General features: G+C 35.5%; 6 protein-coding genes and 1 non-coding gene across 9 annotated transcripts; 1 reads left to right on the top strand and 6 right to left on the bottom strand.

The window, feature by feature from the left end:
* The first annotated feature begins 2,454 nt into the window (after positions 1-2,454).
* Positions 2,455-6,050, top strand: LOC106663767 (neuferricin homolog). The gene is made up of 4 exons (XM_014388856.2): positions 2,455-2,845; positions 4,569-4,709; positions 4,775-4,961; positions 5,016-6,050. Exons 1-4 carry the CDS (start codon positions 2,581-2,583, stop codon positions 5,194-5,196), a joined length of 774 nt encoding a protein of 257 aa, XP_014244342.1. The 5' UTR covers positions 2,455-2,580; the 3' UTR covers positions 5,197-6,050.
* Positions 6,051-9,987: 3,937 nt separating this feature from the next.
* LOC106663716 lies at positions 9,988-153,248 on the bottom strand. The gene is made up of 14 exons (XM_014388774.2): positions 152,785-153,248; positions 112,170-112,242; positions 81,095-81,265; positions 58,597-58,733; positions 22,958-23,249; positions 21,553-21,896; positions 15,788-16,009; positions 12,473-12,666; positions 12,096-12,401; positions 11,850-12,038; positions 11,361-11,790; positions 11,095-11,304; positions 10,797-10,957; positions 9,988-10,725 (listed from the first exon to the last, which is right to left on the bottom strand). The coding sequence occupies exons 2-14, from the start codon at positions 112,204-112,206 to the stop codon at positions 10,410-10,412; spliced, it is 3,009 nt and encodes a 1,002-aa protein (XP_014244260.1). The 5' UTR covers positions 112,207-112,242; positions 152,785-153,248; the 3' UTR covers positions 9,988-10,409.
* Positions 68,008-69,081, bottom strand: LOC106663717. Its single transcript, XM_014388775.2, has 2 exons — positions 68,389-69,081; positions 68,008-68,125 (listed from the first exon to the last, which is right to left on the bottom strand). Exon 1 carries the CDS (start codon positions 68,972-68,974, stop codon positions 68,426-68,428), a length of 549 nt encoding a protein of 182 aa, XP_014244261.1. The 5' UTR covers positions 68,975-69,081; the 3' UTR covers positions 68,008-68,125; positions 68,389-68,425.
* Positions 153,249-155,261: 2,013 nt separating the features above from the next.
* Trnan-auu lies at positions 155,262-155,335 on the bottom strand. The gene has a single exon. It is a non-coding gene; the product is annotated as a tRNA-Asn (tRNA).
* A 3,428-nt stretch (positions 155,336-158,763) lies between these two features.
* On the bottom strand, positions 158,764-177,241 carry LOC106663701 (esterase E4-like). Of its 2 annotated transcripts, XM_014388747.2 has the most exons (10): positions 177,027-177,240; positions 174,520-174,669; positions 172,738-172,888; positions 172,494-172,679; positions 172,176-172,366; positions 169,932-170,097; positions 166,087-166,268; positions 165,878-166,028; positions 159,118-159,241; positions 158,764-159,065 (listed from the first exon to the last, which is right to left on the bottom strand). In XM_014388747.2, exons 1-10 carry the CDS (start codon positions 177,216-177,218, stop codon positions 158,882-158,884), a joined length of 1,677 nt encoding a protein of 558 aa, XP_014244233.1. In that variant the 5' UTR covers positions 177,219-177,240; the 3' UTR covers positions 158,764-158,881. The 2 variants fall into 2 exon arrangements, with proteins under 2 accessions (XP_014244233.1, XP_024082889.1); XM_024227121.1 differs by lacking the exons at positions 165,878-166,028; positions 166,087-166,268 and having other exon boundaries at positions 177,027-177,241.
* Positions 177,242-184,894: 7,653 nt separating this feature from the next.
* Positions 184,895-186,222, bottom strand: LOC106663778 (protein KTI12 homolog). Its single transcript, XM_014388870.2, has 6 exons — positions 185,923-186,222; positions 185,766-185,870; positions 185,523-185,706; positions 185,354-185,465; positions 185,225-185,287; positions 184,895-185,161 (listed from the first exon to the last, which is right to left on the bottom strand). Exons 1-6 carry the CDS (start codon positions 186,083-186,085, stop codon positions 184,925-184,927), a joined length of 864 nt encoding a protein of 287 aa, XP_014244356.1. The 5' UTR covers positions 186,086-186,222; the 3' UTR covers positions 184,895-184,924.
* A 1,271-nt stretch (positions 186,223-187,493) lies between these two features.
* Positions 187,494-245,507, bottom strand: LOC106663710. Of its 2 annotated transcripts, none has more exons than XM_014388763.2 (3): positions 201,708-201,806; positions 189,871-189,969; positions 187,494-189,691 (listed from the first exon to the last, which is right to left on the bottom strand). In XM_014388763.2, exons 2-3 carry the CDS (start codon positions 189,954-189,956, stop codon positions 187,630-187,632), a joined length of 2,148 nt encoding a protein of 715 aa, XP_014244249.1. In that variant the 5' UTR covers positions 189,957-189,969; positions 201,708-201,806; the 3' UTR covers positions 187,494-187,629. The 2 variants fall into 2 exon arrangements, with proteins under 2 accessions (XP_014244249.1, XP_014244248.1); XM_014388762.2 differs by lacking the exon at positions 201,708-201,806 and adding an exon at positions 245,377-245,507 and having other exon boundaries at positions 187,495-189,691.
* Positions 245,508-251,463: the final 5,956 nt, after the last annotated feature.

Raw genomic sequence — 251,463 nt, 5'->3', positions numbered from 1 at the left:
AGGCCATATGTACCACCTACATGGAAGATCGGCTGAGTTTATCTTGATCGCTAAACCAGGTAAACCGCATCATGAGTTCATATCATAAAGGCCAATATATCTACTGCCGGTGTTTTCAAATTATTAGAAAAACTCATAATTAAAAGGCTAATGCCATTATAGTGTTTTGTAAAAGGTAGTATTGATTTTGGTTCAAAGTAGGTGTTCGAATAACCCAAATCTTTTGTTAGGTTCTTGTCTTGTCCATGAACGCCTGCTATCAAAGTAAAGCCCAAGGTGGGGGACTTGGTTGGATGGAGGTATTATCTTGTGGTTTATGTGCATTGGTGGGCAGGTTTGACGTTTGAGCATAAACGTAACTTGTTGGCTTTTTTGCTAGTTCAGCCTGATCCACTAACTAGTGCAGTCGGTAATGAGGTTCAGATGTAGAACTGCTTCTGTGACTAGCGAAATAAGGAGAGTAGAGTATGGAATAAGGATCGCGGTGTAACAACGACAAGGAATGATTATCCAGCTTGATTGATGCCCAGCACACAATTCTTTGCAGGTGAGACGTTATTTGAATCGTCACCTCCGGGATTGGTGGATAGGACCTCATGGCCTGATCTGTTGGCCTCCTCGGTCACCCGATTTAACTCCACTTGTCTATTTTCTGTGGGGACATTTAAAAAAACAGAGTCTACGCCATTCATAACCTAGCAACCTCAGTCGAAGAGCTGCGGCAAAGGATAGAAAATGCTTGTCTCTGAGCACCGGTGAAGACTGGCTAAAATGAGCAAATCTTTACATCTTTATGCAAGGCAGGCAGTTCGAACATGAAATGTGATTCATAAATAGCAAACCAAATGTTTTTTTGTTTTTTTAATTTAACTTTTCGCATAATTTTGTCATTTTTTGACCAATTTAAAATCCGATCGCACCATTCAGCGTAAAAAATCCTTTAAAATGTGTCAGGTGCATAGGGTCGTATTTGAAATTTTGAAGTTGAACTGGGCCTGACGTATCCTGTACAATTTTTCTCCAAAAAAAATAAAAATTTGAAACTAGACTAAAAAATATTAAACACGTAACAACTAGCACTCTGAACACGACACGCAAGAATGGCACAATTACACAGACAACAAACACTTTGAGCCCTGAAGATGATCTCAATAAAGATCGAAACGTTGGCACGATAAAGAAAACGTCGCACCAGACCGCATCTCACGATTTCTGAATAATCATTAAACACGTATTTTTTATAGTGTCATTGTTTCAAGAATAATTCAACCGGGCCATCTAAAAAGTAAACCCTGTATAAAGGTGTCATCAGGTGGTTGGGAAATATTGAAAATAAATTAATTAATTAAAAAACGTAACAATTAATTATTTTTCAACACAGAATTTCATGAAACGTATTGCATAGTTCAATTCAAAGCTGTTTTTAGTTCATAAATAAAAAATAACAAATTGAAAAAACTACCAAAAAATCATGTATGACTACATTTTTGACCCAGTGTAGATCTTAATTTAAAGTACACATTGTAATACGCAAACATTTAATTAATTTAAACATTTAATTAATGATTTAAAAAAAATTCTTTTCGCATCAAATTTTGGCAAATCGGTTAGGGGGTGAGATCTGTGCATTTGTATAACAGCCTACTTGCACTTTAAGACAAATTATTTTGGAAGCTTATGTTGGTTGGATTTTTGATTTACTTATACTAAAATCACCGTAAAGAATTGAAGTTTAATCAACAAAATTTTAAAATATCGATTTTATTATTTAGGTATGATTTTGTTGTTATGTGGTGGGTGGAGTAGTTAGATAAAGTAAGGACACCCTGTATGTGAAAGATGTCATCAGGTGGTTGGGAAACATGGAAAATAAATGAATGAATAAATACTCAATTAATTATACACAATTTTTCATTTCGAAAAAAATTGTGTATAATTAATTATTTATTTATTTAATAGAAGCTGATAAAATTTAGTATAAATGAATGAATTTAAAAAAAGTAACAATTAATGATGTTTCAACACATAATTACATGAAACATATTGTATAGTTCAATTCAAAGGTGTTTTTAGTTACAAAATAAAAAAGTTAAAAACTGCAAAAAAACATGAATAAATAAATTTTTGACTCAATGTAGATCTTAATTTAAAATACACATTCTAACACCCAAATATTTAACTAATTTAAACATTTAATTAATTATTTAAAAAAAATCTTTTTCACAGCAAATTTTGGCAAATCGGTTAGGGGGGGGGTGAGATCTGTGCATTTGTACAATAGCCATACTTGCACTTTAAGACAAATTATTTTGGAAACTTAGGTTGTTTGCATTTTTAATTTATTTATACTAAAATCACCGTAAAGGATTGAAGTTTAATCAACAAAACTTTAAAAAATCGATTTTATTATTTATGTTGGGGGGTTGGAGGAATAAGTCGGAAGAGTAAGATAACCTTCCTCTCCTCCCCTGATAACAGTCTGTTGGCGTTTCTAACTTCTGTTCTGACTTCGAATGGCGTCTGGCGATGCTCGTCTTCCGCCGGTCGGGACGTTGATGCGTATCTCGTACCGTTATCGCAATGATCGCGACCTATTTTTGGGCCACCGTCGCGATTTCCGTCGTCTCCTATTCCGTGCTAAATTTTGACCAAGTCAGGGAGTTTTTCGCCGGTCGCTTCCAACGGCGAGCGGAGGCCGGGGACGCCGGAGGCCGCCTCTTCACGGTGGAGGAGCTCGCCGCTTTCAACGGGGACCAACTCTACCTGGCCATCCTGGGAAGTGTCTTCGACGTGACCAAAGGAGCGAGGCATTACGAACCCGGAGGAGGTTACCACGGGTTTGTTGGTATGATTCAATCTTTCATTTCCATTTATTGTTTAAAAAACAATCAACTTTACGTTTTCTTCATTCCACTGATGGACAAATTTAACTCATCACTCAATTTCTTCACTTTAAAATTAAATCCATTATCTTTGAACATCGGTTGCAGGTAATTAAAAGCTTTTTTAGTCAAAATAAACAGTAAATAATGATTTGTTTACTTCCTTTGTTTATTTGTGTACTGATTAATCTCATTTGCACAAAAGGTAGCATTGGGTTCAATTCTGCTACGCCTAAAGACCACTTTCAGTTAATCTTTTTCCTTCGTTGATTTCTTTTTTTATTCTTATTCTTAAACCTTTTACGATGAGTCGAGTCAGGCATTTGAGTGAGCATGACAGTGCCTCATAACATTATTAGAGGAAGGATACAACCAGTCCGAAGTCACTAGGAGACTAAATGTAAACCACTCTACAATAGGAAGGGTTCTTGTGAGCTTCAGCGAAATAGGGTTTCACATTAGAAGGCCAGGGGGCAGGGTCTACCTAAGTCTACAGACCAGTTGCAGTTGGAATTTAGGGCTTGTAGCCAGCTCGAAGTCCAGATTTGAACCCAACAGAACACATTTGGGACAAACTTGAGCCAATGAGTATGATGGCGAAACCCAGGTCCTAACACTCTAGAATAGTAAGAAATGGCTGTTCTTGATGAATGGAATTCTATGCCAGCATATTAGTTGGGATGCTGTGGAAGATCAGCCGTATAAATTGTGCAGAGTAAGGGAGCCATGTATGCCACCCTAAAATGGAACAAGTAGAAAAGGAATTTGCCTTGGACGATTCTGAAATATTGGTTTGAAGATTGGATTTGAGAATAATGTATGTGAATTGTACATACTCCCTGAGCCAATCAAAGTCCTGCGGGCGAACTCTGAACAGTACAGTTGGTGACAGTGTCAACAGAAAGGTTGGTGAATGCTTTATTGCTGAGGGTCCACTGAAGGGGAAGAATAATTTGAAAAGTCCATTTTCCATTTTGACATTAAAGGATGGGAGATTTTTCTATACAATTTATCAAAGAAATAATACTAACCTTTTTAATTATTTTTATCGACTTATTCTTAATTATATAATTAATTAATCATACACAATGTTTTCAAAATGAAAAATTTTATGTCAAGGGCGGGATTTGAACCCACGACTTTTGGCTCAATACATCACTGGTCGATTACTTGAGCTACCATGACTTTGATCTTATCATACCATGACAAATTTTTCATTAAAAAAAAATTGTGTATAATTAATTGAGTAATTAATGATATTAAGAATAAGCGATAAAAATAATTTAAAAAGTTAGTATTAACCTAGAATCACACCTGAATCATACACAGTCCCGCTAATGTAGTACGATCGTTAATAAAATGTGTTTCTATATGAAGCTGTGATTTTCTTACAATTGGAATAAAACAGGTAGTCAAAATGGAAAGTTTGTGGCATGGGCGATCAAAGTAATGGTAGCTCAAGTGCTAGAGCAGTGGTATATTTAGCCGAAAGTCCTGGGTTCGAATCCTGCCTGTGACACCAAATTTTCATTTAAAAAACAATTGTGTATAATTAATTGAACAAAGAAATAATGTCTCAAATCTTTATGACAACTGGGTTTTACAACATGTTTTGACTTTCAAATGACATGCTAATTATGTAAAGTTTGATATGTTGATGTCACATGGCATATTTCTCGCTCATAGGAAGAGATGCGAGCAAGGCTTTCATCACTGGCGATTTCACCGAAGAGGGTCTCACGGATGACATCTCTACTCTTACTCTCTCTGACTTAGGTGCTCTTAATGATTGGCTTAAGTTTTATCATAAGGATTATGAGTACAAAGGTATTGATTTATTGAACTTATGATAATGATTTGTATTTATATAAAAAAAAAAAAAAACCCTTAAGGAAAGCTGATTGGAAAATTTTATGATGAGAAAGGCCAAAACACAGCTTATTTAAATGAAATACTCGAGAAAATTAAGGTTGGTGAGCTAGAGAAGAAATCTGTTAAAGAGTTGGAACACAAGTACCCGCCTTGTAACATTGAATGGAACCAGGAGAAAGGGTCACGGGTGTGGTGTTCAAAACAAAGGTAAAAATACAATAAATACTTCTTCAGAGTGCATTAATTAATTTTATTTTGTAGTGGTGGTGTCAAGAGAAGTTGGGTGGGATACCCGAGGAAGTTTTTTCAACCTGGAAAAAAGACATTTCGCTGTGCTTGTGTTAAGACCTTTGACGTTTCCGGTGATAATAGGCAAGGAAGCTTTGAACGTTATGAAGGCTGTAAAGTCGATTCTGAAAGTTGCTACATAAAAGAAAAGTGATAACTTCTCTACCTGTTTATGTAAATTATGTTAATTCCACTGTAATTTAGATTGGCAGCTGTGCTTATTATTTATAAGTCCGTCCAACCTGTATTTCTTCATCACCCTTTCAATACAAATCGTATTATACACAATTTTTTATTTGATAAAAGTATGTGTTTTTTGTTTAATATATAAGTTGTATATTTTTATAGTAGCAAATTAAAATATATTATAAATTAAAAAAAAAAAAAATGTCTACGTTCCTTCTATTATCTTAAGCAGGACTTATTTTGTACAGTACTCACAAGCAGAGAAGAATCTTACAGTTATTTTCTGTGTCCTTTGATGAATTTTTGACATGCCTCTGTCCTGTGCCCCCTTCAACAGAGGACTTAATCCTCCTATGATGATGATGATGATGAATACTAGGAAGTGGGGTTTGTGCTTCCCAGTGCAATCTTTTTTTTATATTTTTAATTTTTTTAAAATGTTTTAATCAAAGGTTATGTTTCTATTGTCTGCTCCAATCTGTTTTTGGCAATGTGGTATGCCACAAAAGGATTCAGGGCCAATAAGTCTCTTCGTCAAACTTTTTTTTGGCTAATTCATCGACCTCATCATTGCCACTCTGCACTGTGAGCCCTGGCCCTGGTACCCAGACAAGGGTAATTTTGTCCTTTACCTCAATGTCTGACAGGGCAACAACTGGCCTTTTCTACTGGTGCGGTAATTGCCCTCAGCGTCGCCTAGCTTTCTTCTATTAACACCTTTTCTTCTCATAGTTGTGTAACATATTATTTCCAGAAAAAATACGATATTTGATTGTAGACTGTGCTTTGTAGATAATAAAATACATAAATATGCAAATTTTACTGGACATTATTTTTTCTTTATATTAATTTTCACATTAAACTATTATTAATTAGCAGCTAGATAAGTTAAGAAATAAAGAAAAAAAGGAAGAGAATTTTCATGTGTACGCAATATTTACTCACCATCAAGTTAAATTAAACTGCTCAAAAATGAATAGGGATATTTGTAATTTATTCTTATTTTATTAATTTTAATTAAATTAACTGATATGTTCTTATTAGTTAGATAAATCAAAATAGAAAATACAAAACACCTTTTCCCGTCTTTTCTCCATTTTAATCCAGTTGTATTTTTTTTAACCATGGAAAGATCATCTTGAACCAGAAGTTCGCAATATTATTGTGACAATGAGTCATCGACAAGTCGATATCGCAGAAGCAGTGGACGTTTCTCAGAATGTGGTCTCCCAGGTGTTAGCCCGATTCCGAGAGATGGAAGTGCCAATAGGAGGTAGTGGACCTCAGTGCATTACGGCACTAAGGGAGGACAGAAATATTGCCATTGCTGCAAGACGGAAACCTTTCTGTATTGTCCACCAGATCCTAAATGAATTAAAAGAAGTTTTGGCAAAGCCTTTATCTGTAACAATTACAAATCATTTGTGGGAAGTTGGCTTCACTTTGAATGCCTCTTTGAGAGCTCGCCACCAGCAACTCAAGAGAGTATGGTGCAGCAAGGGTCTAGAATAGAACACCAATTGGAGTGCTGTTATGTTTACTGATGAGTCGTGTTTCTGTCTGTATAGTGATAGCAGGCGCTGAAGTCTATTGAGAACAGGGGAATCGTACAATGCCCTAGTTTGTGCTCTCTTCAGTGCAATTTTGAGGAGGCAGTGTAATGGTGTGCGATAGGATTTACACTGTAGAACGAACTGGACTCCGTATTTTTGAAGGCAACCTTACGTCCAAGAAGTTACAGAGAAATACATCCCTCAAACCAGGGATCTCATTGGCAGGGATTTTTGATTTCTGGATGACAATAACAGACCTCACAGAGGCAGACTGTTCATCAGTATTTAGAAAACCTGGGAATTTTCCATCTGCCCCTTCCTCCATTGTTTCCACACCACACCCCATTGAGCACATGTGGAATGTGTTGGAGAGAAGGCTTTTCAATCACCATCCGCAGGCAGATGACCTGCAACAACTGATTACAGTGTTGCAACATCTATGGAGTGAAATTAGTGACAACTTTATTAACAGTTTGCCTAACAGGTGCAAAGAGGTTGTAGCTAAGCTAGTATTAATTAAAAAAAATATTGTCCAATAAACAAAATTATGGAATTAAAACCTCTTATTTATTCCCTAATTTCGTGGTCCGCTTGACCAATTAATATATTACAATTAATTAAGGTTTTTAGTTGAGATAAAAAAATCAATGGCACAAGCAGGATTCGAACCCACGATCTTTGGCTAGATACGCCGCTGCTTACTTGAGCTATTGTGACCTCGATCCACTCGGTCACTAACTTCCCACCTCAACCCCACCTTTTTGCCATTTTTTTTATTGTTAATGTATTTAATTGTAATATAATGATTGGTCAAGCGGACCACAAAATTAGTGAATTTAATGATTTAAAATGAAGTATACTTCACTAAAGCTCTCCATGGCCATTTCATTTGTCGTCGAGAATCCAATCCGATTACACGACATTTGAAAATATTATGGTGTGATATTAAAGACATTTGATTAAAAAGAAAGATTATATTCAAAATTTTATTTTATACCATTATATACGTTTGTATCTATAGTTTATACAAAATCCAAATACAAGGGATAATTTTGATCGTTGCTGAATTGAACCAATGTAACAAGTTTTATGGGCATAAAGTAACATGTACAAAACGCTTAAACCCTTTGAACAATGTGAGATACCAACTCATTGCGGAATCTTTCTTATTTTTCACAAAAGTTAGTTTTAGTGAACGTCATCTTATTTTATTTATGAGCCTGTACAGCAACATGACTTACAGTTAATACGATACAATTTTGGAAGCAGTTATTGTCTATAAACTATTCAAAAAGGTTAAAAATCCAGCAAAACATTGTACAAAGTTTACAATTTACAATAATAGAAAAACATTTTTTTAAACAAACTGGTAAAATTAAGATTTTTAAGTAGAATTTAGGCACTGGAGATGCAATAAATATTCATCAAAGTTTTATTTTTAGTTTTTGTCAATTGCATGTAGCGTCTAAAATTTATGAAAGACTAAACATGAATACTCAGGTTTCAAATTATAAAATAATAAATTATATGTGTATATCACAATAAAAAGGTTTAAACATTTTCAATTGATATTTTTGTTCAATTTAACGTATACATCTGTAATTTGAAATACTGTAAATTGTACATTGGTTGGTCAAACATGATTATAATCAATCGTGGCTGTTTTAGGACTGGATGTATAATTGAAAAAATACGCTTGTGCACAAACAAAAAATAAAACAGAGCGTCAGGAAGAACCATTTTACAAGATAACGAGATCAAACATTATTATCAATATACGCTTACAGGAAGTTTCATTAAACAACGATTCTCTCAACTCTATTACGAATAAGAACATTTATTCCTTTTAATTTTAACCGTTATTAAAAAATCTACATTTTTATGTTTCCAAGCACACATGAGAACATTACAATATAGTGTAATATAATAATTCAATTTTAGTTTACATATATATTTCAATTTTTAACAATTTTAAAATATTTTGATATATTAAACTTTATCTATTTATTTTTATTGATATAAATATCGAACAACAATTTTTTTTATGTGCTAGAATATGCTCACAGAATTCTTTTAAATTGAATTTAATCTAAAATGGTCCATAAGAAGGTTTTTGAAACCTTGTATAAGTTCAACATCTATTTTATCATACATACGAAACTATTTTCATGTTTATTATTACCTTTTTTAAATTTCTTTTTTATTACACGATGAAGAATTGTCTATTCATTTTGTAACATATCTTCTTCTTAGTAGCCAATCTAGATTCTACTTAGGTATATTAATTTTTTTGTCTACAAAAAACAGTTAATTGTAGTTACTGTTTCTAGGATTATTGTAAAAAAAATCTAAAATTATCGCTCTTAAAAGTTGATTGTTTTCTTTTCTTATTAAATACTCAATTTGATTTATGGCAGTGTTTCTAAAATGCGGCTAAACTACACTGTTAGAAGCGGTTTACAAATTGAATTTGTTTCCGTTCGATTAAAAAACTATAAAATGCGATTTCTATTAACCAAGAAATACTATACTTGACTATCTTTTAATGCCCCTCATGTTGCACAACTAGAAAATAGTTTTGATAGAAAATAGCTAGTCTGATAGTTACAGCCTCTTTAAGATCACACAATTAAATTAATTTTTGATTAATAATAATTTGTATTAATGCCGCTTTCAGAGGATAGTTATTAAAAGCCTCCCTTTTTGCATTGATAGGAGGTTGTGTTATAATGAATTTTTTGTTATGAGTGATAAGCATGTGCTTTGAATTTCTTTTCATATTGTAATAATAGTACAACAATAACAACAAAGGAGGGAAAATTTGAACGGTTGTCGGTTGAGATGGGAAGTTAGTGTCCGAGAGGATCGAAGACGCGATAGCTCAAGTGGTTTGAGCCGCATTGAGCCGAAGGCCGTGGGTTCGAATCCCGCTCGTGACACTGACTTTTTTATCTTAACCAAAACCTTACATAAAAAGAATAATTAATTGAAAGATGTAGCAATAGTATTGATTTGTATATAATTTGAAAATCTGTTTATGAGATTAGATTAGAAATATTTTAAAGATAATTTCTCTTCCAACAGAGGACAAAATTTGTGCAAAAAGAAAGGCTTTAAATTTAATTTCAGACAGAATAAAAAATATATATCTATTTTAAGAGTATTTATTTATTGAAAAAAAAAATTGACTGATAATTAACAAAATACTCTTGAAATATTGTACTTCAGTTTTAATTATTTTAATAATAAACTAGACCTTTCTTCTGAGAAAGATTGCTTGGAATCACAAAAACTTTTGTTTTCAGTTAAACATGTATGCCTATATGTGAAAAACCATACATTTCAAAGTACACCTATATAATTGTATTGCACCTTTTATTTTACTTGAAAAAATACTAAGATTGTAGCTAAACAAATTGTTAAAAAAATAGTTTTTCTTATGGGCATGATTATCATGCATTTATTACAAACATATTTTACATAGTAAACCATGTTTTTGCAACCAACAGTTCCGGCTTTGTTGAAAGGCACGTATCTTTTTCGACAGAACGTTTCCTCCGTGCGAAAATTGTCACACGGTTGTTATTCGGTCGAATTCAACAAAGCGTTCGGAACTGTCGGTGCTGTGTCAGCAAATCACCTCTTTGCCAACGCTGGATGACATAATTGTATCGGTGTCTGAAGGTAGAGATTTCAACTGTCTTCTAGGTCTTCTCAATCTGCAGATAAATGTCAAGACTAGGGATATAGTTATGATGGCGATTATTGTGAGCAGAGCCAGTTGGACTGGAGGAAGCGGTAGGCAATGCGTGGCCGACTCGTCATAGCCAGATGGACAGTTGTCAGTTCCATCACACCAAAGTGAAGCATTGATACAAGCATCTAGTTCTGGGCATCTGTGAAAACAGTCTTCCAGAAGTCCTTCCGCAGCCGCTTCGCTCCTCCTTTAACAGAAAACAACATTATTATGTTGCACTTTATGTAATCATGTTGGTTATGAATCTGTTTTCCTCACCTTCTAGTCAATTCTAACCAAGTAACAGAGTAAGTACCACTTTCTCTTGGGGTGAATTCAACGAGAATGTTTCTTATCTCCTTTCGATCATGTTTCGACCAGACAGGTGGCAACCTTTCTGCGTTGTTTGCTATTACCCACCCCTCCGAGAATACCTCCACCTAAAATAATTCAATGGAGGCACAGAAGATTACATGTCTTGTAAAACAAAATGTAAAAGGTTAGGCATATTTGAATTATTATGAAAAAATGCAATATCTGAATTGGGAGTATAGAATTACTATGGTGGTATAAATACCATGCTATCCTGGTATGCAGGTAGAGGTTCGGGGCACACAATGACATGGGTAGAGCCAGCGTGGATTTCTATTCGGTTGGATGTTGCGCACTGCCCTCTCCGGATGATACCAGTCTTTCCAACTCCCCCAACAACTATACCTGGTACTTTTACATAAAGGTATTTTGACTCACTAGGTTCGACCACCCAAGGCTGCCCTTCACAGTTCACCTGAAAGCATAATTAGTTATTATGAGGTAGTTTTACGGTATGACAGTATTTGGCACCTCCTCCGGAGTCTGACTCGGAGAAACAAATTCAATTTCCCCACTGGGTCCCCTCAGCTTCTTTCCCCTACTACAGACCGGCCTTCTTACAAATTCCCAAGTTGCTTCGAAACCCAAGTTTCTATAGTCATCCATGGTAGTCATGTTCTTCACGATGAAATGCAGTTGCAATATGTTACTGTTTGAGGTATATACAAATGGCAGTTGTGGTTCTGGGTTTGAGCATAGGCAGTCCTTCGGTAAATTCATGACTGTCTTGGGAAAAGGGATTTCTCTTAATTGTACAAAAGCTGTCGGATTTCCGATGCACTGGAGCCTGCCCCAGCCACCCTCGTTGTGCGTTTCACAATCTGTACGATTTGCTGTTCTCAAGTTTGTAATCGCTATTCGAACTCTTTCACCCTTTTGTGCTTCGAACCTATAAACGCAACTGAAAGCAGAAAAAGAATTATATAGATCAATGCTATCATTGGTTGATAAAAATACTACCTTATATTAGGACTTCCTCCACGACCGTATAAAAATATTTCTCTTGGCGAGGCGAATGTTTGAGGAGTGTAGTAGGAAGCAGGAGGGAGCTGTCTTTGCGTGAAAATTCTCGAACATTTCCCTGAGCCGTATTGTTCTCCATCTTGGTGAAGGTCTACAAACTCGTAAAGGGCACGAAACGACACAGGCCTTTAAAAAAATGAAAAATCACGTTGTGTAGATTTGACGAATTAAGTTATGGTTTACCTAAGCGCAGTAGCTTCTGTGACTTTCAGCTCTAACGTGGCTGAATCGCCGGTGGACAAAAAGCTCTCAGAAGCCTTGCACGCTCTGGACATATTTCTCAATAGCTGGTGGTCGCAAGAACGTGGAATCTGTTCTTTACAAAATGTCGCTATGAGTGGGACTTTCTGTTTAATGTGCATGTCAACATCAACGGATTTTTTCGTTCCGTCCCATATCTTAAGACCTGTCGCACATTCAGCTTCTTGCGACAAGGCAAATTTTGGGCTGCTTACATGATACTTTAAGACCGAAAGCCAAATACGGTATCTAAAGAAGAGACAATTTTATATTTGTTTGTATATTTACAAATATTATTATAATGCGAGGAAATTGAGTACCGTGGTGGTCTTGCGTACTGCTTAGGAGGTGGAGAAGATCCGGGCTCGGCGCCCCAAAGATGGTATAGACATGTGGTATTCGGTGGTAGCGAATTCCTCGGGCTTTCTAACACACCGTGTCCAGTGCCACTCAACCAAAACTCACATTTTTTGTTCCTTGTGTACTGGGGCGATTCCTTTTCCACGAAATCCACCTGCGGATATATTCATCGTTTAAAACTAATGTTAGAAATATACAATTATACACAAAACATGTTCACGACAACACAAAAACCTATGATATACTTTCCTAGGTGAGAACTGTTACAGAGGAAATAGTGTAATAAGAGTGGTGCTGGGTGTTTTGTGCGCTGATTTTTTCTTTTGTTTCGGAATGGTTTCCTTTATGGTGGAATATTCGAAAACTCAAATAATCATGCACTAGGCAATTTTTTTTCCCTCGAATGTAAAAGAAATGAACGGTGTAGAAAACGGGTATTAATGATGTGCAATTGTGCGCAGTAACAATATTTATATTAGTTTTTTTATCCTTTACTTTTATGGAGGTCACTACCAAAAACAAAAATAACAAATTTGGCAAAATCCGTTTACAATAGAAAACTTCATAATAAAAATTATTACTAATTAACCAAAGGATTATTATTAAATAATTGAATTTTAACAATTTTCAATTTTGCCCAGTAATATTTTTTAGTTGGTCCTATTAATCACAGTAATTGTTTTAATGGAAAGTTTGGCGTTGAAAAATTAGTGTTACGAGCGGGACTCCAACCTACGACCTCCCGATCTGGGGTACTGGTCTGAAAGTCAGGTTCGAGTCTCCCTCGTTACATTAATTTTCCAGCTCAATTACAATAATATTTAAGTTAAATTAACACAATTTTGTATCTGTCTCGTTGAACTGGGCCTCTGCCTAAAAAATAAAATGTAAAAAACCGAATTTTCATTAAGTTTTATTTACTTACTTTTCAATCCTGTCGGGACATTTTAGCGTAAACAAAAGAAAAATCTGATCACCGGAAGGATACTAAAAATTTTCTTTAAATAACGTTTATAGGAATATTCTGACTTCACCACATATAACTCATTTTTATAAAAAAATTTCCGTGTAAAACTGAATAATAACCAAATATTATTTAATTATTAATTAAGTATAATAATTTTGTTGAAATAATTTATTTGTAGCCTGTACCTATGAACATACATTTTACAAATGAAGTTCCTAAGTTTAATGTCCTATGTTTCTAATTTGAGTGCAAGTCGGTAGCTCCTTGTTTATCTTCAATGGAAGCTTGTTTGTAATCTAAATTAAAACTGGGTACATTTTTCCTCATTCATTCTTGTCACTTTTCGTACCAGTTAAACTCAATGGTTGTTGCAGTTTGCTTCAATATTATTTGGGGAAGGAGACAAAACTGGTAGTAGTGATGATGTTGGGATGTGTATGAATGTCAGCAGTATAAATGGTATTCTGAATGAGAGACGGTATTCACCCTTTTTTTATTGGTGCTTTTATCTCGGATAAAAAACAATGTTGATAAACGTTTATTGAGCGCGGCATAGAAATAAATAATAAAAGTGATTCAGCAACACGGCATAATAACAATTAATAGAACTTTTATAAAAACTCAAAACTAAAATGAAATTCGATCCCAAACTTACAAAACAAATGGGCTTTTTCTTCAAAAATATCGGCACCACGAGGGTTGATATGACCTCTGCTGTTGCGAACCATCGAAAAAATAAAAAAATGAAATTCGGGTGAAGCACCCTCATCTTGACGTCAAAAATGACAGAAAGACAGTGTAAAATTTCACTTAGACAGGATTTATCATATTTGAGTAAAAGTTTAAATGTAGAAAAATATATCTTAGAAAATCAAATCAGAATTAGTTACCTAAATGAGGATCATAAATGAGGAAAGGTAGATTCTTTTTTTGTGCAGAAAGCTGAACTTTTTTTAGCTTCTAAATAGTATAGAGTGTTGTTTTTTAAGATTATTATCAAATATAGGATACATTTTGAACATATTATTTATCATATTATAATTGAGCATATAAAATGTAAGGGGGACGTAATTAAAAAAAATGGAAATATGAAAAATATATTTTAAAAATTTAAATTTAAATAATCACTCACAAAGATTACACAACAAAAAAGATTAAAAATGTTTAACTGTATAGTATTTTTGGTTGTTTTGTTTATGTAAGTTTAAATGATAATGGTACAATTTTAGTTTGCGTATGTTTAAACTGAACAAATTTTTAACTAAATGAAGACTCCTCTAACGGTGTAAAACCATGGCGATGTCTTACAGTTATTAGATAATATCATGTTATTTTATTAATAACTTTAAAACAAATATTCAAAATGTCATTAAAATTGGCCATATTATTCCATAAAATGAGGCCAATTTTCCAATTATGTAAGGATCCAGGTAGCGACCTCCTCAATAAAGGCAATGGCAGTAATCACGAACTCCTAGTTGGTATAAAACACGAGGTGTACTTTTTGATAAATAAGAAGATTATTTGAAGATCGTGAGATGCAGTCTGGAGTGACGTAGGTTTTAGAAAAATATTTTCTTTATCGTGCCAACGTTTCGTTTATTGAGATAATCTTCGTGTTGACACGACAGACAGGAGAATGACACAACTAAGCAGAAAACGAACACTTTGAGCCCTGAAGATGATCTCAATAAAGGTCGAAACGTTGGCACGATAAAGAAAATGTTTTTCTGAAACCTACGTCACACCAGACCGCATCTCACGATCTCCAAATAATCATTAACTAACGGTCACTAAACACCACACAAAATAAGAAGAACGGTCAATTGCAAAACATGTTTATTTGTCATTGTGCATGTTTTCATTGAAATTCTCTCATATCATCGAAGTCGAAATTATTTCCAATTATTTTCACTTTGACGTGCCAAAAGGCTTTAAATTGAGAAACCTAACAAACTTGTACATTTCCGGACAATATTAGGAAACAAAGTGCTGGGGTCAAGCGGATGGTTTTTTGAAATAATTCATACCACTTGGTCACGTATCGATGGCGTTCAAAAGCAGTTTGTTTAGTGGTAAAACGCAAAACACTTTCTTGTCCATTTTCTTATTCGAGCCTTTCTTTTGTTTGTGCACGAGGAAAACAGATTTCCTCCAATATTGAGATTTCATTCCTACTACCTTCATTTTCCGCTCTTCCATTCGTTCTAATGCGCTACAAATTTTGCCGCGTGTTCGTCATTGTTGATTATTTGTTTCTAATAAGGAAATTAATTTTAAGCAAATACGTCAGAGTGTTGTAGAATACCTTGACACGGAGCTGGAATCCGTGGAGCGCCTGGGGCGGTGCCGGGTAAAGGAAAGTTCCGTAAGGCGAGGTCGAAAATTCGACGAGGATTTCCGGACCGGAAGAAATAGCCTTAGGCACCGCAGAACCGCCCCCGCAGAATTTCAGAAGCACCGGGTCTCTCGTCGTATAGCCGTCGTAAATCGTCACGTAGTCTTGCACCTCCTCGCAGTCTTTCCATATCTACAAATTGAAACACAGTCATGAATAAAATCCTTCTTTTCTACACGAAACCCTACGATTGAATTTATTTTGGTTTGGAAATTTCAACGGAGAAATTAAAATTACGAGTATTAACTGTCCAACTGAACGTCACTGGTCATCAATACAGGCTTATATCCTTAATAACCGGGGAAGGTGTAAAGTCATATTACATACATACTAGTAGTCAATTTCTACATTACCAAGTACTCAAGAAAGTTTTGCCGTTTTTTAGGGAAAACATAAAAAATGAATGTAGAAAAATAGATCTCAACAACTACACGAACATAGTAATATCTTACACTTCATAATCCATAGTAGACTTCATCAATATTTAACAGACCTAAACTCTTTACATAAAACATGATAATAACTGTAGAAACCGAACACAACATAGTATAAACATCCTTGACTCAAATATCAAAAAAATTAAACCTCCGCCTACACAAAAACCAATGATACTGAAACCATCGTTCGAGCTGATTAAATCCACTCACGCTGACTCAAAAATCATTTTGTGCCTCACAAACAATTGTGTTTTTACCGACGGTACCACTAAACAAGGATAAGTACAAAATGAAATAAAAACAACACGAATAACCAAGGAGAAGTACGAAATGAAGTAAAAGCAGTATCACTAAACAAGGATAAGCGTAAGACGAGTAAAATCAGTTCCAGTATACAAGGAGAAGTATACGGAACAAATTAAAATAAGCATAATTAATGAACTATTAAAAATAAGATAGACACAAAAACAAAACAACACCGCTATTCACACAGTCATCGCTCACCTTTAATTGGGCTAAATACAACACTCAATTTCAAATTATATGTACAAAAATCTGAACAAGTCATACAGAATAGGCGTTTAAGGATACATGAGTGAAAACATTTAAAGATAATCAGTGGAAAATTATATCGATCTGACAGGACGAAAAATAAAACAAGATATAAACTAATTTGTTGTTGATCATGGGTGCGGTCACAAAGAAGTTTTTTTTTAAATTAAATTTATTTATTAAAACTGGTCTTATTAGACCAACCATTAATTTTACAATAATACTATAGAATACATAAATGTTTACATTCTTATAAACCCATTGGTACAAGATTTACATTTCACTATTCACTATTCACTTTCAACTACACAAGTTCATATGGCTTTGTTCGTTTTAATCTTCTGACCGTGTTTCGGTTATGTAAGAGTTTGGTCGCTTCCACATTCTCGTGCTGGCTGAGGCGAGCCTGGTGTTTGGCGGCAAATCTTTGTATTTCCGCGTTACTTCAGGGATCTTAAGATCCCTATGTAAGTCCTTATTCCTTATGTACCAAGGTGCATTGACCATGTTACGTAAGGTTTTGTTTTGGAGTGTTTGTATGATTTTGATATTGCTGTGTTTGGTACAACCCCATAGTTGAATACCATATGTCCACATAGGCTTTATGACTTGTTTATATAATAATATTTTATTTTGTTTAGCAAGATTGGAGCCACGTCCTATCAACCAGTATAGTTGTCTATACCTTAAACCTATTTCTGTCCTGTTTTTCTTCACGTGTTCTTTCCATCTCAGCTTGGCATCTAAGGTCATTCCCAATATTTAGCTTTATTGCTGTATGGTATAGTAGTGAGCGACCTTCCATGGTCCACCTTTTTGTTTGTAAAGATTAGATGAACAGATTTATGCTGATTTAGCTCGATTTTCCATTTTTTTGTCCATTCGTTTATCTTATTACATGCATTTTGGAGGATTTTGGTTGAATGGGTGATAGTCGGTCCTAGTGATATCACCGCTGTGTCATCTGCAAACGTTGCAATTTTTACTCCATCTATTTTCGGAAAATCACTGGTGTATAACAAGTAAAGCAGTGGACCTAATATGCTACCTTGTGGCACTCCTGCATTTATTGTTTTTAATTTTGAATATTGATCTTCTTGTTTGACTCTAAACAGTCTGTCAGTTAGGTAGGAACTGATAATATCGACATACTGGTTTGGTAGCATACCTTTTAGTTTATTGATGAGTCCTTCGAGCCAGACCTTGTCAAAAGCTTGTGAGACATCAAGGAAGATAACAGAACAAATTTGTTTTTCTTCGAGAGATTTTTCTATTACGTCCGTTACTCGGTGAATTTGGTCTATTGTTGAGTGTCTTGTTCGGAATCCAAATTGGTGGTCAGGAATGATTTTCTTTTTTTCAACGATGTGTTTTATTCGTTTTAATAATAACTTTTCGAAGAGTTTAGACACTGTTGGTAGTAGCGATATTGGTCTATATGATTTGACCTCGTTCGCCGGTTTTCCTGTTTTTTTTAAATCATAATGACTTCTGCGAATTTCCTGATGCTGGGAACATATTTCAGTCTGATTGCAGCATTAAATAGGTATGTTAGTTTAACTATACCCTTTTTTGGCAATTGTTTTAGTATATCTCCAGTGATAAGGTCTTATCCTGGAGTCTTTTTAGCAGGTAAATTTTTAATTTCTCGTGCTACTGTCACAAAGAAGTGAGTATTGTAACTTTTGGCCAAGCTTTCGGCCTTTATTACTGTCTTCTTCAGGGATCTACAGGTAATTTCAAAAAATAATATTTGGGCATACAATACATAAATTAATTAAGAAACGTCAAATTCCACGTTTCATTGTCATAAATAAATTTGATTACAGTGATAGGGATAAAAGAGGCGGCCACAAGGCCTGCTGCACCTCGACCTGAATAGATCTATTATGCTCCCCTGTTATTTATAATTCACTGGCCAGCTACAGGTTATTAATCAGTTTCCTCAGCTTTGCCAGTGGCTCTTTAGCTTAGGATCTTGTTTGTGTTTTTTTTGTCCTAGTTGCAAGAACCTGCACCTACATAGACAGAAACATAGAATATGTTCTGCGGTCTCCTTATCTTCCTGGCAGTATCTGCACGGTTTTTCTTCTGTTTGTACTTCTATTCGGTGCATGTGCCTTCTTATGTAGCAGTGCTCTGTCAGGAGTCCGACCAGTATCCTGGTTCGGTTGCGGTTGCCTTTCAGTAATTCTTTTGTAAGTTTGGATGGTCCTTCAATGAATCTCTTCGCCTGCCTCATACCTGTGGTATTATTCCACCAGGTTTTGAACTTATTAAGGACCCATTTTAAGATGTATCCTCTTCCCATGTTGCTCCTCTTTTTGGCCAATGTCAACCTTTTCGTTTCCTCTATGCCAGGAATGTCCAGGGACTCAAGCCAGGGTCAGGTCATTAATGTCACTGACTCCGTCAGGGCCTCCATGCAGTTCAAAACACTCTTTACCTTCGTAGCCTCACATGAGGCTAGAGCCCTAAGTGCTGCCTGGCTATCATAGAAAATGGCTAGCTTGCAGGAATGTATTCCTAGACTTTTTATTTCTCTGGCACATTGTTAATCCATATGATTTCATACTGGAAAACTGCGGCATATTTACCTAGGTTTACCGTCAGTTCGGTCTTTGGGTTCATCCAGAAGAATCCAGCTCCGGTACCCTTGTCGGTTTTGATTACAATAAACTCTCTTACCTTCGAAAGATATCAAAATAAGATCATCTCACAACATGAACCCTCAACAATTCAGGCACGCTTGAACTAATGCATGATTTAGAAAAAGGAGGATAAAAGGACATAGTTGAAAACTTACAAATATACAAACACAACACAGACAACAAGAAAAATCCATGAATACTCATATGAACTTATCCATGTAATTAACTGTTTAAGAAACTAGAAAAAAATAAACCAAGATGACAAGGGCACACGCCTTTCATGAACATATGCAGAATGAAAATGTAGAAACATATCACTAAAAATGGCAAGAAACCAAACAGCGTCTGACAAACCAACACGATGAGTGTAGGTAGGCCAAAACTGGAATGACCTTTTCAAAAAAAATATTCTCCATTGCTTCAAAAACCCTCCTTCAAAGATGAGAACAACGGTCGAAAATCGTTTTGGTTCAATTTATTTACCTTTCTCGGCTTTCTAAACCTCAGCTTGGAAGATACTGGCGTATTTTCCCAAGTGTTATGTGTATTTGGTTCCAGGAAAGAATACTCCTGCCGTACCTTTTTGCGTTTTAGATCCATCTGGTGCCATTCTTAAAGCATGTGTTTCTCTCTTTCCCATTCTATTATTTGGAAATTTTCATTAAACTCAACCATCCTGTTCATGTCAACCCTTGGGGACAAGAGTTTTGGTTGGTTTTTCATTAGACTGTTGCAATCTTTCCACTTTAGTTTTATTCCTATTGGAAGTTTCTTTTTGATAATACTAATAATAGTTTTCTGTACTGTCCTCATTACAATGTGGTGGAGGGGGATTAATCCCAGTATCTCCGCCATACCAGCTGTGGGACATGTTCTCATCGCTCCCGTATACAGATGCATGCAAGTATTTTTGTGAGTTCTCTTTTGTTATTCGTTCTACTTTATCAGCCCAAGATATGGCGCCATATGTTCCGGTCTGCATCCCCAATTTTTTCCTGCTCGAGCCGATATGTTCCTTAAATACCAGTGTTTTGTCAAGTGACGCCTTGATATTTGGCCTCTTTCTTCATTTCTACGACTTTTATCTGTCACATGTTTAGTAATATTTTCATAGGGATTGAATAAGAGGCGATTTGAACATGCATCATTTGGTTTAGATGTCTCATTTATTGTTAGAACCAATTTGATTATCCTATTCCAAAATCGATCTCTTTTTATTCGGAAAGCAAAGGAACAAGATATTAAATAACAGGATTATTGGGTTCTGTTAAATTGTGCGGCACCAATCAAGCTTTTTGTTTTACCTTTCCATTTGATACAAGAATTCCAGGCTGACTTTCTGAAAATTTCAGTTCCGTGAGCAGGTGTGGCGGTGATCCGATGCTATTAAATCTCCCAGAGCTGTTCATCTAATCTTATAACAAAAGATACAAGATTCTCTATAATCTTTGTTCTTTTTTTGTGAGCAGCTCACTCGCATTAAAACCGAGTTTGTACTTTAACCGTTTAAACGCTAAATTAAGACTGGATTACAGTTTAATCATTATAAAAAATAAACAACGGTGGGACCCTAGAAAAGGCCGGATTAAAATTAAACCAATAACAAAAGCGATGAATTCCAAAAAAAAAAAAAACAAGAATGTATTTACAAAACGGCAGAACTTTTTGGAGGACCTAGGCAAAATGAATGATTAATAAATTTACATTCTGCGTTATAAAACCATAAATTATTTTGTTGTTTGGAAATCGTGAATGAAGGTCCCCGAGGTTCCGGAGGATGTGCTAACTCTGGTTCGGAAGCAAAAACCGCAATTGGTAGAAAGTGGTTCAGCCGACAATACAAACTCGTACAAAACACCGACTCTAATAACAACAAACAGCTCTATGATAATAAAAAATTTTCATCATACATTTCCTAAGGAGAAAATTAATCTTGAAAATAATTATGAATAGTATAAAGTGTATTTTAGTTTTAAACTATACTATTTTTAATGAGTATTTGTAAAAAAATAAAAATTTTAGGGTAATGTAAAACCTTGAGTGTGCTGAGGTGAGGGTTTGTGGGTTGGGTCGGCCTTGCATACAGTGCGCTCTGGCTTCTTATGTTGACCATGTGCCCTTCCGTCTGATAAACGGAAATGAGGGCGTGCTTTCCCTCTGGGATACTCTGTTGTCTCACCGCGTAGTAGCAGGTCATATTTCTCGGGTAGACCCCTGGGAAGTTGGGGCTTTGGAGGCGGCAGTCTTTCTTGTCGCAATCGCTGAACATCCTTGAGCAATAGGTCATCCCGATACGGTTCCCGAGGTAGTAGTTTTCAGACGTCGTGTTCGCCAACTCTACACTCGTCTCTTCGTTCGTTTTGCTATCATTATCTATAACTATAATCTGACTGGTTTATTAAAAGCTCAAAAGATTTTTTAAATTAAATAAATATGTATTAATTTATTATTATTAATTATCAATTATATTTAGTGGTCTATTGACCAAATTACTTCTTTCAATTAATTAATTCTTTTATGTAAGGTTTTGGTTGAAATGAAAAAGTCTGTGCCACAAGCGGGATTCGAACCCACGACCTTCGGCTAAATACGCCGCTGTTCTACCACTTGGGCTATCTTGACTTCGGGCCATTCGGACTTTTTCATTTCAACCGAAACCTTACATAAAAGGATTAATTATTAATTATATATTAATTGCGAAACTCTTTCATCCTTAAAACTCATTATTTTCATGCTGTAGTTTTTTAATGAGATTTTTTAGTCATCATTTTATTTCAAATGTAAGCTGTGTGGGTAATAATTAGCATTTAACCCATAAAAAAATTGTTTTGTACTATCTATCTGGTTTAGATAATTTAACATTATTCAAACAAATCGCAGAAAGATTAAACTAACTAAAATTAATTGGTAAAACTCCATGGCTACAGATTTCATGAACCTGCATACACCTTAAAGAAATTTATCTAATTTATCTGATCTTGTTTATAGAACAATAAAAATGTTAGAGATAGGTTGGTCTGCGAGTCAGTCAACTCATGCTGAACCGGCATAGGATCACTAATTGGTTCCGTCTTCACCCGCGGGTTTGTTGGATTATTCTAACGCTTTCGGCATTGCGTCTTCAGTGAGGAACTGTCCATCACTTTGTCCGAGTAGGGTTTATATGTCATTAGGTCTGTCGGTTGTCGTTAGGGGCGTTTGCGGTAAGGGGCGATATCACTATGTAACAAGGAGCTCCGTGACCTCGTCCCCTGTCGCAAACGCTCCTAGCGACAACCGACGAATCCAACGACATACAAACCCTACTCGAACAAAGTGACAGAAATTCTTCACTGAAGATGACGCAATGCGCAATAAAACCCACGCATGAAGACGGTCCCGATAAGTGACCTATATGAGATATCTATATTGCCCGAAACGTGCTTTGCACTGGATTTTACCTTGTTGGGAACTACTTCCATATCTGACAGTTGCATCTCCTTTTGGAAGCATTTTGTAGGAAATGCGAAAGTCGAAATTGTATCCGTTCTGGTCCGACGATAGCGTGAGGAGAGTGATGGAGAGCTTGAGGGAGGAAGACTCGGAGTAATAGAGCACCGGACCCCAGGAGGTGCCGCACCAGATGCCTCCGACGGACGGACGTCCTTTCTCCTCCATCGAGAGCCAACCGTCGGGGCAGCCGTTGATGTTGAAAGACGTGAATTTGCCCAGTGTGAACCGCTCGAGTGTCACCTAGAAAAACGTTTAACGTTTAAACCTTCCTGAAAATATTTATAAGACGGGATGATATTTCGTTGCTTAAGTGGAAAGTTGTATAGGTGAACTTTTCTTCGGAATCTCGCTTCTTACAGGGGCTCGTGAAAGCCCGTCGGACAAGGAGATTAATGGAAAGATTCGAGCTTTCCCGCCTTCGCTTAATGCAGCTTTTATCTTCGTTTTAAATCCGGGAAGGTTGAGACCTTTTTTCGTTATAATCACTTCAATGGCTACACATGAATGTATTAATTGTTCACGTTCCATCCTTCTCAAGCCTTGCTTATTTTTGATAAATTAATTTTTTCAATGATCTTCTAATCGAAATAAAGTTTTATGCCTTCATTCTTTGAACCTGGACCATAAGTCTTGGGCAGTTTTATAACCTATAATAAGCAATAGCATGACAAAACGAATCCCGCAACTAAAATCAAGTTATTTCACACTCATGCTTATAATTACACACATATATATAATTCAAACCAAAATACTTTGATTGAATATATATTAAAAAAAAAATATATACATATATATATATATATATATATATATANTAAAGATCGAAACGTTGGCACGATAAAGAAAATGTTTTTCTGAAACCTACATCACACCAGACCGCATCTCACGATTTCTAAATAAATATAGATTAACGGTCACTAATCACCACACATTCAAACCAAAAAGTTTTATTTAGAAGAGAAAACATTTTACATGCATTGTGCATAAAAGCGACTCTTACATAGTTAAAATATATAATATATTATGTGTAGTAATTCTTATAATAACAATAAATATATATATTTATAAAATAATGATTTATATAATTGATAGATGGTGTCACATAGTAGACCTCTAGGTCAAGAAGCAATCTATAGCATTTTCTTTTTAAATTGTTTTTAACTTTAAATAGTTCCCACATTTCGTTGTCAATTTTTGCCATTAAGTACAGGCTACAGGGCTCATAAAGGTACGTAGCGCTTGGGTAGAGCAAATTTGACCTTATGCATGTTTCTGTAGTCATGAAATGGGATAACAAATTTAAACTTGTCTTGAAGGACATCCAGGAACACAATTATATTGAGTTGTTTAACCTTAGGGGAAAAGCTGTCTCTATATCCCAGCCCAAGTATCACTAACGAAGTCCTCTTTTGAAGCAAGAAAACCATTTGAAACAGGTCCACATCTCTGACCCGGAAACCAATGCCACGTCTAACAAGTGTCATAGAAAGAGGATAATAAGTTAGTTGTTGATTCTGGTGTATAACCGGTTTCAAACACTTGAGTCAAAAACACGCAGCAGTCACTTTATGCACCAGTTAAGTGATGTGACATTCAAAACGAAGGCTATAGTTATGTTCAATCCCCCCAAAATCCTTTGCAATCCACAATGTCCAATTTCCCTCAAATATTAAGGGAACAGAGGATTTCAAAGATGCTGGTTCTAATCCTGCTGAACATTACATTTCATGATGTAGAATGATACATTCAAGCTTTTAATAGTAAACCAACCTTGCTCAATCGAATAATGCAGCTTAAAGAGAATGAGCTCGACGACGAAATTGGAATCATTGGAGCAATAAGTTAGATGGGAAGGTCGGTAACATAAAATAGGAAAAGTATTGTTGGGCTTAGCAGCCTGCCAAAAAAGAGGATACATCTTAAAATGGATTCTTAATGAGTCCAAAACCTGCTGGAATAATACCACAGGTATGAGGCACGCAGAGATTCATAGAAGGATTATCCAAACTTACAAACTAATTACTGGAAGGCAACCGCAACCGAACCAGGATACTGGTCGGACTCCTGACAGGACATTACGTTCCCGCATGCTACTCGGACGTCCTAAAAGGACAATGAGGATCTTTAACGTCCACACCTAGCATTTCCGGCCTTATCGGACATTTTGATTCTCAAGATGAGAGCTGACTCACCTCCGCATACGACAGATGGGTGTTACAGCCGCAGCATTGGTGTAGAGGTTGTTCCGGCCCCGAGGGGCCAAGACAGGCCTCGTTCTCCGCTTTCGGCTCGGACCGTATGCAGCGCACAAAGGGCTACCTAGGCCGAAATACATCAGCCTGGTTTCCCGCGCACTTCTAGAGAGAGAAACCCACTCTATCTCCCAGGGTATTTGAGCTTTCCTAGCGATGAAACCACCGGAACCGCTCCGGCCGCGGCTTTGTTTAAGTGGAATTGCTAATCACCCCCTAGAGGAGTACCGCCTACGGTAAAATCCGCCAACCGAGCTCAGCCTACACAAACGTGCAAAGCAAACTCGAGTAAGAGCAACCGATTCACTACCCGTTCCCATCCGCCACTACTCACGCATTCGAGGGACTATCCAGCATAATCATCGCGTCTTCAACGCCTATACAGCCGTCCGATCCTCCGTACCCGTGAGGCCGGGTGTATAACGGTGATCGTACGCAAGTTTCGTGCGAAGGGCATAGATAGATGACAGCTCTTCTCTAAGTTCCCTCCAGGGGCGTCACCACGTACCACTACGAGTCTATTCCCAATGTAGCAGGGGCTGAACGTTGGAACATTTCTGCTACCCCGTAGTACAGATGGTCATGCACCCTCCCCCATCCATGCAGACAACAAACAGAACAGACAGAACAAATTCTATGTTTCTGTGAAGGTCTATGTAGGTGCAGGTTCTTGCAACTAGGACAAAAAAAAACTCAAACAAGATCCTAAGCTAAAGAGCCACTGGCAAAGCGGTGGATGCTGATTAAAAACCTGAAGCTGGCCAGTGAGTTATAAATAACAGGGGAGCACAATATTCAGGTCGAGGTGCAGAAGGCCTTGTGGCCGCCTCTTTTATCCCTATCCCTATCCTTAATGTGCTTCCTTGAGGCACTCCCATATTATCGGAGCCGACACCCACCTTCATATTTATTATAGATTATCTTCCTTGGAGATATGTGCTAAGCCATTTGAGTACATAACTTCTTACACCATTCACCCCCAAATTACTGATTACACGGTCAGGAGGTTTGGATAAATCCAGGAATATTTCAACTGCATAATCTCCCTCATCCAAATTTGAGTGCGCATAGTTTGTCAAATAAAATAGTTACTTGAAAAATGATCCACCTATACTTATAAAGACGGTCAAACGATCGTACAGAATGCGTTCGAACACTTTAGAGAAGAAGGTAAGAATCGATCTATAGTTGTTCAACAGTTTTTGATCACCTTTCTTATGGATAATCAATGTTTACTTAAAAGTGTCAGAAAAGTACACTCGATGGAAAGATTAAAAAGATCAGCTAGTGGCTCAGCGATATACGCCACACATTTCTTATTTATAGAAGGGGTAGTTCATCTAGACCCAGAGTTCAGTTTATCTTGCAGAGCATTCAAGCCTGAGTCAGGTTTAAATCTTCTAGATTGAACAGTCCGATGTGAACGGGGCTTAGGACAAATACTCAATTGGAGACTTAAGCAGTCGATAATTGAGACGAAGGAATCAAATTTGGAGTTGATATCCTTTCCTATTATTTGTAATTGCCTGTGTTACGAATCGAAACTTAGATATACTTTTTCAATCCGGTTTTTGTACTAGTTTTTCAACAAATTCGACTGTTTTAACAATATCTACCGATGTTCAAATAGTTATTGATTAAGGTAAAATTATTATTCTTGTCCTTCTTGATTTTTCTAAAGCTATCATCAACCATTCTCTTTTTCTTTCTAAACTCAGTTCTCTTTCTTTTTCCTACAGTGTTATTTTTCTTGGTTCGTTCTCACTTCAGACAAGCCTCCTTCCTTACCCTGCACATAATTTCTGGAGTTCCTCAAGACTCTAATATATCTGCCTCCTTTTTTTGCTATTATAACATTGATTTTCTTAATATTCTTAAATATAACACTTATCAGCTCTACGGATGACTTCCAAATGCAAATCTTCTTTTCACCTCATGACATTCAAATCTCAATCCCACGAATCCAAGAGGACTTAAATCAGCTCTTGGGTATTGCAAATGGACTCTCAATATCAATAGGGGTCCAGGCTATAGTGTTTGGATCCCATCCCTTCTCCAATCCTTACCTTATGCCTTCGCTCAGCATTGAAAACCAACTAACTTATTTACCAACTTACCCATCTATCAACAACCTAAGGATCTTCCTTGATCACACCTGTTTGAGCTCGTGCATTTTTCTTAATATTTAAAGGTACTAAACTTTCCTTTATAATTTTTCCTTTCATTCCTCTTTTCCCATTTCAATTTATTTTAAACCCTTTTTAAAATATGTAAAATAAGTGTTTGTTAATGAATTTAAATTTATCGTTAGGCGTAGAGAAAAATAGACAACGCTTAAATTTACCAGTTGTTGACCGAAACAATCCGCCTTCGAACAACAATAACACTCCGCTCGGCGGTAAGACCATTCGGTTCTCAAGCTTTGACCATTTCGACTCCATTTTTGTGTTCTCGGCTTCACCCTTTTTCATAATTTTTTCGTTCGTTTGTCTTCGGAAAAAGGAGAGAACTTTGTCGATACTCGGGGAAATCATCGTCCCGAGTAATTGGTATCGCTTGTTCTCGAATCAGCCAAAATAGTGAGAATCACTGGCAGAAAATCTCGCTGCTCGACCAACAGAAGCAGGAACTTCGTTCGATCTTCTCTTACAGGACATCTGGAATTTCACCGCTTCGAATCTCCTTCGTCCATCGATCCATCAACGGGAATCATTCATCGACATCGTACTTCAAAATCTGTATTTATTTTTTCTTTATAATTTTGCATGCAAGCTTGCTTCATCATTTTTTTCTTTCACCTCAAATGTGCGCAGGGGATAATTTAAGGAACAATTATTAATTTCATATTAATCACCCCCTTATTTTCGATTATGTTGTTTAGGTTTGTTACAAAATTTTAATAGTTAACACTTATTTTTGTTAATTTCTGTTCATATTCGATAAAATTGACTAAATTCAAATTTGATCTAAGATTATCCGTTATTTTTTCGTGGTCAACTTTTGTTAATCAATCGATTACAATATTTTGATTTACAAGTTAGATTTTAATTTATTATAATTTACTTATTATTTTGTTTGATTATACCCAATTTATTATTTTAATTTGAGTGTTTTATTCGGCAGAAGATATTGCATGTTAGTTTTATTTCATTTACTTTGTACTCTCACGTCAAACGATAATATTACATTGCTTCAGATAATTTCCAAAATGATTAATAAATTGTTTGTCATTTTCAATATTAATTCCATTAACACCTATTTATTAATTTTCATTTTAATTAACTTATTTTATTGTATATAATATGTCTTATGGGTTGTGTGTCTGTATGTTTTGTCTGAGTGCATGTATTTATTAGCGCGAATGGCGAGGGGTGAGGGTGAAATATAACGTCATCATCCCCCTCGAACTTTGAGAGCGTATGAGTGTGCGTTCAGGGTCGATGGCGGAATATTTATAAAAGTATTACATCGACCCCAATCTAGATTACTTTGAATATGGGTCGGTGGAGGACCGACCAAACGGAATGAGTGTACTGTATGGATGTATTTATATATATGAATGTAGTGTTTGAAAGGGTAAATAGAATATAGACTTAGTTGGGGGCTGAAATGACCTAGATGGTTTTAACAGAGTAATTATAAATAAGTAAATATTTTGTGTCTTTCATATTGCTTGTGTTATTTGTACGTTCTGTTAATTTTCCAACACTTAATGCATATTGTGCTCTTTGAAATCTCATCTGTAAGCCCAACTGCAAATTGCCGAATGAAACAAATAATAAACATTAATAATGATTTTCTTGTTGGTTCCTGGTCAATTTCTTTGTCTGTAAGTACCTCATTCGGAAACTGTCGTAGTTATTAAGGAAGGGCTTGTCCATTTTCTTTCAGGCGAAATTCACAACTGAGAGCGCAAAACGAAAAATTGCTCTCTAGACGTCAAAATAATCCAAAGGTCCGATTCGAATTTGCATGATGTAAAGGCATTAAAAAGGATAATTGTGTAAAAGATTAATTGTTTGAAAGTCAATTAAAATATATAAATTAACCGAATCAAGAATTTAATAGTTAAATAATGGCTAAATCTCCCTTGATATGTCCTATAATATGGGATAGTTGTGGTAGACCCCTCCACGAGTTTGGGAATTAATTAATTTATGTTATGGGCGGAACATCTCGACGCCGGGGAGTGGCATCTAACCTAGAATCGGGCAGAAATATATTTAAGCACGATATATTCGACCTAAGGGTTGTTTGCAAAGTAAACACAACGCTGGAAACTAGCTTCCATGCCGATTTCTCACCAAATAAAAACCTTCGGCCAATTGTTAAAGAAACAAGCTCTGCTAATTGGTTGTTTGCTTTTTTCGAAACTCGTGCCTGGTGGAACAACACACCAGGACGGAGGTAGGCAAAAGTCTTTGTCAAAAAAAAGGCTCGCCTAAACTCACAACAGAGCTGCTGCAGCACGGGAGGAAGTTTAGATTATTTTCGGCAAATAACGTGCGTTGCTGACGGCCAATTGGCGTTTGGAAAAAATGTAAAGCAGTACAGTAATGCAGGAGGGCTTAACGTCTCATTTGATTGGTATAGTGGGCATGGCCTCAAAACTTCACTTTTTTCAAGACGTTTTTCAAATTACTACAAAATCTAAAATCGATTATTCGAAACCAGAACCAGTTATGTAAATATGGTAGTGGCTAACCTAAGATAGATTTAATTAAAATTATAGGAGATAGAAGTCAAGCATCTACTCTCCCAACCATCTACAATCACTGATATCAATTAAATTACTGGCCCCAGCCGAGTAAGATCTCAGGTATGGCACTCCAAGACTGCTCTGGAAGAACAAATTTTCTCTTTTCTGAGTCACAGGGTAGAAAAGTAATAAAAAAGCTGATAAAATACTCTGAGATGGTAGTCCTAGGTTATGCTAATCGGACGCAAAGTCAATTATCCATCTGATAATCTGAACCTCGGTATTCAACAAATTATTCAATTGTTACCTGCCAAGCTTTTGACCTGTTTAAAGATCATCGTCATGGCAAAACTATCTTTTTTTTTGCATCAGCTGGTTGCCAGAGTCATTTGCAACATCTTATAATAATGTACAATGTGTTCAAAATAACAAATAAAAACAACAATAACAAATAAATAAATTAATTAATACAATTAATACAACTATTATTACGACCCTTATTCTAATATAATCATTAGCGTTTGTTTATATTATTCAAGAAGTCCTCTATTGCAGAGATCACCTCGCTAGAACAGGAGCTTATTATATTTGAGTATCATACAATATTCCGCGTCACGTTTTTAATAGCGCTCTTCGTAGAAATGTGTGGTGAGTAGTGACCGTTAGTTGATAATTATTCAGAAATCATGAGAGGCGGTCTGGTGTGATGTAGGTTTCAGAAAAACATTTTCTTTATCGTGCCAATGTTTCGACCTTTATTAAGATCATCTTCAGAGCTCAAAGGCCTGGAATTTATTTGTTAAATTTAAACAATGTTTGTAAATCCTAGGCCCTGAAGATGATCTGAATAAAGATCGAAACGTTGGCACGATAAATAAAATGTTTTTCTGAAACCTACATTACACCAGACCGCATCTCACGATTTCTGAATAATTACTCTTCGTAGAGTGGACACATCATGATTATATGTTCCAATGTTTTTATGCTACACACGTGCACTTTTCGTCTTGTACCTGATTTATCTTTTTTAAGTAATATTTACACACATCGTGATTGACCTAAGCCTCACCGTTATCCTGCATCTCGCTTTTCTAAGAGTGATCGTTGAAAACCAGGGTGTTGTCGAAATGGCAGGAAATATTTTTTTTATATAACAGCCCCTCACCACACTCACTGAACTGAATCTGCCAACTATTCGTGCCTCGTGCTTTGGCCATTGGATAATAATCATGGTATGGTAATCTGATTTTTAATAATGTTGGTTTTCTGTAGGGATGAGCATCGAAAAAAAAAACATCGATGGTCACCATCGATTAAACATCGGAACCTCATCATCGATGGTGGTACAACCATCGACTCTTTAGTCGATACATCGATAGTTTTTTGAGTACTCATTACTCAAACCACAAATTATTTTCATATGCATACATTATTTTATTCTTAATAATATTCATATTCATTTAATATTCATTTCATCAATATTCATTTATTCTTAATATTAATTCACTAGTTTTCGTGGTCCGCTTGACCAATAATATCGTTCAATTAATTAAAGTTTTCAGTTGAGATAAAAAAGCCAGTGTCACAAGCGGGATTCGAACCCACGACCTTCGGCTAAATACGCCGCTGCTTTACCACTTGAGCTATCATGACTTCGACCCACTCGAACACTAACTTCCCATCTCAATCCTATCTTTTTGCATTTTCCCTCGTTTTTGCCATTTTTCAAATGTCGTGTAATCTATGTAATCTATTTGATTCTCGGCGACAATTGAAATGGCCACGAAGAGCTTTAGTGAAGATATACTTTATTTCAACTTATTAAATTCACTAGTTTTCGTGGTCCGCTTGACCAATTAATATCTTTCAATTAATTTTAGTTGAGATAAAAAAGCCGTTAGGGTCCGAATGGATTGAAGTCACGATAGTTCAAGTGGTAAAGCAGCGGCGTATCTAGACGAAGTTCGTGGGTTCGAATCCCGCTTGTGACACTGACTTTTTTGTCTCAACTAAAAACCTTAATTAATTGAAAGAACTTAATATTAATATTTAATATTTTATTCTTAATAGAGAGCCGTCCGAATATAGTACAAGAGATTAATGAAAATAAAATATTTAATTCTTCTTGAAACGGTTTATTTATTGAGATCGTGTCCATATTTTTGTTTATTGTACTATATGTTATGTTAATATTTGTAAATATATTGTCCAGTGAAAGTTGAACTATTGGAAATTTATCTGAGTGTTATATCTTGTCTTGTGCAATACTCAAGTGCTCAAAGCTATCGGCCAAGAAAGGGGTGGGCTGATGACACCAGAAGACCCCACCCAGGTAGGGTAAGATTTTGGGAAGTTAGGAAATTAATACGTTTTAGAAGACATGAATGATGAGATATGATTCGAAGTGTAAGTCTATTACTTAAAATAAGTCTTCGATGGTGTAAAGGCATAAGTCCGGATTCTCGTTGCTTAACATTAATAGGCGCTGATTGTAAAAACCCCGAACTTAGTCTTATACCCTATTTTGGATAACGTCTAGTTTATTCAGCAACATGGGCTTTCGAACAGTGATCGAACCGTTGATTTGTAAAAAAGCAATGCGATATTCGGATCCGATCCCCAGTGAGACCGCAGACCAATCTCACACCAATATTCACACATTTTTCTGCTGCCAAAACAATATTTGAAGGTGGCCATTCACGATCGCTCCAGCAGTCCAAATGGAGCGACGCCGTTCCAAAAACCACGTCAATGGCAAAACTGAACTGGCGTGCCGGGCTGCGCCGAATATTCGACAGGTCCAAACTCCATCGCGCCACTCCAAACGTCTACGGCGCGACGACGGCATGGCGCGTTCGTGAATGGGGAAACCTGGCGTGAACGGTGGAATATTGGAGCGCTGGCTTCGTCGTAAATGGGAAAACTCGCGTTTTTTTGGCGCAGTCTCCGTCTTTTTGTCACTGAACAAACATATCCGTCGTACATTCTCAAAAAGTCAAAAACGTTTATTCTTTATTGGCAATGACATCCAATCGAGATTTTATTGTTGAGGTGATTGAATTGTATGAAAATTTACCATGTTTATGGAAAGTGGTGGACAATGATTACCACGATAGAAATAAAAGAAATTCGGTCCTCAACCAGTTGGTCGACCTTTTCAAAACAAAGGATACAAATGCAACTAGAGATGCGGTATTGATAACCCCTAAGCACTGAGCAGAAATGGTAGTAGAGAACTTAAGTTGTTCGTAGTTCATCCCTGTAGCGAGAAGTCGTAATGTGGCTGCCAACCTTTCATGTAGAGTGATGATTTCTCTCATGACTGTCTTTTGTTTTCTAATCAAGGGGGAACAAGCTGGAGTAAATATAAATAAGACGTTATCTTTTTTTTGTAAGTTTTGGTTGAAATGAATAAAATAGTGCCACGAGGGGATTCGAAACCACGACCTTCGGCTAAATACCACTTGAGCTTATGACTTCGATAGTTCGATCCACTCGGACACCAACTCCCCATCTCAACCTCCAATGTTTCGAATTTTCCATAGTTTTACCATTTTTTGGTGTCCGAGAGTATCGATGTCACGATAGCTCAAGTGGTAGAGCAGCGGCGTATTTAGCCGAAGGTCATGGATTCGAATCCTGCTCGTGCCACTAGCTTTTTCATTTCAACCAAATCCTTACAAAAAAAGATTAATTAATTGAAAGAAGTAATTTGGTCAATAGAACACTAAATATAATGAATAAATAAGTCTTCCATCCATCCTTAAATAGTTCCTCCAATCAGCGGGTTCAAGGGAAAGATCTTTCATCAAATTGATGTGGGTATTACACAGCTTCTGTTCAGGAGCCACTTCTTACACCATTTCCTATTCGTTTTTTTTGCTTTTGATATATAAACAAACAGGAGCATAGCACAAGAGATCGTCATCCATTTTAAGGAAGTCATTCGCTAGATGAAGATCGGAGCAACTGGCTGTGGAGCGGTCTTGAATGCTCCCTCAAATTTCAGGCACTCCAAATAGAACTGTACGGCTCGGCGCGGTTCAATTTGGAGCGATCGTGAATGGCCACCTCTAGATATCTACAAATTGACATAATTAAGTTTTTAATAAATAGATTCAAATTTCTTTGAAGATAGGCTCAGTCCCAACATTGGCAAGGACTGGTCCATCTAGCGAGTAGAAGTGCGCCCGATATGAAAATTGTACTTGAGCACGGCAGGGAGTACTTGGGTTCCTAGGGAGGAAACAAGCCTGTCTTATTTATATTGTACTTGGTAGATATATTGTTTTGTGTATAGTGAAAATGAATGTATTTATTAGAGTGAATTTGTACTGTGATAAGATAGATGGGGGAATATTTGGGTAGTCAATTAGTTTAGCTATAAAGTATGTGTCAATAGTTATGGAGGAATATCGAGTACTCCACCACCCTACTGACTGAATAGTATGTAAATGAGGTCGAACGGATAATATCATAGATAATTCATCTGGTTCTGAATTCGTTGTATATCGAGCATCGGCCAATAAATTTATTCACGGACCTTGAGATGATCATAATATGAGATAAAGATTTTTAAACAATAAAAACAGGAAAATATTGAAGACAAAGCGATACTTAGAAAGGTCAAAAATGCAATTAACCCGTTAAATCTGCTTTGAATATGGGGGAGAGAACTACGGGGTAAATTAGAACTTAGGTCCGTCAAAAGTGATTTATCCCATTCCCCCCCCCCCCGAATATTTAGTCTAGTCAGAATTCATATTTAATAGCACGCTTTAGCCATAAATCATGATGTTTACTAAACAGAAAAAGGAAGATAACTCCTGATCGTTTGAATTTTATTTATTCATGACTTTTTTTTCGTTACAATTTATATCCTCTGTCTTATGCTTGTCAATTGAATATTCGGTATCGTGTTTTTTTTAAATTTTCATTCGCAATAATCTGTTATTTAAGTTCATTATGTTTAGTGGTCTATTGTACAAATTACCAGTCATTTTCTTTTACAATAAATAAGTACTCTTAAAATAGATATATATTTTTTATTCTGTCTGAAATGAAACTTAAGGCCTTTCTTTTTGCACAAATTTTGTCCTCTGTCGGAAGAGAAATTATCTTTAAAATATTTCTAATATAATCTCATAAACAGATTTTCAAATTATGTACAAATTTAATAGTATTGCGACATCTTTCAATTAAGTATTCTTTTTATGTAAGGTCTTGGTTGAGATGAAAAGTTAGCGTCACGAGCAGGTTCCCAGCAGGTTAACCCACGAGGAGACTCTGACCATTTGACTTCGATTCAATAAACTCTCCATCTCAACTTTCAACCTTTCGAATTTTCTCCCTTTTTGCCATTTTTCAAATATCGTGTAATCAGAATTCGATATTTCTTTTACTTATTAAATCCATTATGTTTAGTGGTCTATTGACTAAATTACTTCTTTCAATTAATTTTTCTTTTTATGGAAGGTTTTGTTTGAGATGAAAAACTTACCGTCACGAGCGGGATTCGAACCCACGACCTTCGGCTCAATTCGCCGCTGCTCTAACCGCTTGAGCTATCGTGACTTCGATCCATTCAGACACCAACTCCCCATCTGTTATTTAATCTCGTACATTTTGAGAATGAACGTGAAAGACAGCCGGGAAAAACAGACGGTCCATTATTAGATGGGCATCGCACATCCCTCCGCGCCATCATTTCGTTCGACCCTTGACAAAAGCGTGGACGTATCAAAAGACTCCAGTGGGAAATGGCCTTTTGAGCCTAGAAAATGCTATTTTAAATATTCAAAGCTCGATGTTTCAACTTTCAGGAGACAGGCCTCGAACGGCCGCAAATTCATTCCGGCATTCTGTACAAATCTTATTTGACATTCTTTCTGGTATTGTGTATATTTTAGCTTTTAGCCCTGCAACACAATAAAAAAAAATTGTCCCCTTTGATAAGGCATTTATCTAGTGACAGTCCCTAACATTAACATATACATATTTTTGATATTTATTTATAATATACGAATAAAATCCTTTACAAAATATACAAGTGTATTACAAGTAATTATATTGTATATATATCGAGGTAGATATAACAATAAATTAGTTTATTTGCTTTGTAATTGTTACAACATTGCCGATTAGCAATAGAATTGGATCTTGATTCAACCTTAAGCCGATTAAATTCACTAGTTTTCGTAGTCCGCTAGACCAATTAATATCATTCAATTAATTAAGGTTTTTAGTTGAGATAAAAAAGTCAGTGTCACGAGCGGGATTCGAACCCACGACCTTCGACTATATACACCGCTACTCTACCACTTGAGCTATCGTGACCTCGATCCCCTCGGACACCAACTTCCCATCTCAACCCCCCTTTTGAATGTTCCCTCCTTTTTTGCATTTTTCAAATGTCGTGTAATCTATTTGATTCTCGGGGACCAAAATGGCAAAAAGGAGGGAATATTCAAAAGGTGGGGTTGAGATGGGAAGTTAGTGTCCGAGTGGGTCGAGGTCACGACAGCTCAAGTGGTAGAGCAGAGGCCGAAGATCGTGGGTTCGAATCCCGCTCGTGGCACTGACTTTTTTATCTCAACTAAAAACCTTAATAATTGAAAGATCTTAATCCGATTTTTGGTGGGAGAGAATGCATTACTGTTTTTCGTAGCATTTTTGGATGGTCATCCGTTGTGTTCGTAAAGGTGTTAATATCACGTAGACCACTCATTTACCGTTGTTTCTGAACTACATATTGAACTCCTGTTGTAACTGGAAACATTCGATTTTCATATTTTTCTACTGATATTCGCTTCCTCAGTGATTTCATGCAACATCTATACATGCAAAATGGTCAGACGACCGATATATCCTTCCCTTCAGATTTAAAAATAAAAGGTCAATGAAAATAAATTGCACAGAGGCGTTCTAACTATTTGTATGGTAGGTTTTGGAAATCCCATAATATTTTTTTATCCAACAGAACTTTATAGTATAGTACTGTTCAGGATGTACTGTGGAATTTACCTTTTATTACCCAGATTGGATTTTGTAGAGTTCTTGACCCTACACCTGTTGCACCAAATTCCGATCTTATCGTGAAGTGATTGTTATTTTGTGAGAGCTAATCGTTGATTGCCTTTAAACAGAACTACATCGCCAATAAAATTGACCAACTGTAGATTATTGGGTTTAAGATAGTCCGTGAAATATAAAATGTAAAAAATTAGTGATATTTTGTTTCATTTGAGATAAGCGGTTGCGGATACTCACAGAGAAGGTTCTCACTCTCATATATTATTGTTATCGGTGTCTGGCAATTGCTGCTTCATATTTGAAAGAAGTTCAAAATGTCAAATCTTATCAAAAATCTTTTCCTTGGCCATAGGAAGCAGAATTGTTTTCAACTCAATCGAAAGGTATGCACAAATCCAATGTATTTCTTGGAGACAACAAAGTCTATACCGAGTGAATATTTATAAACTACCCTTTTTTTAAATTTTTTGGTTGGAAATAATTTTAAAAATAGGACTGGCCTTTACATAAACTTTGACGTAGAATCTGAATCTGAAGTCAAAATTTTTTCAACGTACAGTACGTCCCTAGGGCTCAGCAACTTTTTTTTTCAAATGGGAAGCTATAATTTTGAATTATATTCTAATTGGAATTAAATTCTACGACTTTTTTAAAAGAAAATTTTGCTTCGGGTACTTTCTTGTACAGTTTGTAATTTAAGAGTTATTAAGGTTTGCAAAAAATTGAAAAATTCGAATTTTATTGTTGTCAATCGTCATTCATTTACCTCCTAATCAATTTAATGCAATGACTAATTTCACTAATTTCGTGGTCCGCATGGCCAATTAATATACTACAATTAATTGAGGTTTTTAGTTGAGATAAAAAAGTCAATGGCACGAGCGGGATTCGATTAAAATGGCAAAAAGGAGGGAAAATTCAAAAGGTGCGGTTGAGATGGGAAGTTGGTGTCCGAGTGGATCGAGGTCACGATAGCTCAGGTGGTAGAGCAGGGGCGTATCAAGCCGAAGATCGTGGGGTCGAATCCCGCTCGTGCCATTGACTTTTTAAATTAATTGCAATGATTGATTTTTAATTCAATTACCTCTTAGTAACTTTATCAAGTTAATCCTAGTAAATTAAATTTTCAAAGACATCACCGATCTCCATATTTAGCAAGATCCTATTATGGAATTCATCGCGCACTTCACAGAAAGTATCTGATGTTATGCAAATTAGAATTATCCCAATAATGGCAATTGTGACGATTCAATTCTGTTTGTGAGTAAACATTGAATAATTTCTCCGAGTTGATTTTAAGGAATTAAGTGATAGTTTGTTTTGGTTCAGTTCATCGCGAGCTATTGCAAAAGAGAACTACTAATTTGATTTTTTAAAGTGTTAATTGTATTTCCGTTGAAAAAAAATATGCGGAGGTGGTCTAGATCTTTGGAAGATAGGGTAGAATTAATTTATTTTTATGGAGCCACCCATAATTTTCACGAAGCTGAACGCGTGTTTAACACCAATCATCCGGATCCAGGCAAGTAATCTAACCAAATTTGAACAATCTGGAAATCATTGATAAAAAGAGAACTGGGGTAAAAATTACAAAAGCAACGTTTGATTTAATTTTTAAAAGCGGTAGTTATTAATTAAATTCATTAGATTTCGTGGTCCGATTGAAATAGCATCATACACTTAATTAATCTTTATGTCAGGTATTGGTTGAGATAAAAAAGTCAGCGTACCAAGCGGGATTCGAACCACGACCTTCGGCTAAATGCGCCGATGCTCTACAACTTGAGCTATCGGGACGATTCGATACATTCGGACACCAACTTCCCATCTCAACCCAACCTTTCGAATTTTCCCTCCTTTTTGCCATTTTTTAAAGTAGTTATTAATTATTGCCGTCTTTTCTTTTAAAGGGAAGAGTAGACTTTCAGAAGAGGTAGTACAGGACGTTCTTTTCGACTTTGTGGAAATTCCTACCCAATCATGGCATTATATTTCAAAAAGTTCGGTCCGAAATATTCTTAAAAAAATTTCATTCGTACGAAATTCAACTTCATCAAGAACTTAGTGAAGATGACCCGGATAGACGCCTTAAAATTTGTGCAATTTTGGACAACAGAATTGTTGAATCGGGTCTGATACGGAGAATTTCTTATTAGTGACGAGGCAACTTTTTTTTAAATGGTGAAGTGAATCGTCATAATTGGCGATATTGGGATAATTCTACTCCTCACGCAATGAGGGAATCAATCACACACCCGATATCCTTAAAAACTAAATATCTGGGCAGGGATCTTAGGGAACCAAATCATAAGACGTTTATTCAGCAATAGAAATTTAAGGGGAGCAAAATTACCTTGAAGAAATTATTTGCCCGTTGTTTGACGCTACGGTGAAAGAAAATTTGAAAAAAGAATTTGAGGAAGGAAAAATTATTTTCCAACAAGATGGAGCTCCATCTCACTAAACAACAAGCCTGAGAGACTTTTTAGTTGTCCGTTTCCCTTCAAGATGATAGGAAGATGAGGTCTCATCGAGTGGCCAGCGAGATCACCCATAGATTTTTTTTTGTTTAAAACAGTGAAAACCTGATCACCTTCAAGCAATCTGAAAGATTTAAGGGAAAGGATCATAGAATGTTGTAGAAGCATAATACCAGATATTTTCTGTGAAGTGCGAGATGAATTCGATAATAGGATTTTGCTTTGTATGGAGATCGGTGATGCCGATTTTGAAAATTTAATTTACTAGGATTATCTTAATAAACTTACTAGGAGGCAATTGAATTAGTAATTAACTTAAAGTTACTAGGAGGTAAATGAATGACGATTGAGATAAATAAAATTTGAACTTTTTTTAAATCTTAATAACTTATTAAATTCACTAATTTCGTGGTCCGCTTGACCAAGCTTCGAGGTCACGGTAGCTCAAGTGGTAGAGCAGCGGCGTATNATTTATATATTTTTAAAAGTAAATTGATTTTGGTGAGCTCAAACTAAAAAAATTATTTGTACCAATGTCTCGGAAAATGTATAAGCATTTTTGAAGATCGCTCTTAAATACTACTAGCTACAATCCTTATAATTTTCTCAATTTGGTTATTGTGAATTGTATTTTCTTCTTTTTTGAATGAAAATTTTATGCATATATGTATAAAATTGTGTGATAAATCAAATACATGTTATTTATAATCAACAGATTTCGCTATGTATATAATCATACATTACATTGTTTCTAGCCACAGACCAAAGACATCATCACTTCGTTTAATTATTATTCACAGAAACTGTTCTATTCTTCCGTTGAAAATCCCTTCCAATAAGGGGGTTGGAACAAACAATCTTCACTCCAGCGGAAAAACAAAGCAGTCGATTTGCCGGCGAGAAATCATGTTATGCCTTGTTGCGTTTTCCCCTTCGGTAGAATTACTTTATTTTACATATCCATTTGTTTAGGCTCTGTCGCGTTTCGCTGGTATCGTCGACTGATAATGGTGATAATTGCGTAAACCAACTAAACCAATTTGGACGTCAAGTGAGTTGGGTCGAAATACAGACAAACTCGCAGTAATGATTTAGTTTTAGCTTAGTTAACGCTTAGCTAGAAAGTTTGAAATAATAATTGACTATAACAATTGAGGACAGGTTATGACCAAGTGATGATGCTGGATGTTTGAAAAAAAATAGAGCCTCCGAAAGATCTTCAGCCCAGTAAACGAACACGGAAAGTCGATCCTCAAGAATAGAAAGCTGGAACACCTTTTGTGCAAGATTAATATTATAGGGAACGTTTGAAATTAAAAAAGGACTAAAACAAGGACATTTACTGTCACCAATACAGTTTTCTATGTTTATTAACTAAGTAGAAAATGAATTTGGGGAGGGGTAATGATAGTCATTATAAAAAATCTCTGTCTTATTATATGCAATATATTGATATGACTATATATTGATCTTTGCAGATAACACGGCTGTACTTTCGGAATCTCAATATTGTGAAAGGTAAAACTGGTAGTGAACTTGGTCAAGTCTAAAATCGTGTTTTAAAAGCTGAATAAAAGCTAGAATTGCTGTTTTAAAGGAAATGCAATTGAAACAGGTAATTTATATAAATATTGGGCTTATTATGACACCAACGATGTCTTTTATTAGGTACTCGTACAAAAAGCTTGCACCTGCTAAGTTTAATAAATTTTAATAATAACTAACAAATATGAAAATAAGAAGTAACTAGCCAGGAATTAAAAGTTCAGATAGCGCTAAAATCTAACAATTAAATTATAATTAAAAATTTATAAACTAGAGAGGTACTTTATCCCCTATCGCTCGGCTAACAGAGTTGAGGACTTTAAAAGATTGAGGAGAAAACAAAATAAAATGCTGAATATATGAAAACAGTAAGGACTCATACAGCAGTTGATATGAATAGTTATAACTTTAATAGGTACTAGTATTGTAACTAGGATCTTTGGTAGCATAAGAAACAGGCATAAATCCGAAGCTCAAGGCTAGAATAGCGGAATCTGATGTCAATTTTCACTGAATAAGATTATCAAATTCCAAGCATTGTCTCGAACTGCAAAAACACCAGTTCAAGACTATTACTAGATGAGTGCTTACTGGAGCGGGTGTGCAGTGTCTGAGGCGAGTGACTCTGAAGGTTTAGGAAAGATTTTTGGCCCGCGGAGATTGGAAGATCCGTCAAATTGGCAAGCTAAGACGGTACTTTGGCGAGTTGAAATGGTGGCCACGCCATCATCACGGTGCGGTGGTTTGGCGACGTGCAGAGAGTGCCGGATGAAAGCCAACGAGAAGAGTGGAAATGAATTAATGAAGAATCGAGGCTGAGGTGGTAGATGACGCGAATGGGGACTTTAGGCGTCATGGGAAAATGGAAGAAAATGGTGAATGAGGATGAGGAGCCCAGTTTCAAAGTGTGAAGTCATAACTGTAATGGCCAGAGCATGCGCACACCCCAGTCCATAACTGTGTGACAGCAAGGTCGAAAAGGCTCGGAGGTAAAAGAAAATAAGATTATATGTAGGAAAAAATTAGTGGCTTTGGAAATTGACCTCGAAATGATAAACTTTATGTAACACTAGAAAAATACACAAAGAACACAACTCGTACAAAATAAGGTATTATTTCTACGCAGTAACGTACGTATTATCGTCTATCTTTAACAACCGCCTGCCGCTTGGAGTACCTCAGTTCAATTCCTACATATATGATGATGGCAAAGTATCTAGTAGAGTAGAAAAAGTACATATAAGTAAGAACTTCTAGTACCTACAATCTCTGAAGATCGAAAAATGAATGGAGGATGGTAACAGATATCTTTTTAAGTTCCAAGTATTGTTTCGAGCAGCCATTTATTATGTACAACTAAGTTCATTAGATCGGCAATAACATAAACGAAGGAGAGCGGGGTGATGACCAAGGAAAGATATCCTGAATATTTGGAATTGAAAAGTCTTTGTAAATATCATTGACTTATTCAACGAGCATGAAATTTTGATGATCTGCAATAACAGCGAGCTAGATGTTCTTTGGGGAGGATAATAAAGTGGGTCCCATAAGGCCGCGATTGCTGAATGCAAAAGATATTGAATGTAAGGCAATCGAACAAGAAGAATACATTGCTGGTGGAAATGGTTCAAAGGGAAATCCGAGGCTTAGGCTCATCTTGAGGAAGAGCTTACGCGTTGGGAATGACGTGATGAAGAAGAAAAATAGAACAAGGACGAAATTATTACTATAAGATTTTTAAATATGAAATGATTTTTTTATTGGAACTTAATAATTTTAATTGCATTAAACTACACCATTTTAAATCGGGTGTATTTGGGTGTAACAACTGTAAGAAAGAGATACTTGATTTGTAATTTTAAGCAGTTTTACTTAGTCTTAACCCGACTAAGATGTTCAGTGTAAGGGTTTCCAAAATAGTAATTGCGTATTGTTTATTTGGAGATCCTGAGATGCGGTCTGGTGTGACGTGCGTTTTAGAAAAGCATTTTCTTTATCGTGCCAATGTTTCGATCTTTATTGAGATCTTCTTCTCGAAACATTGGAAACTAATAAACATCACACATTGCGTATTATATTCAAATTATCTTCGGTTGTAATTATTCAGCTGGACTTAACCAAATTTGATGGAGACATGACGAAGTGTATTGTTAATAAGATTTCTTTCCGGTATATTATAGTGTTTTATTTCTGTTTACGAAGCCAAGATATAAGATATCTCGAAACAGGAACTGGGGTTAAGAACTTGCGGCAATCGAACACAACTTTTGATTGCTTTATTATCCCCTGGGATATTGCTGGTAAAGATCTTCTCTTTGTCGATTTCCGACTTCTCGATCCTGGCGGGGTTTATTGTACCTTCCATGATCCTTTTATATGTATCGAGATTGTTAACCGCTTTTATTTATGATTTCGGTTCGGACATTTATTTTTATGCTGTCTAACATGGATTTCGCAGTTGTATTCACAATTATATTCATGGTGCATTTGTGGGATGATAGTGTTTACTAGTGCATATTCGGCATAATAATTTTGAGGTACTGGATCTATAAGATTACAATTCTTTATTTTGGAGCCAACAACTTTTTTCTATTTGCAACCGTTACTTTCTAATAAATTAAACACCTTCGATGGAAATATCAGCCGGTTTCAAATCATTCTTACTGCGGACTAGATGTGAAGAAATTAATTCGATCACTGTAACTAATTCATGTAGTTGGAATGCTGAGGGTGAGATGGTATATGACTAGTAAGCTAAATCTTTTCTCTTAGTACAGCTGACGGCATTCTACCTCTCCAATTCCTTCAAATGAATTAGAAAGGAAATTGGAGGAAGAATGGTAGCGAGAAATAAATGCCTGTGGGTGCTCCAATCTTGTCTGACAAGAGGAAACGGATCGGGCAGCCAAATTAAGATTTATAAAGCAGTGTTAATAAGACTAATCACACATGCCTCAGAACTGGCTGTGTTTTAACCAAAGTGGACTTGCAGAAATTGCAAGTATGGTAAGCCCTTTTTGTATTTTCGGACCTATAAGGATGTAAAGGGGCATTAGGATCAGGATGAACCAGCAAAGTTGCTGAACTGTTTAATGATTTGGATACTGTAGCTTTTAATAAGACAGGCAATCTGCGGTGACTGGGCCATGTGACCCGGATCCATGACGCACAGGTCACGAACTTTGATTTTATGGACACCCTGGAAGTAAAACATGAGTTTTTAGGACTACAAAGATGGAGAATAGCGGCCAAAGACAGAGAAAGGTAAAAAAATAGTGATAGCTGAGTTTCAGGTCCTTTATGTGCTATGAAAATAGTATTCTACTTAAATTGAAAATGAAACCAACTTGTGTAAATCAAATTATGTACTATAACACAAACTTGCGAATGCCTCTTTAGTCATATACCAAAATAGATTTTTTTTTTCAAGTTGGCTATAGTGCTTTTTTGCACTGTCGGTTGGACTTTTGTGATCCTTCATATATGGATTGCAGCTGCAGCTATCATCAGACTTTTTATTAGCCTTCACAGCTTTGATAGCGACACATCAATGTTTTAAGGAGTAATCTTTTTGTTTGTCTGCTAGTATATTAAACGTTTTACATTTTTACTGAGTATGTTGTTCTGTTTCCTGCTCTTCTAGGCCGAACCTACGTAACCTATGTTCTGTCACTCCAAATATTTCGATATACCTGTTGTGTCGGCAATGTCTATTTAACAAACCTGTAATAATTTTTTGGGGGGTTTTGTGACTGGGAGTATTTTGGTGGCCCTGACAATGGCCGGTGTTGTTTGGAAGCATAGAGTTGTGACGATGTTCGAAGGCCGGTACCGAGTGTGTGTACCTGTTGGTGGATAGGGCAGTTGGATGAGGTCCGGGGACGTGAGTCGGCCGAGTGCAGTGGTTTGCCTATAGCCAAGTCGTAGCCAAGTTTATACACCCAGGGGGTTGTAGCCCACTTAATGTGGAACTACAACGACGACGGGTGGTACAATGTGGTTAAGGTTCGGGGCCCAAGAAAGGTATACCTCGTGTCCTGATCCACGTCCCTCTCTCAATCCAGGTTCCTTCATTCTTCCCTGTGACCACTCCCAACATTTGGTTACAACGGGGGTGTCCGGGCGCAAAACAATGGTGCAGCCCTGAGGGCGTGGCTACTTCTCTAAAGCACAAGCTGTACTCGTGTAGGCCTCGGGTCGGGTTGGGCGACGGGTGCCTTATCAGAGCGTCCTTGTGGGAACGGGTAGTGAATCGGTTGCTCCTACACGAGTATGCTTTGCACGTTGGTGTAGGCTGAGCTCGATTGGAAGCTTTTACCGTAGGCAGTCTCCTCTAGGGTGAGGTTGTTAGGTGGTTAGCAATTCCACTTTAAACAAAACGGAGCGGATCCGGTGGTTTCTACGCTAGAGAAGCTCCAATACTCTGGGAGATAGAGTGGCCTTCTCTATCTAGGGAGTGCGTGAGATACCATGCTGATTTATTTCGGCTTAGGTAGCCCTATGCCCGCGGCATACGGTCTGATGCTTAGTGCAGCCCGGACCACCCGGAATGGACAAACGGGGCCTTGACTTGGGCCTTCGCGCTGAGCTGCCTCTACACCAATGCTGCGGCAGTAACACCATTCTGTCGTATGTGGAGGTGCGTCAGCTCTCATCTTGAGAATCAAAACGTCCGATAAGGCCGAATAGGCTAGGTGCGGACGTTAAAGATTCTCATTGTCCTTTTATGGACGACCGAGTATACGTGAAAGCATGTATCCAAGTCGGCTATGTTGAGAAGGCGAGTTCGAGGCAAACGGTGAGTTCATGCAGTGTGAGTATGAGTGCAGTTTGAATGCAGTCATGCAGGCTCAAACCTGATAGTTTATCTCAGAAAGTCTTTGAGGTATCTTGGCTATCAGATGTGATTTTCCTAACTTCTTAGGACAAGTCTCATGTGTTATGGTTTCTGTTTGAAAACCCGGTGTTTGTGACTCTTTTTCGGGGTGAGGCCTACTATGAGTGAAAGGTGAGTCCTTCCACCGAACTTTACATGCATTGCTGTATTAAGTTAGGGAAAAAATGTTTACAAGGACATTACAGGCATTTCTGTTTTAGATTACATTTTGTAAATTGGCCCATAAGACCCCACCATTAGCTAGGAAACTATAGCTCTGCAAGAAAGTCATTTATTTAAACTTTAATCGCTCGGAAAATAATTTCTCCTTTGCCATGCTTCCTTCGTCATATGCTACCACACCTTGGCGTTGAGGGTGCGCTCTGTTTCTATGTGAGTGTGTACGGTTGAGTCATGTAGAAACTCGGGGGGATCATAAAGACCCGGTAGCTGCCACGAGGGTACCTGAGATCTACCTCTGATGAGACGGGTTATCTATATGACTATCTTCCTACCTTTTTATGTACTTCGGGCTTCTTGATTGAATAAAAGTTGAGCTCCTTCGCTGACTTTATAGGTCTTACGTCGGAGAGAGATGGGAATATCACATGTGACATCCTTTTGAAGTTCCAATCTAAGTTCTAATTGCTTGACGCCATGAAGGTGCCAAGATAACTAATTTATCTGCCAATTAGCTAGGAATACAAAGCGGGTTCTGTATAACGCAATAATCTTGCACAAAGTTAGGCTGCGATCGTGGAGAAAGGAAAGTCATTACTCATTACTTTACATATAACATGAAAGGTAATTGAAAAGACCAACAATAGAACAATTTCAGACAATAAGCCCTGTGTTTTATTTAAAGAGAGCATTAAAGCAATGTGAATTGTCTGTTTAACTACCGTCTTCTGTCGAACTTGTGTCTACTGGTAAAGTGTCAATTCCACTGAGTATGCGCTGATTTACAACGATAGCCTTCATGCATATTACGTACTTTATCACCAACGTTTATATTTTCATATTTCAAGCTCCAACGTGAAATACCACAGTTTGCGATTGCAAATTTAAATTCGCACTTTTCAATAATCATTTTTATCATTAATAAAGTATTGGACATTACTTATGACGGTATAAGTATATTTGTAATTTATGTCTATCTTTTCTTGGTGAGGGTTTTTTTTAATTTTTCTGTCTAGAGAAACGTAGTTGTCCATAAAAATCCTTTATTGCCATCATCAAGAGACATTTGCCAATTTCTGACGTCGAAAAGCTTGGAGGCATTTAACCCCAAGTATCGAAGAAAGGTTATAATTTGATTAGCTCAGATTCTGGCCTGACAATTGGGTCGCCGTGCAACTTATCTAGACTTCATTAAATATGAAATACACCGGGCGAGACTTAGGAAATAAACCCTCGGCAAGAATGCGTGTGCACGACCTGTCCGTAGATTACTCAATCGCATCCTGCGGCACCGGCAAACTCGGTTGGATTAAATTTTAAAACCGGCACTCCAACTGATTTGACCTAACGGTATAGCTAATATATCTTAAACGGTGTGAATGTCCAGCTCAATTTTGTGAACATATTCGTTTTCTGTCGTTGCTAATCCGTACAAAAATGTATTATTTCTGAAGGCTTGCTGTTAACACAGAATGAAATTCGAGTAAGTAAACTAAAGCCGAACCTTAATACGAAATAAAAAAAAATTAAACCACTATACACAAGAGCCAGTACATCCATAAAAGTGATAAAAAGTAGTATAGCCTTAGAGAGTTTACGAAATAGCGCACTAGCACACGGGTTAGCAGATCCCAGATCAAGCTGGTGACGAGTGCGCTATTAGTTCCGAAATATAACTCTTGCGTCACAAAATCTCTTTACTTTAACACACCTAACTCGATTAGCACAGTTCGCGTGACTGCCCCTAGAGTGTTTCAACTCTACACCCCCTTGGCAAGTACGGTAATACTTGGGGCTTGATTTGAATTTACATCTTGGTGTAAAAGCACCTAACATCCAGCAATAGGCGGACCTGAGCGATTCTTTCCAATCGCACTTTACTGATTTGTGCATTTGCTAGATGATAAAATTAATAATAATAACAAAAATAAATCTATTGTTAAACAAATATGGCATAGTAACAACAATGATTATTTGGAGATCGTGAGGTGCGGTCTGGTGTGACGTAGGTTTTAGAAACACATTTTCTTTATAGTGCTAACGTTTCGATCTTTATTGAGATCATCTTCAGGGCCTGGGATTTATAAGCATTGTTTAAATTTTTCAAATACATGTAGGATATGGAAAAAATGAATTTATACAATGTTAGAAAATTTTAGATTCAATCAAAGTATTTGTACTCACTCAAAGTGTTTGTTTTCCGTATAGATATGTCATTCTTGTGTGTTGTATGTATATATACGTTGGATGGTTGGGAAGGAAGTCGGTATAGAAAGACATTTTTATATGAGGAATCTGCTTCTTTGAGGTAAAAGGAGCCGACAATGGGAAAAAATGGGTCATTGTTCGGCCTGATTATCTTTTCCGGGTTTACGGGGATAATTAGGGAAAGGTAAGCCAAATTGTTGAAGAATTAGACTATGTAGAAATGTTTCATGTGTGTTATGTGATGATTGTTTTATATGTTATATTATATGTTTTGGGTGATACATGTATGTTATAGATATTAGTAACAACAATGTTTTACTACAATCTCTCCTTATTTCAAATAATGTGAGAAGTTGCACAATTGTCAAATATTGTATTAATACTTTTAATCGGGTCATAATAATAAAAATAAACTTAGTTTGGGAGACACTGACTTTAATTGTTAGGTATACGAAAGTCAGACTTAAAAGAGTTCACAGGTCACGTGCTAGTTCCGAAATAGCGCACTTGCATCACGTCTCGACTTTATCTGATTCAACTCGATTAGCCTGTTTGCATGAAATACCTCTTGAATTACTAATTACTAATTTGATGGAGGAATATCGATCGAACCAGCCTAATTGAATGGTATGTGAATAGGAAAGAATGAATGAGAGTGTGAATGGGTTTGACCCAGGTGATGACTACACTAGGAGCCCAACCTCGTTGTCTGGATGGATGGCAATTGATTGTAAATTACAAAAGCCGGAATTACCGGTGGATTGCGAGAAATGACAGGTTAAAAGCTGTACATATGTGTATATATGTATACATGCGTAGATTTGAGCTTATATTAATCCAAACCGAACCATCTTTTAAATTAAGTTGCTAATTGGGGCTTTGCTATGTTAGAATGCCTTTGACTCCCTACATCTCCTCCCTGTTCCATCTTCGATATATCTATGTACCATATTAAGGCCCCTTCCTGAAACTTGGTGCTGCCTTTCTTCCAAAGATCTCTCTCATCTATTACCACTTGGAAGAGTCTGCCAAAATTAAGTTTTTCATTAATTTTTTCAAATACTGTTATAGCCATCACATTTATTTTAATTCTACTCTTAATTTTGTTGTGGCTTCTCCTTAGATCTGGCTTTTTAACCATCAACTTCTGAACCCGTGTAATGGATATGTTAAGTCGTTTCGCATGATATTGCATATTTTATTATGTTAGAAATCCATTAATATTAAGCGGTTTCTTTTTGTTTACTACCAACATGTTTTTCGATTATTACAAACAGTACCTCTATTTTTTCACCGAATCCATTACACACCCTTTAACATAGTTAGAAATATGAACTGGTAGGGTAGAGTGAACAAAGTCTGGGATGTAAATGATATTTATTAGCGCAAATGGAGGGGTTCCCAGTTACCCCAGTTAAAGTAGAGTAAACTGGCGTAGAGTAAATGCTAACCAGAATATCAAGTTGTATTTTGTTTCCATTTGATGCGTATCTCTATTTGTTTTTTGTGTTATATTGTCGATAGTCAACGAGGCCCTGAGGTACAAAGAGGCTAGCAATAACATAAAGTCAAGGCATAGGCAATTACCGTCCCAATAGGTGTGAACTTAGCTGGAGAAGCAGGAAAAGAAACCAGTAAGATTCAAACAAGAGAAATAAAAAGAAAAGCAACGATAGGGAGGGATGGCGATGACTAATGTAGTTTTCCGGACCTTAAACTAACGAAAATTTTTATTATTTTATGAGCTCGGTGATTTGGCAGCAACAGTATGGTATTTGGAAGTGTTAACAAAGGTACCATTCACCGTTGGATTGTGATGTTTCTTGCTGGAGATATCGAAAAGGAAAACTATCTCCGAAAAAGACCTCCACCATTAATTGACGAAGCCATCAAGCTTATCGTGAAAGAAAAGCCTGATTAGAACTATTAGAAGACTTAGCACAACTGAATACAACCGCATCCACATTTTCTAGACACTTAAAGAGCAGTATGATATGGTATGGTAAAAAAGGATACTAGGAAGCAAGGTTGGCGCTCCCCAGGCACTGCAGCCTTCTGGCTTATTGTACCTTCCTAGTTCTTTAGTTCAGTGCAATAGACTCAATCCTTCTCCTTAGAAGTATCAGGTCATTGACTGTCGCTGCTGCAATTTGATTCCCTAGGTTTTTTTCCGTACGCTAGGTTAAATCTCCATTGAGCTGTTGCTTCGCATTGGAATATGATATGAGTGGCTGTTTCTTCCTCCTCAATACATAATCTGCAAATGGGATCATCGTTGTATATACCAATGTTGTGTAGATGTTTTCTCAGATGCCAGTGACCGGTTAGTAGTCTTACCACTCTTCTGAGTTTAGCCCTCTCCAATTGCAGCAATGCTTTTGCCAGTCTTGGTGAGGGTTGTTTCATCATAAATTTACTGTGTCTAGCGCAGCTAGATTTTATCCACATCTCCTTTTGTTTTGTTTGGATCCATTCTGCGTTGGACGATTCTATATTTGTTTTTGTTATCCCAAGTATAGGTTCAGGGCCTATGTATGGTCTCGCAGATCCTTCTCTGGCCAGTCTGTCTGTTTTCTCGTTACCCAAAATTCCCTTTTGCCCTGGCGCCCAAGATATCATCAGGATGTTGTGTTTCCCCAGGTTTTGGAGATTTTGGATGCATTCACTGACTAATTTTGATGTGATTCTTTTACATGCTAATGCTTTAATGGCTGCTTGGCTCTCAGATCTTATGAGGCTTTTTTTTGCCAGTGTAACCTCTTTTAAGATTTTACAGAGCACAATCATTGATGGCATGTATTTCTGCTTGAAAGACCGAAGTATACTTTCCTAATGAGTTTGATTGCTCATGTTTTGGGCTTGTACAGAAAACGCCCGATCCGTTTCATTCGTTTGTTTGGGAGCCATCTGTATACCATACGTTGTATCTGATGCTCTCCTGTGTTCTTCTTCTCCTTTGTAGTCCGTTGAGACTTATAGGAAGTTGTGAAGAATGTTTCCGGGATCATATAATCAGTCTCCATTTCTAATAATGGGTGTCTGATTTTGTTGATTATGGTTGTAAGCCCGAATTGTTTAGCTCCTTTCCAATTTAATTGTTTCTGGAGCCTAAATGAGCTTTTCCTAGCCTCTCCTTTTATGAATATTTCCAATGGAGGTAGGTTTAGCAGAGTTTCTAATGCATTTGTAGGGGTTGTTCTCATTGCCTCTGTGATACATAGGTTTGCTAGTCTTTGTATGCTGCCTAATGTTTGGGTAGCTACTTTTTATTGAGCTTTGTTCCACCAGATTAGTGATCTTATTCTGGGTCTTATTACTGCCTTGTTTAGCCAATAGGCCATTTTCTGTTTTAATCCCCAGGATTTGCCTAGGGTCCTAAAGAGCAGGAAGCTCTTTGACAACCATTAACAACAAACATTTGATCTCTGATAACCTATGAGCATGTGGCTTGTGCACTGGCGAAGAGAAATCTAGAAATATTATCATCTCAGCGAGACATGAGTTTTGTTGTTTCTTAGGTAAGATACAAACCTACCGTAGGAATAATAACTTGCGATGAAAAATGGATTGTTTTGATAAATCGATGTCGGTCAGGTCAGTGTTTAAAAGTCGGAAGTCGGCGAAAGGTGTGATATATACTCTAAAACTTTCACCTAACTACTCTTTTTTGCCTAGTGGTGAGACCTCAACAAATCGCTGAATTGAAATTATCCAAATGCAACAAAAACTAGGCAAAAAACAACCTGCATTGGTAAATAGAATGGGCCCTATACCCCCATACGACATCGCCAGACCTCATGTTTCAAGAGAGTCTGAATAAATTAAAGGACCTGGACTACCTTCACTGACCTTATTCTCCAAGCTTGACAGCTATAGATTTTTATCTGCTTGGGAACTTGAAAAAATTCATTAAAAGCCTTCTTTTAAATACATCCCAGACCCAAAAAGCGTTTTCAGACATAATTTCTTCAGAAAACCCTATTATCTCAGTTCTGGTATTAAAACATTGGCTGCACGTAGAGAGGTGTGTGCATATGCTTTAAAAGTAGATCTACTTTCAATAAAATGATTTTGACTTCATAAAGTGTTTTTTTATATAAGAGGTAAAGTAGGTGTATATATATTTTTTTTCATACCAGGGACTGGAGGAGTTCCCTGCTGAGTTGTACAGCTTATTGTACTTTAGCCCTGGCTCCATATTTTGGGGGAGGGCTCGCAACACAAATGTGAACTTGAGCCCCCGTTGTACTGGTGTTCTTCCATCGAAGAAACTCATTTTTGAAGGGGGTTGGGACCAAATTCAAGGTCGCTGAGATCCGATCCCGCCCCTTCCATTGATAAGTGCCGTGTCAATTTCTTTCAATTGCGACCACCGGTCCCCTTAGGCGTCAGAAACGTCCAGAGGCGACGGTGGGGATCGAACCTACGACCGTGGGATCTACTAGCCCAGAGTCTGACGCCTTAACCACTCGGCTACCGCGGCCCCGGTGTTTATAAATTAATATGTACAAAAAGATAAAAATAAAATAAGTGCTCTATAATGTAACATTTTTGATGAATATTTATATATATATATATATATATAAAAACGTGTAAATAAATAACCTCATAAGAAAGAACTTTTGAAATTATGATCTATTGAGTAAATTGTAACCTTCAGTGTTTCTTTTTCACTGGGTATGTAAGTTACTTTTATTAATTGTTAACTTGTTATTTTTCAAAATTTTATTTTTGTTTGCATTTCAAATAAAAACAGTTGAAGAGGGGGAGCGGGCAGCATCCGGTTGTCTACGTCTATGAAATAGAGTGGATCAAGATCAATTTTTTTTCATGTGAAATAACCCAATGCGTTACACAGTCTAAGAGTTTATTCTTTACGATTCGACAGAAAGCTATTTTTCAATTATTCAACATAGAACAACGTTCCTCTGCAGGAAAAATATACGCTCTATTTTCCAATTGTATACACGGAAGAACCAATATCAGCAAGGTTTTTCATTCTGGGGGAAATCCGCCGTATGGAAATACTTTTTACGTCTTCCATGGGGATTTGATTAAATAGCATTTTGTCTACATTTCCCTTCAATATGTACAAAAAATCTTACGAAAACTCCTGCCTAATAAAGATAAAATTCCTTCTGTTTAAAACCGTTAGAAGGAAAATCGCCATTGTTTTCATACAAAATTGGAGCAAAATTAGACAATTTCCATTTTGTTCATGTTTCAAAAGTAACTGTATTTTTCTTTAGTGTTTTATTAGGCTTGCAATTACATTTTGTACATAAAATCAATCGCTGCACTAGAATCAATTGATTGGCTATATTTCATAAATCCGTTTGATATACGCCAGTGAAAAAACAAAAATGATTGAATTAAGGGTAAAATAATATTGCTCGGTATAAAAGTGAATATTCCTTTCACATACTATTAATAATGGAGTCAATTTATAGAATTAACTGAACAAATTGTTTATATTATTTCAATTTATATATTTCGGAACTTTACCAGTGTTTTTGAAAAAAGCCCATTTGTAAGTACGCCAGCGGGCTTGAATTCGAGTCCGGGGACTTTAGTGATGAGCCCGTGTCAACCCCTTAACCGGTTGTAATATTCCCTTCCTTTCCTTCTTGTTATCAGTGTTTTAGAGGCGGGTCTTTACGTTCAAATACCAATTTGGAATCGAATTTTCCAAATAAATTCCAAGGGCGACGCCCGGAATCGACCTCTTCACCACGCTCTGTGGTTCCATCAGGCCAGTAATTATATATAGAATTTTTAGTACAGAAATACACCCGCCGGTTTGGTTGTTGAACTGCGTGCGGCGGAAATTAGAAGCTGACGGCCCTTCACGCGAACACACGCGACAGTCACGCGAATTCAAAAAAACACATTGACCTCGAATGTATTATCAGATGCAAAAAATGAAAGACATTTTTACTGCGTCTTTGGAAATAAAAATTCCAAAAAAACCTTTCATTTCTACTTCCGTCCATTCCTTCACACTTTCCCACCATAATCTCTCTCGGTTTTTGTTTCTCACTCTAACTACTACTACCTGTATGAATTTATCTTGCCTTCTCTTCCAACTCTCTCACTCACACTCTCTCTCTCTCACCAAATTTTTCTATATCTATTAAATCATCCTGCTTTCCCCTCCTTCTCTCTTATTTTCACCTCTCATTTCCTTTTCTCTCACTCTCGCTGTCTCTCTCCCTCTCTAACTTACTACTATGCCTACCTCTATCTATTGTCTTCATCCCTCTTTTCCCTGCCTATCTTTTACTTTATTCTGTCACATACTTCTCTCTCTTTCTCTCTCTCTCTCTCTCTAACTATGTCCACCTCTATCTATTTATTCTGTTTTCCCATCCCTATTTCTTAATTTCTTCTGTTTTCTATTTTTCTCTCTCACTATCTGACTATGCCATCCTCTATTTATTTACACACACACACACACACACACACACACACACACACACACACACACACACACACACCCAGAGTCTATCTATCTGTCTTTCGATTTCATTTCTCTACTTTGTAGTCCATCTCTCTCTTTGTTTCTTTCCTTCTCTTTATTTTGCACTCTTTTTTTCATTCACTCCCTTTTTTTTTCTTTACTCTACTCTACACTAATCTAATAAAACCCACACACGCACATCACACAAACCCACACACACACACACGCACACACTCTCTCTCTCTCTCTCTCTCTCTCTCTCTCTCTCTCTTTCTCTCCCTCTCTCTCTCTCTCTGGCTTGCTTGCTCGCTTGCTGACTCGTTCTCTTTATAAACTAAGAAGTATATAATTTTGTGACTATTAGCTCCTGGTAAAATGAAAGATAGTTTGTCTATTATTTTGATGTAGTTGATAAGACATCTCAAGAAAAACCTTGCTTATTAAACCAATTTTATTGCATTTTCATAAGTTCAACTATATTGTTATACATATAATACGATAGGTTAACAGGTAAGTTCGATAAAGCAAGATATTTCCTAATAAAAGTAAAAAGCCAATTTATAATTACAGGATCTTTACGGCTTGCACTTAATAATAATAATAATAAGTTTATTGCACCAACACATGAAGAAAATAAAAATTACAGATAATTCAAACAAGAAAATAAACTTAATTCGGCAAGGTAACCGTCTGCCGGAGTTTGGATTAATTATTAACTAAGTCCTATAAAGTAAACGTACAAATGCGTTAAGTTAAATAAATACAATTGTATGCTAAATGTAATCTTTATAACAAAATACTAACTAAATATTTACCAATGCATCGGTAGTACATTAATAGAAATATCCAAAGTATTAATAATACATAAAATAAGACACATATAAACTGAATTCATGTATGTATTATGGAATTGTATAATCAATCTTTTTTTTGTCAATCGTTTCCGCTGCCGATTTCGCTAGTAGAGATTAAATATCAGTGGAGCAGAGAGTTGCGATTTCGCGGTCGATCCCTGAATTTGTAGGCCAAATTTGAGATTTATGGTATAATCAGACTGAGATAGTAGAACAAGAAAAGCAAGCAATTCACTTCCCAATTCTCGTAAATCAATGTAAACGGTCGGCATGAACGGGCCCAGAAGATACGTGACCGTCCTTACATCAACGTCGGACTTACATCGGTCCTTTATCTTTCATATTGCAAGCAAATCCTTCCAAATTATATTACAAATTATTTATTATATTATAAGCCTACTATTTCTGAACAGTTTTAATATTAATTTTTAAAAAATATTTGTTTTTGTACACTCACTAATCCCGGCGAAAAGTTTTTGGAACCATTATTCGCCATTATCATTCTTTGCTATAGAAGTAAAGTAACACTATAGAAATATACAAAGTTATTATGCGTAATTTTCAATGCCAACTTTAACCCTTAATTAATTAAGGTTTTTAGTTGAGATAAAAAAGTCAGTGTCACGAGCGGGATTCGAACCCACGATCTTCGACTAGATACGCCGCTACTCTACCACTTGAGCTATCATGACTTCGATCCACGCGGACACCAACTTCCCATCTCAACCCCACCTTTTGAATTTTCCCTCATTTTCGCCATTTTTCAAATGTCGTGCAATAGGTGTAATATCAGTGATTCTATGTATCTGATCTTAACAGTTACTTCAGAATTCAAATGAGATTGAATAAACATTTTAAATTCCGTTAAAATTAAACATTGAAAAACCTTTTATCCTTGTTTTGGATTGAGGATTAAGTTTACCTGTTTTAATTGATATTCCCAATTTAAAATATAGCGTAAACAAATATTTATTGATAAAAGAAATGAGACAAATTAAGAGTTGAATTTTCTTTTATCGAAAAAATGAAAACAAAAAATTAATTGGGTGGAATTTTTTGCCTGTCAGTGCATATTCAAGGTAAGAGTTATTAAGTTAATTTCGGCTGCTCATTAAGCTTTTTTTTGTTAAAATATAATGTTTAATGATTATTCGGAGATCGTGAGGTGCGGTCTGGTGTGAGGATCTTTTCAAAAAACATTTTCTTTATTGTGCCAACGTTTCGATCTTTATTGAGATCATCTCCAGGGCCTGGGATTTATAAAGATTGTTTCAATTTTACAAATACGTGAAGGATTTGGAAAAAAATTATGAATTTATACAATGCTAGAAAACGTTTAGATTAAAAAAATTGAATTTATACAGTGCTAGAATTTTTTTCTTCTTTGATTCAATCTAAAAAATTGTCTACCATTGTATAAATTCATATTTTGTTATCCAAAAATTTTTAGCATTGTATAAATTTATTCCTTTTTTACATCAAAAATTTTCTAGCATTGTATAAATTCATTCTTTTTTTAAATCTAAAATTTTCTAGCATTGTATAAATTCATTCTTTTTTTAATCTAAAATTTTTTAGCATTGCATAAATTCATAATTTTTGTTCACATCCTACACGTATTTGTAAACTTCAAACAATGTTTATAAATCCAGGCACTAAAGATGATCTCAATAACGATCGAAACGTTGGCACGATAAAGAAAATTTTTTTCTAAAACCTACGCCACTCCAGACCGCATCTCACGATCTCCGGAATAATCATTGACTAACGGTCACTAAACAACACACACATAATGTGTAGTTATAGTGAAATGTCAGGATCTTAATCAGTTGAAGTTATAAATAATAACATAGCTTTTTATTTATCTCTTGTATTTTTATTTTTATTAATATTATATTTTATGTCATGTATATACAATACAGTTGATTCAATTAAACGACTGTTTCAGATGATCTCCATCCCACAGAATTCTTGTCGTATGCACTTTTGTTTGATTCACTGGTGTGTGCCAAATTTTGTGAATAAAATTCTCTCTATGTATCCTAATTAGAATCCACTTAATTTTTATAGATTTTTATTAAGCAACTAAAATATCAATAATGAATTAAATATGAACGAAACGGCAAAATTATGCTTCACGGATTTTCACATTAACCGACGAGCTGTTATTCGTCGTTAAAGTTGTTTATTTTTTAATCGAAAATGCTAAATTTAACGAAGAGGAAGTCCCTATCTCGGTTTCTTAATAAGGAATCTCTTTAGAGGCGGAATTACTGAAGAGACGGTGGGGAAATTCGCAGTCCCCCTTGACCGCGAATATCAAATCAAGTTTCAAGACTTTTGTCAAAGGGAAGCCTTTGCATTAGTAAAACTTACGAATCCTGTTGTAACAGCAGAGATGGAGTTTGGACTTCACAGGGAGCGATGGCCCTGTCTTCATCTCTCGTCTAACCGCGAATCGAGTTCACCATTAACCATCTCACAGAGTTAAGTTTGTTCTCAAGCGATGAAGCCCGAGGGCAGGTTTAATGCCGCAACTTCTTTCATAGTACGATTTATAGGAAATTAGCGTCAAACTGAGCCGATTTTAGGAAGAAAGCACGCCACATCGTGTGCATCGAGGATCTGTTTATTTCAGCTTGAGGCCGTTTTGGAAAATGTGCCGATGGAGCTGTCACGGCCGGATGAGTTATACCAGTTGTTTAATCAAAACTGGAACTATCGATTCTACGCCGGTGATTGACGTGCTGGGAAAACGCGTGGGCCGAGATAAACCACAGCTGGAGGACAGATTAGCACAGCAGCCGTCGCATGAAACGGTTAGGTGCTAATCCATCTGCTTACATCCGGTCTGTCGACTGATGCAAGTAAAAATGCTGAAAACTCTTCGATATCAACTCTGTATTTGGTAAATAAACAAACCCAAAAATTCACAAAACTTCATGAATATAGAAGTATGTTTATAAAATTACAAATGAAAATATTTAAGGAATGTACCAACCTGAACAATATCTCCGTACTTTTCCCCGGCAGCAGAAAGTGTTAGTTGGCAGTGATAAGGCAGCTTATCTTCTTTTGGACGGTGTAGTTCCAAGTCGTAAGTTTTTCCTATCTCTCCGTAGTATGTTCTATTGCACGCTGTAACGAAGAAAAATCATTGTAATTGTACAGAATTTCTTTCAGATGTAGATAAGAAACGGCAACATTAACGGGGAAAATCATGAAAGTTTATAAAAATTTTATTATTGATTTATTCTTTTGCCGATATCAAAAACGATTCTCTATTCAATCAGTTTGAATGCGTTCTTTTATTTCATGTTTCCTATTTTTGTTCGAATCTCAGCGGCCCTTAATTCGACAAATGAGCTTTTTTCGAAAACACGGAAGTCCCGGAGGTTGATATGCCTTCTGTCTGATAAAAAGATACAGTCACACAGACTGGGTCGTCAAGAAGCTCTTGCAAGCCCTCCAGAGTACCCGACTAAGAATATGTATAATCCATTATATTTCGTGGTCCGATTGACCAAATAACTTCTTTCAATTAATTAATCTTTATGTAAGGTATTCGTCGAAATAAAAAAGCCAATGTCACGAGCGGGATTCGTACCCACGACCTTCGACTAAATGCGCCGTTGTTCTACCACTTGAGCTATTGTGACTTTGATCCACTCAGACACCAACTTCCCGTCTCAACCTATCTTTCGAATTTTCCCTCCTTTTTGCCATTTTTCAAATGTCGTGTAATAGGTATAATATCAGTGATTCTATGTATCTGATCTATGGTTGAGTGCTTGACTCTGAATCTAAACTGGTGGCTAGGTATAACGTTTGCTTTTTCAATAAATGGTTTCAGTCTTTTTAGAAACGTTTTTTGAATAAATTTTAGATAAATGGGAGCAATGATATGGGGCGGTAGGTGGCAAGTCATGTAGTGGTTTACTTAGTTTTAGTAATGAAGATATATATATAAAGTGGAAGGTTTATGGGCCGACAAACAGCTGAGGTCATCGCCGGCCCTCCGCATGTATTCCTTCTCTTTCCTGTCTTTCTCGCGTATTTTGTATTGAACTGCAGCCATTTGAGCATCTCGATCTGGTTACTGACTCTCTGCTTTTACTTGTATATTACGTCGTTATTTTAAAAAGCTAGCCTCTTGTTAGTACCTCAGGTTGTCAATTTAAGAATTGATACACAACATACAATACATAACATATACATCGCCACAAACATAGAAGTCTGGTCACATTCACTCCCCCAGAGTACTCGATATTCCTCGGGGCGGGGTTGAACCCACTCCATTCGCGCTAATAACTTACTTTTACTCTCCAGACGTCACACACTCACCCCAGAGTACTCGATATTCCTCGGGGCGGGGTAAATAACCCCTTCCTTTCATGCTTAAATTACATTCATTCCAACAGAGTAAAATATAAACAACATACAATACTAACAGAAAAGTCTGGTCACATTCACTCCCCCAGAGTACTCGATATTCCTCGGGGCGGGGCCGAACCCACTCCATTCGCGCTAATAACTTACTTTTGCTCCCCAGACATCACACACTCACCCCAGAGTACTCGATATTCCTCGGGGCGGGGTAAATAACCCCTTCCTTTCACGCAAATAAATTACGTTCATCCTAATGTAATAACATAAACACCACACAAACACGACACAAACACTTCAGACACAACACAAGCACAGAACAAACACACATAAACTATATACATTTGAAGATCCCTATAGCCCTGAGGTACCGGTACAGCGATTTGTGCCCGCTGCCGTGCCCCAAGACTACGCACAGGTCCGATGATATTCCAAAATATTGCCTATAAACGTCGAGCCTTCTACAATTGAAAAGGTGCTCGACTGTTACTCTATCTTTGCATAATGGGCACCTTTGAGGTCGCTTTCCAGCTAGAAGGTGCCCGTGTGTAATCCTTGTATGACCTATGCGTAGTCTTGTCAGTATGACCTTTTCCCTTTTTGACCCATTTTCCGTGAACCAGGGACCGACGTCTTTCTTAACCTGCCACAGTTTGGCAGGGTTATTCCTATTTTGCCGGCCCAGCGGATTTTCCATTCTTCTTTTAATGTATTTGAAATTAATAACTTGAGATCCGCTGGGCGTATTTGTTGGGAAGCGTCGTGGGGTCCTCTGGCTGCTTCTTTGGCCGCCCTGTCTGCTGCTTCGTTCCCGGCTATCCCTATGTGGCCGGGAACCCACACCAATACGACCTTCTTCCCAACTGTGTCGATCCCTTTTAATTGTTGTTTTATTTTGTTTACTAATGGGTCCACGGAGCTTCTTCTCCTGAGCTTCTGGACCGCACTGAGCGAGTCGGTATATACTACATATGATTCGTGAGGCTGACTTTTTATTATGCTCAGTGCGAGGGATATGGCATTTAGTTCCGCCGTGTACACGCTCGCGGCGGGAGGGAGTGACAATTTTTTTGTTTCTCCCTCCGTGTACACGGCACACCCCACGCCCTCTGCCGTTTTTGACCCGTCTGTGAAGACGGGTCTGGCATCTCTATATTCGTTTTTCAGGGCATCAAAAATTCCTTTATATACATAGTGGGGTGTCTCGTTCTTTTTTAATTTTGCCAAATCCCACCGTACGATGAAGGCAGGGAGTAGCCAAGGGGGTGTTTCAGGTAGTTTTTCTGCCTCCACTTGGTTCAAGTCTACTCCCCGCGCCGCTAATGTTTCCTTGGCTCTTATGGCCAGCGGCCTCGTACGGGTCCTCAAGAGAGAGTATCTTTCGCTGGAATTAGGGTCAAAAAGGGTCTTATGTAAGAAATGGTTCGGCTTTGCCCATTTGCTCGCATAATACTTCAACGTTAATTCTTCTCTTTTTAGAGCAGGGGGGAGAACCCCTGCATCTACACATATGCTATCGAGCGGGCTTGTCCTGAACGCTCCTGTCACTAGTCTTAGGCCTTGCATATATATCCTGTCTAATTTTTTGAGGCGCGTTCTTCTTGCCGAACCGTAGGCCATACAACCGTAAAATAATTTCTGGCACAGCAACGTTTTAAAGAGGGTCATCAATACCTCTCTTTCTGCTCCCCACTTAAAGAACGAGAGATATCTCAGGAGGTTGATGACCCGCTTGCACTGGACTTCGATGTTCACATGTGGTTGCCATCTTAGCTTCTCGTCGAAGATCATACCGAGAAACCTTGAGCGATCCGCATACCCGAGAGCTTCGTTCCCCATCCGGAGCTGAGGGGGATTATGTTCCCTCCTCAGTCTACAGAAGTGAACTGCCCTCGTCTTTTCGGCCGAAAAGGAGAAACCTATCCTCTCGGCATTGGCAACCATTTTGTCCATTGCGGTCTGCACTCTTCTTCCAACTTCTTCTAGATCGATACCATGTGCGTAAATAGCAGCATCGTCGACGTAGAGCGAGATCATCATTGGAGGCTCAATGCCATCGACGATACCGTTAACCGCAATCGAAAAGAGTGTAACCGACAGTACCGATCCTTGCGGGATCCCATTTCTTTGCTCTCTCCTTTCGGATAGCGTACTTCCCAGCCTTACCCTAAACCACCGGTTGCTGAGGAAACTCCTAAGCAATTCCGGGAGTCTACCTCTCAGGCCGAATTCGTGACACCTCCGGAGGATGCCATACTTCCATGTCGTGTCGTATGCCCTCTCGAGGTCGAAGAATACAGCCACGCCATGTTCCCTATTCAGGAACGTGGTCTGCACCTCGTCCTCGAGAAGAACCACCTGGTCAACGGAAGCATGTCCTCCCCGGAATCCCGCCTGATGTCGGCAGTAGAGTCCTCGAGCCTCCAAATTCCATACTAGTCTTCTGTTTATAATAGACTCGAGGACTTTACCCAAGCAGGTGGTCAACGATATCGGCCTGTAGCTTGATGGCTGGCTAGGGTCTTTACCTTCTTTGGCTATCGGTACTATGATGGCTTCTTTCCATTGCTCCGGATATGTTCCGGCGCACCAAATGCTATTAAACAACTCTAAGAGGCGACGCCTAGCCACCTCTGGGAAGTGGCGAAGCATCGCGTTAGGGACGCCGTCGATACCAGGAGCTTTGTCTTTTAGATCGTCTAAGGTTTCTTCTAGTTCAGCCATCGTTATTGGTCGGTTGTACTCTTCCTCGTTTTCGCTAGTAAAGTCCAGTACAAGCTGTTCCATTCTGCGCTTTTCTGTACGGAACCTTTCGGTGTATGACCGATCGCTCGACACTTCCTCGTAGTGATGAGCCAGCGCATCGGCCACCTCCTTCGGCTCCGTGATGATTCGATCAGTCACTTTTAGGGCTGGTATTATTGGTTTTTTTGTCTTCCCCGCGATCGCTTTTATTTTTCCCCATATCTGTATTGGCGATGTTTCGTTATTTAGCCCCGATACATATTCTTGCATGCTTCTCTTTTTCTGTTGGGTCAATAACCTTCGCTCTTTTGCACTTTTTATTTTAAAATCTTCTAAATTGGCCGACGTGAGACTTCTTTTCAATTTTTTAAGCTCCCTTTTCTTTTCTTTGTTTGCCGCCTTACACTCCTCAGTCCACCACGGCACCCCCTTTCGACGAATGGGGGTTCCTTCTGTTTTGGGCACTGAGTGCTCGGCGGCCTGTTTTACATTTTCTGTGAGGATGTGGACGTCTCGTTCCACGTCCCCACTCATATCTGAAATATTCAGGGCAATTGTGAAAGTTTTCCAGTCGGCCTTACGAAGGTTATATCTGATCGCGGGGGTATAAAGCGTCTTACGAATGGTAGTTTCAATGATAATTGGCACGTGATCGCTGTTATATTCGTCGTTTAAAGTGTTCCATGAGAGGCTAGCGGCAATGGACGGAGAGGCGAAGCTCAAGTCGATCGCACTGAATCTCCCAGTGTAAATACTTATATACGTCGGATTTCCATTGTTAAGTAGCACCATACCGTATTCATCTATAATATCTTCTATACGCTCGCCCCTGGAGTCCGTCGTCTCCGACCCCCACATTGTATTGTGGGAGTTGAAGTCTCCTAGTATCAGGCAGGGACGAGGTAGTTGATCTATTATTCTTTTAATTTCTGTATGGTGCCACCTTCTATCTGGGAGGTAGATATTGCATAAGATCATATCCAATGGAGTTTTTATTTTTATTGCGATCGCTTGTATTTCAGTATGTAACGTCAGTTTGTCGTATTTGAATTTTTCGTTTATGTATAGCGCTACTCCACCATGCGCCCTTCCACCGGGTTCGGGATGGATTTCCCTGCTTACGCAGGAAAAACCCCGGAGGTGATATTTCTTCCCGGGTAGAAGATGGGTTTCCTGTAGCGCTATTACCATTGGTTGTTTATATCTGATTATTCGTTGTAATCCTTCTTCATTATTTTTTAACCCTCTCACGTTCCATTGCAAAATGTTTTCGTTCATCATTATTGTTAAAAGTACAAATTATTATAACTGGTTGGTCTATGGCATGAGTCATGTCTCTATTGATTGTTCTGCTGCTGTTGCTTGTTTAGGTGGCTTGCGGAGTTTTCCCTTGGGCCATCCTTTCTTGTTTTTCTTTTTAACCTCCTGGAAATCTTCCGAGTCGACCGAGGTAGTCGACTCGGTCCCGGCGTCCCTCAACTCCCACTCCCCAAGCTTTTTGACGTCCTCCGGATTTACTCCGGGAGGCATCCGCTCGAGGGAGAGAGGCGAGGGACCCGAGATGTCTCCAGGGGTCATTATTGGTGGAGGGATAGTCGACGGCGAGGCCGTCGGACCTTCCGTTTTATTACCTCCGCTCATTGGCGGAGGTTTATTTGTTCCTCCCTCCAATTTTGAGGGAAGGTTTGGGGGTGCCGTAACACCCTCCACTGGTTTTACCCCGTCTTTAGGTCGTGGAGGGGCACCAGTGGAACCCCGGAAGGTGTATATTGGTGGGGATGGCTCCGTTTGGACGGCCATCTCCACGGTCGAACCTTTTTTTGGTGCCGACTGTCCGGCAGCCCTCGCATAGCTCATATTTGGCCGTGAAAACGCTGAGCTGCGGACTAGAGCTCTTGCTTCGACATGACTCAGGCCTTTTTCTGCCTTTAACCTCTGTATTTCTCTTTCCTCTTTTAGTATTGGGCACGCACTGGACCTTGCATGGTGCGGCCCATCACAATTTACACACCTCGGCGGATGGCGGTCCTTCGTGCACCGGCACGCCACACGAGCAAATCGTGTTCTGGCTTCTACATCGAAGTGCTGTGTGGCCAAACTTTAAGCATTTGAAGCATCTCATTGGTGCCGGTACAAATGGACGGACCAAGAATCTTTGGTATATAGCCCGTACTTCTCTTGGCATCTCTGGTCTGTCAAATGTTAATATGAGAGACGCTGTATTTATGAGACCCCTGTCCGTTTTTCGTTTTATTCTTTTTACTTCAATCACCCCCTGGCTTGACAGTTCTTCTTTGATTTCCTCCTCAGAGCATATTAGTAAATCTCGTGCTGAGATTACGCCCTGGGAGGAATTCAGCTTTCTGTGGGGGGAGGTTTTAACAGGGGTTGCGCCGAGGTGTTTAGTCTCCATGACCATTTTGGCCTGCAGAGAGTCAGTAACCTCTATACTCAGGATTCCTGATGACAATTTCTTTAGATTTTTAACTTTTCCCATTTGTTGGTTGACTACACGGCAGATCTGGATGGGGGAGTCATCTTTAAAATCCCCCTCTTTTTTTTCCATGATCCAGTATCTTGTGAAATTCTTTGTCATCTGGTCTTCACTATCACTTCCGCTCTTTTCTTTTCTAATTCTTTTCCTTTTTTTTGGACTCCGGCTCAAATGGCTGCAGTGTCCTCACTAATTCGGTGTTACCTTTTCCGTTCCTAGCAGTATCCATACGTTGGGTGGCGCTGCTCTCTCCACCAACTCCAACGGGGCCCGAGTGAATAACGCCGAGGGTGGCCTGTGCCCCCGACGTCACCGGCATTTCGCCTTCCGGATATACGGCGTTTTTTTTTGTATTTTTCGGAGCTTGTTTGTTTTAGGCCAGGGGGAAGCTACCCACCCTGGCCCTAGCCGATTAGTGGGGCTGCCACTGCAGGTGAACCGGCACACCTCCCCCTCCTTAAAGCCTGGGACGCCGGGAGAAGGAACAGGGAGGAGGTTAGTGTTGGGGAAGGGGTTATTATAGGAATGGAAGGTTAGGTAATGAGGTTAGTAAGGGGATAAAGTGTTACGGAAGGCCACCAGGTACAGGAGGGGTATTGGACGCAGTTTAACCTCTTGCCCGGGAGGTAGTAATGAAGATCTCAGCAATTTTCTAAATATTAGAGACGTATTGCTGTATAATTAAATAAATTTGTCAATTTCAAAATTCCATTTATGGAAATTTTTCAAATTTTTTCCTTTTATCCGGTCGAATCCTGGAGCTTTCGTAAAATTTAGGTTGGTTTTTATTTCTTTTTTAATGTTTAATCTTTTGTAAAATGTATAATAAAATATAATGTTTTTCGTATGGATTATCTAAGAGACGATTTGAGCTTAGGTCATTTGGTTTAAACCTATCGGCCAAATGAATTTCAAATGTGTTAGCTTTGTCTTTATTATCTCTTACCTATGAACCGTCTTTTTATAAGTGGTGGAATTTAGATGATAGGTTTTTAATTTTCCTGCAGCTTTCCAAAACGAATAGTCGGTTTTAGGATCTGCTTATATGATTTATATGTAAATTAAAAAAATAATATAATTTAACGAAAAGCAGCAAAAATATGACAGAAAATATACAACCTCAAGAAAAAGAGAAATCAACCCAACCTTCTATTGTGGTTTAATAAAAAAAAACCTACACAAAAGTTTAATTTGATTCGAGTAGGCTTGAATTATACTTGGAAAACATCTAATTATAACAAAGATATGTTGGCCTTTTATGAGTCGATACACTCTGGGTTTGTGAAATTGTGAGAACGGGTCAAAAAGCGATAAGGCCATATTGACGAGACTACGCATATGCCATACAAGAATAACGCACGGGCAACCACTGGCCAAAAAGCGACCGCGTAGGTGCCCGCTATTCAACGGGGAAATATTTTGGCATATTACCGGACCTGTGCGTTGTCTTGGGGCACGGCAGTGAGCATGCTGTATCAGTACTCAGGGCTATAGGGATTTTTAAATACATTTAGTGTTCAAGTGAATTTGTGTGTCTGTGTTATTAATGCTAGTTTATTGGAATTGATGCAATTTATTAATGATTATTTGGAGATCGTGAGGTGCGGTCTGGTATGACGTAGGTTTAGAAAAACATTTTCTTTATCGTGCTAACGTTTCAACCTTTATTGAGATCATCTTCAGGGCTCAATGTGTTTGTTTTCTGTGTAGATGTGTCATTAATGTGTGTCGTGTTGAGAGCGCCCACGTGCAAAAGGAAATTTTTTCTAAACCTAGTCACACCAGACCGTATCTCACGATCTCCAAATAATCATTAATTAAAGGTCACTAAACACCACACACGTAATATATTAGTGTAAATGAAGGGGTTGCTTAACGCCCCAAGGTATATGGAATACTCTACGTCGGTATACGGTGGCGAAATTTATGACAACCTGCGGCAAAAATGAGAGGTTAACATTTTAGGATATCGACTTAGTTTTCTTACAAAAGCAGAAAGTCAGTAATAATTTATTCATTTAGACGCTCAAAGGGCTACAGGCTGATAAATAAGCGTGAATGACCGGAAAGAGAAATAAAACACAAACAGAGCCGTGGATGAACTCAGCTGATTGTCGATCCTAAACTTCCCATATTATTATTTATTCAATTATTCTTTTTATCTAAGGTTTTTGGTTGAGTTGAAAAATTAGTGTCACAAGCGGGATTCGAACCCACGACCTATGCTATTCGCCGATGCTCTAACCATTTGAGCTATCGTAACTTCGATTTCGTTTTTATCTCAACCAAAAACCTTAGATAAAAAGAATAATTAATTGGAATAATTTATATGGTCAATTATGACAAATAAGAAAATATGGATTATTATTATTATTATTATTGTCAGATTGTGGCAGGCTATGTTGTAACTGAAGTTATACTTATTTTCCTTAGTAAGTTCACAACTAATTATAATTAATTAATCTTTATGTAAGGTATTGGCTGAAATGAAAAAGCAAGTGTCACGAGCGGGATTCGAACCCACGACCTTCGGCTCAATTCGCCGCTGCTCTAACCACTTAAGCTATCGTGACTTCGATCCACTCGGACACCAACTTCCCGTATTTTTCCCTCCTTTTTTCCATTTTTCGAATTTCATTCAAGTTGCCATTTTTAGAATCCCGCTCGAGGCACTGGCTTTATCCTTTCAACAATACCTTACATAAAGATAATTAAATGAAATAAGTTATTTGGTCTATAGGACCACGAAATATAATGGAATTAATTTTAATAGTAATAAATGCCACTACAATCGTTGGGCGTCTTCCTCAAAAAAATATTATCATCCTTGTTTGTTTTCCGCGATCTTTCAGAGCCGAGATCCTTTTTCCACCTCAGTTTGATACAATTGTACGATCGAATGAAACTGATTACAAAATTATATTATTTATTACAATGCACTTAGGTTGGAAAAAATAGTGTTATTTTTGATTAATTTAGTTTTGTTGAATATGACATCTTACATCGTGTATAAAAAATTTGATTATCTCAAGATATAGGGCAGGTTATAAAAATTCTTACAAGAAATAATTTCTTCCAAGAATACATCAGTAAGATTGAGTAAAATTTAATTGTTTAACGAATTGGAAAATTATTATAATTTTACAACACGTTAACGTATATCTTTACTTTTATGACTTAAAACATTTGCGATCGTAAATTCTGTTCATGTTGTGCTGCTATTGAGGTATCCTCTTCTATCGACGACGTAACCCTTGTTGATGGTTAACAATGGTTTGTTGCTCGCCTTAACCCTCTCTCTGAGGATGCAGAAAGGCACCATCGCTCCGTTCATGCGCCTGTCGAAAATCTTGTTTTGGAGGAGGGTGTACTTCCATGAATGAGATGAAGGCGTTTTCTTTGTGAGGGGTGGCCGAGAGGCTTTCAGAGCTTCGATGGCCCGGTGGGTGAAGTGATTACGGTGCCACTGTTCCCAGATGTCCGTCCTGTACAACCTGGCGAAGTAGTAGAGATCGCTGCGCGCTTTGTCAAGATCGCGGATGTCAACTTCGATGGAACGGAAAAAACCGTTGATCATCACGCTGAACTCGACTACGGTGATCCTACTGTAATCGTCCGTCTGGATGACTTTGGCCTTTATCCCGGGTGGGAGACGGAAGGAGAAGTCCCTTACATCGATGAGGTCTTCTGGAGGGTAGGCCGAAGGAGAACACGTCTTGCTCCGGCCGTACTCGTCCATCGCCGTCTTTGCCATCTCAAATTTTCAGTCGCACACAATACTATTTTTTTTTAACTAACCAAACGAGTGATTTTTCATTTTATTTAGGTATTCCTATCAATCATCTGTTAACTATTTTTCATTGTTTTTAAAACAAACAATGTATATTTGAACAAAAATAAATTAGTCGGAATGAGTCCAGTCCTGTTAAAAATATAAACTAGGCAAAAATCTTGTCAACTTTTCTTAATATTTCCATGAGAAAAAATAATTATTTTTTACAAAATAACATGTTAGATAACACGAAAATGTTATTTGAAAAAAAATCACATTGCACCAGAAAGTGGATTAAATAAAATATTTTTTATAAAAAAGGCATGAAAAAATATAAACTCAAATATCTATTGACTCCTTAAAGCAATAATTTCTTTTAAAAATGAGAACTTCTACCATGTTTTAATGACTTCTACAGACTTTTTCGAACGCTTTTTACATCGTTTATCCAAGTACTCTCTGGTATGTTTCTCATACTTGAGAATTTCTTTCTTTAAGTTGGCTGATATTTTGGATTTCTGGCTTCTGGAGGTCACAGACCTCCCTAGCCAAGGCTTTCCATTAACTTTTTTGGGGATTAAGGTCTGGGCTATACGCTGGTCAAATATACCAACCGTTGTTTCGTGGGCCGGGCTGTGTGTCGGTGCCTTTGGAGACAATGTGTGTGTAGTGTTTAGTGACCGTTAGTCAATGATTATTCGGAGATCTTGAGATGCGGTCTGGTGTGATGTGGGTTTAGAAAAACAATTTCTTTATCATGCCAACGTTTCGATCTTTATTGAGATCATCTTCAGGGCTCAAATTGTTTGTTTTCCGTGTGGATGTGTCATTCTTGTGTGTCGTGTTGAGAGTACCAGTGAGTATTGATGTTTTATATTTAAATACGTTGGATTTTGAAAGGGTGGGGAGGGAATTCGGGAATAGAAAGACATTTTTATATGAGGAGTTTATAACATATCAATATTTATGCTTAATGCATAAACTAATTAAATTTTATAATTAATAAATTAAATAGAGATATTAATATTATAACATTTCAATATTTATACTTAATGCATAAATTAATTAAATTTTATAATTAATAAATTAAATAGATATTAATATTATAATATTTCAATATTTATGCTTAATTCATAAAGTAATTAAATTTTATAATTAATAATCTAAATAGAGATATTAATATTATAACATTTCAATATTTATGCTTAATACATAAATTAATTAAATTTTATAATTGATAAATTAAATAGAAATATTAATATTGTAACATTTCAATATTTATGTTGAATGCATAAATTAATTAAATTTTATAATTGATAAATTAAATAGAGGGGTGGTTAGGGATGGTTAGGGATGGCTGGGGATGCATATGCATATGCAGCATTCTATAAAATTTTTAATATTTTTTTGTTAATTTAAACAATGTTTATAAATCCCAGGTCCTGAAGATGATCGATAAAGTTCAAAACGTTGGCATGATAAAGAAAATGTTTTTTTTAGAGACAACGTTTATTTGATTATTGAATGATGAATAAGAAGTGTAATCAGAAAAGAAGAGGATCTTAATTGCCCTCCTTGGCAGACTGTTCATTGCATACTAGTCTAGTCTATGAAATCCAATGAGATCGTCTGTACCAATTCATTTAGTATTTAGGATTTAATTTGAACGTAGAGAACAAGATACCGAGGGAAATTCGTCTATAGCTACACTAAAAGGAACATTAATTTTCATGTTTCAATTTATAATTCAATTTTAAATTTCCATAAAAACAGATTTCCTTTATATTTCTCCAAATAAGTTTCTAATTTCATTTATGGATGACAAATGGTTTAAGCGGCAGGATTGAACGTGGAATCAGATTTAAACATTTCGAGCTGGTGATGTTGATCGGGCGATGGCATTATCGCTTCGTTCACACTTGTTTGGATCGAGGGACAAAGCATGTAACGGTGCGGCAATCGGCCCGACGGATCGGGATTTAGAATCAATTTTCCAGGATTATTTCAATTTTCCGGCACTCCTGATCTGGCCGCTCGTTCGAATACATATGAAAAAAGTGCTAAAATTTGTTTCGATTACTTCAACTAGGAAAATCATAAATTAAAGACACAACGGATAATGATATAAATAAAATCCTTTATCCCCGAGTTCATAGCTGAAGGAATATAACAAATTTATGATTTAATTATAGTAGATTTCTATTAATTTGAATCCGAACCGTTCCATTGTAACGTCCAGTAAGGTCATTGCGTTGTTGACATAATTGGACGTTACTAGAACCAATGCAATGCAAATGCCATACTGCCATTTCATCGACATTGCCCCAGCTTTTGACAAGGTCCTATTATACTAAAATTGTATCTTTCTGATCGATTCTGCAATGTGGAATTTCCCTCAAACCTTGTAGTGTTCTAGGTGTGTTCCTGCCGAATAATTTTTCCAGACATTCCTGCTCCCACAACACTATTGGAGATGGCTGTCTGCAGCATTAGCCTAAATAACATCCCTTTTCCTTTAATATTAATGGGCTTACACAAAACCAAATGGTCTCTTTAGGTTCCAAGCATAGAAAATTCTAGGCTAAAGAACCATCGCCAAATCTGGCAAACATTGTTACAGTTAGTCGGGGTAATACTCAGAGCAGTGATACTACTGTAAACCATTGGCATATGAAAAAACACCTACACAAAATGGGTGTATTCACTGATGATCTCATTTGTAGGTTTTGGATAGAGAAGGATGAAACTGCCACCCATATTAACTTGAAGCAACCGCTCAGTAGAACTAGGATACAAAATGCCCCGTGAAAAGAACTGTATGCAGTAACAATAATTACCTTATCTTTCTGAAAAGGAAAAATAAATAATTTGACTGAACTAAGGAACTAGAAAATCTACAATATACCACAAGTTTGCAGTGCCTGAGGAATGCCAAACCCCCACTTCCTCCTATTCATTATATACTATTCTTCCACAACCTCTAGCCTTTGTGTACTAGCGGAATAATATCTTCATGACCCTTTTGTTGAAAGAGGTAAACATGTGGAGCTCTAACCTGAAAAAGCAGGTCTCCCCAAAGGATGTTTTTACTGCCATCCTTTATATTTTTAATGTTCCTACATTACCACCATCGTTTCAGCAAACCCAGCAGAGATTTGTAGAAACAAGACAATCTCCTCTCTTTGAATGATCAGACTCCATGAAACCAAATCCAAACAAACCTTCACCATCCGCCTTCTCATCTCTCCTCCTATCCACTGCAACTCTATTCCTCAGTCAGCAACAATTTTCAGCTATTTGGAACTGTACTATGGCAAAAGAGTTTTTGTACTTCCAATGGCCGTATAACCATCTCCAAATTGTGCTTGACAACAAATCCAGCCTCCCACCTATCAATATCGCCACATTTGTACGTGTTACTGTTACAACTGAACTTAAAGTACGAAAATTAACTTGAGGTAAAACGAAACGGTCCAACCTCCAAAGAATCTAATTACACCAGTCCAAAATCCCGTCCATCTCACTTTTCTTTGAAACCTTTAGAAAGTCAAGAGACTTCCATACTACTCAGGATCCTTATCACAATCCCCAACTCCTGCCATCCAAAATCCTTCCTGACAATCTTCCAAGACGATTAAATGCCAATTGTCTGGAGTTTTATTCCTTAGAGAGGAAAGTAAATAGCGGTGCGTTGTAGGTATGCTTCCAGTGGATAATTAACCAAAGATTAATTTAAATACAACAGATTTGCTTGGTGCTGTCGTCAGAATAATAAAACAGTATTTCTATCTAAACAACTCAAACATCCGGTCCTTCTCAGTGTACAAGGGAAAAAGTACGGTTATCTTCAGCAACCGTCCAAGCAACATCTAACAATTATTCTTAGATTCTACTCGAGAGCGAATTTAACTGAAATCTTCACATTTGACTAAAAAGGTTAAAACTAAACAGACTATTGAGATAAAGACAAACTAACCATCGGCAACACTTTTATCAGATCTTTCTGTACGTATGGATTCGAACTCTGGAATACTATTTCTGCTTCCTTCTATATTTCTAATAAAATAAAAACCTGGATATTATTTGTGTTTTTAAAACAAGTGGTCTAATCCCGAAAAAGAAAGTTTCACATCGAGCTTATTGGACATACCAATCCGTTGGCTCTCTACTGTCCTTAAACCAGGAATTTCTTAATTTTTCCAGGAGGGTTGAAACGACAGTGGCCAAAAAATTTCTTCTAAATAGCGTACATATAAACAAAGACGATGATGTAAAAAAAGTTAAAATTTTATCAGCTCATCGAAAATAAATTAACAACGAAATTACTACATGCAATAATGTAATAGCAGTAATTAAATAAATTATCAGGATTAATATATAATTATACGAATCAAAAATGATATCAAAATAAAAGAATCTCGTGACAGATTTAGCAATAAGTGTAAAATCACTGGTCTCAAATTTCGGTCATACCCTGTTTACATTCTGAATAATAAACTTCGACTGTCACGCTATCGTGATACGCGTACGATTTCAGTCGAATTATCTTTTAAATGAGTGATGAAAACAATATAACCAGATAAGTTTGTCAATAATTGAGTCTGACTTAAATTGACGTTGGCTGAAATCCCTGTAAGAAAGTAGGCCCCCGGCTCTATTGTGCTAATCTGTTTGACTTATTTATCGTTTCAGCTAATCCAGACCTCCATTATGTTAACCATTTATAAGCTTTAGAAAATTACGATGTTTCGTTATGCGAGGGAAGGCAGATGAAAAATTAAAACAAAATTTACGAGAAGTGTAATAAATAGCATTTACAATCTAATAAAAGTTTCAGATTTCTTCTTGAGTTTTGCGAAATGATGACTTTCGTTTTTCTTATCTTAATCTGTCTAGTTTGCCGTTTTGGTCATACATCGGCACACCTGGTTCATGGATAATGAACATCCCTCTGGACACATCGTATCGCCTTAAATATGTATATGCTTTTAATGCTACAGCTAAGGACTCACTTAACTACGTTTTGTCTGTTGAGTTGTTCATTTTTTTTAAATCTCACTAACAAATCGGACTAGGTATACAATAAATGTCAATAAATTCTAAATTAATTATTATTGATACGACGGTGGTTCAGACGCCTCTGGGTCAATAAATGATTTTATTGTCAAAAGCCCAGCAGCGAGAGTGAAAGGACATCCAATTAAGTATATATCATACTGCTGTCAAGAGTTCAACGTTGCTGGTGATTACCTCCACAATCACAAGTACAATTGTTTTAAAATTTTGATTTAATGTTTAACATTTAATAAAAATAACATTCTTATTTTTTATTCCTAACAGAAATGTTGTCTACAAAAACAGTACAAATTTGTAGTTTGGATAATTATTAAAAATGATTAGATTGGATAATATTGTCATACTTACAGTGCTGGGAATTAATTGCAGATGTAATAAAATTCAAGTAAAACTTCAATAGCGTTCAAAAGTACTTAAAAAGAGACTAAAATGTGCACAGATGAACATATCAGACTGCCAAGCAGCAATGAGTGACTTCAACTGGGAGAATTGCTAAGATATCTCCATCTCCTGGGAAAACGAAATAAATTAATTCATATGTAGCTACCAGGCTGACCAATAAGCAAAAGCAGGAGCAGCTCTCATAACTTTTGAACCAGAGCCGTAAATCAACACAACATAAAGCATGGCAAGAGCGGAACTGAACAAATAGGCAGAGAAAGAAATGACCATGAACTGGATGAATTAACCAGGAACAATAAGAGAAGTTTCTTAACTTCTCAACGAGAAAAATAAAAAAATCTTAGCGGGCAGAAATTAAGAAAAATATTATGTTTTATACTCTCTATTACAAATTTAAATACGACTTCAGTAATTTTTTCCATAAAACAGCAGCCACATGTCCTATGTGACTGAAAAGCCATAGCAAGGAAAAAGTACAGAAACTTCGTTACGTCGACGCCAAAGAACTCGGGAAATAAGCAAAGAAAAAACAGGAAAGACTCGACTACTTAAGAGTAGGGAACTTTCCGTGGAATGGTTGAAGAAAGGTAAATTCAACAACAAATCTTTTAGGTCGCAGAGAAAGAAAAGGAGAACACCAGCTACTTAAGAAAAAATGTATGTAAGATAAATAATAAGAGCTGGCCAGTTTTTGCAATCTTCTTAAACTTACGGCATCCCAGAATGTTTATAAGCTGAAAGCATCAGTGGTAATTTTTTTATTTCCCAAGACTTCAAGATGCGATTAAAACTCAAAAGGACGGCTACAAATCAGGCAAGAAGATAAATTGAGGTATAACTAAGAAAGTTGTTCGACCCCATCTTTAATTAAAAAAAAGTACAATGTAATCAAAACGTACAAAATTTTAAAGCAATTATCATCTTGCTATTATGCTTTCTCTATCAAGAATAAAAACTTAAAAACTAACAAAGGACAAAAAAAAGCCTTGTCTCATAACACCTAATGTCATCTTCTAATTCTTTGTATATCCTCGTGTTTAATATTGCAAGCTTTAGGGATAAACAAATATCTCCTAAAGTACTGTCTAAGGCTGTTTAATAAATAGTTTATTGGCTCTAAAAGCTTAATCCATCAGTTCTGTGGAAAAGAAACTAGTTTCTATAGAATTGTCACCATATTAAGGCATTATTTTATATAAATAAACATGTACATATCATGAATTATTATTGAAATCATTAAAAGGGGAGATTTGGTAAACCAGTTTTAAAAGGAAGAAAGGCAAACGAACCCATCAATGTGAATCGATGAGGTCCAATAACAATCTGTTCAATCAAATCCAGCCATAGTACTCAAAATTTTTCATGACCACAGACTGTCAAAAATCACCAATAGTCGTCATGTAAAGATATGAGAAGGTGAAACGGGCAGTAGTTTAGACTAGTCCAGCATGAAGCATGAACAGCCAGCAGTAATATAAAATGTATTAAAAAGCTCATGCTCTATGAGATTTTACCCAAGAATTGTCAACTAGTACGAAAATTGGGTTAATGGCTGCCGATGGCCAGATAGCGGTCAAACATTCCAGGTGCTGTAAGAGGCAGTCCATCCCACGGCATGAATTTTTTGGACTACGAAACGTTGGGTAAATATCCTTCTGGAATACAACTCCTGCTACACCTACTGTATAAACAAGATCTTTCTCTTATGGCATGTTTATTTTCGATTCAAAGCTATTTTGTTCAAAAGGAAAAACCAGTTGTACATTCCAAGAGTTTTAGTTTTCCGATAACAATCTGTTTATTCAAATCCAACCATATTAATCGTACAATTTCCATGATGTGTGGACTGTCGAAAGAAACGAAGATGTGTACGACAAGAGAAAGTGAAAAGGATCAGTAGACTAGAAAGAGTAGAAAATGTATTAAATCGCTTATGCTATACGGGATTTTCCCATAGGATTGTAAACTGGTGAAAATTGTGTTTACTAGCGTTCTTCCATTGATAGATAACTTTATCGAACAACCTTTCCACTGGTAGTCAGAGTGAAAAAAAAAACAATGCTCTAGATTTTTAGTTATTTCGAAGGAGTAATTTACCATGAGGTTCCTAATGGATGTTAAATGAACTTTAAACTTTAGTGAAAACAGTTAGAAAATTGTACGATAAATGGTGTAGCTTTGGTAAAACATCTTTATGAAACCAGACCCCTGTCATACCCACCAGAAAGCCCAGCTTTTGCTCCTTTAGATTGTTAATTTTTTTTATCCGTGGCTACTTTCAAGACGAAAAATTATATTCTGTAGTTGACGACCTGAAGTACAAATGAGAGGCTAGCTTTTAGGATATTTACTTAGGTTTCATATAAACGCTGAGAACCAGTCACAAAACAGATGGAAAAATACGTGCAAAAAACCCAGAAAAATAAGAAAAAACATGCAGTGGGCCAGCGATGGCCTCAACTGTTTATCGGCCTTTAAACTTCCCTCATTATTATTAATATTACATTCACACATTACATCATATAAAATTTATGTGGCAATTGTATTGGCATAATTATTATAGTAACTTCTTCAATATGGCCTTAAAAAATGTTAAATTATTGATAAAAATGTTTTTATTGTTATTTTTTACTCCTATTTAACAAAGGACAACAAAACTTTAGCTAACGAAAACCGACACCGTGAAATGTACAAGCGTTCTGCTTAAAGTGTGGAGGGCTTACCGAATAAAAAAACTTCTGGAGTACTTTGAGGACAGACGGCAATTGGCCGATTAAATTTCAGTACGAAAACTCCAGGCAGTCTTTTAATAAAAAAAAGCATTAACGTAAGTGCTTCTTTTTTATGTACGTGTGTGAACTGGTTTAATTTTCAGGAAAATAAATGTCAGGGGAGAGCAGTGCATGAGCGTACTCAGGGGAACCGCCGTAGAATGAGTTGGTCGCCCTATTGATACAGACGAGGACACGTGGATTCAACAAGACGCCCGTCCAACCCACAATGGGACGTCAGTGATGGATCATCTAATCATAAGATTTTCTACCCAATGATTAAACGTTCCAATTGACAATTATGCCAAATCTCTGAATTACATATTGCAATCGAGTTATGTTATATACGCTTTTTCTTTGTATTTTGATTTTTAATTCATCGTCTTTCTATGTCTCTTTTTAAGCTATTAGAAGAGTTACTATTGACCACAGTCAATTCAGCCTTTCTGAAGGATTTCGAGGATTTTTTAGTTAAAAAAAAGGAAAGAACCAAAGGATTGAAGTGCCCTAGCTGTAAAACTTTCTGAATCACGATTGACCAAAATTTTTTCTTTGTTTTACAAAATTAAGATCAATGTCTTTATGTAGTGTTTGATTAAAGACTTAGAACTGAGCAGAGATGAAAGCATTTTGGACTAAAATGGTTGGATTTCGGTTAGATAAATTGGTAGTTGTCCAGAGTTTGGATCTGTAAGTTCAGATGAATTTGATCATAGTTTTGTAAGTGTTAAATTGTAACGTTTATTGATCTAGCGTATAATATTAACAGTGTTTGATTAAAGGCGACCGCCATGGCAGCTACGCTTTCGGTTCTCGGTTCGAATCTCGGCATAAACACATAAAAACACCTATCTTCCACGACACCCAATGGGTCTTGGTTAAGCTCTCCTTTATGACAAGAATTACGTTATAAATACTCCTTTATTTTTTGTTATTTTTAACTAGCCCACCAGTTTTTTTATTTTTGAAAGCGAGAAAGCTTGCAGCGAAAGTAAGGAATCTCTTTTTTTAATCCAATTATTCTTTTTATCTAAGGTTTCTGGCTGAGGTAAAATATTAGTGCCACGAGCTTGGTCTCATTTTCTACAATAATTCTCCGGAACAGTTTTATCAATTTCGGACCAAAGATTGAGCACCAGCCGATTTCACGGTTATCCTCAGTACCCATCCGAACTAGAGTCCAGTGTCCCATTACCTCAAAACATTATGAAAAATGTACAAATCTAGTGGAAAACATAGCTAATAAGAATTCATGAAAATATATGCAGCCAATTAACGTTTACGTTAAAAAGATAAACCTGTAATTCTTCTGATACCCTCACCCACGCAGCTCCTCCTCTTTGGATTTTATCTGGACAGCAAACTCAATGAAATCGAAAAAAAACTGATAAAATTAGAAGTAAACGTAATATTACTTCCTTCTGAGGCCAGGAGTAAAAAGTTAACAGACGATAGAAAGCAAACGTACCATCATTTAAAAGACCATTGTCAGACCATCGGGGCACTCTTGAACTCTCATGCACTGTCTTTCCATCATCACCAATACACTTTTCTACGTGCTAGTAAAAAATTAATATTTTGTAAAAAATATAATGTAAATTAAGATAAAAAATTAATGTCACGACCAAGTGTAGTAAAAATTACAAAGTAAATTAATCCATTTATTCCAAGAAATTATTTTTTAGCTGAGGTTTCTGGCTGAGGTTAAATATTAGTGCCATGCGCGGGATTCGAACCCGCGACCGTCGGCTCAATGCTTTCTAAACACTTGAGCTATCGTGACTTCGATCCCCTCGGACACCAACTCCTCATCTCTACCTACAACCGTTCGAATTTTACCTCTTTTTGCCATATTTTCAAATGTCGTTCAGGATTCGATTCTCAGCGACGTATGAATTGGTCAAGGGTAGCTGTTCGTAAAGTAATTACTTCTTTTAATTAATAAATTAAACCATATTTGCTTAGTGGTCATAATTGACCAAATTAATCATTCCAATTAATTAATCTTTTTATCTAACTTTTTTGGTTTAAGTCGTAATAAATCAAGTGGTTAGAGCACTGGCGTATTGAGTCCCGATGGGTCTGACAATGGTCTTTTGAATGATAGTACGTTTGTTTTTTATCGTATATTAACTTTTATTCGTGGAGTCATATGGAAGTAATATTATGTTCAGTTCTAATTTTATCAGTTTTTTTCTATTTCAGTGAGTTTGCTGTCCAGATCAAATCCGAGGAGGCGGATCTGCGTGGGTGAGGGTATCAGAAGAGGTACAGGTTTATCTTTTTAAAGTAAAGGTCAAGTGGCTGCATATATTTTCATGAATTCTTATTAGTCATGTTTTACACTAGATTTTTATATTTTTCATATACATTTGGAGGTAATGGGACACTGGACTCTTGTTCCGATGGGCACCGAGGATAACCGTGTCATCGCCTGGTGCTCAATCGTTGGTCCGAAATTGGTAAAACTATTCCGGCTAAAATATTGTAGAAAATGAGACCAAGGAAACTGCTTTAAAGTTTTCTCGCTCCGATCATTTTAAAGAACCGTCAAAACGATAACATTTTCGTACAAAGAATAGAGGGTTTAGGGGAAGGTAAGCATGCATTTGTAAAAAGTTTTCTATGTAATATGACTTTAGCTAGAGTTCGAACGCGCGCAGACCGGATTGGGGGGGGGGAATGGAACCGTTGACTGTTGTTCGGATGGTGAGATAACCGTCCATCGCCGATGATGATCAATTGCCTGGTCTGGGTTGAAACTTCTTCATTGAGCATACTATAGTGAACTAAGAAAATAGTCGGATAGTTAAGATTTTACTACTAGGTAGTCGAGATGTGGATTAGCTTGAGCTTGTTGGGATTTGTCTTTTCTTCTCCGTATTTTGAAATTTGTCTCTCGGATTAGTGTCAATTTGACCTAACGCTCCTAGGTTGAGAGACAGTAATTTGCCGGAGAAGCAGAACCTTTTTAATCAGAGGACTCTCATCCTGTTACACGCGAGTCGGAAGCTCCTGGTTTATCGCTACTCCGAACGGTTGAAATGCCTGGAAAAACGTAAACACGACAGAAATAACCCAGATTCCGGTCATTAAATGGCCAAAAAGTGGGCCGTAAAACCTTTTACGGCCGTCGGCTATTCCCGCCTGAAAAAACTGCGGTGGAAAGCGTGGTTCGCCTTTTTAACCATTGATTCGCCCCTGAACTATTGCCAAAAAGCGAATCCGTTCCCGTTCACTTTTGACATCTCTTAATATATAATTTCAGAGTAAAAATATGAAACTTGACTGGTACAGTTTATGAAATATAAATCAGTTATCTAAAGCTGATGGTAACAAATCTTATACAAATTATAATTAACAATTTCAGACAACATTGGGCAAATCCTTTTCACAAAAACAATTACACGTTAATGGGCTTCTAATCTGGTATTATTGCATTATATTTTTTTTACACTCGTTTTATTCGTTAGTAGGGATAATTAGTACAGATTAATGGAAAAGTGACGCGGCCGGAATCCCAGGGCATCGGTTATTATCTTTCAGTTAAAATCCCATTCCTCGTTCTGTATACACTGTCATGGCACAGGAGCTATCAAACACATTAAGAGAGGAGGAGTGAATCTGGATTAGGCAAGGGTTGCAACTCTGAAACGGGATTGCTTTAATCTCTTAAACGTCAATAACGCGAGGAATGATCTTTTATTGTCAAACAATATTTTGCCGGATGCCTGGAGGCGTTTCGGCTTTGTTCGCCGAAATTGAACTCAACCCCCATGTCGATCCAGCCGTGAAATCCGTGTTTTACGTGGGAACAGCCCGAAAATGGAAGATTCACCCTGGGGGTACTTACGTGTGCAGTGTTTCGGCTCGTCTGAATAGTCGCCGCAATTGTTGACCCCGTCGCAGAACTTGTTCAGAGGAATACACCTTTTGTTTGAACACTGAAAATGCGAAACGGGGCACAGCTTGGGCATGACGGTCGGTCCGGTGCTGCCGACGAGGCTGCTCAGCTGCGTCGAAACTGAAACATACAACGTAGTTATACAATAGCTTCCAATACAAGAAATCTTAAACAAACACTAAAGGAAAAATGAGGTGGATTTACTAAATCATAGCTAAGATATCGACCTTGTCTCTTTTTATTGTAATATCGGTAACGTTATACAAAATATATGATAAGCGAATATACTATAAGACGTTACATTGGGTCAATTACTTGAACGACAGTCGACCAGTTGACAGTACGATCGTTAGACAGATACTGGGTGGAAGGGTCGTACAGTCGTAAGAAGGGAAAAGCAACACGAGGGCTAACGTCCAACTACCCGGACGGAGGGACAACCAAATTTCCAATACATAATACAGTCCTTCATCAATTAAAAAGCCATATCGCTTGCAGGGGTTCGAACACTAGCATGGGAAATACAAGGCGGACGTCCTAACCATTTGGTCACCACAGTACCTTATTCTGTATTAATAGATTTGAGTGTGGAGTTAATGTGGCAACTAATTTAAGGAATAGAGAATTTGCCAAGGTCTAGGACACAATAGATATTTAGTGTTTAGAACGGTTTGGAAAATGTGATGCTTTAAATAAATAAAACGTGGTATTTACTACGTAGGACTTTGAATTGAAAGGGCTGAATAAAGACTTATTGCCAATTCCATGTGGGTGCAGGCATTAAATCTAGTCGTTACTTGATCATTATGTACGTCTGGACGGTTTTTCTAGATTCCTATTTAATCGTCCCTCTAGGCACAATAATGTTGTTGACGAAAAGGAGGAATTATTTTTAGATAAAAAAATATATGATGGGCTTTGTAATCTTACAATTTATCGACAGGATAGCCCAGGTTACAGAAAAAAACTTTGGTGCCATTGATGTAAATAAATGTTATTCCTCGTTGACGCAATGGTCTCAAGTTCCTGCCCTAAAGAAAATTAAGTCGTAGTAAGATTTTCGTGATTTTATTGTAGAAAAGCGAAAAAAATCATTCCTTTATAGAATGAAAAGAAAAGAGGCATTACAACCATAATGCCATATGCCAAAGGAAAAAAGGAAGTTTTATTAACGTTTCCTGAGGTTGATTTGTTAAGTCCAACTTTCGAGCATTTTGCATTTTTTGTAAATTAAAAATAGTTTAACGCTTATACAAATATTTTTTCTAACCCAGAAACGTATCAGTTTTGTGCATTTGTCTGTGAAGTTTCAATCTTTAAATACAATTGTACAAAAAAAAGTTATTTCTTTATTATGTTGTCATGTTTTACTCCCCCTCCCCAATAAAATTTGTTTTGAGCCACTTAAACCGTTTTGGTTTAGCAGCCCAAATGTTGAGTTAAGTCAAGATGTTTTGTGACTGGAGTTGTTTAGAAGTATTTTGACGTAAAGCTTTGGCTTACTCAGCACATTTTAGTTGCTTACAAACGAAGTGTGCACAAAAGAATCAGAAAGGATGAGGCAAGTTATTGTGATGATATATTTATTTTCAAACACCGGCGATCGAGGTAGGCGTTCAAAGTATACAGTATTGGACGACATATCTGTCGTGCGGGTTTAGCATCGAGACAGAAACCTACTCTTCCTTTCGTAATTACTTTATTTACATGATCCACAAATTGCGCAAATCTTCAGAAAGTAAAATTAAATCCACCTTAACAAGAAATTAATTTTTCGTTGTTAAATAATGAATTTAGTCCAAGTCTACATGTTTAAACAGAATGAGGAGTTTCCCAGTGAAACATCATTCATACATAAGAAATAATAATATATAAAATGCCATATGTGAGTCGTTACGGATTTATATAAGGTGCACATGTATGCTCATACATATACAGGGTGAGTCATTTTTTGACGCACCATTGGAAAATCAACGTGGGTGCGTTTAAATCTGGCTCGAGGCTTATTTCCTTTGATTAATACATTAATAAAAGAAAGTGAATCAATTTTCGGTGCACCATTGGAAAATCAACGTTGGTGCGTCTAATTATGACTCGGCACATTTTATTTTGTTAGTCCAAAAAACCACCAAAAAATAGGCAAGTCACTTTTCGACGCACCATTCGCTACAAATTAGTTTTAGTAGGTTAAAAGGAAAATAAACAAAACGAATATTATTAAAACATTATTCAAACATAATGTAAAAATTAAAAAAAAATTCTTCACAAATTAATTTGATTAAGGTTTAAGAGTATTTTTTTCTGGCAAAGTAAAAAAAGTAAATAAATGTAACAATCTCCTTTTTTTCTGGTAAAGTAAAAAATTAAATAAATGTAACAATCTCCTTTTTTCTGGTAAAGTACAAAAATTAAATAAATGTAACATTCTCCTTTGTTAGAAAACCAAAAATGTTCAAAATCATTATAATAATTGTTCGAACAGACCTCAATTTGCTGCAACACAATAGCCTAGTCTATCGTAAAACGATGATTGGACGAAAAAAAATAGTCTTAAACCTTAATCAAATTAATTTGTGAAGAATTTTTTTAAAATTATTACATTGTGTTTGAATGTTTTAATAATATCGTTTTGTTTATTTTCCTTCCAACCTACTAAAACTAATTTTTAACGAATGGTGTGTCGAAAAGTGATTCGCCTATTTTTTGGTAGGAGACTAACAAAATAAAATGTGCCGAGTCATAATTAGACGCACCAACATTGATTTTCCTATGGTGCACCGAAAATTGACTCACTTTTTTTTATTAACGTATTAATCAAAGGAAATAAGCCTCGAGTCAGATTTAAACGTACCCAGTTGATTTTCCAATGGTGCGTCAAAAAATGACTCACCCTGTGTATGATCACAGCTTCTGTAATTTACAATAAATTATTAACATACCTCGAGAATTGCCAACCCCCGTCTTATCCGTCCAGACATATAGCTCCAGAGACTATGAAAAGCTAGAGCATCCAGTACCTGACACAATCAGCTTTCCAATCACACTCTCACTCGTTCTTGAATACATTTTTTAATTTAAATATCCTTCACTCGGTTTTTGTGGTGTAGTATTTGATATTCGACCATGGAACCTTGCTGAGGGTGGATGACGCTTAAGGACAGGATGTTAACCCCTGGTTAAACTACGCATTACGGTAATAAATACATTCATTCTGATTATACACTAAGAAACACAAGACGAAATTTCTGTAATATAAAGTACTATATACGATAAAACTGTCCTGTTTAATCTCAAACTAGGAACAGGAGAATACGATACTCACTCACTGCCGTGCACAAGCTCAATTCTCATACCGGGTGGAATTCCAGCACGTTCTCTACATCGAGCTAGAAAATTGCACTGTTAAGTGAGTGATTTTCAATCACTTAATTAAGTGGACACATCGTGCAACTTTTCCCTATATGTCGGACACATACGTGGGCTTTGGCTCAGAAGTACGTTAACCATGCATGGCCTATCTGTAATCGGGTGAGGACGACCCTTCTTTTATGAGTCAGATCCTCCGAGAGCCACTTATCGATACGTGAGAGCTTCTCCGCCACAGACATTGCCACCTTCTTTTATCAATAATTTTTATTACATTTTTAGTGTCAGAGGGCCTCTTTTGCATTTTAGTGTTACCACCAGACCATGTGCCCGGGAATACATACACCAACCACCGTTTTCCTGAGATCTAGTATCATTCAACAGATAAAAATGGACGAAAAGTCACGTTTATTATTATTACCTTAATAGTATAACATTTAATCCGACAGTATGGGCACCCTGATAATATACTATAATAAAATTATAAGTGCCTATAAGGTTATTGCCTGTGAACATTTCGGTCAAATTTGGCAAGCTTTTTTATATTTCTTTTAGTCTGTCCTTTCTGTAGTTACATGGTACAACTGCACGGTTAGGGGTTTAAATAATTCTTTTATGGTATTTAGTGAAAAACTAGTCATTCTTTACATTAATTATGTTATATTGATACATATTCTAAAATGAACTTAAAGTATCTTTTAAATCTATTGACAGCGGCTCGACAAAAAAATAAATGTATAAATAAGCTGGTGGAACCGAATGACCGGACACCGATGAATAAATCAAACCGAATCAATTCTTAATAGAATACAGTCCAAATCTCGACTTTTCTTGAATTTGCCCAGAAAAAGATATAAAACGACACGTTCAGTGAAGAAGAGAAAAGCACAGATAGAGCGAGACAAAGCGAATCCAATAAAAATGCTTAATTGCTTTATTATTCAACTCACATTCGAGTTGAAAGAATTTTTTAATTACGTATGATTTAAATTAACGATATTTTCTCACTTCCCGGTGAATATACTCTTACTAAATTAAAATATTTTTTGTATTACCTCTTTCTAATTATGCTCAACTTTAAGTTGAGTCGAACTTCTTAGAAAGTTTTTTTTTTCATTTAATTCAGATTTTTCTTATGTAAAAGAAGCTGTACGTTCCTCTTAAAAGAGAAGAATATCCAAGGAATCAAGGAAGTTGTAAACTCCTTCGCGTCTGCTCCCGGCTTCCTCCGGAAGTAAGGAAATTCCATTGCCGTAATGAATAACGACCTGTATACATCGTCCTGACTTGATATTCCAACGTTCACATGAAACTTTTCCGTACTTCCGTGATTCGCCGTATTTAAGACTGATTTCTTACGAATACTTCGTCTCCTTGAAACGACATTCGCGTAATAAAGTAAACATTGTATGACAAATAGTGCAAACTGGCAGATAAACAAATTTTTGAACTTCTCAATTTGAATATGAGCACATTTAAATCGTAATTTGTAAAAATAAAAGGTAGTTATTGTTACAACGGCAAATCACTGTTGTCCGAAAGGCGTAAGTCATTAATTAATAGCCCGATCGGGTTTTATTATTGCCGACTAGCATAGGGCGATCAATATAGTCTCTTTAGATTCTCAACACAAACTTAATTAAAGTTGGAGAAATTATACCATCGTGAATAACTGAGTGCTGTTTCGCTTCCATCTATAATTTCCGATCATTGAACTTATTATAACAGTCAATTGTCAACATTCGTTCGTTTCAATTAATTACTCGACATCGTAGAAAAACGATGAAGACGAAAAGAACAAAATTAGGATATTTACGTAATTGTATCGTGTTAAATGTAATATTGTACTATTAAGATAAGTACGGTACAGGAACGACCATTCGAGATTTTCATCTACTAAAACGTTCTAACGTGCTCATAAAGTTTATTAGGTAATTTAAGAACAAAATTAATTCCTGTATTTAAAATAATTTTTTTAATTTCTTTAGATGTATTATTACGATAATTGATTAGGAATGTTTAATTTAAAATTAATTAATAATTTAATTTGCAGTTTGAAAGTTTCACAAAGTGTTTATGTCATAGAAACATTTAACTAAGGTCCATTCGATATTATCAGGGTGTTCACACAACCGCCATTGTATTAAATGATTATTGAACGTTCACTAAATATTACACATTGTATTAATTAAGGTTTTAAGTTGATATAAAAAAGTCAGTGTCACGAGCGGGATTCGAACCCACGACCTTTGGCTTGATACGCCGCTGCTCTAACCACCTGAGCTATCGTGACGTCGATCCACCCGGACACCAACTCCCCATCAGAACCTCCTTCTTGCCGTTTTTCAAAAGGTGGGGTTGAGATGGGAAGTTAGTGCCCGAAGGGATCGAAGTCACGATAGCTCAAGTGGTAGAGCAGCGGCTTATCGAAGGTCGTTGGTTCGAATCCCGCGACCTTCGGCTTGATACGCCTTTCGAATTTTCCCTCCTTTTTGCCATTTTTCAAAAGGTGGGGTTGAGATGGGAAGTTAGTGCCCGAAGGGATCGAAGTCACGATAGCTCAAATGGTAGAGTAGCGGCGAATCAAACCGAAGGTCGTGGGTTCGAATCCCGCTCGTGACACTGACATTTTTATCTCAACCTAAAACCTTAATTAATTGAATGTTATTAATTGGTCAAGTGGACCACGAAAAATAGAGAAATTACACATTGTGTTAAATGTTGTACTAGTAAGATAATATTAATGTACGTGACCTTTCGACCATTTTTTATCTGTTGAATGATACCATGAACTGGATCGTCTGGGGAAAACGGAGGAAGGCGGCTGGGCACCTGGACACATAGGTCTCGAGGGTAACACGAAAAGTCGGACGAGGTGGCAAAAATGCAATAAAAAACGTTAAGAAAAAAGTGGTAGTGTCCCTGGCAGAGCAGTGTCGGTGGCCCCCGGTGGATCTGACTTGTAAAAGAAGGGTCTTCCTCACCTGAATAAGGATAGGCCATGCGAGATTGTAAGTAAAGTAATTACGAAAGGAAGGGTTGACTTTTACTTCGATGCTAAACCCGCACGACAGATCTGTCATCCATCACTGTATACATTGAACGCCTTATTCGATCGCCGGTGTTTGAAAATATTTCATCCAAAATAACTTGACTCGTCCTTTCTGATTCTTTTGTGAATACTTCGTTTGTAAGCAACTAAAAAGAGCTGAGTAAGCCGAAGCTTAACGTCAAAAACGTCGAAACAACTCCAGTCACAAAACATTTTGACTTAATTACAATTAATTAAGGTTTTTTGTTGAGATAAAAGTCAATGTCACGAGCGGGATTCGAACCCACGATCTTCGGCTAGATGCGTCGCTGCTCTACCACTTGAGCTATCGTGACCTCGATCCACTCGGACACTAACTTCCCATCTCAACCCCATCTTTTGAATTTTAAATATATATTATTAATTTTATATAATATATTAATTGGTCAAGCGGACCACGAAATTGGTGAATTTTGACTTAATTCAACACGATTAGCATGTTTGTTTGTTAAGTATGTTATTTAGAGTGACAAAGTAAGTTAAAAGAGTAACTAAAACCTTGTAAGGGCCTCAAAACAGACTTTATGGGGGAAGGAAAAATTGAGAAATTAATTTTTAAAAAAAACTTTTTTGTTAACTTGTTTTTAAAAATTGAAACTTCACAGACAAATTCACAAAACTGATAGGTTTCTGCGTTAGAAAAATATTCGCGTAAACAATAAACAATTTTTGATGTACAAAAAAGTACAAAACGTGCATTTGTGGTTTAACCAGGAGTTAACATCCTGTCCTTAGGCCTCATCCACCCTCAGTGGATGATAGACAGATGGACGAATATCGAATACTCCACCATAATTTATTATAAATTACAGAAACTCTGATCATATGTATGTATTAACATGTATGTGCAGATCCTTAATCAGTCAGACATGGCATTTTTTACATATCTTTATGTTATTTTATGTATGAATGATGTTCCACTTGGAAACACCTCATTCTGTCTAAACATGTAGATTTGAACTAAAATGTTATTTAATGATGAAAAATTAATTTATTGTTAAGGAGTATTTATTTTATTTTCTTAACATTTGTACTATCTGTGAATGTTGTAAATAAAGTAATAACGAAAGAAAAAGTTGGCGTCTATGTCGATACTAAACCCGCACGACAGAGGAGTCATCCATCACTGTATACTTCGAACGCCTTTCTCGATCATCGGCGTTTGAAAATATTTCATCGAAAATAAAATACAAAATAAATAAATTCGTTTTGTTATTTTGGCATCATATCTGTCATGTCATTTTTCTTCTTCTTCGATAAAGGGATGACTTTTTTTGCAATTCTGCATTCAAATCTCGAAAATCTTCCTTCGACATATTTTTCTCCATTGACTCAACATGGAATATCACTTATTTACACTAATGATACCAAAGTTTTCTTTGGCAACCTTTATCATGATTGTTCTGGAAATAATCATCTTTTTTGTATTCAAAAGTTAGTCGGCTACTTCCATTCAAAGAATTCGGTGTTGTTGACCACTAAGAAAGGATGTTTCTGATTATTTGAATCAGGTATTACTGGTCTATTGGCTCCTATAGCTTTTTTAATTGTTTTCGTCTCGATCGCACTGTAAAAAAATTTGTCCACGCACTCGAAAATTGTGGGTGATTCTTTCATGTACACTTATCAACAAATGTGAGCAGTTTTTGTTCAGGCTAAAGCAATTGTCAGGCATGAGAATTTATTTTTATTTTCGACTTGGTGAACAGACCGACGCCTTTCTTTTCCCTTGAAGGAGCACTTCAATTACTTTTTTTTGTAGTGAAAGTGTAGAAATGCACGTACAACTTTTATGACGTTTTTCGAGATTTTTGCCTCTTATAACGTTTTGGTTTAGCAGACTTCAATTCTATTTAAAGATACACAGCTATAATATTGCTTAGTTTATTTAATGTACTAACAAACGGAGGTAACGGATGTCGGATCAACGTTTTTACCGAATACTTTTTGTAGGCTTCTTTAAATATGGAGCGCTGTTGTGATCGCAAAAAATTAAAATAATTAAATAAATCATAATAAAAACCCCAATGCCTGAGGTGAACGGGTTTGTAGTCCATTCGTCAATCTTCTTTTCGGAACCCAGCAATGTAGCACCTAAAGCCTCAACATAACCAAGAACGTGGATAATATGATAGCTTAGATTACCATGATACCTGCTAGATTCTATCCAAAAACGGAAGCACGGATGCGGGAAGCAAAGACGTGCGTTCTTCTTGGCAGCACGAGAGCAAGTACAACCGGAGCTAGGGATGCAACGGAAACATGAACCTTTACGCCAATTACTTTGGCGTAAACACTTTTATTGATAAAAATTCTCCAAATTCGCCCTTTTAAAGACGAAAATAGTGATAACTTTGAAACCATTTTGACGGAATACAGGAAATTTTACAGCGTTTAGATCCCTACAAACTTCACTTATGACATAAACCTTGCCTCGGTAAAAAATTTAAAAGCGGAAATAAAATAAAAGGTTAAAGAGATTTTTTTTATTTCACACTTTTTTCTCACAATAACATGAATCTAACAAATGTTGGTACAGTGTAAAAGAAAAAAAATCATCATTCCGATGGTTGTAATGAAATCGAATTTGGATCAAATTCGGACGTCATGAATTTGTAAGCGCAAAAATTTGTTATTTACGAATTCCAAAGGGTGCTTGAAATTAATCCGGTTGTTTATTTTTGAAAATATTTTTTCACACGTTTCTGTCTTTTTAGATCTATTCCCAACAAAAAAAGTTTCAAATTAAATTGATAATCGTTACATCACATTTATCCTTTGTAATTACGTACTTATTTCGAGGACTATGAAGATATGGGACATCACCGAACATACTGTTGCTATAAATAAAAATTACTTCAGTTTCTAAAAGCGTATTTCGTTTTATCATTTGGATGTTTTGCATGCGCGTATTGAAAAACGAAGATAAGACCTACTGACGATGTGATAAGATGTAAGTCCTGTAACCCTCGGCAAACTGTGATTACGGCATTTTAACAATTTGTACGTTATTAATATGACAACACCTTCTAATTTAGCTCATTGTATTCGGAGGGCACGATGTTTTCTCGACTGTCTTACTTGATTATCTAACCATGCAAACTTTGGACAAAGGCTTACAGGATCTGTTAAAAGTTCATTTGCACCCATTTCGAGTCGTTTCCTGTTTTGACTCTTGCAGTGATTTTGAGCTTAAAAAAACCTTAACGCGCAAAAATGATATTCCTTCGTTGCAAATCGATTATATCGTGAACACTCTTGTAAAAGTTTTTTGTAAAACCGGGCCACCAAGGTTTTGGTGTAATGAATGATAATGAAGGTCAGAGCTGATTGAATGAATTCTGGGGAGTTATGGTTGTTTTTCTTACCTTCGTGAGGTTCGATCGTGCCCCGTGTCGTATTTCGTATCCTCGTTCGACGTTGCGGAGAAAAAAGTTTGAATTGCAGATAACCCCCGAGGGACAGGTTTATTTCTATAATAAAAAATTGCTGAGCCGTGCAGTCAAAGTGTGTACAAAGGCTAATTTGCTCCCAGAGGAATGAAACACATTTCTGCTCTTATTTGTATATTTTTGCTAGGCACCCTTTCCCGACTATTTAATAAAAAATGTTGTTTCATTGAAATTTTTGTACTATTAGCATAACATATCGCAAACTCTAATCAAAGTAAGAAATTATGGAATTGCTACATTACATGGATTTTAAAGGGTGATGAACTTGTACAACACGAAACTATCAAATTATCGAGTTTTTCGGCTTTATTCTATGTATTTTATCTTTTTTTCTTTTTATAAGAGAAATCTAGTTATTAGTACAAGTTTTGAAGTTATATGTACCGTTGGTTTAGTTAAACATCGTCATTCAAACTAGCAGCTCAATCATTTTGGTTTGCTCGCTATTTAATCTGTGGCATTGGGCCTTGTTCAGCGATGATTTTCAGTGAAGGAGTTGCAAGATCCATTATAACAATAAATGTAACAAGATCAAACAGAGGCCTCCGCCGCCTCAGAATGGCTCTACACAAATCAATGGATGAACTAAAGTGGTGCTTGACACAGTAAACACATCGAGAACCCATTGCGAAAATAGGCTAACATATTGCTACTGCTACATAGGATAAAACTCGGGGGATATGGCTCTTAGGTCACTGGCATAAAAAAAAAACACCACTGAGCATTGGGGGGGGGCCTACAATGAACTCATTTGTACGTTATGATATTGGACTATTGTTATGGAAGAATGGGTAGACTATCATCTAATTTTGGAACTTTTGTGAGAGATCTCATGTTGTCTGCCGGGGTGATGAACCTGCAGTTTAGTCGTTTTTTGGCCTGTCTTGATTTGGATCTGCGATATGTTCAGTTATGGATTACAGAGAATGATCTGAATATGAGAAAATTAAACCTACGCCTCCTCTGTCTCAGAATGACCAGTGTTGGGCAAAAATTAGTCATGTCTAATGATTAATGATTGATTACTCAGACTAATTCAATCATGATTAAGAATTTTGATTGAAGTTTAATCATGATTGAATTAGTTTGATTTTGCTCAACTCTGGCTACAATGACCAACTTACCAAAATCCAACCGACTCCGGATAAAAATTTTGAGATGAGAGTCGTGCTCAAGGCCAACCTTCAAAAAGTGTTATCATAAACGAAAACCAAAGTATCATGAACCAATAAGTTCATCGAGAACCCCTTGCGAAAATAGGCAAAAACATGATTAAAACTAGAGAAGGTAAACCTCTAAATAGGACTATATGGTATATGCCAAAGTTATGCACGTTAATAAATACATTCACTCGCAATATACAAAAGGGAGAACAAAATGGGGTACCTATTAGTACCGTATACGATAGAACAGCCCCGTTGCCGTGCTCGTCCACAATTCTTATACCGTGCGGCATTCCTATTCGCTTTCTATATGAAGCCAATGAGTGACACCGTTCAATTAATCGAACACATCGAACTACACCGGACACATACGCAGGCGTGTGAAAGAATGTAATTTTACTTCTTGCTTATTGATGCGCGTAGATTAAACATAATAGACCATGTTCAATAGTGACCGGAAGCCGGGACACAGCGAGATGGAGCGGGCCGAATCCGGAGGCTTTGGACACATACTTTATTATTTCTCCCGTTGAATATTTCATATGAAATAAAAGATAATTGCCTTAAACCCATCTTCATTATTTTTGTTTAAAAAAAGGGTTTATTTAACAGCACAGTCATTAAGGATTGTATTAATAGATTTTAATCCCTGGCATGAATTTGTGGCGTGAGCGGGTCTGTACTTAATTAGGAACCGTTTTAAAAATACCATCAATGAAAAAACAAGGTTTACAATAAATTTAACTCCATTGTTCTAGATATCCCTCAATTTAATTATATATTAAATGATATGTGTTACTTATGATTATATGTTCACGTATAATTTCTTTGACTGCTATTTTCCTCTTTAGAAATTGGTTTGAGCTGTAATTTCCAGTATTCAACTTACACAAATTGGCTTTACAAAGTAAATTTCGGGTTTTTAACGAGACTATAATGGTTAAAAGACGCAAAGCTAATTGGATGAGTCTTATTGTGCATGTGTGTACAAAAATGCAAGTGTGTTGGGCTTTCCAAAGATGAACCGTTTCCTAGAGGTTTGCGGAAAAGTGAGTTGGAAGCTCACGAGTACCGAGCTACCAATCAATACTCCTGCCTTGACCTAGATAACTCCCTCCGGACCCAGCATTGTCATCAAAACAGAAATAAATTAGTGTTTTGAATAAAAATTTAAAATTTGGTCGTATTTTAATGACGACAAGTCCCTTCGGGCAGTTGTACAACCGAAATTCCATATTTAAATTAATACCACTATGAGTTTACATATTCCAATGGTCAAATGGTATATTGTCATTATCTCTTACAAAACTGAACAAATCCTTTGTCGTTTGTTTTTTGTTAAACCCATTAAAAATGGTTTAAATATTATAAAACATTTTGTAGACTTTTGCAAATCCATGGGGGTCGTTGTTTTGTCACACAGGGTCGAATAAAACCTACCTCCTTTCTGAGGAAAAAGTGATAAGCTCTTGTCATCTTCGTGATGACTCAGTTTACAGTGTAACCCACTGACTGACTGAACTTTGTCGCTTTTATTATTTATGTGCAAGAAGTTGAACCGTAAAACCTGGCCAAATCAAATTCGCTCCTTCCTCTCTACCACATTCAAAAGTTTCATCATTTTTTTTATAAAGTCCATCTATATCAAGCCAAGTCAAGAAAAAAATGAATTTATTTTATTGAATACATTATTGTAAATTACTACGATTCATTATATTATTGTAAATTATTATATACATATTCAATACATTATTATGAGAAATAAGAATTTAAAGATAATGGAGAACAAAATAATGTAATACAATGTACTCGTAAAAATGAAAAGCTTGCTCTCCGTGAATTTAATTCATGATTGAGAGCAAGCATTGAGAACTCACAAATAATTTTATACATTACCAAAAATAAAATAAAAAATTGTATAAAACAGAGTAAAACAAATTAGTGGTAGCTGTATGCATACAATTTATTTGCTTACTGTCTTTTTATGTAATTTTTTAAATAATTATGTTATATGTTATAAATATGTTAGAAAAAATTTTCTTCTTTTTTTTTGCTTAAAAACCTATTCCATGCGGCGTAAAAAAGTAAATTCATTATTTATTTAAACAATTATTTGACGTTTTGGAAATTTATTATCTCATTATATAGTTTCTTTTAAAAGGTAAATCGCAACTCCACAAAAGAAAATTTTACATGACAGGCAGATGGAAGTTTACTTTTATCCCAATATTGTCTTCCCTTTGTTCAAGACTTAAGTGAAAAAATAAAACTTTAAAAAATCCAGCTGTGCTACTCCTAAAAAACTACCGCTTTTCGAGTTTTGAAACTTTTCTTGCATATATTGGCTCTCAGTAATTGAAGTTAGTTTGTTTCCTCCCACGATAATGATAACTGTAAGGATATTTATTTCTTGGTGATTGTAACTTACAACATACAAACCCCACAAACAAGCATAAATATCCGTTACGAAAAACATGTTTGTACAATTGATTTAACAATCGTTTTTCTTAATGTGAAATTAATATAGGCCCTGATGATGATCTTAAAAATAGGTCGAAAGCTTGGCAGTAACAAATGAATTTGTTTTTTTCTTCAAGACCTCCATCCAGAGTGTTCGTGAGCGAAAAATTGGTTAATACTTCTAACATTGAAAACTGAAATAATTCTAAAAGTCTACATTGCTTTTATTATAAAATAATAAACGCAGCAAAAGGAATACGATTCCTGTTAGCTTCAGTTAAGGACATGCAATCTTATTTTTTTGCCTAAAATATAATTGCGGTAATTCAGTATTGCAATATTTCAATTTTCTGTAACTTTGATTTTGAAGCTGAGCATTCGTGTTGCCCAGATATGTCAGTGATATCCAAACAGGCAGAACTATCAGCATTATAGGTCATACTTTTCTTCTCATTTCCCGTCAACAAAATGCGCGAAAAGATCCAAAAGAATGTCCATGACACTTTTCACTAAAGCCAAAGAGGTGAAATTTGAAACTGACAGACTTCATTTCCATTATTGACAGCCGCTTCCTTCTCTTTGGTTGTCAACGAATTAGAATCAGGTGTTCCACGTTATGTAAGTCATATTTACAAACATTAAAAATATATATGTGTGCATATATTACATTATAATATGCAAATAAACTAACCATAAATGCATTCATGCTCGATGTTGCGATTCCTTGACACGAAGGAGTATTGTATTTAAAAATTGTCGGTTATTATAACAGCAGTAAGTTATTCCGGAGCAGCATAACCTTCCCTGATTACAGTTACTGTTATGTTACTGTTAGTGACCTTAGTATTCCTTCATTAAACAAGAAGAAAACTGACTTAACTAGAAATGTGCCATTTTCCTGATAAATACTTATACCGATGCCATAAAGCTGGACACAGAACTATGGTATGTCACTTTTCGCATATCTAGCAGCAAAGAGTCCACATTCAGTGATGCCATTTAGCCTGTAGCATTACACACCGGAATACTTACATAATAATAACTAAATAATCCGGATTTTAGAATTTTTCGACTTGTGTCACTTTTCTTGTGGGTGCGCCATATCACCATTTTGCATCGACAAGCCGTATAGACAAGTTAGAAGATTTGAAGAAATTCCATCGACGTGGTAATTTAGTGGTAAATTTTATGTGTATTTAATAATATTTTTATTATAGATTTTGAGCAATAATTATTGAAGAAATTGTAGATTTTTTAGATCGAGTCAACCATTCATGTTTTAAAACTACAATGAAAAATTCACGTCCAAATAATTTGTCGAAACCGTTCTATGAAATTACACTTTCTTCTTGTTTGTTGAAACGAGATCCATCGTATTACGTAAATGGATCTCTCTAGAAACTTTTATATCTAATTTTGCAATTTGATGATGAAGAAAATAGTAACAGCTATGATAGACCGGACGGTAAAAAGTAACCAAACAACAAATTAATAGTGCAATTATGTTATATGTTAAATAGTAAGAAATTCCATGAGAGCTAACTATTTCCGGAAAATAAAGCAAAATAAATCGATGCCTTCGTGTAAAAAAATAGAATTTCTTGAATAGAATGGTTTTTGGTTTCATTTTTAAGTGAAAAGGAGTATGACGGTGTGCTGCTTTTCAACCTTAATGGTCTCGGAAGAGTCTTTTTACACTGTCGGACTCAAGCTAATAATGTATAGTCGACTGTTAAGGCCAGGAGAAAAATACTCGCATTATGCAGGCCGTTTTGTCAAAGATCTTTTTACATTTCCTTCTTGGGGACTGAAAGTTGATGAACGTTTAGTCCCGCCAATCTACAAGTAATTTTTACATTGAAGTTGGCATGACGATGGTAAAAATATTAAAATAGCGAGGATGATCAGAAATGACCAAATCACTAAGCTTATACTTCATATTCTTTGGAAGGCTAATCCAAAGCTCCAACAATAAAGGACGCGACCTTTCACGTCGATGGAGCTAACACAAAGGCATCTGCTTGAAAAAAAACACAAAAAACTGTCTATAGGATCAATATTGATTGTTCAATAATAGTTGAAGAACACGCTAGTTATTTCACCCAACAAGCTATAAATTTTACCTTCAATCGTAAGATTTTAAAAAGTAATTATTATACTGGTTAAGTAAACGTAAAATTAACTATTTAGTTTACTAACTTTTTAATTATTTTATCAGCTTATGCTTAATTAATTATTTAGTTTACTTTCGGCAGATTGATAATTTCTTTATTACCAATTGGTGTGTTTAATATAGCATAGTGTTGCTAATTTATCATGTTTAAGTAACATCAAAGGAGAAAATCGAATGATTGTGTCTTTTTTAATCTAGTGAAAGTTTGTCTTTCGCAACTAGGCTGGCTTGTCCGTTATGGTTGTTCTTTCAGTCGTGCTTAGTGTTTTTTATTTTACCAAAGTTTCCAATTTCAAGTTCTTAGTCATCACGGATTTACAAGACCTGTTGTAGAACTTTATTTAGAAATCTATGGGATTTAGCAATTTTAGATGTAAAGATTCCTTCTTAAAAATGGATCAAGTTTGCTGTGTTTTAAATTCGCATGATCCATTTTAGCTTGCTTTCGTGTCCTTTCTAGATACTTGACCAAGATTCGTATTCAAATCGTCATTTACTTGGCTTTCTGGTTAATAAAACTTCTAAATAGTTGTTAGAAGAAGTAGAAGTAAAGTTTGACTAATTTATGGTACTAGATAGATAAAGTAAAAAAAAATCTTTAAGTTTTATTTTGCATTTTTCTGTCCACCTTTGTATGGAATCACTCTCTTTTTGTAGCTGGCCTAGAGACGTGCTGGTTCCTCGTACAAAGACGCAAAGTTTGCTGTTGTGATTTTTGTTGCAATAGATCATTGTGTATAGGAAGAAGAGCATGGGACCTAGAACACTCCCTTGAGGTACTGCTTTTATTCCCTTTAGATCAGAACGCCTGGCTTATTTTTTTTCTGAAACCTATAACGAAAAGTTGTATACTCTATGGCATGGGATTCCTCAGTTTGCGGTTTATCTCTTAATGGTAGACGCTCAAATGCCTGAGATACGCCTGGTCAAACATGGCTAGTTACAAGTTTTTCTTGTAAGTTTTGAGCATTAAAGAGATAGCAAATATCAACATTCCATTAAAAGACCACAAATATCAGTACCATTATTATTGTATTTTAATAAACCAGGAGTTTTCCAATCTCCACACATACACTTAACACCAACGGAAACAACCTACTTTATAGGAAGAATTTATTATTTTCGATTTGACGAAAGCCTGAGAGAAGTAGGAAAACATGGTTGACCATGAGATAGAAAAGATCAAACTGAAGAAAATGGATCGATTGAAAACATTTCAGACAATAAATTCTATTTCTATTCTAAATAAATAGATAGGATAAAAAAATGATAATAAAATTGCTGGATAAATTATCTTTGAAATCTGTAATTAAACTATAGAATAATTTTACCTGAAATTGAATGTCTCTAAATCTTCTGTAACGGCCTTACTTAGAGTATTCGATTATTCATCTCACCCCCTCTTACACACGCGCTCGGAGCCTTCTCTTTCAAAATATCTACATATATTTATGCTTTGTATTCACCAACTTTTCAGCCTCCTCGCAGCCATTCAACTTTTATTTTACTCATCGCATTCAGCTTCTTCCTGTATAGAAAATGGCGTTGAATCTCATTGGGGTCTTAAGATATTTACGATACGACAACAAAAAATTGTTAACTTTTCTCATCAATAATTTGACGAATTTTTAAATTATAACCAAGAAACCGGTTTTTTCGAACTTTTCCATGAAATATATCACATCGTTTTGAGGGTTTTTTTTCGAGTGATTTGGAATTACAGCGGGAGGACCTGAAATTGTTCCATTTTGCGGAGGCCCCGTTTACATCCAATTAAAACAGACAGCCCCTAACTTTAAAAGGCAATACGTCGTTACCAATTTGATTTTTCATTGAATCCGATAAATTTTTTGAAACCATCATGACAAAATCACTTAAAATTTGTGTATTTGGGCGAATCAGCACTTTTTCATATCCAATCCATTTCCACGCCCTATCCATTTGAAACAATCTTAGGCTTAATTTATTAAAAATCCTAAGGAAGCATAGTAATAATATTAATTTATAATACTATTAAAAAGCGGCTGGATATCAAAATCTTTATACATTTTAGCATTACTATTTGAATTAAGCACGAAAAACTTCAATTTTTACGTTAGAAGTGATAAAAACGTAAAAGTAATATAAAAACAACTGTTCTTTAAACTGATTCATTAGAATTTAATACCATTAATCATTAATAATACCCATGCCTTCCTAAAAAAATCAATTATAGAGAGATAAAAAATTATCTACTGCTGAGTTAATAAAACACTAAAGATTTTGTATTTCATTACATCTCTTTTTGGCCCCTGAAGAACCATTTTTGTTTTTAGCTCATCCTTTAGCTCAACACGCCTTCTGAAAACTATCACCTTGGATTTATTAAGGTTGGTTGTTAAGTTCCTTTGTACACAATGCATCCCACAGACATTGCTATTTCTTTAAAGATAGTAGGACAATCCGCCAGGAATAACACATTTAATAATAACACACAGCTGGGATGAGCGTGCCCGCCGCCGAAACACGGCTAGGGGTAGATCGCCTGTGAACTAGGAAAACAAAATAAGACTTAGAAATGTGGGGTGTTTAGTGACCGTTAGTCAATGATTATTCGGAGATCGTGAGATGCGGTCTGGTGTGACGTAGGTTTTAGAAAAACATTTTCTTTATCGTCCCAACGTTTCGACCTTCATTGAGATCATCTTCAGGGCTCAAAGTGTTCGTTTCCTGCGTAGTTGTGTCATTCTTGTGTGTGTCGTGACAACACGAAGATGATCTCAAGAACAATCGAAACGTTCTGTTGTTAAACGATCAGACAGGTTCTCCAGCTGAGATTCCAAAAAAGATGTCTTATAAGTCTTATTCGGAGAATCGTAAGATGCGGTCTGGTGTGACGTAGGTTTTAGAAAACATTCTCTTTATCGTGCCAACGTTTCGATCTTTATTGAGATCATCTTCAGGGCCTTGTATTGATAAACAAACATTGTTTGAATTTTACAAATACACACATGTAGGATGTGGAAAAAAATTATGAATTTATGCAATGCTAGAAAATTTTAGATGAATAAAAATATACAATGCTAGAAAATCTTAGATTAAAAAAAGAAAGAATGAATTTATACAATGCTAGATAATTTTAGATTAAAAAAAGAAAGAATGAATTTATGCAATGTTAGAAAATTTTAGATTAAAAAAATTAATTTTCTTGCATTGTATAAATTCTTTTTTTAATTTACAATTTTCTAGTATTGTATAAATTCATTTTTTCTTTTTATAAATCTAAAATTTTCTACCATTGTGTAATTTATTTTTTTTAATCTAAAATTTTCTAGTATTGTATAAATTCATTTTTTAATCTAAAATTTTCTAGTATTGTATAAATTCATTCTTTCTTTTTATAAATCTTAAATTTTCTACCATTGTGTAATTTATTTTTTTTAATCTAAAATTTTCTAGCATTGTATAAATTCATTCTTTCTTTTTTTCATCTAAAATTTTCTAGCATTGTATGTTTGTTTATAAATCCCAGGCCCTGAAGATGATCTCAATAGAGATCGAAACGTTGGCACGATAACGTTTTTCTAAAACATAAGTCACACCAGACCGCATCTTACGATTTTCTGAAAAAGACTTATAAGACATCTTTTTTGGGATCTCAGCTGGAGTACTTCTCTGAACCTTTTAACAACGGAAACCGAATCACCATACAACCTTTTCAATATCAATCAAAAGTAGCACTACATCTGTTGAAAAACAATAAACGTAGTGATTTAATTAATTTTATAGAGCCGTACTATCAGCCGCGAACTTTATGTAATCTAGCCTTTTCACTGATCTTTGACATCATTTAAAACAATTCTTTTCGGTAGTAATAACCATAAGTCACCTAATTTATTTGGTAACTTTTCTGAGAACTTAATCACATTTAACAGATGAAAATCTCAAAAGATCCTCCACGTTTTGTAGTATCATAATGGAGCAATTCAACACGATACAACTGTTGCATGAATACCCTAAATATCGATTAAGTGTAAATTCCGACCAAACGGTACAGCTATGATTAATGAATTGAAAAACACCCAATACATTTCGTATCATGTTTCATGAAATCTAAACTGAATGTGTAAACATTAATTTGTTTGGCAGTTGTTTTAGCAAAGAACAAAGTATATACATAACAATTATATTTGTTTTGTCTGGGTTAAAAGAGAATGTTGTTCACTTTGAAAGTTTGATACTTAACTCATAAACAGAGCCGACCACATCCCTTTGTCTTTTTGTTTGTGGCTCGAGTGCTCCTTGCGTGAGAGGTCTTTCCCGCACAACTTTCTTCGAAACAAAAGAGAAATTTTCAACATACTATTTCTAAGGAAAAAATTTGTATTTTCTCTGTATGTTACAGTTCGCCAGTGGATATCTTCATTAAACGATTTCTTTTTTAAAATATATAATTTACGATTTTATAACTAAACTGCTAAGACAAATCAATAAAAACAATGGGAATGAGATTATTATATTCGTTTTATGTCTGCTAGTCTGATTTTTCAGTAGGACTTAATGGTTGAAAACTCGGGTGGCTGAAAGATGAGAACGATACCGGAAACAATAATTTCATCAATTTACTGTTCTCGGGAAAGTCCCGTTCTTATCGTAATTAATTATAATTAAGTATAATTTAAAATCACCACAATTATTCTTAATAATCCTAATATTTTACTACATTTTAACTTTCAAAATGAGTAATAAAAAAAGACTCAGAAAGAGTCTTTATTTTTTTATAATTATGGATGTTTAGTGTAATGATTCTAATACAAAATAAAATATAAAAAATATATTTTCCATTTATCGCTTGTTTTCACAATTTTTTAACTGATCAACCTCGGATATTTGATGGATTACTGTGTTTTCAATTATTGTGGCACCATCCTTCAAAGAAGAGACGTTACCGGGCCAACTAAAGTAATAATCGATCATAAAATAATAATTCCATTCATAATAAAAAACAGTTCAGTATTCTATTGAAAAAATAATTGAATAGATCGACGCGACTGACAGTAATTCTTCGCCATTGAGTATTTGAACAAAAAGAAATCTATGCTTCGCATTCAAGTTCAAACTTTTAATTGGCAAATTAATTATAAACATTTTTTCACTAAACTTAAGAAAGTAGGAGGTGCGGGATTTAACGGGAGGTAAAACCATTTTCCACAAAGACTATAACAGATTTAACCTTTTGTTTATTTTATGATTTATGAAAAATAAAAGATTCTAAAGCGGAATCAATTTTTATCTTTTGTTAACATTTCATAAATAGTAGTCACAGTGATAAATAGAAATATCTGTTTGTTGGGACTTGGTTTATCTTTTCTAATTCCTTCTAATTCCCCTATTGTTTAAAGTTGAGCAGAGGTGTATGCGGATGAATAAAGAATTGGATTTACTTTCACTCAACGCATTGTTCATAGCCGGATTAAACTGGCTTAAATAAATCATTGGTCCTTTCTCAAATAAGAATTAAGTTTTTTGTTTCATGGGTAATGCTAAATATTGACTTAATTCCTGCGTATTGTTTCGAGAGGTAGCGATAATAAATGAAAGAGTATGTAATTATTGGGATAACATAAGTATTACCACAAACGGGGTGTTTGGAATGGTTTGCTATTGACATCAGACTTGACTGGCGCTTGTTTGCTTCTCCCCGAAATCTCGGTCCTGGACTTCACATCATCGACTTCACCCTGTTCAACACTTACCACTTACTTCTGCTTTGAGGCGTGGCACTTAAGTACCATGGTTAAAGACAGTACTGACACAATTCATCTTTAATTATTTAGTTAATTGTTTGTTGTCGGATTAGTTTTTCTTTCCGGACGTGGAAACACCAGTTTTAATGAAACTTTTTGGTAATATTACGTTGAAAACTGCTAGACACGTGTTTCAGCATTCTTGCTAACGAGTCTATGGAACCAATATTTTGTACATTTTAAATTACGGATAATTAGAAAAGTTTGTATGGTTTTTCATTTGTTATTGTTTTAATACCGTAAATCCACATTTCTATTTACTTCTACTTTTTTACTACTAGAGGAAATGAAAAAGTTATCGTCACGAGCGGGATTCGAACCCTCGACCTTCGGCTAAATACGCCGCTGCTGTAACCACTTGAGCTATCGTTACGTCATTTCCTCTCAACCAAGACCTTACATAAAAATACTAATTAATTGAAATAATTAATAGGTCAATTATACCACTAAACATAAATGGATTAATTTCTATTTACATATGATTAATATGTTTACATTCCGTAATACCAAGAAGACAATGCGTCAGTTCGTAAAGAAAAATTGTCTTGAACAGTCACTCACAAATATTTTCTTACTTGTGGCTTCAAATCTTATAATTCGTGCGTGCTTATTGCGTGAAGTTAATCTCGATACTAGGGTTTCGGAGGCAGCTCGTAAAATTTACACTGCAAACGGTGATAAAACAACACGAGCGCACTGCACAAAATTGGTTCATAAAGTTTGCTTCTGAGATTGAGGTGATTGAAGATAACAAACAATTATATTTACTGAAAACAACCACACAAAAATATTGGCAAAACTTTAATATAACGAAAAAACACAATATTTAGAACACAATTGTCTTCCCAACCTTACTCTATGGAACACCGGCACTGAGCAAATCTGTCGAATGCCTAACTGTTGCAAAGCCATCTTAAAGACCAGAGCCAATAAATTATTCTTAATTAAAATTACCAAATCCTAACAGGCCTTCTATCGGAGAATACGACGAATGAGGGAAGCTATCGAACTTTATTCAAATCAAACATATCAGCTGCTTTCCTAAGTGATCAACATAAAATATGAAACCAACCGCTCTTCATAAATTGACAGACGGCGTAAAGCTTTAGTGTCTAAATTTACCTGTTATTAATCTCACGACACAAAGTAGAGACTTTTTTGACTGGACGTACCAAAATACACATAAATACGCGACAAAAAATGGATCCTGTATCTTAATACAATTTAGATGTTACCAAATGGTCCTCTCCCATTGACTTGAAAACCGAATGCCCACGAATAATAGGGGATGCTTTGTGTTTGGTGGAGTACTTTTTGTACCATTTTTTGGCAATGTCGTTTGTTGGGAGGGTGAAAGCTATTGTTTTCTGCTCTTAAACATTACATAAACTGATACGATTCATAGGGGCGTCAGTGGCCGCAACGGTTTAGGCGTTGACACGGTGCCCATGACCTTAGTAAAGGTCCCGGGTCCCGACATACAAATGGGCTTTTTTTAAAAACACCGGCACCCCGAGGGTTGACCTCTGCTGTTGGGAACCCTCGTTAAGAAAAAGAACCTTAAGATTTTTTTTAATTTCCTAGAAATATGTCCTGTAACTTAATCAGTTAGAGTTCTTAATTCCTTTCTGCTAAGTAGGATTTACTCGTTCTCTCATTAGGCTGCTTTTGCGAATAGTCTTTTTTATTGTCTCGTACCGGCTTTACGATTCCAGTTTTTGTTAGATTCTTAGTTTCCCATTATTCAAGTTTTTTCTTAAATGTATTTGTAGTTTATGCCCCAAAATGGATTTGAGCCTGGGGGTTGTTCCGCTTGTCCGTTTTTAGAAAGTATATCTGCTACCTCGTTACTTGAATCCTCTCATGGACCCATTTTAGTGTAAGGCTATTGTATTTATTTATACGAATGAAAATTGAATGTGAACAAGAATATTGGGAAAAGACCGGCTTCTAGATATATGATATACTTAGGTATTCCTTGGGTAGAGAATAGCATTTCTTTATAAAATATTAAAAGGTTATATTTGTACTTTTATGATCCGTCAAAGCCACTGAGACAAAGTTAACGCCGACGCATTCCATTCACGTTTCACATGCTTAACAAAGGGGCTTAAATGAATGGAAATTGCGCAGACCCGGCGCTTAAGATGGATAGATCGAGGGTTGGCGGCGAAGGTGCACAGAGCTGATTGGCCAAAATAGTATTTCCTTTTCATTTCATTGTACATCAAGACTTAGATGTGGTAGCGCGGCAATAAAAATAATAATAAATGTATGTTGGTACAATATTTCTTAAAGTAAGCATGTGAAAAAACTAGATATTTAATAAGGCAGCCTCAGCCCGCGCAAAACCAGATGAAAATATAAATTACTCATACATCATGGCATATAGGCAATGGCAAATAGGAGGGAAAATTCAAAAGGTGAGGTTGAGATGAGAAGTTGGTGTCCGAGGGGATCGAGGTTACGATAGCTCAAGTGGTAGAGTAGCGGCGTATCTAGTCGAAGGTCGTGGGTTCGAATCCCGCTCGTGACGCTGACTTTTTTACATCAACTAAAATCCTTAATTAATTGAATTTACTCATACAGTTGGAAAGATGATGATATGGGTCACGCACATGTGTAACGTTCCCTATACAACCTTACAAATTATCGAATAAAAAAAGAAACTAATAAAAAAAATATATAATTGAAAATAACCAAAGAGATATTAATTCTCCCCTTACAACAGGCCAATAAGGTGCACAGAATGAGAGGCCAAAGGAGTTAAACAAGAGGAATCTTGAATTAGTGGTCAGACTGAAAGGACAGACTCGAGAAGGTCCAAGCTGTGTTCGTTTGTTTTTCAAATTAATTAGTGAAATCTTTATTTCATAAGAAATGACTTCCAGGCCTCGTGAGGGGAGCCTTCCCTTTTAACTTACCTTTAACAGTAGTTTTGTTTTGGATTTTCGATAATTAGTTAATTTCAATTTATTTTGGATTTTAGAATTAAAATAAATATGTTATTTTATTTTATATTAGTTTTTCAAAAGAACATTTAAATTATTATGTTTTGATTTCTTTTTTGAAATATAATAAACCCTTATGTGTGGTTTAGTGACTGTTATTTGATGATTATTTGGAGGTCGTGAGATGCGGTCTGGTGTGATGTAGATTTAGAACAACATTTTCTTTATCGTGCTAACGTTTCGATCTTTATTTAGATCATCTTCTGGGCCTGGGATTTATAAACATGGTAAACCGCATCTCACGACCTCCAAGTAATCATAAACCCTTAGTTTAGGGGTGTCGGTGGCCGCTACGGTTTAGGCGTTGACACGGCGCTCATCACTGTAAGGTAAAGGTCCCGGGTTCGATATCAGTCGCCCTGCATTCGAACCCGACATACTTACAAATGGGCTTTTTTTTTCAAAAACATCGGCACCCCGAAGGTTCATATAACCTCGTAGTTGAAATACCCTCGTAAAAAAAGAAAAAACCTTAGTTTAAAAGGAATTTATTTATTTTTATTTGTTCTTCCGTTTGTGACAAAATTGAGAATGTTAAAATAGTTTGTTTTGGTTCCTTCTTGAAATATAATAAACTCTTATTTTAAAAGGATTTTGTTTATTTTTATTTGTTCTTCCGTTTGTGACAAAATTGAGAATATTTACATATTTTGTTTTGGTTCCTTCTTGAATTTTAATAACCTCTTATTTTAAAAGGAGTTTGTTTATTTTTATTTGTTCTTCCGTTTGTGACAAAATTGAGAATATTTAAATATTTTGTTTTGGTTCCTTCTTGAATTTTAATAATAATAATTTGTTCTTCCGTTTGTGCCGAGCGAATGAGTCTTTTTAGGGAGCCTTCATGTGGCCAGTCACAAATAATGAAAATTTGTACTACTGAACCATGAATGGAACTAACAGAGGAATCCAAAAAGAGGACTATTTGAAGGGAGAGTGCGATTAGGTGAGAGGATAGACGAAATTTGGTTTTAAAATCTAAAGTAAAATTATTCTTAAAAAACCGCTCCAAGACCCGGAGGTGAGCCTATTCTTACTCTCTTTTCATTATAGGGCGATATAATTTCATTATTTTTGGTTTTCATTTTGTTTTTTGTGTAATTGTGTAATAGAAAGAGATCATTTGAAATGGCTGATAAAAATATGATTAGATAATTTCTTTTTATTCTTATTATTTTTATCAACTTTATTTGTTATCCTCAAAGTAACTAAAATTGTCAAACTGAAACGAAAGTTCGTGACACATTTGTCGAAGAAGTCTCCGATCTGATGTATTCAACATGACTGGAATTGATGCGATGCAAATCTATTGGCATGCTGCAGACGAACGCTTCAAAACAATATTCAAAACCAATCCGTTTAATTTACAGCGTTTGTGATCATGTGCTTTCAATGTTCTAAGCTTGGTGGTTCACGGGAGAGATGTTGAAAATGGCTGCAAGCCCAAACATTCCGACTACTTGGCAGTTAGCGAGACTTCGATGCAATGCGCGAACTTAAAGGCTTCGAACTATGCGAAAGCAAAAAATAACACCGGACACCAGGTCAATGTCTAGTTTCGATTTAATTGAATAGGCTGAAATCGACTTGCTGACCTAGACATTTTACTAACTACTGGTCGATAACTACATCCGTAATGATAAACGTTCGCACCCCGACACAGCCCCGCCCGTTTTTTAGTAGCTTTTTGTTCATTTAGTTTCGTTTAATACATCCTCCATATTATTTGCTTATCCGTAACAAACGTATCGTAACAAGCCAAATATAATTATGTATAGTTAATTAAATTCCTACAACACAAAGACAACATCCATACTAAAAAAACGTGCTGTCGCCCTACAAGTAAAATAGTACTTGCCCCAGAGATTTTAAAGGAACAATTTTATACTTACTCGTTAGTATGTTTTAAAACGAAAATATTGATAGTTTAATTGCTACAATTAATGCCTCCAAATAATAATAACATATGATAGATATAAGAATTAATACAATTTTAATTATTTATTTTATTTAATTTTTATGGAAAAAATCAAAATAATAATTTAATTTTCATAATTTTTTATATTAAATGTTTTTAGTTTACAATGCAATTGTTAGAACTTAATATAAATTTCACTTATATAAAATAAAATATAATTCAAAAGAAAATAAATTTATTTAATTAATAATCAGCCATAAATGTAAAATGTAAAATAAGGAAAGCAGATCTAAATACCTTTTAATGAAAAACTTTCTTCTCGGGCTTAGGAGAAAGGGTGAGATTTACCTAGCTTTCTGACCTTCTGTCCCACCATGCTCCATCCAAGTTGTTTTTGTTTTAATTTTTGATTAAATTTCCCTATTAGTTACTTAAATGTAATTACATTTGTTCTAATTTTATTTTTTACATCTTTTTATTTAGTACAATTAATTAAGGTTTTTAGTTGAGATAAAAAAGTCAATGGCACGAGCGGGATTCGAACCCACGATCTTCGGCTAGATTACGCCGCTGCTCTACCACTTGAGCTACCGTGACTTCGACCCACACGGACACCAACTCCCCCATCTTAACCCCATGAATTTTCCCTCCTTTTTGTCATTTTTCAATTTGACTTCAATTGACTTTTTTATCTCAACTAAAAACCTTAATTAATTGTAATGTATTAATTGGTCAAAAGGACCACGAAATTAGTGAATTTTTATTTAGTATTTAATTAATCAATATTATGTTATTGCTAATTTATTATCGTTTTTAATATAGTGCATATTTTTGGAATATCTCTTTCTAAGAGATGTTATATATATAATTTTTTTCTGGATTCCTAGAGCCATTGGAAATAATGCTGGGACACGTGCCTCATATTTTTGGACCTATTATCACACAGAAATCTGGTTTTCATTGTGCCTCGTACAAACGTTTTTCCTTAACTTAGTGCCTGTTTTCCTATAATTTTGATAATTTTATAATATTTGGCTTGTGATTCAAAAGGAGTTTATTTCTGAATCTCTCTTTGATTGCTACGTCAATTGAAACTGGATTTTCCAAAAAGTGAGTGCGACCAGACTTCTATATATCTATCGACAGTTGTGTCTGTGTTAATTAATTGTAATGAACGTAATTTATTAGCATGAAAGGAATGGGTTGCTTATAACCCCGCCACGAGGAATATCGAGTACTCTGGGGTGAGTGTATGACATCTGGAGAGTTAAAGTAATTTATTAGCGTGAAAGGAATGGGTTGCTTATAATCCCGCCACGAGGAATATCGAGTACTCTGGGGTGAGTGTGTGACATCTGGAGAGAAAGTAATTTATTAGCGTGAAAGGAAGGGGTTGCTTATAACCCCGCCCCAAGGAATATCTAGTACTCTGGGGGAGTGAATGTGACCAGACATTGTTTGTAGTGATGTATATATATGTATTGTATGTTTTGTTTGTATTTGACAACCTGAGGTACAAACGAGATACTAGCATTCTAGGATATCAACATAGCACTATTTGAAATCACAGAATCAGTAACCAGATCTCCAAGGACATATTAGATCTTAAGGTCATTGTGAATGGTAAGATTGGGTACATAAAAAGGAATTGGTTGTGGGTTCGAAGGATTTTTAATTGCAGGGATTGTATAAGTTGGAGGATGGAATGTTTTGTTGAACGCAGTTTGATGCTGTAAGTTCAATTGGTGTCAAAATAGTTCTGTAAATAAGTCATTGATTTTATCAAGTCAGTTTTGATCGTTTGTTCAGCAATCCTTTAAAAGTCTGAAACTTCTGTTTAGCTCTTGTCTTTTCTGTCGCATGTTAAGGGTTTAATGGAAGTCGTTTGTCAATTTATAGCCGAAGGTGGCGGTCTACATTAACTGGTGGGAGAATGATATTATTGCAGATGAGAGCAGTGGTTATTCCCGAAGGGTAAAAGTGATATGTTCATATATTTTTAAATTTATTGTCATGTCCCACCGCTTGAATCACTCTCAAGAGATGTGACATAGGTTTGCAAGTTTCTGGTTGAAATGACATGATATTATGATCCTGGCAGTATCATTCTCATAGGTGGTAAGAATCGTTTCAGAATGAATTGGAATGTCTGGGGTGTTTACTGTGAAGAGGATCGGTCCTAAGTCTTTGTTGTGGTACCCCTACATTAGGGCGATATACGGCTGATAGAGAGCGGCTATTAATAACATGAAAGTATTGTCAGTTGAATTATTTCAGGATCAGGTAAAGACTTTCTTGCTGCCTTACCCGATCGAAGGCTTGCTTCACATTTTGGAATTAATCTTGAATTATTAATTAATCTTGAAATACAGTAAGAACTAGTTTGTTAAAACTTTAGATCTACAGATTGCCAAAGATGAGCGAAATCGAAACAAAAAGTAGCAAAACACTTTAATTGATAGACGGCTCCAATCTAGGTATTATGTTCCAGTGTTATTCGGAGAAAAGTTAATACTATGGAAATAAGGGCACCCATTTGAGCGCATTTATTGATCACCGACTGGGTGAGTCCGCTGCTAATTGGTTTTTAATCGGAAACCTCAATCTTTCTTACAGGATCTAACATCGGCCGAGTTACACAACAGACCGAAAATAAGCGGATAGAGGCTGTGCAAACTCAATTACAGAACTTTCTCCCTAAAGTTTGCTAAGTGCAAGCATTGTTGCTTGTGGCCGATTTATATAAGGCAAGTGCAAAAGGGACGTACACTAAAACGATAAATCGTCCGTTATAAAATATGGTTTTCAGATTCAAGTTTTATAAAAATTCGAGCTCCCTAGCCCTTTAATTTGGTTTGCGCGATGAAGTTTAATTTAATTAATCCATGAGAGTGGTGCTTTTGCCAGTATGTATGAGAGAGGAAGGGAAAGTAATTTAATAAATAAAATGAATTTTATATAATGAAAAAAAATGAAAATAAAAACACATATGCCTGAAGTTGTTCGCTTTTTGTCATTTTCTTGTAATCATGAACCTTCCATTCTACAATTTTTGTTTTAGAGAGAGAGAGAGAGAGAGGGAGAGAGTGAGAATGAATAATTGAATATCGTTTGATTTAAAAAAAAGTCCCTCATGTAGAGAGACGTTAGATTTAGATACAAAGTGAGATAGAATGAATTAATAATTAACATTATCCTGTATTTAAAAAATCACGCAAATTAGAGAGCAATTGGATTTAGAGAGGGAGTGAGAGAGAAATAGAGAGAGAGAAAGAGAGAGAGAGTGAGGTTGAATAATTGAATAACGTTTTATTAAAAAAAAGTCCCTAATTTAGAGAGAGATTCGATTTAGATGGAAAGAGAGATAGAATGAATTAATATTATCTTTTATATTCACTAATTTCGTGGTCCGCTTGACCAATTAATACTTTAGAATTAATTAAGGTTTTTAGTTGATATAAAAAAGTCAGTGTCACGAGCGGGATTCGAACCCACGACCTTCGGCTAAATGCGCCGCTGCTCTACCACCTGAGCTATCGTGACATCGATCCACTCGGACATCAACTCCCCATCTCAAGAGCAGCGGCGTATCTAGCCGAAGGTCGTGGGTTCGAATCCCTCTCGTGCCATTAACTTTTTTTCATCTCAACTAAAAACCTTAATTAATTGTAAATTATCCTTTATTTAAAAAATCTCGCAAATTTAAAGAGAAACTGAATTTAGAGAGGGAGTGAGAGAAAGAGAGAGAGAGAGAGTGGAGATAATGAATATCCCTTTTCTGAAATTTTGCAAATTTAGTGAGAGATTAAAAGAAAAATAGTGTAAATGACAATGGATCAAAAATTCATCTGTTTTTTGTAAAATAAACAGCATAAACCTTCCCCCCTTTTGTTTATTTCTTAATTAATTGTTAATTTTTTGTCAAAATCACATATTACTACTTTTGTTAAAAACATTTTATTAATTGAAACTGCTCGAATACGACCTCTATTAATTTTTCACTAGCTAGCAAATCTACAATTAATAACAAATGCACTTATGTACAGTCGTTAATGTGAAACACCACACGTTAGTGTTCAAGTTTAACTAGCTTAGTTAACTTTCTTTGTCAAAATTTTTGTCATATCGTGTGATCTCAATATCGAGGAGATATTATTGCAAGGAGCAAATATTTCGTGGAACTTTAATTAGCTATGTGCTTCCTGTGGCCTTTTCTCCTCAGAGTTGTTACCAGACAATAAAAGACAGGTTTTAATATATGATTTTTTTTTTTTTGAGAGACTATCTTCTGTGAACTGCAATGACATGGGTCTTTTAAAGTTTTTTACTTCTTCGATGGAACATATTGCTCATTGCAAGATTGTCGCTCAATATTAAAAAATTATGTCGCTATAAATTTAATTTTTACATTCTATGTAACAGATTTTATTTACTGATTAAAACAAATTATTAGTTTTCGTTAGTTTTTATCTACCATAAACGTAAAGTTTTTTTGTAATTTTTTTCATTAAAATATAAACATATCTGTGTTATGTATTTGAAGAAAATGCTATATTAAATAAATCAGACCACAAATCTTGGCCAACTATTAAAAAACAAAAACTTACCCATTAACATCAAGACTACGTAAATTCCTCCATTCATGGTTGTTCCTCCCTTTCTCCTTTCGACGTTTATGGGCTGTAATAAAATAAAACTGTTAATAAACAGTGTAACGTAATATTGGAATGTTTTTTTAATATTCACTATACATTATTACGAAGCAGTAACCGTACATTGGAAATAGGTGTCATGAAAACCCACGAAATGGGCCAAAAATGTCAGAAAGCGGAACCCCTTTTCCTGCCGACGGTGAATTTCCAAGGTAAAAATATATCCACAAATTTATTTAACACGTAAAAACGTATATAAGCTGTCAGGTAAGGTCGAAAAGTGGTATTTTACGTCTGCGAATTCTAAATCGGTAATAAAAATATCACTTTATGAAAACGTCGCTTTATTGGATACTTGGGGACTTTCACGTTTCTGGCAAAGTAGTGCGGTTTCTTTCGACAGTTGATGAAAATGATTATTATTTAGTATAACTTTAAGTAAAAAACATGCTACATGTTTTTGGTGACAAATAAAATTTCTCAAATTTAGAAGTCCGCCCATCCTTTTATATATATATATATATATATATATATATATATATATATATATATATTGTGCAGGGTGGGCGACCAAGACCTGGGTAGACTCGTACCCCATCCCTAAAAGGTCCGGGACTTGGTCGGCTCACGTGTCCTGCATAAACATCTTGGACTTGTTCACAAACCCCAAGATTTTGGACCATTTTATTTCAGGGAGTGATTTGGTGATGTCCTCTCCTTCAAAGATTTCTAATCTAGACCTAGCATACCTACCACACTCTGTGAGGTAGTGCCTTGCCGTTTCTTCTTTTATTTCGCAGAAGCGGCAAAAGGGATCTGGTAGGATACCCGTTACGAAGAGGTGTCTTCTCAGTGGGCAGTGGCCCGTCAGAATACCTATCAGCCTCATAATTCCCTTCGTTGAGATAGAAAATACCCATTTCGATTCTGCTGGTTTGATCGCCTTAACAAACTCTTTCGATTGCCTGTGTCCGGGGGATAAATTCCACTCCGTAAGGAATTGTTTCATGCCCCAGTTATTGATACTCTCTTTCGCTGTGCTCATAGAGTGAGGTAATACCGGTTGTGGCCCGACAAACGCAGTATTAGAACCTTTTTGGCTAGGCCATCCGACTTTTCATTGCCATGGTGTCCTTTATGTGCTGGTATCCAAATAAGGGTCACCTTATTCTCAAACCTGAAAGAGATCCTATTGATAAGATCTATAGTTTCCTCCACCAGTCGTGAGGTTGACAAATCTTTTTGTATGCCCTAAGACTAGCCTGACTGTCAGAAAAGATTTTAATATCTTTTCTCTTAATTTTATTTTCCATAAGTGTTCTACAACACACAGATTTCCGCCTGAAAAACGGAGGTGTTATTGTCAAGAGGGGAGGAGATGCTGATTACTATTTTGGTGTGTATATATATTACACAGGGCGGGCGACCAGGACCCGAGGGGTTAAAAGCCTGGGTAGGCCCGTACCCCATCCCTAAAAGGTCCGGGACCTGGTCGGCTCACGAGTCCTGCATAAACCTTTTGGACCTATTCACAAACCCCTGGACGTAGATCCGCCCATCCTTACGACCTGCATTGGGCTACCCCCAGAATCCCCAAACGAATGGTCAGATAATAACAACTTAAAATTACATCCTAGGAAGTCCAAAGTCATTGCTCTAGGATCCAGTCACCTCTTCATATCACCCCCATCCCTCCTTTCACCATCAACAATCAGCTCATTTCCTTCTGCTTCATTCTTAAAAACCTCGGTGTTACCATCGACCAAAACCTTTCCTGGAAACACCCCAAATTTCCCGACGCCGTATTGCATTTCTCATTCAATTCCTTCGGCGCTCCTTCCTTTTTAAACTCCTTGTCTTCTCCCTCATCTTTAGCTATACCGCTTGTGGTGGACTTTCCGAGGAACAAGATAAACGTCGGAAAATACTGATGAATTGTGTCAGATTTATTTTCGGCCCAATCTCCAGAGTCCTGTATTCAGACCTATCATGACTTTATCCCTCCATCCCTAAGATGTATTTCCTACGTTCCATCCTTTTTTCATAAAATCTCGTCGGCCTCACTATTTTTCCAGCTACTTTTATTCACATCGTCTATTCACTCTCTTAACTCCCACTCGTTGTCCAATGACCTTAGTCTTCTTAGTCATCAAACTCCACATTTAAGAGGTCCTTCCTAGCTCGAGCTACAAATCACTGGAATTCTCTTCCTCTGCCAATCCCCAAAAACGCCTCCTTACCTCTTTTGAATCCCTTCTGTAGTTCATAGTTCAACAAGATTGGCAAAGCAGAGACAGAAACATGCCGAGTCTGTCAGGAAAAACCAGAGACAAAGTACATCTACATCTCTAAGGCAATTACAATACCAAGGGAGGCGCAAAAAAAGGCATCGAGGAGAGTTCTTAGTTTTGCAGGAAAAAGTGTACTTTCCACGGTATGGTCATAATCATTGGGATGAACTTACCTGCTTAAGAAACTTGTATGAAACCGATTCCTGTAATCAGCAATAAATCCCTCTAAGATTGTACATCTTTCGGAGTCGGGTGTGCCCTTGTGTACCAGTATCAATTACTCGGATTGATACTTGGTTTTTACCATATCTTCTTTTATTATCTCATCTCCATATCTTATATATTATGTTATCTCCATATCAGGTCACCGAGTTAATAGGCCCAGGAATTGCTCTACAAAATTAAATAATAGACCATCAACTCTTACTTCCCATTGTCTCAAAGATTTTAGCTTGTCAGCCTGAACCCATGTGCTTTCTGAAGCTCTACCTATGCGGGTTGCATGTCGTCGATTTGCGACAAAGACTTCTTTAACAACTTCTTACTCCTCTCATTCTATTCGAGGTTATTTGTTTTTTTATATCAACCAATATGGAGTTTACGCGTATTCTGAAGACAAGCGAGAGGTTTTCAGTGTATGTTACCTTAAGATGATCTACTCAGTAGGATCTTGAAGAACTATGACTTGAACCGTCACTACAGAGATAAAACATATAAACTATAAAGGTATTTTAACAATATAAAAAGTAATAAAAATATGAAATTTGATCTTTACCGATTATTTTGATCTGGGTTGTCAGTCAGTTGCGTTTCGGCTATCTACGTACTATCTCAGACACATTGATGTTGCTGAAATGCTCAAACGCGTCTGACGGTCCAACACAGTGAGAAAAAGGCCGATCATGATGATTGGGAAGGATCAAATTACAGTCTCATCAACCCCCCCCCCAAGAAATTTATAACTATGTAAATATTTTTAACAAATCGTTATAAACTTATTCTACTCCGTACTGCAAAATCTTACAGAAGTGGATATTCTTCATTTAACAGGTCTGCACGGTACTATTGATTTGAATCCAATGGAGCTCCTTAGGGATGAGCCTGTGGGTTGTATTACACGACAAATTAACCTTCCTAGCAAATTACCAAAGCTAAGGAACGCATTACTGCAACCATGGATCCAAATAAGTCAAGAAGTGGTAGTAAATGTAATAAACAGGATGCCAATGAAGCACAAAACACACTCAATCAATGATGACATCACAGAGAATAATGAGAATAAATGTGATTCTTATGTTCTTAGTAATAGAATAGTAAATAACAGTCGTAAAACCAAACTTAAAGATGTGGAATTAGGTGTGCCATTTTTTTAGCTGTATTTTTAATTTAATTCACTGTTGTAATGGATTTTACCGGAAAATTGGCATGTCAATTTTCGGATCAGCGATTCTGTACTGTGAGGAGGTTCTTACAATACGTTATACGTTAAAACTGATTGAAGTCCAGTTGATTGACTGATTGCAATTAGCCTTAAGTTGAAAAGTTACATAGAGAATTCTGTGTCTACTGTCGCTATCTATAAACGTGTTTGTACAAATGCGTTACGTATTTGTGTGTGTGACAGAATTGCCTGTACTTTTTCCTCGCTCGACTAGCGGGTAACTTGAAACTCTCCCATTTACCCTCGAATTATATGCATGTTCGTTCCTGTCTCGTCTGCCGGTTAACAAAGGGGACTGCCCTCGGTCGGATGCCCGCAATTAATTGACGGGCGGTCAAACAATTTTTAACCCTTTTGGCCCCTTTTTGTCTCCTCGTTTCTCGCCTAAATGAGGAATGCGCATCACGCCTCAAATTGCAGCTTTCAAGCGATGGAAGAACATAGGCAGATTATAAAAGCTTGTACTTATGGAACAATCCAACAATTTCTATTTAAAAAACAAAAATAAAACTAAAATAATGGATTATTCTATTATAATGAACTAAGCTTGATTAAGTGCTTAGAGTAAGCTGTTTTAGTGTTCATTATAGATTTTTTAAAAAGCCAATACAAGTACATTATCTAAATGGCAAACGTTTTTAGACAAAAACCACTATTTGAGCTTTTTTCTATCAAAAGAATTTGATTAATGCATTCTACGATGGCGAAAGCAAACGACGATAACTGAAAATTGCTCCGGATACTGGATAAGCGAAGGTTGTGTGTTAAATTAGATTGATGACTCTCTCTTCACCTGGTGACGGCGGGGCGGGGAAAACAGTTGCAGATTGATGACACGAACATCGGACGCGATAATGCCGGATTTTATTTGCCCTGGAGTTGATTAAACGACCTTGAATGTGGCGATTTTGCGTTTTGTGCCGGAAGGAGAGAACGATGAACATTCGTTCAAAAGTTTCTAAATATAACGTTGCGGATTTTAAACCATCGACAAGCCCACCCTCGGAATTGAATTTAAAAAAATAACCAATAACAAGAGTTGGGCAACTACGCAGAGTTCTAGGACAGAAATCAATTATAAGTAATACCCCCAGTTAGTAAAAACCTTACCTGCACTTGAACAGTTTCACCAGGCCAGCCGACATCCAGTGCATTCAATCCATCCTCCCATCCCTGACGAAACGTCAAAGCTCATTATGACATCACTATATTCAGTGACCTGGACATACCTTTCATCAATCTCGTTCTAACGATACTGTTCAAGTCCTGTCTGCTCTATTCTATTCGGAAAAGCCTACCTGCAATGTTTCTTAAAACCTATGTCCTTCGGATGCACGCTGGCCTAAAAGTAACAAAAAACACGAACACGTTTATAATGTGTAACTATGCATAGTTAAATTCATAACTTTTCAATGAAACAATTAGGTACAGTGTAATCAGAGGTGAACAATTTTAGTTCAAATTATCCCTTTTTTGTATCTAATTTGGTGCGATTTGACGCTACTAAAGTTGAACTAGAAGAATTTGGCTGCCAACTTCGTGTTTTAATGGTCGCTAACTTCATTTTGATAAATGAAAATAATAACGTCCGGTCATAGATGAGGGCTTAAATTCCAACTAGCCGTTGGGTGTCGCGGATGAGGGGTCAAACCAATTTACATTAGTTTTCATACTGTAATCCATTGCCGGGATACGAACTCAAAACCGCTAGCGTGGAAAATACGAGTCGAACGCCCTAACTAGTGACGTGCGATACCCGAAAATATTCGATACCAATACTCGATATTGGTATCGAAAGAAATATTCTATACTACTCAAGTATCGACAGAAATTATTCGATACTAATGAGTACTTACACATATGAGTACTTTTTCGTATATTCACAATTGATCAATTTACTATTTTGGACTTTGGTTAAAGTACGTGCGTTAAAATAATCAAGAAATTGCAGGGTTTTTTTCATTTTTAAGTATTTTTTCATACAGTGAGTACGTAGGTAAGATCAAGAAAAAGCTACCAACACATTTCAACATAATTGATATCTAATTTTATCGTTATCGAGTTTTGATAAAATTGATCAATGGGTGTTTGGTTTTCAAATGTTTGAAATGATAAAACGTATTCCAACTGTACCCCCCAGAGTTTACAAGATGTCAACGATTCAGTTTTCTTAGTCAAATAACCTCATGTTACTTTTGGGAGGAGACATGATTAGGTATCTACCTACGAGAAAGAAGACGGACACATTTTAGAGACTTTTTCAACATTTTATATGAAATTATTGAAATTGAAAGTGCGAGTTGCTACGCGAGAAAGAATGATGAGTTACCAACAACCAATTAAAAATTTCGTTTAACTTTGTTGACATGTGCCGCTAATAAGCGCTCTTAACAGTAACTAGTCAACTCCCAGTTTGATGAGAGGTAAGTTTTGAACGTTAAATAACAATTCAATATTACTTGAACACTCGACGAAAAATCTATTTGGGTGTATTATCCGATACTACAAAAAGTATTCGATACAGTACTTGTATCGAATGACAATCTTCGATACCAAAAGTACTCGGTATCGAAAGAAGGTACTCGATAATTTACTCATATCGATTGATATCACGTTATTACTAACCAATCGACCACCACGGTGCCCAAAATTTTATCAATGTGAAAAAATGGAAAACTGTTAACTTTTTTTACTGTTGTTAAGATACCCCCTTCGTACCTAGGAACAAGAGGTGTATAAGTACTGTCCCGGAAAAAGAGATTTAAACCAATTTTTCGATTCTGACTTTTATTGAACTACGTTAGTCAATCAATTAAGAATATATTCTCAACAATTAAAATTATTGTTTGCTGATTATTCGGATGCGGTCTGGTGTGATGTAGGTTTCAGAAAAACATTTTCTTTATCGTGCCAACGTTTCGATCTTTATTGAGATCATCTTCAGGGCCTGGGATTTACAAACATTGTTTAAATTTAACAAATAGATGCAGGATGTGGAATAAAGTGAATTTATACAATGCACACAAAAATATGTTTTGCATCTCACGATTTTCGAATAATCATCGACTAACGGTCTCTAATAACCACACATTATTGTTTGCAAAAATATGAAAAAGATTTCTACTTAATTAAGCAAAATCGAAGCCGTTTGATACAGTTTTTTCATCCATACATGCATCAAAGGAAATCTGCTACCTACGTTTGAAACAATCCGTTCAAACGGGCTCATTAAACGTCAATAATGGCAAAGAGGTTGCTAGGTGATCCTAGGTATGACAGCTGGTCATCTAGAATTCAATCGGTAACATGCCAGGTTGTAAGTCAGTGAACGATTCGCAAACATACGAATTCGTAAAAAGCAGTACAATTCCTAGCTAAATCCTGCTAGTAAAGAACACTAAAAATTATAACAAAAATTGAGGAAAACTACTTCAAAATTCAGATAGATGAAAATGAAAAAAGTCAAAATAATACTAACTTTTGTTTAAACACTATTGAAGTGCTTCAAACTAAATTATCTTCTCTTTTTTCTATTATTTATTACATTTGAAAACGTTCACCCTATTCTTGCCTGTCCTTCCCCTACTCCCAAAACCCAACATACCTAATTACTTTGCAAATACCTACCGCCGTTTAGTATCAATTTTGAGGAAAACCCTGCAAAATACCTATAACAAATCATCAATTTGGATTCAACTATGCAACAGTGACATTGTATTGCGGATAAAATTGCATTCTCTCTGCCGAGAAATGCTTTTCAGCGGCTTTCTCGATTTGGAACAGGAATTTTGATGACCGGGTTTACTCACTATACTCAACGGCGAGCCATCTTTGACTCTCTTTTCTTTGTAATATCTCCTTTAAAGGTACTTAAGAGTTCGAGAGCCTCTGCTTCTCCTGGGATGAAAATACAGGAGTTCGAGCCCAAACGTAAGCGTCCTAGTGTAGACACTGCAGTATGTTAAAAACACTCGTCTAATTATTTATCCGTTTAAAAAAATTAATTAATATCCAAAAACTTGAAAATTCATAATATAATATGTAAAAAAGATATCAAGCGTTCCTTTTCAAAAAAGTGTCTGTTTAAATTTGAAGTGGAATGAATTTTTGAAAGTTGAAAAAGCTGCGTACATGGATGTGATGTGTTATTAACTGGAACGAATGTATTTATTTGCGCGAATGGCAGGGTCCCCAATTACCCCGAGGAATATCGAATACTCTGGGATAGTGGGGATACTAACTAGACTATCATGTTTTTACCTTGTTTGTGTACTTGTGTTTATTTGTGTTATTTTACCCTTGATTGACTACGCCTTGAGGTACAGAGAGCCTAGCAATAAGCTACAAAAAAGGAAACAACAAAGGGAGAGATAGTTGGTCATAAAACATGATAACTTGGATGGAGAATCACTAAAAGAAATTATTTGGTTTAAAACGAAAGAAAGATTTTAAAAAAATCAAAGCTTGGGAAGAGAAGGCTGGTGATCGCCAATGAAGTTCGCCAGCTCTGAATCTTAAGAGAGAAAAAAAACTGTATACTTTTTTGCGTAGAAACGTGCTTTACGACCGATGACGTCGCTGAATGTTAAACGTTAGTGAGCTATATAAAAAATTCAATATTTCTCGTACCGTTAAATAAATAATGAACTTCTGAAGAGAAAGTTTAAATTTACGTCCGGCGGAAATTCATTGTGCTGCTCTCGAGGGAGCGAGAAGGGGTCCCGGTTTGGCACGCATACCGGCACTCGCCGTGTCCCACCTGCACCGCCTCGGCCCGCATCCCGTAGTCATTTTCCCCCAATGGCTCTGCCTTATTAACCTCATTAATTCCTCGATTTAAACCCGTTTGGAAGGGCGGTTCTAATTTGTCGCTGTCCCTCCGGTGATTTATCATCCGTTAAATGGTAGTTTTTAACTTGTCTAACAGTATTTCAGTCAAAAACGATCTGTCGAACCGGGGTAATTACTGACTGAGTTTAAACAGTTCTGGGCTTTTTGCCGATTATAAATGACTAACTGGATAATTCTCTAGGGGCGCTAGACACAGTAAAGTTATGCTAAAACAACCCTCACTGGTAAACCCACTGCTGCAATTGTAGAGGGCCAGACTCAGAGGAGTGATAGGACTATTAACTGGTCACTAGTATCTGAGAAAACATCTACATAACAGGAGCATATTCAACAATGATCCCATTTGAAGATGATGTAATGAGGGGGAAGAAACAGCAACCCACATCATTTTCGAACGCGAAGCAACGGCTCAACGGAGACATAGCATAGCATACAGAAAAAACCTTGGCAGCAACAGTCAATGACCTAATAATTCTGGTAATTATATCACTAAGAATAATAAGAAATAGATTTGTAAGTTGGATCTTAAGTGGGACAGTTGTTGGTTGCAAAAATTGAGACGAGTGGGCCTTGACTTTTGTTAATTTTTTACGGAGTGAGCGAGCATTGGTGGTACAGTATCTGGCTTCGGCTTCGTGTTACAATGGGAATGGACTAGTAGTTGGCCCTGGTGAGACCCCTGGCGGGTACTTAGAGAAGAGGCTGTCTTCTATATGTGACCTTTGCACGAAACTTGCGCATGACTATCATTATACACCCGGGCTCACGGGATACGGCGGATCGAACGGCATCGTATAAGCTTTGAGGACGGTATGATTATGCTGAAAAGTCCCTCAAATGCGTGAGTAGTTGCGGATGGGAACGGTTAGTGAATCGGTTGCTCCTACTCGAGTATGCTTTGCACGTTGGTGTAGGCTGAGCTCGATTTGAGGCTTTTACCGTAGGCAGTCTCCTCTAGGGGGTGGTTAGCAATTCCACTTTAAACAAAACCGCGGCCGGAGCGGATCAGGTGGTTTCTACGCTAGAGAAGCCACAATACTCTGGGAGATAGAGTGGCCTTCTCTGTCTAGGGAGTGCGTGAGAGACCAGGCTGATTTATTTCGGCTTAATGCATGCCGGCGCGCGGCATACGGTCTGAAACTTAATGGAGACCCGACCACTCGGAATGGGCAAGCGGAGAGCGAGGTTGTCTTGGCCCCTCGGGGCTGAGCTGCTTCTACACCAACGCTGCAGCAGTAACACCATTCTATCGTAAGCGGAGGTGCGTCAGCACTCATCTTGAGAATCAAAACGTCCGATAAGGCCGAATAGGCTAGGTGCGGACGTTAAAGATCCTCACTGTCCTTTTTTAGGACGACCGAGTATACGGGAAGCAATGTCTGGCTTCGGTTTAAATAAATCCTTCGTGCAATATAAGAAGCCAATAAACGTTCTTTTGCAATGTGAAGACCTTGATTACTTCTTTTATCGCCCCTATCAGGTCTTTGAAAAAAAGGCAAATCCTGACGGCTGATCGACTCCTCGTTTTCCTCTGCTAGATATCTGTCTCTGTCTGTCTGTTTGTCTATTTCTCTCTCTCCCTCTCTCTCTCTCTCTCTCTCTCTCTCTCTCTCTCTCTCTCTCTCTCTATCTCTCGTTCTCAGACTCTCTCGGCGACTTCAATTAATGATAAATATCTTTTCCTATTTATATTCCTGACCTGAAAACCCATCACTTTATTGTTAAAAAAATACAATGTTGAGAACATATAAACCACTGAAGGCAACTGCAATTGCATCTGGATATACCAAATCAGCGTGCAAAGCCAGATTAAACTGATCGGAACCTACCCAACTACTGGTCCAAACCTCTCAGAACCCAAGGGAACAATCTCACAGCAAATAAATTAATTACAAATCCCTAGTATTTGATTCTCTTATCAGACAGTTGATCCCTCTAAGAGTCGTCATTTTAATTTCTGAAAGGTTGAAAGTGTGTCCAAGCACTAATGTACCGGTTAAACCGATAATCTTGGGCTGAATATTCATGAAAATTGTCGAAGAGGCCGGGGTGTTCGCCCTAGAGTTGTTAGCCCAGAAAAGAAATTTATACTGTTGGTCGTCCCTGTTTCCTTCTCCTTTCTTCTTTTGTTATTTTTGTGTTTGATCACCCCCCTGTTCTCTTGAATAAATAAATTAGCTTACAGAATATCTCGATCCTATTTATGTTATTGCTTTATCTTCTTTAAAACAAAAAAAGAGATAACCTATTTCTACAAAACGACAACAAAATGCGGAGTCACCCGTAATAAACGTTATTTATTATTTCAGATTTAGGTTTATTGTAGTTGAAATCGTTCTTTGAAAGGAGTTACGACAAGTCGGTGGAATAGAATTGAGAGGAAATACTCATTCCGCGCTAGCAACATAGAATCAATGTTTATTAATTGCCTTGTGCAGGACCGTCGGCATAAATTAACAAACCCATTAACATGAGGAATAATAATGTGCCTGCTACAATCAGAATTTAATGTTCGTTTTTATTTCTACTTATATTTTTAATTGTTACCGTATCGTGCATAACTGATTTTGCATGTCTGGTTTTTGCATGACGTCCTTAATTTTAGAAAGATCAAGTCTAAAAAGAACTCCCGTCCTTTCCTTAAATAATTTTTAAGGCTGCTAATTTGGATTCCGACTGTCCCACTCTTAACAAGCAGGAACATCGCATTGTAAACAAAATTTCCCAAGCTTCCGCTCTCCTGAATGTTTTACCTAATATTTAAATCTTTCAGACCGTTTCTTCAGAGTAAGGCAAGATGCAGAATAATACCGAATCATTGGTCCTTTCCTCATATTTTCACCACCCATATCGCTACTTGTCACACGAGTGACCACCTGTACCAACGACACGGTTATTCTCAGACACACTTAAACAACATTATTCAAGTTTTCATTCTCTTCGATCACATCTGTAAGAGATAGAACTCTGGCAAAATTATGTTCCACTGGGGATTCTACAGGAAAGACCTTCTCTCAAACTTTTCCCTTCTACTTAAATCTTAACTTTCATACCTTCTCTTGAGAGTAAAGCAAGATGCTGAACATTCGAAGCTTGAACTTGAAAAAGTACCCCCCCCCACAAGTAATGTCTTATATTTTCACCTATTCTTTTACTACCAATTCATTAACATCATTGACTGCCTCAACTTGTACCAGTTAAAAACTTTGCCCTTATCAACTATAAAAATCCTATTTTTTAGGCTGTTAGTTAGTGAAGCGAAGTGCAGGTTATCGTCAGCACCATCGGAGATCAACATCTGGTAAAAATCAATGAAAATACATGCAATTTTGCAGATATTTGTCTTAAAAAGACATGCCTCTTACCCTCGATAATATTCCTGTTTTAAAGAAGGACTTAATTAACTGCCTGTTGCTGTGACAAAGTTATCATCAGGACCGAACTAAACAAAATTCGAGCGTCCCATTCTGTTCAATCTACCTGCAATACATGGAAGACTTGCAAAAACTTACACTGCAGGATAATTTTGAACAAGCCTATACTTCCTGCTTGCTACTTAAAATTTCATTTTCAGAACGTTTCTTCAGAGTAAAACATAAAAGCCAGAGCTTGGGACCGACTAGAATATATAAAAATAATAAAATAAAATACAGAGAAAGCCAACTACAGTATTTTTTTTCGAAAATTATCAACAAGCACTACCACTACAGTGGGTCCTGTTATCTTGAGCTTTGGCTCATACCTGAAGAACTCCTCGTTGGTCGACCCCTGAGTCGATGGGTCACTTGGTTTAAGGGGGGGGGCTGCACAGCTTTCCTCTTGTCTTAACTATATTACCACCTATAGTTTTACTTCCAGTATTTCATCTACCTTGATAAACGATTGGCTACTTCAACCTATACCAACTCAAGCTTAGCCCCTACTCAAGCCTTACTCTAATCCATAAATCTTAACTTTTTGTACGTTTCTTGGGTGAAGCAAATTGCTGCAAAATTGGAACTTCACCTCTGAAAACAGGGTGTGCGCCAATGAAATATTCTACGTATTATTCTTATATTTTCACCACCGATATTTCTACCCACCCAGAAATACGATTGGCGACGTGTACCGACGACACAGCTGTTCTCAGTACAAGTTTAAATCAATAAATCCGAGATGGAAATGTGGTACAAATCAATACAAAAATATTAAATCAGGCGAAATTTACCCTAAAAAAATCTGCCCGACCCGCGTTACCCTCGAAAGTATTAGCTAGATAGACGAGGGGCGACGGTGGCCGCAACGGTTTAAGCCGGGAACCCACTACCCAATGCTACGCCATGCGACGCTACCCGACGCCTTGCCACGTTTTGGTAGGATGTGCACATCTATCCGACGCAAGCACACGTCGCGTACAGTCCACAGCGTTTATCACAATACTATCACAATCGCAACGCATAATTTGTTGTTAATGCACTATTTTTAGCAAAACCTTGTAATAAATTGTTTAAATTTTATGAGCACAACCATCTAATAAATTGTTTGTTATACTTAATTGTTTTAAATAAAGTTGCTGCTAACCATCATAATTAAACAATGTTTATAAAAACTTATGAATTTTTGATCTCGTTTAATTTGGTTTACATTAAAATAACACGTTGTAATAAATGTAACGACAAAATTACAGATACATAATGTATATACATATGTATAAATTCACTTTTTTCCACAATGTTTGTAAATCCCAGGCCCTGAAGATGATCTCAATAAAGATCGAAACGTTGGCACGATAAAGAAAATGTTTTTCTGAAACCTACATCACACCAGACCGCATCTCACGATTTCTGAATAAATATCAAAAAATCGTACTCGTAAAAACTAATTAATTTTTAATCACAGTTAATTTGGTTTACATTAAAATAAGTATGTTGTAATTAATATAACGACAATAATACATGTAGTTTGAATAAAAATATGAGTGTCCGGTTCTTTTGTCTTCGACTGTACTCCGACGAAAATCTGGACAGTGGGGATCGCAGAGCGTCGGGTAGATGTGCACGGGGGTAATGCAACCTTATGGAAAATCGGAGTTTGGATTTGCGTCGAGTAGCGTCGCATGGAGTAGCATCGGGTAAGTGTGTTCCTGGCTTTAAGCGTTGACACTGCGTTTCTCACTGTAAGGTGAAGGTCCCGGGTTCGAATCCTACGGCCCTGCATTCGAACCCGACATACTTACAAATGGGCTTTTTTTCAAAAACACCAACACCCCGAGGGTGGATATAACCTCTGTTGTTGCTAACTAAAAAATAAATAAATAAAAATTAACTTGATAGATATTTTATTTGCAACAAAAGAAAAATGACTACGACAAAGAAATAAATTTTTAAGTATATACAACCATGGAGAAAAACCGTCTGCCGAAGGTTTTTGCTAGGATCATAGAAAACAATATGTCAATTTAAAAAAAAAATATAAATAAAAAATAATTAGTTAAAAAGCTAGTAAGTAAATACAGCAAAGCAATTCAAAGTACACAATAGTACGTAAATAAAATAAAATAAACAAAAATACAAATGAGACTGACTTTGAAGAGTAAACCAAAGATGTAGTGTGTTGTATCAGTACTGATAATTAAATTGCTGGACCAATTCAAATCTGTATCAAAATATTATTCGTAGATTAATGTATGATTGATGAGAGCAAAGGTAACTAGAATCAGACACAAGATTGCATAGAACTAAACAAACAATTGGGACGTTAGAACATAAGCATATAATTTACCCATGTGGACTTTCGGATTTAGACGATGAACTATTTCTATCTAAATTAACCTAAACACATTTCAGTCCAAAGTCCTTGGCATCATCACTAAAAAAATTGTATAAGTCACGAATTTTAACACTGCTTAAAGGATATTCTTTTACAAAAAATTCGTTCAACCTCAATTCCAAAAATTCCACAGTAAACTTACCGTCCATTCCTAACCGTTCTCTCTCCCCATTCTTCATCCGAAAATGCCCTAAATCTTTCCAGGAAGGCTGGAATGACACGAGCCAAGAGATACGTTGTAAATATAAAAAGAAAAACATAATATAACAGAAAGGGAATGCTAAAAATGTTCATCAATTTGTGTCAAATAGTAATAAATTATAAAATATCGAAAATTGAGACCACAATGTCACGATTTCTATAAAACCATTTTAAATTAAAACAATCATTTGGTGGGTAAACGAATTAGAATTTAAATGTACACAAATGCAAAGACCTTCTTTTAATTGTATTGGAATGAAATACATCAGTGAAATAAATTGAATAACAAATAAAAACAAAGTTTTGACGTGTGTAATTCGCGCCCAATGTATCTCAAACGCCAGGATTTTGGTTTTATTGTCGTTTTCTTTTTTCTTTTACTGAAAACGATCTGAATGAACACCCATTTAAATTTTTTGGCTTCTCAGACATAAATACCCACTAAATTCATTCGACCTTGTATACTCGATAGTTTCTTATCCTATTTCTTTTCTTTTAGTTAAGAATGTAATTTACAAGAAGTTTCCAAGCAGAACGAACGTATTGCATAATAAAGCGGGAGGAATACAAATGATGCCCTGTCTAAAAATGTTTCCCTCATTTGTCACATTTTGTACAATAAATCCCTCGGTGGAGGCAACGTGCGTCTTAATTTTGTATCATCTAAAAGACAAAAAAAGACACTTTCAACATATAAAAAAAATTTCGCATCGTCTATTTTTAAATTTGTTCTTAGCGATAAATTACGTGAACTTTTTGGAATTACACGCTCATCGCGTAAAACCTGATACTCTTTCACCTGGAATAAAATTGATCGGAGATAAAAGAAATCATCAATGTAAAATAACGTGCTAAATAACAAATTTGAACACCAATATCATCTTAAACATGTATGAGAATTTTTCTGCCTTTCGCAATGATGTAACAAATTAGTACGTCGCTCGAATAAATTAATAGCATTTTCATCTTTTATCTTTACAGTCTACCATCAAAATGTGGATTTTTTTGTAAACTGAAATCCTTCACTAATTTAATCTAGAGCCTCTGTTATTATGGAATAATGCAGTAAAAATCATGTATGCAGTCTTGTATAAAACCAAATGAACATTGACATTTAACTTTGTCAGTGTTTCTTGTCAATTTTTTAATTATTAATTTAAAAACAGAATCATGAGAATATACATGTAAATAGATTTGTATAGAGATGNTATAAATGTATATAGATTTTTATAGACATTTGAAATAAATACATTTTTTATTCAGAACTTTACTATGTACACTTTACTGGATTCGTCAATTCTCGATGGTTTAGGTTTCATTTGGTGGGAAATCAGCGAGAGCAGACCGAGGTAAATGATCGGTGTAGTTCAACGTGTGTTCTTCCACTCGCAGACTACAAACCACTATCTTTAATATACTGATTTGTTTGAGCATTTTTTTGCTTTTGGTCGAGTTTTAATATAAAAATCTAGATTAGAGAAGACCTTTTACAATCTGCCCCCCACGACTAGTTTTGGGTCTATTATGTAAAGATCCTTATTAAGCTTTTTTCCAGGCCCCAAAGCTTTATCAAGCGCTCCCTGTGTATCCTTCACCGGGGCTTTTCCCAGGAGGAGAAATTATATGTTCCGCCGCCTATTCTTCTTCCTGTCAATATGTGCACAGGTCGTCTATGCGTATGCCTCCGGAGTCTGCATTGTTTGGCTGTTATTTTAGTCCTAACACGTCCTAGATTTAGTAGTTCTACCGTTATTCTCTGCAATGGTCCTTTTGATTGACTTTTTCACATCCTCTGTCCTGGGCTATATTCCCATTGAACTGAGGTCTTATTGTTTGATGAATCCACGCTTTTGGCAGTTTGGTATGCCACAAGACGTTAGGACCAAAACTTATCCTCATCGAACTTTCATTTGCCAGTTTATATTAACTGTCAGTTTGCCCCTTTTCTTTGAATATCCTGGTCACCCACGCAAGGGTGATTTTGTTGTTTACCCCAATGTCTGACAGGACCCTAATGGGGGTTCAACGACTGGACTACTGATGTGGTCCGAGTGTATGGCTATTCTTCTGTTAACGATTGCCTTTTAGGCCGGCGCCACACTAGACGGCATGCGGCGGAAGTTTTTGTGACGGAAATTTCGCGACGAAAAATCCGCCCAACCCGAACAAGCCATACATACAGCGGAAATGAACGGAATGACTTCAACGGCTGTTTGGATATGCAGTTGATAACGTGTCTCAGTTGTACGGTACAATGAAACAAGTTTTCATTTTGTGTATTTACAAGGCAATGGAGAAGCACAACAGAAAGAGAGAACATTGGATTCATCCATTGAATATGAAAAGGGTAGCAATTGGTTGGTCAATTACACTCTCTGTATGGGGAAATCGACGCTATCCTGTCAACTTTTTCCAATACTATGGGATGACCATAGAACTTCCACAATAAATTGGTCCAAATCCATCCTAGATCAGCTACACTTGCAGTTTACGTGTCCAACTGCCTACCTCTTCTGTTTTACGCTTGTCCGTCGTCAGTGTGGTCCATCCCATCTACTTTGCACTGTTTTGATCTGTTTAGACGGAACCCAGCGGAACATTCCGTCGACGGACGCTGGTACATCAACGGAGTTCGATGGAGACATTATGACGGAATTTCCGTTCAGTCTGTCGCGGGCTGTGTGTTTTGAATGTAAGCTTGTGCATCGGAAATTTCCGTCGCGAAAACTTCCGTCACATTCCGTATAGTGTGGCGCCGCCCTAAAAACTCCTTGCAAATTATTATTTTAATATCCACAGTCTTCGCTTGAAAAACAGAGGCATATTGCCCAAGGCCTGTATGAATTTCGTATTTGCTTTATTTGCATAAACACAGCTCCTTGTCGGTTTTGGAACTATCTGAACTATCAGGCGCACCTGAGAATTTCACCATCTTCAGCATTGGGTCTTTATTGTCCGCAGAGGAATCTCACATTACACAATAATTCCGACAAACCATCAAATCGCGCTTTCAATTAAGGAAATTACGTTAAATTAACATAATAATAACGAAATAATTCAATTGACGGAAAGAGCGACGAATTATCATTCCGATAAAGCGCCTTTGTTAAAGCCAATTGTGTGCTCCTTTGATAATTGGCCATAAAGCTTAATTATTCCCACCAGGAGAAGGAGGCTTTCTATCGACCGCCGGGCAGTCCCCGTACCTGCATGTAATACTCTGAAAATACTGGCACCCTGATGAATTCATAACTATATCTCAAAAATACGCATATCAAAATCGGTGCAATTCATATTTTTTTAAACAAATGATCTGTTAATACATTGTGTTCTTTATTAGCAATATTTAAGTGAATATATAATCTGGAAGGTTTATGGGTCGACAAACAGCATAGGTTATCGGCGGTCCTCTCCGTGTTTTCTTTCTTTCGCAGGTTTTTCGCGCGTATTGTTTTTTTAACTCCAGCCATTTGAGCGTCTCGATCATGACTGTCTGCTTTTATATGAAAACTAAGTCAATCTCCAGAAATCCTATATGAATGTCTGACCCCTCTTCCGATTCTGTTCAACATAATTATAAATTTACGTGGATCTAAACATAATTAATTACAGATATATACATCACCACCCGATATAAACATTATTGCCTTACTATTATGTCCGTTCCCGTAGGAGTGGATCTTTTCCATAAAAAACAGAAACAATTCTTACATTGAAATATTAAACAATCTTTGGCATTAATGTCGGCAATTTGAATTTAACAATTTAACAATTTTGGAAAGGAAACTGACTAATTATTTTTTTAATTAAAAAATAGAAACAATTCTTACATTGAAATATTAAACAATCTTTGACATTAATGTCGGCAATTTGAATTTAACAATTTAACAATTTTGTAAAGGGAACTGACTAATTATTATTGTTTTTTTGTTTTTTTTTTAAATTAAAAACAGAACAATTCTTACATAGAAATATTAATCAATGTTTGACATTAATGTCGTCAATTTGAAATTAACAATTTTTTGAGGGAAACTGACTAATTATTTTTTTAATTAAAAAACAGAAACCATTCTTACATTGAAATATTAAACAATCTTTGACAGTAATGTCGTTAAGTTGAAATTAACAATTTAACAATTTTATAAACGAAACTGACTTTTTTTTAATTGAACAAACAAATTACAAAACAAACTTTGTGTTAGTTAAAGCAAAATAAATATTTAGCTCTAATGTTGTAAATGAAATTAATAAGGTAATCCTTTTCAACGAAAAACAAATTAAAATTGAAAAACCTTGTGTGATGATTCCCGCTAGATGAAAGTGAGCTGATGTCTTTGATGATCAACACCCTTTTTTTCTTTTAGCCTAGGAAAACGCGCCAGTCCACCAAATAAAAAAAAGTGTGGCTTCCAGTCCAGCGCAAACCCAACAGGCCTCTTCCAGTGGAAGTCTCCTTCCACCTACTTTTAGTGGCTTTGGGCAGCCCTTATAAATTTCACTGTGACAACGTAGAAATCTGGTTATATACGCTCACCTCAGAGTACTTGATATTCCTCGCTACGGGATTACACCCACCCTATTCTCGCTAGTATCTTACCCTCCAGGCGACACACACACACACACACACACATACATACATACACAAAAGAATACTCGTATCCTTGCTGAGGGGCTTCACCCACTCCATTCTCTCTAACAAGTTACTCTCCAGTCGTCACACACTCACCCCAGAGTAATAATCCTTGGGATGGGGTTAAACAACCCCTTCCTTTCACGCTAGTAAATTATATTCATTCCACTAAATTAATATAAACACAAAACAGACATAAAACCAACACACGTAACACAGTTTACATTTAAAAATCCCTACCTGAGTGAAAAAATGCAGTTTATTTTATTCACTGTGCGTAAAATTCTGGTTCATTTAAACTTAAATGTCAGGAAAATTATGAAAGGCGTTCCCTAGCCGAACATTCGAGCGTTACAGCCTGAGGGAATTGGAAACTGCCACCCGGGAAAGTGAACAACCGCTATGTTTCAGCAATAATATTTTTTTAAAATAACTCAAAAACTCCGGTCAAAATTTTGTAATTAAAACTCCGGCTCCGGAAAAAGGAGGAAACTGTAATCTTGGCCATTCATTGGCAGGGGCATTCCCTTTAAATGAATGACACTTCAATAGTCTATATCACAGGGATCCCTCTACCTTTGCTTCATTAAACTTCATGGTCGGACCAACAGAAAATTTAATCAAACTGTCAGATCGACTCGCGAAGATTGGTACGAACAACGGGCTAGTTCGTTTTTTCGCACTCTTTTTTTAATATAACACCGGTTATTAACTAATGGGAAAATGTTTCTTGCAAAACTGTGACCAATTAATTATAAAATGGTCCGCAATTCTTTCTGGACGGCTTTACACCCCTTTAATGTACCCTCTTTTACCTGAAATGTGAAAAGAGTGAAAGCCTTCAATAAAAGGAAGCTTGCAATAATAAGCAATTAGGCGGAGATCTTTAAAATATTCTTTTTACCTTCTTTAATAAAATTCTTTTATGGAATAATTTATTCCAAACGTGTGGAAAAGAATATTTTTTATCAGTTAGTTATCTTAATTTTTGAGTTTTTACTTAACCACACATAATTTTTCTCATTGGTAGTACTAGTTTCTCATACTAAAACTGGTGAAGTTTAGTACGATCCTAAAACAAAAGAACGGGGGAATATTTCGTTTGAAACTTTATTATTTATTAAGTTCTTTAAACTAAGAACGCACTAGAGTTTAATTAACATGTTAAAGGATTGACATATGATCATTTATCCACAGTTTTCCTTCATTACCTCTAAATTGGCAAGTTTTGTAATAAAATGCACCGGCCTTGTCAAATCTGCTGCTAAATCATCTAAATATTTAATTTTATTATGCACAAAACTGATTTATTGTACTTATATTTGAAGCTTTTACAATCTTTTCACATAAAACGTGTTTACAACGATGCCATCAGCACCTTAATAAATGTGTAAGTTTCAAATCCCACAGCTAAGAGATTTGATACACCTTTTACGTTTTACGTTGGTTAACCGGCCATCGATTACTCGTCTAAAGGGTTGAATAATGGACTTCCTGCGGGTTTTATTCTGAAACAAAGCAATGGTCCTAACCGTTAATAAATAAGAGCCGTCCCAGAGGTTTACTCTGAGGATTCTTATAAATTTCTCAGTGTTCTGTGAGATTTCGTCTGCGTTTTTACTCCTTTCTGTGGTTTTATTTCACCGCTGGTATGTATGAACGAGAGATATTTGCTTAAATGAACCACCTTATCTTTCCTTGGTTTAAATATTTTTTCGATTCAAATTTCAAAAGCGATTAAATAGTCGACAGAGAAACGTATGAGAGTTTGAACTGGGTAGCACGAGGGTGTGAAATGGATATGCCGTGAGAGTATGACCTGGGTTCGGTATGAGGGTGTGAAGTTGGTATAACGTGAGAGTGTTAACTGGGTAAAATGTTGGAATGTGAATGTGTTTGGAGTCAGAGGGTGAACGGGGTTAAATGTGGGAGTGTTAATTGGGTATGTCGTGAGAGTTTAAACTGAGTTTCTGGGGATAGCAAGAGAATGTGAACTTTGTTCAACGTAAGAGTGTGAAGAACTGGGTATAACGATAGTGTTTGGACTGGGTACGGCTTGAGAGTTTGAACTAGGTTCAACGCCAGAGTGTGAACTGTGTAAATGTAGACTGTAGAGTACGAACTGGCTATGACGTGAGTATGTGAACCGGCGTGAACGCGTGAAGCACTGGACATGACGGGAGAGGGTGAACTGCTATAGCATGAGATTTTGAAATGGGTATAACATCAAAGTATGATCTGGTATAGTGTGTAGTTCTAATTGGGTTCCCCAAGAGGGTGTGAAGAAGTGGGTATAACGATAGTGTTTGAACTGGATACGGGTTGAGAGATTGAACTGGGTTCAACGAGAGCGGTGAACTGGGTTCAACGACCGAGTGTGCACTGCGTAAATGTAGACTGTAGAGTACGAACTGGCTATGACGTGAGTATGTGAACAGGGTACGGCGTGAACGCGTGAAGCACTGGACATTACGTGAGAGTGTGAACTGCTATGGCATGAGATTTTGAAATGGGTATAACATCAAAGTATGATCTGGTATGGTGTGCAGTTCTAGTTGGGTTCCACGTGAGGGTGTGAACTGGATATGAGTTGAATAAAATAAACGAAAAACAAAATAACAGGATAGGAGAATAAAGCCACACGATAATATAAACCTAATAAAAAAATGATACTCTCAATGATGATAGACGTTAGCAAAGCTAAATAACCACCAGATTCCTTCATAATCAAGAATCGTACACAATGTAATGTCAAATTCGGCCAAAATTAGCACTAATTCACTTTGAAAACTTTTATTTTTGAAAAATAATTTCTTTTGTGACTTCTTACACCGTCCACGTATCACTCTGGCAATATATTTGGTTCGCAGAGTCTTTTGGCAACGTGTAGAATACGCGCATAGAATATACAACAAGGAAATCGAATATGAGAAGGAAGAAAGTTAGGAGTGAAGACAGACAAAAAAACTCTAAAGAGAATTAGGAAAGAAAGCCACTGGAGGCCATCTTGCCGTTTGCTCACTTGTCACATAATACAACTAACGGCTATAAATCTTCGATCCCTCGCTCTCACCCGATCTCACCCGCTCGTGACACTGAATTTTTATCTCAACCAATACCTTACATGTTTAGCATAAAAGCTAGCATCTATACGGATGATTTCTTCGAAAATGATGTAAAATCTTCAGATGTAAGAATATTATTTATTCTTTATTACATACTAAACCTTTTTGTTTTATCTCTTATATAAAATTAAAGTTACAAAAACCTGTTTAAAGTGAGATATTCCTCTAAAGCTCGACAAAGGAACTGAGTGTTTTCTTTCCATTTGCCTTCATCCCTGATTACTTTTTAAATAAAATACATAATGTTAATTTAAGGCAAATCACTAATTATATCGGTCTTAATTATCAAAATCAGTTCATTTATTAATATTTATTGCATTTTGTTTTGGTAAATTTAAAACCATATCAACTTGAATCGCTGAGGTTTCATTTACTGCCTGGTTAGGTAAATAAAAATAGAATAGTTTTACCATAATAGATTTTTCTTACATTTATTAACTTCTAAATTTATTTATCGCTTAGTTCGTGAGTTTAAAATTCTGTGTTGCCTTATCATGTAAATTACTCATACATTTAAGACTTACATCTTTTCCGCTTTTCTTTCATTGATAAGCAAACGGTAGAACGTTCTTTGAATTGTTACGGACGGAAGATTTCATGGGTTACGTTTGATTAAGCCTGACGCAATTTCCAGGAGATATTCGATGATTGTTCTCCTAGCTATTGGAGGCTGTTACCTCCGCCCACCGATGCAACTGGCTCTTCCTCAATTTGCTCCGTATTGGCATCGAGGAAGAAGTCACTGCTATATATTATAATGAAACAACAGCCTGCTATATGCTCTTTTATAGTGTACGACGATTCGGATTTCGCCTTATTTGGTTGTTCGCATATTAACATCTTGAAGAAAATTCACTGTGATTCAAAAATTAATAATCATTAACAGAGTCAAATTGTATTTATTATTTTCCTTAAGACGATGCAAAAAAGTTAGTCAAACGTTTAAGATGTACAACATATATAAATTAACATAAATTATTTTTAATATGTAAGCAGGTTAAATATAAAAAGGGCAAAGTAGTTGCTTTTGTTATGGACAAATTAATAAGATTTTAAAACTTCTTTAATTGCTTCACTCTTGTTAAAACAAAAGAATCTAATTACGACTACTGTTTCAATTGTTGAATTTTCTCCTCGTGGAATAATTACTCCCCGAAGTGCTGACCTACAGTAACTCGGGGGAGTTCAATAACCCGTTATGCGGCTGGGTCGCTGGTATCCTCCTTAAACCAGGACATCCCAGCCAGTAGGGTAAGGCTCAACGGAAGCTTTCGACAACTAGATCATTTGAGCCCACACGACATGAAAAATATAACCTAGTCTAATACTAACTTCTATACAGTCGCGCAAGCAAATACATTCACACCTATGTACATTGCACTCATTCTGATTAGCCGGTGGAGCACGCGATATTCCTCCATCGACATATACACAATATTAATAATCTAATCTAAATTATGGTCGATGGGGTACTTTTATAAATATTCCCCCATCTATCCTAAGCCGAGACACTACTGGAGGGTCGATGGGATGCTATACTTTACTATCAGTCCCTCACTATTCATACTAATAAATGCACAAGAAGGCACATAACCATAAAACAGATCTATATACAATTACAAAAAAACCACGTCCTCCAAAATGCGGACAGAGCTGTGCCCGAGAAATGTTCTTAAATTTGGCGTCATGCCTACACGCTCCCTGGACAGGAGACAACTCATGGGAAGCTGCTGTTAATTTGAGATACATCGATCAACCTTTCTCTGCATAAGGGCACCTGCATGGGCTTTGGACCAAGGAGTAGGGCTCGTGTGTCAACCGCGCATGACCTATTCTTAATCAAATATAGGTGATTTCTTATTTCCGGTTCGTTCTCGAGGGGGGGGGCATCTACTCTATCGAGTGTCTTAACTATTAAGTGTAAAGTAATAGTATTAAGGCTAAGTAATAATATTAGCCAATAATTAATTTATAAGTAATCTTTAAATTATATTAAACAAAAATCGAATCATAGCAATTTAGGTCAATCGCTTAATATCGTAATAATACTTCAATTGAGTTAAGGCTTTAAGGTTTGGAGAAAGTAAATAATAGTGGCTTTAGCTCGCTTATTTTACAAATAGAAAATAGCTCTAGATAATGAATTATTAACGGCCTCGTGAAAAGCAAGGACTTTTTCTGAATTGGGACCATTAAATGATTAAAGTAACCATCCTATAAAGTTGCCAAGTTGCCTTGTGCAACAAATTTTCCCGACCTACACTTATTCAAAAGAGACGCCCTTGGTATCCCACTACTGCGGAAGATCTTGTAACAATGTGTGTTATTTCAAAGTTTAATTGTATTGCCTGTGTGAACGAAGCCTTTAAAACCGGTCTATCTCTTTGTCTGAAAGAATTAAATTCTGTCTGTTATGAGCGTACCGATAAGGACTAAACTGTTTTCGTTTTTTGACAGTTATGGAAGTTCAAAAAATATTTCAAATTCTTTCTATAATTATTGTTGTTAAGAAATTGGCACACCATTTCTTCTTGAATTACATCAAAAGTGTCAATAAAAAGTGGCTCTGCAGCAATAATATATTAGGTGGGAATCTGAGTGGCCGACAAACAGCTGAGGTCATCACCGGCCCTTTGCGTGTTACCACTTATTTTCCTGGCCTTTCTAGCGTTTTTTTTTAACTTGCAGCCGTTTGAGCATCTCGATTTTTGCTAACTCGGTGCCTTTATATGAAAACTAAGTCCATATTCTTAAGTGGTCAACTAGAGAATAAATATAAAACATACAATAATTAAACAAATAAATAAATAAATATATATATATATATATATATATATATACAAAGTTTTAGAGAAGAGAGAGAGAAGAAAAAATACAACGTGTATATAAAAATATATATTTAATCACCAATATGTTTCGTCACCTTCAAGATACTCCATATTCCTCGGGGCGGATTCAAACAACCCTTTACTTTCACTCTAATGAATTACTTTTATTTAGAAATCGTGAGATGCGATCTGGTGTGATGTAGGTTTCAGAAAAACATTTTCTTTATCGTGCCAACGTTTCGATCTTTATTGAGATCATCTTCAGGGCCTTGGATTTACAAACATTGTTTACATATAACAATTACATTTTGGATGTGGAAAAGTGAATTTATACAATGCAAAATATATTTTTTATATATTCAATCAAAGTATTTCTACTCACTCAAAATGTTTGTCTTCTGTGTAATTGTGCCATTCTTGCGTGTCGTGTCGAGAGTGCCAGTGAGATTTTGGTATTTTGTGTTTATATACGTTGGATTTTGAAGGGGTGGGGAAGGATGTCGGTATAGAAAAGACATTTTTGTATAAGGCGTCGGCTTCTTTGAGGTGAAAAGAGCCGACGAAGGGAAAAAATGTGTTGGTAATGGTTCGGCCAAAATGTTTTTCTGAAACCTACATCACACCAGACCGCATATCACGATTTCTAAATAAATATCGATTAACGGTCACTAATCACCACACACACTAATAAATTACATTCATTCCAATGAATTAACATAAACACGAAATTCGATACAAATATAAAAATCTGGACACATTGACTGTCATAAAGTACTCAACTTTTTTTTTTTTTTTTTTTGTGTGACCTCGTTTAAGTCTGTATATGGAGTTCTCAAGTTTATATTTTTACCATTTCACATCGCCTCCTTTGGTAATTTGTGCACTTTTTCTTTCTCTATTATACCACAATGAGCAGGCGTCTATAAAATCTTGAAATTATTTCGTTCCTTGCATTCCTTTATCAATTTTAAAATACGTAATATTATATGATTATTTGATGTTTTGGACAACCTGATCTTACCGTCGCCGTAGCACTTTGGCTGTCAGATATAATTGTAATATTATTTATATCCCCAATTGTTAAAGAATATTTAAGCGCTTCTTCAATAGCAGTTAGTTCGCTTGTAAACACTGTTGCAAGTTTAGGCAATTTGTATTTTTCGCCTTTCTTAATTTGAGCATCGTACCAAGCGCATCCGACTTCTTCGTTTATTTTTTAATCCATCTGTAAATATAAAGTAAGTTTTGACGATCTGTCTAAGGACTTTTCATTGCAATGATTGATGCGCTGGATGTTGGATGGTCTGACAGACCCCCCCCCGTTCAATCCGTATGTCCAAAGTGGTCGCAGTAAAGTCTTATAAAAGGTTAGTTTTGTGTTGACGGTCAAGTTGTTCCAAGTAAATTAACTTGTTTCTTAAGTCTTTTGGGGGGATTCCACGTCAGTCTGCCATGGAGGTATAGCCTAACTGTTTGAATTAATTAATCTTTAATTAAGGTTTTGGTTGAGAAAAAAAGTCAGTGTCACAACCAATGACGCTATCAAACAAAAAATACGTGTTTAATATTTTTCAGTCTAGTTTCAAAGTTTTACCTTTTTTCGGAGAAAAATTATACATGGAACCTCCGGCCCAGTTCAACTTTAAAATTTCAAATACGACCCGATACATGCTGACACATCATTTTCGAAGCCTCGGAGCCCTTCAATAGCCTCAGTAATTTCAATTAATTAATTTTTTATTATGGTTTTGGTTGAGATAAAAAGTCAATGTCACGAGCGGGATTCGAACCCACGATCTTCGGCTAGATACGCAACTGCTCCACCACTTGAGCTATCGGGATTTCGATCCACTCGGACACCAACTTCCCATCTCAACCCCACCTTTTGAATTTAGTGAAGCTCACGTGGAAGAGCAGCGGCGTAGTAGCCAAAGTCGTGGGTTCGAATCCCGCTCGTGACACTGATTTTTTTATCTCAACCAAAATCTTAATTTCAGTGGTTGTGGTTTGTTAATTTTTGTCAGATTAATGTATCAATAAACATATAAATTTATTAATTCAATTACCAGCAGTAAATTTCTATTTGTCTTCTTTCTTCTCCTGGATAGCAAATATGTATAATTTACTTTCAAATAGTATTCAATAAAATCTATCATATCCACCCAAAGGTAGCTTAATGTACCAATATTCAACGAAAATTTTAACACACGGTGCTACTTAAAGTATTTTATTTGCACTTGTGTTTGCAAGTATTAACGGGATCGGAAGGAACACAACTAGTCTGGGTGGACGGATGCCGACAAGATTTATGTATTAAAGAGGGATGAAATTGAATTGAGAGATCTGTAACAAGTGGTGGCTTCAGCGAAGGGTATGATTTGTGTTACAGATGAGCGGGACCATCCATAATAACAACTATCCATCTCAATCCACGTGGTACTTAGCACCAACAATGCCATCTCCTCCACTGGCCGGCATTATTCGCGACCCAGTTTCAAGCGGAATTTTAGCTACCGGGGTCGCGGAAAAGCTCGCCGTATCTTTTACCGTATCGGAACAAACAGATGTTTAACCAAAAACGTTTTTCACAATTATTTTTGTTACGCAATGCAACACGTAGGAAAGTAAATAAGGCTTTAAAAATCGAGATACTTGTTTTCTTCGTCTCGCAAAACCTGAAAACGAATCCTTTTGTCCCATCTTTCTTGGAACGAAAGCTCAAATCAACGGTTAAGCGTATTAAGCCCAGATAAAACCCAATTAGAAACAAATCGCATTGTTATTTATATCCCTTTATTCTGCTTTTATATTGATGTTGAAAGTTCTGTAAGATAAATTAATGCTTTTTCCCTTTTTATTTGAACATTAAACGAAATAGTAACCGTCATCAATAAAAGTCTATTCTTTGGTATTAAATAAATAAAGGAGAGATTCTGTAGAAACGGAAATACTGTACGGAAATACGGAAATAAATATGTTTTCTTATTGCTTATTACATGTTCGTAAATACTTATTAAACAACAATAAAACATTAAAATGCTAATATGAACTGCTCAAAAATGAATAGGGATATTGCCAATTTTGTAGTATTTACTTTCCCAAGCATTTTTATTATAAATTACATTAAAATTTATTAATCTTTTATGTAAGGTATTGGCCGAGATAAAGTACACTAACTGACAGCTCAGATATTATTACTGAACAAAATTTAGATATGGGTGTTACTATTAAAATAACAAAATAAAAGTTATTCATAAATCGTGAGTTGCGGTCTGGTGTGATGTAGGTTTCAGAAAAACATTTTCTTTATCGTTCCAACGTTTCGATCTTTATTGAGTTCTGAAAATGATCTCAATAAAGATCGAAACGTTGGCACGATAAAGAAAATGTTTTTCTGAAACCTACAATCACACCATACCGCATCTCACGATTTATGAATAATTATCGATTAACGGTCACTAATCACCACACAAAATAAAAGGTTTTAATTCCATAATTTTGTTTATTCGACACAATAAATTTTTTAACCAATTAAAACCGTGTATAATGTCATCTGTTAGAAACCTCTGTGCACCTGTTAGGTATACTGTTAAAATGGTTGTCACTAATTCCATAAGGAATTTAACTCCATAGATGTTGCAACGCTATTTTGAGTTGTTGCCGATCAACTGGCTGCGGATAGTGATCTAGCCTTCTCCGCTATGCATCCCACATATGCTCAATGGTATTGAGGTCTGGAGATAATAGGGAAAAGGGCAGATGGAAAATTGCCAGGTTTGCTAAACATTGATTAACAACTCTGCCTCTATGAGGTTTGGCATCATCCATCTCTGCCAATGAGATCCCCGGTTTGAGGGGGATCCCTCGATAATTTTTTCGACAAAACGGACTGTGAGGTTTCCTCCAACAATATGGAGTCCAGTCCGCCTTACAACTGCACTGAAGGGAACAATAGCATTGCATCCATCCGCATTGTTCTCGGTAGACTCTTCGGCGCCTGCTAACAGTACACAGACAGAAACACGACTCATTAGGAAACATAACAACAGTACAATTGGTGTTCTCTTGTAGGCGCTCGCAGCACCATATTCTTCTATGTGGAACCACGGCGACAACGGGTGGTATAATGTGGTTGAGACTCGAGACCCCGAAACGGCTCACCTCGTGTTCTCTTCCACGGCCCTGTTTCTCAATCCGAATTCCTTCATTCTATCCTGTGACCCCTCCTAACCCTTGGTTACAAGGGGGGTATCCGGGCACAAAATAACGGTGCAGCCCAGAGGGCGTGACAACCTCTCTAAAGCACAAGCTGTCTTATGTCGGCCTCAGGGTCGGCAGGGGCGGCGGGTGCCTTAGCAGAGTCACACGAGGGCCAGTGCACCAGATCCTGTCTACAAAGATGGGGGAGGGTTGTATGGCCATCTGTACCATGGGGTGACTCAACGTTTCAAAAACCAGCCCAGAGTCACATTGGGATGGACTCGTGGTGGCTTGTGGTGACGCCCCAGGCGGGAACTTAGACAGAGGCTGTCTTCTATCCGGGACCTTTCGTGAAGCGTGCGTATGGCCAATGTATTCCCCCCCGTTCCTCACGGGAGACGTTGCGACCGGACGACAGCATGTAAGCGTTGAGGACGTCATGATCATGCTACAGTCCCTCGAATGCGTAAGTAAGCGATTGGAAAAGGGTAGTGATATCGGCGGTCTTTGACTCGAGTATGCTTTGCATTGTTGTGCGTATGACCGGCGTGGTACCCTCGGGGAAGCGACGGATCGGACCACCTAGGCTAGACCTATGGCGTCCCTCGATTACGTGCAGCAGGTGTAGGCTGAGCTAGATAAGAGACCTTTTTACCGTAGACAGTGCTCATCTAGGGGGTGGGTAGCAATCCCACTATAATCCGGAACCGTTGTCGGGGCGTTCCCGGAAGTTTCTACGCTGGAGAAGCCTCTACACTCAGAGAGATAGAGTCGTCTTCTCTATCTAGGGAGTACGCGAGGGGGGGGCTGATGTATTTCGGCCCGTTAGCCCCTCGCGTGCGGCGTATGACCTGGCGCACAATGCGGGCCCGACCATTCGGAGTGGACAAGCGGAGAGCGTGGCTACTGACCCTTAGGGGCGGGACACCACTACACCAATGCTGCGGCGGTAACACTTTTCCGTCGTATGCAGAGGTGCGTCAGCTCTCATCTTGAGAATCAAAACGTCCGATAAGGCCGTATAGGCTAGGTGCGGACGTTAAAGATCCTCTTGTCTTGTTGACGATGAGTAATCGGGAACCCAGCACCATATTCTCCTGAGTTGGCGGGCTGTGGCTCCAGGTCGTCTCAATACAATATTAGGCGAACTGCCCACAAACTATGGAAAGGTTCCTGCAGCAATGACAATATTTCTGTCCTCCCTTGGCGTCGTAATACGCTGAGATCCACTACCAGGCGGAACTTATCCCTTCTAGATTCCTGGGTAACCATACTCTCCTCAACCGACGGTGGCCTCGAGACTTCCTTGACACCTAATTATACACATTGAATGTCAGCAATGACTGGCTCCTCAAAGCATGTGTTCTACCGTTCTGTGTGATTCATACCATCATAAATAACAAGTAAATTTAAATTTAAAACAAAACTTTTTATTCAACTGTTTTACTTAAATAGTCTTTAAATTATTTGTACTTTGTTTATGTAGTTCCATTAGAATATCTTTATGTTTAAGATCTACATTGAATTTTAATATTTTATCTACAAAATATACCATCTTGTATTTAAACAGTCTTGATTTACAGTTTGTATTTCTTTATAAACCTCCTTTTTTCTTAATCCGTGTTTATTAGGCAGAAATAAATGTCCTAAATGAGAAATCTTTTTAGCAAACGGATTATAACCCTTAGAGAAAGAAAAAGAAACGCAATAATAGCGGTACGAATGACACTATTGTGTCACAATTTATATCTAGAAAAAGAGACAGATGAAACGTGTTTTTATCCGAGAGGGGGTCCACACTTAGAAATTCAATCGATGCACCCTCGCAATTCGAACATTGGTTATCTGGGAAAAAATTAAAATGTTCAATTCAACGCTTTGGGTTATGACGGAAGTAATCCCGTTAGGAGGGCCGATTCAAGATGGCCAACTCGGTATTTCCGCTTTAGTTAAGAGGCTGGAGCCTCTCTTCTTTATCGACCAACTTCCCCCGGGCGTCCTTCTTCAAAAAGTATTTACGTGTGAATGAATTAAATTGTCTTTCTTAAACCCACTTTCTAAGTAAAAGAGGTACTTTATAAAAAAGAGTTAAGAACAAAATACAGCGATAACTCAGTCTACATTGTTTTATTCAATTAGGAACGAATTCATTGATCAACGCTCCAGGTTTAATAATTCAATGTACTCAAACACAGCGCAAAGATTTATGAATGTGAGCCTAAATGTATAAGCAAGTTTTGCAAAATCAATTAACTAAGAGAGCGGGAGGGAGAAAACGTGTTGTAAATCGCAGCCTGAATAGGACATTGCATAATAATTTACCGCCATGTTAAAAATTCTCCACTTCTAAATAATTATCAAAAAATAAGTTATCGTTAATTAACAAATATTATTCATTTAGCGCCGCTTTTACTAATTAATTATTCAATTATGCGTATGCCGATAATTTTCAATGACAAGGATGTCGCGTTTATTAATCTGTTACCGTTAAAACGTGAGCTTTTCATTGAGCCATGTAACGAACCAATTCAAAAATTTCCTTTCATAAGCTCATAAACCAGCAGGGGTAATCCAATTCGTTCCAGAACACTCACAAGGAAGGAACGTCCTATCCAACATAAATTATTATCATGTTATTTTGATTATATTTTACTGTTTTGTTTACGGTTAGAGTCTTGTGTGTGCTTTTTCTTTATTTTTGTTGTACGTAACTGATATTAAATTTATTATTTATTAGATTAAAATGTTTTATGTACACAATAGCCCTCTTTGTTTTATGTAAGACTCGTGCAAATGTTTATCTTATCCTTCCTTATAAAACTGAACGGAAACTAGGGTGAAAGTGAAGAATAATAAACAATGACGGTAAACATTTTTTTAGTGGAAGCCATAAATTTATTATGTTGTAATTATGTAAATTTAAATGTTGTTTTTTAAGCTTTGTTTGTTTTCTGTCTAAGTTGTTTACAAAAATTATCTTCTCTATTAAGAATTAGTAAAAGATTGTTTTGTATAATCATAACTGTTATATAATTCTTATTATATTTATTACGTTTAATTGTATTGCATTTATATTGTATTAACTGACATCAAATTGACTATGTTGAACCGTTTTAGACAAACAATCGTTTTATTGGCCATGTTGTTCTGTAAACCCACATCATTCCTTATCGTACAAATATTTGCCTACACTTAAAATACATGTGTAGCAATAATTTCCTAGCGTTACACATTCTAAAACTTCTCAAAAATTAAGTGAGAAAATAAAATATGATAAAAATAATTGTAATATTTGTCATTTTTAAATAAGAGTCTTAGATTTGCGTTTATCTCAATGAGTTAGTGTTGCAGTCGGCTAAATCAAAATATTTTATGAATAAAAGAGCCTAATTTTGTTTTAATAATTTCTAGACATGGTGTTGCTTTTTAAAATGATTTAAGTGTTTCCCTTTTGAATGTATTGTAGATTGCAAGAAAAAATTTACAATATTTTTTAATATTAATAGCGATCAACCTCTATAGATTATATTCCACACTATCACTAATTACCCTTAAAATACGCTGATATCACATTTATTAAGTTTGACATTTTTTTATAAAACACTACTATTTCTTTTTTATGTTATCCAATAAACATCACTTCGGTACTTAATATGTTTGCTCACGTAAAAATATATGTATAGTAATAAATTTCACACTCTATGCTTTGTAAAAAAAATAAAAATTGTTCTATGAAAAAAAAAATACAATAAGACAAATCAAGCTATTTTTTAAACCTGGATGCGTAAATTTGCGCTTTTTTTACATTTCTCTTTAAACCGCTCTTTTACTTTAAAAAAACATAATTTAATTTTTAAATAATATTTTTTTAATTGTTGTGTTTTTTCTATTCACATCGGTCAACTCTATGGACTATAGACCGCATTAAAGAATATTTTAAATATTTTTGTTCCGAGCAAATTTTCGCCTAAGTTAAAAATATATATACGGTGAAAATTTTCACGTTGTATGCATTATAAACAGTAATCAGAATTGAGGAAAAAAGTGAAGTATGATAAAAATAATTGTAATCATTTTTCATTTTATGTGGGAGACATAAATTCACCCTTATCTCAAGGAGTTCGTGTTGCATTTCCCTAAATTAAACTTCATAAAAAGTTGATTTTGATAAATTAGATCTTTGTTGTTTTGAGATGCGACGTTTGATATATTTTACTCAATTTCTAACAAAACGGTTTGCTTCTTAGTTGGTGGATTAATAATGAATACAATTTTCTAATATTAATAATGTTAATCATTCGCAATCATTGCTGCTTTAAATATTCAGCTAAAACGACAAAATCTGGCCGATAAAATGCCTTTGGCTCAACTTTTTTTATGAACGTTATCGTTTTATTTATTAACCTGTTTTGTAAAACAAGAACTCCACTTTGTTTCGCAGGACTTTTACGCTTATCTCAAGTAATTCTTGTTTTCTTTGAACAAATTAAACGATTTCCTAAATAAAAAGCATGATTTTAAACGCGAGCTTTGTTTTTACTACGTTTCGTGTTACGGTGTTGTTTTCTTGCCTGTTAACAACTCCCAAACAAACTAGCTATTTTATTCTGAGAAAAACTTGCGTGACTTTAGGTTATTTTAAGTTTTAATATTATTTCTTATTTACGTATTATTTTTGTATATATAACATGAAAAACAATGGTTATTCTCGGTTCGGGACACAGGTCTGGAGGATAATGAAAAGTCAGACGAGGAGAGTTAGGGACATCCCAACATCCGGACTTAACACCACGATTCGGCACTCTGACGCTAAAATGCTATAACAAACACAATTAAAAGAGGTGTTACCGTTGGTGGACCCGACAGCCAGCGAAGGTCTCACATATCAAGAGCACTGTCGAACTGACTCGTAAAAGAAGGGCCATCCACACCCGATTAAAGATAAGCCATGCGAGGAAGACAGACGGACATTTACTTTTTAGCAAGGAGATATTTTTTGCTTGCTCAAAAAAATTGAAGGTTACAATTCCTTGGCTCCGACATGAGAATTGTACTAGAGCACGAAATCGAGTTTTCCGATTTTTGTTGGAAACAGGGGCATTTTTATATATTTTTATCTTCCATATGAATAATGTTCCACTTGGATACTTCTCATTCTGTTTTAATATAGAGATTTGGACTAAATTCATTGTTTATTAATGAAAAAATAATTTATTGTTAAGGGTATTTAATTTTATCTTCTTAAGTTTTGAAAATTTATGATTGTTATAAATAAAATAATTCCTAGACTAATAATTAATAGAAAGGAAGGATTGGCTTATACCTCGATACTAAACCCGCACGACAGATGTGCCATCCATTACTGTACCCTCTGCACGCCGCTGTTTGAAAATATTTCATCCAAAATACAACATTTAGATTTATACAAGTAACAGCACGTCGATTATTTATCATGCGGAGAAAACATCGGAAGGAAAATACATGCGGTAATTTTTCGGCGTGTGTTGGATTGTCAGTGAATTCTAGCCGTTTTTGTCGGGCTCCTCCTGGGTCATAGGCGGTTTGCCACGTTGAGATCTGCACTATGTGCTTTCCAGAATGTCCGGGATTTTATAGGTCGACGGTTCGGTCTAATAAAATGCCCAAAATACTTCCACCTATTGAATGCCATATAAATAAGAGAGAATGTATTTAGGAGTGAGTGAGTATTTGAAGGAAAAATGATCTTGGGGGTTAAGATGAGCTCAACATCGGCGGCTGGAGGATCGAACCGAGGTCTTACCTTGAACTGCCTTCATCCTCAGTGAGTGATTCCCGAGGTCTGCCGGTAATTTATTGTAAATTACAAAAGCTGTGATCATGTGTACGTATGCACATTCATGTGCAGATCTGAGCTTATATAAATCCTAATCAGGCATATCATTTTTATGTACTGTATGTTGTCTTATGTAAAAAATTATGTTTCACTTGGAAACTTCTCATTCTGTTTTAAAATAGACATATGGACTAAATTTATAATTTAATAATGAAACCTTTAATTTATTGTTATTATTTAGAGTAGTTGAAGATTGCTAAACGAAAACGTGCCTCAAAACAAATTGTATAGGGGAAGCAGCAAAAACTTGACAAAATAATTTTTAAAAAAACTTTGTTTGTAAATTTATATTTAAAAATTGAAACTTTAGGACAAATGCACACAACTGATACGTTTCTGGGTGTGAAAACATTTGTATAAGGTATAAACAATTTTTAATTTACAAAAAAGTATAAAACGTGAATTTGTAGTTTAACCAGGGGTTAAAAATCCTGTCCTTAGGCCCCATCGACCCTCAAGTAAGGTTAGTTATATGGAAGATGGTTCGATGGAGGAATATCAAATACTTCACCATAATAACCGAGTGAATGATGTGTAAATAAAAAGAATGTATTTAAAAATGAATCAGAGTGTGAATAGGAGACTGATTGTGTTTGGTACTGAAAGCTGTTCATAGCCTCTGGAACTGAACGTCAGTGGCTAGTCGGATAAGACGCGCTTTAAGATTCTGCGCGATTCTCGAAGTCTGCTGGTAATTTATTGTAAATTACAAAAGCTGTTTTGTATGTATGACATAAATGTGCATATCTGAGCTTATATAAATCTGTAATCATTCATATATGGCATTTTTTATATATTGTTATGTGGCCTTATGTATGAATGATGTTCCACTTGGAAATTCCTCATTCTGTTAAACATATAGATTTGGACATAATTCGTTATTTAATCATGAAAAATTAATTTATTGTTAAGGTGTATTTCATTTTACCTATTAACGGTTGGAATATTTATTAATGTTATAAATAAAGTAATTACGAAAGGAAGGGTTTGCTTCTACCTCGATACTAAACCCGCACGACAGATGTGTCATCCATCACTGTATACTTTGAACGCCTACCTCCACCGCCGGTATTTCAAAATATTTCATCCAAAACATTTGGTTTTATACAAGTAATAGCACGTCGATTATTTATCCTACGGCGGAAACAACGACAGTAAAATATAAGCGGTCATTTTTCGGCATGCGTTAGATTTTGTCGACCGTCCTCAGCGAATTATAGCCGTTTTTGTTTGGCTCATCCACGGTTCATGCGTGGTTTGCCACATCGAGATCTGCATTATGTGTTTTGCAGGCTATCCGTGATTTTATAGGTCCGCGGCTCGGTCGCAGGAGTTGGTCTAATAAAATACGGAAAGAAAAGTTCTGGGTATTGAAAACATAGATATTTTATCTCGTTATGGTCTGATTCATTTTTTATTGTTTGAATTAAAACTATTAATCTGCAAGTTAATAAGACGATCAAAAAAACAAGAGTGTATGGCCAAAAATTAAGAAATATGGAGTACTTTAAACAATCTATATTGCTGGACTGTGAACAACATTTTTCAATTTTATTCCTTTTACCCATAACATTATATAAAAAAAATTGTACAAACCTATTTCAATAAATGTTAATAAGAAGAATGAAATAACTTTATATATTAAAAAACGATCAGAGTTTATGTCAATCTGAAAGAAAACTTAGATCCTTTGTCGAGCTTTTGCAGTATATATACTCTTCAACAGGCTTTCAAAACTTTAATGACACATCGAAGATAGTAAAAAAGTGTAGCCTACAATAAAAAATTAAAACATTAATGTTACACATAAGTTAAATATTAATGTTATTAACTTTGATATAATACCAGTATACTCCTCCCGCTGGCTAAAGAGAAAAGGACTACCCAGGGCTCGCAAGAGAAAGAATAATGATTATATTGATAATCATCACTAAACTTTAAAATTTTTAATTATTTTGATTATAATCAATCATACGTTGGAACACATTGTAAAGTAAGAATTAATTAAACACGTTTTTAAAATAACTACATTTCATAAAATTTCTATTTGAAGTGTATTCTTCACGGGCTGTTGGCACAAAAAAGAATGGATACTTAATAAATCAGATAAGCCTAATTGTAATTTATTTAGAAATCGTGAAATGCGGTCCGGTGTGATGTAGGTTTCAGAAAAACATTTTCTTCATCGTGCCAACGTTTCGATCTTTATTGAGATCATCTTCAGGGCCTGGGATTTACAAACAATGTTTACATTTAACAAATACATTTAGGATGTGGAAAAGTGAATTTATACAATGCAAAATATATTTTATATTTAAACAAGGTATATCTACTCACTCAAAGTGTTTGTCTTCTGTGTAATTGTGCCATCCTTGCGTGTGCCGAGATTGCCAGTGAGATTTTGCTATTTTGTGCTTATACACGTTGGATTTTGAAGGGGTGGGGAAGGATGTCGGTATAGAAAAGACATTTTTGTAAATGTCTAATTGTAATATTTTATAGACAATAAATTTTTAAGTTTTATAATAATTTTATATTTAATAAGGATGTAGTTATTGACCGGCAGTTGTTAATTCTAGATGTTGATCATTGCTGTGGTACAAAGAAGAAAACTTTCATAAGTACCTGAGGAACGTGAAACATACATGCCACATCTAGAAATTTTGTATTATTATTTATCTCTTAATAATTTTATGGTTCATGTTAATGAGCACAGAACTCCATTTATCCAATTTTGTGATAAATCTTTTTGTTATATTTTCCCTTGGTTTTGGTTTCAGTTATATATGGGTCATTTCAGAAAATATAATGGGTACATATTATCCCTTTTTTATAATAAATCCAATCTGTCTCCCTATCCAGTACGTGTAATAATGAAATTCATAATTAATAATTAATTTTTTTTTTATTTTTTTTTACCATCAGCATCTACTGCCATGTTTCAAATTATACTACAACAACAAAAGTTACAATACAATGCAACGGTAACATTATGAACAAAAACTAGCTAGTAAAAGTAACATCCAAAATTTGATTAACAAAGTATTATACCCTTAAATTTATTGTTTCGCTCTTAAATACAAAGTGTCATGCGTTTAGAACTAATTATGCAAAATGATTTTAGATATTTTTGCTTAATACATTGGCGATTAAGGCGTCTGAGTCATAACTTGCAATTGGTCAATCAAAGTTTAAATATTTTGCCTGTCAGTAGGCCGATTAATGAGCTTTGACATGCTAGAGGTTTATAAATGCTCGAAAAAAAATTTAAACTAAATAACTTTTTTCCATGTGAAACAATTAGTGTTATGTTTAAGAAAATAAAAGGACGAAATGTTTCTGTTTTGAAGCGATTATCAACATAAATCATGAGTAATAATTACAAAATTAATTACAAGTGTAATTTTTTCTAATTACTTTTGTTTATATTACTTAACGGGCTTAGTGAACAACGAACCTTGTCAAAGAAGTGACCAATTCAATTGCGACCGTTGTAAACTTGACAAAAGCAGCTTAAAGAAATGAATTTGACAAGTTTTTGTTGTAAAGAGTCTGACTCGTCGTAACCGCTCCATTCATCATTGTTCGAGCACATTCCGAGGCGAGTTAATGAAATCAATAATTTACAAAGATTTACGGGTTCAGGGAGGGAAACTTTGTCACTTACGCCTTAAATCCAACACCCTTAAGGGCTTTTTGGCTTACGCGAGAAAAAAAAAAACATTTAAATTTAATGGAACCAATTCAATTAATATGGATTAGATTCCTCTTCGCCCGCGATTTAATACATTCCGTCGGACTGCGATACGGTTTGAAACTTTTCCTTTTTCACAAAGCTAAGCATAACCGCCCCCATCAAACATGGATGGGGCAGTAAACGTACGCTTCCGCACCGCCCGCTTGACCCATTTAAGGCAAATCCAAGTGCTCTCAACCGCCCTGTGACAGTTAAAACAAAATCAGCTTCAGTCCTGAAAATTAGAAGCCTGATTTCTACCTCAAACTTTGAATCTAATGAAAAAGAGAAAAACGACGATAAAATATATAAAATTCTTTGCAAAACGCATGTTCAAGTATTATTTAGAAAACATCTATAATCACTAGGACGTTTAACACGGATGTATTGAAATTTTTATAAATAAAAATTACTTCCATATTTTCTATTACTGATTAGAAGTTATTAAATTGTTTACGCTAAAATTATTTGTATGTACGTAAAATAATATTTTATATATTAAAATTTTAATTTTGTATATATGCTTATATTTTAATTAATTCTATTTTCTATCTAAGGGCTTGGTTGAGATGAAAAAACTAGTATCACGAGCGGGATTCGAACCCACGACCTTCGGCTCAATACGCCGCTGTTCTAAACACTTGAGCTATCCGTTACTTAGATCCACTCGGACACCAACTCCTCATCACAACCTACAACCTTTTGAATTTTCCCTCTTTTTGCCATATTTTTTTAAGCGGGAGGTAGTGGGTTCAAATCCCGCTCGTGACACTAACTTTTTCATCTCAAGCAAGACCTTGGATAAAAAATATAATTAATACGCTTCTAATAATAATATTACTACTAAATATATATATCTTAATACATGTATATATTTGAATATAAAACAGTAATTAAGTAAATATCAATTTCGAAGGGGTTCGAACAGAGATTCAATATAAACTTACGATTCTTGTGTCAAAATAGCCATAGATGTTTCATTAGCTTAAAAATTAATGTAATAAAGAATCACCATATTTAAAATATTTCTTGTTATTGCTCTTTGGATATACGGCATATTTAATTATAAATAAACACAAACCATTATTTTATGGGTATTATGTTATTACAAACTGTAAAACTTGTTGAAATATGTTTTTAAATGTTGACGTGTTTGTACTATTGCTTTATTTAAATATTAAAGAAGATCGTACAATATAAAAAACATATCATTTTCGTTGTATACGTTTTAATTTACACTTTTGTTGATAAACATGGTCTAGGATTTTCGTATAGGATTTTATTCGAACATCTTGATGGGTGCGTTGGGATGAACATGAATTATTTTGTTCATAAAAATGGCAATGATAGACAGACCAAAATGATCCAAAACGACCAACCTACAGAAACTATATAGTTTATAAGCAATTAACCGACTTTTAATGACCTTACCTGGATTGTAATTATTAAGAATTTGAAAGGGGGTATTTAAAAAAGAAAAAACATTTATTTGTATACGATTTATATCGTTTAAATACCTGGTATTTCATCCTAAAAAGACAAAAAGATGTAGGAATAGTTTAAATAAAGGTCTCAAACGCCTACCTTAACTGACGTTTGGTTGTGAATTTAAAAGCTGGTCGCTGGTGGGTCCATGGGTGATTCGGTGGCGGGGCCACACCTTTTTCCGAGCCCGGAACCCAAAAAAAAAGGGGGCAGAGAGAAATGTTGAGGCGAGCGAGGAGAGCGAAGAGGGAAGCGTTCCCGACGGAGAGGCTAGGCCACACTATCCAGGCAGCCGCCCCCACCCGCCGCTGCCACCGCCTTCCCACTCTTTTCCGCCCCACTTCCACCCCCGACGATTTACCACACCTCCGCCCTCGCTCAGGGAAACTCGGCCAAATTCAACTCCGACCTCCTTTTTCTGCGTATATTGATTGCGAACCTAAACCAAAAAATGTTTCTCCCTTTGAAAGGAAAACAGAAGCCGAATCAATTTCCATCCATGATCTCGAGGGCGGGCCGGCCGGGATGTATTGGGTTGTCCGGAAAATAATGCAGGATTTTAAGTTTTCATTAAAAAAAATCTATATAAAATATTCTGTTTACGTTTACAGGATTACTCATTTGTATGAATGTCAACACTTATTAATCCTCTTCCAAATGATATTGTTTGTTTACCTCTGTAGCATTCCGCTACTTGGAAATAATTCAGTCATCCTTATAATGTCAAAGCGAGAATTTCGTACGATTTTCTTTTACGAGTTTAAACTCGGCCGAAGCGGAGCCCAAACGGCTAGAAACATTAACCAAGTCTGGGGCGAGGGTTGTGTTAATGAGTGCACTGTGCAAAGGTGGTTTAAAAAATTTCGGGAGGGAGATTTCAGCCTTGAAGATGAAGAAGGTCGTGGAAGGCCTTCCTCTCTTAATGATGATGTTCTGCGATCAGTGGTGGAAGAAAACCCCAAAACAACTGTTCGAGAACTTGCAGAGCAACTCAAAGTCAGTAAAACGACCGTCGCTGACCACCTCAAGGCGATTGGAAAAGTGAAAAAACTCGAAAATTGGGTTCCACACTCATTAAACGATCGCCAAAAAAATCAGCGCTTTGATGTTTGTGCATCACTTCTTTGTCGAAACAAAAATGACCCATTTCTGGCCAGAATTGTTACATGTGACGAAAAGTGGATTCTCTACGATAACACTAGACGTTCTGGACAGTGGCTCGACAAAGGAGAAGCTCCAATACATTTTCCAAAGCCCCCAACTCATCAAAAAAAGGTAATGGTTACGGTATGGTGGGCTTCATTTGGTTTAATACACTACAGCTTCTTAAATCCTGGCGAAACCATCAATGCTGAATCATACTGTAACCAAATTAATACCATGCATCAGAAATTGGCAGTAATGAAGCCCTCTTTGGTCAATCGGAAAGGGCCCATTTTGTTGCATGACAACGCTCGACCACATGTGTCACGTGTAACGTCACAAAAATTATTGGAGCTTGGCTATGAAACTTTGCCTCACCCACCCTACTCTCCGGACCTCTCGCCTACTGACTACCATTTTTTTAGACACCTGGACCACTACTTACAACACATAATATTCAAAAATCAAACGGAACTGGAAAATGCATTTATTGACTTTATCAATTCTAAAAATTCTGAATTCTACTCAGACGGAATTAATAAGTTACCAACACGTTGGGAGAAATGTATTGAGAGTATGGGAAATTATTTTGATTAAAGAACATTGCTTTAAAGTAACTAGTTTCTTTTTTTTTGTTTAATACCAAAATCCTGCATTATTTTCCGGACAACCCGATATAAAAGCGGAAGGATCTCTTTTAATTCTCGCCCTAATCCACGGCGTCATTATGAATGAAAACTAGCCATTCATATTATACGAAGCATACTTGGCCCATCTCTATTTTCAATATATACTGCAGATATTCCAACACATGTTAACATTTCAACACATACATTCGCTGATGTTACAGCGATTCTTACACGTAATTCGGACCCCCTCAATTAACCCTCACCACTTACAACAACACCTGAATAAATTAACAGTATGGTTCATAAAGTGGAGGCTAAAGATAAACCTAATGAAAAGCGTTCAGATAAATTTTACTATCTGTCCTGCAGTGAGTATAAATTGGAATCCCATTGCCTACCACTGACTTTGTGCGTTATCTTGGACTTTTCATGGATAAACGACCGACTTGGAATCCCCACACAAGACTGACAAGACAGCAAACAAACCTACGTCATAAATTATTAAAAAGACTACTTGGCCCACGATCGAAATTATACATTGAAAACAAACGTTTAACTTACAAGCCAATGACTCGACATCTCTGGGCGTACGGTTGTGAAGTGTGGGGCTCAACCAAGGATTCCAAATCCCAACGTCTCCTATCAGTTCAATCTAAAATTCTCCGACAAATTTTAAATGCTCCTTTTTAAGTTTCAAATTACATTATTAATAATCCCTTATATTTAGTGGTCTGATTGACCAAATAACATCTTTCATTTAATTAAACTTTTTATGTAAGGTTTTGGTTGAAATGAAAAAGTTAGTGTCACGAGCGGGATTCGAACCCACGACCTTCGGCTCAATACGCCGCTGCTCTAACCACTTGAGCTATCGTGACTTCGATCCACTCGGACACCAACTTCCCATCTGAACCTACAACCTTTCGAATTTTACCTCATTATGCCATTTTTCAAATGCCGTGTAATCAGGATTCGATTCTCTGCTACTTATGAAGTGGCCACGGCAAGCTGTTAGTGAAGTGAAACTGCTTTTAATTATAATCCATTATATTAAGTGGTCTGATTGACGAAATTACTTCTTTCAATTAATTAATCTTTTTATGTAAGGTTTTATATGAAATAAAAAAGTTAGATCTTTTTAAAAAGATAGTTCCTACTCACAATAAGTTGTTTTCAACGATCCGGATTTCGAGCTTATAGCTCATCATCAGGTTGAAGGAGTTCTACAACCACGTCTCTCTACATGAATTGTAAAAGTGAACCCGCCGATTCAGCCCAAATTTCGGAGCGGCGCAAAGTTCCACTTACTGTGAGTAGAAACTATGTTTTTAAAAAGAATGATCAAAACACTCACTCCGCTATTCATCATTTCTACTGAAAAAGTTAGTGTCACGAGCGGGATACGAACCCGCGAACCTTCGGCTCAATACGCCAATGCTGTACCACTTGAGCTATGGTTACTTAGATCCACTTGGACACCAACTCCCCCTCTCAACCTACAATCATTCGAATTTTCCCTCCTTTTTACCATTTTTCAAATCATCATCATTCATAATGATCTTCACATCCTGTTTGTACACGAACTCGTCAAAACGCACTATAAAAAATTTCATCAATCACTGAACACACACAACTATCACCCCCAAGACGATTGAAGCTAATGTGGCCCCGAGACCTTCTCGATTAGTGAAGATTGAAAAAGAATTCAGTGTGAAGTAGTGTTGCCACTGGGTATCTTCTCCTGCAAGAGACTCAAATGACAAATTCAACATATATGAACATATTTACTTAAAAAATATTTGTAGTTGTAAATATTCAATAAATGTACTAAACAAATCAGATTATATGAACGTTAATAATCGTAAAAACGGCATACATTATTCATTGACTCCATACACAATATGTACTAACAGAACTTTTTCATACTTTGTGCTAGCTGCAATTAAAATAGCACCCACATTTGTAAACAGCCCCATTCAAAAACGTTTTTTTGATTTATTCCTTTTTTGGTTTTTATTTATAATTTCTTTTTTTTTTAATCGATCATATAATAAAGTTTTTTCTTGTGGTCAGATTGGTCTCTTTATCACAAGAAAGACTTTTTTGGAGAAAAAATACATTTACTTTTTTTAAATAATAAAAAAAAAATAGTTATGAGAGACCTCTCACGAAAACAGCAATGCTAGGCAGTCCAAAATGATTGGAAACGTTTAAATTTCAGGTTATCCACCTTGCAGACCACACGGAAAAATCTCCCAATATTTTAATTTTTTGATAGTGTCCATCTTAATTTTGTGGAACTTCATAATAGGTTGATTGGTAGGAAATAAATAGTCTATTCCACAATAGTCGTTTATTTCGTCAGACGCGTTTCGATCTAATAAATACCACCTTCAGTGACTTTATTTTTAAAAAAGTCACTGAAGATGGTCTGCATTAGACCTATACTCGTCTGACGAAATAAACGGCCATTGTGGAATAGACAATTTATTCCCTACCCATCAACTTATCCCAATATTTTGTTATTTTTAATTTGAACGTTTCACAAAAGTCTAGATAGTAGTTCGCAAAGGTATTTGAAATAGTTCACTTTTTACTTACTTCAAACGTTGACAGCTTATTCCATAAAGACTCCCATATCTCATAAAACGTCAATCAAATTTGTTACATTAATGGAAGCAATGGAATGAGCATTGAAAATCCTACGAGATTCGTGTTTTTATTTAACGTTAAGCCAACAAAATACAAAATTATTTACAAGATAAACTTTCATGCGTTTTCATAGTTTTTGTCTTAGATTTACACGAGATTTTCTTGATTTTGTACATAATGACAGATACAGCTTGCACAAAGTTTGCTCCTGGTGATAGTAAACATATGTACTGAATTTCTCTAAAGTCACAAGTTATTCTTTGTAATCTTTCAATTAATTAAGGTTTTTAGTTGTGATAAAAACCTTAAATGAAAGATATTAATTGGTCAGCGGACCACGAAAACTAGTGAATTCTTTGTAATTAAAAACTTAACCATTTCCATTTGAAAACGTCTACTAATGAAAGTAATACAAAGTAAACAAAACAGACTCTTCGGTACAAAATTGTATATAAGAAAACACAAAAAGCTTCTAAAATTTAAATTAAACGTTCAAAATGCTACCTACTCTGGCTTGCATTCTCAAAAGGAGTGAGCATTTTTAACATTTAATTGAATTTTTAGGAGTTTTTTGTTTTCACTTACTAAACGAAATAACACAGGCTTAATCCGTTAAAAACGACAAAAAAACAACGCCATTATATTTCAAAATTTACCAAAGACCATATTGAGAATTTAATTTAGTTAAATAATTAAATATTAAATAATTAATTAATCATTTAGTATTTACTATTGGTGAGATGATATTCTGATAGAACTGATGGGTGTTTGATCTCGTTTTCTGAAAAGTCAACTCTTAATGTCATTATGCTTGAAACCGTGATTAAATAGGAATTCAAGTTTTTTATCTTTGTAAACTATTAATAATACTTCAAAATTAAATTGAAAAAGATATATTCCTTAAAAACTCGACGAAGGGTCTGATTGTTTTCTTTCAAATTGGTCTTATAAGCAAAAAGCAAGATCTTCTGGTAAAAGTTTGTCTTCATTAGAGTCCAATATATGAAGATGGTAAAATGCGTCTGACAGACCAAAACATCGAAACTGGGAAATGTCCAAATTATAAGTTCATCGCCTGGCAGACCTCAATCAGAGGTCTCACGGGTGAAGTAACTGTTGATATGAAATTACCTAAATTGAGGCGCAATTGCTCAGTCTTAAGTCCTCAAAACTGCCATAGAATTTAGAATATTATTATCATTCACGTGGAACATATAGAACGTATGTTACTGTCTGACAACTATTATCTAGTCTATTTTATAACGAAGAACCCCGACTAATGTAAACAAATTTTAAAGTATGAGTAAACAAGGGCCCAATTGTTCGAAATATCTGCCAATTTTGAGCAAATTATTTTATCCAGTTAAGCGTAATAATAAAGAAATTGTACTTTGGAAAGGGTTTTGATCAAACAAAGGCGGACGTTTATCATATTTGACTTATTTCTTCCAGGCCTTACAAAAACATTTTTTATTAAAAATAATTTTCGTCGTTGGGGCTGTATCAATTTATGTTGATGTATTTTATCGTTACTGATAATTTATTACCAGGCACAGCGTATTTTGCATATATAATCAATAATTCTTGGAGCATGACTGTATGGCTACATTTGATAAATATTTAGGATTTTTAGTTTTGAAACAAAAAATTGAAATTGTGTTGAAATCTAGTAACTCCATATTTAAAAAGTGTTAATGTTGAATTGATATATGGGTTCATATTGATTTCTACATAACGTACGTTTTTATGTAAGGTTTATATTTTCGAAGTTTCTACAGTTCTGTGTGCCGGTGGACTTGGTTTTCGAGCATCCCGAGAGTCGCCCAAAACAGTTCGTCGCCCAGATCGTCAAAAGTGGCGAGATCGTTCTTCTCCGGGAGGCTGCCGTTGATGTTCAGCACGACCAGATTTGGCAGACTGGTCTTCACGTCGGGCCAGTCCCACGGCGTCGGCTTCCTGAAAGATCGCAAACTTAAATCGAGTCAACTTAAACGGTCGTGGTCCTTACGCGTCGGCGAAGCTCGCCCAAATGTTAGTCATAAATGGGATCATGTGTTGGTGTTCCGCATCCATGAATCCGGGAATCAAGTAAAGTTTCAACGTGTAGCCCAGATCGTCTCCGTGTCCAGCACCTGTAAAAACAATCCAAAGTTTAAACAAACTCAGTTTATCAACACAATCCCAGAATGAATATAAGCCAAAAAATGGTACTTTCTGTCCCTTGCATGTTGTCCTACTGCTACAACACGACGATCACTAGGTTTACTTCATTTTTAGTTGCAACACAGGCAATTTTTATTAAATTGTCAGTCTGCGAGGTAAAACACCTCACGGTTGGTCATTTCCGATCACATTAGTCCGCCTGTCTCCGCTGTTTTGGCTTTTCAAATGATGATGGTGGACATCTAGAACGTGGGGTTTTTATATTCCCAAGGGCTGCATCTTTCAGGTTTGTTGTAATTTCCTACTTTCCAAGTTTAGTTCCATTAACTCGATCCTTCTCTTAAGAAGGAGAAAGTCATTGAAGCATTTCCTTTCTCTTGGGTCTTTTTCTCCTGTAACCGAGGCTATGTTTCCATTGGCCAGTTGCTTTTCATTAGAAGATAATATGATTGGCTGTTTCTTCTTCCTCATTGCATAACCTACAAACTGGGTATTCATTGAATATACCAGTTATATGACGTCATCATTGAATATCCATGTTATATAGCATCTCAGATGCCATAGTTCATAGTCCTGTCAATTCTCTGAGCTTATCCCTTCCTAACTGAAGCAGTGAGGTTATTTTCCTGAGGGTTGTTTCCAAAAGGTTACTGTGTCTGCACCTCGAATTCATCTACTTCTCCTTCTGACGTTTTTATCCATTCTGTGGTAGAAGATTCTACCAGGCGTAGGTACAGGGCATCTATACGGTTTTGCAAATCCTCCTCTGGTCAGTATGACTACCTTTTCATTACCCAAAATTCATTTGTGCCCTGGTACTCGAGATATCGACAGGTGTTTCCCCAGGAGATTTTCGAGGCATTCACTGATTTTTGTGTGTCATGTGATTATTTTAATGTGCTAGTGCTTTTATGGCTCCTTGGCTATCTTATGAAGATTTTTTTTGTCAGTCTCATTTAAGGTTTTCTAACGCACGAGCGTTGAGAGCATGTATTTCAGCGTGGAAGATCGAGGTGTAATTTCCTAACGATTGTACAGAAAATGTGATCCGGTTCCTAAATTTGTTTTGAATACATCTGTATGCCATATGTATCTGATTTCCTTCTAATTTTGAAGCAGCTATTTATTTGTCCGAATCAACCTAATCAAAGAAAAGACTATCAACCAAAAAAGGAATTTACTTCATAGAGTGTTCCAAAGAATGTTTCCGGGATCATGTAGTCTATCTCCATTTCTAGGATTGTGTGTCTAATTTTATTAATTATTGTTGTGTACCCATTGTGTTCAGTCGATTTAGCTGGCCTATACCCTCGAGTAATGAATTACTACATATTTATTGCTGTCGACGATTTAACAGGGTTCACCTTCTTATTTCCGCTTAAAAGTGGTAATACAAAAACGATTGTTTTGCGTCTAACAATTTAATGTGGCCAAACTGGGTGGTCACACCCTTTTCCACTATAATGGAAACCAATAGCCAAAAATCGGGTCGTCGATGGCCGCAACGGTTTAGGCATTAACACAGCGCTCATCACTGTAAGGTAAAGCTCCGTGGTTAGAATCCAGTGGCCCTGCATTCTATCCCGACGTACTTACAGTTGTTTTTTGTTTTTTAAAACACCGGCACCCCGAGGGTTAAGTGATCTCTGCTGTTTCGAAACCTCGTAAAAAATCCATTATAAACAAAAATTGCAGATTATGAGGTGGTTGTCGCCCAGCTTCTAGTACTTATACTTAAGTGATTTGCACTGCGTGTATGATTGAGTCAATAGTAATTTTATACTACTACTACATCAGTAACTTTAAAAAAGAAATGAGCGCATTTAGTTTGGTTTTTCATTTTAGAAAGACCAAGGGCACCAGATTGACATTTTTTGCTTATTTGCAAACTGAAAGTGCTAAAATATGTAAAACAGTATCACTAAATAAAACAAAACTCCACGTAAAACAACAACAAAACGTAAAACTAAGTTTACAATTTAGTCAACAGTTGGAGAAATGCAAATCGGACCGACGATTTGAACACCCTTGGACCCCAAATAACTCATTCGGAAGGGCAGGAGAATATTTTAAAGCCCAGAACGGTCCCTACATTCCGCTTGTGAGATTTAACGATACCATTAGCGTCACAGGTAAAGAAAAAGTAAGGGCAACGGGATTTTATTGTCAGCGACAACATTAAAAAAAAAACAGCTCACAAAAACACTTGAACCTCACAGCGAAAAAGCGAATAGGTTGATTAATTAGGCCTAATGTTGCCACAGGCTGAAAGGTAACAGGAAAAGAAATGAAAAGTGTAAAGGCAAAAGAGAAAGAATCTGATTTAGAAAATATTGATAATTGTTTTAAAATATTTTCTAGAAAATTTATTACATTTTTTGCGCATTGTCCTGACAAATACATAAAGAATATGGCTTCAGTAGGTAAACCAAATTGTTTTTTTTTTTCAAATTATTATTAATTTATGACCGGGTTTTTAAACAAATTGAACAATGTTGGGTATTTAGTGACCGTTAGCGAATGATTATTTGGAGGTCGTGAGAAGTGTTTTCCGTGTAGATGTGTCATTCTTGTGAGTCGTGTTGAACAGGTCTTGAAGTCCAACACGACTCACAAGAATGACACATTTACACGGAAAACAAACCCTTTGAACCCTGAAGATGATCTCAATAAAGATCGAAACGTTGCATGATAAAGAAAATGTTTTTCTAAAACCTACGTCACACCAGACCGCACCTCACGATCTCCAAATAAAAATTGATAATTTTTTGTAATTCAACTGACTAGGAGATAGGGGTAAATGTGGTGGCGACTTTGGAGTTCAAACGGAATTCTATAAATCCCATTGTAAGTTTTGTCTGAGGTATTGTTCACCAGATTTTGAACTCATTAAGGATCCATTTTTGAATCTATCCTTTTTATGCGGCAAGGTGCTAAACAATACGGTTCAGGGACTAGAGAATTCATATTGGCTTCTCTTTTGACCAATATATAAGCTCTCCCGTTGCCTCTGTTGCTCAAATGCCCAGGGACCAATATAGTCCCTAACATATCTTCAGTCCCTGACGAGTTACGATTTTTTGTTAGTTTTTCTGAGGAAAGGTTGCCTTTCAAGAGACAAACACTACTACTATCATCTGAAATAATATTCAGTTAAAAACCTTAACTAATACTCAAATTTGAATTGGCAAAGTGTGGCTTTTTGAATAATTAGGTATGCCCTCATGTTTAATCCGAAAGATGGTCGAACTTCAAGAAAGGTTCATATGTTGTAAGTTTTCAAACGGTATAAGAATATCCGTAGCCATTCCTGATTGTAGTAGACTTACTGTATCAATTGTTGAAAAACATACATGAGATCAACGATCATGGCTTAGGTGACGGTGGGAATAGAAAACTGATGGTCATTGCACTCTCTTCAACGCTTCTCCCTTTGACATAAGTATACGTTGGAAGCTGTTGCTAATAATACCTGTTCTATTACCCAAAAAAAAAAATCGCGCTATCTTTCGGACACCCGGTATAATAATAAAATATAATCCATTAGAGTTCGTGGTCCGATTGACCAATTAACTTTTTTTCTATTAATTAAATTATTATTATTTAATTGAGATAAAAAAGTCAGTGTCACGAACGGGATTCGAACCCACGACCTTCGTCTAAATACGCCGCTGCTCTACCACTTCCGCTGTGGTGACTTCGATCCCTTCGGACACCAACTCGCCACCTCAACTCACCTTTGGAATTTTCCCTCCTTTTTGCCATTTTTCAAATGTCGTGTAATATATTCGATTCTGGGCGACAAATGAAATGGCCACGGAGAGCTTTAGTGAAGGTCGATTGTTCAAATAACTATCTTTCAATTAATTAATTTTTACGTAAGGTATTGGTTGACACAACATTTGAAAAATGTCAAAAAGGAGGGAAAATACGAAAGGTGGGTTGAGATGGGAAGTTAGTGTCCGAGTGGATGGAAGTCAGAGTTGGGCGTAATCGATTAATTTTCTAAATCACAATTAACGATTGATTAATTAATTGTCAAACTATGCACGATTAAAAAGTTAATCGTTAATCGAACTTTCGATTAATGATTAATCCGATTAATAATTATTCAAACTTTCTATTAATAATTAAATTAATAATTACTCCGATTAAACGATTAATTTATTGATTAATAGCACCGCGTTTGGACTCATATTATCTTTGACAGCAAAACAGTACAACATTCGCCACGTAAAGGCTAGATCGTTAAACATTTACGATCTCTATGGTTAATCATGATTAAATATAAATCGTTTTTCTAGATAAACCATTAATAGTTTGGTGTTTTAATAATAATAATAATAATAATAATAATAATAATAATAATAATAGGCAAAGGCTCAACCTTTCGAGTGATTTACAGGAGTTACTGGGTCCCCAGTGTTTCTTTCGAAGAGCACTTTTCAGCTTTCTCAAATTTATTGGAATTTATAATGAGATTTAGGCCTTTTCCCAAATTGTTATACCATTGAATGCCTGCTAATGTTTGAATAAAAGTTGTGCGTGCAAGATTTCTTTTTTCAGAGGTTTTTGAGGCTGCCGGAGCGGAAAAATGAAATGGAAGAAAATACAAATTGCGGGGGAATAAACTGCAATGCCCAAAATCGCAATTTAAATAAGAAAAATAGCTCCCTCCAAAACAAAAAAAAAAGAAGATAAAGATAAAGAAATGTTATTGTGTTTTGTTTCTTATTATTGTTATGTAGAATTAGTTTATGTATCATATTTGAACGGAAGAATAAAAGGATAAGGATGAGCCAATACTCATGCTGAGACTGTTGCTAGTCTGACTCCATTATTATTGTTATTATTAGCCATACAAGCCTACGGGGAATTTTTAAATTATGGAACAAAATTCACAATTCTAATTAAAAAAAGAAACAGAAATAAATTTTATAATTTTATTAAATTTTATGCAATTTAAAATGGGAATTTTGTATGCATTTGGCCTTCCGAATTAAGAATTTTAAAAAGAAAAATTAAAGCTTGGATGGCAATAGGATAAATAAGATTACGAGTGAATGTTTGGAGTCAGAGCTTTATAGCACTCAGAAGAGATATAACTAACCTAACATAGAAGGTTTGGATGTTAGGGCGTGAAATGACCTTAGCCGTTAAAACGCCCTTAAAAATTAATAATAATAATAATATAATAATAATAAATAATACTTTATTCGTCATACAATGCACGACTAAATATTATTCATTTGATTGACAGAGTTGGGCGTAATCGATTAATTTTTTTGATCACTATTAACGATTAATTTAATTAATCTCAAATATGATTAACGATTAGCGGTTAATCGTTAATCGAGCTGCTGATGATTAAAGTAATCGTTAAACGTTAATCAAATTTGAGATTAGAATTTGCCCAACTCTGATCGAAGTCACCATAGCTGAAGTGGTAGAGCAGCGTATTTAGCCGAAGGTCGTGGGTTCGAATCCCGCTCGTGAAGCTGACTTTTTTATCTCAACCAATACCTTACATAAAGATTAATTAATAAAATATAATATGTAGTATTTAGTGACCGTTAGTGAATGATTATTTAGAGATCGTGAGATGCGGTCTGGTGTGTGTAGGTTGAGAAAAACATTTTCTTTATCGTGCCAATGTTTCAATATTTATTGAAATCATCTTCAGGACCTGGGAATTATAAACATTTTCTAAATTATACAAATACATATAACATATGAACATGAACTTACACAATGATGTACAGAATATAGAAATTTTAGGTTTAATCAAAGTATTTGTACTCACCCAAGTCTGTTTTCTGAGTAGATGTGTGACTGTTGTATGTCGTGTTGAGTTTGTAAAGTTTGATTTTCAAGGAGGTGAGAAGGAATTATGAATAGAAATTCATTTTTTTACGAGGAGTCGTCTTCATTGAGGTGAAAGGGATCGACAGTGGAAAAGAGGGGGTAATGGTTTGTCGTTAGGGCCTGAAGATGATCTCAATAAAGTTCGAAACGTAGCACGATAAAATGTTTTTCTGAAACCTACATCACACCAGACCGCATCTGACGATCTCTAAATAATTATAAAATATAATATAAAATAATATTATATTTTATTTATAATAAATATAACATATAAAATACATATAAATTCATATTTCGTAAAAGTCATTTGGTACCCATAAGACAAGGCGATTCAAATGTAACAAACATTTTGTATTCGTTCTCCATATTCGCGATATATTGCAAGTTTTATGGATAAAACCTCGATGGAATCTATTTAACATTATCTTCGTAATGTTTTAGCCGAGTTTTAGTGTTTTTTGAGTAAAAATATTGATTTTTCTCGGCTTGAAAGATAATCGACCCTCACAATTTCGCCTCTACCGGCAATTTCTCCTCAAACAATAATATCCTGTCGGATCTAAGCGCATTTCTCAAATTACGTGCCGGTCGTCATTTCTAAATGATTTATCGCTCCTTCCCGGCCGAGTTGATCTACTTTAAATATGTCGAATTGATCCGTTTGTAGTTGTTATTTTCTTCTAATTTGTTGTTATTTTCTTCGAATTTATAAAGATGGAAAAATTACAAAATAAACTCACCTTCGTATATCGAAGAATTCATAAATATGTTCGCGATGTGGCCCTTTCCGATGTAGTTGAACCGATAAACGTACACAGGCGACGTGTAAAACTGGGCGTGCATTTTGGCAGATTTGTCGATTCCGCCGAGGTACATCCTATCGCTGATCATCTAAAAAGCAAGCCCGATTTAATTTACATTCAAAAGCTGGTCCATTTCAAAAACCCACCCTCACAAAATGTTTCCAGTTCCCTTTTATTGCCTCGGCGCCGAAATAATGCTCTTTAATTTTCTGGCTAACTAGGGAAAGTTTGCTTTTCGATACCGTGTAATTAAAGTCGAGGAGGCTGGGCAAAACTTCGTCCCAACGGTTATGGAGTTCTTTAATCGCTTCCTCGTCCCCCATGATATCTATTAAAATAACAATACACAAAATTTATCAATATTTTGTCCTTAACTGTATTTTTTGAAACAAAGGACAAAATTGTTTTACGTAAAGTAACAATAAAAAATTAGTGAGAATATGAAGAAAAAAAACACTATTTACATTTTAAAATTTATAATTATATTATGGAAACATTGTAAACCTATTTTTAATTAATGTTCAACAATTTCAGTTTTTTTAAACAGATAATAAATAATTCATAGGTACACTAAAGTAATTCTTGACAGGCATGAGAGCTTAACGTTCAACAATCCATTGTCTGTCAAGGACTAGGGGTCAAAAATATTTTACAATGCTTTTTCCAAATCTATTTAGAAATCGTGAGATGCGGTCTGGTGTGATGGAGGTTTCAGAAAAACATTTTCTTTATCGTGCCAATGTTTCGATCTTTATTGGGATCATCTTCAGGGTCTGGGATTTACCAACATTGTTTACATATTACAATTACATTTTGGATGTGAAAAAGTGAATTTATATAATGCAAAATATATTTTATATATTCAATCGAAGTATTTCTACTCACTCAAAGTGTTTGTCTTCTGTGTAATTGTGTCATTCTTGCGAGTCGTGTCGAGAGTGCCAGTGAGATTTTGGTATTTTGTGTTTATATACGTTGGATTTTGAAGGGGTGGGGAAGGATGTCGGTATAGAAAAGACATAAGGCGTCGGCTTCTTTGAGGTGAAAGGAGCCGACGAAGGGAAAAGATGTGTTGGTAATGGTTCGACCTTTATGTTTTTGTGGTGGAAGGATTCATGAAACCTACTTCACACCAGACCGCATCTCACGATTTCTAAATAAATATCGATTAACGGTCACTAATCACCACACACGCTTTTTCCAAACTTAACTCAAATAAAATTCGGAAGACTGCCAGGATTGGAACAGATTCGATTGCTCGGCAAGTACTGTCTAACAACTAGTCCACTGGGGCAGTAAGAATAGACTATATGCTGTAAAAACACTTTTGGGCTGAAACATGTATGCGTTTCATGTGCTGATAAATGTTTGATGTCCATGGTATTGAAAGGTAAGGAACCCTTCAAAATCAATGAAGCTCTACGAATGATTTTGGACATTAAAGAACGGTTTGGTGTCGTCAAGTACCGTCAATACAGTTTCCCTATCCATAATAGGAATAAGAAAATATAAGAAAATTATTAAAACATCAATCCCGTAACAACCATCATCAGAAACGGCATACAGGAATTAAGAAGGACTTGTAGGAGTACATAGCTGACTGACATGACGACTTATGCAGGACCACAAAAATAAAAGGTCAGTTGGCAAAAAGCAGTTGCATAGAACGAGAAGATAACTATCAGATTCTCAAAACCTCTAGTGTCAGAGGAAGGAACCTAAGGAAAAGAAAGGAGTGTATCAAAAACTTAAAACTCAACCGTTAAAGCGATATGAGCATACCTTACTATAGAAGAAGTAAACTGCTTTGATTATTGTAAGTAGGATAAAATTGAAGTGTCTCATCCATTGGAGCCATATAGAGAGCGAGTAGGAACGCCATCCAATATGATTGAACGTGGCAGTTACTCTAGAAGCCTCCTGTGCCTTTTTTTTTTTTTTTTTTTAATTAACTAGGTTGTTCTTCTCTACATGATGTCTCTTTTGGGTTAAATGTATTGGGAATTCATCCATTATAACTCTTTTATATTAGGAGAATAGTTATAAAAATATAGTAATAAAAGATGTCTGCGAGTGAACTGATCAAAACTTGATCATTTTATCGGGTCCATCGATGCAAGAAAAATAAATACATCATCGCTCTACTTGACTAAACGGCACGTATTCGTAAATATGTCTGATACGATTATGTATCGCAATAGCGACAGAACGTTTTGCTTTGGCTTGACCAATAATATGATTGTCCAATTCACTGACAATTTCACGAGGCGTCATTTCAGACATATTAAAATCCTTAAGACTTTGAAGAGAGTTCTTCAAAGTTAAAATTATGGTTGGTATAAATAGAAATATCACTGGCTATATTTAACGCTTTCTCTGTAATATCTCGTGCGCTCATTTTTGTATTTTTTTTAACAGGGTACGCGCAGCTGCTTGTGCATAGGCAACCAATAGCGGTTAAATCATTTTCTGGATGGATGACATCTCCATTACCTGTAATAATCAATGAGCTGTTTTCATCAGCGACAGCTAAAAGCGCTTCAAGTTTTCTCAGTATACGATCAGTACGCCAATCTTTAGCTAGTTCAACAGCGGCTTTCGTTATGTGTTCTTGGTGAAGTTTTAGTTTTCGTTCAAAAAGTTCAAACAATGTAAATGCATCAGTAGTATCGTCAGCGAAGCCCGCGATGACTTTAAATTATAAACGCGGTGTCCTTTACGGACATTGGCTTTCATGACGGTATAACCAATCGTCGACTGTCCATCACCACCACTTGGCCATTATGGCCAACACTTACGATTGTAGTCATGAGTTAGTCCTTGATTATTTTAATCTTAGCTGAGCAGCATAGACAATGCTAGACAGAATAGATATTACAACCCTGTCTGATATAGACTTCAATGACTTATCTACATAAATTTTTCTGGATAGATCCTTTAATCCATTATGATGGCTTGTTATTTAAGCTATGGAGTTCATACCGGTTCACTTTCCTAAACCGATATTGTAAAGACAAGCCATTTCTTTCCTATTTATCCTATTAGATCCAGTGTTCCCTCAAGGAAATATGCTAATTACTCTACAAGATTTAGCTGAACTTGCACTGCATAGCAGTTCTTAACTATTACTTATACCAATCTTCCCGACAATGTTGATTCTTTTTCTACCACCTGCGCCCTTCAAGCCCCTAGAAATCTGGTTAAATGAACAACTCTAAATAGGAACAATTAATTAAGGTTTTTAGTTGGCATAAAAAGTCAGTGGCACGAGCGGGATTCGAACCCACGATCTTCGGCTAGATACGCCGCTGCTCTACCACTTGAGCTATCGTGACCTCGATCCACTCGGACACCAACTTTCCATCTCAACCCCACCTTTTGTATTTTCCCTCCTTTTTGCCATTTTTCTGGAGGGAAAATTCAATAGGTGGGGTTGAGATGGGAAGTTGGTGTCCGAGGGGATCGAGTTCACGATAGCTCAAGTGGTAGAGTAGCGGTGTATCATGCCGAAGATCGTGGGTTCGAATCCCGCTCGTGACACACTTTTTTATCTCAACTAAAAAGGTTAATTAATTGTAAGATATTACTTGGTCAAGCGGACCACGAAACTAGTGAATCTAAACAGGAAGTTTGAAATATAGTTTCAGTCATAATCCAAAAATCTCCCTTTTATTTAATTCAAAAACTATTCAATTATTCATAAAATTCACATGGAACCCACGGCTAAAACGAACGGCCGTAAAGTCAGATACCAAAACTGAATAGACTATTAAAATAAAGGTCGCTGACATTATCAAGTAGGTAAAGATACTGTATCATTGCCTAAATGTCGATCTACTGATTTGAACTGTACAGGCAGCAAAGATTTTAAAAAATCCAATTCTTTGCCAAGTCTAGGTCACAACATGCCAGGTCAAATACGTTGTTCCGTGAAACTTTACATGTTACAAGTTTAAAAAATCACTATTGATTGTTTGTATTGTTATGTTACCTGCTCCTGGGTAGAGCCCTTCATCTTTGTCGAAACTAATTAGCCAAGGCACGTCGTTGGCTTTTCGGTTCAAAATTATGTCGACGGGAGGCTCATCAATAAATGCAGTCGGAACTTGTGGCTCTACTGTCGGACCAAATGGCGTGAAAGGATAGAAGAGCCAAGGCTTAAAAAAACAAAGGTCAGTTTTATAACTATTATTAGAACTATTAATTTAAACATATCTTGTATAATAATATAAAGTGGTATGTTTCTCCTTCTCAACGCTGACAATTTGTAAATTCGACTTTATTATTTAGACAGAGTCAGGCTCAAATCACTACCGGTTTTATCAATGTTGATTTTATGTTCAGGTGAAATGAATTGTAAGCATCTTTAGAGGGGCAAATTGAACAACGAGAGAAAATCAGTCTGTAATTGAGATCTGCTATCTCACCGAGTGGAATTTCAGATATGTCCAAAGTTCTTCTTCAAAAGTTTAATACGTAACTTTGGTCATTAAGGTCAGCGTTAATGGGAGTAATGTATGTAGAGAGGGTGTGTTTCCACTCTAAAAACAAGGTAGATAAGGAATCACCTCAATAGGGAAACATCCCCTTGTAATGTTTACTCAACACTTATTGCCCCTTTAAAACAAATTAAATTTTAAACTCAAATTTTATTTTCTAAACTCAATTTTTTTATTAATATTGACTTTAAACAGAATATAAACAAAAGCTTTGATTCTCAAAAACAAAATATGTCTTGATATAAAAAAACCGTAGACAGACTGGGAAATTTGAACGGTAAATCTCCATCTGTAGTAATACAAAAATTAAATATTAAAATACCCGCCGCAAATGTAACTTGCCCCTTTGTTATTTTTTAAGATATCCTTAAGCTTGACGCTCATTGGACTCACATGCGTATTTTGAAATTGTATATTCTTAAAAATATTTCATTCTATGCAGTTATAGAATATAATACTTGATATATTATAATTAAAAGAGTACATTTTAACGAAAAGATCTAATTATTGAGCCCTAAAACTGCCGAGCGGAGTTGGAGATTCACGTTTGCGTTAATTAATAAATGAAAAAATGAACCGTTTTTTCTTAATTAAAATCTGTAATACAATCTCATACTCCAAATTGAATATATTTTTAAAACGTTTAGCCATAATGAAAAATACACGTAACTTTCATCTCGCTCAGTTATTAATAAAAACGCTTACTATTTACAAGAAAATTAAAGTTTTAATTAGTTCATAAAAATAACAATGTTAGCCGGTTAATATTACAACATTTTATAGGATGGCAGTTTATGACGTTCATAAATTAACTAAAACAGGTAAATATCGTGGCAATATTAAAATAAATATACTGCACAGCATCTAGTGACTCTCCGAGGTAAGTATAAACTCACTGTCACATGACTATATCTTAGGGTCCCTGGTGTTTTAATTGCCTCGAAAATTATCAGAAAACTGGGTTACCAAGAGGTTTGGATAGCCAAAGAAGTAGAATTTTTTATATGTATTTGGATATTATACTTACGTGTTTAATTATTTTGCCACAAATAGTTTTTGTGATAAACGCAAATAAAAAAAATTCAATTTTTTTCCGCCGTATATGCATTTGTTTTTAATAGAACGACTCTGCGGAGTCGACTGGCAAAATAATTAAGCTCAAAACTTCGTAGTTTTTGAGATAAACGCAAACAAAAAAATTCCTTTTTTCCGAAGTATTTTAATATTGATCACTGTAAAGTGAAGTTGATGAATTTTATTTTATTTTATTTTTATTTTTTAATCCCCACGGTTCAAGGACGGTTAGGTGATGGAACGAACAGTAACACCGTAGTCAGTATACTGTATTACAATGTCAACTTCAAATTTGTACAGGAAGGTATTGGGATTATTTGGGATAAGCAGGTTAAAACGTTGTAGGTGTTTTTCAACTGTTTCTCTCATCAAGGAAAGGAGATTAATTGAACTGAGGAGATGATGAGTACTGGTTTGTTGGATTTCGCGATAATTTTTTCCAGGTTGGGGGTAGTTCTTAGAATAGGTACAAATAGGTTGGTTTGACATGGGCACGCTGTAGGAATGGTTTGGGACGGTTAGCGAGGATTTATTTGGCGGAGGGTGTTTTGCTGTGGTTGTCATGACTGACTCATGAAGGTGGATATTTTACAAGGATGTTTAATTAAGTCAAAATGATAAGCAAAAATATTAAAATAATTGTAAAATTTGACAATTCATACCATGAATTCTTTCACTTGAGAAACGATCTTTTTTGCAGGTCTTTTTCTCAGACATTTGATCAATGTGTAGGAGTCAGTCGTGGGACATCCGAGGTTCCCCGCAATTCTTTTTGTTTTCTCCTTAGCATTTTCAGTCTGCGCCCAAGGACAGAGAGCAGAGCCGCTCATGGAAATCGCACGATGGAAATAACCTTTAGATCATTGATGAATAGACAATGTTAATGACCTGATCAGACATTGATAGTACTCGATGTTTTAAAATGTTTTTTATAGACAAGATCCTCCTATTCAATTCAGGTTTTAAATAACAATAATCACCTCGACTTTTTGGTGACAAGAGGTGATAGTGGACGCTGGCTGCCCCTGCTGACATGCCCGCTAAGGTGATACGAGTAGGGTCACCTCCGAACGACGGTATGTTCCTATGGACCCATTTCAGAGCCAGCAATTGATCTTTCAAGCCCATGTTTCCGGGAACCACGTCGTCTTCTGTGCTCAGGAAACCTGTAAACAAATTCGTTTGTATTTCGAACCAGGTCAAAAGGTCTAACGGGGGATGCACCCAGTGGCCCGAGCCTGTAATTGACAGTTACGAGGATGACATCGTGATCGAGCAAAAACTCCGCCCCTACAAAGTTGCCTGAGCCGAACGTGAACGCACCCCCGTGCAGCATTACGATGGTGCTCAACCTTCCGCCAGGCACGTCGGGAACCTGTAATCATCATCACGAGCATGAAATCGATCGGAGATCCGCCATATACTATTTCGCTAGGAAAGAAAACCATTTTTCTCAATAAAAACTATTTAAAACAGTCTATGATTGAACATTTGACGGTTGGCCTTCATATTTCATAAAGGATTTTTTAAACTGATCTAAATGAAAAATATTAATTAAGTCCATTCTTATTTAAATCAAATACTAAAGATTGATGTACAAACATGATATATTTGATAAAATCTGGTTTTAGGAATAGTTACAAACTAGTATTTTTAAATGTTGTAGATTGGCTGGTTGTGATTATCGAGCAAATAATATGGCGTATAGCAAAAATGACTTTTTTTCAACAAATACTTAACTTCTTACTCAAAATAAAACACATCATTATAATTCCATCCAAAGTCATTAGCTATCTTTCAGCTATTTGATGGAACACTACTACCATGCTCTTTGAATTGAATGTCCGGGATGGACCAACATTTTAACTGCTCTAAAACTTCTCTTGAACGAAGTAAGTCATGGACCGAAACAATTAATATTCTGAAAGAGTCAGTACTATGAGGCGGGCGTAGATGGCGTTCAATTCCATAAAAAACGTATTAATTTTTGACTTCTGTGTATGGGAAGTTTGTGACCTTGGTAATCCTCTTACTAGAATAGATCGTTTTAGCTGTTAACCGAAGTCGTAGCCAAAGCTCGGAACTCTGAACTATGAACTCATAGTACATTAATCAAAAACAAACAAAATTTAGTCAAGACTTTGTCCTCAAGGATATTTCTAAACCTCACTGTCACCGTACTTAGTCAAAATACGTACATGCGGTCTACACCTTTTTCCTTTACAGTTTTAACAATATCACGAGATACATCAGTGACTTTATGTTTTTAGTATAATAAGAATGTCTTAATAAGACGTGAAATTGGTAAGAAACAGTCATCTTATTTTTAAAATTAATTCTAGATGTAGATCAGAGGTTTGATTCCTATCCGTTGGTGATCTACCTCTAGAATTAAATAATTATTCAGAAATCGTGAGATGCGGTCTGGTGTTATGTAGGTTTCAGAAAAACATTTTCTTTATCGTGCCAATGTTTCGATCTTTATTGAGATCATCTTCAGGGCCTGGGATTTACAAACATTGTTTACATTTAACAAATACATTTAGGATGTGGAAAAGTGAATTTATACAATGCAAAATATATTTTTTATATTCAATCAAAGTATTTCAATGTTTATAAAACATAGGCCCTGAAGATGATCTCAATAAAGATCAAAACGTTGGCACGATAAAGAAAATGTTTTTCTGAAACCTACATCACACCAGACCGCATCTCACGATTTCTGAATAATTATCGATTAACGGTCACTAATCACAACACATTTCCAGAATTAAAAACTGGTGGTTGGATACTATATCCTCACTGACAAAATTAATCAAACTAAGTTTTTATTAAACCAGTCTAATCTTTATAAACAAGCTTAGATAGTTCCCTCAAACAGATTATTGATTATTAAATTGAATCAACATATATTCCCGTTCTTTGAATTTTCCATATTGTTAAAACAGGCATTTTTTGATACACCATATTATTTGAAAACAGAATCAATTTGAAATTTGCAATTACCTCAGGTGTGTAAACGTTCAAATAAAGGCAATCCTCAGAACCTTCAATCGGTTCTGCAGATTTGTAGTGTGGATGGCTGTACTGCATGCACACGTCCGAAAAAGCGGTAGCGTCGTACACACCGATCCAGCTTGACGCCATCACCGGCTCCTGGAAATTTTCACAAACGACTAAATAATCTAGTATTTGCGGTGAATCCAAAACGATCGGAATTTGTATTTCTTCATAAAGTAACACATCGTAATCAAAAATCAAACTTTAAAGCGTTTATCAATTTTTCACGACTTCTTATTCAAGAATCGAGTTTGCGATTGATCCAGTCTCCATTGATATGTGTAGTGTATAATAAAAAGGATAAAAATATCTGGAAGTATGTGAAAAAGGCATTGCCCTGGAAAATAATCTACCATCTAACCTAAAAAGCTTTATCTAATCTGAAATGGTATAAAATGGGTAAAATATCACAAAAAATTGCTTGCTTTTCTTCTCAACAAATATTAGTAAATAAGCTTTAGGTAAGGTATTTTGGTTGAGATAAAAACGTCAGTGTCACGAACGAGATTCGAACCCACGACCTTCGGCTAAATACGCTGCTGCTCTACCACTTCCGCTGTGGTGACTTCGATCCACTCGGACACCAACTTCCCACCTCAACTCACCTTTCGAATTTTCCCTCCTTTTTGCCTTTTTTCAAATGTCGTGTAATCTATTCGATTCTCGGCGACAAATGAAATGGCCACGGAGAGCTTTAGTGAAGATATACTTCATTTAACTTATTAAATTCATTAGATTTCGTGGTTCGATTGTTCAAATAACTATCTTTCAATTAATTAATCTTTACGAAAGGTACTGGTTGAGATAAAAAAAGTAAGTTGGTGTCCGAATGGATCGAAGTCACCATAGATGACCCTCTCCCGCTCGGGCCACTGACTATTTTATCTCAACCAATACCTTACATAAAGATTAATTAATTGAAAGATGTTATTTGATCAATTGGACCACGAAATCTAATGAATTGAGTAAATAAGGTAAACTTTATTTATTACTTTTGCCTCCCTGAGCCTTTGTTTCTTCAACCCTTTCACCATTGAACTAAGGAGAATCGAATCTATATAAAAACAAACGGAAGTACCGGATCGGGTGTTTTTTGCATAAGTCAAAAAAAATGAGCAACCAAACTCATTAGGGAAGTACACTTCTGTCTTTCAAGCAGAAATACACGCTTTCAATTCTTGTGCCCCAGAAAATCTTAACACTGACAATAAAATCCTCATAAGATCAGACAGTCAAACATGTAAAAAATCACATCAAAACTAGTCCGTGAATGCATCCAAAATCTCAAAACCTGGGAGAACACAACAAATAACCTGATGATATCTTGGGTGTCAGGACCAAAGGAACTTTGGGTAACACATTGGCCAGAGGAAGATCTGCAAAACGAGAATAGATCCAAATAAAAAGAGAAGTGGATAAACTCCAAGGCGCTAAACAATCCTCAACAAGACTATTTTCCGGTCACTGTCATCTAAGAAAACATATACAGAGGACATATCCGATGATGATCCCATTTGTAGATTTTCCTCGGACAATTACGACTAAAACGTTTGCATAGCCTTAGCATTTTATCCTTAAGATTTAACTTAAGAAATTCATCAACTTTTACCCACCACAGGAGGGGCGTCATAACTAGCCTGGGGGCGTCATCAAGTCATCTATAATGTGAAGTGTTCTACATGATTTTTCTCGAGAGAAACTTCCCTAGATGCAAGTGAGGCAGTAAGTAATTTTTTTTAAATTTTGACTGAAAATATTTTAGCTTGATATCACAGTTTAGTCAGTATCATTAGAAAAGATAAATATTATTTAAATAATATCATCATCATCAATCATTTCATTAGCTAATTCTTTGTCTTTAATGGTTCAGTTTTGAAGTTTGTTCTTTCAGATTTGTATTTTTCATTCTTTGAAGGTAGCTAAACCATAATAAGAAATTAGGTTGTTCAACACTTTTGCTTTGGAAAATATTTTTCTCGTTTATCCGGCAGAATCCAAACGTTGTGTAAATAAGTTTTATAATTGAGTAAATACAATAGGATTAAGAATTTTCATTTGAAAACCTTCCTGAAAATTGCGGGCCCTACAGCAAATATAAACTTAATGAAAATTCCCTCCGGTGTTTTCCTGCTTCACAACCTAAGCCATTAATTCTAGTTTATTTCGGAATAGGCCGGAAACTGCTACCAATTTGAAAGAAAAAAATCAATTAAATCTTTGAAATGTTAATTATGATTTTCGTAGTGAGAAAAATACAACAAAATATCGTGCATTTTAGGCGAAACTATTCCGTCCAAGTAGATAAGATATTGCGAAAGACCCATAAATATTTTGTTACATAACAGGAGAACGTACAACGAGCCGGTCGATTTGCTTATTTCGGAATCTCACCGAGGTATATTCGTCAATTAAAGATTTCGAAAGGATAATAAGAAAGGAAATTGGCAAAATACCTTGAACCTGTGATCGCCCAACGGCGGCTTAGCGTACGGGACCCCTTGAAAGGCGTAAACCGTCCGGTTGCCGTGCGTTGCGAACTCGCGTCCTCTCAGGACTCCCTGGTCGACGGTCACTTGAACCATCGACAGGCATAACGTAAAGTCCACGACTAAGGCCAATAAAGGAATAACATTTGCGGAAATCATCGTGAAACTAACCGAACAGGAATGCCGCCGGTCATTTATAGACCGAGATAAAGAAGACAATGAGTAATAAATCTATTATGCTGTTTTTTGCTAATTGTATGTGGAAGTATCGACCAAGTATATATGCTTTTAATCTTTTAATAGGCTTTTACAAGGATGACTGCCTTGTCAGCTTTGGTAATTACTAAATTCCTGTTGTTCTATGCACATTTAATTGTTAAAAAATACGTTTGTCAAGATGAGATTTTTTTAATATGTTTATATTTGATATTCCTTATGAAGTTGGCAGCTTCCGCAGTTCTCGTTATCATGAAGTAAACAAAACCAAAGTCACGAGTGTATTGCAAAAGAATGAGTACTCTTTACCCCTAATTAATAAACTTATTCCACAAAAAACTAACAATAGACAACTACTCCAACTACACTTGAAACTACTGAAAAGTTTCGCATAATTTTATACATCAGCCACATCTCTGAGAAGTTGAAACACTTATTGGACAGACATTGCTCAAACATTAAAATTGTATACAAATTTACGAGCAACTTTTAAAAGAATTTCTTCGCCAAATAAAAAAGTACTGTGCCTACTACGACCCAATTAAGAACTACAAAAAATAAATAATGCTACCATAATCTATATGCATTTTTCTGCCGTTAAACGTTGTTAAAGTTGGAAGGGAATGAGTTTTGTCTAGTCTCGGATAGTATGATCTCCATAAAGCAGATCGGGCAATTTCACCCAAACGCAAGGTGTGATTATCTACAAGCGGAAATCATTAATGACGGCTTACAGTCTCTGCAGAAAAAGTCAGTTGTTTGCTGGAGTCGGGGACATTGTGGCATCCGTGGTAATGAGGTAGTGGATCCATTGACCGAAGAAGCTAAAAAGCCCGATATCACAATATCAAGCTGCCGAAGATGGACGAAAAACGCCTCTTCGCCAAACAGTTTATGCAAGAATGGATCACGTGGTAACCCAGGGAACTGCGAGTTTGTTGTATAAATCCATATTCCCAGAAATATGATCAAAAATCATAGTCACCTGGAATTGATTTTTTGCTTCGATATCCCGGATTCGATCAAACCATTGCATTTGCGATGCATACATGCATAAAATTAGCCGCAGAGCTACTCCAAACTGCGAGACGTGCGACGAACAGGAAAACATAAAGCATAAAGTTTTGACGTGCCCAGAATACGAAAAGGCAAGACAGAAATTTTTCGACAGGATGTACACGCTGAGAAATTTTGAGTAAAGTAGGCAATGTTGGCTTTCGACTGGAAATGTAAACGTGAATAAATTGATACATGCATTTCTGAAAGAATGTGATGTTGATGTGTGACACTGTAACATAGACTTTAGTGTTGTTCGTGTGTTTGTTATGGTAAGTAATTACTTATATGTAAAACTATCTATTTCATTGTTATGTGTTCCTTATTGTTTTAATTTATTTATTTATTATGAGATGTGTACTTATTTATTAACTATATAATGGGTATATCAGTGTAAATTGCGGTATGCTTAAAGCAAATCAATTTAAACAAAAATAAAAGTACTATTTCTAAAAACAAGATCTAATTTAATTTACTGTGTTTAGTGTAAGACTGTCTCAAGGTGTATTATGAGCAGACCAAACAATACTTGGTAGATAATTTAAAAAGCCACAGATATGACTTTGTCGTCCAACACAAACCACGTACTGGCATATCCAAACACAAACTCGTTTTCGTTTCGGCTTTTTACCATCACTGTTTCGTTTGTCCGTACCATGTAATCACTGAATATCATCTTACATATAGAATTGTACAGGGTGCCCTTTTTAAATGGGCCGGTTGAATTTCTCTTGGACAAATGACATCAACAAATCAAAAACACGTGTTTAATATTTTTTAGTCAAGTTTCAAATCTTTACCTTTTTTGAAGAAAAATGATACATATATGGGTACCTCAGGCCCAGTTCGACTTCAAAATTTTCATTACAACCCAATACATCGTGACACCATATTTTAAAGGATTTTTTTTTACACTGAATGGTGCGATCATATTTTAAATGGGTCAAAAAATGACAAAATTATGGCGAAAAATTTGGGGAAAAAACCTTCATTTAATTTGCTATTTATTAATCATATTTCATGTTCTGTCTGCCTGCCTTACATAAAGATGCAAAGATTTGCTCTTTGTAACCACTCTTCACCGGTACTCAAAAAGATAGAATCAGGGGAAATGGATTGACAAGTATTTTCTATCCTTTGCCGCAGTCCTTCAACTGAGGTTGCTGGGTTATTGTTGGTGTTGACATTGTTTTTTAAATGGCCTCACAGAAAATAGTCAAGTGGAGTTAAATCGGGTGACCGAGGAGGCCAACAGATCGGGCCATGAGGTCCTATCCACCAATCCCGAAAGTGACGATTTAAATAACGTCTCACCTGCAAAGAATTGAGTACTGGGCATCCATCAAGCTGTAGAATCAAGTTTATTCGTGTTGCTGCAATATAAGGAGACGGAGATCACTAAGAAACCGGCAACGTAATTTCGACGAGGAGCTGAATATTTTACTGTATTTTGCGAAAATCCGAATTCCTCTCTCCGAAATGTTGGAAAGTTTTAGGTTTTTCACAAAATGAAATTAGAGATGTCCTCCGGATATGCAATTTTAAGCCGTATCGCTCTCATCTTGTCCGGGGACTTCGGGACTCTGATTATGACAGGCATCTAACGTTCCTTGCACGAATGTCGATTTGGGAGGTGAAGAAAACGTTCTTCCATACATCCTATCGACTGATGAATCCAAGTTCACCATGGCATATTAAAATGCTTGCAAGAGGGCATAGGAAACTTCAAGAATTTCGTACTCGTGTTATCATCAGGTGGTTCACTGTATCAACGTTTGATGAAATATTCTCGGAAATAAATTAATTGGGCTTTATTTCTACGAAAATAATTTAAACGGTGCTCAGTTCCTCAATTCTTTTGAGGGAGGTTTTGCCAACAATATTAGAGGATGTTCCTCTGCAACAACGACAAAGAATGATTCTCCAGCTTGATGGATGCCCAGCACTCAATTCTTTGCAGGTGAGACGTTATTTGAATCGTCACCTCCGGGATTGGTTGCTGCAATTGGAGAGGGCCAAACCCAGAGTAGTGGTAGGACTACTAACCGGTCACTGGCATTTGAGAAAACATCTACACAACATGGGTATATACAACGATGATCCCATCTGCAGATTATGTAATGAGGAGGAGGAAACGACCACCCATATCATCTTTGAATGCGAAGCAACTGCTCAATGGAGATTTAACCTAACATATGGAAAAAACTTAGGGAATCAAATTGCAGCAGCAACAGTCAGTGACCTGATACTTCTAAGGAGAAGGATTGGGTCTATTGCACTGAACTAAGAAACTTGGAAAGTACAGTAAGCCAAAAAGCTGCAGTGCCTGGGAAACGCAAACCCCGCTTCCTAGTTTCCTTTTTACCATACCATACCGGAATTGGTGGTTAGGACCTCATGGCCCGATCTGTTAGCCTTCTCGTTCACCCGATTTAACTCCACTTGGCTATTTTCTGTGGGGCCATTTAAAAAACAATGTCAATGCCAACAATAACCCAGCAACCTCAATTGAAGGATTGCGACAAAGGATGGAAAATATATGCCAATCCATCCCCACTGACTATATCGCTCTGAGCACCGGCGAAGAGTGGTTAAAAAAAGGCAAATATTCTCATCTTTACGGAAGGCAGGCAGTTGGAACATGAAATAAATAGCAAACCAGTGACTGTTTGTTCAAACTTTTTGCCATAACTTTTTCATTTTTTGACCAATTTAAAATACGATTTCACCATCGTTTTCAGCGTAAAAGAATCTTTTTAAATGATATGTCAAAATGTATAGGGTCGTATTTGATATTTTGAAGTTGTACTGGGGCAGAAGTACCCCTGTACCCCCTGGTGAAACTAGACTAAAAAATATTAAATATAAAAAATATGCACGTATTTGTTTTATTGCTTTTTAATAGCGTCATTGGTTTAAGAGCAATTCAGCCGGGCCCTCTAAAACACACCTCGTATAGTGACTTTGATTATTTATTATTAACAGAAAAATAAAAAAGATGGATGTTTGGGGGATCACATAGTGTTTTAGCTTGTAAAGTTATTTCATCGAATCTGACAGAAAAATGGACAAACTTGATGTCTTAATCTTCATGTTCATGTCAAGTCAATGTACTTTTAAATGTCTTTTTTTTATTGAAACAGGCGTTTCCTGAACCCTTACATAAATTAATGTATTTCGTCCTTTCGAAAATAACAGCCCAATTATGCCGTTTTTTTCTCTTGGAAATGCCGTTGTTACAGTGAAACGGGCTCCGTTTTATTTTTCTGGACGAAAGGGGGATGATTATAGGTGGTCCCATGGTAGTAGCAATTTATCGCCGTCCTTTTCTCCACGGACGCCTCCTTTCCTCCGAGTTATCGCCTTGTAAATTGAACGGAGGGGACATCATATGAAGTCCCTTCTACCTCGACCCATCGGCCCATCTTCACATTTTCCCCATAGGTAATTCTTATTGTTTTCCTTCACACGAAGCAATTATGGTATTTTCACCCTTAGAATATTGTTTTTTCGGTGTGCATATTTTTTTATTCAATCGTTTAATAAGTTGCATAAACAAATAAGCCAAATAAAATAAATTCCTTAAATAATAATTGTATAACAATACACGAGAATGTGAGGAGAACCCGATACATCAAAATAATACATTGTTGTAGTGATTTGCATGCATTTACAAGGCAGAGTTAAGTAGTTGAATTTAAGTAATTGACAACAAAGTACTGATCGCAAAATAAATTATAACTGAAGAATAGCAAGTTCACAGAATATACAACTTACTTCAGAAGACATGGGAATACAACCAGAAACTGCTGTTCAGCTTCTTCTCTAGAAGAAGATACTAGACGAAAAAGATAAGCAGTCTTATTTGATCAAATTATTTGACGTACATCCTGACATATCTGACCTGCTGATGATGTTAAAGAAGAATTGTCATCTTTCATTCTCTTTGACCCCAACCTGTCTTTAGTCTGTAACTTCTGCTAGAAAAGTTACCGGATTCGAAAAAAAACGCGATTTTTCCTTTACCTTCGGACGACTTACCTTCGTGCCAAGTGGAAAACCCTGACCGTAGTTCATTATCCATTCCTGATAAAAACCTGGAGAAACTCTTCTTTACACTTTTATCCGATACTAGAAATTCCTCCGGAATACAAAACCGTTACACACGTTACGTGTAGCAATGTCATCGGGTTGTAGATGTCTCCCTACCTTTCTTGAGTTTGACGAACGGTTTGCTGTTATATTTCTGTAGTGCAAGCTTTTTATAAAGTTTACCACCATGGGTTTTATTTAAGCACAAAAGAAACCTAGCTTACACTTTTTACCTTATCGTACAGTTCGTCCAGATATTTCTAGGTTTGTGAGGGCCTTGCACTATCTTCCATTTTCCAAATTCACGACAAGGCAATACCCCTAGGTCCTATTATTTATGCCGTACACAAATGGCATGTCAACATCTTTTTTACAGCAATGCCATGTTCGGATGATGCTGGATCTTTTCTCAAAGAAGTGTGTTTCATGTAATTGGGTTTATTCGATTCTTCTATAAAAAACGACCTATTAACTGCATTGCTAAAATCGTTTTCGCAAATCTTTTTGGTTCCTAGGTTATGCCATCCAATATCTCTGTCCGTAATACAGCCACATCACATTCCTTGAGATTGAAGAACGATGTGTGCTGCCTTCGCTAAGCAACCTTTAGGCAAAGTTTCGAAACATGGGTTTAAGTTTTAAAAAAGCATTCCTGCTACTTACTGTCTTACCTGTAATCATCCACGGGCTCTCCCCTATTTTCCCAATTAAAAACTGTGTTTCCCAAGGACATATCCAGATGATATCGATTGTTTCTCCCCATTCCTGTCCCACCGACATCGACAAAATCACATTTTTGCATTATAAGTTTGGTTATAAACTTACAAGTTAACTTGTGATTGGTGATATCTCATCTTTACTAGAACTAAATTCTCATACCAGTACCTCTGATAAGTACGTTTCCCGGGACTTTTGATGGACAAGATACGTGGAACTTAAGTCTTAATAGAGTGGACCTACTTGACTACGTTGTAGGCTATATTAAGCGACTACACTTTTTTTTTCTTTTTTTTAACACTGGAATCCAAGGGGTTTAAAACTTGTGAGAATAAAATTTAAAATTTTGCATCCTATTTTCATCAGTAAACAGACAGTGAAAAGGAAAATATGTAAAATGCGCGAGTCCACCATTAAAAACTTTTCTTCCTCATTAACGTGTAACGCTGTAAAACTAATCAATTATCGTAAAAGCCGTGAACGCCCCAATAATTAATTAGAACGTTCAAATACGTTTTTCAAATTGTTTAAATTTAAATTTATTCCAGATTCTGGGCTCACTATTGTTAAGTGTTTTTCTTACAAGAGAAGTTTTTCCTTACAAAGTTACTTACAAAGTCCTTACAAAGAAGTTTTTCTTACAAAAGCAGAAGATCATTGCTTTCTGCCTATAAATCAAATTTCAGTCTATTTTCGTTATGTTCAATTAACCCTTAAAATATTCATACATTATTATTAATATGGTTATTTATTGACAAATTCACTACTTTTCTTCTTGAAACTACTGTTGATATTATTTTTCAAATTATTATTTTTTAATAACCAAGTAAAACTGGAATATCAATTTAGAATCGACCTGTTTTTTCCAAATAACAGTTAAGTTGTAGTAACTATATTCATAAATTGATAATGTTGTTATTTTTTCTTCAATAGGTTGTTTTTAAAAATTTTTTCTTATTATGTATTTATTTTGTTCCGTAGATGGAGACAACCAAAACAATTAAAATTAAAACAATTGCACTCATCAATTTTAAATCATCAGTTGAGAATTAACACTAAATAACTAAATGACTATGAAATAAAGAAATAGAGTTTTTTTGAAGTATTCATACAACATAAATTAAACACAAACATTTTTAGAGTAGTTGTCAAAAAACCATTCCAAGAATGGTCCACAATGAAAAGAAAGAAAGCGGGGTTTATCAGTAGCACATAATCACTGTCATTTGAACTGCTAAATATTGAAATGATCCATGACTGGAAAATTTAAGTTTAGCTATAAACTGTTCTCTAAAGAAAAACATCAATATTTTCCATTGTTTTATTAAATTTACATTTTTTAAAAATTATTTTCATGATTTTTACCTTAAGCACTAAAAGCGAATCAATGTTTTGCTGAAGATGATCCTTCAATAAAAAATTAAAAATGTCAAATTTTACATTTCAAATAAATACAGTAGCAAAGCATAAATACTTATTGAGTGTAATAATTATAACTAACTAAAAAAGAATATTGTTCACAAATAACACCCCCCCCCCCAATATGATGATAGTTGTTTGTCTCCAATTCAACATTTCTTGAAAAACAGATTCACAGGCTCGTTCAAATATTCCCAATTAGTCCAATTTATCAGTAAACCATTGAAATTAAAAAATCTAAAATAAACAAAAGTGGCAGAGTTCATAGACTGTTAGGCAAGTTAGGGAGGTCGTAGAGAAGTGCTAAAACTTTTAAACCGGAATAATTACAAATATAAAAAGCAATTTTAAATAACATATATTTTTTATGAGCTATTTAAAGAAGTATTTAAAAACTGTACAAATAACTGTGCTAATTTCATTTGCGATTCGTTTTGCTTTGATGGAGGGTGTAATTTGGTGTAATTTAAAAACTGCCTCCTCAATTTAGCCAATTGGATGGGTGTCAGGTTGCTCGGTAGCTCATCTAGTACACAGCTATCAAAACCAGAAATTTTCACTCTCGAACCTTCCAAGCCGAGTTTTTTTGCAGAAAGAATAGCCTATAAAAAAAGAAAATGAAGTGTTTAAATTTAAGCAATAAATAATGTAATGTTGATGCTTACATTTACAACATCCTGAGTCGTTTTATCTAATTCATAAAGAAAATTTGAAGAACAAAGAGGAGCCTTAAAAAACAAATTGCAATGTCAATAAATTTTACATTTACTATAGAAATTAAAAATAATAATTACAGTTTGAGTGGATTGATTTGGTGGAGGAGGCTTCCGGAGAAAAAGTGCTTCATAGATGCTCAATCCATTTAATAAATCTCCTGCTTGCAAAGTGACAAGAGGTGAATCCCACCTAGAATAAAAAAATACATTAGTATGCTAAATAATAGAATACAGAATGTTAACGAACCGATTCCTGTTGTCAGGAGCTTCATAGCGCAGATGTAAAGCGTCAAACGCTTCTTTTGTGTATTTATCACCATCTTGCCTCTGGCAGTTCCACTCCCAGCAGACTTCTTTCGGTCCTAAAGTCTCCAGCGTGAGCTGAGTAGATTTGGAATTTTTCGAAGCGCAATACAGTTCATATCTGTAACCTTTGCAAATTATACTGATGAAGTAATTATACTGATCAGTTCAATTTCTATCTGCTAACCTTTTATGTAATTTGAAGAGTCTAGGATGACAACATTTTCCTTTTCCAGGAGACGTAGAGCTTCTGACTTCAAACAGCCTCTTACCTCCTTCTCTTTTTGCGCATCTGAACACTTACATTATTTTTTTTTCTTTAATAACTTAATCCAAGTACTTACCAAAGACGAGGGCGTTTTTGTCGATAGACTTCTTTGCAAATAACTCATTGTCAGATATCAAATGTACCACCTTGTTGTGCTCTTTAGACAAATATTCCTTGATCTCATTGGCCCTCGTTGTCTTGCCAGAAGAAGGAAGCCCGACCACAATCAATAAAGGCATGATGAAAACTTATACTTTCAACGGATTAATTAATAAAACGCAAATACAAAGTAAAAATAACTCTTATTTCATGGTATGACAGATGTAAACGACCACACCATGCTGTTATGGTTATAAAGTGGAAAAAGGACCTAAACACTTGGTGCTACCTTTAAACTAACGTCTCAACTGAACTATAAATGACGTCACTTTAGGGGAATTGTGAACAAAAATACGTTCGCTATTTACGGATGTGAAAATTTTGTCTTAGCCATTAAAATAGCTTTAATATTTTATTGTTATGTATTATTTAACAAGAATATAATAGCACAATTTAGTATAATTGTGAAGTTTGTAGCTTATCAACTTTTTTTAAATTCGCATGTCATGAACAGGATATTCCAGTTGAAGTCAATTTTTTAAACAAATTTAAGTAAATTGAAAATAAGTTGATAAACGTATTGTAAATGTATTCAACTACCCTTTGGCTGCGTAAATGTGAGCGACAGTCACGCAGCCAAAGGGTAGTTGAGCTTTTTAATTATTCCTCTATGTGACAAGAATTATTTTACACCTAGTATTTGGATAGGCAACCTGAGCACAAAATATTGTCCTCAAATACTCCTCCTTGCGAAGGACTCCACAGACTGTGCGAAACCACTGAGAACAAACTGTTTCGTTCTTTTGGTCCCAAAACGAACACTACAGAAGGGCAACAAAGAGGCACTAGCGAGGTAGGATCCAAACATCATAACTCATGTAAAATTTTATATTGAATGAAAAAAGGAACAATTTCAGCATGATACAATTATGCCTGGTAGAACAATTCTCAGGACAGAAATAGCTCTTTATCACAGTCAGGATAGACGTGCTGCAGCAGAGCCGAAAAAACTTTGGATTATTTTCGGCCGTTTATACATGGGATTTCTTTACCTGACTTCGTAATCATTATATTACTGAAAATTCACTAGTCGTCTTTTTTATGTCCTTGTGGAAATATAATTCCTGGCTGTCATTCTCGATATTCTGCATCAAAATATGATGATTATTTTGCTTTAAAACATTTGAAACCTAAATTTAATTCAATCTGAAGAATCAACTAATCTTTAAAAAAATTAGTTGCCATAATTTATCATGGAATGGGGATATTTTGTGAATGTCACAACTTATTTTTCTTTTCACTTTTTATTGTCAATTCGTATTTTTGGTCCAATGCAGGTACCCTTTTCAAGGCATGAGGGAGCTCGGAACATACTGCACTGATTATTGGCAATAAAAATTAAAAAAAGAGGTTGTAAACCATCACATGATAAATAAGTATTAAAAGGAGAAGGTTTTTCATCTTAGTTGTCTTGATCCCCTCCACAAATGATAAGTAAAAGTGAAAATAAAAGTATGTTTTGTTTTTATTAGTATAAAGTTATTTATTTACAAACATCAGACAGGTTTTACAAAAACACAATTAAAAACATGTTTTAGAAGGAACACTTAACTTATATTTACAAACGTCCTTATTATTTAAAAAATATATTTATATATATATATTGTTCAGATTTTGGCTTTGGTCAGTATAATGTGTCTGAAGTCGCTTGATCAGAACCCATGTGAGATCTTCGCGTCGAATCTGTGGACCATGAAAATGACGGTGGTCTCAAGGGTTTGTCGTCCGAATGGCGGACTGCGAGACCTCTGATCACTTTGTCCGTGCACGTGAACGCCAAGAAAATAAACAATCCTTGCAGAGTGTTAAGCGCGATGAAAACATACCAGAGCGCCTCGACATCCAAGGTGCCGGCAATAAGGCCCATCGTCCAAGTCAGACCCATCACGACTGCGAGACGCACGTACAGTCTGAAGTCCCTCTGGGTGCCTGCACTGGCAGTGAACTTGGTAGTGGAAGTCGTCGAGTAAATCATATGAGCGGAACTGGCGAAAAAAGAGATGTTCAGCCCCATGATGATGGCGAGCGGGGTGGCGAAAAACACCAAAAGCGGCTTGCTCCTCCCAAACCAGCACGAGTAGACGGCGAATTCGGGCCTCCAGTCTTCTGGAACGTCGGCTGGGGTGAGCTGGACCCAGATCGCCGTCGCGACGATGACCGCCGGTGCTGACCAACTCCAAGCAGAGTAAATGAAAAACTTTCTCCATTGTTTTCCGGCTGAAACTCTTAGTTCCGCTGTCGCCAATCTCAACGTCCTCCAGACGTCGAAAGCCATGGTGAGCATCCACATGAACGAAGCCAAAAACGCATAAAATGTTATGACTGCTATTATAAAACAGGGGATGCCTTCTAGGACCTGTCCCGCCATGAACGTTGTGTACGCTACCAACAAAGAGACACAGAGGGAGGCCAGATTCTTCCCTGACAAATTCCTCATTTCTGAAACGAGGGAAAACGCCGTAAGATGAAGGACCAAGAAAATAATGGAAACGCCGAGGCCTGCGTATGTCACGTAGCCCATGTAGATTCCGAATTTGTCGACGTTTTTGAGTCCCAACGTTCCGACGCATATTTCGAGACGACCGTCGTCTGTTATTAAGAAATCGCCTTCCACGAACCTCTTTCTGTACTGGGGGACGTACACTGAATGGTTTTCAGTAACGAATTCTTCTTTTTCCAAAATGAACTTGGAGCAATTGTTTTGGCTGAGCGAGTTGTTCGTGATCAATTCTGTTACTGGTTGCGACGCGTGAGGGTCTTTGTCCGTTAGATATGTGTTCTTGTCCCGCTTGAGCTCAGCGACGATGGATCGACACCTCTTGAAAAACGGATCGTACAATTGGTGTTCACCGCACGGTTCCACCATGCCAACCTGTTTTCCACTTAAGTCGAATAGAACTGAAAACGCTATCGGACTGAACTCTTTGTTGTAATGAGTCCTGAAGAGCAACATGGAGCACCGGAGGTACTGAAGAGGGACGTTGTTGCACATGGCACAATGAGGATTTCGGTACGATTCCGAAGCGTGGTATACGACAGAAGTGTAGGCTTCGCATCTACTTCTCACTTCCACATTGGTCCATTTTACTGCACAGGTTTTGATCAAATTGGGAAGGCAACGTCTCACTATATGCTGGGCCGTCTCCGGAATCACCGGGTCGATCTCGCAGCTGAAAAACTCGCCTTCAAGTCTTATACCCCAACTTGAGAGTTTCTCGTCGAAGGCCAAAAGCTTCTGGCTGTCTTGTCTCGAAAGGTGATAAGGAACCCTATCGCACTCTATCCTCGGGTGCCAGACGTGCAAATCGTAATGATCGTCGTGGCATATGGAACAGTACATGTTCCTGTATGTGATACCCGTGTTGTTGCTAGTCACCGGTATTCCCGCGACTGGATCGCGTTGATTCTCGCTCGCTCTCTCGCAAGCGGCACGTACAGCCATATCGCCCCATTTCGGAGGGCATGTGGTCTGCATGTAAATTCCACCGAACTGCGTCAATTCAACACATTTGTAAGAAGCAGAGCCTCTCCTCTGTTCATCGACGTCGAAGTGAGGCGAGTCGGTGCAGCAGTCGCCGTATCTTGAGCACAGCTGGTCGCACATGCAGTTTCTATCCTTCCAGTCCACGTTGTCCGCTATCCTTGAATTCTTAGCTTGTGTGCACCCGGAAATCCATTCACAGGTCCTACAACAAATCATAAACAAATTAATGATTCACTATCATGCTAGGCAAAGTTTCCAAGTCTCCTTGAAATACACAATACAAATCTTTTAATAACCCTCGTACTTTAAAAGTAAAAGCGTCATATAACTTATATAATTCATTTTGTAAGTAAGAGAATCACTTTAAAAAAAAGTTCTTACTTGTTTGCACCTTCCAAATCCCAATGGCTGATGGATAGAGTCGAAGCACACCGTGCTATCACTAACATTAGGAGTAGTCTGAACATCCCCTTTTCATCACTAAAACATAATTTAAAAAAAAATTAATAAATATTTTGATCTTATTAAAACAATAAATCATATATTTAACTGTTACAATTCCCTACGGATTCTGATGTTTTAGAATTGTAAAATAAAAATAAAAACATTTTTTGCTAGTTCAGAATTGAAATGAAAATCTGAGATTTATCAAACCTTTTAGGTAGGGAATGAGTACATTTTTTAATTAAAATTATACAGATCGAAAAAAAAGTTGAAACATTGACTTCATGTTAAACCGTACGGATATGATCACTCTCTCGATCTGTCTCACGAAAGCGTTCCGGCTACACGCCATGTTCACTGAGTTCATGTTAGAAACAGTACATTTCAGTCTATTTTATTTTATGAACCCTTTATAAAACATTTAAATTTTTCTTTATTAATCCGTATACGCGGGACGCTTTTGTTTATGTTTTGTGCCCTTAATCCTATTTACTCCTCTCTCGGTCCTGTCTGTTTTGTTTATCTATACCCGTATTTCTGCCATTTTTTCGTTCAGATCTGTTCGAGTCTTGTTTCTGGCAAACTAGCTTTATACCTCGAAAATCGTTTCAATTCGCTTTCAACCCTTATCCAATAATTTTCTTTGCTTCCAAGCCTCATCCATGGCCGTGCGAAATCTGGTATGGTTAAGGGCCTCATTACCCGTCCAGCCAGTAGTCCCGAAGCCGCTAAAGGAACAGTTAAGACTTTCAACGCATACTTAAACTTATTAGGCCATTTTTTATGATAATTGTTATTATGGGTCGTGCATAATGCACGTCTTATGTGTTTTAAGAATTTTCACCGTCTTGTCGAATACAGATGGCAGTTTTCCTACATTTTTATCTTAAGCAGTGAACCTTTGATCTGCCTGAGGGCGTGAAGAAGAAAAAGTGTTATTCTCTTTTCACTGACCAAATGCTCTTATCATAAAATATACCAACGAAGACATTATAAAGAAATCCGTGAAGAAATCATAATTTGGTCGGACTGGCGACCAAAGTTCCTTTTGGTTTGTTGCTCATGGCTGGAGTTCTGAAAAGTTCTGCACTGACACACTTGGCAATTCAATAAGACTGATTTTTCTTGATGATATTTTTTCAGTATGTCATTCTTTTTGTTAACGAGATGTCGATGGGGGCATCTTTCGGGACATTAAAAGTTTCATATGAACAAAACTTCCTCATTGTTTTTTGTTCCTTCCGCCTGGAACGGAGGATTTTCGCATTACTTCTCTTGTGGCTTGCTCTTACGATGTGTTCACTGTTTGAGCTATTAGCTCTTTATTTGAGCTCTTAGTTCTTTACCTACCTCTTTCTTTCTCTTCAAAATTCTCTCTCTCTCTCTCTCTCTCTCTCTCTCTCTCTCTCTCTCTCTGTCTCTCTCTCTCACACACACACACACACACACCCGCCTTGGCATACCATGACTGAGCAACAAAGGGAACAGTGGGATTCGGATTAATTATTTTAATTCGGCACCCCGCCGAAACACTATCGGTTCAAAAGTTTGTAGTTTGATAATATTATTATGTAGCTCTTCTATTAGTGTTGTTCCATCAAATATTATTGTATTTTAGTAATTTATAAGAGAATGCTAAGGCTGCGTACGATTGTTTATTGTATTTCAACTTGATTATAAAACTTTACTGTTTCCTTACTTAAAAAAATGTGATTTTTAAACGTTGCCTCAAATGTAAATTATATGTTTACACCTAAAAGGATCGTTCTTATTTATTTCAAACCTGAATTAAGCGATTTTTAAACAAAAAGTTAATTTTTAATATTACGGGTCGCGCAAGATCTTAAAGGGTGTCGGAAGAGGGTTAATACTTGAGAATAGATTTTTTATGGAACAATTTACTTTATCTATTATTGTCAAATCTAAACTGCAAACCAATCAGCCAATAGGTTAATTGTATTTGAAGTCAACAACCCATGTCCATTGAAAAGAAATCATTTAATTATCTCTCTCTGTTATGTTGTTTTTCGTTACTCAAGCCTTTTTTTCTTAATAAAACAAAGGTTTTCATTATCAAGTTACTGCAGATGTAGTCTCTTTTTAATTTATAAAACAATAAATTTAAATTAAACAATTAAATCTTTTATATAAATAAATTTGAATTGCATAATCAATCTTCAGCACAAAATAAACTATGCTATAATTGACTCTTCCACGGCATAGCCTTCAAATTAGCAGGTTTGAAAATAAATGAATACAAGACTACATTAACAAACAACAAAGGAATTTCTAATCGAAGGAAACACGTTTAACGTGGGCCGAATAGGCAGTATATTTGAATGAATAGTCGAATTTTCAGGAAAAAAGTACCCAGAAAGTACAACGAAGAACCCGGTGTGTAATAGAGAAAAATACTGGAGTGGGAAGTTCATTACAAAAATTATATCACTGCGGGTAAGAAGCGTCGAGTTCGAGACTCTTGTAAAGACGCTTGAAGGCTGACTAGAAATGAAGAAAAACTAGTAGTAACAGAACGAAAGAAAGAGATAAATATTTTCAATATTAAAATAAGAGACCACAACAAAAATGCGAAAATGAAATACGACAAAAACTTTTTAGAGTGATGAAAATGAAGGTAGATCAAGTCAGTCACAAAATGAACGCAAACCATATGATACTGGGAAAACGTTATACCCAAACATTTGGAAGATGACTTAAAAAAGGAAGCTGGACCGACTTGGAGCATAAAAACTAAAAAGAAGAACTCCGAAGGAAATGGGACAGTCCTAAGCTCTAAAACGTCATTGAAATAAGTAAATCCAAAAAAGTAATAAATAAAATCTGGATCACGGTATGGTCATGATGAAAAAGCAAATTCAACTATTACTGCCAAGCTTTCGGCCTATTTTAAGGTCATCATCAGCGTAAAACCATCTTAGTTATGTCTACAATTTGACATAATTAATTTTTTAATAGGTGATTTCAAATTTCTTTGAAGAACGACTCGTCCCAACTTTGTCAAGGACTAGTAAACTTACAATCTTACCTGTTGCAGTCCTTGACAATGTTAGGACTGAGTTGTTCTTCCAAGAAATTTGAAATCACATATTAAAAACTTAATTATGTCAAACTGTAGAAATATTTAAGTTTGTTTTGCCCTGATGATTACCTTAAAATAGGTCGAAATCTTGGCAGTAACTGCTCGTTTATTCGTGAGTAAATAAGTGGTCGATACAGCTAACACTTAAAATAAATATATAAAATCAAAGTTATAAACCGTCTTCATTGTTGCGATACCGTTAGTTTTTTGATGAGATCAGTGCAGTGGAAATATTAACATTAACGCTGCTCTTAGAACGCAGGTTAATTAAAAAGGTAATGATTGGACTTTATTCCGCCGTTCTGATATGCTTTCGTGATTCGAGACGCAACGGTAACTATTTACTTACAAAGGTCCTGGCCTGCTTTTCTGGAATATTTTCGACACGGTGCCGGCCATGTAAAAAAAAAGCTAGCCGGTTTTATTGTATTCTTCCTTCTTTCATAACTCTTCGACAATATGCCCGTAGTCGGCCGTTTGCAAAACAAATCCCGTCCGTAATTCTCAATTGCGAAATATAAAACCCTTTCGTTGAAAGTTATCAGCGTGGAATCTATGGTTGATTAAAAACGATTGTGATAATCTGAAAGACTGAAAAACGTTGATTTCAATTTATCCCGAGCACAAATCGAAATGTGTCACTTGTTACTTAAGCCCAAACCTTTGTCAAACTACGGAAAACTCCTCCTTTTTACAATTTTATTACATACAATTAATTAAGGTTTTTAGTTGAGATAAAAAAGTCAATGGCACGAGCGGGTTTCAAACCCACGATCTTCGGCTTGATACGCCACTGCTCTACCACTTGAGCTATCGTGACCTCGATCCACTCCGACACCAACTTCCCATCTCAACCGCACCTCTTGAATTTTCCCTCCTTTTTGCCATTTTTCAATGGCATTTATCATTTATTACATACTGAGAATCCCGGAAGTGTAGGTCATACTTCAGGAAGTTATCCTTTTTTGTCAAATTTGACTAAAAAGTACTTATTTCCCAAAGTTTTTTTCTCATTTGCATTTGAGATATTTGTCTTTTTAGATACTCAACCCTTGTCAACTTTATTCCATAATGTCCCCCGTATCTCATACTAATTCTATTGTAAATTTGATAACATCAATAGAAAATGGATTAAACCCCTACGGTACCCTATGAGGTTTCTTTTATGGTATGTTTAATTGAAGTCATTCAATCACGAATAATCCTGATCTCAGTTACATATTCAATCTTCTCGACCTATTTTAAGGTCATCATCGGGACAAAACAATCTTAAAGTTGTCTACAAATTGACATAATTATTTTTTAAATAATTGTTTCAAATTACTTTGTCATCACATTGCCAAGGACTGGATAGTGTGTTATTTTGAGAATGAGTCGATGTTCAAAGAAATTTGAAACTATTCCTTATGTCAATTTGTGGACATCTTTAAGATTATTTTACCCGATGATGACCAAAATAGGTCGAAAGCATGGCTGATAACTAATGAATTTGTGTTTCATCAACTTAACCATACCAAGAGCAAGATTATTAGTAAGTAAAAGAGTGGTCGTACATCTCATAATATAAACAGAAGGTATTTAAAGGCAAACAAAATACCAAATCAATTAAAAGATAAACTATTACGAGTTTCCCAATTTCTTGTCTGAAGTTGTGGACATTCTTGGTTCCGTAAATACTGAAAAATTTGGCGCTTACAGAAAAGTTGCCCCTACTAATGAGCTATAACGATATGTAACTAATTCCTCAACGGTCGGTTTAATTTAAAATTAATGTTTAATTTTAAACCTTTGGTTTTTTGACGAATAATATAAGTGATCTTTAACATTTTTATTCCATTAAAAACTACCAAATATTTTCCATTGTCAGTACTGAGAATTTCATTTAGAATTCACATTGAACTTAGCAAATTTGTTGAATTTCATCACTGTCACATCGCCAACATACCATTAAATCGTGTAATTTCCTACTGTTGTCTGTAGGTTGGTAACATATAATTTGAAAGTTACCGATCATCTCGGTCCGCTTATCCTCGCTGGGTCCAGCACAGAAGATGGCAAAATGCCAACAGATGAAAATAAGGTTCAAGTTGCAAATATAGTATAGTTGCTTGGATTTTACAACATTCAAATGACGGTGGTCATTCTTCTTTGGGGACGGTGGTCGACAGAATGTTTAGTGTGTCTCTCTGTCATGAGTTCCATTCCCACCGTCGCCCCTGGAAGTTCTAACCCTTACCCCTTCCTCAAAAAAATAAAAATAAATTAAAAAATTAAAACTAACAAAAAAATCAAACATATATATATGTAACATATATGCAGTCAAGTTAACATGCGTAACATTACGGGAGGTCATAAAAAATAAGAAAAAAGAAAAACTGCATCAATTAAATCTAAATAGACATCTTATATTAAATTTGTGGACTTTTTTTAACATCAAAATTGTTAATTGTCCGCAGATTTATATTTTGTATACTTAAAACCAATCTCTGTTGTTTTATTGGAAATCACCCTTCCCAAAATGGATAGGCAATGGGTTTTGCCAATTTTTGTATATTTTCAAAAAAAAATTCATGTGTGGTGATTAGTGACCGTTAGTCGATGATTATTCGGAAATCGTGAGGTGCAGTCTTGTGTGATGTAGGTTTCAGAAAAACATTTTCTTTATCGTGCCAACGTTTTTCTGAAACCTACATCACACCAAACCGCACCTCACGATTTCCGAATAATCATAAAAAATTATATTATACTAATTGATTGTACAGTTTAATTTATTTTTCTCGAAACTGCAAATAATCTTGAAATATGAACAACGTGAACCTGAAACCGTCAAAGGCACACGTCAGTCTCTTTACTCCTAATTGGTTCCAACGGTGCAATAAATTATTTTTAGTTGTGAGACCAGAACTTGATCCTTCTTCTTCACTCTCAGGATATTAGAAGTACATCATATAAAACATTATACTTGTATCATTGGTCGGTTAGCTCTCCTATAACCTTGTCTATCTTTTGCCTCTCTAGCATCTACGACACTCGAAGAGCATGTGATTGGCATTGTCTTCAGTAGAATCACCCTACTGGCAAACCGATCTTTCCACTTTGCTATTCAAAACCGTGTGTCCATACTAAGTTAAAAATTGGACGAGGTAGAAATTAATCCATGTGTAACTCCATTCGATTTATTCAATTCACTGATATATTTAATTGTTTTTTTCATAAATGTACTTTCTTTGTGATGCTGTATAGTGGTACATCAATCATTAATATAGCTAATTCGGAGAGCTCCTCTTCTTTGGGCTGACGAGAAATAATTTGCAAACGTTCTTTGTTTGGATGTGTGAATCAAAAAAGGTCAAATTTAATCAAATTATTGACTTCAGCCATTCACCCAATCGTTGCACCTACACACTTTCCCCACAAAACTTCACAACTTTTACACTTAACACAATTAACCCAGTTTGCGTAAACACCCCTACAATCAAACTCTATTAGCTAAAATTAGTTTTTTATTAAGGCCGATGGTTAAGAATTAACAGTGTATCTAGCAGCTTGTTTAAATTTTATTATTTCGTCTACGATTGCATTTTTTATATAGTTTATATTCCCATTTTTCGTTTTATTCCATTCTCAGTTATCTTCTAGTAATGGTCTTAAAGTCTAGACGCAAAATTTGACCTACTTCGATATGCACTTATTACTATTTCTAAATCATAATTTTCTACCCATTCTCGCTGGTTAGGTCTTTCAGGCGTATGTCGTCATATACCGGTCGTGCTCAGTCTCTCTCTGTCTCTCTCTCTCTCTCTTTCTCTCTCTCCCTCCCTCCCTCTATTTATATATCTCCTCCTCTTCTTTCCTCTATCTCCATTTCTAACTCAATCTCTCTCTCACTTTCTTTCACTTTCTCTATCCTCTAACACTTTATATATATATATATATATATATCCATCGCTCTCTCTCTCTCTCTCTCTCTCTCTCTCTCTCTCTCTCTCTCTATCTATCTATCTATCTATCTATCTATCTATCTCTCTTTCTATCTATCTACGTATCTCTCTCTCTCTCTCTCTCTCTCTCTTTCTCTCTCCTCCCCCTCGCGCATTTTCTAGTTGTCATTATCTCAAAACTCTTACTCCCTTTGAATATTTAATCACAGTAAAAGATTTTCTTATTTATCACAAGGTGTTTTTTTTAAATCAGATTTTACCACAATTCAATCAACCTCAATAGAAGGATTTTATCAACTGTTCATAAAGCCGTGTTATTCTCCATAATTATTATCTTATCACGAACTTTATAGTTATGCACATTACAATGCCGCTTTTCAATTCGAAAGATCGTTAGTAGTGGCAGGTTGACTCGGCCTTCTCTGGGTCAGACAGACGTTGTCGGAAGAATGGAATTTCTTTTAGCTTTCTCTTATCCATTTACACAAAATTGGGAGAACACACTGAACGCGACGTCGGAAGATCCTTTTTACTTGCGTTTATGTTTTTGTTAAGATTCACCGAAATTTTATAGTTTGTATTATTATATTATTTATATTCTTCTATATTTATAAAGAAAAAAATTGATACTTAGAGTTAAATATTTACTAAGTTTAACTTGTTAAATAATAAATATATAAATTGTTTATTTTTTATAGTAATTCTCCTTTAAATTTATGTTTTTTTTATTATTTGGGCTATTTGAACGATTTAACAGGCCGGATGTTTCTCCCATCATTGGATCGGTATTTTATGCAATATTCTGCTCTAGCTCCTAGATCCGGCACTTGACCTTTCCCAGATTCGATCTTCCCAATGATCGTTCATAATGGCTAATTATTCCTGCGCTGTGCTGAGGCCTATGTCGTCACAAATTATATAATGGGACGGGGCGAGGGCTCTTTGGGAATCTTACAATTGGTACCGTAACACGAATTGTGAAATACCTCTGCGTTCTTTCATCTGTGAAAAGAGATTCTCTGATCACTCATTCCGCTAATTTTTTTAAACAATAACCTTTCTATTAAATCAACAAGACGATAATGCTTGTGCCGCCTCTACAAATAAGACGAACCAGTCAAATCAAGATAATTTTTTACTATGAGCTAATTTTTTTGATATTACTAATAAATGCAATTAATATAAAACCAATAGTTAATAATAACATAATTCTGATGACTTTTTAGATAATCTACTTTAACTATGGAGCGTGAAACTTTATGTTCGATTTTGGCCAAATAGCAAGAAAACGATGTGACATTAAAAGTATATATTCATATAATTAAATTTTTTTGCGGGAGGGATTATGAACATATATGAACACTCGGGGCACTTGTGTTTTTCAAATAAAATTTAATCGTGTAAAATTAAATAAAAATTGATTGTGGCAATTAATTACTCTTAAATCCACAATGAATTTCAGAAAAGTCCTCACAAACTTAGAAATTTAGATGTCACAAATTTAGAAAATTAAATGTTAGAAAAGAGTTGCCGACTAATCCTGATTTATCACTGCATACGACCGAACATTAACTGATTACGGATTCTTAACTCTGTTGGAACGTTTTTTTTTTTTTTTTTGTAATCAATCAGTCAACAGTCTCTCGATGCTGATTTATATATTCATGTCGTATCAGAATAATGCCTCATAGTGCTCACAGTAATTCTGGGTCCGCAGCATTGAAAGGAAAGAAAAAACTGTAACTTTCAAATTTATTTATTTACCCATTGATTGTTATTATTTTTATCTAAGATTTTGATTGAGATATAAAAGTTTGTGTCACGAGCGGGATTCGAACCCAGGACCTTCAGCTCAATACGCCGCTGCTCTCTAACCACTTGAGCTATCGTGTCACTCGTGAGCCGAAGGTCGTGGGTTCGAATCCCGTTCATGGCACTAACTTTTTCATCTCAATCAAGACCTTAAAAAAAATGATTATTTATTTACATATTTTAAAATAAAGTACATTCTTTTTAAAAAATTGAGTTTAAAAAATTCGTTAAAATAAAAACGCTTTTTTAATGAAGAAATTATACGAGAATAATTGTATTTAAATTGATTTATAATTTTTATGTAAAGTGTGGCTGAGATGAAAATCGACCTTCGGCTTCTTTATCTTAACCACACTTTACATAAAACTTATAAATCAATTTAAATAACCACTTTCATTATCTAGGACCAACTAAAAACATATAAAGTAATTATATTATTTATTTTACGTCTTGAAATAATAACTATTACGGAGAAAAAATGTATTATAAAAAATGGTTGAGGATAAATGTATAATTAATGACTTTTCTTACTGTCTATATAGATTTGTATTATATTTAAGTGTATATTTTACTGTTTATGTTTTGTGTTGTGGGCATATTTATATATTTTCATCTTTGTTCCAACTGTATATTCAATTGTTATATTTTATACAATGATTATTTGTTATTATTAATTTACTAGCGGTCACTAAACACCACACATTTTATACAATTATATACAACCATTTTTGTATGTTGCATTTTTCTCCGTACAATAATTATATTTCAAAACGTAAAATACATACTATAATTACACTTGTATAATTATTTTAAAATTTAGAAAATGCGTTTTTATTTGATAGAATTTTTGTTATCACTTGAAAGTTACATTTTTATTGACGAAAATACAAAAACGTGTTATTTAAAATAAATTTAAAAATTAACTAATAGAAATTACTATAAATTTCTATTTTATTAACTTGGTATTTGCTCCCTTTTTTAAACATTTTTCAACTAATATATGTAAATTATAAAATCCTTTTAAAAAATGCATAACTAAAAGTTTTTTATTTTATTTTACATAATTTTTTACCGGCATATTTATTAAAAAATACACATATAAGTAGTTTATAGTTGATATTTTATTTCTCATAAAAATCCCTGGTTAACTAAGGACTTTTGTATATTGCATTTTTCTCCGAATAATAATTATTATTTCAAACCGTAAAATATACAGCATAATTAAACTTGTATAATTCTTTTAAAATTAAAAAAATGCGTTTTTATTTTATAGAATTTTTGTTATCACTTGAAAGTTACATTTTTATTGACGAAAATTGAAAAACGTGTTATTTAAAATTAATTTAAAAATTAAACGCTTATTTTCTGTTTTATTAACTTGGTATATGCCCTCGTTTTTTAGACATTTTTGACCTAATATAAAAATGCATAACTAAATGCTTTATTTTACATAATTTTTTACTCGCATATTTATTAAAAAATACACGTATAAGTAGTTTATAGTTCATATTTTTTTCACATAAAAATCCCTAGTTAACTAAGAACTTCGCGATTTGACGAGAGCGAAAGCGTTGAGAAACATCAGCGCAAGTCTGAGTCAAATCCTCGGACGATATTGAAGGTCAAAAACTAGTCACAAACAAGTTGATGGAACTGACTGGGAGTTTGGGTTAGTAGCATGATGTAAATCTGACATTTTTCTGTTATTATTATTTATTATTCATTCGTCGCAAATAAACGTTGATTGCCCTAAAAAAAATGCATAATCCTCCTGAGATTGTTCCTTACTGAAGATGGCGTGAAGCCGAAAGCGTTTGAGTAAAACGTAAACCAGCCTTAGTAAAGTAATCAAGTGTCAATCATTTCAACATGAACTGATCATGTTTTTGTTATGGTTTGGTATGACAAACTAACTAAAAAACTGGATGTTGCATATTGCCAAACAATTTATTTCCTTATTAAAAATTTATTTTAATTTATTTCCAACTCTAAGATGGTATAATTTTTCTTTTTTTTAAGTTTTATTGTTTCAGCCTTGCAATTGAGATCAATTTCTTGAGAGAAAAAATTTTGAGTTAATCACTCTTTCTATGCATGTACATTAATGTATTTAGTAAGTTTTATGCTGTTCTTTTTAGAGTTTTATCTGAATGACAAAGTTCAAAAAATCATAACATGGCTTCTTCTAATACTTTTTATATTTATATCTTTTATATTTGTTTCATAAAGTCTAAAAATGTTTTGCAATAGAAAAAACTTAAACCACCATGATATTAAATAATTACAAATTGATCATAACGATACGTATCTTGGATTGCGTTCAAGGCCTTAAAAGTAATAAAATTTGTCCGACATGAGAGCAAAAATCTGATAATAGCATCCGCCTTATTAAGTAATACTTGTGAATGGACGATTTCGTGGTAAAACCCCCAGGGCTGACGTTCAACAGGTTTCTTATTTCTGGGTCACGAGGTCCGACGAATCACGATTCACGCTCCAGACGCGCACACGTCCAGATAGGAAATGAATCGGCGATAATATTTTCACAGATGCAATATGGAAATTAATTAGGCTAAACCGGTTTTTATTCTATTTAATAAGATTGATACGATTGAGCAGACTTTCAGAAGGTAAACATAAACTGGCTGGTGAAAACATAATGATAACAAATAAACCATCTAAACTTTGAAGAGTATCGTACATGAAATTTGTAAGTGGTTATTCTGCTATATACACATTCAATCAAATATTTATATTTATCAATAAATATCTATCTCAAGTGAATAACCTCGTCAGCATCGGTACTATTGTATTAATAGTGCTTCAAACATCATTTCTTTTTTTTTTAATTAGTTCAAAGCCAATAAATCGCTCGAAAATGGATGTTATGATCAAGAAAAGATTGAAAACACTATACATACCTTTTTGTTTCTGAATTCTTTGATGGTTTAGAAAATTCTGAACGACTCTGAGATATAAAATATCAACGAAAATTGTATTAAAATAGGTTATATGACCACGTTATTCTATGGTGATATATCATCGATGAATACTGTAAGTAACCATTCTTCTATGTACAGAATCTGTCTACTTTTATCAGTAAATTTCTCAAATCTAATCAACCACGGAAGTTTTGCATTGATTTGCGTGACTCATTTCAGAAATGATTATTCAGAAATCGTGAGATCCGGTCCGGTGTGATGTAGGTTTCAGAAAAACATTTTCTTTATCGTGCCAACGTTTTGATCTTTATTGAGATCATTTTCAGGGCCTGGGATTTACAAACATTGTTTAAATTTAACAAATTCATGTAGGATGTGGAAAAAAGTGAATTTATACAATGCAAAAAAATATTTTTTGTGTTCAATCAAAGTATTACTACTCACTCAAAGTGTTTGTTTTCTGTGTAATTGTAATTCACCATTGGCACTCTCAACACGACACGAAAGAATGGCACAACGATACGAGTAGAAATACTTTGATTGAATATAAAAATATTTTTTGCATTGTATAAATTCACATTTTTTTCCCATCCTACATGTATTTGTATAATTTAAGCAATGTTTATAAATCCCAGGCCCTGAAGATGATCTCAATAAAGATCGAAACGTTGGCACGACAAAGAAAATGTTTTTTCTGAAACCTACATCACACCAAAACGCATCTCACGATTTCTGAATAATCGTCAACTAACGGTCACTAATCACCACTCATTTAAGAAAGTTGAGATGAGATAAATAGTCATAATAGGCCATCACAGGACCACCTTCATAGCTTTAATCTCTGATAGATTGATTAATACAAGTAACTTTTCTAATGTTTTAAAAATTTTGGGTATTTGAGTCAGTCCTTCCGTGTAAATAAGCTTCCAAATCGCTTAAAAATATGATTTTTGTCCAATCAGATTGAGTACGCTTAAACTTTCTTTTATTACAGAAAATTAAGGATAACTTCTTTGAAAATTAGGAGACAGGTTAGTTTATTCTTTGACGATCTTACTTCGAGAAAGAAATTCAGCCGTTCTTCTGTATACGGAATCTGTCAGGACCTAAAGTGATCCAAAAATGTCTTTGAGTACATTATCTCATCAGTAAACGGAACTGATCGATCATTGAAGCACCTTCTTACATTTCATCTTTCAGACATTTTTTGAACCTATCGAATCGTATTTTCATTGTTGTGTGGTCCTTACTGTCCTTCCAAGAGAGTAGGGTTTTTAATTTTTAAGAAATTACCTAAAAAATTTTTGGGCCATAGATTAAGAAAATAAAAGCTTCCTCCTATTGTGATTAGGTGAACTGGATGAAGTTCATTCTGTGATAATTTATTGAAATTCGTGTCTTCTACATTTATTAATAAATTTCTCGAGTGCAATATCGAGTCGGCAACGGAAATACCGCAAAGATTTGCGTCAAGGGCGTCAGACTCATTTCTGCAAGTTCAGTTTCGAATTTCGATATCTAATCAACCACCTTCATGATTTTCGTTCTTCGGCACTTACCAGCTTCGAAATGCATAACCAGAAATTTCACACTTTTGTTTTTAAAATCCAACAGTATGAATGTTTTGTTTTAGTATTGACGCCAGTCCTTCCATATTAATAGGTGTTCACTTTTGAGGAAATCGCATAAAATGAGATTGAGAACGGATTTCAAAGGTCCAACTCGCTATTTAAGGATCTATTTCTTTTGAGGTTGGGACTTTGGGAGAGGGCGGATGATAAGCCCTTCAGCCTAAGAAGTTCAAGAGTGAAAGTGGGGAGAGCCAAATGAACTTCGTTTTAATAAAGTTCTAATTGTAAACCGTCTTGTTTCTTTTCTTGTTCTTTTATTTAAATGGAAGTTTTAATTTTTTAAAGTTACAACAATTTTGTGAAAACATAAAACAGTTTTAGTCTGAAAAAACTAAGTAAAAAATACCAAGTACTTGTAGTAGGTTTTCGAGTTACATATTAAGAAACCGCAAGAAAAGACAAAGGGAGCGCAAAATGAACACCAATCGAAAGAAGCTAGCGGGTGGGTGAGACAAGAGAATTTCACACGGCCTAGATTACATAGAAATGTTGCACAATTTTTTTCCACCTAACTGTAAATATTAACGTTTCGGGAGGGAGAACTTATGAGAACTGGCCCAATGACGTAAAACTTAACATGTAGACAAAACAGAAACGAAAACTTTGGAAATTAAGCACGCAACTTTGCTTTTATAACCCCAAGCCACTTCACTTGTTCAATCTCATTTGCCAACCATCTCTGATATAAAAATAAAGTTTTCATTATACAATTTATATTTTTAAAAACTGTCAACTTTTAGTACACATAATTATTATAATCTTTAATAAGGGGTTCAATAAGCCAAGCAGCAAGAACAAAATTAAAATGAAAAACATGTGAAAAGAACTTACTCAGTGGTGAGCCTCCTTTACAAAAAAATAAATAATAAATAATTATTGGGAGACCGTGAGATGCGGTCTGGTGTGGCGAAGGTTTTAGAAAAACATTTTCTTTATCATACCAACGTTTCGATATTTATTGAGATCATCTTCAGGGCACTTTAAACACGACACACAAGAATGACACATCTACACGGAAAACCAACACTTTGAGCCCTAAAGATGATCTCAATAAAGTTCGAAACGTCGCACGCTAAAAAAATGTTTTTTTAAAACCTAAGTCACACCAGACCGCACCTCACGATCTCCAAATAGTCATTGGCTAACGGTCACTAAACACCACAAATAATGAATAATAATAATTTTCTTCGTAAATATGTAGGGCATCAGGTGGTCATCGGCATTTCAGTCGACGGGAGGATTATCTGGGATGGTTGTGGAACTGAGCTGACAAACTAAGGCATTCGGATGTCTGGAATGGGACCGATAGAATTTTTTGTAATAAGTTTTCGCAACTTCCCTAATAAAGGGAATATTAAAATATCGGTGTAGGGTGAGGTTCGAATCATAACAAGGAAGGTTAAGAATTTTTCGAAGGGCTTTTCATCGGCAGTTGGAATGCTTAGTTTCGAGAGATAGTTCGATACCATATCCACATAGGTTTGAGAACCATGGGGTATATTAATTTTTAGTTATATAGAAGTTTGTATAGTCTGTCGAGTAGTGGTGGTAACAGTTTGTAACGTCTGTGTAGTTCGTTTTGTTTCAGTCTTGTGTGCGATTCCAAGTAAATCGTTTGTCCAGGTGGAGTCCCAAGTAGGTGTTCCACAGGGGGTAGTGCAATCCCGTTAAAGAAAAGAGGTGAATTCTGGTTGTGAAGTTAATGTTTTGGCTTTTCGTTCATATCGTTTTTTCATCGCTTTTCGTTAATATTTTAATTCTCCACTTTTTGGATCCAACGTCGAGGCTTTGCAAATGGTTTTGAAAGTTTCTGTATGTCGTGATTGGCTCTTTATGCGAGAAAAGGACTGATGTATTGTGTGATGTAGTGTAGGGACCTAAATTCAAACTGTTGACTCGAAATAGTTCTTGGGATTCAATGATAGGGTATAAGCAAGCGTTTTAAAGGAGTTTCTCAAGAATTTTATTCATTAGAGGAAGGAGACTAATGCGGTAGGATGAAGGAAGATTTATAGATTTTTTTGGTTGTTGGTCTTAACTATCGCTCATTATAATTTAAAAGACATATTATTTCAACATTCATATTGTGCATGCTTAAAAAATATTTTTTGCGAATTCATATCAGACAAAGAAAATATCATATTTATGACAATTAAAGCACTCACACAGATTACGTTGTTTTCATTTTGATTGACACATAAAGTGTAAAAGAGATTTTATCCATCTTATAGTAATTATAACAATAATGTAATAATACTAACAAAAACGTTAACAAAAGTTGACCTACACCTCAAAAATGTAACAAAATTTGTCTATTTTTCTTTTTTCCAGATCTTTGTCTACTACAGTATGAATGTTGTATTTTAGTATTGACATCAGTCCCTTAAATGGTGTTAAAGTTAATCGCATAAAAATTGTATTTTGGCTCTTATCAGATTGAGAACGCTAGCAATTTGAGAACTCGCTAGCAAAGGTCCAACTCGCTATTTAAGGATATATTTCTTTGGAGGATGGGATTTTGGGAGAGGTCGGATGATAAGTCCGTTCAACGTTTTAATTAGAAATCGTCTTGTTTATTTTCTTAAACTTTTCTTGTTCTTTTATTTAAAGTTTTAACAATTTTGTGAAAAAATAATAAATCCGTTTTAGCCTGAAAAAATTAAGTAAAAAGTACCAAGTACTACTAGTACCCGTGGTTTTCGAGTTACATATTAAGAAACCGTAAGAAATAAGCTTGATTTACCCATAATGTTAAGACGGGGTTTTATCCATCTTACAGTAATCACAACAATAATGTAATAATATTAACAAAAAAGTTAACAAAAGTTGACCTACACCTAACAAACGTAACAAATTTTTGTATATTTTCCTTTTTTTCCAGATCTTTGTCAGCAGAAGTTGTTTCTTATCCGATATAAATCCTGTTTTTTAATGCGGCACGGCACGCCATGAGCCGAGCTAAAAAGTTTACTCGTTGTCCTTTCTTGAAAATTGTAGTGCCTTCCTGTTTGACAAGGTGGATTCCATGAGAGCGTTTCTACTCCGACATAATTGCAAATGTTTTAAATTATTTTTCTTTTTTCACCTTAACGTTGTGTAAATAATTGTTTAAAAAATTAGACAATTTCATGTCTCATTATAATGTCTTCAATATAATTTTATCAGATCTCGAATTTTTATTATATCTTATAATTGGTTTTAAACGAATGTAATTATTTGTTTAAGATATAATTTATGCGCCTTCTCTCTACCTAATTATTAAAGCAAATCGAAGATAATTTATTCAACAGGATGACCATACTTACCAGTATTAACCTTATTACGTCTAAAAAAATCAATCAATTTTATGTATCATAAATTTATCCGGCCTATAGAAAAAAATGTATCGACAGAAAGTATGAACAACCCAAATTTTCCATGAAAGAAAAAAGCAGATCCAAATGAGGATAACAATTCAAGACAAAGCGTTTCTTTTCGAAAAGCTTTCGGAAAGTATTATTCCACCGTAAGGACCTGATGATAGAATACTATATTCAGAAAGCTGGGCAAGAAGAAATAGACTTTATCTTGAATTAATGATCTCATATGGTTTTCCTTTTTTCTATCATTTCTTGATTTATATATTTACCAACTGATGCCATTTTTAAATTATTATTACAAATAAAGAAAGTATAATTGTTTTAAATAGATTAGATACGAAGTAGTCAAACTATGCAATAAAAAATTTAAATAGGTTTTTAATTAAACAGAAAACAATCGACAGTCGACTTTAACGGCTATTGCATGTTTAATCTTTGATTTATACTAGCAAATAAAACTCGAAAACTAATAAAAAGTAAATAAATTTGTACGGTCTCTTGTTTATTAAAGAGTTCACTAACCAATGATAAATTATTTATCGGCAAATTGATTAGTCAGACGGGATCGACGAGCGAATAAACAATTTCGATTTAATACTGTGTTTCAGTTGACGTCAGACAGGGTAAAAACGTTCATTTCTACAAAAGCTTTTATTATTTATTTATTCATTTTTTCTTAGCCTGTAAATAGAGATATTTAAAAAGAGTTTGTTGTTTTCTTCCAACAAGGCACTAGCACATTACTAGATTATATTAAAGGAATTATATCTTGAGGGCGTTTAAGACGACCTGAAGGGTATTCGTGATGGAAATGTAAAGACAGTCTGGAGCAGTAGGTTTAAGATCGATTGAAAGGTTTGAAACTTCGAGAAGAGGGAACGGATCAAGTCGTTAACGAAAGTAAATTAAGGTAGTTGCGGATGATTAGGTTAGAATCGTAGGAGTTTGGTCAATTAGTCTGTGAACTTTTCTACGGAAGGATTGGAACACCACAAGTCAGCTTTCGGATGTGCAGATTGGTCGAAGTAAAATTATGTCATAATATATTTAAGCCCTGGTGGTATCCAAGTCTTCTGTTAAGTATTGTTTATTGTATGAGGATTTCCAGTCAGACTGATGTCTATGTATCATTGTTTATACCTAAGCTGAGTTAATGCCAGTGCCTTTTTTTAAGGCAATGGAAGGCTTTATTTTATGTATTTTCAATGTAAATATTCACTTATGCAGTTTTATTTGTTCCTTTTTGCTTTTCCGCTTTGGGTACCAGAGAAGGCTTTGAACCAGGAGAAACAGTTGCTATATCGTCCACGACGATTGTAATGATGATATTGAGATATATAATTAAATCTGGAGTATAAATGGTATACATGGGACCTATGGGACCTAGCATGATCCCTTGATGGACACCAGCTTTGATTGATCCGATATCAGAGTATTTATGTGCTCTGCTGTACGTACTGTGAGGTGATTCTAGGATTAGGTTATAATGAGTGTGTAAAAAGGGCTTTGATTTACATTCCTGAGTTGCAAAAATACCGAAGCTGCCTTCTTCGTTTTCGGCAAGTCGGTGTACCAAAACCTCTCCTTGGTCTTGTGTCAGAGACGGAAAGATAATGGATGTGAAGAAAGTAATATTATGTGATTCTAGGATGGCAATTATACGCTTAAAACTATTCCCTCAAGGATTTCAGACATCGCAGGAAGAAGTCCGTCTGTTGCGGTTTGTGTGGTTTATGAACGAGAGGGACGACAGAATACTTGCATAGAAGTGGAAAGCGGGTGGAACGTAGGATTGCAATATATATTGCGGTTTTTAAAAAGGTGGCCTTCTGATGGAGATTTCGAAGTACTGGATGTAAGGTCATGTCCGGAGGATTTTCTACTTGAAGAGTTGCAGTATTTATTTATAATATATATTTTTTTAGAGGTCATGTAAGTTAAATTTGTTTAGAAGAGAAGTGATCTTTCAAGTTAAATATATGAATATCAGAAAACTGTCTATATATTCATATCCATAGTGCTACTTTTATGCATAGTGATTCATTGATTTTTCTCTTTTGCACGGTCAGTTTTTCTGCAATCTCTTGATTATGCACCTTCCATTGTAAAAAAGTGTTAAGCGATCCAGGCCCAATAAAAATTAACGAGAGTAATACATGCACATAACCTGGGCCCTCTGCAGTTCGACGATTAAAGAATGACAAGGAAAATTCTAGACTTAAAAGACAAGAATTTAACAAACGATCTAACAATTACTTCTTTTTGTCCAAAAAACTGACCTAATCAAATTACACATAATTCCATAAGCACACTTGTACGACAAATGATCTGCTTAGAAAGTCTCTCCGTGAGATGACAGTCCCCAAGAAGGGACTTACCTTGATAATCTACACGTGACAATTTAGGTCGTCATCGGACGGTTTACAGTTTCCAGATTCCATGGCTTTTTATTTCCAATTGTTTTATAAAGCTTTATATACAAACTGCAGCGTGCAGAATCGATTAATTTGCCGAGTTTAATTTTGATTTAGAAGGAAACAAGGGTGCGGACGGTCAATGAGCACCACGCTTTCTTCACCCGCGCTACCGCTTTCTCGGTAAGCACACGAGATGTATCACTTTTATTTTTATTTTTTTGAAATCGCCGTTATTCATCCGATTCGGTGAGTCACGTCAGTTGGAAGCTGAGAGCCCACTCATTAAATACAATTGCCAGTTCGATCGACCGTGAGAAGGATGTAATTATAACGGACACTGTGTTCGATCGGTGAAAAAACAAATAAAACATACAAGCTCGAATCATCATTTATCCAAAGTTTACATTATTATAAATTGTGAAGGATTGATTAAAAAATATTCAGTTCAATTGTGTTCAGAGTTAGATTTAAAAAATCTGTCGTTAGCGCGATCTAAATTTCGATCATAAACGAACATCGAAACGAATTTTAACTTATAAACAAGAAAACTATTTAAAAAAAAAAATGTAAAAAATTAGATAAATCACATCAAATAGAAATGTTATTTATACATTTTATTTCCATTTAAAAAGTTTAACAGAAAAACATCTTTACTGGCGTGAATTAGGTCAAGTGCTTATTATTAAACAACAAATAATTTTTGGAAGATACCATCAGTATGAAATCCATGTTGTATGATTTGCATTAAACTCGATATTTGAAGTTGGATGAGCAAAGTTGAGCTGGGAGAGCAAGTAATCCTCGTTAGTTCCAGCCTTTGATTAAATATTTGTATACCATGTCCCAATTTTCTCTTGGGAGGAATTCCCTTAGCGAGATCCCAAGATAAATATTCATTATTTGTTTCAATACAAGGACATAAACGAATAAAATGGGCATGATCCTCTTTGAAATTACGATCTCTAATCTCTGAATAATTGAACAAAGCATGTAAATGAAGTATGTACTCAAGATGAACCGACAAAAACGTCAGACATGAAGTTTTGATTAATATAACCGTTGTACACCATCAGTTACAATGCGATGAATACTCCTCCAAGTATGAAATAAGAGGTATTTGTACTGAAATGACATCGATCCATTTATTCTATGACAGACAAACTCACTTCTAGATAAAATAGCATCCTGTTTTGATCACCTTTTTTATTTTTCCTCAATCTTTTTTTTTTACTTTTTTATTTTTTTACAACTGCATTCTTCGACGCAACAATAAACATAATATTTACATATAATCACATTAACGGTAGCATGAAAGCCTAATCAGCTACCATCTAGTGATAGTAGCGGTTCGTACATCAATACGATGAGCAAGATGTACTCCGTCCTAGGAGACCGATGTCGCCGGGCGACCGACGCTTGTCTTCTGTCTGGATTATTAGGTAATGAGATAGGTGACAGGTTTTTGACAAAAGGGTTCGGATGAAGGGGTAGTTTGGAACGGACCGTTTTGTAGGGGGATTGGGCTAGCTCGTTAATAAGAGGGACATTTAGGTCGGTAGGGATGGTGTGATTGGATACATAGAAACGGTCGTTGACTATTTGATCTGATGATTTTGGATTGAAGGGATTGAATTCGATTGAGGTTGAACCGGTTAGCAGTCTCGTAAAGTTCAAGTCCCTATGTCCAAATGGGGGCCAGGAGGGCAATGTAAAGTTTTCTTTTGTTTATTAGTCTATCGAGTAGTCGTTTAAGCATGAAAAATCGTATGTTACAGTCTGTGCGCTTAAGTCGTGTAAGCGACTTAAGGAGGTTTCACGTCAGTTCTGGTGGGAGCGTTTTCTTGTTTACGGTAAATATTATATTTGTTGATTTGGTTTCTTGATCTTGATTCTCCACTGACGGAGCCAGCATTGTAGGATGTTTAGGTGATTTTGAACGGGAAGCTGTGACAGGATCTTTATCAGGAGAAAGGATTGCGGTATCATCAGCAAAGGTGAAGGTGTTAGGTTGCGTAGGTAGGTCGGAGGTATAAATTGAATAAAGGAAAGGAGTGAGCACGCTGCCCTGTGGGACACCTGCTAGAATAGGATGGATAGGAGACAATGAATTTCTGTAGGATACTTGGAAGTAACGATCGTTAAAATAGGAATTTAGGATAAGGTAATAGGTTGCTGGTAGGATGTTCTTGAACTTCCACAGCAATCCAGAGTGCCATACTCGGTCAAAGGCCTGGTGTATATCCAAGAACACACCCCAGCATGTGGAAATAACGTCGATTATGCGATGTGCTTGTTTGAGTTGAACTCCGAAAGCCGAATTGGTGATGGGGAATTGCGGTTGTAGGAATTTCCTTGGACAAGCAGATCAATAGGAGCTTTTCCAGTATTTTGTCAATAATGGGCAAAAGACTGATGGGTCGGTAGGAGCTAGGAAGGTGATTTGGTTTCTTAGGTTTTGGGAGCTTCCTGATGCAAGAAAATTTCCGACAGGAGGGGAAATGGGTTAGGACGGCGTTGAATAGGTTGTAAAGACAATGGCTTTTTAAGGTAGCTGGGAGAGGATGATGGGAGTGATTAGGTCGTAACCTGGGCAATTCCTCAATCTAACTTGTTTCTTTTTAAGCATTACCAATTTAAGCAAATAGCACGTGGCAAGTAAACCAAAGCCTATCATCAAAAGGTTTTACGATTTGGAACACTTTACCATCTCCTGTGCTTTATTGGGAAATGGAAAGTAGAAAGTGACACAGGCAGAATAGTGTCAGTTCTATGGAACGAGATCGGCGTGTAGTTAGGCAGCTTTCTTTACTTAATCATCGTGACTGAAACGCCGTTGACCGGGCGGAAATTATACTCATCATCGAATCTTTCATTTTACATGTTTTCAAATACCGAGGTCAAAAAAATATCTTATAGGTTTTTACTACGGAAAACTAAAATAAAGCATTCACCAAAGCTCACAGTGAAAGCTGAGTTTTCAAGACGTTCCGAAAGGGTCAGCCAAACAGGTTTTCAGGTATCAATCAAAAAATTATAAACGCATCAATTATTGTCATTAATTCAGTCTTTAATTATATTTTAATTTCTTATTCCAGACGTTGAAATATTAATCAACGGTATGTCATTACTTTATCATCACTTAATGATCTTTTTTAGAGACGTTTTGAGAAAATAAGCCTCACCGATTACATCACGTTATTTAGAGCAACATGGGAAATAACACCAAATTATGATAATAAAACAGAAAACATTTCTTAAAGATCAGTGAATCACAAGGTCGATGAATGATTGTCAGTCTACATCCGTGATATTGTCAGCTTTTGAAACCTTGTATCCCTTTCTCCTTATTACCATCGAAATCTCTAATTATTCCGTTGTACAATGATACCCATGAATTTGATTATAAGGCCCTGGAATCTCATTGAGTTTTTATCACCGTGAACGGTTTTTTGGCCTCACCCAGAGACGAGACGGTGACATTCTACCGATGCTATGCAGTTAGGATTACGGTAAGACAATGGGCAAAGTTTTCAGTCAAATCGACTTCGTGTGAAAACTGTCGAACGTCAAAAAAAATCAAACGTTTTGAAATAGGACATGTTCAGTTGCAAAACGATGGCATTGATAGCCCGTCGCTTTCTTCACGGCGACAATCTTCTCTTAACCGCCGTTCGCAATTAGTCGTAAACCTTAAACACCCGAAGAAAAATGAGTTTTTTTTCATTTCTACGTGTTGACCGCAAAATTCCAGGTGTTGCCTTCGAGTCGGATTCGCTAGGAATTACTTTCTGCGGCTTTCGGACGAATGCTTAGCCACTTGTTACAAAATTTGAACGGGGCTGTTTCTCCTTCTCTCGTCCCCTTTTACCCACTGTTTCAAATTTCAAAATTTCAAAAATATTTGAAATACAGGTTTTAAACGTGAATTTTATATTTGCTCCACTCCAGACCGACCGGCTGTGACATTTATGCAAAGGACCTGCGAGCTAAAGGTGAACTCTTTCATAAATCAATTTTATCAATCGCCGGCCGAGAAAATATTCCTAAGTTTTAATATCCGAAGTATTCCTAAGACGTAATCTTTCGTTTTACATTACTAAGTCTGTGATAATTACGTCCCGAAGATGTGGGAACGATCGAAAACGTATTGTATGCGTGTTTGCCTAATCGTGTGCGAAAGTGTGCGAAATTTGCATTTCGATCGCAATAGGTAAAATTATGCGATTGCTCCAGTCGCATCGTCCTTGTTTTAAGTGCATTACATATTCTAATTTACTCTCCACTTATTGCACACGTATGCGACCAAAATCTTAAAAACAAAATGCAGCTATGTTAATTCGCCAAAAGATTTTAAAAAATGTTTAAAAATGGGAACGCGTGATGCACAGAACTATGATCTTACTGACGCAGTTTTCCAAAGTGCTAGAAAGTGTCTGACCACACATGACCACCTTGTTCACGTAATACCTCAGGGGTATTATGATATTCAGATTACCCTTGTGTACAAAAAATGCCTTGTATCATATACATAAATATTGGAAGGACTTGAAGAAAGTGGTGCCTGCAATAGACAGATTCTTGTGAACAGTATGACACGTGGACTTCTGCCTCCTGCCAGACCCACGATTACAAAACCTTTCCTGTGCATGGTTCCTAAAACAAATTATCGCAATTGTATATTATATATACTTCGAACTATGCTCATCATCTACTCTAAATGTTGACCCATTAAGCTGGCGACGTAGTTCTTTTCCTAATCAAGAATTAGCTACCATAAATTTGCAATAGTTAAATAGAGACTGGAATTTGGTATAACAGGTGGAGGATAAAGGTGAACCATAAAATCTCCACGCCCTTTTTCATATATAAATGAAAAAATCCTCTAGCATTACTGCTACTAGGAAAAAGCAAGATTATCTACAATAAATAGAGTATTATGTATTAAATAATTATATAAAACGATGGACTTTGTTTATACCAAATTAATCTAGGGCATAAAAAACTACCAGCAAAATAGTTGAAACGCGCCTGAATTGATTTTATTTTCTATCAAACTCGAAGTTGAAATCTGAACGTAAGAATATATTTTATAGATTTTATGTTACAAATTAACCACGCTCTCCTATCATTTTTATCGCTAATTTTGTAACATGATCGCTGCCCCAAATTAATTGCTCAAAACTAAAAAACGAAATAGATGTAAAGCTTGAAACTCTTAAACTCGAGATTAATCAAAAAGAAAAAGAATTATCGACAATGGTTTGGCACTTACAAACTCAACTGAACCAAATAGAAAATAATCTTAATGTAAGGTATTGATTGATATAAAAAAGCCAGTGTCACGAGCGGGATTCGAACCCACGACCTTCGGCTAAATACACCGCTGCTCTACCACTTGAGCTATCGTGACTTCGATCCAGAGAGTCCCTACTCACAGTAAGTAACACTGTAAGTAGGAACTATCTTTTTAACGATTGAACACCAACACCGCACTCACTCCACCATTCATCATTTCTATTAATTCGGTATTTTTATTTCAACCAATACCTTACATAAAGATTAATTAATTCAAAGAAGTTATTTGGTCAATCGAACTACGAAATAAAATGGATAGCAAATAATAAAGAAATCTTACACAAAGAAGAATTCAAAATCAAAAAGGGAACAAATACAAATTTTAAAAAATGTCTCACAGCCTTAATTAATCAAACTTTGCAAACAGGTCAGACCGCTTCGCAATTCAGCTCAAGAAGAACGTAAATTTTTTCTCTTCGTATCGAGTTTTCTGCCGAGCCGGGGCGAGGAGATGCGAAGTAGTCCAAAATTAATAACTGTTATAAGGTCAAAGGACCATTTGGTTGTGAAATCAAGCACTCACTAAACACATAGCAACGTAATAGAGGTAGAACGAGTGCAAAACCTAATACTTCCGGTTTGAACAAGGTAATTAAAATAATACCACTTAACTTTGAAACGCCTGAAGTAACCGAAGTCTCTCGACGGCATACGTCCATACCACAATGGCTGACCATCCTAATTTTCTTCTGCGATAAATTGTAATGTACCCACCACCACAACAACTAAATGAAGATTGAACAAAAACGTCCAAAATATTGTTAATATACTGTATTTAGTATAAAAGTTTAAAAAGGTTTTTTTTAAATAAAGTAATTTATTGAGATATCCATGTAAATTACAACTTAGGTTTCACGATTTGTATAATTTTATGGTAAGGATGTCTTAAGTCATGTCACATGTGATCTTCAATATAAATTGTTTAAAGCAAAGTCACAATGAAAGATTTACAATAAAGTTAATTTATAAAATGAAATAAAAATATACAAGTACACGCATGCTTCCAAAATAGAACGCTGATTACTGCAGATGACTGCGGTAAGTATGCCAGCAATTCGATCAATACTGATCACCATTGTCCTGACCTAAGTGAATTACACAAAAGACGCGGCTAATTGAAGATTAACAGTGTGAACAAGTGGACCAGGCATGATCGAATTGCCTCAATTACGTCTAAGCGGGCAATTAAAGTTTACTCGAATTAAACAAAATTATCCATCCAGGCCTCAACCGTTTGCGAACTGTAACACCGCTAGAACACTAGGAAAAAATGTGTTATAATTTATTCGAGCGACTCACGTTTAGAACCATTACCGATAAACAAAGAACAGGTGAAAGTCGAAGAAAACGGACTTGATGAACTTCATAGATACAAGCCTCCGTTTTGGAAGTCTACAGCTGATCTTTTCTCTCGCCCTCCTCAAATTACCTTGAGTGAATATCCAGTTGCCCAAGGCGATTGCGTACACATTCCAGGGTGTGAACTGAAATCACGCTCAAGGCATTTCTATTCAAACCGTTTAAAAACTTAGCTCGCCTCTTCCTGATTCAAGTTCTGCAGTTTCTAGCCAATTTTAATAACAATTTCCTGAATCTTTTATAAAATATTTTAGCAAGTACCGCTATGAGAATCACCGGTAAAGAAGAACGTAGTCAAGGAAAACTTCTCTAAATATGAACAATTTACTTTTTACAAAACTCTTAGCAAGATGTGATAACATACATGAAATTGTGGGCAGCTTTCAGAAAGTGAGTTTAAAGTATTTTAGTATCTTTTCTGTTTCTGTTTCTTCATTTTCAATACTAGAGCACAGTGAAAGTGGATTTGCCCTTTAGCAACAACAACCTATTTTCGGTGTGTGTGTCCTTAACAGTTCACCTGATAATTAATCCTCTCCGTTTTTGGACCAACGTCAGAAAAATCCCTCAAGAAAATTGTCCATTTGTAGAGACAGAAAAGAAAAAAAAGAATTTTGGCTAGTTCACGATTATGAAATTTAAAACTGGTCTAGCGAAAAATCAATCAACAGGAATTACTCAAATTTCGGGTTATCATCAGTACCAACTTTGTATTAACACTGACGTTTTTACTGTATTATATTTTTGTGTACGTACAGTTTTTGTAAATTGGCATAATTTCACAAAGTCGAATTTTTTTTACATAATTAAATTTAGGCTATTGCGAAAGAAATTTTAAGAAAATTGTACATATACGAAAAATAAATTTAAATGTACCCTACTTTACTTTGTTTAAAATTAAACTCCTCTAATGATAGGATTTTGGGTTTATATAAGCTCAAATCTCTATGTACTGCAGCATTATGTATGCTCTAGTGGCTACCCACATCTTAATCATTAAACTCCCAATCGTAATCCGTACCTAAAACCAAACCCATTCACACTCTCACTAACTCTAAAATATATTCAATACTGTTTAAATTCACTCAGGTAAGGTGGTGGAACACTTGATATTCACCCTTCAAGCATATTATATAACAAATATGATTGAAGATCGTTGGGGTTCGTTATTCCGCCATCGACCCTCTCAATGCGTAGTCACATCAATAAATACGTTCACTCTCAAAACACCCTAGTGACACAACTATCATTACTATAAACAATAAAACAATCCTATTTCCACCAAAAAATGGGGACAGAGGATCGATACTCGATCAAGCAAGATCCTTATATCGGGTGGCCTTCCTACACGTTCTTTATATAGAGCCAAGGAATTGTCCCCTTCGGTGAGTTGGGGACACATCGAGCAACATTTCTCTACATGCCGGACACATACGCGTGCTTTGTCCCAAAAGTAAATGACCGTGTGAAAATCTCACATGACTCTCTATTGGTAGTACATATTTAACATACAGCTAATAACTAGATTTACAATGTATTGTCTATTTAAATGTGGTTTATTTTTTTAACTCTTTGAAAACACCTCCTTCTAAATTGTTTTATGATTTTTAGTTGGGAGTTTCGTCTGATCTCTAATATGTTTTTATTTCCTTTACCTTTAGGAATTTTCGTCCAATTTTCCCATTTTATTACACAAAAGAAAGATTTTAACAAGTTTTCTTAACTTCGCCTCCTCTTTTTGATCTTCTATGACCCGTCAGGTTTTTCCTTTGTGAAACAGTACTTAATGCATTAGCTTACGTGTGTATTATTATGTATTATTTTTATGTGTACTTATGTATTATTATTATTATTTGGAGATGGTGAGATGCGTTCTGGTGTGACGTAGGTTTTAGAAAAACCTTTTCTTTATCGTGCCAACGTTTCGATCTTTATTGAGATCATCTTCAGGGCCTGAGAGTTATAAACTTTTTTAGATTACACAAATACATGTAAGATGTGAAAAAATTAATTTGTACAATGATAGAGATTTTAGATCAATCACTAAAAAGTCTAAAATTTCTCCTGGGCACTGAAGTTGATCTCAATAAAGATCGAAACGTTGGCACTATAAACAAAAGGTTTTTCTAAACCTACGGCATTTTAGGTTACTCCACTGCGCCAAAAAGTTTCATTTTATTTTAATTATAACATTTTATTATTTTGTTCTCTTTCTCCACAAAAATCTCAATCAGTCAGATCTTAAAATCCTAAAATAAAATAAGTGTTGTGTTGATATTTACATAAATGCAGTTCATGTTAAGCAATAACTTATAAATATTAATATTTTCTATTATACTATATTTTTTGGAAATTATTTAATATTAGGATTTTTAATGAATTCCTTGACCAGTTCGGCCTTTTGTAGCGTACAAAATTTTTAAGGAACAGGAACCACGTCACAGAAATATCTTCAGACGATACTTTTTAGAAGGATAGTTCCTACTCACAGTAAGTTTTTTTCAACGATCCGGATTTCGAGCCTTTTAGCTCATCATCAGGTTGAAGGACTTCTACAACCACGTCTCTCGACATGAATTGCCAAAGTGAACCGCCGATACCTCCGCCAACGCGACGTTCCAATTATCAGCTGATTTTTTTAATGACGCTCAATTTTGAACGTGCGAAACGCGGAAATTATAACACAAATAAATATTAGAATAATAAATACTTAATATTACTATAAATTACTATAAAAATAATAACAATTAAAATAATTAGATTAATTATTTGGATGTTTGATATTATTTATGTACATATTTAAAATGGGAGGTAGATCAAAATCTGTTATATTATTAATGCATTTATCACCATGTTCAATTTTACATTTTTTAATTTCAAATTTCTCAAACCAATCTAGTTCTTTCCCTTTGTTGAAACTATGTAACACTCTTGTATTTAAATTTGAATTGCAATTATGTTTTGTTTCTTTTAAATGGTCCTTAAATTCCGAAAAATTTGCTCGATTTAGGCAAGTGTTCTTTTACTCTTGTTTTTATTTCTCTACCGCTTTGTCCTATATATTTAATATCACAATCATTACAATTGAGTTGGTAAACCCCACTTTTTGCCAAGTTGTCTACTTGGTCTTTAGGTTTTGAGAGGATGTTTTGGTTGTAAAAGATTGTAGAAGTCCTTCAACCTGATGATGAGCTAAAAGGCTCGAAATCCGGATCGTTGCAAAACAACTTACTGTGAGTAGGAACTATCCTTTTAAAAAGTATTGAACACCAACACCACACTCACTCCATCATTTATCATTTCTATCTTCAGACGTGGTGTCCTCTTTAATTGCTTGGATTGCTTCTCCATCTTTAATTTTCCACTTAGAAAAGAATGACCTCATTTGAGATTCGATATTTCATTTAAAGGCCTTCAGCAAAAAAGTGGTATTTTAATATTTAATTTAGGCAATATCATTATAAAAGAGGCATAAAATAGGTCCAAGTAAAGACCCTTGAGGAAAACCTAATTTACCTTTGATACTATGGCTTATTGTATTGTTTTTACTATTAGACATAACTTTTCTGACGGGGAATTCAAACTGGCCTAAATTGCCTAATGATGAGGACATAAGAACGGTGGCAAAAACAACACGATAAACTATAGTTTAGATAGGGACGTCAGTATCGCCACTAATGGGCCACGGGTTTAAGGATAAAACAAGTGGGTCGAACATACAATTTGATGATGCAGTGATGCCAATTAATTGCGACATAACAACCAATACTTTTTTGTGTTTAGAGAAAAATCGAAAAAGCATTGTCATAAACAGGAACGCAACATATTTGTGTATTTCGAAACAGGAATTCATTAATTTCAACATTGTTTTATTGGTCATGTTGAAGAAGGGACAATTAATCATTTCTCTGTTGGGAAATGATCCCTCTTTAACCCACGCGCAGTCACTCTCTCTTTCTCTGTCCTCTCTTTGTCATTCGCTCGGTTGCTCTCTCACTCTAAATACCCTATGCGTCTCTAATTATTTACCCCCTTCTCGTTCGGTCGCTCTCTAAGAGTTTTCACGACACGCATGTACAGTGAAACTCGATGTGAGAAGTGTCTTCTTAAAGGATAGTAAATAGTGCGTCCTCTTAACCCACATGCGAATCTTAAGACAATGACCGCCTCCAGTTGAATACAAATGCGAAAAAAAAGTGAAACAGGTGAGCCGTAGCGGAATGGGGTCAGCTCCTTTTAAGAATTTAGTCGATTTTAAAACGTTTCTAATTTTAAATATAAACGTTCGAAAATTAAGCTTCACCCTTTGTTTATACGAAGCAGTAATGATGCTTGCTTCTAAATCCAGCGTGGAAACGTTCCAATACCTAGTACAATAATAGATTTGTGAAACTATTAAAACTGACAAAACAGGTATACCAATTTCAAGTACCGTAAGTCGAACTTTTTTAAAAGCTTAAACCAAAACTAATCGAATTTCGTAGACGAAATTATAAACGATGTGAATGTAATGTTACAATTAACGTGAATTTTATGTTCGATGATAAAGATTAATCATAAATAATTAACTATGGAAACGGTTATCTTGCAGTCGATTATCCTGAAATGACGCAATAAGAAGAAAAAACGCGCAACATTTCCTTTTATTACCTTCATGCCTTGGTGGGAACCTTATTTCCAATTCATGCTACGGGGAATCTGTTAGGTTTTAATTTGTATTTTCTAAAGTAAGAGTTTTTTTTAAAGCTTTGATCATAGGAATGGTGTACATTGATGGTCTTTTTAATTCTAAAAAAAATTATTTTTGCTGTAAACTGACATCAAAATCGCTATATTAATATTAAAAACCGTCACTTAACAGTCTATCCTTAAGGAATGGTGATTTCTTTTATCAAAGACCTTCGCTGAATTAACTGAGATACCTTTAACAAAGTAAAATTGGTGTATAAAAAGTCTGAAAAGTTTATTGTCTTAAATGTACAAGCATCCTTCAAATCATCCACCAGAACTCTATTAAGGTCGATTGAGCCGGACCGAACAAACCGGAGAAGCACGTGCTACTTAGTAAGCGTGAGGTGTACGCAGCCATTATGTCTGAGATGCCTGTGTCATTTTTCTTAATTTCACGTACAACGTGCATTATCATTAAGATGTGTTTAATTCCCAAGCGCCAGCGGTAAAGTCGGATCATTAGGAATTTGTTACACACTTCGGGTTTTTTGAAGTTTGTTCATTGATCATTAGAACTGGTTATATTTTTTGACATTATAATAAGCGTGTGTGGTGTTTAGTGACCGTTAGTCAATGATTATTCGGAGATCTTGAGATGCGGTCTGGTGTGATATAGGTTTAGAACAACATTTTCTTTATCATGCCAACGTTTCGATCTTTATTTAGATCATCATCAGGGCTCAAAGTGTTTGTTTTCCGTATAGATTTTTCATACTTGTGTGAGAGTCCCCTCTCTCAACACGACCCACAAGAATGACTATGACCAAGAGTGAGTTTATACACTTTTTATTTTTTATATTTTATANGCTAGTGCTTTTTTTAACCCACGAACGAAATTCCATGTATAAATCGCGAATAGTTGTTCTTTTTTCGGATTGACTCAGAGTGATACGGTTTTCCGTTCACTTTTTTATCTTATCAATACATAAAAAAAGACTATTTTAATGAATAAAATTATCTCAAAAACTAAGAAATTGTGGTTTTATTTTTTGGTCCTATTTGAAGCTACCAACAGCCTTTCATTTTCTACAGCGAAAAGAGTTCAGACTAAATTTGTAATTAGAAGAGAATAGAATAAATTGCCAGATTACTCTCCAAGTCTTATTCGTTGAAAAACTAAAATTAAAACCACCATTTGCATGTATGTTTTTTTACATTCAAAATACGGGATGCGACAGACATTTGAAAATCATGGGAGTGACACAGAGCCGGCAAACTATGTAGGCTCTGCCGAAAAGAGGAGACAATCGCAGTACATATTATTTTACTGTGCAGTCCAATTAGGAAGGGGAAAATAAAAGCAAAATGTTGTATAATTGCTTGGGAGACTAATAACAAGCTTCAAGCACATAACCCATATTTGGAAGGGAATAGTCCTTCGTTATGGACGAAGTGAAACAGCTTCAAGACAAATCTGAATATGATGTGACAGGACAAACGTCTGAAAATAGGAACAATACAGAAGATATTTTGGGGAAAACAATGGATTGATGCGGAATGCATTGTAGAACACACTGGAGTCTCAGGAGAAAAACTATTTTGAGGTAAAACGGTTATACAAAAATAACATTTTAAACAATTAATGTATAATCGGATTTCACGGAAAACTGATTTGAATGCCAAATTAGCTGTCCGTCTAGTTATTGTGAACTGGGTATCTAGGTCGTTTCCTATCATGTTTGCTGGCCTTTCCTGCTCTTTTGGTCAGATGTGTTTTTTTTTTTCTTTTTTTTTACATTATCAGTGGTGGGTTAGCACAGACTAAAATGGTCTGAAACCAACAAGTTCATTACTCGGCAGACGTCTAAAAGAAATCTCACTTTGATTCGTTTAATATCAAGGAAGATTAGGTAAATCATTAAATTTCGTCACGGCAGAAATTACGCTTGTGACTGAGTTTGCTCGAAGGAGGCGAAATGTTCAAACGCGTCTGACAGGCTAAAATAGCGAGACTAGACATACCAAAATGATCCGAAACGGTCAATATACTGTCCAGAACCTTGCAGACCTAAACAAGGTATCGTTTACTTTTGAAGAGTGCTCATTTTATGACTTTTTGCACTTATGAAAATGACCATTTCTAGCAGATTTCCTTATCTTGATCCTTGGTTACCATACGTAATCACAAGAAAATTCTCGGCAGAAGGAGATAACTGGAGGAAGGTCAATTTCTTTCATAGATTACCTGCAAATTCTTAACATACCAATTCAATTACTAATGTACTCATTTGATGTGATGATTTCTTTTTTACATCAATTAAAGAAGAGTAACAATTATGACATTTATTTATAGAAGACAAAATGACTGATCATTTGTTTGAGAGATTATTGATCTCACACTAAATTACTATCCAATTAATTAATCTTTTAATTAAGGTTTTGGTTGATATAAAAAAGTCAGTGTCACGAGCGGGATTCGAACCAACGACCTTCGGCTAAATACGCCGCTGCTCTACCACTTGAGATATCGTGACTTCGATCCACTCGGACACCAACTTCCCATCTCAGCCCCACCTTTTGAATTTTCTCTCCTTTCTGCAACAAGTCACGATAGCTCAAGTGGTAGTGCAGCGGCGTATTTAGTCGAAGGTCGTGGGTTCGAATCCCGCTCGTGACACTGACTTTTTTATATCAACCAATACCTTACAAAAAGATTAATTAATTAAAAGTTGTTATTGGTTTAAATTACTATGTTAAAAAAATTCAATTGGTTATGTAAACAGAGTATGACTTATGTAAATTATAGTTTTATTTATGTGGTTTATGTAAATTATTTAGTGTTTTATGTAAATTATCAATTTATTTCTAACAACTTCGCTGCTATTGGTCATGGACCACGCGAATGTCTAAGTATAACGTTTCTTATTCTTATTGTATATTGGATGAAAAACCGATAAAGACAGTTATCTATCTTACCTATCTGTCAATAGAAGACGGTCCAACCTACAAGAAAAAAACAACCTAACAATAAAATTACAATTAATTAAGGTTTTTAGTTGAGATAAAAAAGACAATGGCACGAGCGGGATTCGAACCCACGATCTTCGGCTTGATACGCCGCTGCTCTACCACTGCGGTTGAGATGGGAAGTTGGTGTCCGAGTGGATCGAGGTCACGATAGCTCAAGTGGTAGAGCAGCGGCGTATCAAGCCGAAGATCGTGGGTTCGAATCCCGCTCGTGCCATTGACTTTTTTATCTCAACTAAAATCCTTAATTAATTAGTCAAGCGGACCACGAAATTAGTGAATCTAACAATAAAAGTTTCATCATTTGGAGTCATTCTTCAATTATTCCTTTAATTCAAATATTAATAGGTTTATCAATCTTTATGTATTTCTAAGTTTACTGCTGAGATTTGAGAAAGCACAAGCAGAATTTTTAGTTTAAACGGTCAATAATAATTGTTGTTAATTGCGTTCTTAACGACTTCACACGTTGACAGATTTAACAGTGTAAACAGACTTTCCAATTTGATAAAAACGATTATTTGGCTTTTATTTTTAGATTTCTGAAAAGGAAATTAACTGTCAAATGCCAGCATATATGTATGTTTTTGCTCAAATAAATTAACATGGGACCTTATATGTACTGTACACATTAACGTAATGATTTTTTTTAAATTAAATTTAGGTGTATATTTTAGATTAGCATTTTCTTCACTTGGTGTCTAGTTGACAGACATTGTATTTGGAGTGCTATATTTTTCAATAAATGTGCAATTTTGAAAAACTAATAACAAAAATATGAGTTTGCAATTCCCACGAAAATTCCTTAATGTATAAAACTCCATTATTCACTTTCCCAAAAAGGTTGCTTGTCTATGAAATCCAGATCCACGAAAAAAACTATTTAGAACTGCGGTTCTAGAATATTCGTAAACGTAGTTTGGCCGCGTCCTATCATATTTGTTTCCCCTTTTCTCGCTGGTTGATGTTGATTCGTACCACATCAAGGGATAAGTGATAAATCTTGAAATGTCTTCACGGCAGAAATTACACCGTAGTCTCACTAGCATGACTTTGCTCGAAAGAGGCGAAATTGGGTTAAAACGTACCCTCGTCTCTCTAAACATTTACTTATTTGACCTACGAGGAATTCGGGAGTTTCTCACCGGTTCTGCTTTATACGTTCTCTCACGGTTTCGACTCACTTCATTCCACCTACTTTTTTTTAAAAACAATAAATAACTACGTCATCCAACACTACTTTCCTGTTTCGTAAGTCAGTATTTCCTTTGGTAAGTATTTTTGTCTCAATAATTGTTTACGCCGTAAGGATTATTCGGGATAAGATTTCGGAAAACCCCCAGACACGTTTCCGGCCTCGTCGTCGGCCAGATCGAGTCTTGAATTCGTTGTGTCGTCGTCTTTGGCAATTTGTAATTTTATATAAGTCCTGATTCAGTTTGAAGTTTATTTTATTTTGTTTATTGTCATAATTTTATGAATTTATCGTCGTCATCGCTCCGGTTGGTGAAGATCCTGAGACATCTGCGTGGTGAAGGTCCCCGTCCCGAATTTTCCTGACTATTTTCCTCCTTGATTCCCCCTTTACCTCAGTTGAGGTAGCTGGACTATCGTCACCGGAGGTGTGTTTTTTTTTTAATTTTTATAATTCATTTTATTTTAATTTAATTTCAAATCCATACAGTCCACTTGATCAGACAATGATTTTGTCTTGTTAATTTAAAACAGAAAGAGGCTTGTTTCAAAGTTAGTTAATCATGAAATCGCAGATTAAATAGAAAATTTATTTCAAATATTCCATGGTCATCTATTCTTCGCATAATCCCTAGTCTGAGGCATTCTCACATCCTATGACACAGTTGAAACGCTCATTTCACACGGTGGTGTTTATTTGCAGGGGCTTTCCGGTCTGGGTGGGCCGTCCCCCGGATGAACGGAAGAATTGTGTAACTGTGTGAATCACAAACAGTTTTGAGGCAAAGTGACCGGCGATTTCTTCAGTCTTACGCCTCTGCGAAATCTCGCTACAAGAATTTAATTGTTGTGCTAAAAACCGCCTAACGATTGGGACTTAAAACTACTTGCTTTTCATCGATTCTAATAGCACATGTTGAAATTAAAAAACCTGTCCTTATACGGATTGAAATTTGATAATTAGACCATAACCTACTTGTACTACTAACTAACTGAGAAACGTGATAATTTTGATATTTAATTTCATATTTCCAATATACATCAATATTCTTTTGTTTGAAAATGTTACTCTAAATAGTTTTCCCCACAATAAATTAGTATTTCGGACCTTCCATAGACCCACATTGTCATGGTTTCACAATTACATCACAGAAGATATATGGAAGACAGCTGGAGGTAAAAGAAATGTGGAGTGCTTCAAGATTCTTTATTAGATACCGTATTTTGACCTTCATTGATGAAATTGCTGAAGTTTTACATAGTATAAAATTCTCGCTATTTGCGGACGAGGTCAAGTTGTATCACATTGTTTCTAATGATGAAGACTTCTAATGTTACGTTTCTGCAATAGACGTTAAGCCATAGCCAACACATATTTCAAAACGCCTATCCTGACACTGTATTGATTGGTGCACAAATAATGATATTAAACTTCTACTTTAGAGCTAATTTAATTCATCCTCTTTTGTAATATGTAAATTTCAATTATAACCACATTTAAACAGGACGTTTTTTCCCAACATGTGTCCAACGAATTTTACGAAAACGAGTAATATCTCGGTTTAGAAAAGAGCAGAGGAAGATAGTTCATCAGGAGGAGAAATGACCTGACAAATTTAATATTATTATGGGGGTTATGTGAATACAGATTGCTAATTTTCCCTATGTCTTACCAATAAGTTGTTTTAAACTTTTTTTTAAAGATTCGCTAATATTATGATAATTCCATAATCCTAGTAGTTTAGAGTAAAGTAGTCTTATCACTTCTTGTCCCTGTCGAAACTATTTTTGTATCAAATTTGAAAGACTGTAAACTAATCACTTTAATTGAATAAAAAAGCACAAAAAGAAAGAACAGTACACACAAAAGAGAGTCAATAAACATAGCGAACAACCAAAGCAGAAAAATTGGATAAAATATACACACTAAACTTAAAAGACAGACTTAGAAAAAAATGCTATTGATTAATTTCCAGGTGTATTTCCTATTCTTATCTAGATAACCTACTTGTTCTACTAAGTAACTGTGATACTATGGCTGTTTCAAATTTGAAAGAGACTAAACTAGTCACTTTAACTACAACTTTAACTTAATAAAAAAGCACAAAAAGAAAGAAAAATTAAACCAAACACATAAAAGAGAGACAAAAAAAATAGTGAACAACTAAAGTAGAAAAACTGCACAAAATATCTATACTAAACACAGACTTAAATAAAAGGAACAAAAATTTGAAACACACACTTCAACCTAATAATTTTTTTTTAATCAACGTGATTTTTCTTGCTTTTGTTATTCACTTTGTTTATTGTCTCTATTTTATGTGTTTTGTTTGATTTTTAAATTGAATTTTTTTGCTTTTTTTAATAAGTCAAATGTGGAAATTAAATTTCACTTATGACAAAAAGTTGAATTACTAGATTAACCCTACTCCCCCTTTTTCACTGCATTTCTGCATTTTGGTTGGATGTAATTAAAGAAAGGGGACAAAGAAGTGTTATGAAATTTGCCAAGTTCTACATTGAATTTTTCTGAAGTTACAAATTTATTTTTTACAAATTTTAGGAGTTTTTAAAGATCTAACCTTTTTTTTAAATTAAATTGAAAGTTCTAAAATGGTGCCTCTTAAAGGGAATTTAACGCACTTGTCAATGCATTTTTGGATTTCCAAAAATACGATTAGTTCAAGAGCTATTAGTAGATTTATGCCGAAAACCGTAGATTCAAAAACAATTTTTGTAATGTCTGCCAAAGGGTGAGAATCGGACCATCATTAACACGAACGTTTTTGTTGCATTTGAAGTGTAGACCAGGGATGGCAACGATATATCAATATATCACATATATCGATATATTTGTACATATATCGAGTATATTTTTATCGAAATATTTGAATGTAAATACTTGAAATATATCGATATATTCGTTGAAATGTATCCATATATTGGTTTTTTATTTACGAAAAAATTAATTTACAAAAACTTGACTATACATTTTTCTTATTTATTATTGGATAAACAATTAAAAAAATATCCCTGTCAGTGTGTCAAATTGGATTAGCAATTGCCGTCCAGTATGAGACATCGATGTATGTATGTAAATGTAATTGTGACTAAACTGCATGGGTAAACCTCCTTTTCCATTCTGCCTTCTGCGTCGGCATCGGTATCTGTATCTACGTTTCTGCACACAATTTTTAAACATGTTGTTATGATGGCACCTTCCCCGGGACAAAGTCCAAAAAGTGTTGTTTGGAAATATTTTAATTTACCGGAAAAAAGAAGCAAGTGGCAAATTGTAAAACATGCTCGAAAGGCTTAAAAACCTAATTTTTATAACCTTAATCTATTTTATTTTATATATTTTTTATTACTACTTAATAAGAAATAGACAATTATTCATGATTCATGTATATTTTTACCTTATCGTTCTTTTCTTCCAGTCAGGCAAGATCGGGGATGTTATAAAATAGTCGTAACATACCTAAAATTAAATATATGATATATTTTTCACGATATATAGTTTTCGATATATCGGAAAACAAATATATCGATATATATATTAAAGATTTCCATCCCTAGTGTAGACGAGTGGTGACATCGTGTGAGATCGATCTTAGATTTACTAAATTAATGTTTTCTGTTGTGAAAAATTGACAAAAATCCTGCATTAAGACAAGTTCAACCTAAATTTTAAATTACAATTGATTAAGGTTTTTAGTTGAGATGAAAAAAAGTTAATGGCACGAGCGGGATTCGAACCCACGATGTTCGGCTAGATACGCCGTCTGATGTCCGAGTGGATCGAGATCACGATAGCTCAGGTGGTAGAGCAGCGGCGTATCTAGCCGAAGATCGTGGGTCTTAATTGGTCAAGCGGACCACGAAACTAGTGAATTTAATTGAATGAAACTAAATTTTAAATATAAGCTCGCTTTTTACATTAACAAAAACTCTTACGTAGATTTTCTCTTTTGATTACTTCTATTTAATCCTAATTCTGACAAATGTACAGATTAGATGATTAGATATTAGGGTAAAATTATCTATTCCTATTCCATAGTCTTAAAAGCGTAAAAAATTGTTAAAGCCTATTATCCTTCAATGAAGTTAGCTTTCACATCATTTGAAATCATCTTCCTTTCGAAGCCAAACTCAAAAATATAATTTTAATTCACTCTGTCATTTCTTAAGTCTACTGTTTAAATTGTGTACCTCTTTTGTAATGTTTGTGTATGTAAAAATTGTCCTGATTTCAACTTTGAACAAATTTGTGGGAGGGGGAGGACTTTCAGTGTTGTAAAATTCACAAAAGGTTTAATTAACTTATTCTTGATCTCCAACCTGCTGAACTTCATCATAAGGTAGAAAATAGCAAAAAAAACTTATTTTTGGCAATACGACTTGGAACGTGTGCGGGCTAGCATAGTCCTATATTTTTGTATAAAATTTTTTTGACCTATTTTTCTTAAATTGTTTTTAACTAGATTTCTTTCCTTACTGTTCGGCTTTAATTTTTTTAAATATTCGGTTTAATTCCAGCAATAACAGGTCATTGATCAGATCTATAAAAGAGAAAAAATAAATTGCTTTCTTAAAAGAAAACAGCTGCCTCATCTTCTCATCATTCCTTGAACGCAACATTATCCGATTGTTTTGCTTTCTATAACGAAAAATGGGCACTTCCAACTCCGGGCGTAATAAAAACTGTCTGTAGTCTGCCCCTTGGGAAATAGAAAGTCCCTTCAAAGAAATGTCTATTCTTCTCTGACTTTAAACAATATGTTAACTGTTGTTTTTATTTTCACAAGGCTTTTTCGAGACATTACAAGTGTTGAATGGTAATTTCCAGCCCGTTTTAACTAGTTACACATCCCGTCTTTAAGGTTTTAAAGGGGGTTGTGATAGTTTTCGACAGGAGGACTGTCGTAAAGAGTGAAAGTGCAAAAGAGAATCTTCCTCGAAAAAAAAATTATGCCCAACCAACTATTTCGATGTCTTACGCAATATCCTACACTTTATCGAGAAAAATCTTCCTGATATTCCAAATAAAGGACGTCAATATTGTTTTCGAATAAGGTAAAATCTTAAAGATAAAAAAAGAAAACTTCAATTGGATGAAAATTGTCACACCGTCCTTTCTTTTTCGGCATTAAAAGGAACAGCCGGACGATTTGTCTTGGTTGAATACCGGTAGAGAACCTTTCTTCTGGTCGATTTACCAACTGGAGAAACTAGCTGAAAACGAATTGGAAGCGAGGAGGAACAATTGCCGTCCTATCACTTCCAGTGATCCGTCCCAGTTTGGTCAAGATGAAAATTCCTGTTTCTCCTACTTCCCACGATCATCACACATTGCTCCAATACTCAACTACTATTTGTTAATTAACTGTTTTGCATACCACTCTCGTTTATGCCTCGCACGCTCTCACTTTCTGTCCCTTACCATCGTCGGTCCACATACCGAATCTGACGTTTAAACTCACATCTCTGGCATTTTACAAAGGTTTCTTTGACGTAGCATGTTTTATAACAGTTATAATTTTGTTTTTACACAAAACCACTCAATAATTCTTCAGATCATCACTCTTGAAGAATTGTCTTCCTCTGCTCCTCACTTTACCTTCGACCTGACCCATTTCCATTTTAAGTGTAACGCCAGTCTTATGGAAAACTTTACTTTTACTTGTTTACCTATATATATATAATGATATTATATATATAATGTGCGAGGTTTAGATGCCGACAAACAGTTAAGGTCATCGCCAACCCTGGCGTGTTTTCGTTCTTTTTCTGATCTTTCACGCGTATTTTGTTTTAAACTCCAGCCATGTAGCTTCTCGAGTCTCTCATATTATAAATAAACTACGTCGATATTCTAAAATTATATCCTCTCTTTTGTACCTCACGTTGTCAATTACAGAATTCATTCCAGTCGAGTACTCCATATTACTCGGGGTGAAGTTGAACCCACTCCATTCTCGCTAATAACTTACTTTTACTCTCCAGGGGTCACACACTACCTAATAGTACTAGATATTCCTCAGGCAGGTGGCTAAACCTTTCACGCTAATAAATTACATTCATTCCAATAAATGAACGTAAACACAACACCCGATACAAACATTACATTACATCATACAAACAACGACTTCCTTTTAATGTGTGTTTAGTTTTGTTAGTGTTTTGAGGTTTTTAATTTTTGGCAGTTTTTCTTTAAGAGCATGCTTCTTTCTATATAGTATTATCTTAAACCTGCAGTAAAAATTGTAGCAATACAGAATAAATTACCCAAGTAATTTTACTTTTTCTAGTTTGAAAGGAAGAAGATTTGTTCAGAGGAACAAGAGGACTGTTGTGAAAGTTGACATTGAAGGTGATCAGGTTTGATAAGTGTTGTCCATTTTATANGGACAATATGAACTTTTTTGTTCATTTTAGGGTGAAGAATCTACTGGAGAAGTTTGTAGCACGAGTAGCAATTCACCCTGTATATATATATATATATTTTACTTCCATTTATTATGCAGTAGATTTCTTCTAAATTTTAAACTGGCCTTCATTAAAAATTTTGTTTGTACTAAAAGATAATTTTGAAAAACGAATTATGAAAGTGATATTTTAAACGAATATCTTAACGATTTATTAATCATGGAAAAAAACAAAGATCTGCATTCACACCCTACAGAAATTCTTCTGGTCATCACTTCTGATGCATTATCTCTTCTCATCACAATGTCGATTGTACTTTTCCTACTTCATGCTGTCAACACGCCCAGCCCATTTTTACTTTAAGTGTGTACCTTTCTCAGTGTTTTCCTCTTAATTTGAAAGTTTTTAACAATTTGGTTTTCTTAAGTAGCACGCTTTCCATACAATGCTGAGCAGCTCTGAAGACTTTTTTCCCTCTTCGGATTGCGGTCCAGACGTATAGAGCATATAATAAACAAGTCGTCTTTCAAATATATGTATTTTATGATTCCGCCTCTTCTCTTGAATATAAATTTCAAGCCCCCGAACTTTTTTTAAATGTTTTTAGCCAGGAAATGGCGATTCGATGATTTATTTCTCTAGACGTTTCCTGCCGAGAATGATAATAGCTGGTCCAGATATTGCTATCAACCAATTTTAATGTGATATCTTCTACGTAGTTTATTTTTAAACAGAAATAACTAATTATTTTTATAGAAAATGGGCGAGAATGAAAATAGAAATTAAGAGTACTGTTGATATACGTATATATCCTTTATACTATTTTGTTTGCTTTGAATATCGATATTTCTTACTTTTCGCAGCTTTCCATCGATACCGAGATGTTCTAGGGTCTTAATTTAATAACATGTTAAAACTTTTCGAAAAGCTTGAATGGACCAGTAATAATTCGCAAAATTTAAATTTAAAAAAATCCCGTTCCAACCTCGTTTGAAACTTTAAGTTTATTTTTACGAAAGTGAGTGAATATCATGAAATGAAACTTTTTTGAAAATGAATTTTAACAAAAATTCCAAAAAAAATAAATCTATGGCTCTTCAAGCCACTAACCGCTCAAATCAAATAATACGGTGAGAATGTACATAGGTGTGAATGTATTTATTTGTGCGACTGTATTATAGAAGTCAGTTTTAGACTAGATTATATTTTGCATGCGTTGGTGTTTGAAATGACCTATCTGTCGAAAGAACATTTCCTGGGCTTCTAGCTAAAGGTCGATTCACAACAGCGTGTCCAGCACGTAGCGTGGCAGACACGGCAAAGACACTAGTATTCATTCCATGCGATAATCACACCAACTGTCACCTACACACCAACCAACTACCATTTTTTACGACTGAAGCGCTTGCTGCTGTAGCAATGTTATTAGAAGAAAAAGAGAATGAATAATATGCAGAAGTGTAACTAAAGAAAAGGAGGTTTGCTGTTAACCGATGAACGTGAAACGAAAAAAGGAGGGAGAGTTGCACACACTTTTTAAGGAGCTTGAAGACGAAGAAGAAAGGTTTTTCAAATATTTCAGGATATATACATATATATATATATATCTTGAATATGTACTGATCGGCGATTCGGTTTTCAGCCCGAATTCGGATTAGCGCAAGTTCGGGTTACCGAGACTGGACATTATAATTAAAATTATTATGCAATTTATTATAAATAAGTAGGCACCTAAGCTATTGAAATTGCACAAATGTTGTCTGTCGTCTATTCATACAACCCCACAGACAAGAAAAGACAACCGCAGACACGTGCCGGCACAAGCAAAACATTCTCGGCGACAATGTTGCCACGTGCTGGTACATGTCTGCACTGAGACGTTCCGCTCACGTTCGTCAAATATGAACTTCCTATATGTATTGTGTGTAATGATTTTTTTTGTCTGCCACGCTACGTGCTGGAAACGCGCTGTGGTGGTAGATATGGATGGCTGGGATACTAGCTACCAGCCGCGGATAACGAGGTAGTTGAACTTCCCTGAGGTATAGACCGTCGAGTCAGCACATCGGGGAATCAACCCTTCGGTATCAAAAGCCCAAAAAATATGGCGAATTTTAAAGGATTGATTAAACTGGACTCCACAATTAAATTAAAATCTTAATACTAACTTTTTAATTATTTTATCAGTTTATGCTTAATTATATAAATACTCAATTAATTATATACAATTTTTTCGTAATGAAAAGTTTGTGTCACAGGCGGGATTCGAACCCACGACTTTCGGCTAAATACGCCGCTGCTGTACCACTTACTTCGACCTACGGTCACTTCGATCGCTCATGCCACAAAATTCTCATTTCGACTCCCTGTTTGATTCCAATTGTAAGCAAATTGCGGCTTCATGTAGAAACACTTTCTATTAACGATTATACTACATTAGCGGGATTGTGTACCATTCACAGGTGTGATTCTAAATTAATACTAACTTTTAAATTATTTTATCTACTTATGTTCATTATATAAATGCTCAATTAATTATACACAATTATTATGAAATGAAAAATTTGTGTCACAGGCGGGATTCGAACCCACGACTTTCGGCTACATACGGTCACGGTTCGAATCCCGCCTGTCACACAACGTTTTCATTTCATAACAATTGTGTATATTTAATTGAGTAATGGTTTGATAGTTTCATAGGTCTAATGTTTTCTATTCATAACGAAATTGAGGCAGGCATCCCTAAAACAGATATTTCCTCTACGAACCCACAGCACCGTCTTTAATTGATAATGTTGATGATGTAAAATTATTAGTTCCATTATTTGTACAATGTATGCTTTTATAACATAAATAAAGTCGGGGGGAAAAATCGGAACGATTTGATACGATCATTTTGTTCGATATTGAAATTTTTAAAGTAATGAGTCGAGTGAATGTTATTCTGTACCAAGTAATCTTCCTAATATTAAACCAATAATAAAACAAAAAAAGATACTTCGCTCTAGAATGTAATTTTTTCTTTAATTAATAAAAAAATAGTTATGTCATAATTAAACGATAAACAGTTTTACTTTGATGGAATGTATCCACTGTTTGAAAATTAACGTGTTACGAGTTTTCCCCCCGAGTCACTGCGGTTATCGAATAACTATAAGTAATACTATAATTTTTCAAGCTATTACATAAAAAAAATAATACGCCTACCAGCACTATATCTAGTTACGTCTTCAATGAAACACCGTTCTCGTAAGTGAGAGAGAAAGCTGGGATGTGCGTGTCAACTGTGTTATGATTTTGTTACTTTCAGCGGTGATTTGTGTGATTGGCCGGTTGTCAAATGGTCCAATTACATTGTCCCTTTTCCCTTTAGGATCGCATAGAATTCCAGGGTAAAAAAAACTTGATCAGACCTTTTAGAAAACGCCAGACAGTGTCAGAATAATAAACTAAATGGAAAAATAGACAACAAAACGCTTTTCCGAGCATTTCCTGCTGACCTGTTGGTAAACGATAAGCCATACAATTTAGTCAATTTTTATTTTATTTTAATTTCATTCCTTCCTGTTTTCTGTTTGGTCGGACATCTTTCATTAACCTTTAGGCTATATTTAAAATTTATTTGAACTCTCCCTACTTTATGAAAGGCCAGGTTTCTAAATTAAACTCCAACTTAAACTTAACTGTTTTAATGAATATGTTTACATATTTATTGGGTTGTCCGGAAAATAATGCAGGATTTTGGTATTAAACAAAAAAAAAGAAACTAGTTACTTTAAAGCAATGTTCTTTAATCAAAATAANCATACAAATGAGTAATCCTGTAAACGTAAACAGAATATTTTATATAGATTTTTTTTAATGAAAACTTAAAATCCTGCATTATTTTCCGGACAACCCGATATCTTTGTGCCATATCACGTGAGAACACGCGCATTTGTACCAGTACGATTGCCATTTTTTAGTTATATTTTTATTTGATAGCAACAAGTATAAATATCAATTTTTTTGAAACTATTAGTTAATTTAGAAGATATATCAACACTTTGACCTCTTTAAGATTGACAACGTTTTGACAACTTTAACCATAATCAGTTTGTTTTTTTGTTTTTTTTTATTATTATTCCTTCATCATCATATTGGATTTTATGAAAGGCCTAACTTGTCACAGCATAAATAAATACCAAATTTAAACTTAATATTTTTGTTATTTAGAAGATATACCAAGCAATCGCTGTGAAAATCTGTTCCAACAACTTTTAACATAAATATCACCATTTTTTTTATTACACCATAAAACGTTTAAATTATATAAGGTTTTAGTTGAAATAAAACAATCAGTTTCACGAGCGGGATTCGAACCCACGACATTCGGCTAGATATGCCGCTGCTGTACCACATGAGCTATCGTGACTTCGATCCACTCGGACACTAACTTAATTGGTCAAGAGGACCACGAAAACTAGTGACTTTAAATTATATTTGATTTATCAAAGGGCTTTTATTTATTATTTTAGAAAATATATCAACACTCTGATTTCTTTAGGATAAGCTTTTTGTCATAATCAATGCGTTTGTTTATTTCACTCATTTGCAATCAAATTTAATTTTGTTCGTTTAATTTTTAATAATTTATTGGATTCATGAGGAGCGGTCAAGAATGGGGTAGTTTAGAAAAACACGTTTTTCATTTTTTGCCCATGTTTCGACCTTTATTCAGGTCATCTTCAGGGCATAAAGTCTGGTGTTATTCTTGTTGTGTCATGTTGGTGTTGGTGAAATTGTTTTAAATCATATTTGATTTTATCAAACGACAAACTAGGATAAGTAAACACCAAATTTAGATTTCGTTTTGCTTATTAGAAGCCAGAAAACTAGAAGCACTTTTACTGTCAAACATTGTCATTTTTATTACACCTTTAAAAAGTTTAAAAATTATCACAGTATAAATAAACTATTTATTAAGTTAGAAGATATATCAACTCTTTGACGACTTTAGGTTTGACAACATCTTTCAACTTTTGCCATATTGGAAACGTTTTGACAATGACACAGCACTTATGTGCAATCAAATTGAATTTTATTAGTTTCATAGCATAAATGAATACTAAATTTAGACTTCTTTTTGCTTATTTAAAAGCCAGAAAACTATAAGTCACCATAAACATCACCATTTTTGATTACACCTTAAAAAGATATAAATCATATCACAGTATAAATAAATTATTTATTAATTAAAAAAAGTATCAACACTTTGGCTACTTTAGGGTAACTTTCGCCACAATCACTGCTTTTTTATTGCACTAATATGCAATCAAATTGGATTTTATTAGTTTAATTGATGACAAATATGTCACAGCATAAATAAATATCAAATTTAGATTTAAATAGAAACCAGAAAAACTAGAAAAATTTTTACCACAAACATCATTATTTTTTATTACACTTTCATTGGGTTTTTTAAATCATGTTTGATTTTTTAACACAGCGCATGTGACAGGACAATAAAAAAAATTTTAAGTCAACATTTACTTAATAAAGTATATCATTCATCTCGTGAAAAGCTAGATTTTGGCACTGTGTCATAATCACTGATGTTTTTCCTTGATTTTCATTTTTTTTACCGAAAGACTACCATATCAAAATATAAAAAAATCAATTTTTTAGTTATAAATTAATTTAGAATATACTACACTGACTACTTTCTGAAAATCAACGTCATCTTTATTGTACCCTAATTAAATCATCTCTCATTTTATCAAATGACTGGCATGTTATAGTAAAAATAAATCAATTTTTGCAACTTGAAGTCAGAATTAAGCGATTATTTGCTAAGTCCGTACTTCCAACAATAAGTGAAACTGGCATATCGGTGATTCCATCCTTCAGCTAAAAGGGTGTGTTCTGTTTGTGGTTCTTAGAAGTTTACCCGGCTCTATTTGACTTGTTAATCAGTTTGTTTAACCCACCGGTGGGGTGAAGGAGGAAAATAACTTCTCTTCTTCTTCCTTAAGATTAAAACATTTTGTTTGTTAGATCACAGCGTGTGTTTTGAAACGGTTTTGTTGTCTTTAAGCCGTTCCAAAGCCGAAGGGTGTTACAGTTCTCACGAAACGAATTTTCCCACCGAGAAGCAACGCCGCCGCAGAGAAAATGACGCTTTAACAAAGTGCAAAAAATTACGAAACCCAACTCTGAAAATTGAGATTTCCCTCGGCGTCTTCAGCTTTTCCAGGCCGAGAAACGCAACGAGTACTTTATCCCACTAATCAGATTAAAGGTGGAGAATATTAAATCTCACACGTCTATTATCAAATTACTAGCTGTACAATAACTGGCATATTACTATAAAACTCTGATATGAAAATGAAAAAGTAATTCTACGAAAACAAGGGAAACACGTTTCTAACTCATCTACTACAATTTCATCAATTTTCCACCGTTTACCCAATTTAATAGACAGGACACCAAACGTCTTAACCCTAGGAAACAAATGGTACTAAAGCTTCATGTTCAGAACATCCATCTAAAATGCGTAATTTTAAACTCCAATGGCTTTGGTACGAACTTGGAAATTTTGCACATCTTATTTTATTAGTGCATTTTTTCTATGAAAAATTATACCGTTAATCCATAGTACTTATAAGTCGAGGAGAAGGCTTTTCGGTGTCCACCCCTTTCCGTTTCAGTTTACGGCAAAGGCGGTGAAGTGCGATGTTTATTAAGTTTTGCAATATTCCCGATTTTGTTTCATGAGAATCAAACTGTTTCCTTTGATCAATGTTAATGATTTTAAATTCAATTCTGAATTATTTATTTTGAAAAATCTTACAATCAAAAACAAATTGTCAATTCTGTTTCAAACTGCTTCAAGTTTATGAAAACTAGGTCAATAATTGAGTTTTAAAAAATCATTCTATTACAGATAGTAACAATTGCGCATTGCTTTTGAAGATTTTGTCCAATAAATACTCAATAAATCCATTGACTTAAAGTGTACATTCATTACGTTTCCTACAATTTAATTATATATAAATAGGCTAACAATTTAAGAATAAATCTGAAGTTATGAGTAACGAGTGAGTTGTGTTTCTGACCATTTTTTCTAACAGATCGCCGTTGAATCAAATGGCTTACGATCTAAAGTACCTAAGTAATCTTAACTACGATTTAATATTTAAGTATTTATGGTTAAAAAACGTTACAAATAAAACAAAATTGTCATATCCGTTAAGACTGCTTTAGATTTATATTAATAGGTCAATTGGTAACGATTGAGCAATGGATTTTGATTAAAAGAAATTTTGTTTCCTACCATCAAATACTTAAATTCCAAAATGTTGCAAATAAAAACAAATTGGCACATTTGTTAAGGCTATGTTAGTTGAACAGTAAAAAATGATGATGACGGCTATGATTGATTAATTGGCGATTTTATTTGTCTATATTTATATAGACTACGACGCTGTGCACTGAGTGAACCGAGGGCTAAATAAAGGAGGAATTGTAACGTTAGTAGCTGACGGTTGAGGTGAAAAGGTCTCGGCGAATAAAAAAATATAATAAATAAATAAAAATTATCCAATAAAATCACTTGACTTAAGACCTTAGTTCATTTGGTTTACTACCACTAAAATATTAAAATATCTGTTAAGGGAGGGTTTAGGTCTGTATTATTCTAGGTTAATAATTTAACCAAAAAGCTGATGTTATAAATAAACAATAACGATTGAGCAATGTTTTTAACATTTCAAGTATCAAATAACTAATAAAATCAATTGACTAACCTTACTCCACTCGGTTTACTACCATGGAAATATTAAAATATCAGTTTTAGATCTATATAATTCTAGGGCTATATAAAGGAGGAATTGAAAAGTTAGTAGCTGAAGGTTGAGGTGAAAAGGTCTCGGCGAATAAAAAAATATAATAAATAAATAAAAATTATCCAATAAAATCAATTGACTTAAGACTACTCCATTCGGTTTACTACCACCAAAATATTAAAATATCTGCTAAGCGAGGTTTTAGGTCTATATAATTCTAGGTTCAAAATTTATGAAAAAAGCTGATGATATATAATAAATAATAATTTTTGAGCAATGTTTTTAACATTTCAGATATCAAATATCCAATAAAATCAATTGACTTAAGTCTTTACTCCATTCGGTTTACTACCACCAACATATTAAAATATCTAGATATATAAAAAATAGGATTTAGTTCTATATAATTCTAGGTTAGTAAGTTATGAAATAGCTTATGTTATATTATAACGATTAAACATTGTTGACGAATGATAATAATCTAAGTATCAATTGATTTAAAACCGGCGTTTCGGGTGTATTTTAAATTGAAAAATGTATTCAACAATGCGATAACGTGGAAAATATATGACACATATTAAGTATATTTTTCAATATCAGAAGCGATGGTTAAGCCCGTGTGTGCCTATCAAGGGAAAATGCGTGGAAAATGATTTGTTGACCTTCGATAAAGCTTGTATCTGTTTAATATTCTCGTTATCTGAACAACTCCCATGATTAAGAAGCGTATCGTATTATTTTTGAAAAACAACAATTTTCCATTTATTTATAATATTTCCTGTTTCATCAAATGAGTTTTCCACGATCTATTATTTTTTATCCTTATAACAATTTCCTTTATTTAGAGGGAAAATCTTTTTTTTTTTTAATCCGAGCTAACCGCTCCAAGGGTTATCGATGTTAGTTGGTCCTTTCATGTTAACTGTGTTAATTATGCATTATTACAAGGAAAGTTTCGCAAGATATAGTTTTGTGTGTGATTGTGGGAGATTTGCGGAGGTCATGCCCAAGGGCGGACCGCCTTCCTTTCCCAGGATGTCATTCCTCATCGGGTTGTCTCCTCTCGATATCTACGGCAAATTGCGGCATTGCATTGTTCTACGGCATAAATGCACCCGACCTTCTTCGTAATTCCAATCGTCACCCTATTTTCGAACGATACCCCTTTTAATGTACGCCTGTTAATCCGACATGATTTTACACTTAAAGGAACTAATTTTTTTGCTAACGATCAACGTGTGCACGATGTGGTTGGTAGTGGTCGATTTAAACACTCTTTACTTAGAAAAAAAAAACGAAATTCATTTAAAAATAGGGCCCAGTTCTCATATCAATTTATTTTTTAAATTTACTGAATAATATGATATAAATTATAATAAAACACTTAATTAAAGATAAAATAAATATTGCCAAAACCTAGTAATATGACAATAGATGTAACAATAATACAGAAGTCGATCGATTTTTTTGCCTTTATTTTATATACTAAACAACCACTTATTTGCAAAACTTTATAGTTTTATTTTTGCCGGCTGATTTAGCGTACATTTGATGCAATTGCATAAGTTTTTTAAACTCCTGGTTCACCCAAATTTTGATAGATTTTCTTTATTTTGTATATTATACAACCACCTTTTTACAAAACTTTACAGTTGTATTATCATGGGCTCACTTAGCGTACATTTTATACAATTCAATTTCTTTCGTTATTAAACTCCTGGTTCATCAAAATTTTGATAGATTTTCTTTATTTTGTATATTATACATCCACCTTTTTACAAAACTTTACAGTTTTATTTTCATGGGCTCATTTAGCGTACATTTTATTCAATTCAATTTCTTTCGTTATTAAACTCCTGGTTCATCCAAATTTTGATAAATTTTCTTCATTTTGTATATGATACAACCACCTTTTACAAAACTTTATACTTTTATTTTGACCGGCTGATTTAGCGTACATTTTATTCAATTCCATAATTTTTGTTAAGTTATTGAACTCCTGGTTTACCCAAATTTTGATCGATTTTCTTTATTTTGCATATTATACAACCAACGTTTTACAAAAATTTACGGTTTTATGTGTGTTTCTTAGTGACGGTTGCAACCCAATTTGTTGAAGTTGTGAGGAGCGGTCAAGAATGAGGTAGTTTAGAAAAACCAATATGACACCACACTTTATGCCCTGAAGATGACCCGAATAAAGGCCGAAAAACGGCAAAAAATAAAAAAAGGGTTCTTTAATCTACCTCCCTCTTGACCGCTCCTCACGACTTCAATAACTACAGTTTTATTTTCAAGGGCTCATTTAGCGTACATGTTATTCAATTTAATTTTTTTCGTTATTAAACTCCTAGGTCATCCAAGTTTTGATATATTTTTTTCATTTTATATATTATACAACCACTACTTTACTAAACTTTACAGTTTTATTTTCATGAGCTCATTTAGCGTACGTTTTATTCAATTCGACTGTTTCGTTATTAAACTCCTAGTTCATCCAAATTTTGATAGATTTTCTTCATTTTATATATTATATAACCACTACTTTACTAAATTTTAGTTTTATTTTCATGGGGTCAATTAGCGAACATTTTATTTCATTCTATTTTTTCGTTATGAAGCACTTGTTCTTCCAAATTTTGATAGATTTTCTTCATTTTATATATTATACAACCACTACTTTAGTAAACTTTACAGTTTTATTTTCATGAGCTCATTTAGCGTACGTTTTATTCAATTCAACTTTTTCGTTATTAAACTTCTAGTTCATCCAAATTTTGATAGATTTTTTCATTGTGTATATCGGATCTTTTGAATCGACGACCGTGTAAATTGGATGTTTATTCTCGGATATTTCCTTTAATTTATTACACCCTCTGCTCATTTACCGAAATCACAGCCGTGTTGTCCTGCAATTGCTTCCGAAGAGGTCCAGGCGTAAATTCTACGAATAGCCGAATGAAGCAAACTTTTGCGGATTAAGTTGGTTGGAAACAAATCCACCCTCGGAAACAAAACCCCTCACACAATATTCCGCTCTTATCTTTAAAACCAAAAGCGGACGCTACGATGGGTTCTATCTCCACTCACGTCTAACCTGGAACCAACACACAAACAAAAAGAGAGGAATCATACATCGTTTGTGACTGCTCGACAATTTAAGATAGACAAAAACAATTTGACAATCTACACTTCACTACTGAACTACGAGGTACTGCAATACCTCCCAGAATTTAAAGGATCCTTCCAATCCGAAGTCCTCAGGATCACAGACAATGCTCCTTATTCTCCAACATTTCCCTTCACAATGACCTCAAAATCCCTCTCGTGTAAAAAAATAATATATTATTTATATATATATATATGTATATAAAAACATATTCCACCTTCCACAATAAACTCCCTTCTTGCCCCAGTCGTGTTGCCCAATCCTTATCCAATAGAAACCATCCCTTTAATCAAGAAAACAAAAAAATATTTCAGACTTTCAAATCCAGAATCACCGTCAACGCTCCGACACCAACCTCCACAATGTCCTCAAACTATCCTTTGAAGATCATCAATTCTGTACAACTTTTCAGATACCAGGAAAAGCTCTCCGCCCATCCTAAACCATTAGCCCAATCCCCGTCCACTAGCACCCATATAACACCGTCTACCATGTCCACCATAAAGTTCCTATGACCCCGAGATCATGTCATCCCCCAAGACAGCTGAACAGAGTGAAATGTAAATTGTAAATAATTTTTGTGTTAACGAACAAAAATCACAAAATGAATATGTCTCAACCAAGACCTTTCATAGAAAGAATAATTAATTGAAAGAAGTACCATGGTCAATTGACCACTAAAGCGTAAATGGATAAATATTTAATAAGTAAAAGAAGTATCACTTCACTAAACAGCTCCCCGTAGCCATTTCATAAGTCGCTTAAAATCCAATCCTGATTACACGACATTCGAAAATGGCAAAAAAGGGAAAATTCAAACGGTTGTAAGTTGAGATGGAGAGTTGATGTCCGAGTGGATCGAGGTCACGATAGGTCAGGTGGTAGAGCAGCGGCGTATTTAGCCGAAGGTCGGGGGTTCGAATCCCGCTCGTGCCACTGACTTTTTTTTACCTCAACTAAGACCTTACATAGAAAGAATAATTAATTGAAAGAAGTAACTTGGTCAATTGACCACTAAAACGTAAATGAATATATTATGTTATTCAGCCGGTTATAAAATAAAAATATGTTTATTATATTAAATACTATTTATAAAACTAGGATTAGATTTTAGCTTGATAGTTTCATAGTTTAGTGTACATTTAAAGGAAAAATAGAAAAAAAATCTCATCAAGAATATTTTTAGATACAAAAATGACATTAAAATAAAGGTACTGTTGTGTGAGTGTGTTTTGAGAATATAATTGATATGGACCAAGAAATACAGGCAATTGAAGTATCCAGTCAAAAAGTAAGATAGCACTAAAAACTATGCAATAATAAAATTTTTAAATAAAATGCCACTCGATAAAAGTGCGTTTCGACAGAATCAGAGCAGCATAACTTTAGTAAACATGCGATGAAGGGTTTTATTATTTGATAGTCAATAGTTATTAGACATGTAAATTAGACGGTTGTTCTCGAACGGTCACCCATGGCCGATCGCGGTAGTTCCTCGGCACTAGTGAAAGCGTCAATGTCCGTTACTCCCTCAATTGTTTTTTCTTTCTCCCTCTTTTGAATTATTCGCTATCCTCTTATATCACGAATATTCACTAGAGATCACGTTATAGTTTGAGTAAGAGTTGTACGTCCGAGAGCTTTAGTGATATGCACTTTTTTATGAAGGTGAAATTTTTCTTAGATTCAAAATATATTTAGAGACTTAACGTTATTGTAGCGAGTTAATCAATGTATTAGTCTATATATAAATGATTGTAATAAGTTGTAATTTCGCTAAGTTGTATTAGATCATACATTTTACAAAATCCGTTCGTATCGCTTTAGCGAGTTACGTGTTTATCCGTTTATTCATCGGTTTATCCATTTTGAAATTTCCTCGGAGGCAAGGTGAAAAGGATGTTGCCCGTGTTTCGTCAAAACCGACATACTGACAGCCGCGGTTGGCAAACAGTCGGCCTCACGGTCGCACAGGCCTGGATACACAAAGACAAGATCTGATACCCCGCCATGAGACCTGTGAACAATGGTACGAACCTGAAAGCTCTGAGACCCGAACCTTGTTAAGAATTAAGCCGTTTTTTCCGACTGGTCTCTTTCAATTTAAGCCAAATGGGGAAAAATATTTGTAAGCCGGATCTATGACTAAGTCCAGCGGGAATCCCAACGGCGTAGTAACGAGACGATATTTCTGATTGATATTTGGATAGAGAAAAACCACTATCAATGCTCGTCTTAATTGAGATCGAACAGTGTCATTAAATGAATATATTTGACTAATTTAATTAGAGTTTTGAGTAATAAGAGTTTTGGTATAAATGGTATAGTAACAATTGCACTGCTCTATAAATAGGATACAATTAAAATTATTGTGTAGTTTTTCAGAAGAATTTCAAAAGGGGCGGATTGTTTGATTGTAACATTACGGTATATTTTAATGGGAGGACTTACATTTAAAACTTTAAGGGTAAAATTTCTATGATAAAGTCTAATTTATCTAGCCAACAGGATCAGCAATCCAAATTCGGATCCTGTACTATCGACAAATTTTGGATAGAAAGCAAAATTTGGATTGATCTTTCTCGAAAGAGATAATTCATCTAAACTTAAAAGTTTTCTTTTTGGAAACACGACATTAAATCATTAGTAACTTGCCAAAGAATTTACTCTTTCTTTTGTTTAAGTAAAAAACAATTGTTTTAACATAAAGCATGAACGGTTCGCACAAACCTCTAGAGTTTCAACTTCTGGAATATGTTATATAGTGGTTTTAAAAATTTTGCCATTATCTAATTTTTGACTTAAAAATTATTTATCTATCGGAAGCATTATCTGACAATTCGTTTTTAGTTCTCTAAATCATGTTCTATAAATAGTCTAAAGACACAATAATTTTATTATTATTATTATCTATTAACTATCAGAACTGTTTACAATAAATATAATGTATTGAGTTATGTATTTTCTGTATTGATTTGTGTCAATGATATCTTGAAGCGGCAACATCATTTGGCACCAAAGCTGTCTGATATAACTGAGAAACCATCTTGTTTTTTAAAGCATTAAATGGAGAAATTTTATAAAATTCCTTCACGAAAAGAAAAAATGTTTCTTGATGTTATATTATTAGTAGTATTATTTTAAATAGTTTTTGATCGAAAAAATATTCATGTTGCTAATTCATGCAAATGTTAGAGGACATGTTACATACCACATCATGAGATGAGTTCGTTTAAAGAGAGTAAAACCAGATGATGATGATGGTTTTGTGAATTGTCGTCAAACACGTTTTCTAAGGCACAGGATGGGAGGCGCGGTCCTTCTTCATTAATAGTTCGCCGATGACTGGCTTCAGCTAGCGGCTGAAGAGAAGGCGTTTTCCCCACCACGAAGGATTCCTCAGCCGTTTCCTTTTTTTTTCTTCCCGCCGTCGATTAATCCATCAACTTATTGTACGACTGACGTACATGTGTTGACTATTTGGGTTGGGTTTTTTCCCAAAATGGATGTTTTACCTAAATTTTTTATCAACTGACATAAATCCTCTTGGGGACTGCGGAGTTATGAAGGATCGTTTCTGATCATTTTGGTCTATCAGACGGGTTTCAAACCGGCACTGGAGATGGCAAGAAGAAAGACCAAAAAAGCAAGTATGTGCAAGCCAAAATATTCATTAACGACCAAACTAATAATAAACAGTTAAAAAATTCAATGAAAAACAGCGCTGATTTTTAAAAACTACAAACCCAAAGTGAAAATACATAAAAAACGACTAAGCTCGGTCAAATTAACAATAACCACCACATATATCAAAATTTAGAGGGATTGTTGCGTGTCGATGGATGATAGGAATGGTAACTTGAGCATTCAAACTAGAGTTAAGTAAGGCTTTTTTTTATCTCCAACCCTATTTTCGATATACGTTTTTGGCGTTTGAGGAACCAGGAAATCATTCAAGGAATGATTAATTCTTCAAGAATTTACTGTAAAGTTTGATATTTTAATGGTATGTCTGGAAAAATCGTTTCGTTGAGAAACAGGAGAAGCAAGCCAATATACAGAAACTGTACAAAAAATTAAAAACTTCCCAGGCTTTTTTACTCCTTTATTTTCCTTTACAAATATGTAGCTAATTGTTCGTTTTTTGTAATTATTGAGATCCTCTGCAACTCAGGATGCTTTGTCATTGTTGTTTCTGCTACTTATTTTAAGTTAACACTTTCGTTAACTTATTTTTAATGTATATAACTAGTTAAATAAAAAGATAAAAACAAACACTTAAAAAAAATTCAATTAAGCCAAGTTTGAGTTAAATTACACTTGATCCAGATTAACCCAAGTTCGAAATGTGTCTTTGACACTTGTATAATGGTATAGTCAGTAGGATGATGAAAAATAGATCATTCCTATCATTTATCCAAAAAATTCCTTGCGTTCTTTCGACTATCCCTTTCTCAACAGTAATTGTTTTTGGTGTTCTTCAAGGCTGCATCCTATTCCTTACATATGTTAACACAATACCACATCGAAATAACGTAAAAATGGCACTTTACGCTGATGATATTGCACTCTACTCTTCCTCTTGGAGCATACATACAATTGAACAGGTCTAAAACAACGCAGGTTTCCGCAATCGTTAGAAAATTAAAATTAATCATATTAATACGGAGGCAATAGTTTTTAGCAAGCAACTTTGAATAATGTTCAAATTGCAGTGCCTGAGTCGTACCGGCAGAATCTTCTGCCAAATAAGTACTTTAAAGGACGAAAGGTACGTGCTTAGGAGAGTAAAGAATGCCCCTCCCTCTTACAATTCGGCTTTTCCCAGATAGTAATGTAATAAATCATGTATTGCAACATAACTAGCTGAAGGTATGTGTACATTGATAACATATTTACAAAGGAGTTTATGTTCTATTCTTGGTCCGGATTAGTCCAAGCTTGAAATGTATTATTTTTGTTATTACATTACTATTAAAACTTCTGCAAAAAATTGAAAATTTATTTATCAGTGTAGTGCCAGGCTGTGCTCTTTGTCCAAGATTATCTTGTCTAATTGCAAATATTTCTCATGGTATGAACATAAAAAAACTAAACTTCAATATTTCAACGATATAATAATAAAATAGAGGTAGGACGTCAGCATAATAGCAAGCATTTTGATTAAACTCCCTTCGTGCAAAGTACGTCGTCATCGTGTAGGCAACGTTCGTTATACGAGCCTTCGCTAGACGGTAAACGCGATGATCAGGGATGATAAAACTTGATAAAATATGTGACTGCGTTACAAATCTAGGCCATTCTTCTGAAGTCAAGAACAGCTGAACCTAGAAGACCCTGAAGATTTGGTTGTTATTAAAACTATTAAGAAAATGATATTCACAAAATCTTAAACTACCCTTTAAAATNTATATATATATTAAGTAACGTAAGTATATATACTTTTTTTAATCAACAAGTTGTCTGTTTATTTATTATTTGAATGATGAAAAGCTTGATGGGTGCTGGTTGCAAAATGATGTGTTTAAGCCAATATTTTTCTGTTTATAAGAGATTTACAACAGTGGTACCCAGTGTTTAGTTTAAAAATGGTTTAAATTATAAATGTCTGTAATCAAAACAAACAAGTTCTTCATATCATTTACACCAAAATTCCGATGCCACCACTTTAATTTTACCAGAAAGGTTTTTAGACTTAACTAAGATTCTTTTCTCTTTCTTTTTGTTTCTTGTGGTTTGGAAATTAGGGTTGATGAAGGTATGTATAATTATCCCCACACCCATTTGTGTAATTAATGATGTAACTTGATTTATAGTCTTTCCTCGTTACATCGCAATATACTGTACGAATTTGCGCATCTGAAATGATGAATGGACTTATAAAACGAAGTCCCTCCTCAGAATAGCGTTCGACTCGTGAAAGATGTGTATCGGTGTGAAAACATCGAGTGGGACCGATCTTGACAAAGTAGTTTTTCAAAACTAGACCTTGTACGAAGCCCATATCGAACTATCTGAGAACAAGTGGACCATCAATCATGGACAAGGCGAGGCGAAGTAGTCGACGCTACGAATGTAAAGTTGGACTCAAATATATTCCATAATTTGTTATTTATTTGACTTCAGAATTTTCAAATTTTTGTAATAATACACATTGAATTGTACATTTTAGGCTCTGTCGGACGTAAGGAATTATATTCTCTATTTTTATTTTACATAAAGTTGCACAATTTGGCAAATACACGAATGTGGTTTGTATTGCAAGAAATTGCATCATTGAAGCAATTTCAAAGTTAAAATTGTCAATGCTTGCAAAAAAAATGCTCTTTTTTCTGATCAGTTTACTAGCTCTTTCTTAGAATCTTAGAATTGGGATTGGAGAGATAGATTCGACCTTAGATATCTTACAAGATCACTAGGTTTCAATTTCAATTCTTACGTTTATTTACAGATCAGTTTATTTTTTATAAAGAAGAAATCATAAAGAAAGTACGACTGGTCGATTTAGTGGCACATGGTATTTTTTCCATAGTCCTTTCCATCCGCAACCACAATTGGTAAAAATTTCTTTGGACTGACTTACACGGTCCGCTACCACTGGTTTCTTCAAATATCAGATCACGTCTAGAAAATCTCACGATCTTGGTTATTTGTACACACGAAATCCAAAATATTATCAAGTCGTATTATTATTTGAAAAAGAAAAATATTATAAGATAACAATTTACAAATGTTGATAATCGATAGTGGATTCCAAAGCATTAGATGCAAACATATTTCAATGCAGTGACAATCAGAATAATATCCAAATATTTCGCTAGAAATTTCACTTAAGTTATTACAAGCAACGAACTAATGCTAGAATAGTCCATATTCAGGGTCCTGTGCTTCATTATATGATGAAATTTTCAACGGTTTGCTGTTTGCATGTGAACCTGTAATAAAAGTAGAATAATTAAAGCATAAAATCTACATTTTGCTGTCTTTAAATTTTTAGCACTCCTTTTTCACCGACTGTTCATTACCGGCTGAACTTTGTTCAACCTTGTCATTGCCGCCTATATGGTAAAACTGTTCACCTCTGACATTTGCCAATTTTTCTGGTATTTAATTGATATAATTATAATAATATTTAACATTTATTTTAATAATGAAGCATTTAAATGAACGTTCAATCTATTCGACGAAAATTTTACAATAAATAATTATATCTACTCGCATGGACTTTTCCAACAAATTATTAGACGTTATAAAAGCAAAGATAATTTCATATTAAATATAGTTTACTGAAGATTTTCTTTTTAAATGTACATGAAATATGATAAAAGATTGTTCTGATGTCGAATTCACAATTTGCTCAATGAAAACTCGTAGAAATGTTACAATGTTAAATCGACAAAACCAATCGAGTGCGTTAAGAGCATGGTTGAACCTAGAGGCTCATGAGGCTCGTTTGGTCAATTCCCCAGAGCATACAAGTTATTAATGTTCCACGTATTCTTATGTATTCCTATATACATAACGTTCCATTAAGTAGGATGATTTACTTGATATACCGTCATCTGCTCTCTCAAACTGCATTCATGTCAACTTCAATCCTTAACCTTGCTGGAGGTATCTATCTATTGGCAGGAATCATTTACAAACTTATAACTGACGAAAAAAACATGTATGCTTGTATGCTGTACACTGTAGATCATTTGTTTCAAAACGCGCTGCTAGGTTCTGGATATCTCATATCAATGTCATGCCTACTGGGTAAGTGTACATAGCCAATTCATAACCTTTCAGTCAAATGAGATACACTGCAACGTCTCTGTACGTACCTTAATTCTTAGAATATTAAACAAAAATAACAAATGTTAACATGAGGTCTCTGCTTGGAGGGAGAGGAGGTGATTATACAGGTGGGATTTAAAGGAGGAAAAGGAGGCAGCGTGACGAATAGAAAGGGGAAAGGAGTTCCAGAGTTTAGGGGTTCGAATCAGAAAGGATCTTTCGAAGGTATGGGTTGTATGTTGCGGAAGGATAAGATCGATTGGGGATGAGCGGGTTTTACGAATGAGATGTGAGGAGTTGAATTGGAGGGATTGGATGATGTAAGGAGGACGACGAGTGTGGATGGACTGGAAAAGAAAGCAACCTAGGAAATACTGTACACGGAAGGAGGGGAATAGCCAGGAAAGTTGGAAATACAACCCCGACACCCGGGATCCCCGTGGAGTGCCGTACACAAATCTTACGCAACAATTCATAATACGCTTCAAACGCGCATTCTCCCTCTCCGAGAGACCACCGTGTGCCAAACAGCTATAATCGAAGAAGGGAAGTATAAGGGAGGATACAAGGAGTTTGCGCGTGGAGAAAGGTAAGAGAAGCCAGGACCGACGAAACAGGCTGAGGGAGGCAATGGAATGGCGGGAAATTTGGGAAATGTGAGACTGCCAGGAAAGGTTTTGGTCAAAGACTACTCCTAGGTTTTTAACCGAAGAGCAGAAGGGGATGGGATGGTTATTTAGCATGAGAGGTGGGATGCTGGGGAGGGAATTGAGGAGTTGCCTGGACCTGATAATTATACGTACCTTAATTCAATGAATAAATAAAAGTCGAACTTTCAAAATATAAGCATATCTAATTTTTAATTCAAAACATAAGTTTATTCGTTTTCTATAACATACTGCCAACGTACTGGTAGCAGAAATAACTCCCTTTTTTAAGTTTGATGTCCTCAACGGAAAACTCCGATTTTCAGATGGTTTTCGTTCAAAAATTTCCTACCTTTTAAGCAGTTCTCTATGAAGTGGAACAAGTAAAAATTAAAAGCAGCATTTGCTGCCAGATTTTACCGACTGAGTGCACTGCATAAGGCCAGGCACTGATAGACTAGATAGATTAATACTGTATTTCAGTAAAAGCTATTACAGGGAGGAGCCAAATGGCAAAATAAAGATATATACATCATTAAAGACATCTTCCAACTTAAACTGACATGACACTATTTACAAAAGTCTGTTACGGTGAAACGTTGCGTCTGTTCACCGTGGTTGGACGTTTTTCCTTCAACGACCCAAGACGTCCTACCGGACAGGATACCTCTGCCGTAAGAGCTTGGTTGCGTGGTGTTCCTAATAAAAACCTCGAATATCTTACCAAATTGACAATAGAACCTTACTTTTGAAGGAGCAGTACTGCTCTTGACTTCGACGTTTCATTCCTCTTGCAAACGGTCTTTGCGAGATTAACTTAAAGATTAAAGGACTTTTCTTATTTCCTAAGCCATGGTCTTCCTTGCTCCAGA

This window comes from Cimex lectularius, unplaced genomic scaffold (assembly GCF_000648675.2).
Source record: "Cimex lectularius strain Harlan isolate CLEC.00 unplaced genomic scaffold, Clec_2.1 scaffold204, whole genome shotgun sequence".
Taxonomy (NCBI): domain Eukaryota; kingdom Metazoa; phylum Arthropoda; class Insecta; order Hemiptera; family Cimicidae; genus Cimex; species Cimex lectularius.
This window is presented reverse-complemented; position numbering and strand designations above follow the sequence as displayed.

Coding starts and splice junctions, on each gene's coding strand:
- LOC106663767 (XM_014388856.2), top strand. CDS start 2,581: ATGATCGCGACCTATTTTTGGGCCACCGTCGCGATTTCCGTCGTCTCC. Junction 4,710..4,774: donor TAAGGATTATGAGTACAAAG/GTATTGATTTAT, acceptor AAAACCCTTAAG/GAAAGCTGATTGGAAAATTT. Junction 4,962..5,015: donor GTGTGGTGTTCAAAACAAAG/GTAAAAATACAA, acceptor TTTATTTTGTAG/TGGTGGTGTCAAGAGAAGTT.
- LOC106663717 (XM_014388775.2), bottom strand. CDS start 68,974: ATGGCAAAGACGGCGATGGACGAGTACGGCCGGAGCAAGACGTGTTCT.
- LOC106663716 (XM_014388774.2), bottom strand. CDS start 112,206: ATGAATGGAGGAATTTACGTAGTCTTGATGTTAATGG. Junction 58,734..81,094: donor CGAGCCGAAACACTGCACAC/GTAAGTACCCCC, acceptor TCTTCGTTACAG/CGTGCAATAGAACATACTAC. Junction 12,402..12,472: donor CAGTACGCAAGACCACCACG/GTACTCAATTTC, acceptor TCTCTTCTTTAG/ATACCGTATTTGGCTTTCGG.
- LOC106663701 (XM_014388747.2), bottom strand. CDS start 177,218: ATGATTTCCGCAAATGTTATTCCTTTATTGGCCTTAGTCGTGGACTTT. Junction 172,889..174,519: donor TGAACGTTTACACACCTGAG/GTAATTGCAAAT, acceptor TGATGATTACAG/GTTCCCGACGTGCCTGGCGG. Junction 166,269..169,931: donor AGGGCTCTACCCAGGAGCAG/GTAACATAACAA, acceptor TTATTTTAATAG/ATATCATGGGGGACGAGGAA.
- LOC106663778 (XM_014388870.2), bottom strand. CDS start 186,085: ATGCCTTTATTGATTGTGGTCGGGCTTCCTTCTTCTGGCAAGACAACG. Junction 185,871..185,922: donor CAAAAACGCCCTCGTCTTTG/GTAAGTACTTGG, acceptor GTAAGTGTTCAG/ATGCGCAAAAAGAGAAGGAG. Junction 185,288..185,353: donor CAAATCAATCCACTCAAACT/GTAATTATTATT, acceptor TTGTTTTTTAAG/GCTCCTCTTTGTTCTTCAAA.
- LOC106663710 (XM_014388762.2), bottom strand. Junction 189,692..189,870: donor GATTTGGAAGGTGCAAACAA/GTAAGAACTTTT, acceptor GATTTGTTGTAG/GACCTGTGAATGGATTTCCG.